This window comes from Calonectris borealis, chromosome 1 (genome assembly GCF_964195595.1).
Source record: "Calonectris borealis chromosome 1, bCalBor7.hap1.2, whole genome shotgun sequence".
NCBI lineage: Eukaryota > Metazoa > Chordata > Aves > Procellariiformes > Procellariidae > Calonectris > Calonectris borealis.
The window spans coordinates 198,359,569-198,647,926 of NC_134312.1; the positions used below are offsets into that span (position 1 = coordinate 198,359,569).

Genomic DNA, 288,358 nt, shown 5'->3' on the forward strand with positions numbered 1-288,358 from the left:
TCATGAGCATATAAATGGGAAAACATTCCTTTTTCTTGTTTAAATTGTTCTCTTGGAAATCAAGATCAGCTGTGCTTGCAGCTGATATGCTTAAAGCTGTTAGTAAATTGTTATAGGAACAGATGCATTACAGAAAGGAAAAAAGCAATTGTGTGCCAGAATACTAATAGAATTATGGTGTGCCAAAGATATTTTTAGCTTCAACCAATATTAATACAGGGAAACAAGCCTCAAAGGTGGGAGGAGGGAAGGCTGTAAGTGTTCTGTTCTAAGGATTAGCTGTGACTGTCCGTTGTGCTAAGGAGATTTCTGATGGCTGTTTTTGAAATATTCCACTAATGGCCTAACATCCTCTGTGCTTGATAGTTGTGTACATGGCCCACAAATAGGATTACTAGTCATGGTTATCCAAGGTGTATCTGACAAAAGTGCTAGAATTCCAGGATCTTCCTTGAGCAGTGGGATTATTCAGAGGAGAGATGCTTATTCTTCAAAGTATAAGAATCCAGATTAGCTGTAATTTCTGCCACCTCATGTTCACTTTTTAAAATTTGCTTTAACAGTCAAATCTCTGATAAATTCCAGGAACTGTAAATAATGATACTGGAAGAAGGGAGTAGAATTGCCATTGGGCATTGTCAAATACAATGGCTTCAGTGCGAAACTAAGTGGGTGGTTTTTTTTCCTTTGTATAGGAAGATTTCTTGAGCGGAAAATTCAAAAGGAACTTCTTAGCAACATAGTCTTCATCTCAGAGGCTGAAAGTGCATGCAGAATGGACACAGTATGTGTTTGCACAGTGGAATCTGCATTTGCACTGTTGCCTTGTACATAAAATGCTTCTAAGTTATGTTAAATAAGGAGCTCTAAATCCACTATCCTCCAAACTGTCTCAAATGCTGACGACTTGTTCAGTGCACTCTAATGTATGCAAATGTGTTTTGAGCTTTACTGACAGTTGGTAGACCATGCTAATCCAGGAGTTTAAAAAAAAAAACAACAAAACCAAACAAAACCAAAAAAACCCAAAAAAAACCCAAAAAACCAAACCCAAACAAACCATTGTGAAAAGAGCAGAGGAATGTTGATGTGTTACCAATTACCAATGGGCTTCCCCAAGTCTCAAAACTGTGTAACCCCAAACAGGGAACACTAGTGCTTGGTATATCAAGTTCTCACAGAACCAATGCCTCCATTACCTCCTTCAAAGCTGCCTTACTGCTGCTTCTTATGGGGCTTGTTAAAGTTACGTGCTGTTAGCTGGAAAAAGTTGATGACAAATTTCTCATAGGATACCTTGGTGCCCTTATAGTATTTGCGAAGTTGTTGGAAACCTGGAGCACATGGAACTCACAGATAGTTTTCAGAATTGAATCTGAGTTTGAGAAATGCAAATTGTTTGAACCAGCTCTTAGAAAACCTATTGCATGTGAAGAAGTGTTTGAATTTGGACTTGAGGGGTTTCAGGGACTGCTTGGGAAGCTCCTCTGGCTTACTGGAGCTGCAGTACTTCTTGCCTATTTAAAATTCTGGGGTTGAACAGTAGCTGCTGAAGTTGAGTATTCAACTTTGTGTTAGGCTATTAGATCTAATTTATCTGCTGCCTGAAATTTATTTTTTTACGCCCCAGATGTATCATTGATTCTCATAAATCAGACACAACATTGCATAGCAGAAAAAAAACCTGCTTGAAGTCCAGGTTATGATGACAAGCTGCTAGCAAATACACAAGTGAGTCTGAAGAACAACTAGGGAAAGACTGGAACAGGAGTGAAGCTTCTAGAAAGGCTGGTTTTGTCCAATGGAGTATGGAAACTTAACAACAAATGACTTGTTTTAACTGGTGTCAATTACTAGTGCTCCTAATGTTTTTGTAAATTTAGTCTGGAAGCTGGGGCAGAGGAAGAAGGGACTAACTTCTTTTTACTTACCAGTGATACAGGTTCAGCCTTCGATTTTATCTGACAGTTGTGGCTATGAAGCATGAGGCAGAATAAGAATAGATTATGTTTGTCTCATGCAGCTTTATTAGCTCAGCATTATCAGCAGAAGCTGCTTGTTTTTGACCTTAAGTGAGCAGGTACAAAATGACTTCGGAGGTGGAGAAGAGCTATTTTAGGCAAAGTGCTATTCCGCTCTTGGTCTCACCAAGGCTGCATATGAGGATTGTTAGAGGGACTATAAACATCAGGCCTTTTTATTTTGCCACTCAAAGAAGCAAAAAGAAATGCACCAAGGAGACCTTAACTCAGACCACAGGCAATTTTAGGCACCTTTGCTCTCCTATACCTGAGTATTCTGCCAACTCATTTTTGCTTTGAATAATGTGGCTATCCGCTATTCATACAGAGGGAAGTGAATTTTATTGGGTGGACCTGCTTCTTTTCCCTTGCCACAATGAGAGTTCTGTTCTGTCTTTTGGAACACACAGTATTTGTGCATGATCATGTGTCTGAATCTTCTTCTCTGTATACAGTTTCTGCTAAACTGTTTACTCTACACTTGCAGTACCGTAAACCTGGTTGCTGCTTTTTAGTTCTCTGAAGTGTCTCTAGCGTTCTGCTAGGAATCTATTCTGTTCGTTAGTGACAACATTTAGCTGCTTCATCCAAATGAATTTGGGCATATGCATCAAAATCCAGGCTCCAGCTGTCTCTGCTTGTGGTATGCTATTCCATTAACAATCTGATCAAGGCTGCCCTGTAAAACAAACTCTCTTTTGTGCCTTGAACTTCTTGGAGTTAAGAACCTTCTAGATTGTAATTTAAGATTATTCAGAAAGACCTTTTTCAGTGTCATCAAATTTAGCTTAAATCAGGGATAAACACTAGAAAGAAGCAACTTAACTTCACAAGGCATATACTATTCCTGTTCAGGCTTACATTAACAGGGCAAAGCAAATGGAGTTCTTGTTCTCATTTCTGTAATCCCAATAGTTGCTTTTGTATCAGCTAAGGCTACAAGAAGTCTTTCACAAATGTGTACAGTTCTAGTCACCTACTGTGAGAGCTACTGATGTTGTGTGTCTATTAACATGATCGATCAATCACCTATTAAGTACTAATCCACTTATACTATGACTATCTCTGCATCTATCATAACACTGCAGTTCTTCCGCAGTTACATCTCACTGGCAAATCAGTCCTCCTTGGATTGACCAGTATATCCAAGTTTTTCTTTTGGCTTTGCTGAGCTCCCAATTTATAGCAGTACTTTTTGCACTGATCCCTGAAGTGCACTGTTAGGTGTTCGTACTGTAGGATTCTTAATACTTATGTTTCTGAAGGCTGGATTAATGTGTCTCTTTAAGATTGACACTTGCTGTAAGCTGCATGTAGCTCTCCAGTCTTCAAAGTAAGCAAGTCCAAGCTAGTGGCCACTTACCTGTCTTGTGTTTTTGACTGATTAAATGAAATTATCCCCAAAATTGGTCTCAGAGTAGGTTGAGAAGTGACCTCTTTCCAGCATGACAGCTTCTCTCACAAAGAGAAGCTTGATAGAAGCTCCTCCTGTATGGGAGCTTCTCTTGTAGAACAGTTCACTGTCTACTCTGACAGGCAACAACTCTTGAGTTTTAAGCAACTTTGAAAATCCATGAGCATTATCACATTGGCTTTCCTACCCAACAATACCCTTCTTAGTCCTGTTAATTTTGATAATCTATACACATTGCGTAGCTATGAAGAGAAAAGGAAAGAAGCTATAGACCTGTGTCTGTTTAATTTCCTTTGCGATATTTGGGTTAGCTTGATTGATGACTACTTTCTCCTTGCATCTTGGAGTTCAGAAAATAAGCTTCCTTTGCTCAGTCCTCTCTTGTCATGCTTCTGAAGCTTTATTTACTCTTAATATCCTTTTGGGGGCTACTGTCTTCATCTGAGTCAATTTCTTTATTGGTCTGTATCTAGCACAGAAAAAAAATTCCTATCTTCAAATCTGATTTTCTGCTGTGCATAAAATAGCTTTTCTTCCTTGCTGTGCATCTCTAAAATATCTGCTATGAAGGTATGGATGTCTTTTTGCGTTCTGACCTGAACAAAGGGGTTATCTGAGAGCTTTAAGTCCCACTGTCCCAAGTTTGACTTGTAGTAGGACTGTTCCATAGCAATCTCAAGCTGCTTGATATGAACACAAGGTTTATCCATTACAGCTTTAGCTGTTGACAGATGTAAATTCTGGTTAACTTTTAAGAATAAGATCAATAAGAGTGGAAGAACTCTAATCTGATGTTATTTTGCTCACTGAGTGTCCTGGTAGTTCTACTGGAAAATGCAACTACTTTTTTTAAAAAAAAAAAAAACCCAAACAAAAAAAACCACCCCCCCCAAAAAAAAAAACCACCACCAAAAAACCCAAATCAAACAAACAAAAAAACCCAAACACCACAAACCAAAACAATTACAGGCATTTGGAGAATGTACCTACTAGTTAGTGTCAGAACTGAGTTCGCTTCCAACTTGTCTGTTTTATTTTGTCGCTAGCCTGTAAAGAAAAACAGTACCTTCCCTGGGACTCTATATAATGCTGCTTGTAATTGAGTGACTACTGCTTGACTGACTAGTCACCCAATTACTGAAATGCTAATGCAGACATCAAACTGTACTAATTTGCTGTCCACTTTGTTAGCGTTGCATGGTGGCAAGCATTTCATCCTGTTAGTGTAGAAGGCCCGTTGCAGGGTTCCTAATGCCTGGAATGATGGAGATGGAGGGATAGCTCTTGCTGCCAGCATCACAAGCATTTCCTGATGATACTCTGAAGGTTGCATACATGTGTTCTCTCATGTATTGTGTATGTCGTAGCTAGCAACTATCTTCTGTCACTAGAATTTGTCATGGCCTCCTTGCTATCCTAGGCTGAAGCACTGAATGTTAGTATTCTAGTCTAAAAAGATTTTAACTGCTTATGCTTAGCCCTCATGTTAGTAGAACTGACACCATTCCCTTTTTGCCATCTAACCTGATTAGACACTACTAGAGCAGCAGCTCAGTGCTAGTGAAGTCCTAGGCTAAAATATACAGTACTTTACTCTCTGCTCCTCTTTACTACTCATGATTTGCATTCCTGTGGAAATGTTATACTTGTTGCTACGTTACTATCACGTATAAAAGATTGTTTTCAGTAAATGGCCTCTACAGGAGTTATTGTTGGCCTCAAATCCCAACCCAGCTTGGGAAAGCTGAGAAAGGTATCCTCTTCCCCTCTGCTTTATAACTGCCTATTAAAATTGACAAGATTGTTCATGTTTCTATGACCAAAGTTAGTTGAATATTGGACTTCTTAACTGTACCTGCTGAAAGCTGTAAGTTCCTGAAAGATGCATGTTAGTAACATCCATGGTGCTGTTTACAGAATTTGAAAACAGCTTGAAGTAAAACAGATCTTAAAGACTAAATATATATTACTTAGCAATATTTTTTAGACAATAATAGCGTCTTGCCTTGATGCAACTTGCTTTACTCCGAAGATAAAGGGTAAATGTCATCTGGGCAGGAGTACTGTGCCATGTTTGCTTCTCCTTTAGCAAATGAAAGCGCCATTATGTCTCCAATAAATTCAGGCAGAGCAACTCTTGCATAATTCTTGAGAGAAGTGAGAGGTGTGTTGCAACTGCAGTATTAACTTCAAGGTTAATTTGTTATTATGAACCCTGGTACTTGCATGCAGATGATCTAAGGAAGTCTTACTTTGCAGGACATATATCTGCAAAGAAGAAAGCATGTTTAAAATTACTCCTGATAGTATAAGAGCCAGAAATAAAAGCTCCATTGTGAATTATTGCAGAACTTCCTTTCTTTAGACTTCAGTATGTCTGAACATTTGCCTACAATCTTGCACAGTTTTCACATGAACTCAAGGTTAAGGTATCCCAGTCCTGGTGGGAACTAAGTTTTCCTGGTGGCTGAGTTCATGCCGTGCATCTCATGTGAGAGCATGCTGTGCTCTGGCTGTTTGAACTCTTAACTTCATGCAGTTTTAGATTCATTTTCAAGTGCATTTCTGTTGAACAGTGAAGGCAGCTAATGAAATGGTGCAAGAAAGGCCGTATTTCAGGTAAAAACAACTCACTTGGCCAAGCTTTAAAGTCACTGTTCATATATGAACTTGTTGATAATTTGCAATTGCAGAACTTCTCATTTGGTGTTGTTTTGGTACTCAGTTTGTGAAGATAATCCTGTGAAAAGGATGTAATCCCAAGAAAGTGGTGGTGAGTCACTGAATCTGGGATGGCTTGTTAAGAGCAAACTTTGTATTTTGATGCAGGAAAAAGTCAAATTTGTCTGCCACCTGTCTAAATATGGGTCTTAACTTCTCAGATGTTCAGTTTGCTAACTCCTTTCTTTGAGACTAAGCCTGTAATAATACCACGTGTTCTGTAAATGACAGTTTGGAGGCTTTTGGTGAGGCTCTCTTTTTGACTTTGAGGAAAACTGTCTTTCAAATGTCTCTTCATTGAAAACTGCCACTTAATACAGTTGGGGGTACACAAGAAACTCTGTATGGCTACTTAAACTTTGACTTGTGACTGTCTAAGACAGAATCACAGAAGAGTTGAGGTTAGAAAGGACCTCTGGAGACCATAGTCCCAAGTCTGCTCAAGTGGGGTCAGCTTCTTTAGCTCAGTGTCCTTTCTTCTACTAGATCCTAGTCCTGTGAACTGTGTAGAATCAGTAGGATGATTCTTGGCTGTGACCCTTAGTATTGCTTTCGGTTCTAAACTTGACATGATGAAGCTTGTCTGGTGAACTTCTCCATTACAAACCTGCTGTTTCTCATAGCTTGTGGCTCTGCTGTCTTGGTGAGGTGCTTAATTGTTCTATTATCACTTGTTCTTAAAAATGGAATACATGTTAGAGCTATCATGCACCTCACCAAAATAGAAGACGGAAGTAGTAACTAGCTGGCTAATCTACTGAAAAGTGATACAATTTCAGTAAGAGTTCTCTTGTGACTTCTGACAGTTGGCAAGCGCCCCAAGTGACTCATCTTTAAAAACACTATAGAATTCACAACACTTTATTTCCTCAATCATAGAGAAGCTATGATTATTACTGAGCAGACATTAAGGAGACAGATATACATGGAAAATGTCATCTTTGAAGGCCCAGTGAAGTAAGAGTATTAAATTATAATTTGTTGCTTTTCAAGTGATAACAAATGCAATGTGAATTTGTCAGGACATCAAGCCTGGTTTCTCTTAATGGTGAGAGAGAGCTATAAAATCTCTTGATTTTTTTTGTCAAGCTTTAATCCCATCTTTTTTTAGAAAATAAACTTGTTAAATAGTGTGAAGTAAGAGCCTTGAAGAAACGAATGGGCTTTATAAAAGGGAGTATATAACTCAAGTCTGACTCATGGAACTTGTAAAGCACAGTGGGAAACAGTATTAGACTCCAGCAGTAAGTGTCTCATGCCTCAGAGTTGAAGCTAGATGTATTGGACACTTAAATTCCGTAAGGATCTAAGTTCCATAAAAATCGGTAGTAATCATAGTGTTTTACTCTAATAATTATGCTGCCCTACAAGCTCTTTAGTACTTTCACAGAATACCTATGGGTAGACTGGTTTGCAAGTATCCTCTGATGTTTTTTGTTTCTCTTGTTTACTTTTTAATTTCCTGCTTTACTGAAGTCTATTGAGACCCTTCAGGGCTTCTTTTCTGAAGACGAGTGAGAATAATCACTTAATGACATGTTTTGATTCTGTTCTGACAACTTTTGGCCAGTACAAAAATTCTGCTTTCACTTCTCCCTGAAATACAAGTTACCAAGCTGAGAGCAGAGTAGGTGATGACACTGGCGATGGATTTTTTTCTTTTTTTTTTTTTTCATAATTTCTGGGTTGGGGGAATACTGGGAAGAGGATTAGGAAGACCAACAGCAGAGCTCAGGAGATAACGAGCTGAGCTAAATGACAGGTTCAGCAAGTGAAGAGAGCTGCCCTACTAGCACACCAAAACCATGTTAGGTTATTCTTGTAGAATCAGCTTCCTTTTATCAAATTGTCTTGACTTCTAAATATCACACAATGAATTTACAGTCATCTATATACAGGATGTAAGTGTGATAGGATATAGACTTCAGATTGATGTAGTTAGAAGATCCAAAATCTGATGTAGCTAAGCTAAACATAATAAATGAACAGGCTATGAGGTACAATGGTCTACCATTAGTATGCTCCTTGAAGCATGAATAGTTTTCTCCAACATAAATTGCATAGCAGTGTTTCAAGTCCCTGGGCAAATAACAGAGAAGATGCAGGTCTTGTGGAAGAGAAACCTTCTCAGAGTGAAAAGTTGGTCTGCCCTAAAGTGAAGTCAATGAGTTCTGATCCCTTTGGATACAGGGAGGTAAACACTGCTGAGTAAGAGCTGCTCAGACTTCAGTTTTAAGTTCCACCCCTGCTGGAAGTGGTCAAATCTGTGCTGTCTCTATCCATAGCCTTTCTCAAACAAGGAGCAGAGCTGAAGTTGCTTTCATGTGGATGAAGTGATGGCCTGCATGTGGTCAGGTCTCCTTGAGGGAGATGCCTTCTGCAAGTGGTGTTAGCCTTTGGCACTGCTGCCCACCAGGAGCCCCTCAGAAGCTCAGGTCTCCTTAGCCTTTCTAAATGTGGGGAAGGAGAGCATCTACAGCCAGTAGCATAAGTCACTGCGTCTGCAGGCTTCTGGGTGTGATCTGCTTAATGATCTGGAAGGCATTCCTGATGGGCAGGATTACTGGATAATCTTCCAAAATGAGGCTTATTCCACTAAGAGTTGAAGCAGCTGACTTGAGCCACTTCCAAAAATGAAAACCTTCTTAGTGCAGCTGTTTCTACACACTCACAAGTCTGCTTTGAAAATATTTCAGTGCATCTAAAGAATAAGGGAACCTATCTTGGAGAGAGCAGCCAAGAGCATAGTGTATTAGGTAAACCTAAATACTTCTGAACTTTATCAGCTGTATTGACTCAGTTAATCCTTAAAGTTGCGGGACAGCTTCATGATACTTGGCAGTGAAGAGAACTAGTAAGCAGGAGGATTTCAAGCATCAGAGGGAGTTATGAAAAAGTGATACAAATAAAAAAAAAACCCAAACCACAATTTTTACATCATGTTTGTTCTAGAATAATTGCACTTCTATTTGGGAGCTTGACCAGGAAAACAGATGAAAGCTGCTTCCTTGCACTTAATGCTCTTAAGAGTACTGTTGTTTGATCTCCTTTGCAGTTACGCAACACGAAATCAATGGGAAAGAACAGTAAGTATCCAGTAGTGCTCTTAGCTCTGTTTTTCTGAAGGGGAAAATACCCACTCAGCAAGGTTGAGCGGTTCTCTGTGTTGTAGCAAGTTTCTTCTGGCTGAGTAACCTAATATAGTATTATAATGGCATAGTCTTGCATAATGTATAGTCTTACATATTTCACTTCCTAAATTTATGTCCTTTTTTGCAAAGTAAATACTAGCAATTTGGCATGTTTTTGCTGTCAAGTGAAATGAAAGCAAATCAATTAATTAGCCTCACACTTACAAGTTCAGCTTAATCTCTCCAAAGTATGAATTCACCATGTGCACCACTTGCCTTGGGCAAGAGACAGCGCTGTTGAAAGCATATTAGTTAGTTAATTACATTAGCTTTATTGGCCAACTACTAGCATTGCAAAGTTTTTTTTGTATACTGGACTGTATTGTAAGGTGAATGGGTAATGTTGCCCTCCAGTGGATACAGAGGATACAGAGCCTGTTTGCACGAGCAATGAAGAATCAATCATTTGGGAAGTCTGGGATGTAAGAGCAGGATGTTAGCTTAGACCTATAGTCTATTTAAAAAAGACAAGTACTGGTAATGTGTGAGAACTTAAGTGTTTAATATATTAAGGTTATATTAGGACTGAAGTTTTCCTGTCAAGCTGTAGTTAAGAAGGACATAATTTCAGGGGGATCTCCTCTATTCGTTGGGAGTCCTTTTTAGCCACTGTCTGATCAGATCAGTTTGTTGCAGTATGATCTTAGCTTTGTACAGAGATCAGAAATAGCTGCTGGATTTGGCTTTACAGTAGTTGCTTCTCAATATTATCTTTGAATGGACTTTTCAAATAACCCTAAAGTAACATTCTACTGGATTCTTATGAAACAAGTTGTCTTATTCTTGCCTAGAACCACCTGTGCTAGCTTGTAAATCCATGGTTTATTTAATAAGCTGATATTCTTATCTAATATATACAGCTCAAGTAATGTAAACTATCTTCATAAGCTCAGAATGGAAGGGGAAAGCAGTAAAGCTGTCTCCAACAACTTTAGTGATATTTTGAGACTTGACAGAGGAAATAGCTCCTTTCCCTTATATTTTGGCTTTCTCTTAATGCAAAGCCAAACAACACTTCATGGGACTGAAGTTACTCCAGACCAGTTGGAGATGAAAATTACTTTAAGTCAAAAATTTCAGCTTTGAAGCTGTAGGTGTAAAGCAAAAAGTTTTTTGCTTTTTTCAGTCTAAAACTGACTCTTATCTTTGAGTACAAACTCTCTCCAGCCAGCCCCAGCCGTGGCCACGCTGTGCGGGACGCTGGGTGGATAGTGCGGCAGGCAGCTGGCTGAGCAGACACGTGTGTAACTTGCCATGCCCGTGGGCTCTGGGCGAGGTCGGGGCAGGATGCGTTGCTCCGTGCGTGTGCATTTAGGCTCGGACGTACGCGAGGCGGTGCGTGCGGGTAGGTAGCACCGAGGCACGGAACGGACTTGGAGCCCCGCGGCGGTGCGGGGGGGCGTTACGGCCGCTGGCTGCCCGCAGTCGCTCCTTCACCTCGTGGGCTGTCCCGACGGGGGCCTGCGTCGGGTGTGGAGGCGGGGGGGCACCGGTCCCTCGGCTTCCGCCAGCCGGCTCTTGGCGGGAGCTATTCTGCGCCAATGCCGGCCGGCCCGGCATAGGCAGCAGCGCTGCCACCGCCGCGGGGCCCGAGGCGGGCGGGGCGCTCCCGGAGGCGGTGCAGGGTCTGTGCCCCGCCCCGCGGCCCTGGGCGGGGCGGGGGGCGCGGGCCTCGGTGCTCTCCCCGCTGCCAGCTGGCTGCGGGCGGACCCCGCCGCCCCCCCCCCGGCCATCCATTATTTATCAGCCTTCGCTGTGGTAAACACCAGGGAGGGCGCGCCCGCAACCGCCGCTCGCCGCCCGCCCCCAGCCCTTCCCCGCGGCGCGGCCCCGCCGGGAGCTGTCGGCCCGGCTCCGGCGGGTGTAGCCCCTCACTGACCGCCTCCCTCTGCGTTCTCCCTGCAGGACCTGTCTGTTCCTCGGGCTATAAGAAGGCGGATGATGAGATGTCCGGAGCCACGTCCTCGGCGGATCTGGACGAGGCACCAGCCCGCACCATTTACGTGAACCAGCCCCAGCAGAGCAAGTTTCACGACAACTGGGTCAGGTACGGAGCAATCCCTGCTTCTTCCCTTCCAGGCTGTGGGCAGGGGGGGCTCTGGTCCCTCTCCCTGCCTCCTGTCTCTGCTCAGACCTGGTTTCAACACAGTAAGTTCCGTTTCTGCTGAGGCAGCGGGGTTCGTTGGCTGGAGTGGGTGCTGGGGTCTGGATAGCAGTTCAAGGGAGAGGCAGCAAGGAGGGATCCAGCAGCAGCAAGGGGTAAGCTTCTGGTATCAACAGTAGTGAGAGCCGGGAGCTCATAGAGCTGCATGGGTGCGACATGTGAAAAGGTGTCACTTGCAGCTCTGGTAGGGCCACTGAATTTGGGAATAACAGGACCTAATCCAGTACTCTTGGACACAAGGGTTAACCCATGAAAATCTGTTGTGAGATTTGAATAGAATTGGCTATGTAAACTCCATGAAGTGTTCTCTTGAAAAGTAGCAGTGTCCAGTTGTAAGAATAACTAGACCAAGTGTGTGTAACAAAAAAAAACCAAACCAAACAAAACCAAACCCCAACCAAAAAAACCCAACAGAATAGGAAGGAAGAAAAGAAAAAGGAAGTCTAACAGGACAAGAATAACTACAGAGTTTATAAACTCGCATTCCCATGCATACAAGGCAATGGTCCACTTTTCATCTTTAATTGAAGACCAAAAGGAATTTTCTTTGGCATTTGGAGCCTTTCATTGTAGGCATGTGTGTTTAAGACTTCTATTGGTATGATTAATGCCATTATTGCAGCTTAGAAACACAAAAAATGCACACTGAAACATGGAATATAAGGATGCATAACATGAGCAGGTTGTGGCAGTGCTTGCCACACTTGCCCTGGGTTAGCTGGGTTAGCTAGGTGAACAGATGGCTCCTGTCATGACTAAGGAGGAGTGTTATTTAGCTGGCTTCTGTTTGTTAATGCAGATGTTTCGGTTATTGTTCAAAGAATGGTTTATACAATGAGTGCCTTTATGAAAAGAGAGGAACTTTATATCCTGCTGAAATGATGATTTCCATTAGCTGGTTTATTGTGTGCCTTATCAAGGGCAATTCTACGAATATCCTCTGGAAGGATGCTGGTGTTACGGGTAGTGCAGCAACTTATACAGGATTTTCTCCTCAACTTTGACTTAATATATACCTGTCTGGGAAAGTCTGTGGCTTAGGAGCAGTTAAAATGACAGATTTTCTTAGTGCCTTGCTTTATCTACATTGGATGTTTTCTCACTTCATTTTTATTTTTCCTTGACTAATTATGAGCTGAGTTTGACTGTTTTCTATGAATAGACTACTTGTGCTTTTTCTTTTACAGAAAGAAAAGCAGGGAATAGAGGGTTGGCAGAATCTGTAGTTTAGTTTTTCCTGAAAGGATTCTGTTCTGATCTGGCTTAATCTCATGAATAAGTAGTGTGTGACTCTACAACCAAAAACTTTTTCCTGATAGCCCTGTTACCAACACCTGAGCAAGCTGTTGTGTCCAGCTTGCTGTCTGGAAGCCATTTCCTGGTAGTTGTAAAAGTTTTTTAATAGTTGCAATAGTTTTTTGCAGCTTTGCCTCCTGACAAGGGCAACTTGAGTTATGAGGAGTATTGGTGTGTGAGGGATAGGACAAAATCCAGGTAGTGTGGTGGGAAAGTAGAGCTGTTTGCATTACGTGATTAGGAGTCTTAGCTCCTTAGTGTCATTTAGAAATGAAGTTCCCTTTGTAATAACTTGCTCCTGCTCAGTAAGAAAGCTTTGATTTCCTTGGCTTTTAAAAGGGTGGCAGGCTTTGGCTGTGCTCTCTTCATCCTCTGGGTTAGCTTTCTTCTCTCAGCCCAGTGGGAATGAAGGCAAAGGTGACTTGAGCTTGTAATATCTAAGTAAGCGTGCCTTGTGTGGAGTAAGAGTGGTGGTTTATTTACTCCTCAAGAGTTTCTCTTGAGGACCTGCAATTCTGTATTGTCCTTGGACTTTCTTACTTTGTCCAGCTTCTGGACTTCTCAGTGCCATTGGATTTGAAGACTTTTTGTCTCCATAGGAAGCATCAGTATACCACAGTGCAAGGCACTGTGTAAGCAGATAAGTACGTGTATGTAAGGGCTAATGGAAGATTAAACTGAAAGAGATAATCATAGAATGGTTTGGGTTGGAAGGGACCTTTAAAGGTCATCTAGTCCAACCCCCCTGCCGTGGGCAGGGTCATCTACAACTAGATCAGGTTGCTCAGAGCCCCCTCCAACCTGACCTTGAATGTTTCCAGGGATGGGGCATCTACCACCTCTCTGGGCAACCTATGCCAGTGTCTCATCACCCTCATTGTAAGAAATTTCCTCCTTATATCTAGTCTGAATCTACCCTCTTTTAGTTTAAAACCATTCCCCCTTGCCCTGTTGCAACAGGCCCTGCTAAAAAGTCTTTCCCCACCTTTCTTATAAGCCCCCTTTAAGTACTGATAGGCTGCAGTAAAACAGTTTGTTGTAAATCATGTGACTTCTGACTATAATTTTTTAGTAGTCATCAAGGATTCTCTGAACAACAGTGGGAGTTTGTGGATGTTCATAGGAAGTTTTCCAAATTAAGGGGTAGTGTGGAATAGCTTGCTCAAAACTAAGCAAAATACAGCAAGAAATGGAGGTGCGGAGGGTGGGGGAAGGTAGGTTGGTGTATGGCTTTTTGTTTAAGATGTTCTAAGCATCTTGAGCTTTTTAACTTTTTGGGGGAGAATCACTGTTAAAAGTGAATTCCTGTGTTTGTTTGTGGGAGCAAAAGGAAAAAGTGATAAGTAACAACAATTTTTAATTTTGGACAAGTTAAGCAAAATTGATAATTCCCTAATCATAGAATCATAGAATCATACAGGTTGGAAAAGACCTCTAAGATCATCGTGTCCAACCGTCAACCCAACACCACCATGCCCACTACACCATGTCCCTAAGGGCCTCATCTACACGTCTTTTAAATACCTCCAGGGATGGTGACTCCACCACTTCCCTGGGCAGCCTGTTCCAAGGCCTGACCACTCTTTCAGTAAAGAAATTTTTCCTAATGTTCAATCTAAACCTCCCTTGGCGCAACTTGAGGCCATTTCCTCTTGTCCTATCGCTAGTTACTTGGGAGAAGAGACCAACACCCACCTCGCTACAACCTCCTTTCAGGTAGTTGTAGAGTGCGATGAGGTCTCCCCTCAGCCTCCTCTTCTCCAGGCTAAACAACCCCAGTTCCCTCAGCCGCTCCTCATAAGACTTGTGCTCCAGGCCCTTCACCAGCTTCGTTGCCCTCCTCTGGACATGCTCCAGCACCTCCATGTCCTTCTTGTAGTGAGGGGCCCAAAACTGAACACAGTATTCGAGGTGCGGCCTCACCAGTGCCGAGTACAGGGGCACGATCACCTCCCTGCTCCTGCTGGCCACACTATTTCTGATACAGGCCAGGATGCCGTTGGCCTTCTTGGCCACCTGGGCACACTGCCGGCTCATGTTCAGCCGGCTGTCAACCAGCACCCCCAGGTCCTTTTCCTCTGGGCAGCTTTCCAGCCACTCTTCCCCAAGCCTGTAGCGTTGCCTGGGGTTGTTGTGACCCAAGTGCAGGACCCGGCACTTGGCCTTGTTGAATCTCATACAGTTGGCCTCGGCCCATCGATCCAGCCTGTCCAGGTCCCTCTGCAGAGCCTTCCTACCCTCCAGCAGATCAACACTCCCGCCCAGCTTGGTGTCGTCTGCAAATTTACTGAGGGAGCACTCGATCCCCTCGTCCAGATCGTTGATAAAGATATTGAACAGGACCGGCCCCAGTACTGAGCCCTGGGGAACACCGCTTGTGACCGGCCGCCAACTGGATTTAACTCCGTTCACCACAACTCTCTGGGCTCGGCCGTCCAGCCAGTTTTTTACCCAGCGAAGAGTAATAATACCACTTCTAAATAGCAGATAGTGCTATTGTGAAAGCTAAGTGGATGGCAAGATGGGGTGAGGCACTAATGCTTCCAAAATTCATAAAGTGTGAGTGTGAAAATGTAGAAGGAAGAACTGTTCTTTTTTTTTTTTTTCTCCTTTCCCCAGGCTTTCTGGTATAAGTAAGTGAGATAATGAGAACTTGTAGAGCAATGGCTAAATTTTTTTTGTGCTTTTCAAACTTTGTCACAAACTATTTCAAAACCTGGTGCCGTAAAACCTTGCGTGTTGTAGGCTGGATTTAGCTTGGTCCTTTACGTGTGTGTGTATATAGAGCTGTCACCATTCTTTATTACACTGCCGCAGGAGTGATTCCTTCTGTAGGAACATGTCTCTTCTACCTGCATTAGAAGCTGCTTTTATCCTTACTGTGTTCAATTTGAAAAACTTTGTGTATGTGTAAGTCTTTGGACCTTTTAATAAAAAGTAAATGATACTCCATTTTCAGCTGAAGCATTTTAGAAGCTTTGAAATATGTAAAAATGGAAAAAAACCAAATACTTTGTCCAAACCAGCTGTAGTTGTGGTATTAAGTGTGTTTGCTTTTATGACAGCTAACTAGTACCTGTTTTGATTTGTTCAATATACATAACTCGCATATATATCTGTTTAATAGAAGCATTTCTGTACTTCAAAATTAAGTTCAGTAAGAAATGAAACATACATGTTCTGAAAACTGCCAGCCACTCTGGACACAGCTCTGTGCCACTGAAAGGCAATAATTATAATCATCTTCTCTCAGGCATTCTATGTTTGGGGATTGAAGTCTACTAACAGCCTTCATAAACCTAAGACATCCCTGGCTACAGACAGTGTGAGGTGGTAGTCAGGCTTCTAGAGACCCCAGCCAGCATTTTTTTTCCCTTGCTTCCAGTGTGCTGCGGGAAGAGGCTTTCTTTATCCTTACTTAAAGTACTGGCTTTTCCTTCTTATTTAGGTGTGAAACACAGAATGGTAGCGGATCATTCATGTTTCCAGTCTCTAACTCCTCTGCTGTTGGCTTGATTCAGCGTGAGTGATTATGGTAGTATGTACACCCGTTACGTAGTAGATCAGCACAGTGTGAAAATAACTCTTCAGCAGAAGTGCCAGCTTGGCACTGAAATTTTTTTTGCTACCTGAGTTTGCCTGATTGCTTAAACCATAGCTCTTTATGACTAAGTTTGAATTACAATGTGATTACCTGAATGGTGGGGGAGGTGACTCAAAACTTTATCTTATAGTTTGAAAACAAACTTGCCTATTGCCTTGTAAAAACACAGGGATACAGATAAGGTGCGATGATAGCGGTTTGAATGCTGTCAATATTTCTGAGATCACCAAACTAATGGCATGAATACTTTTCCTAATATACTTTCAGTGGCATGTGGAAGACTGGTTTATTTTGCTTAAAGTGAGAATGTTCTACAGATCTGTCTTTCATGTAAATACAATTCCTTGATGTTTCTCATTAATACAGGGATTGACTCTATCAGTGGCTTATACTGAATGTGTAACAGTACCATACTGAAACTTTCTTCCAGTGCGTGCAGTAAATATCACCAGTTAAGTGATTTGAGCCCCTTACTTGTTGCATATGTACTAATGTTGATGCAAAAGTAGTTGGAACTTCTGGTTTCTTGATCCAGGAAGAACAGAAGTGCTGAAATAATTTTAAGTACGTTTGCAATTGCTGCCAGTTTTTCTAAGTACATTGCGTTTCCCATTGTAACCATTGCTTTATGTAATATTCTTATAATCAAGGCCTGGTAGTACATCCTGGTGCAAGTCTGATTTACATCAGAACCAGGACTCTGATTTCAGCCTGGGTATGTGGCTTGAGTGGGAAGTCGGAGGCAGAAGCAGCAGTCAAGGGCAAAATTCTACTCATATACTTCTAATGGATCTTGAATCCAGAAGTTTTGTTGAAAAGCTTCTCATCAGGGCAGCATTTGGTTGCTTGACCTATTAGGGAGGTCCCAAAAGATGTGTTCTGATATCCAGAAAATCTTCTCTTCAGAGACTTTGCCATATAGGCAAGAGTTAAATTCTGCTAGAAAAGATAATGAGCAAGAAGCCTTCAATTTTCACTTTTAAGCTATACAAGGTCTGAAAACTCAAGCAAACTGGTGAGAAGGAATTTCTCATTTCATAAGGCAGAAGCACCACCACTAGGAATGCAGCACTGAAGACTGTAACAAGGCTTCTAGTAGCACCCCAAGTCCTGTGTTAAACAGGCTTTATGTGTAGTCCCAGACAGTCCCATCAGTGTCTGCAGGATGCTTGCTGGTGACAAAGTTGTAGGCACAGGCTGGATTCTTTAATTTCAGCTGTATGTTGCCAATGAAAGCAAAGTGCATTGCTTTCTTGGCTTGTAAGTAGGTACTGTAGAAGCTGCTTGTGATTTAGAGCAGTTGGTGGTCTTTGAATTTGTGGGGAGGTTCTCACTGATGCTTAGTGAGTCCCTGTTGCTGAAATAGGAGGTGCTAGTATCAATAGCCAATTAGTATTGACCCTTGTAACATGAATATCCCAAGTAGTGTTCACTATGATGTGTGGTTGAAAATTTGAATAGTAGTCTGCTACGTGCAAGTGCATTTATCTGCATTTATGCTGTAGACCAGCATTCTTCTTGCACTAAAATGTACCTTTGCTCTTCAGGTAAAACTGCCTCTACTTGTGTTCAGTTCTATTCTTGGTAGGGTTCAGACATGGTGGCCCATTTGTACTAGTGTTTGTATTACAGTTGGAAATCTCTTCTGTTGTCACGTGAACAGATCACTTGCCTGACTGCAGAAAAGCATTTTGGAATTCTTCAAAGAAGGGATGTATTATTATATTCTGAATGGTACAAGTGTAATCGTGTATTAAACTAATCGTGTATTAAACTAATCCTCTGCTAACTGTTTTCACTTCTAGGTAGATACTGTTCTTAACTGAAAAGAAATACTCAATGTTACATACTTCTCTTAAATCAGCAAATATTTAATTTTCCTGCAGTGCAGCTGTTGCTGATACTGTAATCTATCACAATGAAAAAGGCTTGGATACAGCTATAGAAGGATTGTTTTGGCCATTAAAACTCACTAAAAGTAACTGGTATTGTATGTCTGGTATTGATGTTGTGTTACCTGATTATGCCAATGTATTTGAAGTTGCTTCATCTTTGGTCTTAGTGGGCTACTCCAAGGGCCAGAGCCCCTGGACCGTTAAACTGTTGAATTTTGCCTAGATGAAATGTCTGGATGAAAAAAAGATGTAAGAGTTCTAGTTCCCTTCCACCTGCTGCATGCTGAGCCCTCTGGCATCCTGAAATTGTGGGGTGTTTTTTGCATCATGATGAATTTCATACATCAGCAGTAGCAACACAGCAGGGGAATTAAACTGGGTCTTTTTCCTCTTTTTAGATAAAGTCATTATTTAAGTGACTTTCAGACACTGGAGCCAAAGCTAAAATGCAGCCTGATTTCATGCAAACAAAGCTGCTTTCCCACATATTTGTTGAATAAATATTGGCCCATATTCAGCTGTGTGTATTCCCTTGTGACTCTGCATTTCTATTTATTCCTCTGCTGTTGGTGATCTCTGCCAGACAAATGTGAACAGGAAGAGACTAAATGTTTTGGGTGATTCTTTGTGTGGTTTGATTGAGGGTGGAGTCAAAGCAGGTGTCTTTCAGGACTTAGAGGTGGCATATACAATAAATCACACTTTGTGAAGTCTCTTGCTCTTTACAGTTGTTTATAGCCTTCTGCTCAGTACTACAGACCTCACTGTCTGACTGCTGGTGGTCTGTAGAAAAGGGTTTAAGAGTAAGAAATTCTCTTAAGTTGACCTAAGTAGAGCTCAAGAACTGTAATAACTGCTTTCCATACAGTTTCTGTGAACTGTGAAGATACTTGTTCAGTTTTGAGAGAAATGCAAGTTATTCATTTCTTCTACCACCCCTGTGCTTGTCACTAGAACAATAGCTGCTTAAGTTCTGGTGGCACTTGGAGTTAAATAATGGCTTTAAAACTGAAGTCAGCAATCAAGCTAGCTAACTTAAGTGACTTGTGTTGATTTTTTTTTTAGTCATCTTCATATCAGTGCTGTGTGTTTACTATGAAGCCTGTTTTGGGTTTGCACAGTAACTAAATGTGGTACTAAACGTCCTTTATTAGACAGTAGTATTTGTGGGCTAACTGTTCCAGTCAGCTCCATTTTATTGAGTTGTACTTGCCAGCTGGGCTACTGAAAAGCAAGGGCATATTTCTATAGTGATGACCTGACAATATCAGAGCATGCTGAAACAATATGATGCCTACAGAGCTTTTAGTGCTGTTTCCAAACAGTCTTTGTCTAATGTATTTGTTACTGAAAAATAGCCAGGAGTCTGCTTCCCTTTCTGTAGGGATTACATGAATAGAGAACAAATGGAAAGGCCTTTTCTGTTTGCATGCTTTAGGAAAAGCCTCCAGGGTACAGAATTTGGAAGCAAAAATGCTATCACTTCTATTAAATGTGACCACGAGGTCTTGTTTTTAGGTTAAACTGATACTGGGGCATTTTGGCACAAGATACTATAGGTTAGAAATTCTGAAAAATCCTTACATGGTTAGAAGTTGATCTTATTAAACTAGAGTAATAAGACTGTCATGCTTCATTAGACAACAATTCATAATGCATTTTCATATACTTTTGTCTTAACAACGGTCTATACAAAGACAACAACCAAAATGAAGCACTTGAAGATAAGCTTGTTGCTAATGCAGCATCTTAGAAGCGCAGATAGCTCAGCCAAGCTGGATTAGTCAGCCTGAACATCTCACTCCCAAGATGAACTTGCCAGCAGAAGCAACAGTAATCAATGAAGATTGCACTTATCGCCCTGCCTTTTTAATTAGGCTTTGGTGTAGGCCACAACAGTAATGATGTGCGTTACTATAAATGAATGATGTAAGAATATATTTGAGATGTCTGTGCGAATTTAGATTTCCCCTTGTGTAAAACACTCTTAAACCTCAGTGGTTGGTTGTCTAGCTGACAGCTTGTCTGCTTCTCTTTTTTTTTTCCTTTTTTATTTGGTTATGTATGAGGCCTTGAATTTAACTTGAAATAAACTCTTCTTCAGAAGAGCTTCAGTGTCTTATTACAGCAGACCCGAACCATTCTGCCCACAAAAACCAAATTCTTGGTGGAAGGTTGGAACTCCAAGGTGGAACTTGACCTGCAGAGGAGTTTGTGGGCTGGCTTGATATGTCCTGACTCTTAAACCTGTATGGGAAAAAAAACCTTTTTCTCCCCAAATTGTATGATTTGAGAAAAGAGGGCTTAGAGATATTACGATGTGATCAGTTTCTCCTGTTATGAAGGAGGGGAAGAACAAGTCTTCCAAACATGCAGTGGTGCCTTTAGTTGCTTCTGTTGGGAGCCCATCCTGTAAAGGAAGGAATCCTTGCACTAACAGAAGTGAGGGGAAGTGATGAGGTCCTTGAGATGAAAACTGTCCCGCTGGTAAGAGTTTCTCTAGTTACTGGACACTGCAATTTGAAGCTGCTATACGTGTCTCTGTACACTACCAAAGTTCAGATGGATTAGTACATCTGAATACTCCCAATCTGTTTCACTGTCTGTGTGGATAATTTAGGACAACAGATTTATTTCTCTCTTACAGTATTGCAACAGCTTTCATAGAATCATCATAGAATCATAGAATACCAGGTTGGAAGGGGCCTCAAGGATCATCCAATCCAGCCTTTCTTGGCAAAAGCATGGTCTAGACAAGATGGCCCAGCACCCTGTATAGCCAAATCTTAAGTGTGCAATGTTGGTGAATCCACTTCTTCCCTGGGGAGATTATTCCAATGGCCGATTGTTCTCATTGTGAAAAATCTTCCTCGTGTCCAATCAGAATCTCCCCAGGAGTCACTTGTACCTATTACCCCTTATCTTTTCCGTTTGACTCCTTGTCAAAAGGGAGTCTCCATCTTCTTTGAAGCCACCCTTTAAATACTGGAACATGGTGAGAAGGTCTCCCTTAAGCCTTCTTTTCTCAAGGCTGAACAAACCTGGTTCTCTCAGCCTTTTCTCCTATGGCAGCCTTCCCAGGCCTTTGATCATCTTTGTGGCTCCTCTCTGGACCCTCTCCAGCCTGTCCATGTCTCTTTTGCATAGTGGGGACCAAAACTGAACACAGTATTCCAGGTGTGGCCTGACAAACGCTGAGTAGAGTGTGATAATGACTTCATTATCTCTGCTGGTGATGCCCTTGTTGATGCAACCCAGCATCCTGTTGGCTTTCTGTGCTGCAGCAGCATGCTGTTCACTCATATTGAGCTTGTTGTCCACCAGGACCCCCCAGGTCCCTTTCCACAGAGCTGCTTCCCAGCCGGGTAGATCCCATCCTGTGCTGTGTTTTTGTTGGAAAAATTGCTCGGGGTTTGATGTTTCAGTATGCTAGGCAGAAGAGTGTCCTTTAAACAAAGTTATGACCTGTTTTATCTTTTGACAATACATGAACTTGTATGTGCAAGATGTCATTGTCGCTATAGAGAAGCTGTAGGGGAGTGCAGGAAAAGATGGAAACAAAACAGGCACTTGGACTATGGACAGTGGTTGCTCCAGAGCTGACTGACAGATATTCTAATGTGATGGTTTGTGGTTCTAGCAAAAGGAGCTAGACTTGCTCTTGCACTGTAAAAAGTGTATGCCATTAAAAGAAGTGTCATGTGCCTGCAGGACCTTAGCATGCGCACACAGTTCCACTGAAGGCAGTATTTGAGCCCTTAATTCAAGCAGGTCATCTTGAGGTATTTTTTTTTCCTTCCCTGTTACAGGGCATCTGACCTTTTGTACATGTTAATGGAAACAAAGCCTGCTTGGTGAGAGAAGAGTTTGGGTCCTTAATGTTCACTTTAATTACCCAGCCCCTCTGCTGTGGTTCAGATGTCTGTGCCTGGCTTGCTTAGTAATTGTTCCTGTGAATTGATGTGTGTTATAAGCACTAACATCAAGCAACTCATTCTTCAGCTCTCAGCTTTGAGAGTATTTAAAGTATGTGAACTGAGGAACGCATAGCTGTGGGATAGCTGCCTAGGAAAGGATGGTTTGTTGTACTTATCACCCTGGAAATGAGACTACATGTGTATCAAGGAGGTCCTGTTTTCTTTGTTATGATTAGTCTGAAGGCGAAGTTCATCTGAGTTGTCAATCTAAATTGTCAAGGAAGGTGTGGAAATGCTTAAATAGCTGACTGGGAAAATGTAGAGCTGTATTCAGCTGAACAGTCCCAGCACACATACACTTCCCGAGGAAATAACCTCTCTGCCTCTTCACGGCTGATTCAATAGAGTAAAACTTGACTTCATGGAAAGTTTTGGGGAAGCAGGGGAAGTGGCAACTATGGGAGTTGTCATGCAAAAATTCCATGTTAACAAATGGGGGAACTATACTGGAAAACTACTGTTGTGTTTCTCAGCTTATTATTTGCTACTTTTCATGTGAGTATTATCAAAATAACTAATCCTTGGTACTCTTTAGTAGCATGGTAATGAGTTAAGATATGTGAATGACACTAACCTTTTTCAAATTATATAGTGGTTGCATTCAGAAAAATCTCTGCACTGCCCTAGAAACAGCGGGGCCAGACTCACCTGTACTGATGTGTATCCAAATCCATTTATTTAACAGGGTTTAGTAGTGTTCCTCCTGATTTGCACAGTGGTGTAACTTGAAACATGACTTACATGAATTAAGTTGCAGATCTAGAAGAGACAGATCTCTTGTAATGTTTGCACACCTGTTTAAACATCAAACTTGTGTAGTTAAGCAAGGTTTCCATAGTTAACAGCTGTTGCTTTAGGAAAAGGCAGTTTGTTGTTTGGTTTCCTGCATGTGCTTGCCTCCTCCTGCTGCCACAACCTGTTCTGTGAGCTGCAGACCTGGTGTTCTTGGAGTTGTGTACCAGGCACTTCTTTGAAGATAAGATGGCTCTGATTCAGGCTGGTCAGAGGGCTAACTTGTGCAAATATTTATCTTTAGTGACCAAAATTGTGCTATGAATGAGCTGCCTGAATTTTTACCTGTTCAACTGTAGATTTTGACTTCTTTCTGAGCTTTGCTTATCCTGAAGTCATCTACAATGCATCTACCTGTTGGGAGGGAGCACAAAGCTTTTTTTATTTGTAAGTATTGTATTTGTCCTTTAGAGAGCTGTTCTTCAGAGCCAAATTAATCAAGTACTCCTGCCCAGCTTAGAGTATTAGTTAGCTTTTCATTAAAAGATTTCTTTTTGAATAGTAACATGCACCTTCTTTTTATACATACACATGATTACTGGTCTGGGTCTGCATGGTAACAGCTGAACGTGCCCCTTTCTAATTAGAACCGTACCTATTTTCTGTCATACTACTTAAGCAATAGATGGAGTGACTTAATATTTATAAAGCTCATTCAGAAGAGCCTTATTGTGTTGGCATTAACATGATCATTAGAGTAAGAGTATTGTTTGCACCACTTAGCTGTGAAGTTGGTAAATGGTAGAATGTTAATAGATGTTTCAGCTTGATTGCCATCAGGAAAACTCTTGCTCTGATATAGTCCTAGCAATGTGATATCCAGGGGAGTACTATTTTGATAGAAAAATATGCCAAACCTGCATTTCTCATTAGTATTGCTTGGGGAATTCACTTGTAGGGTAGACCTAAACTATTAACTTGATTGACCCATATTTAATATAGTCACAAGGTACTATTATATAATAGTCACAAGGTACTATTGAGACATGTATGTTTAATTATGTTCTGTATTATAGGAAGGTTATTACATGTGGGACCAAGCGAAGGTGGCTTAAAACAAAAAAAATACTTAGAGTTGGAAAAAACTGATAGCATTTCAAGGAAATAATTTCTCTTCAAAAAGTGTACATTACATGCTGTAAACCCAGATGCACGTTTTCACTCAGTTGGCTTATTTGGTGTAATTTATGTTGAAGTATGACCACCTGCAACTTCTGTCAAGTATCACATTGAGTATTTTAATACATGATTCTGCTGAGCAGTAGTAGCAAGAGGAAGTCTATAGGCTGTAGTGCTAGAAATTTTGCTGTAGTGCTGTCATTTTGCCTTTTTTAGAGATCCCAGTTAAAGTAATAACTGATTTGCATCAAACCTAGTAGGGGTTTGTAATTGCTTGAATAGGAGACTAGGTGAAATTGAAATATAACTACCATGGTCTAATAAGATGGGATCTTAATTGTTATTTAATTAATCATGTTGTTTAACTTGCCCCACTGATTCTACTGTAGTGTCCAGAATAAGAGTTTTGTGTAAGAGATTTGTGCCATGTTGTCCCTTGTTACAGTTTGATTCTGGAACGTACATCAGTATATCATTAAATGGGGATGGGGAAGAAAAGAGGGAGGAGAAAATGGATAAAGCAAACAAATGGTCTTGGAGAATGCTGTTCTCTAACCTTGTACGTACACAGGTAAGTATAAGAGAACCCCACTGAACTTCATTGCCTGTGGGTCAAGGTTGTAGTAAGAGTTTTATCCGTTGTGAAAGGCAGATCATGTAGATAAAGCATTTGATTATACTAGTCCTTCATGATTTGTGAATAGTAATGCCATGGATTTCAATTGATCTGGAAGGCTTATTGGTGGGAGAGAACAAGAAAAGCATTTCACATAGAGGACCAGCCTTAATGCAAAGGTGCTCTTGACACTTCTAGGAAACATCAATAAAACAGCATCTTGCCTCTGTTTGAGGAGTTGTTATTAGTGTTTCAGGAAACAATTTTCTTCTCTTTTGAAAGGATTATCTTAGGGTTCTCAGTTCTTTGGAAATACAAGTTGCCTTAAAAAACAACAACAACAAAACCCCAAGCAACAGCAACACCAAAAAACACCAAAAAAAACCACCACCAAACAAAAAAACCCAAATAAAATGATACCCCAAAACACAAATAAAAACTCCTGTCGCAGGTTGTCTGGCTCGTGCAGAGCTCGTGTTTGGTGTCTGGGGGAAGACACCTGAACTACAGCTGCAAGCACATGGCTCTTAAAACTCCAACTCTGATGCCCAGTAGTTAACAGTGGGGGAAGGTGCTGTGCTAATTTGATGGGGGAAAGTAAGACAGTTGCTCTTCTTACTCTAAAAATAATTTTTTTTTCTTTGTATAATGGAATGCTACATTCTGTTAGATAGACTCAGTCTCTCATATAGCTCAGACTGCAAGGAAGCTCATGCTGCAGAACCTATCTCAAGACGGCATGTAGATGACTAGGTTGTAACTAATGTGTTCAGAGAGCAAGGACTTGCACATAAAGTCTTAATATCTTTTGGGTTATTTTTGGGAACTTGGCAGCATGGGGTGGCTTACAGAAATTTCGAATGGCTAAATCTTTTTGTCATCTTGGATGCTTTTTTCCTGAAGTTGTACTCATGCCCATCATGGGTTTGATGTGAGGAAGACAAGAGATTACACAGGTTTTTAAGGCTAGTTAGTGCAGTATACTTTTGTTTTAAGATAGAAGAAATAGTAATATAACTGCTCAGGGAAAATAGCCAGGAAAGATTAATATGAAAAAGTGTGCATTGTTGTTCTGTAGGATAATTCATAACTGAGTATAGAGTGATTCTGAACTGGGAAATGAGGCATTTTAAAAATAGCACTGCAGAATTTCTAACTTCTACTATGTTCAACTCTGCCTCCCCCCCAGCACTTAAATCTATGTTTTGATAAGGCATAAGCACTTGATCAAGTGCTTGGAACTGAGGTGAAAGGTTGCCTGTTCACGGTGCTGAAGTTTGGACAGATAGTAAATTATCTGGTGGTTTATCCAACAATAAAGGTACCAGTGATTGAAGTGGGACTGTCAGCCTTCTGGGTCGGTGTGATACCTCCTCTGTTCTGTACAGCTCTTCCTCATAACACAGGCAACTTACTTCTTTGATGTTCTGTATTTGTCTTTACTGTGTGATCTTTCTAACACTGGCTTTTAGAAGCCTACTTGAAACTTTTTGGTCATAATCCCTCTGTGATTTTTCCAATGAAGTCCTAAAATAAAAATCTTCTAACCTGCAGCACAGCCAAGTACAGCGTGGTGACATTTCTACCTCGATTCCTGTATGAGCAGATAAGAAAAGCTGCAAATGCATTCTTCCTCTTCATTGCCTTACTGCAGGTATTGTTTTATTGGTTTGCCTTGATTGTAAAATGAAATTGTAATGCAGTAAAAGTTGTTTCAGTTGTTATGCTTAACTGCAAAGAAATTTAGACATATTTTAATATTAATATTAATGAGGTATGTACTTTATAATTGAATTTAGAAGGCAGCTTAGAGACTTTTTCCAATGTAGTTTGTAAAATCAAGCTACTTTTATTCTTAATAAGTAAAACCAAGAAGTAGTATCGTAAAATATGGAACTATTGACCATACTGGAAAAGCATTTGTGGATTCTTGTGAAACTGCTGACTGTTTAGACAGTCCAGATTATCACTGCTTCCAGTTGAATTACATTGGTTGAATGCTTTTCTTGTGAAGAGAGGAGAAATAGAATAAAAGGCATGTACAACAACTTTATCTTCTAATTTTATGGTAGTAGTTTTTTCAAATCTGTTGAAAGCTTGGGCTAGTTTGCCCACTGAAATTGGACGTCAGTCAGGCACAAATCGGGCAGCTCTGCGTTCTTTCTTCTGAGAACTTTGCATAAAGTTCTAAATTAGCTAGAAGCTAATTTTAAACACATATAAAATGGATATCTCTTCTCTCTCTGTTCACAGCAAATTCCAGATGTCTCTCCAACAGGAAGATATACCACCCTGGTGCCATTGCTATTTATTTTAACAGTTGCTGGCATCAAAGAAATCATAGAAGACTATGTGAGTATGATTACAGGGAAGGCTGTGCTAAAGACGATTCAAAAAAGCCACAAAATGCCACAAAGCTATGCATCTCTGAAGTCTATTGAGTTATTGCTTAACAGCAGCAAAATATCCTTTTGACTTTCAAAGCTCTGAACTTGACTAGAATTTCTGTAGCATACTGGGATAAATTAAGCATTTTCATTATAGATGGTGAACAAGGTAACAATAGAAGTCAGGACGCTTGTTTCTGCCTCTTCAAACTTGTTTATTCATGCTTTTGTTAGAAATGTCTGGCTAGAAAGACACTGTAGAGACCTGACAGTGGCTTTTTTAATTGGTCTTGAAAATGGGCGGGGGAAAAGCAACTTCAGCATAGAACAAACTGTTTTGGGGAAATCTTCGCTAACTTACTTGGATACTGTTGATAATAAAGGGGTCTTTCTGCTTTGCAAAGTTCTGATGAATGAAATAATTTAGAAATCAGTCTAAACAAACAGCACATAGACTGTATATAGACTGTATAATGCACCTGTCATCTAAGTATACTGTTTCTCATTGTTCTTCTTGTTTTTCTTCCAAAAACCAGTTTTGCAGACTTAATTTTTTTGCTGTTGATCCAGGCTTGAGCCTGACTTCCAACTTGGAGACTGTCACTTTAAAGTTACATTATATTCTCTTACAAATCATTTGGATTTAGATGATTTGTGGGGCTTTTCAAAAAAAAAAAAAAAAAAAAAAACCAAAAAACAAAAAAACACCAAAAAAAAAACCCCAAACCCAAACCCAACCAAACATAAAGGCAAAAATGACCTAACGTATCATCTTGCAGTTTGTCATGTTTCTAGCTCTAATGGTTTTAGAATCTGTAATAAAGTCTAATGAAATGTTTCCTTGCAGAAAAGGCATAAGGCAGACAGTGCAGTGAATAAAAAGAAAACAATAGGTAAGATTAAACAGTCTTTAAGTTAAAGTGCAAATAGTGAATACCTTACTTACTTTTGAATAATTCTATTGCTTAAACAGTCATGGCCGTGGGGAACGCATGTCTTTTTGGACTAGGTAGTTACTGGTATGTTAGGAATCTACTTTAAATGTTTCAGACTGATGCTGATAGTGTGACACATGGGGGTGAAGCATGGGGGTGATTATTAGAATTTATAAGTTCGTGTAATTTCAAGGCTGTCCAAAGTTATACAGTTCTTGGCTCTTCCAAGAAAACCAAGCAGTTTTCTCCCCTGCCAAACTCTATCCTGATTATTCTTAAACAAAAAAACCCCAAACAAACAAAAAACCACACAACAAAAAAAACCACAAAACAAACACCCCTCCCCACCAAAAAAAATCCAAACAAACAAAAAACCCCAACAAACCCTTGAAACACTAAAAGTTGGTGTCAAAGAAATTTTAAGTCATTTTTGTAAATGCTGCTGCCCTTAAAATATAGCAAGAGCTCTGAGGATTTTGTGGATTTGCTTTCCTGAAGTGTCACTGAAAGAGAATTTAACACTGATATCCTCTGAATGCCTACATGTGTCCCCAATGTATTCATGCTACTTGACACTGAATACATGAAGACATAATTTTTGTTTTCTTCGTCTCCCTTAACTGAAAACCTGTGCAGAAAGCATGAAGAGTTTATTGATGGTCAGCCCTATGGTCAGTCCATGCTGCAGTCACGGGATCTCCGTGATCCTGTGTTGGACAGCTCCTTTGCTGCTTCTCTGTGGAGATCTGCAGGTGAAACAGAAAACACAGGGACTTGAGCCTTTGAGTAGAACCCCCTCCTCCCAAACATGTTTAGCTTAAGTGTCAAGAAGCTAGAGGAACACTTAAAGGAACATGGGGGACTGAACAACCTGCTAGCTCTGTGCTTCAGTTAACAGGCAAAATGTTTGCAGGACTACTTTTGGTGAGTTGTTTTTCCTTTGTGCTTCAAAAGTTAATTTGATCGTTGAGATTGTGTATTAATGAACATCAAAAAGCATTGCTTTACCAATTCTTCAAGGTAATTTCTCTACAGGAGTCTGGGAAGATATTTCAAGTGCAAGAACACTGTATTTATTAGTCATGAGAAATCAGCAATTAACTGGCTGTAGCACAACAGACCTTGTTATAGGTAATATGAAAGACTGCTCTTTCAGAGGTCACACAGGCAGTTCTAATTCATTTGTAGTTAGAGAGCATGTGCTAACAAAAACTTCAAGGGAATTTTGGAGAGACAACCTTAAAGAGCACAAGGCATTCTTATGGAGCTAATTGAAAAATTATTTTAGCTCAAGTTTTTTTTTTACATTTGAATATCTAAATACAATTTTCAAAACGATACTTAAAACTGTATCCTCGTATTTCTTAAGAGGAAGGCAAAATACGCTCATTCTTGAGGTTTGTGTTATGAGAATGAAAAGCTAATTTATGTTCAAGGTGGGATTAAGATGAATTGAATTTAGGTTCTGTATGTGCCTTTAGGTTCCTCTTACAGCTGAGTGAGCTCTAGTCAATGCAATTAGTACAGAGAGCAATTCAACTCACTCAAAAGTAGACATCTACCGGCTGATTAGCTATATTCTGAACTACACTGGCTGCTGTGACCAGATGCTTTCTTCAGTAACATTCGTGTAGACTTTGCATTTATCTCCACGTTTAGTTTTATAAGCAGTAGTGTATCTTCAAAGCCCATTTACTATATTAAATTTCCCATTGAAAAGATTGGTTTGCTTTGCAGAGTGGCTTTGGTATGTAGGAATTAAATTCTCTTTGGAGGAAACTAAATGGAAAGTTCTGTTCCAGGTGAGCAATGTACATCTCCCATTAGGAGCTGGAGCATTTTAGGCTCTGAGACAGTGTTTTATGTCTTAGATGGCTTCACATGGTGTATGTGGAGATGACATTGAATCTACGGACCAGACTAAATATAATCCCAAGTGAAGCCCCTGAGCAACATATTGCACAGATGTAGAGAACTCAGTAATAACTCTCCTGAGGTATTGATCCTGTCATTGTCAAATTACAGAATAAGCCATGAGCATTTAATACTCTATGGGATGCCCTCAAAGAGTAGACAAGCACTGGGCTAGCACACTATTGCACATGACTGATGGGAGATGTTTGCCCTTCAGGAGCAGCACTTCAAATAGCCTTGCACACCTAGATGTGAGTGACAGCATTAAGTCCTAGATCTAGAACATCAATACACTGTTTTTTAGTCTTAGATAGAAGGTTTATACTGAAACTTTATTTTTGCGTAGGAGCAGTCTTTTAGGTACTTGTTCTTTGTTACTTTAACCAAACACCTTTTGACAATGAAAAATTTGTCAATTTTACTCTCCTGTATGTATTCTGGAGTCTAGAGAAGGCAGTCTTTTATAGGAGTACTCCAAAGGACGGAAAACTGGGTTAAGCAGAGTACAAGGTGCAAAATTGCAACCCCAAAATTTCTGAATTGTTTTATGTCTAATGGAAGCTTCCTCTTTAGATTGTGGGGTTATAAGTTTCAAAAAAAAAATAGTTGCTTCAGTAATTTGCTTGACTAATTTTATTAGTTAAATTTATTTCAGTAAGCATGAAAGATAAATTGTTTTCTAAAGTAAATTGTCTACAAGACCAAGCTCATGGCACTTGAAGGTATGAAATATCTTCATTGCATGTGAACGTACAACAATGTGAAATATTTGCTGAAACATCTCCAAAATTTTCTGGTGGAACAGGGAGCTGTTTAAAGCAAGGTACAGGAGATGTTAAGTGTTACAATTCCTCTCTGAGGATTTGGGTTTTCAGTCAAGGCTGCAGGTATGTGGCTTTTTCACTTGAGATTCTGGGCTCAGGTCTTCTCCTGTGTTCTAAACTAAGCAGAGCTCAATCAAGCACAGCTTAGAAGAGGGAAGGAAGGGGTGCAACAAAACTGTTCTTCCCCTAAACTGCAGCTTGTTTGGGTGGAAGCTCAGCAGTTTAGACGCATCACTAGGAGTGTTTCTGTTGCTACCCACCCTTTTTTTTGTTAAATAGTTTACTTCACTGTGATCCATCCACTGTAGTATTAAAGCTCAGGATTCAGTGCTCCAAAGTGTGTGGCCTGGGGACAGGCATCAAGATGTGGCTTTCTTGTACTTGATTTGGTCTGACAAATCTTGCATTCCTGTTTGGGGAGTGCCCTAATCTGAGTAGGATGGATGAGGCTGTATTCAGCAGAATTGTATCTTCTGGGAATCTGGTATGATTTTCAAATGAGCTATGTATGTGAATTGCATAGAACTGAAAAGACAATTTATTCCAAGTAGGGGGCTGGCCTCTTCAACTTTCATCTGTTGCACACTACACTTTTTGAACATCTTTAACAACTGGCCGCAGCTGCTTTCAGTGAAGGATTTGAGTTTGTTTAGGTGTACTTGGTGTGCTCAGACCTGGACTGGATTTGGTTGCTTAGCAATGATTGGGCATAAATTTTTGACCTTGCTGTTTAGGCTAGGGTGGTATTAAGTATGCGTGGAAGCATCTAGAGGAGCTACTTAGGTGGAAAAGCATGTTCCAGAGTAGATGACCAATGAATGTGTTAAGACAGCAGTATAGGACTTGGGCACTACAGAAGCCAGGACCTGTTTCAGTACCTTGTTTCCTTTTTTTTGTTTCAATGTGAGCTTCGGTGTTTAGGATTCTCCTTCTGCCAAAGCTGAGCTTTGCTTTTTGGTGGGACTTAGAGCCTTCTTGACAGTTAGGCCTCAGCCCTATAAGGGGAACTTATATGGTAGTGAGATTGCATGTGTCAGAGTCAAAACATGAATAAAATGCAAGGAAAAAGATGAGAAGTGAAAATTCTGTGCTTAAGTCATACATAAAGATGCTTCCTGGTATTGATTGACAGTGGGCAATAATGCCCTTTGTTTTAAGGAAGGTCACTTCACAAAGAAGTAACAACACCGCCCATCTTTGCGTTAGTATGAAATGATGCCAAGAAGAGATCAGGCCACCAACTGTTGTCAAGCAGGTGATAAAAAAAGGTATAAATACTAAGGGCATATTCTTCCTCAGAAGATGCACATGCCTACAGCTGTGGACGAAAGCGTGGTCCCAGCTTCTGAAAAGTACTTTTCTGATGTGTGTGTTAGTTCTCATCCTGGTTAATGTTCACTACTGCTGATACAGTTGTTTTGAAATGTGTCCGAATCTTGAGTATTTATTCTAATCTAACTTTAAACTTTCTTTCCAGTTCTAAGAAATGGGATGTGGCAGAACATTATGTGGAAAGAGGTAAATAAAATTGCGGATGGGAGGGAATGGAAGAAGGTGTTCAAGAATTACTTCTGCTGGAATAAATTCAGAGGCCTAGAGTTAATGTACACTATGTGAGAATTCCCTGTGACTTGGGGTGGGAGGGATCCTTTCTGTTGCAATAGTGGAAATTGCCCTGAGCAGGGCACCTGAGTACCCATCTTTAAATCCTGGTACTATGTTTCTGTCAAATACTAATGAACTGTCGTAAGTGTTCCTGCTTGGACAGTTAATATGCTCCAGGGTATAACAGTATTTTGTTTTCAGTCCACATCTAGAAGAGTAACTTTCACTGCAATGCTGTACCTCCCCTGAAGGTCGAACAGAGACTTATTTTGCTATCTGTGCTAAAAAGTTCTGAGGTTTTGAGGCTAATTAGTAAGCTGTTTGCTCAAGTAAGGAACACAAGCCCTGCTGCTGCCTCAGGCACTCAGGACCCATGTTCTGTGAAGCTCTGTGCCAGGACCTGGTGAGCTTTATTTCTAGAACTTGCTGAAATCCCTCAGGATGTATTGATCTAATCGTGGCTCTTAATGCTTTTTTAAGGACAAAATCAGCCCTGTTAACTAATAAATGAGGAAGAGTACACCCTTTTAAAACCTCTGGGAAATGAGACCCACATCAAGAGACCTAAAAGCAATCCTGCTGAAGTGTTAGGCTATACTAGAAACTAAAGATTGCCAAGGATTCTGATGGCTAATGCTATTCCATGTCCTATTTGTAATGAGGACACTGAATTGAAAGATACTTAAAGTTGAGCCTGGAATCTGGTTTTCTTACACCCTTAAGCATTTCTTGAATTGGCCTGTGTCTGCATCTGCATATTGTCCAGGCTTGCATTTACTGTTAGGGAATAACAGTTCTGTACTATCCACCTGGCTTACTTTAAGGCAGACTTCTGATCTTTTTTGTGCTGAAATTGGTAGGGAATTTGTTTTCAGTGGGATCAGAGTAAGGCTAATGAATCTGCCTGTTCAAACATGCCATCTGTTTCAATTTTTATAAATGAATGTGTTAAAAGTATTTTAAGCCTATTTCAGACTCTCGGGAGTGCATTGGTGCTAAGCAGTCTGATACTCATCAGGCAAGCCTGGCTTACTGTTTTGAGAGTGCTACTTGGTCCTTCTTAGAATGAAAGTCCCATGCATGTGTGACCTCCATTAAAGGTGCCAGAAACTCTTAGGTCTTCAGTATTACAGAAATTAGGATTTTGCACATTTCAAATGACTATACGTCAGGGAAGAACTAGTTGATACTATCTGTACAGACAATACTCCTTGCTAGTGACTACTACAAGTAGTGCATCTAAAGAGGGCTAAGGGAAAATGATCATGATGACTGGGTGGGTCAGTAATATGGAGAAGGAATACGAGAAACTCTGATATTTCAGGAAGGTAAAGTTTAAAGGTAACTTTTTTATTAGAAAAAAAAATTTCTGTAGATTAAATAAGACTAAAGGGAAAAAACCCTCAAATTTGGATAATGGCAGGATTATAGAAAAATAATTTTTACTAAATATAAGCCACAGAAGTTCACACTTCCCAATTGAGTATATCTTTTTTTTTTCCTATAGAGAATTGTTTACTTTGCATTTAGAAAAGGGAAGGCTTTGATAATTCAAAACTTGCAGTGAAAAGTACTCTGACTTTCAGAAGTACTCTCTCTAGCTGTTCTGTGCATGATGCTGTTCTTTTGACTGGGTGAAAGAAAATAACAAACTAACATTCCAGACAAGCGAACTGTTTGTTTTTCTCTTCCATGCTACTGTACTCCTGCCCCTGACTCAACAGGTAGCAGTAGGAGATATTGTGAAGGTCACCAATGGGCAACATCTTCCAGCAGACATGATCATTATATCTTCCAGGTATCCTGAATGGGTGTGGAAATGATGTGTCTGATGAACTGAGGTGCAGAGGATTCTGAACTCTGTATTTGCTATTAATAAAAACAGACATCAGATGGCACTAATTCTCCACATCTAAATTTTAATAATGTCAAAACAGTGCTTTACTAGGCAATGATTCATGTATCATTATAGATAAGTTCTTAAGAAAGAAGGCTGCTTTAAGACTTCATAGTATTATGTACCTGTAATTCACGAAGTGTATTACTGAGTTTGTTGGAAGACTGAAGGTCTGTTAGACAAGCTTCATGCAGTCAGTTGCTCTATGACCTTCTGAGGATCCCTCCATTTAACTAAGGAAGCTTAAGTTTTCTTCCAATTAATTCCACTAAGTTTCCAGCATATTTTCCTGCCCCTCAGGAAAGATTTGTCTTTCAAGCAGTAATTCTAGAAGGCTAGCACAGCTGGCATCTAATAAATAGCCTGCAAAACAGCTTTTGGCGTTCATTTGTTTACTCCTTGTCTTTGATACAGTGCACATATAGCCCGTCCCTCACATGGTAGCAACAGTAAATATTGAGTACTGTTCATTTTCCTTTGTGAAATATGGGACAACTGGTTTATACCCATGTAGTGGCTAACAAAGCTTGGTTGCTAGTTCCTAAAAGCATTTGAGTGGTACTTGGCTGCTAATCTAGATCCTACATGGTATTGAACAACTTGAGGCCAAATCAAGACCACAGTCCACTTAGACAGATGAGATTTAAATGAGACGATAGTGCAGTTCCTGTTCTTGAACGTGCTTTTTTCTAATGGTCAAACCTTATGACACCTTGCTTGTCTCAATTTCCTTCTGTCCGCATGCTTTTCAACAGTGACTGCAGGTTGCTTTGGTCTCCAGGTTACAGTTCTCTTAGATGACCCAACTTCTAAGTGAACTTGTTTTCTAAGCTACTGCGTTTTCTGCTCCATCCTTCTTGTCTGTGCCATTCTTGGGAGGTTTCCTTTTTTTGAAAGCTGTATGGGGAAGCTCAGTCTTTTTGAACTGTCACATCATCAAGGATAGAGTGGTATCTTCATTCCATGATATACAATATTTTTTTTTTTAAAACAAACCCGAATTTTAAATAAGCAGTTGTCAACCTTAGTATGCAGTTAGTTAGGCTACATGTTGACATCAATAACTTGTTGTTTCAGCACTGAGGAATACTTGTTCTACTTGAGAACTTCTCCTTTTATGTATTATACTACAAAACCTTCTGATTTATTTCTTAACTTGCATGAGTCAGCTTTTTGTTCTACATTATTCTACTAACCCGCTGTCATTGATAATCACATAATAACTGGAGAATTTAACTTGAAGTATGTTGATTTGGGAGAAGCTTTGCTTGAAATAAATAGCAATTTCTATGGCAGTTCTGCTTTACAATTGGTATTAGTCCCATGATTCTTTTAAATGACAATACTAAATGTCCTCAGTTCACCAGAAGGCTTTGCATGCTCTGAATGGGTGGGGTCTTTTGCTTGTATGTGTTAATTTTCTGTCTGAGCTGACTGTCAGAGGTGCAATAAACAGTTGTTTTTATCTTGACTCTGTTTTCCCACATAGAATAAAGATGACATAAAATGAATTTTAGAAAATAAATTTACATGAAGGAAAAAAAAAATTGAATCCAAACACAACTTTGTATGGAAATACTTCCATATTTGTGTGGAAATGAGAGGAATTGTCTTGCAAGAGGTCTCCCTCCTGAGTTAACCACTTCAGTTGTAGTAGATAAGGTGTTTGTGACGTAAGTAAAATGGGAATCAAGCTGGATTTAATCTGTGGCTTTCTTTCATTCAGATTCAGGTTGCCCATATAGGAGGAGACAAAGAACAGACTCTGAACCGTTTTTTTTAAGAAAAATCTCTGGAGAGAATAATCTAGCTTCTTACTGTGTTAGAAATGTACCTGTCTGCTTTTTTGTCCTAAGGAGCCTTTATTACTGACTTTTCTGCTGCTGTTAAAGCAATTGGTTACTTTGGAAAAGAAATAGCAACATTTCAAGAGTGTGAAAAGTGATATGCTGAAGAAACATATGTTTGGGTCCAGATGGGAAACTGATATTCCTTAGAAGCCCGAGGAGACAGTCAGGAAAAACAGTTTTGGTGGTGCCATACAGAGGTTTTAAATCTTAAGGGGCATGTCAGGAAAAAAAAACAATGATAGAAGTACCTTTTCTTATCACAGGTGCTACCTATGCAGAGCTCCTCCGTGTTAGATGTAGATAAGACCTTGCCTAATGGAAAATTCACAGTTCTGAGAAAAATATTTCTTTTTTTCCCTAGTGGTAAGAGCAGAAGCATCTCTGGAAGATGCAGATCACAGCCCTCAGTTTCAATCTTACTGTACCTTTTTCTGATTCTCAAAAAAAAAAAACCCAACTGATTAGCAGTGACTTCAGATGTACCTCCACAAATCCCTCAACTTTAAGGTGATCTTGTGGCCGTGACCTTTTGTGAGCGCAGTTCACAGATGGAACTCAATAGCAGAGAGCACTACCTTCTTCATTCAAGCACATGCCCTTTTTTGCACTGTTCCATACTTTTGTATTTTATCTATAGCTCTTCCAATCTGAAGCGATTTTTTGGATTGCAATGTAAAATAGTCTACTTCAGGCACCTAAGTTTATCATGACTTGTTAAATTCTTATTAACCTTCTGATTTAGACTTGTCTTTCTCTATAATTTGTTGTATGAGAGTGTTCATATCCAAAGACATCTCTGTAAAATGCGTACTTTCAGCTGGTTCTTTCATGGTCATATACCACCAATATGTATTTTTGTCTTCTGTAGTGTATTGAGGTTTATTGTGGACCATTTTAGTGCAAAAGTAATATACAAAAAGTACTGAGTTTTAATATTGAAAATCTTATGCTCCTTACAGTGAACCACAAGCCATGTGCTATATTGAAACAGCTAATCTAGATGGGGAGACGAATCTTAAAATACGACAGGTAAAACAAACTGAATTTCACTTTTTTTTACATTTAGGTATCTAATATTAGCTACAAAGCAGAGTCTAGCTTAGATAACAACAATACAAGTATTCTTTTTTTTTTTTAAAAAAAAAGCATATCTCCTTCCAGGTGGCTGTAGCCTTCCTGTCTACAGATACAAACCCAAGCAATAATGCTTCATGTGCAACAGTAAGGAACTAATCTGGAGGAAGTATTATAAGCCCACAAAGGCAAATCAAGCAGACCTTGTCTGTGTTTTGCTGAAGGTCCAGTAAGTGGAATTGGAAGTGCTGTATTAAAAAAACCAAACAAACAACAACCCACAAACAAAAAAACCACTAAACAATCAAAAAAAAGGAAGGAAAAAAAAGCAGCTGCACTTGTGATAAGAGCTGCAGTTTCTGCTGTCACAAGTGCCAATCTGTCTGTTGCTTCTGCCTCTGTGGAGTGCTCAAAAGGACCTTTTATGTGTTTAAGTTAACTTGTTCTCTTTGTGATAAGTAGTAGAATTTATTTGGATGTTTTGAGTTTTGTTGAAGAAAGATTGTTGATTATGGTGTTTAGAAATAATTCAGAATCTTTGCCCTCTTTCATTACAAAAAAATGAATTTGAATTAGGATTTTGGAATACAGATTACTTGTTTTTAAAAAGCTGTACACTTGCTGCTTGTTTACTACCTTTGTAGAAATGTGGTTTGCTGTTCTGGGTGAGCCCAATAGTTCAGTTATTGAGTTCTGGTCGGATTTTATTTGCTTCAGGACACATGCTTGAAATACAAAAGTAAGGTTGTGGGGCCTTTTAAGGCCTTGTTCTGGCTTGCAGTGCTGCAGTCAAAATCGGGCAAAAGAAACACTAAATGGATCACTCCTAAGCAAGTGGAGGTGTTCATAGACAGATGAAAAGCAATGGAGTATTGTATGTGCACTCTGAGATGGAGCAGCGATATGTTAAGTTAGTTGCATGATAGCTTGATAATTAACCTTGAGTAGGATCAGAGCATAATGGGTGCAGTGACCCAAGAGAGACTACACTTAGGAGTGATTATATTTAGCAGCAGTAACACATCAGCAGAGCTATACTTGCAGAGTATAGCCAGTCCTGTTAATACTGCTTGTCCCCTACTTCCTCCTGCACATGTGCAACTTCGTGGGTTTTTTTTGTGGATGGGACTTTCCTCTTGGTTACAGAGAGATTATGTAGGTAATATAACTCTCCTGTGTAGAGGGATTTAAATCAATCCTATATAAGCAGGATCATATGTGTCCATAAGGAATCTTCCTTGCAGGAAAGAGTTATTGAATACCTGTTAAAAAAGACAAAACAAAAAACCCAAAACAAGACAAAAAACCCCACCAATGAACTTGACAGAGAACCTCCACACATTTAATTACATTTGATCTCTCAGATGTTGGAAGAAAGCACCATTTTCCTAGGTTACCTTCTAATAACAATTTTTTACAAGATTCTCCTTTGAATTGGTCTCTGCAGGGATTGTCTCAAACTGCTAGTCTCCAGTCAAGAGAAGAATTGATGAAAGTATCTGGAAGGGTAGAATGTGAAGGACCCAACCGTCATCTTTACGACTTCACTGGAAACTTGCGCTTAGATGGTCAAAGGTATTGACTTGACAACAAAGCCATAAATTCATTTGGTTAGGAAAAATGCCTCCTGTGTGCTTTTCGTCTGCAACACTGAGCATATGCATGTTTTTGCTGCCAAGAAGAGGGTAATAATTAACAGTTGTCAGTCAGAGCATCTGCCAGTATAAGATAACATAGTTCTGTCTTCCTATGGAGACTCCCGCTTGTTATGGGAGAGTTGGTTTCTTTGGAATCATAGCGGGTTTTTTATCAAAAGTAACATCTAAACAGGAGGAAGAGTGGGGGAAATGGTTGGGGTTTTTAGGGCCTTCTTGTTACAGGAGGTAACGCGGAGGAAATGGGAAACCTTTGCCTTAAAACTGGAGCCAAAGGCTGCACCAGGTTCAGATCTGTAGAAAAAAAAGATCGTAGAATCTGCAGTCTTTATCAGTGTGATTTTTGATCTCTTGCAACTCTTGGAAGAAAAGAACATAGTTTTAGTACTGGGATTCATAGAATTCAAAAGGTCGGTAGGAACATACAGATATCATCTTGCAGTACCTGTTTTCCTGCACAAAAACTATTCCTTGGGCAATTTAGCTGAATAGTGACAGATGCAAGAATAGAAGAAGGTCACTTCCATCCCACTTGAAAATCACATGGGTAATACAATTTTCCCAAAATGTTTGTTTAATGGCATATGTGAGGTTATAGTGTGCTTGGAATGGATGGTCTGGGTTGCAAGCGTGATGCTTCTTTCTCCTTGATGTGAGAGAACATATTAGCTAAGGTAAAGTGCAGAGTAGGCTTATGGCTGCTGCGTAAGTTCTCAAGTATTGGGTAACTAGAACAGCTCCCTTGTATCACTTTCACCCTACTGTGCTTTAGGAGGGATTAGACTTACACAGGTTTCAGTGCTTTCTTTACTTGTAAATTCTTTATTTTAATTTCCTCCTTTGTGGTTGGTTTGTTTGTTCTGGTCTTTTTTTTTGAGGCGGGGGAGGAAAGGAGAATTGCTTTCCTAAAGTGTTATGAAGAATTGAGAAACACATGTACTTCTTGCTTTGCAGCCCAGTTCCTGTTGGTCCAGACCAGATTTTGCTAAGAGGTGCACAACTGAGAAACACTCAGTGGGTCTTGGGTATTGTTGTATATACAGGACATGATACAAAACTCATGCAGGTAAAGTTTTTAAGGAGTTCTAGAGCATGTTCTGATAGAAGCTGGTCATCTTTCCTGTATTCTATTTGTCTTTTGGACTGAGTTTATGAAATGATTTGACTCATTGTAGCTGTTTAAGACCTGGAGGCTTTGAGGAATACAAGGATATTGTTGTCCTTGAGGTTGCATGTGCACGTGTTAAACACTTATGGGAGGTATTTGTCTCAAAACACTTCAATATGTAAGCAAAACTATTTTACCTTAATTTATCTGGTAGCTGGACAATATTTCAAACTGAGGTTTAACAGCTGAGGGGATGGTAATGACCGCCTACAATTTTAGCACTTGGAGATAATTAGGTTAAGACTACAGTCTCTGTATTGCTTTAATGGCAGGGAGCGCCTGGAGGGACCAGCAACGTGTATATGTTGCTCACCTCTGCTGACTGTCAGTGGGATGGACAGACAGGAGATGAGTGTTCTAGGTTTTTAGAACTGAGTGGTTCTCTTACTCCACTATCCTGTCAGTTTTGGAGTCATTAGGAGTATTGGCTTCTATTACTAGTTTGAGTTTTGCATACAATATTGAGCTAAATACAGTTGAAGTAGCAAGTTCTATAATGGACCCTAAAAATAAAGATTGAGTTTGCCTCTGCAATTCCCTCTTGTATAAGCCATTGTCAGACTTTTTTTTTCCTGTTGCTGTTCAGAATTCAACCAAAGCACCTCTGAAGAGATCAAATGTGGAGAAAGTGACCAACATGCAGATCCTGGTTTTGTTCTGTATTCTCCTGGTGATGGCCCTTGTGAGTTCTGTAGGTGCCTTATTATGGAATAGAACACACGGTGAAGTCGTCTGGTACCTTGGCTCCAACAGTGAGTATGCAGGCAGTGTGCTAGGGGTGTATCAGGCTGTAGGGCCAGCCAGGCTCTTAGCTTTGCTAAATGAATGGATAAAATAAGAAACAAAGGAAGAAACACAAAAAACAGAGCCTGTTGTGAACTTTTGCTGGCCCAACTTTTTTGGTTTTTTTTAAGAATGGGCTGGCATAAGTGAACTTGCTGGTGAGGCTTCTGTTAATAAAACCTTCTAAAGGTTAGGTAAATATCACTGGGCTACCACCCAGGGAACAAGGAAGAAACAGAAGAGGGGCAAGAGTTACTCTTGGATATTTGGTGTTCAAGTTCTTTCAGCTCTGTGGAGATGCCATGCACAAATCTGTTTTTAGAGCAGGTCATGTACTGCCTTAGGTATCATGTCTGACTGTACCTGACTGCAGGATAGCAGTTATCAGTCTGATGATACTGACTTCAACTTTATGCTTATGTACAGAAGCAAAGGATTTCTCTAGCTTTTTTCAGTCAGAAATGCTGATCTGCTCTCGTAGAGAAAACTGTTAAATGCTAAATGTTACGATTTTGTATTTATTGGATAATGTTTCAGAGTCATTTTGGCTTCTGACTATTATTTTGTAATGAAAAAACTGATCTCTTAGCATGCTTAAGGGGTTTTATTTGATTTCATCCATACTTCTTGAATTTATTAGTTCAGCTAAAGATGGGCCTTATGCAAGCACTTAAGGATGAAAAGAATTGCTTTCCAGGACACTTCTGACTTGAGGGGATTACCTTAGCTAGCTATAAAATGTGTTGTTACAAACATCTTGAGGTGCAGATCTGAAAACAAGTCTAAAAACTGCAAATAGTCTTTTTGCTGGTGATTGCAAAACAGATGGCAAAGGGAGCCTTCTGCAGTTTAAGAAGTGCAATTGTGATACTAATGAAAAAATTCATACAGGAAGAGTGTGGAAGTGCCTCATATTTGACTCTGGTTTTTGGTAGTTGTAATGTCTTCTAGTAGCAGTATCAGCAACTTTGAAAGTCTCTTCCCTACCCTCCCCTTACTTTTTAATGAGCAAGTTTAAATTTGTGCCTTCCAATGATTAAAGTAATGTTGGAAAAGATGAATGGAACAAACTCTTGTACTTGTGCTAGTATAAAACAGGTGTAACCTGTAATAAACTAGGATGACAGAGTAGTCTGTATAGATGCTTTTTTGTAAATTGAACACACAATTTCTATCACTTTTGTAACTGCCACGCACAGGAAAGACACTTTTTCAGGCTAGGCAGGTAGATATTAAACTTCTGTTAAATGTCTGATTTCTATAAAGATTGTATTATAAAAACCTTTTCCAATATCAAGCGTGCTTCTACTCTTTCTGTAAACTGATCAAAGATATGGAATTCATGTATGCTCACACTTGGAGGTGCATAGTCCAAACTTCAAGTCTTGCTCTTGTCTTCATTAGGCTTCAGCAACTTTCTCTGGCTTCTGTCTCCTCCTAGTTTGCTCCCCTGCCTTCTTACTAACTTATTTGTAACACTGAAAACTCCTTAGTTGTGAGCTGTGACTCCATTGTGCTGGGTGCTCTGCATGCTGGCTGAAGTGCCTCCCTAAGCTTCAAGGAAAGTGAAGAACAGACAAATGCAGAGACTTTAGATGTAAAGAGAAGCTGTGGGTGGCACCATGAACAGGAGCCTTCATCCTGTTCTCTGTGTCTCTGCTGAGCCTTGTCCATTCCTGCCTGCTTTCTGTAAATGCTTCCCCTTCCCTTTAGGACCAGTTGTGCTGGCAAATTTATTTGGGCAACTTGCCCAATGTTGTCACCATTAAGAACAGCTCTTCTGCCTAAGCAGGACGCCTTAGTTCATTTACTAGATGTCTGCTTAAAAGTCACCTCGTTCTCTTAGATTTCTTTAGTGTGAATAACTTCTCAAGTCTGCCAATGCTGGCGGATTTTAGAACAAATTTTAGTCTTTTTTTTTTTTAAACTCCACTGAGACAAGCAGGCACTTCCTGAAAGGTGAAGTTATGTTACTAGCAATATCGATGGCTCTTAATTGGGGCAGTTGACACATCAGATATATCTCTAAATTTGGGTTATACTGTGGAATATCATACTCTCACCATCTCACCACCTGTTTAGCAAAAATTGTTCAGAAAGTGTTCTGTTCTCTAATATATAGCCTCACCAATCTTGCCCTTCTTCACCTGGCATAATATGCTGTATATCCAGGCATGTGTTCTGTGGGTGTTTTATATATGTACTATCGAAATCAATATTAAGTCCATTATCCTAGGTCTCACACACTTGCTGATTATTTTTGAACTACTAAATCTGATCAGACTAACTGCAGAAAGATGACTGCCCCTATACTGTACCACTCAGACTTCTGCCTTCTGTCTGATGTCTTACATCTTTTGGTCCACAGAAATGCTGTCTGTCAACTTTGGATACAATCTGCTGACATTTATAATCTTGTACAACAACCTTATTCCAATCAGTCTTCTGGTGACATTGGAAGTTGTCAAGTTTACTCAGGCTCTTTTTATAAATTGGGTAAGTAACAAGAATAAATGTATTAACGTCAGTTTTGGAAAGTGACATTCAAAAAAAAAAAAAACCATCCCACCCTGAAATCTTTACCAGCTTTTTCAGATGCAACTTCTGGGAAAGGCAGGGAGAAGTTCAGAGGATTTATTCTGTATTAGTTCTGTGTTCCACAGGAAGTTAAAAGATTTAGTGGTGGGAAGACCCCCTGTGCAAATGATCACTCTTGTATATTTTAGGCTTTCAGGATGAGAAGGAAGGCTCAGCTCTTTTGGTTGAAGGAGGTCTCTCAGCTGACTCATGTTCAGTAAATGTCTTTTGAAAACTCTTCAATACCTTAACTTCTCAGGCACAGCAGAGGGAAAGACTAGACTTGTTTAGGGGTGTGTGGGGGGGATTGGGGTGGTGATTTGTTTTTTTTTTTTTAATTTAAATCCAGAGGCTGGCCTTAAGGTCACCTCTAGTATGAATCATAGTATTTCGGTAAGGGGATGAGTTGATGGTGCTTCATGCAAGAAAACAGTGATCCCTTTGTTCAGGCAAGCTTTGACTTCAAAGTGTGTTTCTGTTCAGTTGTGGACCAAAAATAGTGTAGTGATGTCTCTTAAACTGAACAAAACCAAGGTAAATACTTTGTCTTGGTGTGTGTTAATCCTTGAACTTCCAGTAAAGTTCCTTTACAATACAAGGAAATGAGGTCTAATGTGTCTGTTCTCTGAGCTGCTTATAATGTATTGGAGATGCTTTACTAACTTATCTGAGAAATTGCTTTGGTTCATGTAGTGGCTGTTTTGTTTACCCTCCCAATTAAATGTAATAATAGGAGGAGTTAATTTCAGAGTCACTTAAATTGTGTCTTCAATCATGGATGTGGCTAAATTGTATTGTTGTAACTGAAGACCTATGATTAGCATGGCTTAGTATGGCAAAGCCTGTCAGAACTTCTTCCTACTGCACTAAACTCTTAAACTAGAGATCCAATGAAGAAACTGATAATTACCTATAATTGAGTCTGGCTTTTCTCATGTACATGTGGTGTGGAGGTATACTTTGGAAAGGAGGCACCCCTATTCAGCCTGGGATGCTGTTTGTCTCTCAAGCCTTCAGAACCTCCACCAATGGGGTTAAGTCAATCAAGCCAATTGGAGCTGACTATAAAAGAAGGCTTCAGTGTTTAATTTGCATAGCATAGGTCTAATTTTGCTCTCATTTCAGGACATAGATATGTATTATCCTGAAACAGATACACCTGCAATGGCCAGAACCTCAAACCTGAATGAGGAACTTGGGCAGGTAAGACAACACTTTAAGTGTCATGTTTGTGATACATTCTGGAAAGACAGAATGTATGAGAGCTGCAGTACAAACATGATTTATTCTGTTGCTCTGTGGCTCAGGTTATTGGGACATCTTTACTTTCATTAGTCCAAGTCTTACAAGTGAAATAATGAGATATCACAGGATTAAATTTGAGGTCATATGTGATAGGGATTGATACCAAATACAAAGGAACAGTGAAGAGACATACGGTTCTTTGGTTGAAATGATGCAGATGGTTAGGAACGCTTTGTGAATAGACAGGCCAGACATTCAGTAGATAAAAAGGCCTTGAAACTTGGTATTCTGTGTAAAATAGATAAAGAGGCTAACCTTGTATCTTGAGTAGGACAGATAAGGGAGTAGTGGTAGTTTGTGATAATGAGAATTGCGCTAATTAAGCCAAGAGTTAAAACTGAGCATGTGTAACTGAGCATGAGTTCAGCTAAAGGACAATCCCCTGTGCGTCTGATGTAGCAATAAAGAATACCTGCTTTCTAAAACTCCAAATTGAGTCTTAGAGAGTTTGTCAGGAACTTCTTCATTTCATATAGGCAGTTTTCAAGCCTGGGAATAGAATCTTTATTTCTTATGTTCACTCTAAACTGACTTTTTTCCTCAAGGGTGTTGAAGAGATGCTCTGTGGTTGTGACTGTCTATACCGGAACAGAACGTACAGGACTAAACTTGGCTGAAGAGCAGGCCAATAGCCTCAGCCTGTGTTCTTAGTTCTTCATGTTTCTGACCACCTCACAGGAAATGCAAGTCAAAAAAATGCAGCTCTATTCCTAATTTAGATTGTGTTCCTTCAAGCACTTCCATTTTCCTTTCAGATAAAGATAACTATATATTAACAGATCTCTTACAACAAGTACAAGTTACAAATTCTGCAAATGAGATTTTTCAAAATGGAAGGGCTTCCTGAAATAAGGTTACTGGAAAATACAGCTTTGCCATTGGAATTTTGTAGTACCATTGAGAAATCCTAGCTTTTTTCCTTGACCACCAAAGTCATAGGTGTGTAACTGGACCACATGAACTTCATAATTCATGTGAATTTAGTGTTGGAGACTATATTTATGTATGTAAAATACATAATTATTGCGTGCTGCTCAGCAGGGTGGTAGTCAATATTCTTCCTGCTTAATCTGATTGGCCTTTTCCTTAGGATTGTTAAAATTTGATTTGTATTTGGATTGCTTTGATGTGAAGGTATTGACCTCCGAATTATGGTGGTGGTTTTGTCCAAAGTAAACTGTATTATGTGGCATAATGTGTATTGTTGGCCCATATGTTGTTTTCAGAAATGACTTACTAATGATTCCGTGTAACTAGACTGAATTTTTGGATTCGTTGATTGAATTGGTCACAGGTGTATTTTAAAAATTTGTTATATGTTAGAATTATTAATGACTGGAAGTTCCTCAGATGTTTGGGTACCCACTTTGTAAATGGAGCCTGTGCAAGTTAGAAGTCAATGCTGTAGTCAGAAGCAGTGTAGTGCACAGCTAAAGGATCACTTAACTAGTAGTGTAGTGCACTGTCTTGTAACTGAATTGCAAATATCGAGGAAAAGCTTTTTGCAACTCTAGGCAAAATATTCTGGTCTTTAAATTGGCTAACTCCTATGTTAGCACTATTCCTTCCTACCTGTTGCCAGTTTAAAATCTTACCTGGTGTCTAGGTAAAATAATGTGGAATTTAGCTTGCAGTTAATTTTGGTCTGTTGTGGCCTATGGAAGGTGGGAATGTTTAATCTGCTAGTGCTCCAAGAAGTCATGTTGCTGTGTTGGTGATGTCTCCAAGTTCTAGCTGAAAGTCGCTGGTTTCCATTAAGGGATTATTAGCTTGGGCAGTGCTGACTATGGGTATGCATCTTGCACTTCAGGACTGTTCATGACTGGATACCAGAAAAAGCAGTTTATGTTTGCCTGCAGAATACCCTTGGACTTACTCTAGGGTATTCCTTGCACAGCACTATTTATGGCGGGGAAAAAACCCCAAGCAAATTCGTGGTAATCTTTGGAACACTCAATATTTTCAGTGTGTTAAATTCTAATGATTCTTCAACAATCTTAGGAGTCTTTTGTTTTAATTCCCAGTCTTGCTGTTTGACGTTAGTACAGTTGAAAGATTTGGTCAATGTTCAGCTAGCACAAGCAAGTACATCTGTAGTGACCACACTGGAGCCTTGGCAATTGATACCTACTATTTGGGCCTTGCTGCATTTAGAGATAAAGAAGAAATAATGCCATTGAATAACTTTCCTGATTATTTTCCTGTAGCTTGAGAACAAACCAAGCTGTAATAAGCCTGCATTGGCCAGTACTGTGATATCTGAGCCATATGTCTCCCAGAATTTTCCTGATACTTAATCTGTTTTCCACTTTGAGTTTTGTTACTCTGCAAGTTGAAAAGTAGATTTTTTTTTTTTTCCTTCCAGGTAAAATACCTGTTTTCTGATAAAACAGGTACTTTAACATGCAATATCATGAACTTTAAGAAATGTAGTATTGCTGGAGTGACATATGGGTAAGTATGACTTTTTTAGAAAATCTGTGGCTTTATATGTGCTTATTAATGGTACATACTTTTAGATCAGAACAGGATTAGAACATTCTGTTCTTCGATTTGTATTTTAGTATATTTTGTGGTCTCAGTTAATAGGTCTTATTTTGATGTCCTGCAACACAAATTATGAAATGCAAACCTGGGGACTACTTTACATGAAGTAAAGAGAAATAATTACGTTTCCTAACTTATCTGATCATAATTTAAACTAAACCATAAGTGCTAAATAACCTCTGGCCTTTCCAGAGGGAAGAAGATGCAGCCTAAGGGTAGTAATTGTCAGTCATGCTTCTGTGACTTCTGCAGGTGAACCAGGATTTCATTACAACCATGTAGCTGTAATTGCAGTTGTAGAGTTAAATATTCCTTGTATGGGAGGGATATCCACTTACTGGTTTTGTTTCTGTCAAAAGGATCCCTTCAAGTTATGCCAGTATTTCATAGCACTAGGCCTTTTGAGTCTTGAATATTAAATCTTAGTCTTTGCTTAGTTTTAAATGGGTAGTTTTAAGATCTCTGTGGAAGTTAAGCTCAGAGTTCCATGGTAGCTAAATTAGATACCTCAAAATGCAGAAAATTGATTTAAATATATGAACAGCTGAACCCATGGTTCCAGCATGTGTTTGTATGCGTGATGATTCATTGATCTTCGTCTTCTACCTATTTTTTGGTTTGCAAAGTGGAATAAATGGTTTTTTCCTTTTTGTACCCCTCAGTCACTTTCCTGAGCTGGAAAGAGAACGTTCATCAGAAGACTTCAGGTAAATATATTCCAAGATGTTTGTGTTCTGTATAGCAGAGTGGGGACAACCTATATAAAGACTGCTTTCCAATTTGGGACTGGAAGATGCCCAAGGGAGCAGTGTGTTTGAGTAAAATGCTCTTCCAGCAGGAGCCTAATGCAGAGCTGGTGGGTGGTGATGGATCTTCTCTTGTATAGAGAGATGGTGGGTGAAGGGAAGTGAGGGATAGGCAGTGGCTGGGATGGCTTGGATCCATGCTAATGCAATGCTTATTTGTAATTGCAGACAACCAAGTTACAAGCTAAGAGTAACCTTCTTTACAGTAACCTTACTTCTAGCTAGAGACTGAATATTACTCTTTGCAATCACTAAGTTCAAACTTGAGGAGGAGAGAAAAGGAACTTCTTTATTAAAATTTTATGTTTTAATAATTAAACTGGGAAAGAGCTTGATATGGAGGTGTCTCACGTCAAGAGAACCACTCCTCTTTATTCAGAGATTTAATGAATAGAGGTGATGGGTCTGTCCCATCCTACAGAAGGGAGTGAAAACCTAAAGCAGGTGTCACTGTAGCATATATTCAGATTAACAGGAAGCGGGGGGGAAGAGCCAAAGAGGGCTGATGTGGCTTTGGCAAATACAGGTAAGAAGTGAGTTCCCACCCAAGAAACAGGTAGACACTGAATGCTGTCATTCAGAATGTGAGCCACATTCTGATGAACTAAGTTAAGCTTCTCTACTGGTCCATCTCATTTTTATAATCACCTTTTAGGAAGGTGATATGATATGATGGTATGTTGCTACTTCGGCTGAGATGTGATTTCTATGGATGCCTCTTTCTTCAGCATGTTGCTGTTTCCTTTGTTGCCATCTTTTCTCTCCCTGTATGCTTCTTTTCTAGTCAGTTCTGTGGAAGAGTTTCTTCCAGGTACTGATTTGCAGTACTTGAGCTTAAAAACTTCAGTGGTCAACCTGAAGCAGAACTGATTGACTAGAGAGGGAGCTTAGGGATATTGATCTTTGACCTATCTTAAAAGCAAGTCACCTTGAAATCAATGTATTTCAAGTACACTTAAAAGCTACTTCTGCTACATCTGTCCTAGGAAGTGTGTTGACACTTGAATCTTCTCAAATACACTATCAAGCATAACTATTTTGGGTTTCTTGCTGGTGTTCTGAAGAAATTACTGCTCACTTTCAGCACTTGGTGCATTACTCATATGATCTTTTCACAGTACTTTCAAGGACAGTGGAATCTTACTTTGTTTTTCCTTTGCTTCCCAATAAAATAGATGAAGTAGTAAGATTGGAAATGTTGCCACTGTTATGTTTGAATATGCTTGTCTTGCTCTGCAGCCAGCTACCTCCTTCCACCAGTGAATCGTGTGAATTTGATGACCCAAGACTGCTGCAAAACATTGAAAATGACCATGTAAGTCTACTCATCAAATATCATGTCTCTTAAACACCCTATTATAGGTCTCTCTGGAATTGAATGCTGAACAAATCTGCTTGTGTGATGAAATGTGCTCTATGGGTGTGTCATGCAAGCACAGAGTAGGGAAAAAGGACACAAAATAGCTCCCCCAAACCTTTTCTGCCCACTTGTCTTACTACTGAATTAAAGGAACAATGACATCAATATGGGTACCAGCTAGCTATAAAACAGCTTCATATATGCTAGTGTATATGGAAGATAGTGTCTTGTAGCAAATGGTGGTAGAAACTGTAATTCTTTAAAAGAAAAACTACTTGTGGTGTTCAAACAGCCATACTTGCGGTGCTCAAACAACCCAGAGCATTGCAAGGTGGTCCTGGTATGAGACCTGCTTTAAATACTGTAACTGTTTGGAATTCCAATTGCGTACAGGATGTAAGAGATGGGATTTAATGGCAAGCTTAAGCTTAGCCTGAGACTTAGTGATCAGTAATCTTAGCCTAACTGGTTGTGTCCTAAAGGGGCCTAGCCCTTAGGAGAGTGTCAGTTCATTGCTTACTCGGAAACCATGCAGCTATGAAGTGTCTGACTGGACACCAGACAATTTAAGTCACTTGTGAAAAATATGACCCTTCTATTCTGCAGAAGCTGTATAACTGTAGGGAATCTGGGCATTGGCAAGCGCAAACTCAAATGACAAACTCAATTAAGTGATTGCTCTCCTTAGTGTAACTTGTATAACTTCTGTAACTGGGCTGGTTAAGTTTAGTATGAGCATCTAAAATATAGTTACAACATCCTGTTTGTGTGCAGCAAAGCTTTGCTTTCTGTTTTGCTTTACAGTACTTAAGAAGTTGAAATGCAGCATGGTGTAAATGCCTGAAGGAATATTTAATACTTTGTATGTCACTACATATTCCTCAGGGTGATAGAGCCTGAAGATGGCTCCTGTGCTCTAACCTTCAGGACAGTGGCCTTGCCAGGACAACGTATGGGTTTCCTGTGTGGCTTTTGTAATCATCTGCATTGGAAGGACTTCCCACTGCACATCACTTGCAACCAAGATTTGGGTTGCCTCCTGTTCTTTTGTGTTCTGCTTGTTTATATATGGTTACAGTTATGGTTTATGGCAGTTGCTGACACCAGGTACTCCTTCTGAATGGAAGGCTACTGGTTTAGGTGCAGGCTACAGATAAAGAGTGTTTGGGCTCTTCCTCACTGGCTGTTGCTTTAGGCATCTCTGCAGAGAAGTGCTTTGGTACATTTTAATAGACTCAGCAGAAGGGACATATATCAAATGGCCTGTGAGATGGAGTTTCTCATCTAGCCTTGAGATGGCCCCTTAACTTTGGGGTATCTCTAATTCTTTCATCTTTTCTGGGTAGAGCTTCTACTTTGGGAGATAGAAGGAATATTTGCTGTTGTGGCAGGCAAATAAAGGATTTTGGTAGGTTCTTTAGGTGTCACTTAGTCTAGACAACTCAGAAGTCTTTGTTCTTTACATGCTGAACTCTTGGGCATCCAGTTTCCTTTGGGCTGGCAACTTGAACAGATAAATACTGTTGTCACTGCACAGCTGACTATTGGGCTGAGCACACTCTGTGAACTCAGCCCTCAGACAGTGGGTGGGGAAACTTCTGGCTGGTAAGACTTAAGGTGTACCTTGTGTAGGTCAAAGATATCTTTTGGAGCCTGACTGTACTGGAGGGATGGATGCCACCCACTGACAAGTGGCGATTTAGCACAAGACACAAGAATGCAAGGACTACTTGTGACAGTTTGCTTAGGAAGTTCAGATCCATTTGTCAAACTGTGTCAGTGAGATGAGGGCTGGATTATAGGATAGTGGGAGAGGGAAGAGTCACCTGTTTCTAGCCCATTAGCTTTTTGCATTAGGTCAGCTGTTAAGGTGCATAATCTGTTTCCTTCCACTTAAATATTCTTAATTTCTTAGTTATCATAGCTAGTAGATAGCTGCAGATGGCATTTACAGATGTCTGATGATCTCTACTTGTTTAGTGAACTGAGGTGATAAAACTGAAGTATTCTAGCACAAGCTGCCTTGTGGGGTCAGATGGTGCTGTTCTCAGCTGGGCAATGAATTCTCTTTAAACATTTGCCCTTTTGCAGCTGAAGTTGTCAATGTGCTGTGTCTCACAAACACTCAATTGCTTATTACTCTGTTCTTGAAGATTATTTGTTTTTCAATCCAGTCGCAAGTATTAGTTTAGAGCTGTTTCAGTGCCAAGTAACTTTCTTTCCAGGTTGAAAATAAAAAATAATGTACTTGTCCTCATGAAATTGTCTTCCTTCTGCTAGGAATATTTTAGCATCCTGCATCACCTCTGAATTTCATAGCTCTTCTGGGCCACTGGTGTGTAAGGACTGACTGATGGCTAAGTCCACTCTTTATAGTCAAAGAATTATTGCCCTGCCGGAAGTGTTCCAAGGAAAAATAACTTGTCTTGAAAACATGGCTTCTCTGGGATTTTAATGTGGAAGAAAGTACCTAGGTTTGTCTGCCTATACTTTTTCTTTGTAACAGCTTCGGTTGAATGAACTGTGCAGCAGCGCCAAGAGTATGATGCTGGCTTGTTTCTATAGGGAAAATGGCATGAACTCTTATTAGAATAAGCAAAGATCAGTTATTTCCAAAAACTTCAAAGAAAGTTTGGTGAATATGCTAGATGGTCTTTATCTTGGTGCTTGCGAGTTGCACATGTGCTGTGAATAAACTCATCATGGAGATGCAAGCCTGTTTGGTGTGGGGTTATTTTTTACCCTGATATGAGCACAGGGAAGGAGGTCAAAAAGTGAAAGAACTAATAAACTTGGATCTCATCCTAGACTTCTCTGTTATCTCCCAGGATTCTCTCCAAACTTCCTGTACTAATTCCAATCTGCATATAAACTCTCTTCTGAGGCTTGCAAATTACTGCTTGGGCAAGAAGCAGCAAGCATGTGGTATAGCTGCAGATGCATTAATTGATTCAGTGAGTATGTGTGAGGAGTAGTTAAGCAGCTGGCCAGGCAGAACAGATAACTGTTGTGCTCATGTTGAGCCTTTACTGTAGTGAAAGCATTCATTTAGATGTCTCCAACATGTCTGCTTGTTTTCATGAAGTATGTGGGAACTGAGGCTTTTATCCCATCAGGCTTTGAAATGACTGCTATTGTCAGCTGATTCTTAATTCCTTAGGAAAGCAGAACAAGAAAGGCATATCACCACTGGAATGAAAAACTGGAATTTAAATACAGTAGGAGGAAAATACATTCAGGTGATGAGAACCTCTGGGAGGCTTTAGGTCAGAAAGTAACTGTTGCCTGAAAACTGTCAAAACATATCGTTTTACAGCTGACTATTAAATTGTTATAGCTTGCTGAGAAATATCTTTCACTCTTCTGCTTTTGCCCTTATTGTGCATGGGACTTCGGTACTTTTCTTTTGCTCAAGTACAAGGCAGTATCTTTAATTATAGGTAATATTTTGGTGGCTTTGGACAAGATAAACTTGCATTTAACCAGCATTTGAATACCAATAGAGTTAATGTGTTCTTTGAGTCTGTGCCTGAAATATCCTGATCCCCTCCAACCTTACCAGCTTTACTGTTTTAGAGATGCCCAACAAGGCTGGATCCTCACACTGTTCTCCAGGTGTTATTTTAATGAACAAAACAGTAGGAAGTTCACATCTTTTTAAGACAGTGAGTCATAATTCTCCCTGGTAATGAAATGGATGAATATTTTACTAGCTGTCCTTGGCAGAATGTGCCACACTTACGCTAAGTAGTAAGCTCAAGTTGTTACTGTGCCTTAATATCCCATTGGCCATTTTTAGGCTATTTGCTCAAAAACCTGTCAATGCTGCTCATCTGGAAATACTGTGAATGGCGGCACTGATCTGGTACTGCTACAAGTCAAAGGAGAGAAGAATAAATATCTTTAACTTCACATGCAACTTCCTTTGTAATTTTATCAGGCTGTGAACAGTTGGCTAGAATAATGCAGCTTCTTTCTTCAGAGTGAGGAGGCCCAGATAAGGACATGTGTGACAAATGTGCAGATATGTAGCTCTGCAGAGTGCAGCTTGCTCCCCAAAAGAGTTTCGACTCAGTGTTTTGTTCCCTTTGAATAAGGAAGAATACAAAGGGATGAAAACGTACTACAGCTTCCTGACCAGTGGTCTATGCCCTGCTTGATAATGGGTAATGTGCCTTCTAGATAGGGAAACTTTTGCTTTCAGTGTAGATAATGCTTTGTAGATAACAATCCAGACACTGCTTCCAGAAATATGAGACTGTCTCAATGTGTCTGTGGTTCTCATCTTGTAGGGGCAGTGTGCAAAATAAGTTCAGCCAGTGGGGTCTACTGCTGGCATAGGTGTTTGTACACCAGATGTTCCATGGATCTTCGGAAAAGACATAGAGAAAGAGAAGCAATAGCTTTCACCTCGAGCTGTTGGCACACAGGGAGGAAAATGGGGGGAGAAGGCTCTCAGATTGAGAGCTGCCTGTGGACAGATGAACAAGAGACTAAAATATGCAAACTTTGTTCCTGCTACAGATAAATAGAGAAGGAAAAAATGGGGTGGGAAGAAATAGAGCTGAGCTTATCATATGAGCAGGCAAGGAATGTCTCACGGAGACCATCGGAAGAATTTGAGTACTAAAATGTCAGGGACTTGCTTTAATAGAGGAAAATAAATAATAAAGCAGAATCAGTTAACCTGTGGGATCTCTGTCTTATGCTGGGCTTAAGCTTGGCATAGTGCAAGGGATCTATCACCACAGAAGCTATTAATGAGTTTTCTGTTCACAGCTCTGAAGTAGGAATTTGAATGCTCTATCCTGATTCATGCCAGTGCAACAAATATTGTGTCAGTGCTGGAATAATATAGAAGGGAAACAAATGACAGCTGTGTGGAGGAGCTGACGTGATAAGCTGGGCCTCTGGTGATCTGCTGCTATAGAATTGGAAGATTGCCGTATAATACATTGTGAGCTGTGAAAATACCAAGACAGCAACAAATTACATTGCTGGCTTGAAAGCAGAAGTATACACATAGGAAGGATTGAAGTCTATGACATTGCTGGAGCCAGGTTGTTTCCAGCTGATAGAACACATACCTAGCCCCTTATAAGCTTTCATAGTGATAGACGTGTAAGAAGGACATCAAAGGTCTGCAGCAATGGATGCTGAAATGAGAATCTAGCAGGCTATGCATTTTGAGATGGAGGTGAAACTTCCATTGCTTTCACTGGAAATAATGCAGCAGCAGAAACCTCCTGACCAGTAATTTGCTGTGGACTTAACATTTTGCACACTAGTCTCAGATTATATTCCATCTGTTCCTTTTCTTGAACGCAGCCTCTGCACTCCAGCATGACAAACGTTACAACTGTTGTTATTTTAGTGGCTAGTGACCATACAATTCAGAAGTTTCAGTATACGAAGATAAAGGTCCTGTGTGAAACAGTTATTCATTAAAATACTAATGGCAAAGTACCTGAAGTAAAACAAGAATATAAGTATTGGATCTGCAGTCCTTTTATTACACTCTTTTCTGATATGCTTACTTTTTGTTTACACATGTTGACACAACATTTGCCAGCTGACATTTTGTGGCTTTCATAGTAATTTACTTTCTACTAATAAACCTTAAGCATCTTTCTGTTGTACAAGTATATAGGCCACATGCACCATATTGAAAAAAGAAAAAACTCAAGAATTTTTTCCTCTTCTTGGTCTTGTCCCTGAAATAGGACCTGAGATAGAACAAAACTTCATTTTTGTCACATAGCTTGGCTTGGGGAGAGAAGCATTAACATGTCTGAGACCCAGTTGTGAATGCTGCTGGCCTAATTGTGAGAAGTTGCGTTTTAAGTGCCCCTCTAAGTGGGAAATGGAGGAGTCCTTAATGTCTCAGTAGTTCTATGTGATTAAAGGGTTTTATAAAATGAATGTGTGTTGTATTTCAGGTAGTAGTACTGCGAATACTCTTAGAAAAATACATGTAATATAAGCCTCTCACATCAGAGGATTTTTGGTGGCCTGTAGTTTTCACGTAATTTCATTTGAATATTGTGGCCTTTTTCTGTTGTGAAATGTTCTGGTGTATGCTAGCATAATAAATTTTATAGAAGCATCTTTTAACTGGTGAAAAAAAACTTGGATCCTGTTTTACTAGAATCTTGCAGGATTCTTCTCCATCTGATCTTGGTTTTAGTATCACAATAGTGGGGTTTTGGCCTGACCTTGTGCTTGTTATGGTCTTGATTTTGTAGTGGCTCTGTTAAGACAGAGTATGTATACAATATGCTATGCTAATGAAAACTTTGGAAACTAGATGATATTTTCATATGCAAAAATTCTGCGAGAGTTTGCAAAGTCAACTAAGACTCTCTGCAAAGGCAGAACTGCTAAGTTCATGTCTGACTCAGTCACTGAGGAAACGGCTGCTATGACGTAAGATTTTGATGCTACCAACTGATGTTACGGATATAGCAGAGTTGGTGAAGGGGAACATGTGTTCACTTCAGCTGTTTCCACCAAGCATCTTAAATATCTGTGTGAACTGTGGATGAAGTTAGTATGGCAGGTTGTGAGCTGGGCAGCTGAGTACCATTCCTTACTGCTATGAGAGTGGAAATGCTGTGCCAGAGGCAGGGGTGGAAAGGAGGGAAGAATGGGATGGGGGACTCCATTTCAAGTCACTATAGCTACAGTTGCCAGAATTTGCTGATCAGAGGCCTGTGATTTAAGTGCCATAGCATCTTCATTGAGTTGTAGCCTGCTGTCTCTTTAAGCATTTTGGGGTGGCTGGTGCGTATGCAGTCTGTGAACAATGTTTTGTATTGTGTCTTCTCATGATGCTGAATGTGTAGGGACTATTGATCAAATTTCTGCTGGGCTGGATGATGTATTCTGGTGGAAGAGCACATGATGTTGCCTTCTACTGGCTAATCAGCTGCTGTCAGCTCGATGTTCATCACTAAGGGTGCAATTGCAATGAGTTTAATTCTGGTGTGGTTACTGTCAACCTATTGAAAGCTGTTGTGGAAGCTACCGAAGTAGTATTTCCTGTTGCTTGATGATCATCAGCATCTGGTGGCAGACATCTTTGCCTATATGAAGCTTGGGGTGCTACAAAACTAATGCTTTCATATTTGGGGGTGGGGTGGAGGAGTATTCTGTCTTCCCAGCTCTCTGCAACTTAAGTGACATCTTTATCATTAGCACTTCAATTCATTAATGATGGCCCTTAACTCTGCTATATTGGTGTTCTGGGACCAAGACAACTACTATAAATAGAGAACAGAATATCCCTTTTTGTCTGTGGTATCTAAGAGGTCTTATCAGGTTTGTGAACAGCTGCCTCTCAGTCTCTGTGTAATACTAAACCTGACTCTCCTGATGTCCTGTCTAGCCCACAGCTGTGCACATACAGGAGTTCCTCACTCTGCTGGCTGTGTGTCATACTGTTGTTCCTGAGAGACAAGGAAACACAATAATCTACCAGGCCTCCTCTCCAGGTTGGTTGCTGCTGTCTTTCTGGGGAGGGAAGGAGTGAGGGAGCAGCAATGAATGGATGGGGATGAAAGGAAAGTCCAGAAATTTCTGAAGAGGTCATTGATTTTAAAAGCAAGATGTCCTCCATGATGCTAGCAGTAGATCTGGCATCTTCTGTCACCAGTGCACGCTGCTTTTGAATGCCTCAAACAAAACTGCCAAGTCCGTGATGTTTCTGTAGAGCTAGGCTAGGCTTTTGATCCCTTCTGCTCTCACAAGATCTTCTACTCTGGCCTCTTTCTGCAGGGGTGAAAAGCAAAAGTAAAAGTGCTTTCAGTGACTTGTCTTCCCTACATCGAGCTGACCTATGGAAGTACTTCATGAACAGTTCCTTGCTCTATCTGACATGAGTGCAAACTGTTTGTCTTTATCTAGTAGCTTCCCACGTTGCTTTATGCAGATACAAGATGCTGATACATGACAAGGTACAAGAAAGAGCAGAGTCTTGGCCATATTTGGGCCTACTCTTCACCCATTTCTTCCTTCTTTCAGGCAGCACAGTGGTACTGAAAGAGGTAGGCAGGGCCAAAATGAAGAACAGCAGGGCCCCACTCCCCATAAAATTTATCTCCATTTCTGAGGATATTTCTGGAATTGTTGTAGTGATATATTGAGTGATAAAGCAGCAGTGTTTCTATTTGTCTTAAAGTGTCTGAAGAGTCGAGTGAACAGCCTGTGTAAGGCAGATCTACTCACAATGTTAATCACAGTGTTGATGAACTGTGAGGAGACCAAGGGAGCTGTAGAGACATTAGGGTTGCTTGAGCTGGGCACTAAATTCACTTGGATGGTGGTTGTACTTAATGCCACTTGCTCCTTGACGAGGCTGTATAACTACATACTAGAGGTAGAGGTGTTGGCTCTGGTTTCAGCTCGGTTATTTGAGCTCTTAATGACGCTGCCCAGTTCAGTCTCCAGAAGACAATGCTGTACTTATGTCTAGAGCACCTGAACTTAGTGCCTTTACAGCAGAAAATGGATTAAATGCATGTTGTAGGAATTTAGAGTAACACAGCTTTGATCTTGCTTTCAGAACAGGTTTTTCCCCTTTTTCATGTAGAAAAGTATGACTTCTCCACAACAGTAGATTTTAATGCTCTAGTAGTTACAGGATGTTTTATACAGATTGAGTATGAAGTTTGTACAGTTGATATTACATGGCCTTTGTAGGACTAAAATGTCGATGTTCTTGTGGAAGTGTGTGCTGAGCTACTCTAGCAGCCCTAGAGATGTGGGACTACATAGGGAAAGGGGGCTTCTGTGTTTTGGCAGTGTGGCATATTTAAGTAGGGCTTTGTAGGCCTCTTCGACATACCAGATTAAACTTAAGCTTTTCTTGTATTGGCAGATGAAGGGGCATTAGTGAAAGGAGCAAAGAAACTTGGTTATGTCTTCACAGGACGGACTCCACATTCAGTTATCATTGATGCGGTAAGTAGTAGATGTGCATGGCACAGACTGCCAAGCTCATGCAGAGCATAAATGTCTCCTGTGTGGTTCTTGTCAGTTCCCCTGTAAAGGGCCTTTAGGATGCTACATGCAAAAGGCTTATGCAGACTGGGAAAAGTTGTCTTACTCTATTTTTAGATGCAAAGTCCTCTGCTCTTCTGTGTGGCATGGGCAATAGGAAGTTGCAAGCTTATATGGGAAATGACAGCAGTTGTGCCTGAAGAATATTTCCCTTGTCTGGGAAGCACAGATGAGCATGCTTACATCAGAAGGAAATGGGAGATTTTCTAACTATTATGTTTAACAGTTCCTATACTTCTAAATGTTTGATTTCTTGTATTAAAATTGAATTTTTCTTCTGACTAAGATCATATATAGAATATCTATCTGCTTAGCAAGCTTTGTATGCAGGGGTGTATAGTTAACGGATTAGAGTTAATACAGGCAGTTTCAGACTCATGGGGCTTGACTTAAGTTGCAGTCTAAGCTAAAGTGGCTCCAGATTTACACAGATGCAACTAAGATGAGAACTTTGTCTCTAGAGTATATAGTAGGGTCCTTGTTAAGAATAATGGATGTATTTTTGTCCTTCCTCTCAGGTGCATCCACTTTCAAGTTTCTTAGTACGCTGCCAAGCCAAGCGCTTAAAATATAAATCTTTCTAGGACTTGTCACAAACTTTTTCTAACTACTCAGAAAACTGCTGCTTAGTTTAAGGGGAAGAGCTTAGGGTGAACAGTGGCATCTAGAGCTATCTAGGCTCTTCTCTCCTGTGCAGGAAGACCCAGGCCCACCTGACCTAGTTTTATATTCCTCATACATGCCAAGCATGGTCAGTTTATAGCCAGCAATAAAAGCTGTCACTCCTAGAGGTTCCTGTCTCTCCTTATTGCCTACATCTGTGGCAGTACTTATAACATGGGTTGGAGATGGCTTTTTGCCTTGGGGATATTGCTGAATTGGTATGTGCCTCGTAGGCTATAACTCTGTACTGCGATTAGATTTTGCTACAGCCCTTTCTTAAACCATGTGCTACAAATACTACTGGAGTTCTGAGACTCCGGTAACTCCCACTGCTCCTGCCATCAGTTACACAACAGGAATGTAAAGACCAAGGCATTTCTAAATCCTTTTCCCTCCTCAGGTTGCTCATGCTCAACCCCAGCAAACAGTTGTTGGTGATAACAGGAATTACTCCTCAGTCAACCGTTTTCTGCCACAAAAAATATGATCTAATATGTTTGTAATTCAAGTAAAAGAAATCAGACAAAGGTTATTGTAATACATGTTTATTTTAACTTGGAATTGTGCTCACAGTCTGTAATATGTCTCTGAGGCTGCTAAGAAGTAAATATGCAGGTTAACCTTTAGAGCATGCTTATCTACTAGAGTAAGATATTAGTACCTTGAAATGACATAAAAATAGTAAATGGAGGATGCCACAATATTAGACATTCAAGATTAGGATGCCTTCATTAAATAGGGCTCTACATCGCTGTTACCAGGAGAGGGAGCTATTACCACATTTTATTTACAGTGGGATGTGTAAACAAAGGTGTCTAACCAACTTGCATGTTTACACATGTAAGAATATACTGCAAATCATACTTAAAATAGTACCTACTTTCTTTTGTAGCTGGGAAAAGAAAAAACCTTTGAAATTCTTAATGTGCTGGAGTTTTCCAGGTAAGTTTTCCTCTAATATACTAAATGCAGGGTAACAAGAAAACCATTTTTGTAAATACGTTATTGAGAATAAAAAGTTTCAGCTGATGCAGTAGAAAAGCTGAACTACTTTAACTTTGTCCTGCCCTTCCATCTCCTTGTTTCCAATACAGGGCTAATACAGAGCTTCTTACAAACTGGTGGCTGTTGGCATGTGAGCATGAAGCTCTCTCCTGCCACTCCAGCTCTGTTGGCTTATTGAAAAGTTGCTGCCCTGAAAGTTTCATTCTGTGCCATTTCCTGATGTGTCACTTGTCTACTTCAAGAACATGTTTTGAGATTGAGGTTGTGCTTTTATAGTGCTTCTATAAATTACTTTTATTTTTTGTGAGTAGGTGGAATCTACAACTGGAGGGCTTTTTGGTGCCCCCCACTCCAGTTATGAAAAACTAAACCTTGCAAGCACTCCTCACTTGTCAGGCTAGTTAGGATAGGCACTGCTTGGGTAGCAAGAAGCTTTGTGTGATGAATCTGGCCCCTAAATCATTGGAGATGATAAAAGGTGCTTTCTCTTTGTCAGCTGATAAAGTGTTATCAGTTTGGATGGTGCTAGTCAGCAGGCTTTTCTGCTGTTTTTTCTATTCTCACTGTGGCTTAAAGCCTTTAAGTCTTGTTCTCTGCCCTCTTTGAGTTGGCTGGTTCTGCTCTAAAGGAGTATGTAAAACTGAAGTCAGGGAAGATTTGGGTAGGCAGCTTTTCTTGTGTCCTAGTTTGCTTTGAAGATTACTTTTGACTAGTTTCCCCTTTTCATTCAGAATGTAGCTACTTAAGCTACTTGTGGGAATATCTAAAAAGGTGCTAGAAGAATTTAGGGTTTCTGACAAGTTGACCAGTACCCTGGTGCCTGTAGACAAGAGTAGCTGTAGCCTGCATGCAGCAGAAAAAAGCTGTCTTAGTTCTTCCCTGTGTGTAGCAACTTCCTACTTAACCAGTGAGGGAGTTCCTGTAATAAGATTTCAAAAAGCTCAAGGAAGTTTCCCAGTATCATTAGCCTGCTGCAGAAATTCTGGGCACAGCTAATTGCTGTCCTTCCAGACTTTCTAAAGAAAGTCTCAGAAAGGATTGTTTTGTCTGATCATACATGCCAAGAGCTTACTGTATTACACATGGCTCTTGATCCCTGAAAAGGGGCTAGATTTCCCAGACCAACTTTGGAGGAGGAAGATAGGTCTACACTCTGACCTGTTTGTACATATTGGCAAGAAGGGAATGAGGAAGGAGGATGCTTCCGAATTCTCCATTTGCTAAGGAAAAGAATTATAGTTACAGGTAACTTGTTTTGAATATGAAACCATATGTACTTAGAGTTCTCTTGATGAGAGTTGATTTGCTTGCCTCTGCCTCTTAGAAGCTGCATTTTTTCCAGTGGCTGTTTTAAAGGAGAGATTGATAAGTGAAATGCCAAAATTGATCTTAAAAAAAAACAAAAACAAAATATCCTTGTCTACCTTCCTTTGTTAAATATCTGTGTACAGTATGCTACTGTTTACCTTTGTTTTTAAAATATATCCCAAACTTGACTGTCTTGATATGCAGTCCTGCTCAGAGGGTCTGACTTTGTTTTACATAATCTCAACTATGTAGGTCTGATTAGGCCAATATAAAGAACCTATAGGGAGGCCAAGAGCTGGTCTATACCTTGATTCCTTTCTATGACATTTTTGCTTTCTTTTGAGTTAGGAAGTTGAATAACTGCCCTTGTCAATGGGTGGTTATTTCAGTGTCTCTTATGCTTATAATAAATATGCATTCAGCCTTAATCATTCCATTTCTAGCCTGAGTCCCCAAAACAATTTTGCTTGAGGAATAACGAAAAGCTGAGAATAAAAAAAGCTGTGACTCCCCTTCTTTCAGGAGGATTTCTGTGCCATCTTGCTCTTTTCTAAATTCTTGCTCACATTTGGGTGCAAGTCTGTGTTCTGGTTGAGTGCTCACCGCTGGGAGCCATAGAGCTGAAGCTGGAAATGGACAATTTAGTATTTCTCGTTGCTGTCAAGCATTGTGTTGTCTTAAGTTACTACTGTTACATCTCACCTGATTTCAGATGCACTGAGCACATCTGAGAAAATTCACTGGCTAGAACAGGACTTACTCGTTATCAGTATGACTAATGAAAGCAAATATTTTTCTTTCAATAGCAATAGGAAGAGAATGTCAGTGATTGTTCGAACTCCAGCGGGACAGCTGCGTCTCTACTGCAAAGGGGCTGTAAGTAATCATGCTACCTAATAGAGAACTAATGCTACCAGTTATTGTTTCAACAGCTGTGGCTGATGCTGGCATTTCGTGTCTCATATGTATCTGTTGGCTTTCTGTTTAGGGCCAAGTGATTTAGGAGATCTGTCATTCCTCCTCTTTGCAGGCAGAAAGATTGGTAGGCTTTCTACTACCCAGTTGAAATTGTGAAACTATTGGGAGCACTACCCTTTACTTAGGCAAAGTCAGGATTTCACCCAGCTGTGCAGCAGCAGTTCAGAAGCTAGACTAAATGCAGTTGTCTGAATCTGTAATACTAAAATCTGTTCTCAGGTGGTTGGCTCTTGATCTGGCTCTTGCATCTCTGCACCTGCTGTTATTTGTCATCATGACTTGCACCATGTTGTGCTTCTGTCTTCACTGACAAGAGCAATAACTTAGCAAAGTATAAAGGCTGCAAAACCAGCATTGGCCACAGCCAGAAAGTGGTTCTGATTTTAATGGAAACCCATGCAGGTGGCTTTTTGCAACAGGGAAAACTATTTCTGACTTCTGTAAGAATCTGGTTTGCTTGAATTTGTCCTGACATATAGGTCTGGGTGCACTGCTCTGTTTAACTGTCTGCTTCAGTTTAACTCCTCTGATTTGATAAAGATGTGCCGCTTCATGCTGGTGTGGTGGGAGTGAAGCCCACTGTCATTGTGTGGTATTTCAAAGTTGTATGCCTAGTATGATCGCACAGATTTGCAACTGCTTGTTGCTCATACCATGCCTGTGTTCACACTGTTTCCTGCAGTATGGCACTGGAAGGGATGGAGAACAGGAGAGTTTGTAGTAAAAAATTTCATGCCATCTTCCATTTGAGCAGACTCAGATGTCTAATAGAGCGAAAGGGTTGTAGTAATCAGTGTAATCTGGTGTTTTGTCTTGTATGTTCTGCTGCATCCGCCACTGATCTAAACTGTAAGTTAACTGCCTATTCTATGTGAACTCTTCCACATTCTGATAGTCATCTCCCATCCTGTCACATCCAGTGTAAATTACTTGGTTTGTATGCCTATCTCTAATCTCTACATCAGGTAGATGTAGGCCTGTTTACGTAGCTTAAGAGTACATATTTGAGCAAAAGCAGGGTTTGTGTATTTGACATGTATGTAGCAATTTGTTCTGGTAGTTGCAGAATAAAATCCAGAGACTCTAAGATATGTAGGTGATGGTGCTGCATTTTGATTTTAGCTGTTATCTGTGCCTTTTCAATTGCTCTTTGATTTAGTGATGAAGAAAGTTGCTGCAGGAGGAAGGTTATTTCTGAGAGAATTTTGTGGTGGAACCTGTTCAGCGTTTCTGCCTTCTATTTTTTAACATCACTGCGAATCTTTTCTAGAAAGGATTGCAAGAAACTCTTATATGGGACTACAATGTGTACTGAAAAAGACTAGACACTTATATTCTTTGAAAATCAATATATCTGCTTCGTAATTCAGAAAGGAGTGTTTTGTACTGCCCGATAATGGGGACCCCTTTATGGAAAGAGGGGAGGAGGGCAGAATGTGCTTCTGTCTCCATCACTTAAAGCAGATGCAGAATCTCTGCCACTGGGCAAAATCCACATTAGTTACTCAAACCAGAGTCTCTAAAACCCAAATGCATTAGTTGTAAATATAGTCTTGGGTTCTGATATTGGCAAGTCCACTCAGGTTACTTCACTTGAGCTTGTAAATAAACAAATGGGAACTTCATATGTAGACTTACTCTGTTGTAATGAATTTGATTTTAATAGGATAATGTAATTTTTGAGAGGCTTTCAAAAGATTCCCAGTATATGGAGCAAACACTGTGCCATCTTGAATACTTCGCAACAGAAGGTAAGAGAAACAGCATGTCGTGAGAATTCAATTTATCAAATTACTTGCAGCATGTTCTGCATTGTTTAAGCTTTGCAGTGCCAGATAAGGTGGTTATGAAGATAAATTAAGAAGTGGTGTGTAATCAACAAATTAACAACTCTAGGATAACTTCAAGTTTAAGGCAGTTTGTGCTCCGCTTCTGTGCGCTTTCAGTAGGGAAGCAGAATTCGGAAGGAAAAGATGGGGTTCTGTGTGGCCATGATGAAGGGAAAGGGCATGAGTTCTATCTCCCAGAACACTACATTTGGAGTTAGAGGTGGTTTTGCCAGTGTAAAAGTCAAATGACAAAGTCCCTGACTTTATGAAGCAGAATAACAACCTGAACGTGCTGAGAAGCCTGGAACACCAAGACATCAAAACGATCTGAAATGGTCTCTAAGGCCTTTGTGACTGATACACAGCGAAGTACTTGGTTTTGTTCACTCTTCTACAGCAGCAGAAAACATTTGCATTATAGTGAAACAATGAACTAGTGCTTTTCTTCCTAAATCTGAAAATGTTATTTATTTAGCTTTTAAAAAAAGAAAAAAATTTTTTTTGCAGACTCCCACATGCTCAGTAACTAAACTTTTGTATTTTATGGCACACTCCATTGTGCTTGACTCATGCCAGAAAAAAAAATCATTACTTCTGTATGTTAATTTTTGTCAGTGGTCTAATAAAATGGTTTTCATACTTCATGGGCCCTATTCTCTACTCTTTTGTGCATGTGTAAGTCCCATTATTAATGTGAGATATGTGCATACACTGAAGGAGAAAACAGTCCTTCTAAAAGGAAATGTGGGCTGTGTAGTATGTTTGACTAAGTAATACCTCTAATCACAATATGTAGCCAGTTCTTTGTTTAATTTGATCTTTTTAAAAATACATGAAAGCTAAGCTTGGTTTCATACTTAAACTAAAAAGATTAAAGATGACCCTTTTGTTGCTCCAATATGACTAGATTGCAATACCGCAAATCAGGGAGAAGTTTGTGTCTGTCAAACTCTCTCTTGATTTGCACCAACATTAGTAACCTAAATGAGCCAGACTCTTGTTTTGCATTTGTGGAAACCCAAATGCTTTAAAAATGTACAGGGAGATTTTCTGGAATCCAGAGTTTAAGTGTACATTAAAAACTCCTGTTGGCTTTAGTGAGAGGGTTAGAATTTAGCATTCATTGGGGCATTAATGATTTGCTGATGCTTAGTGTAATTTTACTGTGTGTAATGGCTGTCTTCTGTTTTGTAGGTCTGCGGACTTTGTGCATTGCTTATGCAGACCTGTCAGAAAACTGTTACAGAGAGTGGTTGAATGTCTACAATGAAACCAGTACAGTTTTGAAAGACAGAACTCAGAAGCTGGAGGAATGCTATGAGATCATTGAAAAGGTAAGATGCATACTTTTTTGATGATCAGATACAGATTCTCTTACCTGTGTCTTTTCTCATGGAATTTGGGCTTTATACAGTAAAACAAACTGTTAACTTCGTTCATCAGAAATGGAAAAGGTATTCTTAGTTGGCAACCTGTTCAGTCCATAGACCTCTTAAGTTTTTTTTAGTTCGTAATTCTGAGACTAATTTACGTATAAAAGGTCATTGCTACTTTTCAACTCTTTTCTCATATTCTTTTTATCTTGCTTTCTTGTGTAAGGTTGGTGTAACTTGATAAATACAATGTATAAAATCATTGTGTTGCACCAAGTTGCCATGTACTAGCATATGCAGAGAAATTTGTTCCTTTTCATACAGCAGTCACAGTTCAGGTTTTCTGAAGGCTGTTGTAGACACTGTAGACAAAGCAAAGTGCTCACTAAGGCCTGTTGTCGCATGGACTGAAAAAAGATGAAAAACTGTGCTCCATGCAAATTGTAGAACTCAAAATTCTGGAAGGCGAAAGTAGGTATCAGCGAACCAGTTTGAAACTCTCTAATACCACACTGAGTGAAATGTTAAAACGCCAACACTAGGGGCCAGTGTTTCTTTGATACTTGTTGGTCTTACTGCTTTCTGAAATGCTGGTAGTCCCACTTCTCACCTAAACTTATTCATGCTCTTTCCCCTCACTCCAGTTATTTCACTCTCATTTTATTTAGTGGTTTCTTTAAAACGTTCTTTGAACTTCAATTTCTTTTTTAACTAATATTAACAATGCAACTTCAGTTCTGGAGCACTGTTGGTTATTTGAGTTAGTTGGGGCAGAAGAGGGAAGGAGGTTGAGACTAGGATGGGAGCTAACTTTCATAGGGTAACAGAAAAACTCCAAGAACTCTTTAAGTAATAGCTGAAGACTGGGTCTTGCTTTTCAGACTAACACCTAAAGTCTTCTTTTGTGTTGGTCGTTCAGTTGCAGTGTGGTTATCTAATCCTTGATTCTGTAGGTTTGCATAGCTCTTTTCAGCTTTCTGCTTCCTACAACTGTGCTGTCATACTCTTCTGTTTTCACCGAGGTGAAAAATGAACATGGGTTGATTCTCTTTAAAATGTGTTCTCAAACCTTAGATAATTTTTGACCATCTACCTTCTACCTCTTTTCACAATTTATTACCTTGAAAAAAGATAACGAGTGGGTTGTAGAATTGAAGTTTTGGACTTAGTGCCGTATTGGTAGGAAATACCCACTGTATTCCTTTCCTGTTAATGTTTGCTTGCTAGTCATACCAAGGAGCAGGGAATTCCACTTGAAACTTGAATCTTTTTTTTTTCTTAGAGCTGGTATTTCCCAGGTTAAATTCTCCGGTCTGTAGGCACTTCTTTCTAGATAATAAACTGGCTTGTGGCTGTAACATAAAATATAATGTGTTTTAACAGGCTGATTTTTCATCTAAGGGCTGAAACAAGAGCGTGAGAGCTACTTTGTCAGGCTGAGTGTTGAGGTCACTGGATCATAGTACAGATGCACATGTGGAGACAAACTTGAACTGGCTTCCTTCCCCACGTGTACACCGGCTGAGGGGGCTTCAACAGGCGCAATAGTAACTCCCCTGGTCAGGTAGCTCAGCCATGCCGATGCCTGTGCTGTCATATTTAACTGCTTAACAAGTGATTTTGGAAATAAAAGACAATCTACAGTTGCACACTTGGATTGCATTTGTAACCTTCAAGTATTGTTAGCATCAATAGGACTAATGTTTCATCAGGAGGCTATAGGGTACTAAAGCAAATGACTTAAGGAAGTTGATTCTACTACCTTTACCAGATGAATATCTCGTATCAAACCTTAAGCTTTGTCAAGACCTGCAACTAATGTCAGCCTACACACCTGTATGAGTAACAACTTCCCCTTTTGTTCTTTATGCATGCATGGATGCATACAAGCAGGAGCTGCTCTAATGCCCTCTTCATAAATCATAGAATAGTTTAGGTTGGAAGGGACCTTTTAAAGGTCATCTAGTCCAACCCCCTGCCATGGGTAGGGACATCTTCCACTAGACCAGCTTGCTCAAAACTCCATCCAGCCTGACCTTGAACACTTCCAGTGATGGGGCATCTACAACTTCTCTGGGCAACCTGTTCCAGTGTCTCACCACCCTCATTGTAAAAAAAACCTTCTTCTTTATGTCTGATCTAAATCTACCCTCTTTCAGTTTAAAGCCATTGCCCCTTGTCCTGCCACTGCAAAGCCTTGGTAAACAGTTGTTCTCCATCTTTCTTATAAGCCCCCTTTATATATAGAAAGGCTGCAATAAGGTCCTTTGGGAGCCTTGTCTTCTCCAGGCTGAACAACACCAACTCTCCTAACTGCTTCTGTTCACTTAATTAGTTTTCACTGTTTTGAATAATTATAGTCCCTACAAATATTAGAAGCTGTAACTTTTTCTGTGCAATTCCTGACATGATACAGTATAACTAAACTCAATTTGTATCCATTTTTTTAAATTGAAATTCTTAACATGTGTAAGGGATCATTAAAATGCTTTTAAAGTTAAATCTGCTGAGTAGATTGTGCCTTTTGAAAAGATTTATTTCTTAGGTATTTTTGTCTGCCTGACTTTTTTTTTCTGTAACATGGCCAAATCTCTTCAAGCAATTGCTTTAGAATTGCATAAGACTATGGCTAACTCTTGTAGTATTAAATTAGTTGTATGAGACATGTTTTTCTGGCAGTATGTAGACTAGAGATACTTGGATTGATTAATGTTCATACCACTTTAATTATGTAAATGTAGTGATTATATCCATAAATAGTTGCAATAATTTTTGCTTTGAGTGATTGTATCCAGTCTATATGTACATTTTATGGGGGAGAAATTAGTTTAAATGATGTGATGCCAGGTGACTTTTGTTTTGTGAGCTTAAGTAGTATATAAACTGTGACCACTCATCATGTTGCTATGGTGATTAGCGAATGCTCTAGTATGTATGTTCATCCCTAGGCTGGCTTTGGAGTTCTGTAATTTCAATTAATTGCTCTTGAAACATTGCCATCTTTTTGATCAGAAACACTTGGTTCCTTTCTGTACCTCTTGAAATGAGAATTTTATGCAGAGGAAGTAGAATAGCCACAGAAAAAACATACTGTAGTGTATATTGCTTGTCAAAATGCTGTATTAGCAATGAGGTGCAACATGCTGTCTTTAATTCCTTTTTGAGTGTGTTCCAAACAGGTTTATCTTAAAAAAACAATCCCTCAATTCTTTTTTCCAGGATTTACTGCTTCTTGGAGCTACAGCCATTGAAGACCGCCTGCAAGCAGGTGTTCCAGAAACAATAGCCACACTAATGAAGGCAGAAATTAAGATATGGATTCTGACGGGAGACAAACAGGAAACAGCTCTCAATATAGGTATCCGTCTTTCTGATTACTCTGAATTTGTCTGATATGTGGCAGGTTACATACTAGATCTGCAGTGTGGGGTTTTAAACAAAAACAGGCCTGCTTTTTATAGAATGGTTCCTTGGTAGCAGACAGGCATGTGGTAGCCTTCACTTTGGAGAAAAGGGTGTTTTGGAGTGAAGTCTTTGCTCTGAGTGTCAGGCTATATTCAGGTTTTTTTTAAAGGCAAAAGGGACACTTCTACTCTTGGCTAAGTACAATTCTTGTATGGAGTGAACACAGGTAACTGTGTGTTTTGATGGAGACTGGAGAACTCAACCAGACTGTAATGTTTGTTACATTGTGCATGATATCAAACTGTTTTACAGTTTTCTTTTCTTTTTTTACTGACTGCCTTTTTCTGGACTTTAATGGAGTTTGGGATATGATGGGAAATATGGTAATACAAAGCATATAGCTTACAACATCTTGCAAACCTTGTCTGTGAAAGTAGGTGGATGCTTGAATAACTGCTCCTGCTGTCACCTTATGGCACATCTGTTAGTCAAGTATGTCGTGACTGTTAGTGGAAGTGTGTTGTTGCTATTGAGTGTATGCATAGAGTTTGATATGGGTTGTTTTATCAAGGCACAGTATGGATATCCTTGTCTCAAACTTGTTGATGCATCTTAACTTATAAATTATGTTCTTTGTAATGCAAAAAAAAAAATCTTGCAATGATGTGAACAAAAAGTACAAATTAAAGTATTTATCAGATGGGTGTACTTGAATACTGATGTAATAGAACGGTAACCTACTTAAGACTTAGGTGTTTATCTGACTACCTGTTTTTGCAGCAAAAAAATGGAGTTTTTAACACTGTAAGTTTAGGTTTGTTATTAGAAGCAGCTCTTAAATATTAGGTTTCCTTTTAGGTCATAAATGTATCTAGTAAAATCAGTCTATATATCCAATTCTACTTGTAATTTGTCAGATACAAAAATTTTACTGTAAGGTTGGGCTGAACTGGAGGTGCACATTGTAATTTCAATCTTGTAGCAACTAGACGTTGTGCTCTGTAGCACTTCGGCTATTGTGCCAGTCTTGCATTGAATATGCCGCATGAGTCTAGTAAGTACTCAAAAAGTCAAATCCTTCAGCCTTTTTCTCACGGTGGATGCTTGCAAGGCGGGCAGCCTGGGTAGCAATACCTTGTGCTGTCACAGAATGCCGTGCTTGAAATGCTGATTTGTGAGCTACTGCCTGTGCTGCCATCATGCGGTAGCCCTTCACACAACCCTAATAGCCTCCTAGGAGAGAGGCTATCCAGGTCTTAACTGAGTAGTAAAGACTTAGTAAAGGAACAGATCCTGATTATAAGCACCCCTGCCCCATGATATCACATATCTCCTAAATATAGCATCCTTGGCCATATAGTGCCATGATGCTCTTGTATTCTTTTTGATGATTTTTTTCTCCCTGTAACTGGTAAATCTGCCCAGAAATGGGAAGAGACTGAGTGGCACTCTGGTGATCTGACATCTCGCAGAACGGAGTGACGCTTTCACGTTGTTTCTTAAGTCTAGAACAGTCTGCTTATCCCCATTGTCTCCAGTGTGCCCATGTAAAGTGCCATCCACAATTGCATTCAGATTTGCAGATTAGTCTGTCTAGATGTGTAAGTGTAGGTTAAGGGGATCCTTTACAGCATAGGCTGCTGTGATTGTTTAACCCGGCAGGCAGCCAAACCCCACGCAGCCGCTTGCTCACTCGCCCCCCACCCCAGTGGGATGGGGAGAGAATCGAGAAGGGTAAGAGTGAGAAAAACTTGTGGGTTGAGATAAAGACAGTTTAATAGAACAGAAAAGGGAAAATAATAATAATAATAAAGATAATGATAGAATATACAAAATGAGTGATGCACAATGCATTTGCTCACCACCTGCGCTGACCGATAACCAAGTAGTGATCGCTACTTCCTGGAACATGCCTACCATTCGTATACTGAGCATGATGTCACATGGTATAGAATACCCTGTTGGCCAGCTGGGCTGGCTGTCTTGGCTATGCTCCCTCCCAGTGCTTTTTTTTTTAAGCTGAATGTCCTGAGCTAGCAGGGTACTTAGCAACAACTGAAAACATCAGTGTGTTATCAACATTCTTCTCATACTGAATCCAAAACACAGCACTAGGAAGAAATTTAACTCTATCCTAGCCGAAACCAGGACAGTTGCCTTCTGTTGAAGGAGCTATTTCTTTAGCCTTTCCAAGCTTTTTGTATGTAGAACTGCCTGTAGATGGGTCTGGGTATATTTCAAGTTCCTTCTGGCAGAACTGTGATGCTCTGTAACTGAACTTACATTACCTTTAGCAAAACTTTAGGCATTTGCTATTTTTTGTCTGCTTTTAATTTTTTCTGCTTTGGCTGGTTTAGTGGAATTTCAGAATGTAGTCTGCTTGACTGACTAGAATTTTTGTTTACTTATCAAAAGTGAATCAAGTTTCATGCATCTTTGTATGTCGAAGTTGGTACCAAGAGATGAAATAACTTGCTGAACTGATACAGTTGTAGTAGAAATAAGGTGCATGGCTTAAGTAGACAATTGATTTAAATGCTAGTTATCTCGTTTGAATCACTATCTGCAGATTTTGCTTCCTTAAAAAGCAGTAGTCAACTTGAGAGGAGGGAAGCATCATCTTTTGACAAATTAAAAAAGTAGCTATAGATTTTGGCATAAATATCTGAAATAAGTTGATATATTAACTGACACCAGCTAGCCTGAACACAAGTACATGAGCTTTACAGCAAAGGCTGTGAAGGAGGCTAACTTCCAACTTGTCTCTAAAACTGTTTTTTTATGATAGCAACTTGAAAAGAATAAGTATCTCCCTTACAATTTCTAAATTACCACTTTTAGCGTACAATTTGGTAGTAGAACTCTGGAAACTTAATTAACTTCATGTTCAAGTTGGCTTGAAATTACAAACATGTGGCACCCTTCCAGTTTTTGTATGTAACCCATTAAAACTGTAATAAACATTCAATTTAAAACCCAATTCACGTGCACACTTTATGCTTCGGGTGTAAATGTGCTATCTGGGGAGTGATAAGTATTTTCACTTTCTCATTGTGTGTGGAGGTTATGCTTATGGACTCTTGCTTGCTGTATGGACATCCATATGTATTGAGGGATATTTGAGCTCTTGGCAGCTGCCCCAAGGAGTTGTACTACTTTGTTCTTCTAGCTTCCTCTTGATTCTTTGGCCTTCAGAATTTGTTTGTGTCTCTGTCTCTTGATGGCATTCTTGACTTCTCTGAAGAGTAATGGTTGACCTTGCTTTAATACTGATCAATGATTTGAAAATAGGAGTTCCAAGTTCAGAAACACCTTTGAGCATGACATAGGGTCTTCAGTTTTTATCAGCTGAAACTGTCCTTAGCCTGTGTCTGCAAACAACTCTAGAAGGCTAACAGTGTTACTGTAGCTTCATCCTTCTCTTAAAACACTCTGCAGACTCTGGATCTCCTTTGCCTTTCAGTGAGGCAAAAAAAACCCATGGCAGATTTCTATTTACCACCATCCTGGTGCTCAGTAGGCTCCCAGAAAATCAGAACTGATATATTTCCAGCCAATAACTTCCTTAATAACAGATTCTTTTCTCGGAGTAGGAGTGAAGTGTTTGAGTGTTTATTGAACTGCATCCCTCCCTTGAACAAGGAATCAATCCCTACAGTTGAGCTAAGTGCTCTTACCTGGAGTATGCATTCATAGCTGTGAGCCCTGCATTCCAATCATAAACGGTTTGTGTTGGAAGGGACCTTTGAAGATCTAGTCCAATCCCCCTGCTGTGGGCAGGGATATCTTTCACTAGATCAGGTTGCTCAAAGCCCCATCCAGCCTGACGTTGAACACTTCCAGTGATGGGGCATCCACAACTTCTCTGGGCAACCTGTTCCAGTGTCTCACCACCCTCCTCATGAAAAATTTCTTCCTTATATCGAGTCTAAACCTACCCTCTTTCAGTTTAAAACCATTGCCCCTTGACCTGTCACTACAGGCCTTGGTAAAAAGTCTCTCTCTTTCTTTTAAGCCCCCTTTATATATTGAAAGGTCTCCCCAGAGCCTTCTCTTCTCCAGGCTGAACAACCCCAACTCTCTCAGCCTTTCCTTACAGGAGAGGTGTTCCAGCTCTCTGATGGCTTTTGTGGCCCTCCTCTGGACCATCTCCAACAGGTCCATGCCTTTCCTGTGCTGAGGACTCCAGAGCTGGATGCATACTCCAGGTGGGGTCTCATGTCCAATTTCTCATCCACTAGTATCCCTAGCTACTTCTCAGTAGGGCTGCTCTCAATCCATTCATTGCCCAGTCTGTACTGATTGATATTTGGGATTGCTGCAAACCAGGTGCGCTTGGCCTTTGAAGTTGAACTTCATAAGGTTCACATGAGCCTATTCCTCAAGCCTGTCAAGGTCCTTCTGGATGACATCCCTTCCCTTTAGCGTATCAACTGCACCATTCAGCTCAGTGTTGTTTGTGAGCTTGCTGAGAGTGCACTCCATCCCACTGTCTGTCATCGGCGAAGATAGTAAATGGTATTGGTCCCAGGACTGACCCCTGAGGGACACTACTCATTATTGGTTTCCACTTGTATGTTGAACCATTGACTGTAACTCTTTGGATGCGGCCATCCAGCCAATTCCTTATCCGTCTAACAATTCATCCATTAAACCCATATCTTTCCAATTTAGAGGTAAGAATACTTCTGTTACAGTGAGCCATGATTTTTTAGTTCAGGGAATGGAAGCAATGCCAGCTGCTTGCCTGTATCCCTATGTGAAGTTGGAGCAGGGCAAATGTACCCTCTCTAAACACAGAGGGTAAATCATTCTTGCCTCAGATGCTGGATTCTGTATGCCTGCAATATGAATGTGCCTGTGGGCTATGATCTTGAACTCTGGTTCAAGGGTTCAAGCAATCTTTCTCCCAGGACACTTGAAGGGAAATAAATCCCAGATGTACCTGATTCATCTGCTTCATGGACTTTTAAATTAAAGAGCTAGATATCAATTTACAGGTGTGGATTGACATTTATACCTGGCTTTGAACCAGCAGTTGATCTTATTCTACTGAGAAGCATTGACAAAAATATGCCCTGATCTTAGAGGGTGTTTTTTTGATTGCCATGTTCGTACTGCCAGTAATAACTATTATGAAACTATTACAAAGATTTAAAATATGACTACAAATGTCACTTGAAATCTTACAGTTGCCAGTTACTTTGCTTTATACTAGGGTTTTAACTAGGTTTATACTAGATTTTAACATCTTCATAGTCCTGAAATGGTACATAATGTATAGCTCTCCTATAAACCGTTGTTAGGCTTGACGCTTATCCTCCTATTGTAATCTTGATCTCCTTCCTGTTTAATGTGATGACAAGATGCAAAATGACCTCAATTGCAGGATTAGTTCTTCTGACTCCATGACTTCCAAGATGCACAGCAGAGCAACTCTGTTTTCCACACTTGTGGTTTTTTTTTTCCAGCTTCATTTGTTGAGTGGCATCTAGCTCGTTTTGAGAGAGGTAGAATGAAACAGTGAGCAGTGATTAGAAACTACAGCTTGCTATTGCAGCTGCTGTTCTAATCAAATGCTTCTAGAAAATCCTTTTGAATTAGTTATACTGAATTTGTAACAGCCTGCTGCACAAGGCTGTTGCCATTCCCTGGGGAAAGAATAACCCTGACATGGAGGGAAGTGCGTAAGTTTGTAATACTCCCTTTTTCTCCTCAGTAAAAATAAGGAAGTGGTTCTTCAGCCTGGGACTAGCTTTCAAAAATGGCAAACTGACTTTTTTCTCAAGTCAGTGTTTTGTCTGTACCTGTTGAAGCTTCATTACTAAGTTCTGTACTACCACCTAAGACTTCTTCACAGGAAGAATCAGAGGCTGTCTGCAAAGCTTTCATGTTGTAGGCTGCATTTCTTTAGAATATATTTAATCCTTTTCCCAACAGGTGTGTGTGAGTTCAATGTCATTTTATATTGTTCTCCAAAGCAGAAAGTAAATCTTAGCTTGTTAACGCAAATAAGATGGAAATGTATCTGCAAGGTTGCACTTGATATTCATATTCCACACAGCTGTGAAAATGGAAGAGAAACAAAACTTCTGCAGGTAGTCAAACCTGTTGCCTGAAAGTGCCTGGCTATGTGATATAAACATGCCTTCCACAAAGGAAGCTGAGAGATTTGCTTTCTTGACAGAAATCGTTCATGCAGGCATGTTAACCCTGGATTATACCTACAAAACTAGCCAATTATAAAAAATCTCAGACAGGCCTGAGGAAATGATTTGCATTGCAATTGATGAGCCAGTATGGCCTTCCTAAGGATCCAAGAATCCCACAGAAAATAAATTCATGCCTCAGTTTTTCTCTTGCTGTTGTGAGATACGGAGAGAGACAATCTTTTTACATTGACTATGCTGTTCTGCTTTTGAACCTGTCGGCCTTGCAGAGGTTCATCACTGGGACGTTACTCTTATACTGCAGTAGCCTCCAGTCTCCATTTAAGAAAAGTAAAAGACTTCCTGAGACTTCATTTTATGACAGTAATTTCTTTACTTGCTGTGATTCATTTCTATACAAAAGCACAGTAGAAATACAAAATTCTATTGTGTTTCCTTTTCCTGTGTAACTTAGATCAGCAGTAAAAGGCATGTGCTTCAAATAAATGAATTCTCTGCTGTTTTATGAAGCTACATGACTATGCCAATCCCAAGAGAACTTGCATGAGCTTTTAGGATAATGCAGTGGGGTCAGTCTGATGCGAGTTTGCATTTGTCTCTTGCCATTAATATGAGCTGGAATTAAACTGTTTATTCTTTAACTGCTAAGTATATATATCCTGGATATGACTTTGTTTTATGTCAGCAACAATTGTGTGGCAGAGGAATGGCCACTTCAGTGGCATTGAGTGGTACTTCAGTCACTGGCTTTTACTATTACAAAAGTAAGAGGCTTTTTTTCTGTCTTGAGAACTTTTGCTTTGAGTTTTGGTGTCCCGGCAAATGTAAGAACTGCCTTCTGAGTGCTGCTCCAGACTACGGCAACTTGCTCTTGTTCTTTCAAGCCTCAGTCCTACACTAAGAATAATCTAGTACAATTACCTGATGCCTATAGGAGTTGGTGGGGGCTCTGTGTGTGTCATTGATTTGTAGTTTTGGATGAAGCTCAGGACCTTCCACACTAAACTCTTAAGGAGTAAAAAATGCCCATATAACCCAAGCGTGGGCTAAGGGGAATGGGTAGCACCAACTGATTCAGTGCTTCCAGTCATGTGGCATAGCTGCAACTATGCGTTCAGATCTGTTCCTGTAACGTGTTGAAGGCAATTCTGTCTTCATGTAGATTAAAAAAAAGTTTAGGTATAGAAATATTCAATTTTGCTGTAGGGATATAGCCTATATTTACTACATCTAGTTAATATGGTGTTTTCTTTGGTTAAAACATCTCAAGTGATGTATTTGGAAATGCAGATAAAGTGCAGCCTCTGTTGCTAGTCAGATTTTCAAGTTAGAGTGCGTCCTGTACACCAATGCTTCTAGTAGCCTGCCTGATAGAAGTAACTGCTCAAAAAGTAAACTGTAATCTGAGCTATAGATGGTCCTTTTCAGGTTTAGCTAAACCTTAAATATTCTTCCAAAAAGTTAAGTCCTTGTGGTTTTTTTTTTCTCTTGCAGGGTACTCTTGCAGACTCATTTCACAGAGTATGTCTCTCATCCTGGTCAATGAAGATTCACTAGATGTAAGTAAGCAAATCTAGGTGTAATTCTTGACAGAAGGAGGTGTTGGTAACAAAAGAGGAAGCTGTTGAGCTTTTTCATTTTGTTTCTCTCATTTGCCTTTAGGGGTAGCAAGATAAACAATTAATGCTAAAACAGGAGTGGATTGTGCAAAATGTACTCCTGAGGTCTCCAGTCACAAGCTGTACAGATCAAACCAAAGTCTCAGAACAAGAAACTGATTAGGTCCATTGGTTTGTTTCTGCTGCAAACCGGTGAAACCTGCAGTATGTCATTAGGAATAAAGTTAGGCTTTAAGGTATAGATATAGGAATAACATCTTTTAAGAAAGAAAAAAAACAACCTAAAAGACTAATTTCAACATAATAAGCTATCTTCAGCATTGCATGGAAGAGCTATAACCAAATCTATGCCTGAGCAAACTGCATTGTGAGCTTGCCAGTGTACAGCTTTTGAGACCTAAAAATTGGATTAAAAATTGCATGCAGGTGGTTGCCATGCTCCTCAGGTATGCGCAAAAATTAACTAGAAAAATCACACACTTCTACATGGATCTTCCCAGAAGATCTTTTTTCCAATTTGCCTGTTTCAGCATCAATATCAGCATTTGATATCACTTGAATATCTGATTGCTATTAGAGGTATTTGTAGGACAGATGAAAAGATCTATAATAAACAGCATCTGATACTTGCGTTTAGAGTTGGCAACTTGTCCTGCTTGACTGGATGGGAGATGCAAAGCCTGTATCTTTGAGTATCAAAGGAGTTGCTGGATAACTGGAAATCTGGTGGAAGAGGGGAATACTTTTGTGGCAAAGTAATCACCTGATGATAAACGTTATTTTCCGGTTGCATCTATGTGATTTAACTAACAGCAGCCTTAACTGTTTTCAGCTCAGACTCAAGTTCTTTGTATGAGGTTGTGGCATCTCAAGGGTTAGGGTTCTTGCTCACCAGAACTCGGGAGATCCCAGTGAATCCAAGGGGAGGAGATTTGCCTCCAGAGGCTGGATTGCAAGTTTCCGTGCAGCATAATGCATCCTTATGGGAGCTGTCTCACTGCTGAGTTCTAGCAACGAAGACTATGTTAGTTCTCTTGCAGAAGTGTTTCTGCATAGTTAGTCTTGTTCAGATAATTCTAGTGGGATAAGAAGACTTCCTTATTTATTTTTTTTCAATTTGTTAACTGCATTAAGTGTGTGTAGATTGGAACATATGAATTGTTTCAAGCTAATATCTGAATGCCTTGCTGAAGACTCCCATCTGTTCAGACCATCTTTTCCCATTTTTCCACTTCTGCATGGTCCCTCTTTAAGGAACTGTTTCCTTTTTGTGGGATCAAAATACTGTGCTTCTGATGAGCTTTCTGCTACTCTTGGCTGACTGGACCTCTTAACCTGAAGAAAGATGTAGAACTTCTGCAGAAAATGAGCAGCTGGTGGTCTTTGTTTCCTGAGGCAGGAAGATTAGTTGGTTAGAATTATAGGAATAAGAAAACTTTGTGTGTGGTTTTTTTTTTCCGTATGAATGTATTGTGAACTCAACTCAGAAGAAGGAAAATGGTTGTGCTTTGTTTTCTTTTTAAAAAATTTCTTACACATTCTGAAGCTCTGAAGTGTTTTTGACTCTGGAAGTAAGGCTCTTATTTCAATCTGAATTAAAAGTAGTTCTTCTAAATTTGCAGAAAGAAATAATGTGCCTTTTGTGCTGCCTGTTCAGATTCTCTGTGGCTAAAGCAAGGGGTGCAAACTGAAGGCGGAACAGAAAAAGTTCTTGCTAGATCAGAGGAAGAAAATGGAGCTAACATTGCTTGGTATTTAGAAAGATCTGGAAGTTGGACAAGATAGTCCTCAAGCCATCTTAACTTCACTTTTTTAGTACTTCTGGTTTTGAATACAGTGATACAGTGAGAGATAGAGATTTTTGGGTACCTCTGTTTGTAGTGAATACAATTCAGAAGGTGCTGAGTACTACCTAACAGCTTCAGCACCTGCTTTTAAATTGTGACCAGTTAAGTAGCTGAAAGGACCATGAGAGGGCATGATGAATAATGAAATGGCTTACTACATATGCCCTAATGGCAAGTGCTTCAACTATGGGGTTTTCCTTTAAATGTCAAACAGCTGCGTAGGTAGAAGGATTCAAGGACTTTGAACAAGAGGCAAAAATGAACTTGCCTTTTCTAGGATGAAAGGCTGGATGTAAGCAATAAGAAGTGAGAAAAACATGCCTAGATCTTACCTTCCTCCCCCGCCCCCTTCCCATCTTCAGCAGGAGGAACAGCTTGGCTCTGGCCTATGTGTAGAACCAGTGCTGGGTAATTGGTGTGATTTCAGTCCTATCTTGTTTAGAAAACTGACCTAGACTTACTGAAACACATATCCTGTAGCTGTATAAAGGAATACACTTACATATATTACTGTAGGATTTTTAAACTCCAAAAAGGCTTCTGTATTTTATTTTTAAAACTTGGTATGTTTTTCATTGCTTTAGGAAGGTAGGGGTTTTAGCTAATTTTATCTATGCACTTGACATTCTTGAAGTCCTATTAGATTAGATCCTTCTGCTTTTTAGACAAGTCTTTGATTCTTCTCTTGAAACATGAGAAAATGGAGGCCTATGACAGCTGGTTTTGATTCGGTAGATCCTATGTGATGTTATAAGTGCTGCTTTAGCAAGAACTCATTGTGCGGCTGTATCTCTTCAACTTGATGTGCTTGCAGTTGGTGGGCTGAGTACGTGGGTTTTGGGAAAGGCATGCTGACAGTCTCTTTATCCCCGCTTTTGAGTCCCTTTCAGAGGGTCAGCTGCCTATCTGACAGCTTCAGTTGACACCCTCTGCCTCAGTATATACACTAAATGCCAAACTAATTGTAACGAAGTGAAACCTGTCCTTCTTATTCTTATCTTAGCACAGATCTACCAGAGAGAAAACGAAGCTGCAAAAGAAATAAGAGCTAAAGAATATTAGCTGAAAAGATGAAAATGCTGAAAGGTGGGAACTAGTGTACTCCAAGAAAGCATAGAGGGAATCTCCTATTTTAAAATACCTGAAGGCTTATTTTAATACCTTTCTGTACTTAGCATATGCACTTTGAGGTTTTTATATATTCAACTTTTTCCCAAACTTTAGCCAAGAAGTATGAAGGAAAGGTAATGTAATGTGGGAGCTGAACTGGGAGAAAATGTCATTGACCAAAGCATCTCTTCTCACTTTCCCATATGCCAGCTTTGCAAATACTGTAGAGTGCCAAAACTTCACTTGGAGTGATAGACCAGGACCCATGTGGAAAGAAATTCGTTAAAGAAGTTAGAAGAGTCTAAATATTCCTTTCCCCATCAAAGGGAGAGTATGAAAGGGAAAAGGTGACAGATCTACCCACGCACTTGCTGAATCTTGAATCCACTGCCCAGAGAATCAGAAACTCGAAGTCTGGAAAACTGATTACAGAAGTATATATTTTTGCATGATACCCAAAAAATAAGAGTTAACTTTTAACTTCTAGAGAAACTAGACTTCTTAAACAGCTGTACTACAAATGAGAAAGTGGGGTAATAAACTGAGAAGCTGAATAGATTGAACAGTCTAGGAAGACTTGAGGTTGTATTAGTCTTCATGATATGGATTAAGATAAGGAGAAATTATGAAAACCTACTGTTAGAACTTTTTATTGACAATTTGTCCTCTTGCTTTGTTGAAATGTTGGCAGATTAATCAACAGTCTCCACTATGAACACGAATCAAAGGTATATTGACAGATGGACCCCATGATGGTAGAGGGGGGTCATTTGTCACGTGTAAAACACATAAAAATATTACTGGAGTCTCCTACTGTCTCAATGCCAGAAAGCACTTTGGTTGGATAGATGGGGATGTGGAGCCTATTTTAAGACCCTTGAGGACTCTATTTGTCTTTAAAGAGTGTGTGGGGATTGGAGACTTTCTGACTCTACAGAATACTGGCCATTAATATGGATCTGTTCCTCGGATAAGAACAGTTAGTCATAGTCATAAAGCATGAGAGGTCAAGGATGACACAATCAGTAATATGAGCCGTTTCATATGCATCTTGCCACATGGCTCAGTCTAAGGACACACTAGAATGAGAAGCCCCGATCAAACATGGGTTGACGTAGAATGAAACTCCTCCCTCCCCTCTTTTTGCCTAACCTCTGCCAACACAGAAAAGAAATACGCAATCAGCTTTCTATCTGGCATACTTTAAAATCCCTAGATAAAAAAGGAGGCTCTATCATCACCTTTTCCCACCTGCTACCTCCAGTTATGTAGCTGAATGAGGAGCTCTGTGGAATACAGAGAGCACAGCAGCTGCTCCTGATTTTTTAAGTTGGAATTGTAGTGTTGCTGATGGCTCATGTTGCATTGAATACCTTACACCTTGATTTTAGCCTCAACTGTGTTGATCAGTAGTATCACAGTACACTTAAGGATTCACTCATGCAAATAGCTGAAGATACATTGCAGAATCAATGCTAAACACTTACCGTGGTGAATTAATGTTATGTGGTGCTTGGTGCACATGATAAGGTAGTGGTGGGAGAATGGGGAGTAGGAAGAAACAATAGAGGGGTTCCTTCTGTGCATAGCAATATATCTTCCACACCTTCTAATTTTAGCTGATTCTTTCTAGTTTCCCTTTCATGACTCAAAAATGTGAGCTAATACTGTACCAGTTCTAAAAACTGTAAAAGATTGGTATCTTTATTTTTCATGCTTTTCATTTGTGTAGTTTACTACTTTGAAATAACATCACCTAAACTTTGCAATTATAAAAAGCTGAGAGCATCTCTTTTCTGGTCTTGTAACTTTGACTTAAGTCAGAGTTGGAGATGACAAATTTTATCTTGGCTGTACATGTCTCTGGCAGAGGTTCTAAGGAAGGGGTCATGGCTGCTGTTGGAGTGATTTGAGTTTGAAAAGTGATAATTGTTAAACAACATCCCCTGTGCTAAGTTGAGAATTTAGTTCAGAAATACCATGCATCAGTATTCTTGGAGCATTTCAGTGTTAAGTGCAGATTTTATACTTGAAATAGCCTGTAAAACATAACCACGGTTGATTCATGTTGAGTAATGCAGAGTCCTTAACAAGCTAATAATAAGCGGATAGGTTTTAGCAAAAGCAGCAGGTAAAATAGTATCTATTCTTAGTTTACTCAAGTTCTAGCTACACTTGTACATTACAAAAAGCTTTGTGGAAAATGAGTGTTGCATGTTCTAATTTGCCTCTGCTGCCCCCTCATCTAGTAGATGTTCCAATAATTTCATCTGTGGAAGACTTGGGTTATAGAATCCAGCTGTAAACTAAGACAATAGGAGTAGAAGTTTTTCAGTAAACATAAAAAATAATGTTTCACAACACTAAAAAAAACAGAGAAATGGAGAACCATGGCATGTCAAATGAGCAAAAAAACCTCATTGATATATAGTTGCTGTTCTTTTAAGTGAAGAAAATGGGTGATTACACGGTATATCATGAAGACATATCTAATACTGAAGGTGACTGTGATGCTTTAGCTCAGATAACATGTGTTTTTCCAAAACAGGAGCACAAACTTACGGAGCTGGTACATCACAAATGCGTTGTATTACATCAGTCTTGTTTTGAAACCGAAGTAATTCTGTTTTTTCAAGTACTCTTATCACCATTTTTAGTGTAAACTGAATTTTGCATAAGTCTAAATATAAAATTCTTACGTGTTTTGTTAATAATTACCATTGTTTTTTTTAATTCTAGGTAAGTGTCTTTAGCTGCTTACTGCCAATTTTTCAGTGTCGGATCTCCATAGTAATACTTATTTTATATGTTGCACCTGTAACAGAAATTATGAATTCTGTTTAACTTAGCCTAAAATCTATCAATAGAAGATTCTCACACTGAAGTTCTGTAGCATTATATTAATACTTTCCACCTCTGAAATCCATTAATGCTAGAAATGAATTTTTACGAGGTCCAAGCTGAGCTTAGAGCCTTTAAATATTGATACTTTCCCCTTTGTGCAGTCCCTGTGTGACTTTTTTTCCCCCACTTCTGCTCCTTGGCATGCAGCAGCAGGTGAGATATGATCGAACAACTGTCTTGGCTTGTTTTTGAGAGCTAAATTTTTTTCTAAATCATGCACTTGAGGGGAAGAAATCAATCATTTCTGTTCTCTTCAGAGAACTACTGGGAATAGAAAAGACTAATCCCTAGCTTGATTGAGCTGAATTCTGGAAACTTAGCATAATAATCTGCAAATATTTATCCCTTATAGACTTAACTACATGCATACATATGCTCGCTTGGTTTTTCTTTCCTTTTCCTTTATAAAGCTTTTTAAAGTGAATATATTTTGAGCACGAGATTTGCTTTGAGTGTAATTCTTCGATTCAGTTTCTGTTTAAATTAGAAACACCATAAAGTCTTATTATGTGGCTCTTAATCTGGACAAATTTCTTTCACTGGCATCTCGTAGAAGTTGAGTTGTGAGAGCAGTGAGAGGGAAAGCTGAAGAAGGGAAATCGGATGACCCAGAGAGGCCTTGGAAAGCCTGGGATGAGAGTAGTGGGTATTACAGCTGAGGAATGTCGGGTGTGTTCTCCCCACCTTCAGTGCTGTAGAAAGGAGAGCTGGGAACTGTATCAGTTGGTTATCATGTTGGGTTGTGTTTAACAGTAGTGGCAGGGCAAAATTGGAGGGACCCAATTCTGAACCTGTGGATAGTATTTTGCTGTAAAGAAATTCCATTGCTCTAAATGGAACTACACACTGAATGTGTCCTGCAGAACTCACGTGCCTGGACTGACAGTCATTGTCCTGTTATACATAGATGTGTAAGTAACAACAAACTGATATTCCAGTGTAAGAACCCTCAATGCCAGTGTCTATTGATGGTAATCTGACTAAAAGTATAAGTATAGAAGCAGAAGTTGGCCTCCCTCAATTCTCTGCTTGTTCAGCTGTATTTTTTGCATGCTTTACTGTTTGGATGAGCTATTGAACATGAGCATGGATAAACCTGTTTGTTTTGAGGTGATTCAAGACAGCCAGCATGGCTTCACCAAGGGCGAGTCCTGCCTGACCAACCTAGTGCCCTTCTATGATGGAGTGACTACATCAGTGGACATGGGAAGAGCTACGTAAGAGGCCTTATCTGGACCTCTGTAAGGCCTTTGACACAGTCCCCCACAACATCCTTCCCTCTAAACGGGAGAGGTATGGATTGGATGGGTGGACTGTCTGGTGGGTGAGGAATTGGTTGGATGGTTGCATTGAGAGGGTCAATGGCTCGATGTCCTGATGGAGATTGGTGATGAGCCATGTCCCGCAGGGGTCCGTATTGGAACCGGTACTGTTTAATATCTTCATCAATGGCATAGACAGTGGGATCGAGTGCACCCTCAGCAAGTTTGCAGATGACACCAAGCTGAGTGGTACGGTCGACACGCCTGAGGGGTGGGATGCCATCCAGAGGGACCTGGACAAGCTCGAGAAGTGGGCCCGTGTGAACCTCATGAGGTTCAACAAGGCCAAGTGCAGGGTCCTGCACCTGGGTCGGGGCAACCCCCGGTATCAATACAGGCTGGGGGATGAAGGGATTGAGAGCAGCCCTGCCGAGAAGGACTTGGGGGTACTGGTGGATGGAAAGGTGGACAGGAGCCGGTAATGTGCGCTCGCAGCCCAGAAGGCCAACCGTATCCTGGGCTGCATCAAAAGAAGGGTGGCCAGCAGGTCGAGGGAGGTGATTCTGCCCCTCTACTCTGCTCTGGTGAGACCCCACCTGGAGTCCTGCGTCCAGCTCTGGAGCCCTCAGCACAGGAAAGACATGGACCTGTTGGAGTGGGTCCAGAGGAGGTCCACAAAAATGATCAGGGGGCTGGAACACCTCTCCTATGAAGAAAGGCTGAGAGAGTTGGGATTGTCCAGCCTGGAGAAGAGAAGGCTTCGAGGAGACCTTATTGCAGCCTTTCAGTACTTACAGGAGGCTTATAAGAAAGATGGGGACAAACTTTTTAGCAGGGCCTGTTGCAACAAGATAAGGGGAAATGGTTTTAAACTAGAAGAGGGTAGATTTAGACTAGATAGAAGGAGGAAATTTTTTAGGATGAGGGTGGTGAGACACTGGCACAGGTTGCCCAGAGAGGTGGTAGATGCCCCATCCCTGGAAACATTCAAGGTCAGGTTGGAGGGGGCGCTGAGCAACCTGATCTAGTTGAAGATGTCCCTGCCCACGGCAGGGGGGTTGGACTAGATGACCTTTAAAGGTCCATTCCAACCCAAACTATTCTACTCTATTCTACCATGGTATTGTGTAGTTGTCTTAAAAAAACAAACAAAACTTCACAGTGTAATTTGTTGTCTGCAGTCAGTGTCTTGACTTCTCAAACTGGGTCTTAGTATCTGCAGGGACGCTTTACATGCAGTTATGTTTTGTATTCTAGCGGTGAAGACTGAGGACCCAGAAAACTTGGTTATTTTGTTGTTATCTTATTTTTGCTATTCTGTACGGTAGCGTTACTATGAAGGTTTTCCTATAAGGAAAGTCTGTTAAGCATGAGAGTATTACTGGATTTATCCAATGACTTTCATTCTTATGAGCATGTTTCCTTCCCGTACTTCTGAACAGAGTTTTTTTAAAACAAACAAAACCAAAAACTATTAAGGAGGTCTTTAACAGGCACCATTATTCATTGTATTTAAATACTGATAGCTTAATAGATGTGGGATTATCTGGGAATCATGCATCTTAACTGCTCTGAATCTCTTAAGAAGTAGAGCTCTGATCTGGTCACTGTATTTACCCATATGCTAGAAATAAGCAGGTCTTGTTGGGTTGCTGCCTAAAACTTTTTCTAATAACCATTGGGAAAACTCAGACTGTCTGTGAAAAGGAAGAAAACCTGAGTAGGCCATTAAAAAGAAATTGTCTATCAGCTTGTCTGTCTTCAAGCAAAGAATATGCTTTCAATAGTGTCTTCTGTATTATACTTATCAGGACAGAAAGATTTGTGTAACTTTGTGGCTTCCATAGAAAGATAGTAGCTTCACTACAGGAATTCTGTTAGCATACACAATATGTCGATTGTTTTATATAAATCTATATTGCAAATTCTTGAGCACAACTACAGGCGACAGTGCCTGTGAAGCTCTAAGAAATTTTGAAGGTGTTCCTTTTTGGATCCTGATGCTCCTGCTGTTGGAAGAAAGGACGTCTGTGCCTTGTCAGTGATCTCATGCTGATTACTCCCAAAGAATGGGGGTAAAGTTATTGTCAGCTTTTCAGACTAAAACCAAAGTTACTGGAAGCTCCAAATCATTGCTATCATGTGTACTTAAGTCCTACTAAAAGATAGTAAGGTGTAGAAATACCTGCTGGGAAGATGAAACAAGTCCTGTATTGCTAATGCCTTATAGATGCTTTGAAGATTACATCTTGTGTGTTGCACAAGAGAGGAAACTAGGATTTTTTTTCTTCCCTGCTATCATCTGCCCAAATGCTTTCAGACAAAGTTAGTATTCTGGAAAACTGATCAATGTGGACAAGCTCAGTTTTAGCCAACCATCAGCTCTCCTTCAGAGAGGCATCTGGGGATGCTCCTCTGGTGTCCTGTGGCTAATAAGTTACTTCAATTACCAGTCAGCCTGCAATTGTAATCAGCTCTTCTGTGTAGTTCTGGGAATTTGCAAAAGAAGCTAATTAGGAAAAATAGAGAAAGAATACATTTCTCTATCGTACCAAATTCTTTTTATTGCTCAAATTTCTGTTTTTCTTAATCTAGAAGCAGATATCAAGCTAATAAGTAGTTAGACAAGGAACAGTGTCTGGTAATCAGATTAATCTTAAAAAATATTAGGTAGAAGGGGTTTAGTGTTTTTTCTTGTTTGTTTTTGAGGACAAATAGAATCTTTCATAACTCTGAGTATTTGATAATCTGCATAGAAAGTTAGTTGTATGGATGTGGAAAATACAGAGCTCTTCATGTGAAAAGCTGCTTTGATTTGAGCGTACTGCGTAGAATTACAAATGAAAGAATATAGGTGTTACCTGGTCCTGTAGGTTTAAGTACACACAGGACTGTGTAACTTAAGTATTAGATTACCCTTTTTTTCAGGAAGTAGTACTAATAGGTTTGAGCTGTGAGTGGTGAATGAGTTGGGCTGGTGTTTTTGTTTCATCCTGCGTTCCCTTTTCAGCATTCATTAATGACTGTTCTCCCTTATCTGTGGCGCTATTTTTTCTGTTAGTGTTTTCTGGCACTGCGATAGTTGATTTGGATGAAGTGTGGGCACTTGGACCTGAAGGAATGCAAGGACCTTTAGGAGTCCAAAGACCAGATTTTAAATAACTCTTCTTTCCATAGCTGGAAATTGGGGGAGGCTAGGGGGGGGAGCATTTCTTCAGTTCTAATAGTGATCACACTTGGCAGGACCCAGAAAAAATCTTTCAGCTCTAGGCTGTAGGTATTTCAGCAGGTGGGGGGCTCATCCTGCTAATGCCTTGTCCATGCTATAGGACAGAGTAGATCAGATTACATGAAAGTGGAAAGGAAGAGTGTCTTCCTTGAATTCCATCTAAGATTTGCTGTCTCGTTTGTAAGAGTTCTCATATGTTAGAGGAAAATGACTGAGAACAAACATTTTTTTTCTCTTAAAACTGCTAATGATCTTCACATATGTGAAGGCTTATCTCTCAATAGATGATCCCTGAGTGTTATCCAGATCTGTTTTCTGTTGTGTAAGTAACAATATAATAATGGCTTCAGCTGGATGGTGAAGGAAGTATCTGTTTGCTTTGAAGGTGGGATTCTCTGCAGCATACTGATACACTTCTTTCTAGTAAGCACAAGAGACCATGGAAATATAAGGATGCATAATGAAGTGAAAGCAGGATTTTGTTAAATGAGAAGCTACCCATGAAATGCAGTTTTTCTGCTTATGTTAAAGGATGATGGTGTGGTTTTTTAGGGGAATAAGACTAAACGGGTGTCTGATCTGTAGGTAAATGAGTTACGGATACTGACCCTCGATCAACGCAGTTAGTATTACACGTCTCTAGAAACAATTCAGATTTGTCTTTTGTGTTGAAGGGTAAGAACTAAATACTCGTTTCTTCTCTCAAGATACTTTAAGCATAAGCAGTATTCCTTTCTGGGTGCGGGGCCAGCCTAAAGCCATAGGATTTATTCACCTGCACTATTAACTTAATGAAGATCGTGGAGAACTACTGCTTCAGGGTAAGAATTAGGGTATGTCTTGATCACATCTTCAGAAAACAAAGATAGAGAGATAGAGGTATCTGTGGTCTTATTTTTGTGGTTCCCATAATACTGACTTACTACTTTGTTAAACCCTTTTCTAAAGATTATTTCCTTTTTCTTAAGAATTGGAGAATCATTCTTGTAGCTATAATAAACTGAGTTTAAATGAATACTTCCTAGTGAGTAGACTAGTATTTGGGATCACTGTGTGCACTTAGAGGCTGAGTTTTATATTCAAGAGATAATATTACAGCTGAGAAGGGGGCAAGTGCATGGAATGGCCAGATGGGTGTCTGCCTAATTGTATCCACAGAAGTTCTGAACTAACTAAACCAGAATTATTTTCTAGATGCTGTGGACTTCAAGTCTTTATCAAGGAAACTGCCTTTCTTGTGATGCAGTGCTTCATAACAAGCACCTTTGCCACTTCATCTCACCTTAAATTGAAGTTTGCAAGCTATAGCTTTCATCTAATTAATGGATTTTTTTTTTTTAATTAGACCTGATTATGCCCTAACTTCAGTGTTTAATATGCTCTTTGACGTGGAACTAGTTGTTGATACGGTATGAAGGGAGTATATCACCTGACACTTCTTCGATGAAAGGCTTTATGGAAAAATACTTTAAGTGATCCCGTATGGCAATTCAGGTAACAAAGCCCTGAAAAATCAAAGGTGAAAGTCTGGTTATCCAGTCCATCATTTTGCTAATGTGTTTGTTCAGTGCATGTGTCTTTGGATCCTTTGGTGCTCCTTTCTGATCTGGTAAAGAGAGTTGTTCAAGACAAGGTGGCTTTAATTTTTCTTACTTATCTGAAACATTAAAAATAAGTAACTTCTTCATCCTGAAGGGTAACCTGGACGTTAGTTCACTCTATCTGGAATGTCCCTCTTGTTTGAAGTATGGCCACAGGGCATTGACATCCCTTAAATAAATTCTTGGGAGCAAATCTTGTCTCCGTGACAAGAACTGTTTAGCTGTGGAATACTCTAATTTGGGGCCTCTGCTGATTCACGTAGCAGTGACTGTAGAGTAGAAATTAATGCTCATACAAACCTTCTAGATTTAAGCACTTGTTCGTATGTACAGCCTGTATTCAGTATTTGACACTGATCTGCTGTGAGACTCCGGAAAAGAGAAAGTGACCCCTGAGACGACTAAAGGTTGAAATGTTTTTCAGCCTGGGATCGTATCAGTAATGGATTGACAATATCTAAATTGCACCAAAAGACTAAGAAATGATGGCGAGTGCTTAGTGGAAAGCTGGACATAAAATCTTTGTCCATTTTCTGTGTCCAGCAAAACTGACACATCACAAGGAAGCTTTCCTCTGTTTTGAAAGATGGAGGAATTTGCTGTCTGTTATTAATTCTAGTTCTTGTAGCAGAAGTATAGAATTTGCTGAAATAATAAGATAAGGCTATTTGTAGAAAGACAAGGTATCAAATTCTACAGTAGAACTAGGGACCATTTATGTAGCTAATGGTAACCAAGAATTCTGTGGCTTCAAGAATTCTGTGTTCTCAGTGGGGAAAAAGCTCAGCAGAGCATGTGCTTTCTGATGTGCAATTTAGTAGGCTGTACAAGTCTGGGAAAATCTGGATGAATAAAACCAATTAATAGTTAAGGGGCTTTGTAAGATCTAGGTTGGTATGGTAATATTTATGTCTTCATAGAAAATTAATATTTCCCAACTTATGTGTAAATAACATATGGAAAGGGGAGATAGGTTCAAAAATTAACTAGCTGATTTTTTGAAAACTTCTGCTTTCTTTTCAAGTTATTAAAACTTAATTGCTCTGTCTGTATTAGGTTTAATATTATCAAGTTCTCAAGGGATTTATCATTCTATCCAGAGCTTGACAGACAAACTCTACAGTTCAGTAGACAGAGTTAATAGGTTTAGTAAATATTAATAAAATAAATGTATTGTACAACTAAATCTTTAGGGAAGTTACTCTGGTGGTTTAATTTTAAAAAAGAAACATGATCTTGATGATTTTGTGGAGTTTTCTTATTAAAATTATTTTTAGTAATTGAAGGTGGATATCATATTTATTAGATAAACTTTAATAAAAACTTCAGATGTACACATGGGGTAAACTGATAGGGAACTAAGTGGTGTGTGTTTAAAACTCTGGGAAAAAAAGGTCTTTGAAAGTTAGTGTTCACTTCAGGGAATGGTGTTTATTTGACTAGAAAAGAGAAGTTTGCCTGGGGCTTTCTTACACCTTTATATTCTTGGCTTAAAAAAAAAAAGTAAAAATAGAGGAAAACTCTAGGATGAAAGCAAATCGGGTGTTGTGTCCAGCTTCTCAGCTGAGTGGGTACTAGTGTCTCTGCTGGGCAACAGTTATGCAGTGTCAATAAGTTTCGGGGGTTTTTTTTTCCAGTGGTTACTAGAACTAGCCAAAAGCAGTCAGATGACAAGCAGTGCAGTAACAGAGCTACTCTTGCTTCCTAACCTACCTGTGGATGTCAGGGAAATGTCAATTTGTACCAACTGTATATGGGAATAGAACATTTGTTTAAGGTGTTAGGACTAGGATCAGCAATGTTGAAACTTTGCTGGTTTTGGATGCAGAGGTGCTTCCAATCTTACCTGAAATGACATTGTAAATAACTAGTTTATAATGCATTATAGAGTAGTTAAACAAGAACAGCATCTACATGAAGGCTGCCCTATGACCTCTATATGCATTATGCAATGTAGTCATTCCTAGCAGTGGCAATTGCCAACAAATATATGTCAATTTTAATGTGTTTTGTTGCTTTTAAATCTGCAAGGAATAAACAAACAAGTCTGCAATAGAGGAAGGGAATAGAATGGGTTGATTGTGGGATTCCGGCAGGGTATAGAGTATCTGGAAGAAGATGCTTTTTTCTCTGTGGTTCGTTACCTGCCATTAGCAGTTTTATTGGAATTTGTATTGTAGGTGGACAGAGTATTTTGGAGAAGTCAAGTAAGGATAGTGGAGAAATCCAGTGTGCTGCTTTTGGAGGGAGGAAAGGCAGCAGATAGTTGTTTAGTTCGTTTGGTGTTGCTTTTTTTATGATGGAAGTATGTGAAGCTGAGAAATGGAAATGATTTGGCTACTTGAGGTTGCAAATAAAATAGACCTTGTGAGAGATTTGACTTGTGGTTTGTCCAGCACCCAGGACCCACGTGAACCTTCAATAAGGAAATCTGCAAATCAGAGGGATTATTCTGGCAAAAAACGTTAGAAAGTATGTTTGCCAAGAACAAGTCATTCCTATTTGTCAATATACTAGGAGAGTACTGTGCTCAAGGAAATAAAAAGTTGTTGCTGTAGCTGTTGTACAGAAGTGTAGTAGAATTACTAACCTCCCAAGAGCAATATAGATCTTTAATATAACTTTCTGTGGTAGTCACCTACAGGAAATTCTCAAACTAAATATTATTCAAAATGCATCTTAAAGTGAATGGTAGTCATGTAGGACCAAGCATGCATCTAGCACATCTCTTACCGTTGTAAGAGATGAAGCACTCCTGCTCATACTGCCTTAATCTCTGCACTGGGAACTTCGATGACTGGGCAGGCAAGGTAACTAACTGCTGTGTATTGCCTACTGAGCAAACATAAGTCCTGGAATGCCTCTATTTTTCAATCATAGCAGCATCTACCAAAAAATGGCCTGGTTCCTTTTTGCGATTTTTGGCTGTTAATATACATACTGTCGTTATTGCTGTCATCAGTATTCTAGCATTTTTATTTTAAATGGATGGAAGCTTGTTACATATGTGTGCTTAACAGAAACCTGGTGTTTATATGGACTAAAATAGACTGTATATATTTTAAGGACTAAATAGGCTGAATAACATGGACTGAAATAAGAAAAAAAAAAACCCAACTTTTTCTTAATATTCTAGTAAGACATCAAATAGAAATACATTCTGCTGGAAAAACTGGCAGTGTGGTTTTAAGACCATGTCTGCTGCCTCATAAATGCAGTTTCAATAGCCCTGAGTTTGGATTCACATGTACAAATGGCTGGTTACAATATTCTTTTCCATTAAGCATTTTTGGAACACATGATGCTTTATAAGGAAAGGTTAACTAGGAGGAAGCTCGGAGCAGGAAAGTACAGATGTATTTGTAGCAATGAAGACCACTGGCTAAGCTCAGGATTATTACTGCTATATATTATTTAAAGGTAGAATCTCTGTTGTTTAACTTTGCCAGTGTCTTCCAAAAGATGGTGTTCTGCCCTAAGTAATTTCAATGTCCAAAGTCATTGTGGCTAAATCCTGAATTTCCACATGATTGGATTTCAATTCACGTAGTCAGAAAGGTAGCCTGTATGATAATAAGAATCAATATTTTGCTCTTAGAGTTATGAATATTGTTACGTTAACTGTGTGTTACTCTACACTGGAATTAGAGCTCTGAAAATCTTTATGGTGCTGCCTTTTGAAATTGTACATTTGTATAGAATTTTTTTAGTAGGTAAACATAATCATCTTGTCAGATAGTTGAATAAGCTTTGGGAGGAATGCAGTACCTGGAGCCTTGGGAGGCTGGGATAAATGAGGACTCAGCATCCCTGTGAGTTGCATACAGTGGGAAAAGTTGCTGTGGTAGACTTCATTATTGTAGGTATTGCTGAGTCTTGTCAGAATTCATTGCTCCAAGTAAAGCGTTTATTGACTTTAGCTGGGAGAAGGCTTTTTATGGATTTTGTTTTCTATCTTAAGTATTAAATTGCTGAAACTGTTTGTCATGTAATGTTAAGATTATATAATTTTAACACTGTTTCAGTGAGTAATTATCTGTTTGGGAGCACTCCATAGATTCTCATCAGTTCTGGAACTTCAGGATTATTAAAATAGCTGTGTGAAGTGATACAAAACTTAACATTAGGGTCTGGCATCAGGACAGATCTTACAAAATAGTCCTTGAATGAACTGTTCAGTCATTGAGTCAAGCAAATGTTTCTCACCTCCATCCCCCTCAAACACACTACCTCTTGTGTAGCTATGAAAATACGAAGATGCTAAATTGTCAACTGAACACATGTAATGTTTCAGATTTGCAGCTGGTCTGAAATAATCAGTGCTGACTCTACCGTGGCTGGTGAAGAAACTGCCTAACCTTTGTAGGATGTGATGGCAAGGGCAAATGTCATTTTAATGTCCTCCTAATGTCATCTTACATAGTATTAAGTAGGACTGTTTAGCAAAGGCCATTTTTCTATTCCTGTGCAGCTTGGAGGTGCTTGGAATGCTGAAGACTTTATTAGATTTTTCTTAAAACAATCTTAGTTAACAAAATAACTAGGAATGCTGTCTAAGGAACAGCTGAATGGAGACACTCGCTTCCTCTGATCTGCAAGGAAGCCAGTGGCTAAGCTGCCCTTGTTCCTGCTTGTATCCTTTTCCACAGCTACATAGGGATGTTGCAAGGCCAGACCATCTGTAGGCAGTGCCTCTCTGAAGATGCTGTCAGGTGACCCATTCATGTTCATGCACTTCGCCCTTCCCCAAGGATATAGCCTGTGCCAAGTAGGTAATGCTATTTAAGGGAATCAAGTAACATAAAATAATCTCGGGCTACTGACTGATGTTCATGAAAATCTTGGTGCCCTGTATCATCATCTTTTATAAACCCTAAACTTTATATGTTTTTCTTGTTTTAGATCCCTCTAGAAAAGGCTTCAGGCCCTTTAGGAACCTCTAGCCATGCGCTTTTATCATTAAACCTAGTCTCTTCTGAGCAGTTAAAGCTGTGGTGTAGTAGCAAGCATTTTTTTATAAATATGCACAAAAATTAACTGAATTTGACTTAGAACTGAAGTAAAAATCAGCATAAGCAGTGACAATTTTATTGCAACTTCTGGACTGGCTGCGCTGAGCTAGTTTGTACACTTGGGCCCGACCTCTCCTGAGACAGTGAACTTTAGGAAGTGAGCAGTGGCTGTACCCTGCTGCTGGTTCTTCATGTGCCATGCGGGAGGGGTGGGCTGGAGGGACTGACTACCCTGTACCTGCTTTCAAGAGTGGAACTGGGGGCAGGAGGGGAGATTCAGATCTGTGCCACATCCTGTTTGCTGTTGCTCACACATGTTCTGCCTGTTGAAGTAAAATCAGTTGCTCCAAGAAAGCTTGCTTGTAGTTGCTTTTTCAGTTTCCTATTTTTGTCCCCTTCTTGGTCATTGATCTGCTCTACTTGAGTTGCAAAACAAGTTTTGCATTTCTTTCAATACGTTGAAGATAAGCAATAGCATCGAGCATGAATTGATCTTGGCAGAACACTGTTAGAAAGTCCACTCTTCACACTTCCTCTGGCAAAAGATGTTAAAGCTGGACAGTCTTAAGGTATTTACCTGATGTTGTGGTTGTGTAGTACTAATTTTGTAATCAAATTGCGGCAGAGGAGTTGACATCGTGACCAAATCTTATTTGAGCAAAACCAGCAAGTTGATTCAACAGGCTGGCTTGCATAAAACCAGTTGGATAATTTTGCCATGCTTTTTTCATATCATGATCTAATGCTTTGCAGATTGTTCGGCTATGGGTCCTGTATCAGCTGAACAAGAATATAGCTATCTGGATTTCTGGTATTTGAGCATAACACTAATTTCTTCAGTTTTTGTAATTTTTTTTACATGCTCTGCCAATGTCAGTGTTTTGGATGGCTCTCCTGTCACTTCCCTTAAATTATTCAATGAGGGTTATTTGATCTTATGGTCTAGCAAGTGTTCAGATAGTAAAGATCTCTGCTGATGTAGCAGGAATGTTTCCTAGCATCTTGCTTGTTTAACCCAATAATGTTTCTCTCCTTCCCTAGTGTATGCCTCTACTTTAGCACTGTAATTGATGGGTTTCAAAAACTGTAATCCAAGCTAAACATTCTTAGTCCTGCTACTGTCCTCTCCTTGAATACTGAACTATAGAACTCTTAATTTTAGTTTTGGGGCATGAGGGAAAATCCAGTTTCCTACACCTTTGATATTCCAGCTTTCCCATCTCCACTTTTCTCTGATAGTCTGTTTCCCAGGTGCAGGAGTGTCCAGACCCTTGTCCTTCAGGGCATGCTTAGTGTTTTCTTTGCTCAGGGTATTCCTCAGCTTTCACCTGCCCTTGTGGCAGCTCTTAAGTAATTTGGGCACTGTTTTGTCTTAAACGCAAGTGTTGTCAGACTTGAGTGCCATCTTTCCAGTTGCTCGCTGAAGGGGCTAGCTCAGGCAGGAGAATGCTGCCTCACTGTCTGCTTGCTAGGCTCTGTTTTATTAGAAGTCCTGAGAGGGCGCAGATGGGACTGAGGCCAGGAACGAAGGGGCCAAGATAGCCTGTTGTACCCTACCTACTCTCTTGGGCAGCCAACGAAGGGCAGGAAGCCTGAACTAATTTAATGAGTCAAAGTGATGTTCTGGGACTGTAAATGAGCTCAGGAGTCCTTATAGCAATCCCAGGTGCATGGGAACAGTCAACAAATGTGCATGTTCCCCATTTCCAAGAGGCTGTTGGGAAGGTGGTAAGGTCATGGGAGTACAGCTTATATCAGATCCTTCTGAAAACACCTTTGTGTGTCGCTTTATTGCCTAGTCAGCCATGGTAAAAAGGAAAAATATATAGTCCAAGGAGCATGAGTAACTTCTGATGCTTGTCATGCTTTAAAGGTAGAAGTAAAATCTAAAAGGGTATTTCAAGAACTTGCAAGTTCCCTCATATTTCTGTTCAATACCTGTATTGTGTCTAAATCAAAACCAGGGCTTTAAGAAAACAACTTGGGTTAAAAGCAATCTGCTTCTTAAAAGCCAGTTTTATTACAGAGCTTGCCTGTGCTAATCAGCTGCTCCGGAACTTTCTCAGCTTCACTTGGAGAAACAGATTTGATAGTACACAAGCATTTGAAAAGAAGACTAATATGACAGGTTGACTTGTTGCATGTGTGGGATTATCTTGAGTAACGTTCAGTTTATAGTTTGCTGTTTGGCTTAATGCTCAAAACAGTTTCCTTTTATTTAAGTACTAGAATAACTTTGGCTATGAACTCTGACAGCGGTATGGCCTCTGTTACTTACACTGAGCTATTAACTACACATATGCTAATAGTGATTTTTTTTTTTCCAAGGGGGATTTTGGAGAGGAAACTGAGAGTGGAAGACTAAAAATAATTGAAGCTCTGGCTTTTGCTAGCCCTTTTTAAATTTTATTAGTCTGTAGAGAGGAAAATTCTGTCCTTCTAACTTTAGTTTGATGTCTTACAGATTGACGTTATCTTCTATGAAAAGGTAAAACCAAAACTTGTTCTTTTCCAGACTTGAATGTAATATGACTAAAAATACTGATTTTTTTTCATAGTGAACACTATTTTTGGAACATGCATGTGTCTGTAGTGGCAAGATACTGCAGCATGAGAAAATCATGCTGAGGCAATACTGTTAAATCAATCCTTGTAAAAATCAATCTAGTCAATACTATGTGTTTCCTGTGTATAGCATTCTTTTGGAGAAAAGATGGGTTCTGTCATCCAGTCTATATTCCATTGTGGCTAGTGTTCAGTCTTTTATACATTAATAAACATGGATTCCTTACTTGCTACAATGATAAAACTCCTTCAGGATAATCTTGGCTACATTGTTGGCTGTTCTTTCTGTCTCTCTTTCATGAAAAGTTGTTCTAATCTCACTGAATTGGGATGGTTATATTTTTTATATATAAAATCAGGGTATTATAATAGTGATAATATACATACATATTACTTTTTATGCTTTTTATAGACACACATATACACAAAAGTCAGGATCTGGGTCTTCAAAGCGCCCTGCATGCATGTAACAAGAAAATACCACTGTTTTTTTCTGGGAGTAAATTATAGGCTGACTTGTATGTCCACACACCAGTGTCATTTTCTTGGCTGAATTCTCCTTAGCAGTTTGTGGGCATCTGAGTGTACTAACAACTTAAAACATGGAAGTGTGTGGGTAAGACACTGTAACACAAAATCCTATGTCTTCATGATCTAAAGCAGAAGGTTGTGGTATCTTCTTGATATGAAGATTTACCCAGTAAGCTGAAAGGTTGGCTTTTATCTTTGGGAAATTACTTAGCAGAAAGATAATTTCCTTGGAGGTCTAAACAAGAGCTTGTTCCTGCTCCAGAAAAGCTGGACTGTTACACTGGAAAGAGAAAAAGCAATTGGGACTTGTTTGACAAAGTAGAGGGAAATAAAACAAAAAGCCTATTCTGTTGAGTTAATTTAATAAAGCTAAAATATCAAAATATAAAGACACTGAGGCATTCTAGCTTGTTAGCAAAACTAACAGACTGCTTCCTCTTGGCAGAGTACAGTTGCTTTTAATAATTACACAGATGTGTTAGTGTCCAGAACAAGCATTTTTTTTCTTGCCCTTTTATAGTATGAGATATAAACTATCTTATGTGTACCATAAACTGTTCTGTGGTCTAACATCTAATAAGTATTGAAAGCAACAGAGGTTGTCCTATGTAGAGCATTTCTGGAGTAAATGAAAATCTTGTAATAAGCCTAATCCCGTTCTTAGTGTGAAGAGAACAGGATTTTAGCTATACTATTTGAAATCTCTAGTCTTCCTAGGGTACACATGTGTTTCTTGCTAAAGTTAGAAATATTAAAAAATAATGTCAAACTGAACAAATGTGGTATTGTCTTTCATAGCATTTGAAGAACATTTGATGATGATGATGAATTGTCCCTTTGACTGCAGTTTTTCTACAATTGTTTCTTACACTGCAAGCTTTGCCCTCTGAGAACTCAAAGAAGGGTTGCAAAATGCTCATGGCTTTCAAGATGGTGCCTTTGCGGTCATGTTGCACTGGATGACCACTTAAGATGTCCATTCTTTGGGCTGAGAATGCTAAGACTTTTGTCAACTTTTTTTATTTTTAAGGAATAAATAGTTTTTAGTGAGGGTTTACAGTGCAGATTGGCATTTTGAAGATGCCACTCCCATAGTCAGTGTCTCTCTCTTTAATCTGAGGAAAAAGTACTGTTGCAGGAAATCGGAGGTTTTATTTCAAAAGGCTAAAATGCTAGGACCACCACTTCTGGGAGCACACACTGCCATCCTACTTAATCTGTAGGACAGGAGATGACTGGATGGTGAAATCTTGAACAAATCAGTTTTACCTCTTAATTTGGAAGAAGCCTCTCTTCCCTCCTGCTTCTCTCCCTCCCCCCTTTGAGTCCTCAGCTCATGGGCTGCAGGGAGACTTCATGCATATTCCTTAATAAAGACTCCACTTTTCTTCACTGAGAGGCTTAAGTTTAGCATGCATCCATCTGGCATTCTGCATTAAGTTTGACTTGAACACCCAACCATGTACTTCTCAAGTGGTCAGCTGTTCAGTGCTGTTCTTTACTGTGATCCTGAACTTCCTGCACTGCTTTATACAGGATATGTATTTGACATGGTATATATCTGACTGACATATTTGGAAATGATTTTTCTGTGTTCAGACAAAGCTTGTAAAAGATCCTTTTCATTTTTCTTTTAAAACTATGTTTGGAGATAAATGTGCTGCTGACAGAACAGAGGTTTCTTCAGGGTATATTTTCTTCCCTATTTACCAAGTTCCCCGGCTCCTGCATAATCAGTTTGTTACAGAAGTGAAAACATCCTTGAATAATTATCTACAGCTCTTGTTATAGCTCTTGATGGTCCAATTCATCTGGACTTTCAGCTGCCACTGGAGACATAAAAGTACTGATATGATCTGTTTATAAAATCTTTTGAAGGCAAGATTTGGTCTGTATGTGATAACCTGAGACTTGCTATGCAGATTAAGGACTCTCTGTGTATAGATGTTTTAGATTACTTGGCTTACTGTGAAGGAATTTCAGGTTGAAGTTAGATTCAAAGCTATGAAAATGATCTGAGTGAGGCCATCTATTATCTCTGGGTCTTCCATATGATGTTTTTCTTGGCATGGTAGGAGATCATATTAATCAGGCAGAGTCATGGTGCTATTAAATAACCAAGTAATGCTCTGTAGAAGCAGTGACAGTCATTTGATTGACATGTTGTAGGAATGGGTTCTTATTGTCTTGCCTTAACATTTTTGGTGATATTTGCACTTGCTGTATAACAATATTTGCCTAATGTTTTATATGTTGTGGTTCTTTAAACATCACGGTGAGCTTACTCTCATAAATGGGTTTGGACGAACAGATGACATTGCTGGGGTTGTTTGTGTATAATTATGGTATCTGAGCTTATTAAATACTTTCGTAAGAGAAATGCAGATGTTGCTTGATCAACTTCTCCAGATTCTTGTGGGAAGGCAGATGATGATCATGATATCATCTTTAGGAAAAATTATCCACTCATACCACTCAGTTAAGTTGAAGCTTCCAGGGACTTTGTGAGGAATCTTGTTGGGAATGACTTAGAAACTATATGGTTTTCTATATGGTACCTGCAGAAATGGTTTAGAATAGACTATTTCCCAGCTATTGTACATACAAGCTCCTGTTCTCATCAGACTCTGAGAAGATTAAACTATTTTGGCACTCTTGTCAGGAATCTGGGATTAAATGTCTTACAACTAGTTCAGGCTGAAGTTTTGTCAATCATGCTTGTTTTATATTAGAGAGGTAATGTGGGACACTTTATTATACCTTTCAGTCTTTATTTGGAGAATTGCTTCAAAGTGGTGAAGTCAAGTAATTGATTGCGACTTACAAGATGTTAGTGTGTATCAATGTGAAGTGTTATTGAAGTGCTTACACAGTCTGTGCTCTCATGTATCTCTTCAAATCAGCATGTGACACAGGCTGAGCACTGCACAACACTGAGCAAAAGCTTTTGATGAACCTGACTTTTTTTTTTGTTAAAATTTGATCTTGCTGAAAAGAGTAAACTGAAGGTAGTCAGCTGGGATCTGATCTTCTCCCATGATTCATTTGCTGAGTAGTTTTGTGTGTACATGTTGAATTTGAAGTGAATCATGTATTTTAAAGTATTCAAGGCCTCCTAAACTGGGAGATGCTGGTAATATTTCTTTTGAAATGTGAAGTAGCGGAGTATTCACAGTTGGAGTCTTCAGCTTTCAAAGGTTCTCTTGGCTTTGGAACTGGGGAGTGTCCTTTATATTTTGTTCTTCCTGTAAAGCTAAGGAATGGACGGACTCTTAAAACTAGGTTTTAGAAATGTGTAATTTTCAGAGGCATCTCTGCATAGCGTTGTTTTCAGTGAGCTAAAAACCAAAACAACCTCACCACTAATATTTCTACTTTTGGCTTTGCAAGAACCTTACAGGTGATGGGTTTTCATATGGAGCTGCATAGTTTGTCTCTTTGCATAGTACTGAGATATTTTGGTACATAAGTTTCTTTTCTAGGAGTCATCTTAGTCCAATTCTCCTCTTTGCTCTTCTGCCATAATCCCTAGAGCTCATAGGTCCCAATATTACTGCTGTTCCTTCAGATACATTCATCTTGTGAGACACTTCCAAGTCCCTCATGATTCTTAGAACTTGTATGAGCACCTGATCACATGTTCCTGCTTTTCTAGTCCTTTATCCTGGCCTCTTTTAAAGGAAGCTATAGAAGAATGGTTCTTCTCATTTCAGACAACCTTTTGTAATTCGTATTCAAATAGGTAAAAAAAGGACTAGTCCTGCATTACTTGGTCTAGATGTGCAGCAGCCCTCGGCTTATCTAGTGGTATGTACAGTTGACAGTCTTTCCACAGCAAAGCTGATTTAAACAGTATGTGTCCCACCTGATTTACGCTGCAGTTACACAAGAGGATCTGATAGTACATATAGTCTGAAAGGCCTGGAGGCAAGAACTCCTTACAGCTCAATAGCTTCAGAAAAAGGAACAAAAAAGTATGTAGAGCCAAACACTTAAGTTCAGTGGCAGAACAACTTTGAAAACAAAAATCAAGATGTGTAATCTCCCAGGTACCCTTTCATGTTGAATTGAATCCTCTGGATGTGAACGAGAGTTGGACCATGTGAATGAAGCTGTAGGTTAACTGCTGCACATTCTCAGATCTCCTGATCTGCGTGCTGCTGTAGTATTTTAAAGTGAAATTCCAGGTATCTTTCTTGCCCCTTTGCATTGCCACCTCTTGTGCAAACACTCCAGAAAGCTAGAGAAGAATTAGCAACAAATTTTAATCTAATATACAACGGAAATAACAAATTCCTTTGAGTAACTTTTCATTCATCAAGAGATGGTGTAAAAGATCTAGGGCCACATATCATCAACTATCTCTTTAAAATATAAAAATAAATCTTTCAACAGGACTGTCTTAAAGGATTTTAGGCCACTGCACAGGGATAGAGATCGGATGGTTACTGTCTCATTTACGAGTTCTTGCTCTCTGAGAAGAGGAGGAACCCGCCCATTGCGTTCTTCCTTGGGGGAGAGCGGGTGATTCTTCCTCTTCCTCCTGCCGTTCTCGTGATGGCCCTGCTTTAGAGTAGTCTGCCTCCTCACTGGTGGGACAGTATGCTTCTTCCTTTTGTTCCCTCTGAGGAGAAGCTTCTTCATCCCTTTCTAAATGAGTTGACTTCCGCTTCCAAGATTTCTTCTTGTTTATAGGGGCCACTGATACTGGCATGGGTTGGTTCTCTGGTGTAACTGCAGTGCCTGTCACGGTGGTTGGAGTAGCTGCAGTGCCTGTCACTTTGTCCAGAGACCTTCTCTTCCCCTTGAGGGTTCTGAACAGTGTTGAACAGGGCTCGGTAGGCATGGGCCAGGCCCCAGCACGTTGCAGTGATTTGTGTCTCTCTGGAATGGCCAGGGTGACAGCATACTTTTTCCAAATATTTTACTAGGTTTTCAGGATTCTGCACTTGTTCAGGGGTGAAGTTCCAAAACGTTGGAGGTACCCACCGTCCTAGGCACTTGCCCATACTATCCCACACACCCTGCCACTCATAACTATCCAACCTCGGGGCAGATCTCTGGGTGGTGTTCTTAAATAGTTGGTTAACCTTAAACAAGGCCTGAAACACATTCAGGAGACATAGCAATAGTAACATGCTGGTTTGAACATCCTAAGGATATTCAAAATACTCAAGAGCTGTTTTAATCAGCCTGGAGGAGAAAGGGAAGGTGTAGGAAGGTGTCTCCCCTGTAGATTGGCTCTCCGAGGAGAAGAGGTAAGAAATGTAATTATTAATAGTTTCCAAAAGATAGCTACCAAACTACGGGGATGACGGCAGTGCTGAGTACAATCTCACGACCAATAGTTCTATCATACCATAAGCCAATGTTACACAGTACAGCAAAGCGGTAACTTTAATCCAACTCCCAGAGGTGTGAAACAGCACCACAGGGAGTGCGTACGGCAAGTACGGGGTTACGTAGCACAGCTCTGAGAACAAGGACAACAACTCTGAGAGCAAATGAATCAACATTGTGACCAGCAACTACTAAACCAATATAATGAATGCTTATCACAAATTTGTTTTAACATGCTCTGGTCAGATCTGTCATTATCTCAACCCTTTGTGCCCCATGTTGGGCACCAAAAAAGACTGTTTAACCTGGCAGGCAGCTAAACACCACACATCTGCTTGCTCACTCCCCGCCCCCCACTCCCCCCACCCCCGCAGTGGGATGGGGGAGAGAATCAGGAGAGTAAAAGTGAGAACACTTATGGATTGAGATAAGAACAGTTTAATAATTGAAATAAAATAATATACTACTAAAAATAATAATAATATGTAATGAAAATAAACATAACAAAAACAGAGAAATAAAACCCAAGAAAGACAAGTGATGCAGATCAAAACAAAACAAAACAAACCCAAAACACCAAAAAAAACCCCAACCAAAAAAAAACCCCCACAAACACAAAAACAATTGCTCACCACCCATGGACCGATGCTGCTGAGCAGCGGCCCCCTGGCCAGCTTTCCTCTAGTCTATATACTAAGCATGACATCATGTGGTATGGAGTATCCCACTGGCCACTTTGGGTCAGTTGTCCTGGCTGGGCCCCCTCCCAGCTTCTTGTGTGTCTCCAGCCTTCACAGTCAGTAAAGCATGAGAAGCTGAGAAGGCCTTAACTCCATGTAAACACTTCTCAGCCATAATGAAAACATCTCTACATTATCAACAGTGTTTTCAGCACAAATCCAAAACATAGCCCCGTACTAGCTACTACGAACAAAATTAACTCTATCCCAGCCAAAACCAGCACATATACGTAAGCACTTCGTCTTGAATTCTCATCTTACTGTGGTGGTTTGTAATCTGTTGGTCATGATGTGCAGGATGCTTCAAAGTGGAGTATATACAAAAACTGGTTTGGAAGTTGACTGTAAATGGGAAAGTCTTCCGTCAAGGAGGGACAATCCTTAGCTGAATATTGCTTTGCAGCCAAATGAGTTTGCAGATGCTACCAAGCTGCGAGGCTCCTTGTGCCTGTTGGGATTTTTGGATTAAGTTTTCAAGTGATTTCTTCAGAGAATGGCTGGAAGAAATCAGATGCAGTTGAAAAAGAAAGATGCAAGATCATGTTATTGCACAGGAGTGCTCAGCCATGTGAACAACAAGATGGGGAGCAGAAAAGCAATAGGTGGGTCACAAGCTGAATGGGAGTTAAGTCTTATGCTGTGGTGAAAAAGGCAAAAGGCAGGAAAGTATGGCACAGGAATATAGCCTACTTCGTTCAACATATACTGGCTCATCTGTTGCACCGTGTAGCCAGGTGGTCAGACTAATATCCGTACTGCTGTCAAGCTTCTTTTTTTTTTTTTGGCATTGTGACACAGCTTTAAGGGTAGAAGAAAGTCAAGATAGTTTTGTGGATGCTCTTAAGAACATCCTCATTGTTGAGAAAGTGTGCAAATGCTTGTCTGAAAATTTTTGTGAGTAGAACATGGAGGTCCATGTTATTGTAGAGTTGATTGTATTAGGCCATGCATATCTTCATATTAACAACTAAATATTTCCAATTCTACTGATGTCTTGTGTTTCTATTTAATTGGCCATTAATCAATTGGCTTTTGGATCAGTTTTATGTAAGCAGGTGACACAGTGCACCTAGCAAACACTACGATGTTTGCATCCACAATCTAACTCTAAAAGTACACAGAATCAGTTAAAGAATCAGCTGTTCAAAGACAGATCAGTTGTAGGAGGTCAAAAAGAGGGGGAGCAGAGGAGCCTGACCAACAAATCCTGCAGCTGGCTTCTTTGTGTGCACAAGAAGTTGTCTTTACTAGGCTTTGCGGCAGTATACTTTGCACCCTTGCTTATAACTAGGTCTTTGGAAATTGCCTCTCTGCTTTCAGAAATTGAAGTTGTTTGCTGTCCTAGTCAAGTTTGGTGCAAAAATTAGAAGATTGGCAAAAGTGAACATCTGTTCTGGAAATCAAGTGGTATTTCTTCATTGGTTTCAAGAGAAGTTTCAAGGTTAGCAGTTGCACATGTGCTATTTATTGTGGAAAGCACTTCCAGTGACTCTTCTGCCCAACAGGTGTTGCTCTAAATACTTGTATTATGTTTCACCAGCTTTGGTTTAAACATTAGTTTGTCTTGCTTTTATGTTCATTATCCCTACTCTCCTGTAAATTTGCTTCTGCCAGATGTCCTTACAGATCCCTCAAGTACAGCAACTAGACAGTTTGAAGTGAAAGACTTCACCAAACATGTGGTGAAGCTTCTAAGTTCCAATTAAGATACAGTGGAAAATTTTCCATGAAGTAGGGCTGGCAAGTGTTATCTTGAATGGGGTTATGCAGTGAAGTCCCTGCTTTTCTTAAGTCCTCCTTGGAAGATTTTTCATTTAACACTGGGAGGGCAGGGGGCATGGCTGGTGTTTTGACTTGAAATCACTTTTTTCATACAGTAAAAGAATTATTACATGTGATTATTCACAGTATCCATGCATAGGAAGGAAGCAGCAGAAGTCATAAAAAGTAAATTCTTAGATTGGTAAAATAGGTTGAGCTGGCACTTCAGTGTACTCCAGGACAATGAGTTAGCAGATTGTGTAATTTATAGCATCTCACAGACTTAGTGGTTTAGAAATGAATTATAGGATGATGGAAGAAGTTAACTTGGAAAAATCTTTAAACTGCTGTAGGTAGAGGTACTCTCCAGATTTATAATAAAAAAGTAGTATATGCAGTTGACTTAGCTTACAGTTAAACTAATACAAGTGTTACATCTCTTACTGCAGGAACTTGTTCTGTGAGGATCACTTTAGCTCCTTTGAGGTGAAGGAAAGGCCATGCAAGAAGGGTGCATGAAACATAGATGCCTGAGAAGGCCAGAACGTAAGGCTGATTTAGGCTTAATGAGTGTGTGTGTCTCGGAGGTCACAGATTCAGGGGTGAGTAGTTCTGTTCAGCTGAAGAGACCTTCTTGTTGATGTGATGCTACTTGCCATTTAGGTTTCTTCCTAAGACCCTTTGCCTTGTGGGCCACATACCACTCTACGCTTAGAATGAAACATTAGTGTAGCTGCTGCGCAAATGAGGCTTCATTTCTTTCTCCTGCTATCATCCCAGTGACTTTGTAAGCCTTTCCAGGGAAAACCAGGGGAGGAAGGGGAAGAGGAGATTTGGAGCTGATCATCTTATAGTAATTGTCCAGTTCTTCTCTGGGTATCAACTTGTTAGTAAGATAAATTTAGGGAATGGCTGTTATCCCACTAAAGTCTTTTGCACCCAAAGTTTTTGCAAGTCCTACTGATTTTGTTTTTTTTCCTTGGCAAGTATCTGATATTGTCATTCTTTGTTGGATATCAGATTGCCTCACACACTAACATTTCTTGCTGTAGAATGTAAACTTCCCAAGCTCTTATGGGAGGGAATAGGCTTTATGGTGTGCTGCTGTTAACAAACAAACAAAAAACCCCACCCAACGGCGTGCGCACACACACACAAAAAAACCCTTAGGGGTCTTGTTATATAGCCTATGTAGTAATGTTTCTAATTTTTTGTTACAGTATGAGGAGTCAACTCTTGTGAAGTCAACAGAGCTCTGATTAACCTAGCTGTAACTGTATTGAATTCCAAATTCACTCCGAGCATCATGTGAAAACTATTAGTATTTGCTCTGTTAAACTACAAAATAATAGCCTGGGAAATCCCAGAATTTGTTTATGTCAGTCTTGTTATTTAAATACAAAGCTGAGCATAGCAGTGTGTTTTTCTGAGGCTTTAGAAAGTGAGAATATACAAACATGCTATTAAAAGGTTTGTTAAAGATCCTAAGAGTGCAGTCCAGAAAAGAGACCACACGAACTCTGCTTCAGGATGTTTTCATTTTCTGCGTGTCAACAAATTATACTCTGCTATGGAGATTTATAATAGTGTACTAATAATGTTACTGCATGTTCTGGATGGAAACTATGCACACATAGAACAATAAAATCTGAAAGTTTGTTTTAAGACAGTAATGCAAGTAAATACTCTGCTCAAGGTTTGCATTTGAGTTTGTGACTTGTTAAAATGGAAATGGGAAAACAAACAGGAAAAGCAGGTGGGGTTGGTTTGTTATGGAATGTACCACCATGTCTTGAATTTAACTCAAGCATAGAGACCATAACAACGTTAACCCTTAAGGGCATTAGTGTGAGTCAATTGTTGATATTTTTAGAATCAACTCCCCCAACCGTGTCAAATGTGCAAAAGTAGAATAAAAAATAAATTAAAACCTAATTTCTCTAGCTTCCTCAGTTTGAGCTCTGTGGTTGACTTTTTGCAATCTAACAGATCCTTTTTTAATGTTTGTGCTTTGATTTACTTGGTGGTCTCATATATATGGACTCTTAAGCCCTTGTCAAGCTCTAATTAAACTGATAAAGTTGCTCTGATTCAACAGACAGCTTAAGCATGTGCACATGTCCTCTACTGGCTTAATGAAGTGTCTGTGTTTATTTGAATAGCCCACTGAATCAGGGCTACTAAACCGACCGACTTTCAGTTCATGCACTTTCTGACCTTTAAGTAAAACTGTATCTGGATTTTTAATATTTGGTGGAAATTTATCTGATATGCCAGTACAATAAGGTCTGATTGGCAGGCACCTCTCCAGGTTTCCCCAGAGCAGCTGGATGCTCTGTGTGTCTAAAGGAAATATTGAGGGAGAAAAAACCAAGTTTATTATAGGATAAGTGAAGTGCTTGTAATATTATCCTCTGTAATATTCTATTTTTCTCAGAACTCCTGACAAACTTTCCATTTACTCTTGATGGGTACTCAGTAAAAATGGCAGGGGTATTCCATAGGTCTGAGTTTATCCAGATACTTTCTTAGGACTTCTATTGATTTCTGTTCCATCATGCTTATTCTATTAAAGGATTGATTTATTCTTGCTTGATGTGACTCAAAGAAGAAACTTATCCCTTCACGTCAAACAGAGTAAAAGCTAGGTATCAAAGTAGAGGTTTCTACTCTAGCTACCAGTAATGAGTTGCCCACGGAAGGATATAGTTCCCCTCATGGTTTCCAAATGTTTGTTCGTCTGCTTACCTAGGAAGTCTTTGTTATATACCCAGTGAGATTTGGAGCTAGTTTTTTTTGCTTAATTGCACTGGCCTACAGGAGCAGTAGCTGGTTTTCGTTTTTAAAACATAGCATTTATAAGTAGTTGAAAGAGCAGAAATAATAATTAGTGCTTTTTACCGTATAAGCTATTAGGCTGTAAGTTAGCCATGCGCATGGAAGAGTATATTGAGAGCTTTACAAAATGCTGTTTAAATGAGATGCCTGATTTGTAATCCTTGATTTATAGCTTTTTGGGGTATTAATAATCCTGTTACTAATTCTGTGACATCTTGTATGTAAGATGAGTTCAATGACCAGGGCATGAACTGGATGAGGCTTATGTACAGCCATGATAATAAGCTATGGAGAGACTAGTAATCTCATTTGATGAGAACCATCACCTTTTGTAAGTCTTCCTGTTGCCATGTGACTTTTTCTTTTGGGCAACAGATGATAGATATTGAATAACCCTCCTGAACTTGCCCTCAGGTTCTCCTCTGCCTCTGCAGGATGGAGTAGTTGGACCCTGGCCCTTCATCTTCCTTTGGGTCAGGTGAAGAAGCAACAGGAAAATGAAGGGTGTTTCCTCTGAAGTGCCAGAAGGGCTAGACAGGGGATAAGGGCAGGGACTATCTCCCTTGGTTTCAAATAGAGAAGTTTTTAATCTTGTGGGTGGTTTCGGGAGAAGGATGGGGTAATTCTGCATTTGAGAGCAAGAAAAAGGTTTGAGCAAGACTGAGAGGAAGCAGTAAAAAGAAGCAAATGACGCTTACTCCAGGGGCAAGGGTTCTTGGGTTAAAATTCTGTTATTGATGCCATTACCCTTATACCATCCTTGGGATTTCTGTGAATGTTGTCACTACATGTAGTAGCATTGAAGTAGATAAAACAACTTTCTTCCCCCAAGATACACCCTTGTTTTCTCTGCATCAGTCTGTAATGGTTTAAGCAGAGTCATCTACTTTGTGTTAACTTTTCAGGTACAGTGTAAATAAAGCATGCCATGAAGTCATAAATCTAACCCCTCACAGCTTAATGGGTAAGCACAGAATGACACAGTCATTCTGGTAGTGAAGAAGGTGCAAAATGCAATCTGTCTGAAATGCCCGAGTTGTGCACTCTGTCAAACTCATTAACTTAATCTGCCTCCAGTTCGGGGCTAGTTTCTTAGCGAATCAGAGTGAGTTTGTTTTGACTACCATACCAATGAGTGGGGTGAGAGAAAATAAATTGCAAAGCAACTTACTCTCTTTTTTTTTTCCCCCTCCCCTTTGTGTGAAAGTGGCCTGATTCTTCTCCCACCTGTTTGGCCCAGGAGAGCTCGGTCATTCTGGCTGCCTAATCCTCCTCCTCCACTCAGTAATGCTGTCTTGACTGCTGTCATGTCCTCAACTTCTTCACCACCCAAAATTCATTTAATCTCAAATGTTTCTTGGGGTTTTCTTCTTGCCTACATGCTGTTCTGCATCCTGCTTTACTCTAGAAGAGAGGTGATCTCTCTCCCCTTGCTAACTTTTTGATCTTCTTCCCACAGTTCTTGATAGCAACTGGGGATTGAGGGCTCTCCCATAACAGACTCCACACCTGAGGGAGGTCCCTGAGCTGCCAACTGAGGGACCCCAGAGACTCTTCTGAGAGAGCTGGTGTATGCTTGCTGTATTCTTGCACTCATTCCTGGCTGATTGCTTTTGGCCAGGGTCATGGTTTGGTTTGATTGAGTGTGGTTATTTTTGTCTTTTATTTTACTGGCTTTATTTGTGTAAAACTGATCTAGTCAAACTTCAGCAGATGGCTGCAAGTGCTGCCATGTTTAGCAGTTTTGCGATACATTTCAGACTTTAACATATTTATCGAGTTTTGTATGAGACATAATTCAAGGCAAGCAAAAATATGTCACCTCTAACCATCACAGTACACTCAATCTTGCTGGTTTTGGTGTACTGTGGTGGCTGTCTTGACAGAAGTCAGATCAGTTTCACTCAGTATTATGCATAGAAAACATCTTAAAAATTGAATTATTATTTAATTTGGGAAGCTAGTGTATTTTTCCAAAACAAGGTAATTCTTACTTGAGCTGGAAATAAAAAGACAAAGGAAAAAATCCTTTACTGTGACCTTATGAACATGGGCATTTAAAGATCATTGATGTAATCCTGTAGTAGAAATCTTTGTAAAAAAAAAACCAACAAATTTGTTGCTGGCTATTTCAGTAAAACATTATTGGAATGGTCAAAGTCTAAAGTATTTGATGATCCTGCTGTTACTGTGATAGCAGTGAAATTTGGACTGGTTGCGGTTGCTGATGACTGCGGTCAGGAGACCTCTAGCCAGGGTGAATATTACTATTACAACCTCATTAAAACTTTGCCACCAAAATGGGAGCGGGGGGGAAGGTGAGAGGAACAGAGGACAGCGTTGTGGTGTGCAGAATCCGTCCCTCCTGAGGGCTGCAGTACGAGAGGCCAGAGCCGTGATGGTGGCTCACGGGACTGCGGCTGTTGGGAGGCTGGGAAGCACTGACAGGCTGTATAACATCTGACCAGCCATACTTTTATTGGTACTTGGCCTCTAGCGAGCATGAGATAACTTGGGTTAGTGTGGTCTTACTGAGGTGTAGTAATAAGAAAGAAAGAAAGAAAGAAAAAAAAAAAAAGAAAAAAGGGTGTGGGGTGGGTCTTCTACCATAAGCCAGAAGCTCTGTGGTTCTTTGTCCTGGAGGGTGCAGAGTAGCTCTAAGTCTCCTGTAGTTTGACATACTGAATTGATTTACCTGAGCTTCTCTGAGCAGTGTGGCAGTGCCCATCTGGTTGGCTGCTCTGGGTGTCCGTGGCAAGGTGCTGGGGGCTGCAGGGGCCTTGGTGAGGAGAGGCCAGGGTTGCCCCATGCCAGACATAGCCGTTTCCGCAGGGCACAGCTGAGCCCCTCAGCCAAGATGGCGGCACCTCTGGGAAAGCGTGTTTAAGAAAGGACAGAACGCTGCACAGATGGTGAGGAGTGAGGGGAAAAAAGGCTGAGAAGCAGCCTTGCAAGCACCCAGGTCAGAGGAGTTTCCCATCACTTTATTCACAGAGAAAAAAACCACCTCGGTATGATATTTCTGTTCTTTAGAGTGTACAGAAATAGCTTGTGAAAGCTTAAATCAAGAAATTAAGCCATGGTACTAGGAAGCTCTTTGTGTTGTTTTTTCCCATCTCTTCCCGTCATGGATAGATGCTGGAGAGATCACTGAAGGAAGTATTTTAGGAATGTAAACTTGTTTCCCGCTATTTTAGTAGTGCGATATGGAACTGGAGCTTTTTGGCTTAGATGTCTTCGATGTGGAAGAGATGCAACTCTAAATCCTTCTTTTGCCATCAGTGTAAGGGGGTTCACATATACAGGTTTCTATACATCTTTGATGGTTTGCTCAACCATGAGCAAAAACCCCAACTCCTGTTCTCAGTTGAAAGTAGAGAGAGAAATCCAGGTTCCACATCAGTGCTGGCCTTGAGATAATCTGTTCCTCAGGACCAGCAGGTGTGTAGTCCACAGTAACTAGTTTAGCTACCTTAGTTTTTCTTTTTTTTTTTTTTAAATGAATGTCTGTTAAACTGGAGGTGCAAATAGGAAATGCAGCACTTAGCAAGAGTTTGTGGCTTTGCAATCCTCTGGAGAAGTCTGGATCTATAAAATGATGAATGGGTTGCAATGAGGCATAAATATCACATTTTCATTTCTGACAGTTACAACTCTGTTCTAGTGTTTTTTTCTGTTATATTAAAAAAAAAAAACCACATATTTGCCTAGACCAGCACAGATCACAAAACAAGTACCTTTATCAATAAGCAGAAGCATGTGTAACACTTGGTTTAGCACAATTATTCAAAGTTGCACAGTTAAGATGCACGGGAGTGCATTTTCTCTTTTTTTTGTTGGTTTAAGAATGGAGAGAACACTAGCCTGGAAACTGGGTGAGGATTTGCTAAAATAGAAACCAATTATTTTTGGGTATACCACTGATCCTGTTTTTTGAAGAAAGGGGAAAAACTTAAAAATTATATAATCCAGCAGTTAGTGATCATTTGTCACCTAAAAGCAGTGTTTGACTAGTACTGAAGTCTTTGCTTTTCATGTTCTGCCATCCTATGTCCTGTGTGTCAAGGCCTTCTCTGTCAAAAAGTGTGCATACACTTCAGATCATGAGCAGCTTCTTGAACTATTTAGCAGTGGTTAACTCAGCTGGAACTGATGGTTAAACTAACCTACATGGGAATGGAACAGACTGCTTTAAGCATGAATTTCACTGCAGTAGGATGGTTGAAATAATTGGGATGACAGTGAAACATGAACACTTGATTTATTTTTTTTTTTTCCCAGCAGCAGCTGTCAGTGAAAATGTTTTTGGGGTAGGGAACACTCTTTGAATAAGCAGTAATACTTTGAATGGTGTCAAAAGCCATGAAAGGCATTAGGCTATACCTGCCCAACAGTTGAAGAGGATGTATCGCAACTACTGTGGGCACATGTGTCATGCAGGGATGTGTAGTGGAGGTGCCAGAGTCTGCACTGAAACAAGGCATGCGTTCCTAGGCAAGCGGATGCAGCTTTTGCTGATTTGTGACCCAAAGTAATATATCTGCACAAGGTCCTGTTAAAACACTGACTCATGTCAGTGCTAGTTCATGTGCACGTATACTGTGCTCCATTGCATAGCCCAGAGACGCCTTGCTGCAGTTTGGATGCACTTTTCTTATATTAAGAAGAAACATGATTTATTTCTGTTTATTCTTCAGGCAACAAGAGCCTCTCTGACTCAACATTGTACCAGTTTGGGGGAGTCGCTGGGCAAGGAAAACAATATTGCTCTGATTATTGATGGCCACACACTGAAGTATGCCCTTTCATTTGAAGTCAGGCAGAGCTTTCTGGACTTGGCACTCTCCTGTAAAGCAGTCATTTGTTGCAGGTAAGAAATTCTGGGACTTTTTCTGGTAACAAAATGGGCACAAAGCCTGTGAAACTTTACCTAGTATGTTAACTTTCCTTTTGTGCTTATAGTGCTTACAGGAAATATAGAAGTAGGGGAGATAGTGTGATGTTCAAGAGGAAGCAAGGTGCAGTGGTGAACAACCTGATAATATAATTGATTTCTCTGCTGTGGAACTATTATGAAGCGAGGCTGTGCTGGGAGGAGTGAAGGAGGACTGTAGAGAGGTATTCCTTTTATACCACAGACAGGTCTGTGAAAATGTTCACAAGGCTGACTGACAGGCCAACAAGGTTTAAGATTTCAGTTCTTTCTGACCTCAGGATGCAGCAGTAGAGCTAGTACACCTTCAAGGTGAGCATTCAATCAGCTGCATGTTTCCATCCTGGTGGTAGAACTCTGTTAGCTCTTGGAAGCAGTCTCGTAAGTATGCTGGAAAACAACTTGCGTAGTAGTTTCTTTCTTGCTCCTATGGAGGAGGAAGCAAGTCCTTCACTAAAACTGAGTGCCATCTAATAATGCAGTTCCCTCTGCCACAGTCAGTCCCAATGGTATCCAATCTCTTTTATAAAATGATGAAAGATCATGAGAACTTCATACTTGACTGCCTGATTATAGTATACACAAATGAGAAGGAGTGGTATGGATGTGGTCATTTGTAAGCAATAGGAATTGGCTAGCAAGAAGTTTCTGTGACTGTTCAATTCAGATCTAAAAAGATCTCTGGATGAATCTAAGTTGTCTTGATTTTTCAATTATGTATGCTATGCAAGAATGTGTATAACAGCGCAATTTGCCCTATTTTAAATTAGACTACCACTTGCTTTACTAGGTCATAGCAGAATTTGACGCTGTTTATGGATTTAGCCGTATGCAGATGTGGTCCTATGTCATGACTACTTCAGAAGGAAGGAGAAAAGAGCCCAAAGAAAATGAAAACCAAAAGCTGGCCTGCTTTACTTTCCGCAGCAGGAAGGCTGCATCATTTTTAACTTGAAAGATTATGCGTCTTTGAGGACTGTTTGTGTGTCTGTGTGTGTGTCTGTGCTCGTTGCTGGTATTTGGGGAGAACTGTGACCTCGAAGGGATTGTTGGTTTAGGTGGACAGGAAGTTTTATCTGCATCCTAGAAGCAAGACTTGCTTTGTGGGTAATGACTATATGGAGACCTTGTACTACTGTTTTGCAGTCTTACCTTTACACATGTGCGCACTAGTGTACACATATTGCGTAGCAAAAGCAATTACAGTCCATGCACCTGAAGTAGACGATTGACTTTTTCCATCCCTGACTAGTTTCTTTCCAAGTGCTGGGACTCTTGTACTGCAGGGTGCAATACTGGGGCTAGCACGGCTCAATGTCTTCATTAATGACTTGATGATCAGATGGAGTATACCCTCAGCCACTTTACAGACAATACAAAACTGGGAGGAGTGGCTGATATACCAGATGGTTGTGCTGCCATTTTGAGGGACCTTGACAAGCTGAAGAATTGAGCAGAGAGAAATCTCGTGAAGCTCAAGAAGGGGAAATGCAAAGTCCTGTACCTAGGGAGTTATAGCCCCGTGCACCAGTAAATGCTGGGGGTTGCCAGGCTAGAAAGCAGCTTTGTCCAGAAGGATCTTGGGGTCCTGGTGGACAAGCTGACCATGAACCAGCAATGCACCCTAATGGCAAAAAGAAAAGGCCAACAGTATCCTGGGCTGCAGCATGAAGAGCATTGCCAGCAGGTCGAGGGAGGTGATCCTTCTCTGCTCCGCATTGATGAGGTCACATCTGGAGTACTGTGTCCAGTTCTAGGATCCTCAATGTAAGATACAAACAGGTTTAATGGAGAGAGTCCAGTGCAGGGCCACAAAGATGATTAAGGGACTCGAGCATCTTTCATACGAGGAGAGGCTGAAAGAACTGGGACTGTTCAGCCTAGAGAAGAGAAGGCTCAGAGGGGTTCTTATCAATTTGTATAAATATGTAATAGGAGTGAATGAAGATGAGGGAGCCAGGCTCTTCTCTGTAGTGCTCAATGACAGGACAAGATGCAACAGACAAATTAAAACATGTGAATGTCCGTCTGAACACAAAACACCCCCCCCTATTTTACTGTGGGGGTGGTCCAACACTGGAAATGGGTTTCCCAGAGAGGTTGTGGAGTCTCTGTTCTTAAGAGACATGGAAAACCCAACTGGACAACATGGTACTGGACAACCTGCTCTAGCTGACCCTGCTTTAGCCAGGGGCGTTGGACTAGCTGATTTCCAGCAGTCTCTTCCAACCTGGGTGATTCTAGGATTCTGTGGCTGGGGACAAATATCTTGTTTTTTCCAGCCAGTGCTCTTTGTCCTTTTCTCAAATCCTATTCTAAATGGTTCTTAACTGCAATGACTTTCCTAAATCGGTTCTTTAATAGCAATTTTTTTGCTACTGCTGATTGATATATTTTTTTTTTTTAATTGGGGGGGCGGACATAGAGAGGGCATGAGGTGTTAGAGTTTGCAGCTGTTTCATGGGAGTGAACAAGAGTGTTTTACAAGAGGGAGCTCACACAATTGCAGCAATCTTCTCTTGAATGCAAAAGGCCCACATGTAGGGCCAGTAAGGTGGTCAGTGTTCTCTTCTTTGTGCAAAGTTACCTTGGGCTTAGAGAGCACCAAGTGCGCAGGAAGGGAATTGACCCTATGTTGTAGACTTACACTGTTGTATTTGGGGGAAGTTAACAAACATTGAGCAAACAGAAAGCTCTTACTTTTGTACTCAATCACAATGCTTTGGTAGAGATCCTTCCAAGGAAGTTTGTTAGTTTACTTCTCAAAGATTTGACAAGCTATATCAAAGACCTGTGTAGCTGAAACAAATCATAAATTGCAAATTATTAAAATTATACTACATTAATATATGTAATTAACTTAAGATAATGAATGGTCCTGTTTTGCAGAGAGATGTGTAATGTTGGACATTTCCTCTCCTCTTATTTCATGACCAAGCCAACAGCAGTTTTAATTATTAGTGAATTAGCAAACTGAGGAACAATGTGCGGGGGAAAAATACTGTAAAGTGTAAATCAAAGGGGAAAAGATGATGTAATTTCATAGACTTAAAAAGAGGAATAAAAATAACTGAGTTTTAAATCCCCAGGGAAAAAGAGGAATGTCTTTAATAGCCTTCAAGGCTTTGCAGGAACCTTCCATTTACTTGCCAGGTGCTTGATACTGAAGAAGGAAAAACGTTTTTTTTCTACTCTGGGCTGTTTTTAATAGTACTTTGTGTGTCAAATAAGATAGTGCACTTAAACTTCACAGGAAAAAGTTCTAAAATGTAATTGGCATAGCAAGAGGAAATTTCAAATTAAACAGAGTTAGTCTTCAAACAAAAATGTTAATTGGGAGGGGGATCTGGGTCTTTAAACTTAGTGGTTTATGGTGTTTAACCACTCTAGGAGGAGTTGTGTTGCTATTCTCAACATAGCATAAATTTGTGGGACTTAATATTTCATAAATTTACGACAACATTTTCATCTCCTCTGGGGAGTTGCAGCTGCATTTGCCTTTCAAAGATTTTTTTTTTTAATATGCTTAAGATATGCTATGTATTCATTTGCTGGGCTTTAGGCATAAACTGTAGTTGAACTTGATTCTCAGGGGTAATCTCTTAAAATGAAACTGTAGTAAACCTGGCCCCATTTTGCATTAAGAGGGAGAGATGGTATCTTCTGATGGGGTTAAGTCTTCCACTGTTACAGTGTCTCTAATAGGCCACTGGCACAGTGGAGGAAAATATACCTCTCGGGAGACTTGGTGAAGCTTGCAAAATCAAACCAAACAATTCTTTAAGAAAAAGCCTTGTTTGTTAAAAGTTTTTCCAGAGACTGACAGATCTCATTATCTTCCCTCACACTGACTGGGATGTCAGTATGCAACCAGTCCAGAGCAAGCAAAACTTAATTTTCAGTGGAAGTAAATGTTGTGTGGAAGGCATTTGAACTCTGGACTTCATTTATGAGATCTGAGCTGTTGATTGCCTGTCTCTGGTTTTCAAATGTTCCTTTAAAGGACCTGTTTTTATTGATGTTTTGTGAGAGCAGCAAAATGTTAAGGCTTAGGTAGAAGTGAGATTTTTTTTTTTATAACAAAATGGAGTTTTATCATTAATCTAGTGTTTATACCTCTTAGCTAGTGTGTACAGCAGATTGCTGTGTTCGGCTTTGAATATAAAAGTAGCAGAGAAGTATGTAACTTATGTTATGGCAGCGTATTTAATTCCCTACTGAAGAGCCTGCCTTGAATTGAAATATTTGTAATTGTAATAGTGGTGTTTCAGAAATACTTTTTTATGACTTTGTATGCTTTGGGAATGATTTTTTTGTTGTTGAATGGAACTTTTCTGCAGGTGACAGTGACTCTGCCTTTGTATGGGTTTAATGCCATATTAACAAGATTTGCATAAGGAAGAAGCAATTCATTGGCATTTTATAGATTAAATTGTTCCAAGCAGTTTATAAGTACTTCAGTACTTACAAATAATTGTTAGACAGCAGAAATAGTCCTTCCTTTAATCTCCCTCACAGATGTAAGCACAATGAAGCAAGCATGTCCAGAGAGATGTGTGGCATGAGACTGGGACCACATCCTTGCTGGGCTGCCTCAGGGTGTTTTTTGCTCTTTTGCTTATATTACTGGCCATTTTTGCAATACTGCTTGAGGTGATGGTGCTGGGATGTTGTTTGAGCGGATTATTACTCTTTTCCACACATGTATCTACAGAGCACAAATGTTAAACTAAGCTTTCGTACTTAGATCCTGCAGCCCTTTTCAACTGAGGGAACAGTGAGTTGATGCCCTTATAGGAGAGGGTTTGGGACTTTGTAGCAAAAGAAACACACATCCTCCCCGACCCCCCCCCCCCCCCCATCTGACTTTTCACAGCTACTGTTCAGAACTTCTGTATTCCCAAATGGAAAAGATCAGTTTGGATGGTAATCACTCACCTCAAACATCCATTGTGTATAATTTGGAGCAGGGGCTAGCCAAAGTTTTATTTAGCTACTTCATAACGACTTGTGAAAAGTTGCTTGTACAGGGAAATTCTGTTGCTCTATCCTGTCCCTCTAAGAAGATACTGATGCTTCACTGGATCTGATGACATACATTCGGCTTAAAGGTAACGAAGTTCCTTTGACCAGCCTCTTCTTTTCCTACACTTACTGCATAAGACTATCTCTATTAGAACACCACCTCCCCTTCCTGATGTGTTTACCAATGCAGTGCTCATCTGCTTCTACTGTTCATGTTGTGGGGGTGAGAATCAGTATAGCTGTGCGGAATTCAATGAAGCTGCAATGACTTATCAGCCTGCAGCCTGCTCTATTAGTAGAATATATTGCAATGTCCATTTTAAAGAATTTATTTCTCCTGAGGTTTTTATCTTGTTGCTGGATTTTGGCTTGTGACAAAGTTCAGGCAATAGGAACACCAAGAAAAATGTCTCAATTGCTGTACAATCTGTCAACTTTTCTGCCCTGCTTTTATCAGATGACCTCTTCCACAGAGATCTATAAAGTGGCGCAGCATGGACAGAAATTGAGGAAATCCAGCAACAGCAATTTCTATGGACTATCTGCTGTTTCCACAGGGGCACTTGCCTTTTCATGGCTACTACTTTTGCTGGCTTTTAGGTATGAAAAGCGTGCAGTTGTTGCTTAGTATCTGAGCATTGACTGCAGGACTTCTGCCGAAACTCACCAACTAACTTTGTTAGGTGATAGTGGCACGAACTGTTGCTTTCAGTACCTTGAACAATAGTGGAGCTGTAGTGATAATGATTAGGAACTGAGGAACAAAGTAAACAAGCTCAGAAAATGCATGTTCTTTAAACAACTCCCCAACAACAACAAAACCCCCTGACTGTTTTCCCACCTGTATTGCTGTTTCAAATAGTATGCAGCGTGGGTGGGGTGAGGACATGAGCCCACAAACATCACTCTGAGAACAGACACTAAATGTTCTGAAATGAACATACCCTTTGACTGGAGTGTGTCTGCTCAGGTGTTGAAAGGGAAGGGATTTAATGAACTGAAAGCAGATGGTGGGAGAAGGGAGGGGAAAAAAACAGCCTGTGGAGAGTACCTGTTGCTAATTGTTAGTGTCACTTCATCAGCTAGGTAATGAGAAGAGAGATGAGATGAGAAGTTTTCTCGGCACTCTTGAGCTGTAAGGCTGTAGCTTGGATGCTTCTGGTCTTCCATCATCATTTGGAGGAGACATCAATAATATAGGTCACAAAAAGAACATCTGGAATACCTTTTAAATATTTATGGCCCTAAGTCTCATATTATTGCTGGTGTTAGTATTTGACAAAGTGATTATTCTGTGCTGTAGTTCAGAAGGTATTTATTAAATCAAAGTGTCTTGTTGGCTTTCATTAGAAAAGGTCCCTATTCTCACGACAGAAAATTGCAACACAATTCTGATTGAGAGTATACAAACCAATTCTAACATTAATTGGTCCCAAAGAAAATTATGAATGTGTTACATCTTCCTGTATGTACATCTTAGGTTTTCTCTCATCTATCACCTACTAAATTATCAATGCTTATTCTCTTGTTCTATTTCTGATGACTCATGACAGCAATATTCATCTCATTATTTTTGAAAACCATGAGGGAAGAACCATTCTGGCAGCTTTAATATTTGTAGATAATTGAAGTGGGAGGAAGGTTTGGGGTTGCAGTATGATGTGGTGCTCTCTGCACTCTTGAATAAAGAATACTCTCAGATGATTAGAAATCATTGCCTAAACTGTCTAGTGTGTATGTAGGTATATGTAAAGCAATCATGGGACTCTTTCTCATGATTACTTTTCTTAAAAGCTTATTGGGTGCTTTGCAAGAGCTAAGTAAACTAGAAAATGCGATCAATTCTGTATTGGAAAGCCAATATGGGCAAACTGCAAGAGAAGGCTGGTCTTATAAATTTTGGTCATTATCTTGTCCTTTGAGTGACAAAGTTAATTTCTGCTCAATGTTCTGGCTTCTGTTTGTTCCTGTTAATCAGTGTCCTGAGCTATGACAGTTCCTTCACTCTCATAGTTTAAATTATTCAAACACATAGGTAGTGTTTAAAGGGGAAAAAATTACTGTTAATTCCAGTCACTTGTCTGGTCAACGGAGAACCCAAAAAGCAAGGACTTGACTCTAATCCGAAGTGCGTTAATGTTTCTCCAAAAGGTTGCCGTATCAATTGGATGCATAAACCAAGGTGAACATCCCAGACTGAGGATAGTCCTCTTATATGGAAATGCATGCTTATCAAGTCAGAAACATCTGTGAATCACTTATTCACTGTCCTGGGATTATTTTTGTTTACACTAAAAAAGTAGTTGAAGATACTGTTTTGACTGGTATTATTTGGTTTTTAGATGACACAGGTGAAGCATGTTTCACTCTTTCCCTTGGATAACTATTAAATTGCCTGACAACCTGAACTTAAATGATTCTGCTACATGGCCAAACATTTCTTTGCTTAACTTCATCCTATTATTGTGACCATGACTATACTTAGAATTATTTTCCTTTTCTTGTGTATTTGAGATGAGGAAATAATTCAGACAAAGTAATTTCTAAATTGAACCACTATTCCAGTTTCCATTGTTATTCACAATTTGGCAAAATGCTTGTGTTTTTGAAGTTATTAATGAGAAATACTTAGTTAATTGAGTAAATTTGTATTGTGTTTTTGGAACTTCTATGTGTCAGTTCAGATTGGGTATCTGTTTCAGTGTTGGGTTTGTTTTCATACTGGATGACCAATTGACTGACTTATCATGCCCATAACTGTGATTATAAATGAAATATTTTGTTCCTGAAATAGTCTACCACATTCACCTCAACTTCCTGTTTCTGTAACCATTCTTACTAGCAAATTCACTTGCCAGCATGTATGTGGAAAAAGTTGGAGGAAAGACATGAATACAGCTAAAAGCAACTGACTTTTTTATTTTTCTTTGGAAACAATTTTGTAGGAGAAATACTGTCTATCTTAATAAAAAAGAAGTTTCTTCTCCAAGTACTGTTTACTCTAGCTGTTATTTTTAAAGTTTATGTGTTGCCTTTTTGCATTGTGAGTCTGATGTTTAGGTGACCAAAATCTTAGGATTTCACTTGGTGTATTTCATAAAATGCAAGTTCTGTCTTGAGCAATGGTGTGATAGCTCTTACAAACAGTTCCAAATGGTATCGATATCTGTTTCTTCACCACACTACAGTACTTTGTCCAAACTGCTACCAGTCTTTTCAGTTTCTGAGCAGGAGCAGCCAGCAATACTATGTTTAGTGCTGCACTTCCCAAATTGGAAAATAAGCATTCTGTAGATACTGCACATGAGAAAACACTCTGCTGGAACGTATGCTATTTTAGAAGAAAGATAAAACTGTGGTTTGGAATACCTTCTGTTCCATGAGAAATTCATAGTACTGGTATATTTTTCTTTCCACAAGTGTTAGTTTGTTAACCCCTATACTCTGGCCAAGTTTCAACTTGAACAATTACATTCTTCTCACTGAAATTCCCCCTGCCTTCTCTACTGAGTATGATATTCTTCGCTTCGTATTCAAAGCTGTTGTGAGGGTGTCAGTGTGAATGCTAAAGCTTGCCAGGTTTTAATCCAGAGGTACTACAGCGAGGTCCTGCTTGTGAAACTCAGCTCTAACTATTGGTGAGCCTTGGTTTTAGCCTTCTGGCTTGTAAAAATAGTTGTGGAAGCATAAATGTTATAATGACTGTCTTTAAAAAAAAGTGTAGGGTTTTGGGGGGTTTGGTTTGGTTGGTTGGTTTTTGTTTTATTTTTTACAGTTGGGAGATAGTTCGTATTGACCCTGGGCTTACCCAAGTCCCTCCAGTTTGCCAATGCAGTTGTAAATTAACTTCATAACTCAGCTGTCAGCAAAATGTTTGAACTCTTTCAAGATGGCTCATGTCGTGCACATAATATGTGGTCTCTGACAAGGTGTACAAAAGCATTAATTGGTGTATATACTTCTGTAACTGGTAAGAACAGTTTCTTAATATGAGGAAGCATGTAGGCTAACTGCAGCTAACTGTCCTGTGTCAACTGAAGCTTCCCCCCAAACCAAAGTTTGTGTCAGACACTCTGATTCTCCATTAGAGCTCAGTAACGCAGAATTTTTCTAGTTCAGGCATTCTGGCACGATTAGACTCTTGACATAGTCCTCTTGTGTCTTACTGCTTCTTGCTTGTTGCACCAAATACCCCTTTCCTGCGTTCCTGGAACAGTATGTTGCCTGCCAGGGAGTGACTGAATGTTTCCTCTTATGGAATTCCCTGCTGATCCATCAGGCTGGAGGCCAAGGGTCTGGTGCCTTTCTGCAACCTTGCAATTGCTTTGTAAAGGCTTCTGACTGCATAGAAAAGATCTTTAATTCCTTGCTCACCAATTTGCAACTACAAGGAAATATTTTTCTTTCTCTCTGTTATTTTAGTGGTTTGGAGAACGTTATCAGGGAATAGGTAACTCTCCTCATCTTGATCATGGCTTACTATTCTGAATTTCCTTGTCTGAATATTGAGTGGTTATAAAAGATCTCAAAACTTTTCCTAGGAGGAGAATATTTGAGGAAACTCATTGCTTTTATTGAAATACTTATTTTTGTCTTCCAAACTTAATACTTGAGTTTCACTGATACCCAGATGCATGAATGTGCAGAAGACGAGGGCCTCTAAAGAATATGTGGTGCTGCACTGCATTCAGAAACAAGACGCTCAGAACAACTGTGATGTTGCTCCTTTCATAAGATCTAGCAAAGTCTTGTGTTCTATCCCACAGGATCAGCTTAAATACTGTGTTTTCCATTGTTAAAAGTACCAGATATAAAATTACAGAGGCAGGAACGGTCTGTTCTGCAAGCTTCTTGGTACTGCAGGGAATTAACTTGATGAGAACTCTGGGCTTTAGTGCAACGTAGTAATATGTGGGACACTGAACTAGTAAAATGGCTCTGGTTTCCAAAAGTGCTTTGTGTTGGTGGAAGCTGACTAAAGTATGACTTCTAAGTTTAGTAGGAACACAGCTGAATCCATCCTGGATACTTGGAAAAATCTGACCTTGCACTGAGTAGAATGGCTAGGCTTCAACTTATTTCCCTGCTATTCATATCTTTGAAATCATGGTAATTAAAAACAAAACTGTGCTTAAGGAAAATGTAGTAAATCTGATTTGATTCAATGGGCTAGAATAGGAAGTAGACGCTTTGGGTTTGTTCATGTGAGCAGAAAGATGGAGAAGCACTGGCTCCAGTGGGTTATGCAGTTTTTGGCATACTTGATGTGCCTGAAATGTGGCAAGTTCTATGGATGTGTCTTTTCTTTAGCTGTGTGAGTAAATCCTACCATATTCTGCAGGGCACTCAAGGCTGCCCAGTCGGAAACGATTTAGCAAAAATAGCCATCCCTAGTTGATGGTGTGATAGCTTTTGGGGGATTTAGACTTTCCTTTGCACTGTTGCCCAAAGACAGAAATAATTTTTTGCAGGATCTCTGATGTATTGCAATCTGCTATTTGCTAACAGTCCCCTCCAAGTGATGCTTACCTGCTTATGCAGAGCAATACTCAACTCATCCTTCAAAAAAGAAAAATTTTTTTCTCCGTGCCAGTAATTCTCTTTAGTACTTCCAAGAAAAGGCAAGCTAACAAATGTGTGAGGAATGCCTGGACTTGCAAAGATATACTCCAAAACTTGAGGAAAAACTCATTTTCTGCTGTATTTGGACTACCATTCTTCTTAAGAGAAGTCAGTGTTCTGAAAAACATCAGCAGGGTTAAAATGGTAAAAACTTGGTGGTGGCCTGTTGTATTCTGCGTTTGCCTTTAGGGCTTTTCTTGTGCTTACTCTGAAAAATCAGGTTTAGATACCTCTACCCTATTCTGGGGAGGCTGCTTTGCTATCTCCTTTTGGCGTCTGTGTTGCCTTAAGCTTTCTTCTACTCTTTTAAACTTGCTTCTCCCATAGTGTCTAGAGTAGATGATATAGTGATAGGCATTGAAAATGATAACTTTTTTTAATCTCGCTCCTTCATATCCCCCTTCTCTTACCGTTTTCCGTGTCACAGCACACATTTAGACTTTAAATCGCTCCATCTCACAGGTCTTCTGTGAAGTGTTCCACTTTATAAAATATGCTGTCTTTGTGCATTTCTAGTATTGTTTTACTTATGCCCTGCATATACCTTTTGTATACAACACACAGAATCTCAAGTTCCTACAGGGAGCTCTTTAATCAGAGCTTCTAAACTTGTGTAGGATGTTACCCACGGTTATTTGCCTACATGTGATCTTGAAAGAGCTATAACTTCTGGGCCCTAGTAAAGAAGAACCAAAAAGTCTTAAAAAAACCCCTGTGACGTAAGTGTGTTAGGGCCTCAAAATGAAGACAAGCTACTAACTGGATGCAGGTGAGATGAAGACATCTGTTTGAGAACTCAAATGCCTATCATCTTTCTGCAAAACAGCGTCTTGTTCTTCAGAAGCATGTGTTGAGCATTCAGAGGTTGCCGGCTTAAGCATCCTAAGCAGAGAGGCAGAACTTGGCAGCCGGCTAGAAGGTCAAAAGAAATTTTTTGCAGTTTGAGAAAAGCTGCTCTGGTATGTATGTAGAACTATTTGCTGTAGTTCACTTCTCTGTGGTCTCTCACTAAGCTTTAGTCTTTCATCTGGTGAAGTGTTAAGCTCAGAACTGTCTGTACTCAGAAGGTGGAGGGTCATTTTTGCATATGGTATATTCAGTGCCAAAGTCAGTGCCAAGTTTCTTCAAAACTTTCTACCTCTAAAAACTTTTTACCTCTACATTCCTCATCCTGCACGTGAGGTACTTCTATATACCTTGGTACTGGGTTGTATGAACAGATGATCCAAATCCAGTCTGAGCTGTGTGATGGGTCTCTCGGAACTGTGGGTCAGTGATTTTGTCCAGGAGATGGAATGCCTCTGAACATTGCCTTAGTGTTATGAGTGTGTCCAAGGCTGAACTGTGATGACATTGAGATCACTGCCCAAAGATTAGATGAGTGCATGTCTTGGCTCTGTTGAGGAATATTTGTGGGACCTTTGTGTGTTAGTCTCTTCCCTCCCGTCCCCCAACAAGTATCCTTAAAACTGACAAAAGTAGCATCCAGTTCATGAAGTCATTAGAGTTGGTGTGGACGTGTTTTGTGACAAGATTTGGCTCTATAACTTTTACAAATGGAAAGCAGCTGTACTATTGGATTTTCTGCTATTCAGATCAGGTCTTTATAGACTGTTGAATACCGGTTGGTATAGTAGGCGCCAGAACGTGACTAAGTTAAACTTAGAGTTAGGGGACAACCTTTAGAGCTACAAGTAGCTGCTTCATTATTTTGATCCTTTACAAGATGTTGTTTGTAGCTGCATTACTGTTGGTTAAGAAGTTCCAATTGCATCTCAGAAGGAAAAAATCAGACTCCACTTCTAAGCAGTTCCCTTCAAGGTATCTGACCCCATTGCTGTTAACCCCTGGTGCTTGTGACTGTCCCTGCACTGGTGCTGGGTGGCTAACTTTGCTTTGTTTTTTCAATACAACTGGTTTTAGGAGTCTAAGGAAGAAATGTGTGCAAGCTTTCTCCCTCATTGTTTCTCATGTCTGTTTCTTTTGATAACCAACTTGTGTGGGCTAGAAATCTAAGCTGTTCAGGGATATTTTGTTAGGGTAGGCTTTTAAAGGCAGCATAGAACTAAATTTTATCCTGCCCAAGTGTAAGAATCTAATGAATGTTTTTACTTTAATTGCTGAGCTCAGGAGTTCTTAGCACATTCATGGGATTTGTTGGTTTTGTGTGGCTAATTGAATGGGTGAAGTAAATAGCGATGATTTAAGAAAAAGTAGCTATGTAGGCCACTTCATGCTTCTTTACAACAACAGAGGTGTTCTGGGAGGCTGTCCTGCTGTACCTGATCAGCTAGAACTCTATTCAACTGTTTTGGCCATGTCTACTTCTAATGATGGATTTGGGGTGACACCTGGTGACTTGCTGTCCTTTAATTGTCTGTTACTGCCACTAACTTTTTTGTGTTTTGGTAAGTCAAAGATATGGTCAAGTAATTCAAACTACTGAATAGCTATTCTGAAAACTGCGCACTGCTTTTGTGAAAGGTTCAATACCTCATTGTATGGCAATGCTTAGAAACTTTGAGAGTTTTCCTTCTCCCCATGACAAGGTGACTGTTACTCACATTTTGAAGTATCGAGTACCTTCACATTTAAAGAGTAAATAATGCATGGCTATTTTTAAAACAGATGACTACACATAGTTCTCTAGTTTATAAGAACGTGGTGTGTATATACAAGTACAGGCAAGGTTCATGCTGGTCGTATGGACAAGAAGCTGCAGATCTTTTTTTCTTCCTGTGACCACTTAATGTTGTTTGAAATGCTGTGGCTATGCTGTCAATACGGACGGGACACAGGCATCCCATTTGGGCTGACACACCTCGGAAAAGCAGGGCATGTCCCAGTGGAGGCTGGTGGACCCAGCTGCTGCTCTCCAGTGCACTGCTGTGGCAGTCAGTGTGCTGTGCTTATGGAGGTCCTGGGCTGTGAGAAACCATGCATTAAAAAGTTGAATCCTATCTCTGCCTTTCTCTCCACAGTTTCTAACGTTTAACCAGTTGTTCTGAGGAAGCGTATGAATCTGTAGTGTTATGGATTCTGGTCAGCCCTCAAGATATTCCCTGCAGAGAAGAGACTGCTTAATTCCTGTCCTTGGCTGCAGGAAGAACTAGCCTTCAAGAGCTGTGTGTGCTCCTTGGGCGTCAGTGCCTACTGTCACTTATTAGGTCTTTACCTGGGCTTTTAAAGCACTTAGCATGATGTCCTGATGGGATTGGAGAGTGTAAATCACCTCTGTCAGAGCTGATATTGTCAGAGCTGAATCTAAATTAAAGTGTGGGTGGGTGGGGAAGGTGGAGGACATTTTTGTAAACAACAGCCAGTGGTTGGGGGCTCCTCAAGCATAACACAGTAATTGTAGCGCTCCCCAAAGCAAGCACTGCACCTGATTTCAATTTAAAATAGAAAAGCAAAGAGCTGCTTGAACAATTATTCAGTTTTTATAAACTTGTTCTGTATAATTACTGCTGGTATCTTTGAATTATTTGTTTTGCTCATCCAAAAGACTAATGTTTTATGATGTGGACAAAATGTGTTCAGTACCTTATCTATGGTGTGGTTAGTGGAGTCCCTGCCCATCTCAACTGTCCTAAGTGAAGACCCGAGGATCAAAGGAAACCTAGCACTTGACCATTCTCTCCTTCTCAATCACCACCTCTGAACCGTTGGTTTAAAACAGAAATACGTCTACTTCAAATTGCAAGTAGTAAATTAATTCACATTAAACTGGAAAGTAACCACATGCAAAAGAAATTGAGTCTGACTTACATGACAAAAGTAAGGAAATATAGAGGTAAAGTTTAAACTCTGCCCACAACATAGCTTCTTAACATACCACATGTTGCAAGGTTTTGGAGATCCTTACAATACTCTGGAAAAGAGTTGTGACTAAAGGATGCAGTCCTAGTTTTAATTTCTGTTTTAGTTTCCTCCTTTGTTTCCTTTTTATGGTATTTGAGAAAATAGCAGTTGGTGGAGAGGGGAGAGGATCATATAGAAATGTCAGAGTCCAGAAAACAGATGGCAACAGCTTTATTAGAGCTTTTGTGGTTTATTATATGAATAAGCATTTAGGGACCTTTTAAAAGCATGTATCCTGGACCCAATACCATATCCTTAGTCCTGAGAGCTCAATATTAATGTTTTGATACAGTTGGGATCTATTACAGTATATAAAAAGCTGCACTGATTTGGAGCTCTGTTTTAATGTGTATTTGTGCCTATTATCAAAGGTTGGCTCCTGATGTGTGGCTCATGGCTATGCTGAAAGGGGAGGAAGCATTCCAGGAGCTCTGGCTTTTCACAGGCATCTCTTGGGGTGAAGCCAGTGCTTGGTCTCTGCAGTCCCCTGCTTAAAGGAAGAGTCATATGAAGTACCCCAGGGGGTACAAAGGGCCAGACTTGTTGCTCTTGCAGTGGTTGGCAGCTTGGAAGAGGCCTGTCTTAAAGTATGTAAAGCACAGTAACGTTTTCTGTACATGACATGCAAGGGTCAGATGAAGTTGGTATGTGAAGGCAGGGAAGAGGCTTAGCATTTCCTCTTGGTCCATGGTGTGCTTGGAGGCAGGTCTGTCATTTCAGCATGAGCTCTACAGCAGTGGGGGTTTTCCTGGCTGCTCTTCATGTAGAGGGAGTTGCAGAGAGCCTGGAGAGCTTTGCTGAAAAATATAAGTTGCTGGGGTCACAGCAGGGAGCTTTGAGAGTGGAGAATGCAAGGGGGAAAGACATTCCTTCAGCCTACCTGGGAGATTTGTTTTGCTCAGGTTTTATACTGTTTCAAATGGATTTGGTTAATATACACCACCTTATTCTTCTCAGCCCTTCATCAAACTTGGCCTGTGGCTTTGTGTTTAAAAAACAAGAGCATTTTATTGGGTTCTCCAAATTTACGCTGATGCCTTAAAGTGTGCAGCCACTTTATACGAACACTTGACTACTTTCTCATCCTATTTTTTGTTGATTGCTAATTACTTTGGTTGTATTTGTAACTATTAAAATTTTTCAGTGCATATGCCAAAATTTCTCAGGGTAGATGAGTGTGATGGAATCATACAGACCATCACTGGCTGTCCTGTAGAAAAGGTCATACAGGATACTGCTTTCATATAACACCATTGTAATAAGAATTTTAAAGATGTAACAAACTGCATCTTTCACTATCACAGTCTCCTTTTCATATCTAACTCTTCTAGTGTGACCACTGTTTGCATTCCCCTTTTCCCCGTACACCCTCCCGCCTTCTTCACACTGTCTCTTCAGTTCATTTTTGGATGCTAGTCTTGCATACCAACCTGACAGGCTGATTTGTTATGTTGTTGCCAATTTGCTGTGTCTAGGGGAAAATTGATTTTTTTTTTTTTTTTTCTTTACTGGGTATGTACTGCAGAAATCAATATTTTACGAGATGGTAGAGAGCAGGAACAGTGGCGGCAGCAGCAATTTAGCTGAAGTTGCAGCCAACAAGCCCAGTGTGCATGCTCAGTATTCACAGTCCAAGTCCAGAATGGGAGGATTGGAAAGAATTTTGGTTTTGGCCTGAGAACAAGAAAAGGATTAAAACACCAGTAAACCTATTTTAAGTTTTCTTTTTGAGAAAAAGAAGGAACTGAGTGCAGAATGGAGTACAGTATGGTGTTTTATGTAGTGATGACTGAAAATCATAAAAAGACTTTCTTCTATTGTCAGTCCTAATTGGCGGCTGGCACTGATTAGCAAGAGGAAAGAAGTCTAGGAAAGGAAAGACAAATGGGGAATTTTATTGAATGGAAAGCTGCTGAACAAAAGAGGACTTCTGTTCCTGTACATTCTAGTGGTTTTAAAGAAATGAGCTTTCTGACCTTCAGTCTCTTGGAACTGTAGCTTGGATAGCATCGTACAGACATCAGCTTTTTAGTTGCTTAACGTTTTAGCTAAGCTCTTACATGCCTTGATCTGTTTTGATGTCCAAGTGTGAACCCAGGGTTTGCCTACAAACTGAAAATTCTTTCTCTCACCTGCTTAAGAATAAGAGGGGAGATGGGAAGAGGTATGAGGGCAAAGTAACTCTTTCAAAGTTGGTTTGTAGGAATTCCTATACTGTGAGCTTTTGTCTTAGCATTCACGCAGTGGTGCTAGTGACATGAATGAATATTCTGCCTCGAACTCTTTAGCAATGAAATCGGAGATCTGGGACTGTATCTCCTGGCGTTATGAGAAGATCCTGTTGGAATGTTGAACATTAAGTGCTAGCAGCATGAAGGCTGTATTTCTGAGTGTAATGCATTATATAGGCCTGTGAGTCATATATATTTGACTCTTAAGTCAATGCAAGTTGGCATGTCTCTTCCAATTTAATGCAAACTTGCAAAGGTAGAGTCTGCATGTGGCTTAGTCACTTAAACCTTAACTAAAAAAAAACGAATCTCAACAACAATGTGAAAGTCAAATTGTAATGCTGAAGTTGGCAGGCTGCAGGAGCACAGATTCTGAGGCAGAAATGCCTGCTCTGGAAGGAGACGGGCCGTGAATCTATTTCAGGTTTTTGCCTTTCACATTCTGAAGACTTTTCAAGGAGCAGTGAAAAGTAACTGGATGGCTTTGCATCTGTGGTGCTTGTTTTGGAAGTCTGAATGCCTGATTAGTGCTCCCAGTTTGCTATGGAGACGTGAGGCACCTGACCTTCCTGTAGTTCAGCGCTCTCCCTGTAAAACCAAGGTTATGTATGTGATGATGCCTGCTCCTGCAGGCTTTATACTGTGAGAGGCTGTATTAATGTCTTGTTTGTTCCAGGATGGCTTCAGACAATGGAGTGGTTCTGCAGATATGTGGGTGGGGATCTATGTTTCACAATAATAGTGAAAGGACATCTGTAAATGAAGAGTAGCTTTATTTTTAAACATAAAGGGATTAGGGGTTAGTTACTGAATTTACAAAATTAGCAAGTGGGTTTTGAAAGGCTGGTGATAGTAACAGATAGGAAAAAGAAATGCAGCACCAATACCTTAAAGTACAAGAACCAACTGCTGTTTGGCTGTGGAATTAATTAAATATCTAACTGACTTAGGTGCTGACAGTAGTTTAGCTGCAGCTGCCACCAGCTTCTTCAACAGGATAAACTGCATAGTGTGAAGTCTAAGCTTCTGTAGCCAGGCTGTGTGTATCTGCTCGCCAGAGTGTCTACTGTGAAGAAATTGGCTCTGTATATGTATGTTAACAGTAAGAGTCCTCAATGTTAATTCCGCATCCATCCTTACATAAAATATTAACACCAACACTGGAAGGTACATCTCTAATAGACTTCAAAAAAATGGAGCTGTGACCAATAAATTGCTGGTATGTGTAAATCAGAAAGCACACGCTTTCCTTCTAAAAAAATCAAGTTACAGTATTTTGCAAATAGAGGAATACTGTATGCAGCGAATACTTCAGCAAGCCATTTGGAAGAAATTCCACATAAAACTTGGAAAAAAAACTTTATTGGCCTAAATATTGCATGGACTGGAAACTTGCTGAAGGACCTTAAGCAAAAATAGTAGATGTGGCAGTAATTTGAGCTGCAGGGCAGGGAACAGTGCTTGTAGGGTAAGTATCAGGCCCAGATTAGATTGAATGTCTTTATTAGTGATTTAAAGGAGGAGGCTAAATAGCTTGTCAGTTAAATTCACAACTTGATACTAAATGGGGATTTTTTGTAAGCTCAGATGGAAAGAAGAAATGGAGTACAAAGTATGGAGTGGTTAGATCGTAGGAGACAGTATAAAAACAAGCTGAAAAAGATGTGTGTGTTTTAGTGAAGAGAGAGAACTGGCATATTTTTATATGGGAGAAGTTTGTTCAGCATGTTTTACCTGGCTGTATATATGCCTCTGCTGTACTAGTTCAGGGATGTGCTTTGGCAACTGTAATTAGTGTTGAATTCTTATTCATGCTGGAGACTATGGCTAAGAATCATAAATACTGTAACAAATCAGAAGCTATTGTTCATAAGTCCACGCTTCTCTAAACAGCAGTCTGATTCCGCAAAGATGCCGAGGGGCCGTATCCCTTAGGACTTATAACAAATGAGGGTGTTTAATACTTTATAAATCAAATTGGTTTTTTAAAGTTTCTCTCACGAAGAGGTAGTTACCACAATTTATACCCTGAGCTAAGCTGCAGTTCAGCCTGTTGTTACTTGGTGTTTATGCAAACTGTTCTCAAAATATTCAATAGTAAGTGGCTCAGTGAAACAAGTTGTTTCGCAGGGCACTCACTGGAGGAGGGCGGGAGAGGCCAATTGTTACCCCCCCTGCCCTCCAAATCCATGTGTGTGGGTGTATGTGTATGGTTCCTGTGAGGTATTTCAGAGAAGCAAGTAAATGATCTCCAGTGTATTTTTACATTATAACCACTTCTGCTGCGTAGGCAAGAAATAGGTGACATCAATGTCCTTTTCTGTGTTACGCTGTGTAGAGTCAAGAGCACTGATACACTTTCAATAGATTTCCTATTCAGAACTTCATTAGCTTTCAGGGAGCAGAGCAATTCTGGATCTAATAGTGCTATACTTGTCAGTCTTGCCAAAAACATTTTACTAGATGCTGTTGTAACTGATGCTTGATATTATTACAACTTGGGGAACGCACTGTTATATAAATGACATTAATAAAATATGTAATACTGAGGAAATCCAATGTTAGCAATTTTTAAATTGGTCATGCTCATTATAAAGAAAAGTTTAAGCTCCCTAATGGAAAACACTGGACAGTTTTCTCCAAAAAGTCCACTGATATATTCTGCTTGATTTAATGTAGATAACCAAGACAGAGAAACATGAAACAAAATACCTAACACTTGTCATTACTCTTTTGAAAAATAACTTTATAAATTTTTTCAGAGCCTTCCACTCTTCCTAGCAAATAATTCAAGTATTTTGAGGACTCATTCCTATTAAACCTTTCAAATTCCTGGTTTGAGTTAAGTCCTAATATCATCAGTTTGCCTTACCATAGGTTCAGAACATCTTCAGAATATTTCTTAATGTCTTGCATTTGAAAAACTGTCCAATAATTTTCATAACAGTGCTGTGATGCTCTGAGTTTTGCCAGTACTGAAGAAGGGAAAAATCCTTCAGCTAACGAAGGATGGAACTTGGGTGGGATCCAGCAGGAGACTTCGCATCAGGCAGTTCATAAACTTCTGCCAAGAAGCTGGTCCTTGAAAAGAGACAGCCGAGTGTGTATGATGGGTTTTGTGCAGTTGTTACAGGATGACTCTGTCATTGTGAACCCTAGTTACTGGATGCTTAATGACTAAAATCTTCTGTGCATGTTGCCACAGCGCGGTTGCTGCACTGAAAGAAAAAACTTGGAGGATGAAATAGAGAGAGCAAAAAGGGAATAAGCTCAGGAAAAGTGATTTTTGGGGAACTTGAGAGGTTAGTGATGAACAGCTGAAGAAAAGGGTAGACCACTTGGTTTGTAGGCAAGGTATAACAGGCAAGCCAGGAAGGATATTGAAAATGAAATGAGAGTTAATTGAGATCAGAGTTTGATCATGAATAATGATCTCTTAGAAGCAGCATTTTATATTGTTGTGTGGGAAGGCAGAGGTTGTAGAAGTGGAAAGAATTGCAGTAGCTGATGGAAGATGATGAGGATTGGAGTTGGCGTTCCTGTTTTGTTTTCAGACCTGCAGGTATGGCTCCTACTTGAGAATCCAGAGTAGACTTGAACTGAAGAATCCCATGCTACTTAACCTCTTCATGATGAACAGACAAACATTTTTTGAATAGCTTCCACAGTTCAGTATGTAGCTTGTATACTCTCAGAGTGGGCAGGGGTTTAAAAAAAAGATTAGAAGAATCTCATACAGTGGTGTGGAGTATTTCTGGTGCCTGGGATGTATAGGGGACGTCCAGTTTCTACAGTCTGGGGCCTGTCATAGATTTACTTGGCCATCAGTCACAGGAATCAGCAGGGGGAACATGAAGTGTGAGTTGTACGGTAGACATAGCTTTTCTCTGACGAGACATATGGAGAACAGACAACACCATTATCTTGATTTGTAGAATGGGATTTTTGCCCAATAAAAGTGTTCCTGTTAAGTTGGAAGGAAAAAAAAATTGAATTTTAAACATGGACTTATTGTCAAAATATTGTCCATTCTTTTCGTGCAGTAATATCCAGGTGATGAGTAATTACCGAATTGGGTAACTGAGTTGGAAAGCCTCTTGGAGAAAATTTAGTTTGAAATAGTGGATCTACCACAACCTTAAACAAGTCTTTGTAGTGGCTTCTTATGCTTACTGTTCCTTGGAAGAAGAAATCTTAGCCAGCTTCACCAACTAGACAGTAATTCTCCTGTGACCTTTGCCTGCCTAGATAAAAAAAGTGGTCACCTTACACAGTGGTAAAGAGAACATGTCCCACTGTATAAAGACTGTAACTGAATAAACCTTGATGCATTAAAATTACTGAGCTCCTCAAGTATCTCACTGTAAGAAGAGTTCTCTGTAAGAAAAGTAACTCACCTTTGTGTGAGTTACTGCGACTTCTGCATTTCTCCTGTATTGTTAATGCCTTTTAGCTCAACAACAGATAACTTTGGAAGGCTTAATGTAGAGTAAATACTTTGTCTGCAGTAAAGGGTTTATCTGTTTTGTGGTTACATTCGGATCTGTTGGCTGGGTTTTGCTGGCTAGTAAATCACAAGTTGTAAATTGGGGTCTGTGTTTGTTTTGGTGATGCTTGGAGTTTTGGTGTGTCAGTAGATAATTGTGAATATCAATAGCTTCAAAACTTCCCACAGGAGACGGTGGGAGAAACACTAATTTGTAGTAATCTTTCTCTTACACTTGCAATCTGAACTAAGTTCCAAATTCATTTAACCCAAGCCTATCTTTGATTAACCTGATTAGCTTTTGATGGACATTTGGCAGCAATCCAGTGGTGAAATGTCTTTTTTCTTTTTTTTAACTTGATCTCACTAACCATTTCTCTCTAACAAATAGTATAATTGTCTGGAACTCAGGAAGTTGAATACTCTTGAACAGCCAGTCTACTGCTGTGTGTGTAAGCACATCTTTTTTTCTTGTAATCAGCTTATTTAAGGGTTTTTGCTTTCTTTCTGTGTTTTTCACAGACTTCCATGCTACACCAGTAGCATGAAGAAAAGTAGTCTGACAGAGCTTTTAAATCAAGTTCATGGGGTCTCTGGTTTCCCTCTCCTGCACCAAAAGGAGCAATAGTTAAAGTGGCATAGAGGCTGTCTCTGTATACTGAAATAAAAAAACTGTGAAAGTTCATTTTAAAAAAAGAATCCAAAGAATTTTTAGGGCGAAAGATAAACTAGATGTGTAGTCAGTTTAGAAAAGAAACAAATGGCTTGCATGTAAGACAGTAAATGTAGGAACTGGGCATGAAATTGTCTGCTACTAGAGGATTAGAAGTGCTGTTCACAGCTGGCGCCACAGTGCCTTTGGGGAAGGGAGCTCTATTGTGCAAGAAACTGGATGAATTGTTGAAAGTCAAGAGAAGGGATGGTTCTTCCCAGAAGGCTGATCCCAAATTATGACAAGGTATCAGAAATGGTTGTAACGGTCTTATTTCTTGTGTCCTGTCTCCCGACTTATACGTAACGTTTATTCTCTGAGCCGATAAAATTATGCTAGTACTATTCGTGGTAGTTGAAAGAGAAAGTATACCTTTAAAAGGTAAGAAGCTTCCATTTCTTCATCTTGATTTTACTGCTTGTTGAGTTGTGTGCATAGTTGTCAGACAACATGTTAAAGAGACCTTTTGTTCTGAAATGTACTGGAGAACTTTCTGTACAACACTATGACTAGAAGGCTTGAATGACCCTGCAATCTAGTTTTAGTCTAACATTTGAAAACGACTATGATTAAGGAAGATAACATTGAAGACAATTTAAGGCATCCTAATATTTGGCTTCTTAGCCAATTCTCGAGGAATTAATTTATGTGAGTTATTCTGTGGAGGTCCAGGCTCTGGAAGTCAGCTGCAATAGCTTCCCAATCCCCTGAGGATGGCAGCCTTGTCATGTATACTGAATTGCCAGGCATAGTATTTATCTGAAAGTGGTTTTACAGGTGAGAATTAATCTCTCCCCTCCCGCTGGCCCTGTCCTGGGTTTTTTTCCTTTGTTTTCTTAGGATCTCTGAGCTCAACCCATCAGTTCTTCCCAAGTACTGTGTCTTTCCGAATATTTATGTACTGAGTATCTTCTTTGTAGATGAAACAAATGCAAATCTATCTTGAAATCAACCCTGATGAATAATCACTTAAAACATTAAATTGCTTACCCATGTTCTTGTTGTTTAACCCTAACAATCTAGCTGTATTTTCCAAACATTTGAAAAAGAGCAACTATTTAATTTTGGAAGTTTCACAAAGCTACCTCCCAAGAGGTTTGATATCAGAATGCTGTGATTTACCAAAGTGATTTCAAAGGCTGTAAAGGAATTGTTGCTCTATTAAGGTTTGTCTTTGCCATGTGTAGCTTTAAGATACTGTGGAGGTGGGGCGGTTTTTCATAAACTCAGGAGAACTAGTCTGCACTCTAGTGTGAATGCAGCCACTGATATGTAACCTCAGACATGGATTTGCAGATACTGCAGACCCACAGCTGCCAGGGTCTAGAGGATGTTGAGCAAGGTGATTCCCTAAAGGTAGGTGATATACACACAAATATGAGGAGTAGGTGAGCAACTGTTTTTTCCTATTCTGCTCCTGTGCCACAAAGAAGAGTGAAAGGTCTGCACAGGAAGGGCAGTTGTGTCCTCTCTGGGGATGTTTCAAATTTTGTTGATCTTTGGAATAATAAAGCGCTTAGAAACATCTAAGGCTTTGCCCCCACTTGTGTCCACTGGATGATGTGGGGGTAGTGCTGTGTTTGGGTGGTAATATGTTAGCGGTGATCTAGCAAGGGACCTGAGCTATTATAGAGCAGTAAAACACCTTCCTATTTTAAACCAAGTCAACAGAAGAAGGAAGGAAAAGGCAGAAATTGTCTGGTGGGTATGTGCGATGCCTTTGCCCCTCCTTGTTCTCCCCAGTAATTTTCAGTATTTTCTACTTCATTCTCCTTTTCTACCACGTGCCAAATTGTGTCTTCTGGGAGTATAAGTTTGGCTGTAGATGTGGTTTAAAGACACTCTAATAAAATTCTCTTTATAACTTGAGTCTGTGAGGTGCTAAATGCCTGCTGTTAGATGCTAAGTGCTTGACACAATGTGGGATTAGGATTTTAAATCAGGTTTATGCAGTGATGGTTCTGTGATGCTTTCATTAGTAAAAAATAATGGTAAAAGGCTCTCTAGAATGTTTGAAGTGGTAAAGAGATGGTATTTAGGGGACAAATTACTGAAACCTGGGAGTCATTTCAAGGGTGTTTACAATGGTGAAAATGAGATTTGACTCTGACTTCAAGTCTGTGAAGGTATTGTAAAAGGTTATTCACCATCTAAAGTGTTACTTGGTTTAAAAAAGGTCAGGATCAGGGTAAGTATTAAACTGGCCAAGAGATTTGTGTAACGTTTTATACTGCCTTTCTCCCTAAAGGCAGAAGCATGTGCAGTGAAGGCTTTGGTTCTGATTTTCGGATGGTTTTGCAAACATACTGTATACTAAACTTTCAGATAATGAGCCATACTGGATTGAAATGTCAAAGCAATGAAATAATGGATCTCTGGGTAAGTGTTTAAGAGCAAGCAAAATATGTTTTACTGAAGAAAATTCCAGGCACCAATTTAAAAATAAGCATACAAAGCAGGAATACCTTCAGATGGTGATAAAACTTTCTTTGAGGTCAGATTCAACATGGTACTGAGGGCCTTCAGAATAAAACTGAATACTCCACTAGAAGCAAGGGAAGTTGGTTTCAGGATGCTTGTTATTTGCAGGCTTGAACTTGTTTCCTTGTTACAGATTGGGCATAACTGCAGTCTTTGGGCAGTTGGCTACTTCAACCATCTGAAATAGCCTTAAAGACTTTAATGCTCATCCATTTGAAAGCTGATAACTCATGTAATAGCTTTTAATATAACTATTTGATATTGTATTCTTGACAGTAGTAGCACGGGTCCTATAATGTACAGGACCAGGCTAATGCAAGAGACTAGCCATTCAACAACAATAGCTGCTTTTAGGTACTGCTTAACAATTTTTCCTTATGTTTAAATGATTTTGACATAAATCCTTTATCTTGTACATCAGTATTTTGTCCTTCAGAATAGGACATAACGTTGTATGAAAAAAAAAAAAGCCATCATCTGTTAGTGAAGAAATTGCCAGGAAATTCTGATAGGCACAATTTCTTATTGTAAATTCCTTCTGTATATCTTGTAATCAGATTTTTTTTAATGACATGGAAAACTTCAGTAAAAAATTTCATTACTGAAGTGTAATATAAAGGTGGGTTTTAGTAGGATCTTATATCTGTTTTCCAAAGCAAAATCTTTGCTGTTACACAAGTATCAAATATTTATGGTGCGGTCTCTTCAGCATACTGTTGTAGGCAGTATTGTATAAACTCCAGTTGTCCTGTTTGAGAGTACTTGCTGTTTAGATTATATTTATTTGCAAAATTACTTGCATGTGTGTGTTCTGGATTTAACTATGCTACTATTCCATTATGTCTGGGAATTAAAATAAATGGATCCAGTTATTTTTTTCAGTGTAAATGGACCTTCAGGACTTCATATTTTTCTCTTCCCATGAGTGATGATGAATTAAGCATGTTCTGTTGTAGGATTGGCTGAGTTCCTGAAATTGTTCGTGTAAAAGTGGTTTGAGAGCCATCAAAGATGATTTTGCTTTGTGGCTTCCAATAATGGAATAATTTTGTTGCTGCAGCTTTATGTTATGCTATGTTATAACAAATTAGTAACATTGTTATGAAAACCTGTGTAAACTAATAAGGTAGAATGTGATGTGAAATTCCTGCCTTCCTACTACTAGTAACTTACTAGAATTGGCTGACATATTGTATTAAGTTACAGGTGTGTAATAGAAAATTTTGTTAGAAGTTATTTGTAGTTCAATGTAAGCAATCATGCCTTTACCTGTCCCTTCAGGATGGTGGAAATATCTTTGCTTCTAGTATAATGGAAAAGCTTATGGCTCCTCTTGTACCCATAAGGAGACAGACTGTCATTCATAAAGTGTCTGGCTTTTTTGGGAAGGAAGACAGTGAATCCCATTTATATGCAGTAGGGGCAGCTGTATGCTACAGAATGAAATGCAGAGCACTTGAATTTTACGGCAGCAGTGAGAAGAGAGGTGGGGGGTTTGTTTTTCTTTCATCTGGAAGGTGCAGTTCACAGTATAAAGCAATAGATTTGAAGCAGAAGCTACAATTCCACAGTCTCCCTTCATTTTTTTTTTTCTACTGCCCTCAGCCCCCAAAAAGTCCAACCCTCAACAAACCCCAAAGGAATCCCCCCAAGCACTGCGGTGTGAGTTAGTAAAAACAAAACAGCATCTGTGCTTGAGAGATGGCCAAGATAGAATTAAATTATTACTAGAGTTAACATTGTTCTGTTACCTTGAGGGAAATAACCCTCAGCAGAAATGTTTTGCTTCCTAATTTGGCCAATTTACACAAAGCAATTTAATGCGTATTTTGCCCTTGCTGTGACACTTGCATTCTCAGACACAGAAGGTCCCCACCAGCAAGGGAAGAGAAGGCAGCCAGGCAAGGGGAGGGATGCTCAGTGCCAGCTTCAGATATTGAGAAATGTGAGAACTGACATCTGTCCGAGAGAATTCTTCTCAAACACTGTGACACACAGCACTGCTCTGTGGGATTTAGCAGGGGGAATGTGTTATGGTACAGTAACAGCTGGCTACAAATATGGATAGCAGCCTGAAAACACAAACAAAAGAAAGCCCATGCCTAGGTCAAAACAGGGAAGGGAAAGAATATGTTCGATATACATTTGCTAAGCTAGCTACTGTTCTCTTTCTAATACTTTTTAATAAACTGTGTGGGTAGAAGTAAGTTCTTTGGTTACTCCATTGATTCTTCTGGTGTTTACACTGTCAAAGTTCTGTAACTTTTGCTCTTGGTTCGTTACAAGTATCTGTCCCACCTCCCACTATTTCCTCCCCTTCCAGCCCAAATGTTCACCAGCTTTTAGAATAACTTTTGTGTATTCTTTTCCTCTAGGTTTAAAAAAAAAAAAAGTTCCTGTTTTGCTTTATGCTGTGATAATTAGATTGAGTTAATGAAGATCAAGACAGGGATGTAACCAGTTAAAAGAGAATATGCTTCTGAGCTGGGAAGACATTAGAGATTAGTTTAAATATCTTGTTGTCATGTAACGTTTTAGCTTATTCTTGCTTTGTGGTGAAACATTCTACCAATTCTTTACCTGTTATGTTGAAAAAAATAATTTCAGACATATTGTGTGCCATATTCTAACCAGTCGTCTTCCTTGAGCGTGAATAACAGCTTTGAATAGTGTGGAATATTGAAAAGACACTTAATACTTTTCTATTTAAAAAGTAATAAATTTTGCATGATAACAACAGTCACTGATTCTGATTTTGCAGAAATATGCTCATGGAATTAGTGAATGCAGATGGTATGGACCAATAGCAAAAAGAGGAGTATTAAGGACAACTTTCCTTCTAGAAACATGACTGAAGAACAACTTGTGAGATTGTTCAGTCTGGAAAAGAGTTCATGGATGTAAAAGCTGTTGCAAAGAAGAATGCAATAACTTTCTTCTCCTTGTCAAAAGTGAAGATCTAAATTGTATTGATGCGATTACATAAAATGCTGGAGGAAAATGTTAAACCACGAGGCAGTGTGGAGGAGAAATCTGGTGCATCTTAGTGCACTGAGACGAGTTGGTCCTATGAATTTAAGTCGCCTTCTTTATGGCCAAAGAGTCAAGCCTCGTCTACCACCCAGGTGTGAAACTCCTTGGAGAAGGAAGGAAGCATAGCAGGGGGCCCATGAACTGAGCCTTGGTCAAAGTTTTAAAGCATGGAGCCAGAAACTGCTCTCTTAGAGTACATTCACTACCAGTTTCTAGCTTATCTTCTATCACATGTAAGAGGTGGGTTTTGGGGGGAGGGTGTGTGTGCAGGCAACAAAGTGGGCCCTTACTAAATCTTCCCCATTTCTTGCCCCTATCCAACTCGGGTAAGTCTTAAGATGTGGCTTCAGATGATTCTGCTGTGCTCTTTGGTGTTTTGGGATAATCTAAGAGTGGACTGGGTAGCCATGCAACATGCTTCTTGAGGGACTTTATGAAAGACCCTGGAGCTGCAGGTAGATGCAATCAGATGGCTCTTCTGAGCCGTACCGAAGGGTTAAATGCTGCTGATAAGAATTCATGCAACTGTGCAGAAATACTGCAACTGAGGAGATAAATTTCAGACCACTGGGGCAGTGTCCCTTGTAACTGGTGCTTCGAAGCCTTTCACAAAGATGGAGATGAAAAGTTATGAAGTAGCCTAGTCAATAAAAGAAATAAATTAAAACAGAAGAATCTCAGCAAGACAGGGGAAAAAAGTGTATTTGATGTGCCACAGGACATCGAGCCTGGGTGATGGGCTGGATGAAACTTCAGGCTTTGTTGAACCAGGCAGTGTTTCAATGGAGCAGTTGCTTTGGATCCCCTATTGTATTTTTGTAAAAATGAAATTTGGACATCAAACTGGAAGACGACTTGCACCAAGACACTTCCATGACCTTGAAATCTGTGTGTAACTCTAAAGATTTCTAATAGAGGTTTCAAATTTTTTGCGAACAAAACTCCTTTAGTCAAGAGAACAAAAAGCCTGGTTGAAACATTAAGAGATCTGAATACATTCAGATGAGTGTGAAAAATATCTGCCTGAGAAATGAAGAACAAAGAGCATGTGTTTTAAGGGTTGTAATTAATTTTTATAAAGATGTAGGAAGGCTATTTCAGTAGGGGAAGTGGGGATCATAAATGCTTATGGGGCTTTTGTTTTTAACCTTTTTTTTTTTTTTAAAGCGGCGGCTATTTAATTGTGCAAGGAACAAACATTGCTTTACCAGAACTTGTTGCTGTCTGGGATGGAAAGTGAAGGTGTGAAGGCTTCTAAAACCAAAGTACTTAAGGAATTGGAAACTTGCCCTTTTTAGGTCTCCAGTATTTGTAATGTTTCTGTTCCAAGAGAACTTACATTAGCCAAGGGAGACTTAAGTTGGACAGAATTCCTGCCCTTCCCCCAACTCCCCCAAATCTGCAAATCACTGAAGAACAGGTTTCTCTCCACACACTTGTAAGATGTGTGGATCCATGGTGTCCATAAGTTACGAGTGGCTTGTGGCTTGATTGCTGAGCTCAAGCTTTTATGCCAAGTATTCTTAGAGGCAAATGAGAGGGAAAGCAGACCACAGGACTGAAGAGGTGATGTGCAGGTCAGGCATCCGCAATTCCTAGGTGTGGGGTTTGTAGTGTAGGGGTAAGTGCACAGCTCAACACAAGAACATGCTCCTACAACTAAATCTCCCCAACACACCTCACTTCTGCTGCGAAGAAAAGACAAAATGTGCTTACAGGTGCAGTAGATCAGAAGGTGAGTGTTTTGAATGCGTGGCAGGGATTAAAGGAAAGAGCCCACAGAACTCTGTGTGTGAGAGGAGGATTCTTGTCAAGTATGTTCATAAATGTCGCTCTGTTTATCAAAACGAGGTAGTGTCAAGGGAAAGCAGAACTCCTTTAGGAAGTTGCCTCTGTTTCTGAGGCTTGGGGAGTTCATTCAGGCTGAGTTAAAGCCCTGTTAGCCAGAGTACAATCTGATAGTCTGTGTAGGCTGGTAGCAGGTAACAGCTTAAAGCACTTAAAGATAAAAAGATTGAGATAGTCACAGATGCATTGATGAAAGTGTTGTGTGTCAGGCCATGAGAAGGCACTTCAATCAGCTGCAAGGAGGTGTGTGAACACACTGAGGTAATTTGCCCCAAGGCCAGCGTTTTACACTGTGCAAATAACAGGGGAAAGGCTTGTCTGAGGAGAGTTAACTGCTGTGACGTATCAGACTGGAGACCAAGCTAGAATGTGAAAGCATAGTTTTGTTTTATTCTCTTGCATCACTAACTATTGCTCAAACTTGAGATTACTTTGGGACATTTCAATTGTATGTTTCTTTAACTTTATATTAGCAGGTCATGTAGCAAGATTCTGAGCTCCTTTTGAACTTATGATATATCAAAATTTGAGAGTTAATGTGATCACATTTTTCTTAAACTGAAGAGTAATCATAGTCATTAGACAAAAACCATCTCTTTCAGTGTGTGTTTGGGGGGTGATGTGGCAAATGCATGGGGCTAAAAGGACGCTGCTGTTGAATGTGTAGTGGTGACTTGTGATTGAGGAAAGTCTTTGTAAGTACTACAGTGCACTTAACTCGGAGGAAATCACTTATGCTGGAATAAATGGGCACTAGCATTGTTTATGGAGAGGACTGGCATGAGATGAAAGGTGGACAATAGACAGCACATTCTTTTAAAAACTCTTAGGGGATGGGACACAACGTAAACAACTGTGTGAATTCAGTGTGGAAAGTAAGTGCCCAAAAAACTTCCAGTGCAAAGCTATTTGTTTGTTTTTAATTTTTTTATATACAAGTGGACCTAAATTAAAGAAAAAGATGAAACACGACCGAACATAAAAAAACAGAGCGCTGCTTGCCTGGAAAAGGTGTGTGCTTTGTTTGGTTTTGTTTTTTTCATTTCACTGGAAACTGTCTTTGGGCTCAGTGTGATCCAAAAGCCTTTCTTAATTTTGTCTTTACCACCAAGATCCCTTCTTTCCCTTCAGGGAAAAAAACTCACACTGTTTTCTACTTCTGTATTAGGGAAAAGTTTTTACACAAAGCTATTACGGGGGCGGGGGGGGAGGATGACAAAAAAAACCCCCACAAAACAAAAAACCAAAACCCCATCCTTTTCTAAAAGCTAGAACATTCTTGACATTTCAACTCTTGAAAAGTTTGTTTTACATTATCCTAAATCAGTCTCCTTGATATTAATCAATACTTTCTCTCAGTTTTAAAACAGGAAATAGCTTCAGTCTCTGTTTAAATCCTGCAGTGTCTCATATCGTGACCTTTTAGTGGCTTGTTCCTTTTCTCCCGCCTTCCCCTGTTTTCTCTTCTTTTCCTTCTCACAAAGGCCCCTCAGCCTGTCTTTGGGTTTTTCCTGAACTTTTCCTGAACAGTTGGAGCTGTAGATATTTCAGTTCCTGCTTTGGGTACATGCATCTTACAGGCTTCCAGTGCTGACTTTCTCACCTTCTTTGGCCCTTCCCTTTGCTTTCCTTTCCCTTTCGTATCATGCTGCATTTTTCCCAACTCTTTAGCTTCGTGCATCCATTTCAGCCCTGGGGTGTAGGCTTCTAGTAGTCTGAAAACCCTCTGTTCCATCTGCGGAGATAATGGATGTCTTGACACCAGCCGTATAAATCACTGTTGTAGATGGTAGTGTCAAGTAGGTGGGAGCATATGGGAGGCTAATCCTGCTGTCCAAACAGGCAGTATAGGCATCCAATGATTCTGTGTATTAGGAAATGGAAAGCCTGTATTTCTTCATGGCATTCCGTTCAGTAATTCAATAGTGTTAAATCCGTTCCTGAAGGGGTATGGGGACACTTAGTATCTCTCCATTAGTTTTCATTTGTTTCATTTGGAGACCTGACAAACCAAAAGTATTGGAGGGCTATTAGGCTTAGCTGAGTAGACATGTATTGAAAGAACCCCGTACATAATTTTAGCAGACCTTGGCATAATTAGCAGGATCTTCTAGGAGGGGCCCCAGGACAAAACTGGGCAGGATATCATGCTTAACTTCTGCAGACGTTAAGAGTGAAGGCTCCTGGCAGGGCAGCTGTCTGACAGGATGCTGGTGCGGTGAGGAATGCTGGTGTGAATTTATCCATTCATGTACCAGAATAAACAGATGGCACCATTAGACTTCTATGTTTTTTCTTTCCTTTTGGTGCAGATATCTAGTGTCTTTATGAACAGAAAAGTTTAAAGGAAAAAAAAAGCGCAGAATAAATGTATGCTAGCTTACTGGCTGCTTTATTCCTTTTTCCTTGCGTACAAGACTTCTTTTTTTTTTTTTAAGAGCAGAGTCTCATGAGTGCTGTCCTCAAGTTCAGTTTCCTGGTTGAAAATCTGCATACAGTAATGCAATATTCTTCTCCAGGAAAGATTGTTATGGCATATGTAAATGAAATAAGACCAGCCCCTGGTGGTATTGACAGGATGCTGAGAAGGAAGCTGACTGTGTATTAACGTGCTTGCAGCTTAGGTCATTCTCACCGAACCCTGCAGCTCTGTGAGGTTCAGCTGCTTGGTGGAGATGACTTTGCATTCTTTCAGTGACCCTTTGTAAAATACTGTTTCATTAATGAGAAATATTTTTTTTTTACAGACATGTCTCCCTAACTGTAGAAGATACTGAATCAGATGTGTAATAATTCTGTTTATACAGGCATAATTCAAGAAATATGAGGGGGAATCTGGCCAAAATCTGGTGTAAACATATTACAATGGGAATAATCACTTTCTTCTGTGATCATTCAATTCTCTGGATCAAACTGGTCTCTCCAAATTTTAATCCCTTTGGGACTGGTGTGGTTTCTTTTACTTAAACTGTTCAGAGAAACTTTGATTTCTACCAATTTCTTTGTCTCAAAAGCAAAGATTTTTACTGGGGGTAGAATGAGATTCCAGCAGACACAGCAAGCATGTCTGGTACATGGGTGTGCCAGAGCAGTTTCCAGACTTACGGTGGCATTAGATTTATTGCCCTTTTAAAAAGTCTTCATTTGTGTCAGCAAGTTGGATTGAGGAAACTTCACAGTTCTCTTTCAGGAACAGGAGAAAAATTATTCATACAAAACTGATCCTCAGCGTCTTACTGTGTACTTCCTAAAATATGGTGTTGGTGCATTTCTTGCAGAAGTCATCAAGTCGCCTTATTTCACAGCTGGAAGCTTCCTTGGGATTCTGGAGCACTGAGAGGAGTATTCTCTGTTTAGATGATATGTTGGTAGTGAAGCTGAGGAGCTTCTGTCATGCTAAACACTGGCAAAGGAGACAAATAACAGGAAATTTTCCATAGCAGGAAAATAGTCTGCCTGATGCAAACTTTGTTGCACCATGTGTGGATTGAAGAGCCCTTTGACATTTATTCAAATGGAGTGATGAGTGGATGCGATTATCCAAACCAAGGTAGCTAGATTGAACTCTAGAAGTCTTTCATTTATATAATGGTGCCCAATGTTTTATCATAGAACAGCTAATACAGTTTATATTGAGATGCTTGCAGGCCTTGTGTTCTGAATGTCCTCTGCCATGTAACAAAACTGCTGCCCTCCCATTCTTTTGTCCTGTAAGTGGTGACTCTTCCCCCATCTGATCAGGTGAGCACCTGTATTCAAGTTACACAGTGTATTTGCTTTTCATGTTCATTTGAAGTAAGAATAAAGGCATTATCTGAGGTAAATGTACTTTGCCAAAATACTGCTTTAATGTTTTTGCTGATTTTGAGATTGCTTTCTGTGTTAACGGATGATTTGAGAATGGTTAAGGGGAAATATTTGGTCTGTTCTTGCAGGTACACTATGGCTGACTGAGTCCTTGGGAGGAAAAATCATGGTGCAATAAAATCTTCCACTTTGTTATCTTCTCCTGGTGAGAGCTCCTTGGGATTTTCCTCTCCATTACTTTGTCTTTCCCATTTGCTTTGCCTTCTTGGAAGGGTGTTAGCTGAATTAGATATGTAAGAAAACTGCCACCAAAGAAAATAAGGAACAAAAATACCAGTAAATGCCAAATTATGTGGATGACAAATTTAATTCTCCTTATTAGCTGTCTGAATTATTTTAGGAATAGCGGTAGCTGTGCTTTCTTAAATTTTACCAAGCTTCTCATTCTCGAGAGGATTTCCTTAGTATTAATAGTTAGTCTGTCAAATCCTGAATCTTCTCCTTAAAACTTTCCATGGTTGTTGCATGTTCTTTTTATTTTTCTCTATTAGCGCTGAAGGAAAGGAGAGGCTGTAGTACACATGCCATGAAATGAAGTTAGATCCTTCAATTTTCCTTCTTTGCAGTTAGTTTTCTATCAGAAGTCATTACCTTGGGATATTTTTGTGAAGATCTAAATTATCCTGTCATAAGATTTGATTCTTAAAGGTCACTGCGACCTTCAGATATGTGATTTTACAAAAATTGAAGAGTTACTAGAACAGAACAAGAGCGAAAAGGACCCTGCAACACAGGAGCATAAGAACTGACCTATGCTCCGCCAGATGTAGAAGAGGCTAAATCTGAGGCAAGGAGATGATAGCAGACCAAGCAGATTAATTCATAATGCTCGTGAAAAGACTCTCACTTTTTCTCTTCTGTGAAACCCTCCCTTCCCCAGAAAAAATATGCAATGTAAGTAGAAAAAGAAACTTGAATTTTCAATGTTCATAAATACTGCAATTTTTCAAAATCTCTTGTACATTTAAGCTGTTTTACAAATTTTTCAAGTTGTTATCATACCGTGTTAATCACTGATAACTGATTTCTTTTTGTCTAGAAGAAAAACTTGTAGAAAAGCAGATGTACTGCTGTCAGGATTTCAATTCAAAGCAATAAGACATCAATTTTCTGACATGACAATGCATCATGTTTTCCTGCAGAAATTGCTCTCCAGTTCATTGCAGTTCTAGAATGGGAACGTGAGCTGGACTCTAGCTTTTCTCTTCCAAGAGGTTTTCAGTAGGATATGTCCAAATTTGGTGGATAATACCTCAGTATAGCTGTTCTTTGACTAGTGCTAAATCTGTATAGAAACTCATGTTTGCTGTAATTGTCAACTAATGATCATAAGCCTGGTTTCATATATGAATGTCTGTGTTGGACCAGACCCAGTCTAACCCAGTTTTCTGTTTCAAAGTGACCAGTAGTGAATTAGTGAATGTGAGACCTCTTTTGCTGGCAGCTGTATCTGCATCTTGTTTTCATAATCCTTGATATTTTTTTTCTTACATGAATTTTAAATCTTTTTTCCTGAATGTGTTTAAACTCTAATCTCAATTAGAGATTAGTCTGTAACCTCACCTTGGACAGAGGGTGTTATGTACTGTGCAGAGGAAGTATTTCCTTTTGCTTTTAAGTCTGCCTGATAATTTCATTGGATGCCATAAAGTTCTTGCACGTTAGAAATTATGAATAATCATTCCCTGGCTGCTTTTCTTCCCCCCACCTCATCAAATGAACCTTTAATATCTTGACTTTTAGTTGTCTCTTTCAGATAAAGGGTCCTTGTTTGAAAGCACTTCCACATATTTGATCTTCCCTGCCTCCCTTTTTTTAGACCTCTTCTCTCTTGAACTGATAAAAAGAACTAGAAGATCTGCCTAATACGAGTGTAGATACACCATAGATTTATGCACTAGTACAATGAGAGGTTTTGTCATTTATATTTTGTGGATTTATAAAGTTGTTTCCTTTTTGGGCATAGCTGAGCAATTGCCTTACATGGTGCTGAGATTCCTAGGTCCAGAAATACAATTTACTCCAAAATGTTGCCTAACAACCGATGTGCTGAAGGTCTGTAAACATCTGGCTTCTAGCTAGTCACATCCCAGACAAGGCCAGAAGGACTGAGGCAAAGGGCTGTTGGTAGAGCTGACAAGTCTGAGATGCATGAAATAGGCCTCCATGTGTGTATGCTTTTAAGCGCTGGCTGTGGTATGTGTATGTACGGGAGGTACCCCATGAAGCAGACTTAAGCTAAGTGTCCTCTTTAAACTGTGGGAGTTTAAAACCACAGCTACTCTTTTTTTTTTTTTTTTTGGAGATCAGGTTTAGGTAAGGTGTGCTACCCATCTCCTGTTGGGCTACTTGAAAAGAAAGGACAGTGGATCCTTATTTCCTAATCCTATTCCTGTTGTTGCTTCTACCAGTTTTCCAGAGGGCAAAACGCCTCCATCTCCTGTAGTTTTATCCCCGTCCCCTGAAGTGAACTTGCTCATCTGTCTGTACTTAAAGGAACAATTCAGTTACCCTCATGTGTTTTGTGCATCTGGGACATAGTCAGTTAAATCTCACCAGAGATTTGTTTTTCTAGCAGTTAAATAATTTCCAATTACAGATTACACATCAGAAAAAAAAAAAGAGATCGTGCTGAACCCTGGGAGGGTAAAACATATGACACTGCAGCCGGAATTTGTACTACTTGTGACACACTTGCAAGAGCCATAGACCATTTGTTCAGATTTATTTTTTTGTGTGTGTCTTAGTGTTCTTCTGTAAACATTATAGCAGCCTTCTAGAAAAACAAGGTATTGGGACTAGTTGAAAGTTGAAAATGTCTTCAGTAAAGTAATGCCAGAGAAGTTTGTCACTGGAAGCTCTCCAGTGAAAGGATGGTGAAAGAAAGGTGACTCAGTGAAATGGAAGACAGAAGAAGGAATTTTAAGCAGCATGAAAAGGAAAGAGGGAGGTCATGTTTGTTTTTTCTAATTATGATTTCAGAAGAGTAACTGGCTGCAAAATTACTTAATTATCTTGTGTTTATTGTAAACTCCTATGCTTTTTCTGAAGACACCAGAAGTGCTTTTGCCTCATAAATCATGTTAAATCAAAGCACTTTCATTATAATAAAAGCTCTATAAATTGATGTCACAACTTAAGAAAAACACTTTTATCTGCAAGCACTTAAGAATGCTGCCACTTTCAGAACCATGTAAGACATCAGTAGCTGGCTTGTTCAACTTCCTTCGGCTTTCATGCTGACACGTACCATATTGAAGACATTGGTTGTTTGTATAATACTTGGTTTGATCTTTTTTCCTGGTACTTTCAGTACTGTTGAATCAATCAAAGGAAGTTATTGCTCTGTTGGGCATTAGCATACATTTAGATGTTTCTGCATTAAGAACTGTTCACAGAGGAAAAGGCTTTTATGTCAAAAAGGAGAGTAAACAGTATGACTGCAGCTGTGTTGAGCTGTGCTGTTATTTCTGACCCATGTATATTTGAAAATGAGCCTGTTTGTACTAGCAATTATTCCAGTTCGGGTTACATGGTTGTGAAAGGTTCTCTCCTCCCCCTTCTCTCTTTTGAATTTTAATTCCTTTAGTCTCTCTAGCAACTAGGCAAATGCTACAGATGGGAAGAGGACTCTCAGTGACTCTTCTGATGGTTTGCTTCATTCATTGATTAGCATGCACGAGTTGATTTCGTAATCTACTACTGGGAATAGTAATGCAAAGACAGTTGTTAATGCTAAATATTCAGAATTTCTGCATGACATGTGGATGTAACTTCCCTTGGAAACTTTTTAAGGTGAGCTTACTGGGAGAACCCAGGTCTACAGAGGACTGAGTGATCATCTGGACCTTACTCAAGCCTCATTAAAATCCATGGAAGGATTAGCTTTAGAGTGGGCTCATAGAGATTACTGTCAGCTATTAAATTGAGAAAAGAGCCACTTAAAATGCAACTGTAGCTTTCCTAATAGTCTTATTTATGCTGTTTTATAGATGTCACAGTTATGTAGTCAAACATAGGAAGGGATAGAGAGGAATAAAAGTGTGGCTCAGATACAAAAGGCTGGGAAGTCTTAATGTAGAAGTTAGCTTTTACCATGAAAATTATGGCACAATGCGCCTGAAAAGGATTTCGTTTTTCTTAGAACCTCTATGTCTTCGGTCAAACCTCTTCTTTACAGTAAAACATGAACATATGTGACATAGCATTTAGGAAGATTCCAACTCTAATACATATGCTAAAGTTTCATAGCAACTATTATACAGAAATGAGGCTAATAATTTTCAGTTCTACTACTTATTCCTGATCAGTTTTCTTAGATTAGGAAAATTATATCTAGTTCTCAATTTCCTTTTATCTAGCAAAGGTAAGGGAAAGAAACCAGAAATATCTGTTACAAGGTCTGACTTTCTCTGAAAACTGGGTTATGATCAGACATTATGCACTAATGAGATTAAAATGTTAATTTTTGCTAGATTTGGAAATAGTGATATGGAGAGTGCTTCTTAAAAAAAAAAAGTAAGTCTTTGAGAGCTGACCATTTTGGAAGGAATCTTTCCCCTGTGGACCTTTCTTGCTGGATCAGAGCAGCTTCTGCTGAGTCTACACTCTGTCTAGCTTTCCCAAGATCTGTTTATTTCTTTTGATGGATTGGCTTTTTTGCCAGATGTTTTTGTGGTTTTTTTTCTTTCTGAAGAGTCTGTGGCATAAAAATAACCAAGAAATTTTATAGTGTCTACCTAAAGTGTTGTTAACTTAAAGTTGCCAAGTCTAATGTATTCACTGTTAAAATACAAAAATCTCAAGTTAAGGAAATGATGCACAAAGTTATATAAATAACTTCAACACCAGTGGGTTTTTCAGGCAAAAGAAAGGGGATGATGTGATGGTGAGAAGAGTCTGAAGTGCTGATGGATGAGCAAAAGGTAAGACTGGAAGGAGAAGACTGTTTACCTGGGGAAGGTGCTCCAATAATACGGGATGATGACTACATGCAGGGGAAGGAGATGAAGTCACTTCTCTACTGCAGTGCCCAGTTATACTGTGTCTCACTGGAGATCTTTAGCACACAAGGCAGCACGTGTACTAAGCATACTTGTGTGAAATCCAGGCCTCGCTGTGTGACAGAACCACATGGGAACCCTCTTCAGGGTCCGTATCAGTCCTTTAGTAGGAAAGTGCCTCCATTGTCGCTAAACCGAGACTTCAGATGTAGAACAGTCTAGATGGAAGGGATCTCTGGAGACCTAATCCTGCTCAAGGCAGGGTTGTCATCCACGGTAGATCATGTCAGCCATGACTTTCTGTAGTTGAGCCATGGAAAACGCTTATGGGCAGAGATTCCACAACTTCTCTGGCAAATCTTTTCCATTGCTCAGCACCTTCATGAAAACATTTGTGATACAACCTGAACCTCCCAGTTTGCAATCTGTGGCCATGGCCCTTGTTACATTGTTTGACATGACAGGAGAGTTTTTAAGTAACTCCATGTGAAGCAGTAATACACTGTTGTTGTTAAACTACCCCTTACCTACACAAGCCCAGGTGACACAACCTCTTCTTACAGGTTATGTATTTTACACCCCTGACTATCTTAGTAATTTTCTGCTGGACTCTTTCCAGTTTATTTCCTTCTCTTTTCAACTTGGACTCTAAACCTGGACATATTATAGATGTTGCCTCACCTGTACTGAGGAGAGGGCTGATAGTAACTTCTGTCTTTGTCCTGGTCATGCTTGTGTATTGGGTCACTACCCAGTACACTATGTGCCTTGATAACACTAACAGTGCACTTTCAGCTCATATTGAACCTGATACCCACCATAACAACTAAGTCCTCTTCATCAGGGCTGCTACTCAAGTCATTTTGCAGCCTGCACTAGTACATGGGGTTATTCTGTCCCAGGTGTGGAGCTTTGCCTTTCTCCATCTGAACTCCATGAGGTTTGTTGGCCTAGTCCCTGAATTTCTCAAGGTTCCTTTGAATAAAAGCTCTGTGATTCCTTGTAATCTAGTCCCCCTAGTTCACTGTCATCTGCAGACTTGCTGAGGGTAGCCTTTTTGTCAGCATCTGGGTTACTGATGATGTTGAGGAGGATGGACCCTCATGGTACTCTGTTGCCAGTGGGACACTGAATGTTTGACCTTATTCCTGTGAACTGTATTTTATACAAAGAATAATGTATTAATTATGTCTCAAATACATTAAAACAGTTGGATCTTCACTTGAGCTAATCACTCTGCCGTGCTCCAACATGTTGGCTTGCATTTGGGGTGTTATTTGTATTGGATATAAAGAATGTGAATGAGAATAAAATCTGTATTCGTAAAAATTAAACAGCAGGGCATCTACAGTACTATTATAGCCAAGTGCATTTAGAGAATAAGCAGGTTTTCTGTTCCATGTAAATTGTTTGGGTTTTTTTTACATCCAGAAGATTTAGTAATTTACTTTTTTTGGCATTCAGTCTGTTTTTACGGAGCTTTTTTAATCCAAAGTGTTAGCTTTGATTTTTAAGTCACGATCAAGTGTGAGTGTAAGGCTATTAGTAGTCTATAATCTTGATGTTTTTCCATTATACTCGTGGGAGAGCTGCTCATATCTCTCCATCTTCATGAACTGAGTGTTTTGACCACTTTTATGTTAATTTAGAGTTGGTGAGTCCTCCTAGAATTTTGCAGTAGTAGCCTTTGACTATGCCTTGTACATCACTGCCAGCAAACTTGTAGCAAGGCTACTCTTGACCCTATTTGGAGAAATAGGGTATAGAGAATTGCAGAGATGTATACAAAGTGAGTGGCTTTTCAAAAATTAATTTAAGAAAATGTAGTGCTCTGAAGATGCACGCTGGCAGCCTAGCAAGACAGTCAGCTTCTTTGGTGGTTAGAGTACAAGCTGTGCCACGTGAACTCTGATGGTGAATTCCTGTACGCAATTGTCATCACCAAAACAATTGGCACATCTGATTTTAGGAGACTTGTGATCAGCCTCTTGCCTGTTGTCCCCATCTCCCCCCACCCTCCCCAGACTCTCTTGGGCACAGTTTATTTAAAGATAGTATGTACATCAGTATGCCTTGTATCCTGCCTTGTAGACTAGTTCGTAGAGCTAGTAGGAGCTTGTAGAACGCACTGTATATCTGCTGAGTCCTTCGAACATTATAGCTTTTCACATTATCACATCTATGTTCAGCTTCCACAACACGTCTTAAGAGCTTACCAGTTGCTAGGTCATATTTGAAAGTGGGGCTCACTTTTTACCTCAGTAGCCTGTTTGGCTATGGCATTTTTCTCAGTATATTTTGAAAATGAATTGCTGTCATTTGAATTTTGCCAGCGTGTTAAATATATAAATTCTGACATATAGTAAACAGGTTTATATGAACTTAGGCTTCCAAGTCTTAGCTTGTAACCAAACAATAAAATAAGATTTACTGTGTAAATTGAGAGTAGACTACATGCTGCTACAAAAGCCATTTTATTAAGTCAGGTGAGCATGCATAGGCTCTCAGCCTTTCTCTAGACAGAAAGCACTGTAAGCTGACTTGCTTTTCATGGCTGGATTTAAAAAAGAAAGCCATACTGATATACTCGGGTACATGTGGAGAGAGTGTCCTATCTAACTCTCAAAAGTGCCCTTCTTGCTTCTTATAGAGCCTGTGAATTTTTCAGCACTGGGCAAGTCGTCATTTTTTCCTCCCAGTTTTTTTTGCTTTTAATTTTGCTTGAGTCATGAAGAGTGCCAGTGAATACAGTTCAACTCCTAGCAATTCCTTCCCCTCTCGCCCCCCCGCCTCAATTTCCATGGTATCTTTTTAAGGAGATGTTTCATGTGATCTGGCTCATTTAGTTCTTCCAGTTGTAGCCTAGGCTATGGGTAATTTAAGTTACCTTAGCAATAATAAGGTGGCTCTGTCTGATACTTCAAATTCCATTGGCGCTAATGACTTGGACGTGCTCAAATTCAACATTACTGTGGCACTAATGGTCTGAAGCAGCCTAGTGCTTAAAATCACTCTAGCAGTGAGAGGACGCCTCTCTTATTCTAAGACCAATCTGGTATAAAAGTGGACGTGGAAGAAATCTGCTCTCCTCTGCCCCTAGTAATGGGCTGATACTTTATACTGCCTCTCAGTTGCCCAACAGTTCACTTTAGAAGACCACAAGTTAATAGGAAAGGGCTCATTATAATGCCTGTTGAAACGTTTCAAAGCTGGTTTTTTCCACAGGAAAGAAGGTCCTTCAGGCAATACCCTTCTGCTCATTTTCAGGAAACGGTTAATTTAAATGCACCTATGTTCTCTCTGCTGTTCTAAAGCTCCTTATGTATAATTGTTCAAGCGTCTCTTTTATTCTCCTTAAGTAAAAGGGGTGGTAGAAGGGATGACCTGTCCCGGCATCTGTTACTTAGCACTAACTAGGCATGTCCCGTGAAACATGGGCATGTATGGCACTGCGGCATTTTGTATCCTTTCTATAAAGATGCAAAGGTTTTACATTGTGAAGACTTGGCTCCTAGTTCTGTATTCTTCGTCTAATTCAGGAAGCAAAACTGTTGGCCTAGTTTGAGGTATTCAGCAAAATATTTGTGCTTTTTTTTGACTGTTTGTACTCCGTGGAGTGCTGTCTTGTTCAAAGCTCTGTCGGTACTGGTATGACTGATCCTGTGGTCAGAAATATGGGTGAGACTAAAACAAAAAATCATATGGGCAAAAGAAAATCAGCTCTGAGAGTTGAGACACATGCAGGAAATGAAAACTGCAATTTCTTTGATGCTTTTTTTTTTCCCCAAAACCCCTGAAGATTCCTTTCAATAATAGCAAGGTGGCCAGCTTGGAGCTTCAAAAGAGATATGATTCTGAAGTCGATGCAAGTTTGGAAAAAACAGAGGGAGTTGAGGTTTGTGAAGCTTTTCCTCATGTCTTAAGCACTTCAGGCTGTGCATACACTGTTAATAAGAGCGGTAAGGAGCAAACATCGTCCATCCTGTACTGTTACAGTACTCCTTGACTCTGCCTGGACTGCTCCAAAATGCCTGGACAAGCTTCTGGGTACAGTCAGCTCAAGCTATTGCTCCCCAAGTATGATAGGGGTGGGACTGGACCAGGTTGGCCTCCTCTTGCCCGACAGTTCCCAATACCATTACAGCAGGTGGTGTGCTTATGCCCTGTGTGACAGCCTGTGATTGCGCTTCGGTTTCACGTGCTCTCCTCTGCAACAGGGTCTTCACACTTGAAAGGTGCTTGAAAATCAGGGCTGCAGGGGACCAGTATATGTTGTGTTCCCTCTGCTGTCTGTCTTTCTATTTTGCTGTTACAGAAGCAGCTGCTATTAATCACCGTTGTTTTCACAAACCACAGGGCATTTCTGTGACTTAAACCTGAATATGGAAACATTCACCAAGATACAGATATGTTGGAACCGTGTGTTTGAGGCTTACAGATGCCCTAGCAATGTGGCCTTGTACTGGCTGGCCATGGGCAGAGATGCTATTACTAAACCTTCTTCATGGAAATTTGGTCATATTAACTTATAGTATAGGTGGTGACAGCACACAACAAAAGCACCCCTTACCCTAGATGCTGTATTTTAATGCTTCAATTTAATCATGAACTTAGTGTATAACTGACTTTGCTCTAGAATATTACTCCTTTCCTTTTCATCCTTCCCTTCCCCACTCTTAGCAGTGTTGCTTCTATTGAGCCTGAGGTTAGAGGTTGATGTAAAGATCCTTTCTTGCAGCTTGTGTTTGGGAGCAGTGAGCATCCTGTGAATGTTTTTTTGTAAGTTAATACTTAACCTGGCTTTGAACGGAGCACAGATTTAATAGTTGACCAAAACTGAGCTGATCCAGTCAGACTTCCAGTTGTCAATGTCTTTTCTGTCTAAAAGTGGTCTGAATTTTTTAATCTTGGTGGGAACACGCTGGTGCTCAACTTCCCTAGCTGTGGAGAGATTGTGAAAACCAGAAATTTGGTTCTTTTTTTTCTAAACTTCTAAAGATTTAGGGACTTCACTGCAAGCATTTTGTTCTTGTTAAATAGAGCCTGGACTTCAGGGAAGGGTGGGAAATAACTTCCATTTCTTTGGTGTTGTCATGAAAAAATTTTTTTGAGAGCTCACCTTTCTTCACTGATACAACATGACCCTGACTTTTGAGGTATACTGATAATTCTAAAATTGAAAATCTCACTTTTTACAAATAGGTGGTACTTTCATTTTGGGTAGTGAGTCCTCAACATGATATACTGCCACATTGCAGCCTTCTGATGATAATTACTGGGTAATGTACCCTGCTTGGGATTGTGTCTATCTGTCTGTTCCAGGAGCATGTAATTCAGAGATCCTAGGCTTTTCAACAATAACATGTATTTGCAAGTTGATTATTTATGTGCGTTCTCATTTTAAATTCCAGGAGACTTTTTTCATAGAGAGGGAAAAAAAGAAATCATGCAGAGTTACTAGAACTCAGAATGAAGAAATAAAACTGTCGGTGCTTGTAGCACTGCTGAAATGGCAAACTATCTCAAACCTGCTAGCTACATCTCCCTTCATCTTCCTCCCATGTCAGTGTTTGTGTCTTAGGTATATGATCCTGAAAGAAGCAGTAGTTGACAATAGTAATGCTGTCTGAAGCTGCTGTATTTTGTACTTCTGAGCTGTAGCTAGTGTGGAGGAGCAGAGTGCCTGTCAGGCGACAACGCTGTCCACGTGGCATGGCTGACGCTACCACAGTATTGCTGTTCTGCTTCTAGAGGCAGGTGCTCACCCTGGCTCTCCCGGTTATCTGTTGGCTTCACTGCAGGGCAGAGCCTTGCGAAGTGGGCAGACGTGCTTATTAATGGCCATAGTCTCAACTGTCACTTCATTTCACGTGTGTTGCAAAAGTCTATAAACAACGCTGCTGTGTGAAACACATGGGTGCTCGCTCTCTGTGCATGTCCTCAAGGTTATAAAGGCACTAATCTGTACATTTTACAGACTGAAATTTTTTGCTCTGTCATTAGAAAAAGGCAGATTTCTGTGTTGCATGAGAGCTGCTAAGGCTGATTAGCATGGAAATGTATATGCCTTAATCAGCTTGTGGTGAGGGAAGCTCGAAATTAATTTGATACATTAGTTTCACTTTAAAAACACATTATAGCTGTTGCCACTAGCAACCGTTATAGTTAAAAATGCAAAATAGTCTCCCATTCAACACCGTGTTTATGCCAACTCATCACTTTCCAAATAATTCGTTTTCCAAACTAGATTTTCCCTATTTAATCTTTATCCCATAAAGCAGGTTGGGGGAAGGGCAATCAAGACAGAAACATGCAGGAAGGGAAATCAAAGAGGATGAAGATGCTGACTTGAAACTTAACCCTGTGTTCACTGGGGCGCTGTGTATTGTATCACACTGCTTAATACATTGAATCCATCTTATAAAGAGATTATTTCATAGTCCTTGTCCTCTTGAGATCATTTCAGTGGCAACTGTGAATGGCAAATGAGTCGTCAAAATATGGAATGCAAGGGAGAAATCCTCTAGTGATACATATATTTTAAAAAAAAAGAAACGTATATAATTAGAAAAGAAAAATCTTTGTGATAAAAAGATACTAAATGAATTTAGGTTCTTCCTCTTCAGAAGAGTGTGTAAGATTCAGTGGCTTTATAATGACAAAGAGAGCTTTTTATTAAGAAGGCATTTCTATTATACCTATAGTGATGCAGAAGGAACTATTTTGGTAATCATTAAATTAAAAAGAACTGCCACATGTTTTATGAGCATGTGTGAAGGGGTGTGTGCATTTGTTTTGACTTAGAGCCATGTTAGGCATCAAAAATACCCTGTTCTGGGTAACCTGAAATGTAGAGGTAATACATGTTACTCAAAATGTCAAGTGTGTGACTAGCACATCAGTGAGGCTGAAAAACTGAAGGAAGATTTCTTTTTTTTTTGGTAGTTACAACAAGATGAAATGAAACTCCTGATAAGTGAAATGGGATGTAAAACTCTTTAAAATTAAAAAACAGACTTGAAATCGGTCTGATACATTTGGATGAGGGAAGCAGTTTGGAGGATGGTCTGCTCAGGAAAAAAAATGAAGGAAGTATGGAGAAGTGAGATTGCAGCTGAAATGACAAAGGGTGATGAAGCTGTGATTGTTTTTACAGAAGCCAGTAGAGGTTTGGTGAGACTTCTAGTTGGCTGTGTTTAGAAGAGATGGACTGGGAAATTACTGTAGAAAAGAATTAGCAAGAGCTGGAAGTGCAGTCAAGAAGCAAGAATTTTAAGAGAAGGGAAGGAGGATGTGGGGTATCAATCAGTTCAGCATTGGGTGCCTGTGCCGTGAGGAAGCAAGCATTCCACCTTCCCAGAAAGCAAGAGAGGAAAAACTTGTGCACCTGATTAATTTGAAGGTATTTAGCACTGCAATAATATGAGATGGGTTTCATCCCGTGTTATTTTACATATCAGTAGTAGGCTTTTTCATGTGAACTAGTTACCTTCAGCCCTCTTCACGCTGGTGGAGAGAAAAGGGCACTTGTAAGAGGAGATGAACTATACCCTTAAAGTACATGTCTAAAATAAGCCAGATGAATTGCACCCCAGAAGTACCTGTTTCTCTCCATTGACTGTAAAAGGAGCGTGGCGTGATTAGTGCAGATAGAGATGTCTCCATTGGAGGCACTTAAATTCAGTTGGATGAATTCCTTTAGTGCTTTTTATGAACATAAAACTATCTATCAGTTCACTCAGCACTGTCTCCAAAGTTGTAAGTACTGCACCAGAGCTAGTCCCTGTGAAATTGTGGTTGTCAACAGGTGAAGGAGATTCGGAGCACTTGATAAATGAAAAGTGTTCAATGTAATGCACATTTTGAGTTGATACGATGTGTGTATGCTTTGGCTCACCCTTCTTCTGTGTGGGTCACTGCATCATGATAAGTCTATCCAAGATATCTCGGAGCATCATGACTGTAATTCAAGACTAGCCCTTGTTTGGATGATACATGGTTGAAATCTGCATCCTGGTGTGTGTCAGGAGAAATCGATGTGTAATTAAAAACTGCTAAATATGATGTCATGGTAACATTCCTTGCTTTCTGAGCATTACTTTTAGTGGTGTGTTAACTTATCTTGCTGCTTTTTCTGGGGACCAATGCATAGACTTAAATGTCAATATTATTGATAGCTCTCAGCGCTTTCTGGGCTGTCTCCCATCTCTGCCTTTTTCTGAAAATGAGGTCACTAAGCATTTTGAAGTACTAGTGTATTTTACGATAGAATAGGGTAAAATCATGTTCACTGCAATAAAGGTAGGCTCTTAAGGGCCTCTTGTGTTGCATTAACAAGGCATTTCAAGGAAGTAGAATATCAAATTAATGTTTCATGTTAAAGACATTAATGTCTTTGTGTTTAATCCCTGTTACAGCATGGAAGCAGAAGGAGGTAATACTTGAAACAGTTTCCTTCCTTGCCTTCCTCTTTTCACAAATGAACATTAAAAATTTCACAAATGAACAATAAAACATGGGTAGGAATATCTTAAGAGTATTTTTTATTGAATTGGGGGTGGGGGAAGTATGCAGTCTTCAACAGAAATGCTCTAGTCTCCTTGTTTTGGGGGAGTGGACCCACAAACAAAAAAATCCACACAAAAACCAACACATGTAGAGGGAACAGAGGAGTGCTGAGACTCAGTATCAAGCTGTACCTTGCTCAGGTGTAGAAGAGCTTGTGGGGCTGCCTTCCTTTCATGGCCTTGTAAGATGGTCTGGATATAAACTGGTCTTTTATAAATTACCCAATCTTTTTCTGCCTATGTCTTGTAGATAAATGGACTCCAATAAATTTTACTTATCTTGTTCTTTATTAATCATGTCTCTTTTCATATACAGTTGATAGTCTCAGTGTCTACTCTAGCAGGACCTTGTCTTTACTAGGTCCTTTAGACTTGAATGCAATAAATAAAACTAATCATTTTCTGAAATACTGCATTTTTATTTCCCATCTGTGGTTTTTGTCTGTATACTTTGAAGCATCTGCAATGATGCAGCTGTAGTTTAAGGGCCTGTGTGAGAAGTATTATTTACCGTTGCCATCAGTTGCTCTCATGCATCTGTAATTGTGCAATAAATACAGATATGCATGGGGACAGAATTAAGAAACTGTTTCTCGGTTTTTGCTGATAGTATCTTGTGGAGTGTAGCTGACCTATGTGACACAGAACTGGTTGTGCTGATTGTGTCCTTCTCATCTCATTTGTGACTGCAATCATCTTGATATATTAGATGGAGTCTGGGAATAAGAGGGATAGCTGCCTTGCCAGATTGCAAAAAGTGCAGTGAAGGAATTGACTGATTTAAATCAGTTGCAGTACATTAAAAATTGAACTTAAAGCTCTATTGCATTGCTTTGCTTGGTTAAAATGGATATTTCAATGTTTTGCTTCTACTTTTGAGGTTTTAAAAATTTTGCTACCAAAATGGGTTTCTAAATAAAATGTTTGATAATTATTTTTGAAAGCATCACCACTTCACTGTTTTTTTTGTTGGGGTTTTTTTTTGTGAAATCTTTCACTGAAAGATGACAGAGCTGATATGAATTTGTGAATTGCTCTGGTTATCCCATAAGTATTCCTGATGAAAAAAATTTAACTGGAAGATCCTCCATCTGTGCTGGAATTCTTTTCTTAAAGAAATAAAGTAAGCCTGAGCAAACCTTCCAGCAAAATGTTGAGTAGAATCATAGAATATTTCAAGTTGGAAGGGACCCATAAGGATCATAGAGTCCAATTCCCTGCTCCTCGCAGAACTACCTAAGACTAAACCATATGAGTAGAACTTTCCTGAACAGGCAAAACATATCAGGTAAGAAGTTGCTCATAAATGTGTGTACCCCGGCTAAAGAAGTAAATGCAGACTAAAGGTTTAAAGCTGTTGCGAGCTGATCTGCAGAAGTCAGCGGGAAGCCAGTTACAACATCCTCTATGGAAGCCAGCTGTGTTACTGTTCCATGCTGTGCCCTGTGCTATTTGTTTCATTAACTTTCTCTAAGTAGAAGAGGGACCTTAAAGTATTTACTGATAGTAACAATGTAGTACTGCATTATCTGAAAACTACTTACCCCTGCCTCCTTCCACAGTTTCCTTATGGATTTAAGTGACCTGAGGATGATTAGGTCCATGTCTTTCTGAGGGTCCCCGGCTCTGGGCTGCATTTCTCTTGCAGCTTCTTCCCAAGGTATAGTGCTTCGTGCCATCTCTTGCTTCCACCCATCTCATTACAGAGGAAGCAATATGATATCAAGGCACCAGTCATCTCATTCAGGATGGAAACTGCTTTCTGTATTAATCTGTTTAAAGATGCTGATAAAGACTAACCAGGTTTGAGACTGAAGAGAACCTACCAATTTTCTATATCAGCTTTTGCCCTCCCAAGAGCAAGGCTGCAGGAAGGAAGTCCCAGAGGTGGGCAAGCAGCAGGTCTGCTGTATGGCTGACACTTAACTTTATGCGTCCCTTCCGTCATCCATGAACACTCTTTATTGCACAGCCAAATGTTGAACACCTTTATAAATGCACAGTCCTGACCCCAGGCTCTCTGTAGCATGAGTAGGTTAAATCCAGATTCTCAGGGAAGCAGTTTGACAGGAATCTGAAGACTTGATCCTGTAGCTATAATGGTGGTATTTGAAACCTGACTCTTCCCCCGCCCTGTCCCGGGAGTATGTGTAAAAGAGAGAATCAGTCTAGACTAGGTTGATTGTATCTGTTGTCGAAGGTGCTTTTGAGCAGAGACAATAAAAATAACTTATGTATAAAGATATGTTCAGTGAACTCTCTTGAGTTGCGCTTTAAGAACCTTTGTAAGAAGCATTGCTGTCTGACCAGTGAATGAATACATAAGCAAGCAGAAGATTGTGATGCAACTGATGTTTTGCTCACACCTTAATTCTTATTTGGGTGTATATCAAGGCAAGGCTTACATCCTGATACTGCTGCAGTGAGCTCTGCAGTGAAAGCCAGGGATGTTCCACCAAATTATAATTGCCAATAGCTGCCTGTCGCTGCAAAATTTTTCTCCAGAGTAGCTAGTTCTTACTAGCACTTTTTACTTTGAACTTATTCATTTGTCTAGGAATCTTTGTTAACTTGGCTATTCCTCCTCCCCTTCGAGGATATCACCTGGGGGAAGCTGCAGGTTAATAGTGTCCTGCACTATAATCTTCCAATTACTCATGTAGACAGCCTATCAAATGTGCAGAAATGGACTGCAGCTCTGATCATCTGGCTAAGGGGATTAATGTCATCTCATGCAGCGTGTTGGTACCAAATAGATTACAAGGATCAGAAGAGGTTTGGAGGCTGAGAGTGTGAGTTGGGAGGGGTATAAAACCCCGCAAGAAATCAGTAGCCATCTCAATTTGCAACTTTTGTAGTTAATATACTGTGTGCAGCAGAAGGTGTTCAGTGGAGTTTGGGGCTGTACTTGATGGGGAGGTGTCAAAGAGGATGCTTGCTATAAAGTTTTTGTTTAGAATAAATGACTATAATCTAACACTTTGTGCTGAAATCTTCTCTTAGATTTAATCTTCGTAAACCAAGGGGAGAAATATTTTTGGTGTTGAAAGCATATATCTAGTGTTTCCTGTAGCTTTTTTAGTCTTACTAGGCATATAAAGATGTTAGTCTTTAACTGGGTGTTATATAACTGTGGGTATAATTAACTTTATTTGGTCAAGATAGTAAAAGCATACTCTGTGTACATTATGTAGTAGTTGATAAATGTGTTTATATTGGGGTGTTCCATTGATTTGACAAATAATAGGTCATTAATGTCAAAGTTGACTTAAAATCTGAAGCCACACCTACACTGCAGGCATAGAAGTGAATACAGGCTATATTAGCTTGCCTGACATGTCGCAGCTAAACTGCACTAGAACAAGCTCAAGCATCTCTGCCACACTCTGGTCATGTCTGAAGTGTCTGTAGACAAGCTGCTAGCTTAAAGTACAGAATCAGAGGTGCTGTTCACAGTCTGTCTTTTTCCATTCCCCTGTTACTTTAAGCATATTTAAAACCAGGGAACTTCTTGGCCATTTCTCTTGCCATGCAACTGAAAACTAAATGAATGCAAACTGGACTTCTGAGAGATGTGCCTGTCTGAAGAGGACGTTAGCAGATACGCACAGTGCTCAGCTGTAATGAAATAATCGCACGAGGGGACTGCCAAAAGTATATGGTCCTGTGCACTAGAGGTGCCCTTGGGGCTGGTAATGGGGGTCTGTGCACTTGTCAATCCCATTCCTCCAGAACTGGCTCCAAGTCCCTCCGGAGCTCCCATTTTATGGCTTGAAGTCCTTGTTGACTGCTTGCTCCATGCTTTAGTATTTTATCATGTGAAGATTGGGGGGTGGGGAAGAAGGGAGTGTGCACATGTGTATGTATGAAAGAGAAGTTAAAATTTGATGCAGACATATTCAGGGCTGCTTTATAATTATAAACTGACACCTTTCATGCACCATAGGTTGGTTAGTGTGTTAGGGTTTTGTGTTGGTTGTTAAACTGGGCCCTTACAGTGCCAAGTGGTGTTTCCATTGCCAAGTAGTTGAGTGCTTAATAAATCTATCCAATGGTATTAAGCAAATTTTATGGCCCAGTCAACTTCTTCCTGTTTTCAGTTTTTAGGAACAGGACAGCTGCTAGACTTTTCAGGTGGTTTAGTTTACATGTGAATTTTGAGCCCAGCAAATTTTTCGTAGGAACTCTTTCTCCCCCAATTAGTCATCAAGTTATTTTAAGAGGTGGTTGGCACTAAACAAAATCAAGGCCATAAAGCAAAATGCTGAACAAGATAACTCTGCTTTTTTTGATCAGCCGTAATACAGCTGGCTGTGTTAAAAGACTGTCTAAGTTGCTCCCACAGGATGCAGACTCTGGAAAAAATGCTATGTAAAAAAACTCTGTCTCCCCCATTCCCCAAGCTCCCCATTCTCCCCCTATTTTAATAGTAAAGCTTTTAGATATCAGTTACATTCTTTTTGTTGAGTGTTATGTGGCTGACTTGAGATGTGGAAAAGTTTTGTCTAAAGCTTTATTTAAGGGAATATAAAATAATTTGGAACTTTAACTAAAACTGATGGGGAAAGGAATTAGGGTTGTTTGTACAGATGGGGTTAGAATGGAAATATTTAATCTACATGTAGGTATTTCCAGAATACCTCATATGATTTGGTAACCTGATCCACCTTTTCTATGAAAAAAGGGCATTTTGGGTGTCTTACTCAATTTAGTAACCTAGTCCTGAGTATTTTTTCACTTCTCCCTGATTTAGACTAGTTCAACTCTACTGAATTCGATCAATTTTTATCGAACTGGAACTGATGTAAAATGAGAGAAGGATCAGGTTAAAGTAACTACCAATAAAACTGATCAGAATATTCAGATGTTACGGAGTCAGCCTTTTGGTTTTGAATTGGAATTGAGTAACATCATCACTGAAATCAGAGTTGCAAGGGAGAGGCCTTATTCTTTCTGATCCTAACTGTGTGGTCAGAGGTTGGAAAACGGGCTGGCAAGTGGGGAAGTAAGCTGGAGGACGGAATAAGGTAAGCCTGCAGTACCTTTTGCCAAACCACTGAAAATGTCTCTGATTTATTCTCTGAATGTATTAGTGGTCTTCCACCTCCTGGACAGAGATGCACTGTTGACAGCAGATAGGGAAGCCTGCACTGTTAATCTATAAGCCATGGTAGTTGAAGAGGTTCTCCAGTGTTCCCAATATAACATCACTGTGTATCAGGTTGGGGCTGGGGGAGGAAAAGCTTTAAAACCTTTCATATCTATTTGGTCTCTTTTGCATAAAATATGAGCCAGTAATGATAAATGTGAAATTATTTTTAAAGCTACTTTTTCCTTCTGAAATGATTTGGCGCAGGTTCTGAAGCCTAGTTGTTGAATAAAGAAACTTCCCAGCAACTGCCCTTTGATTACTTCTAAATGTAGATTACAGCTGTCCTTTTGGGAAAGGCATATAGCTCAGCATGTGAGAAACTGACACCTTTTTCTCTTCTTTTCAGAGTATCTCCTCTACAGAAGTCTGAAATAGTAGACATGGTCAAGAAACATGTCAATGCCATAACACTTGCCATTGGGGATGGTGCCAACGATGTAGGAATGATCCAGACGGCTCACGTTGGAGTGGGGATCAGTGGCAATGAGGGCATGCAGGCAACCAATTGCTCAGATTATGCTATCGCACAGGTCAGAGGCAAAAGAGAGCAACTGCCATGTCCTGTTGTCAGAGATGCGCCGTGTGGCCTTGTAGTGCTTGATGGCTTCTCCTAGCCTTCAAGCTAGGAGCATCTCTGCTTGTTTCCTTTTCAAGGCAGCTGTCTAGAATGGATACCTTGGATGTATTTTTGGGTTTCATTATTATGATTTTGTATTTTTCAGGGCAAAGCTGTGCAACATCTTGGTTCTTTAGTAATCAGGGAGACGCACTTTCTGTGATGCTTATGTTAATATGCTTTTAAGTGTAACTTAACTCTCTGGTGCAAGTTCTTTTCTCTTACTATGAGTAGGCATTATAACCAGGTGTGTAAAAGTTGGGCTGTTTGGAAATTCTTATCTTGAGGTGTCTCCTCCTTTTTTTTTTTAATTCCCCTCACCCGCATGATGTATCCAAGAATTGGTCACAGTTCTAGAGAGCTGGCCAGCATTTTCATTTTAGGTATGTTATTTTGAATGTTATTTGGGTGAGTGGTCCCAAACTACCCCATCAAATTCAGCACTGACTACTACAGGTAAAGAGGAGAGTAAAAAGCCTTTTTTGTTTTACTGCAGAAACCAAGATGTAAAATAAAGACTAAAAAAAGAAACATAAGAAAGGAGGTGCTTCAGTTGCTGGACATCCTCTGAATGCTATTTACAGCTGAGGTGCTCTGTGTATGTGTTTGAGACTGATCGCAGGGCAAGAACAGGTGGGGCTGACAGGAAGCAGAGAGGATGCACTGTCTTCTCAGTGATTTGTGAGCATCAGCTGATGTTGCCTTCTGGCAGCGTGTAGGCAGATTGGCTGTACCAAGTGATATGAAATCTTCTGATAGTTTCAGTAGAAGGTGGGGTTTTGAAAAGGCATGGATAATGCTATTGTTTGCATAGATAACTGCTTATTGTGTTAACCCTGCTGGGAAGCAAAGTGGCAGTCTTGTATTGCTGCTCTGTTCTGCGCTCTGATGAAGCCCCCTGCGTTTCAGGCTTGAATAACTAGACCTTTCACCAAATTTATCTTGAAAATTTTAGACTGTTTTATCAAGGGCTTACTCTGTCATAAACAGTAGTATATTCCAAATACATAGCATTATAGGAGCTACCATAATCGTAAAGTCTGTGGTATCTTGTAATGATTTTCTCATTTTTAACTTCTGTGGACTATATATTGCTTCTGCTGTGTAACTTAATTGAATGTTCTTTACTTAGACTGCCTCAGATCATTTATTACTTCCATTTTAATAAGTAAGCAATAAGCAGTGAGAGTTTTGTCCGTAGAGGGCCCTAACACTTAATTCCTTTTGTGTTAGTTGCAGTAATGTTAAATCTGAAGAAGGAATTCCATGTTCATGTGTTGCTTCTGCATTAACAAAAACCTTGTCTTTGGATTTAGTGTTAGAATGTAAAAGTCAGTTGCTCTTGGTTTAAATTCCAGTCAGGGAGTTACTGACAAAAGCAATGAATTTTCTTAGTTCAGTATGAGATAAAAGCTGGTCACACCAGCATAGAATTTTAACTTTAAAAAATCAGTAAAACACTGTGGAACTGTATTTTTTGTGATTGTGTAGAAGAACTTTGTGTTGATTAGAAAACATATAAAGGAATCCTTCTTGTAAAGGAGACTAATAGTGTATGGTAATACGTGTTTCAAAAAAAGTGTTCAAAAGAAAAACTTGATCTCCATGGGGTATATTAATTTCAGCGAAGACATATAACTCCCACTAAAGCATTACTGTATGTGCATGCCTTGAAGGCAGAGTATGTTCTTATTGAGTAATTTAAGACGACCACTATAATGTAGCATCTCATGTTCAAATGGTATTTCAAATGCAGTGGTGCCAGAAGTAGGCACTTACGGAAGAGAAAGTCTATATAGGCCTGTTCAGGATTCCAGGGGGAATCAAAGCATAAACCAAACAAAAATAAAAAGGCAACTTGTGTCTGACTCTACTCCAAATAGCTTCCACAGGGTGCAAGGAGCATCTGTTTGAATCATCCTTTTTCCTTGAAATGATATTGCACTGGTGATCCATATTTAGAGAATTTCCAAATCAAATGACCTAACTGTTTAGAGAGACAGTAGTAGAATTTAGTAACTTTTTTCCTCAGTAAAAGGCTTTCTCATGTTAATCCAGAGAGCATCTGGTGTCTAGGGACTGTGTCCTTTTCTTAACTAGGGCAACTTCTTTCTTAAACAAATGTTCGTGTTTCAGTTTTCTTCTTTGGAAAATTTGGCTTGCATTTTGCATGCATTTTCACTGTCTTAACCTCCCCCTTCTCTCACCCCCCCAACATGGCATCACCTCATCCTTTAGTCAAGATGGGGGGTATCTTTCTAAAAGATAATCTCTGTATAAAAAAAGTTATGCTACGGTTGATAGAGATGACTGAAAAATTACAGAAACTGTTTTGCAGGTAGGCTGGCCAGATGGTTTTAATGTTGCCTTCTGATTTAAAACTCCATAAATATAGTAGTGCCCAGAAAAGGGCAGTGTCTTAGTAGAGCCCTATCCCTACAGTCACTCAAGTATGCCAGTAGCTGTGCGTTAGCATGATTTCAGTGATCACCATCAAAACAAATTTAATTCCTTGCCACTTCTTAATGGGACTTTTCACCAGTGTGAGCAGGCTCAGAACTGCGTTTTTTAGGTTACTATCTCTTCCTTGGTGTGCTATGCAGTGCACTCATTTTCACAAGAGTACAGACAAGAGAACAATTAACGGTAGGATTTTTCCTTGCCTTAAGCTCCAGAAAAGACTACATCTGAGATGGTCACTCGTTAGACTCGGCAGAGAGAGAAGTTTTTAGGGTGTGTCTAGGTGTTTAGGGTGACTTGTCAGGACGTAGTGGCAAGTTTCCCATCACTGCTGATGTGTTTTGTTAGTGAATTTTGATGAGGAAAGCTGCATATTAACTGAGGCATTAGGTGTCCAGTAGGTCAGCTGCTCCCTTGTGAGTGTCCCACTTTCAATCCTAACTCAAGTTGGGCAGAGGCTGAACCGTGAAGCTTGGTTCACTTTCATATTCTCTCCTTCTTTCTTGCTGGCATATCCTAACAAATCTGAGTTGCTGATGCATGGGGGAGAGACTGTTCTTACAGGATTTGTGGTTCAGTGATTTCAGTGCTGGAAATCATGGGAGCAGAGCTATCTCATGACAGTCATTACTGTAGCTTTCAATTTCAAATTAGTTTTGGTTAAAATAAATTATGTAGAATCTAAATTTAGGAAGCCAAGCTTTTCCTATCAAGTCAGTTCGTGGAAAAGGAAGCAAAGCAAATGATGGTCTCACATGCTGAATGGTAAATCTAGTCACCAGTTTGAGCTGTCTGTAACTGGACAAAAGAGGAACGCTGCAGGCCATAAAAAAGTTCACTGACAAAGCCAAGACTAGAAAATTACACATTTCCTAGGCTGCGTTGTGAGACTGCTTCTATAAAAGTCCATTTTCAAAACTGCCAAATTGAGAAGCTGAATTTGAGCTGTATCTATCGTTCAAACTAGCATTAAAAGGTATCCTTTTTTACAAGATTCATTTATTTGCCCTTTTTGGCAAATGCTCCTTCTTTATACAATATTTTAGGTGCTTTGTATAACATGATTGCATACTTTCTGTGGGCTGAAAATGTTAATGAAGTATTCATTCTCTGTAAAAGACTCTATGTATCTTTTTCCACTGGTGTTTCCCCCTTGTGCATTTTATTTCAGTTCAAGACAGTTCTAATTACCAGACATTTCATTTAACACAGAGAAAGGAAATTCTGAACCTTATAAGCCCTCAAACACAGGTATCTTGTTTGACCATGAAGAGTACACATTTATATTCAATCCAAAAGGCTATATTATGTTAACCTTGTTTGATTTTGCTATCAGGATAGTAATACTAGTTGAAAGCTTCTTGCTGTTTAAAGCCAGTGAAGACCACTTAAAGTATTTACAGGAAAAGTCTTTTTTGTAGCAAAACCTCTAAATGTTTTTAAGTGTTGGTTTTTGCATGTATCTTCTGCTAAGCTATTTAAATATCGCGCTTGAAGAACAGCTTTCATAGCTGATCTGAGTGTTTTTTTTCTTGAGAGCAGGGGTTTACTTTAACCGATTTTTTTAAACAGTTCTTCATATATGTAAAAACTTGTTTTCTCTTTCAGTTTTCCTACTTGGAGAAGCTGCTGTTGGTCCATGGAGCTTGGAGTTACAATCGAGTTACTAAGTGCATACTATATTGCTTCTATAAGAATGTGGTTTTGTATATTATTGAGGTAAGAGCAACTAAATGGATGGGTCTTACTGGTGCTTACTCCTCAAATCATCTCTTAAAAAAAGAAAAACTCATCCAAATGGAATGAGCTAAAAGGACTGACATTTTTTTCCGTGTTTAACAACTTAAAATTCTGTTTCCTTTTTCAGATTAAGTTAGTTCATTCTTAATGTTTGCAAAAGGAAAACTGCAGGTTGCAGTACAATGAAGCCTTGGATATGAGATGTCAGGGACAAAGTTCATTCCTTCTGTGCAAATGTTCTTATTGAAAGCTGCTTTGTATTCATGGAAACATTTCAATTACAGCTTATATTTATAAAACTTGAATTTGAGGCTAAAATTAAAGCAAAAGTTCATCAGGAATCAGAAAGAACTCTATAGGCAAATAATAAACTAGGCAAAAACTAGAGCTGTTGCTTCCAAATTATAAAGACCATAGCTTAGCTGGAATTGAAATTAGTTTGCCTTGTTTTTTGGAAACAGAGGACATAATGTTGCCCTACGGTGCCCATGAAATTATAAAATTAATTAGGTTATTTGTTTTAATAATGTTTAAAATGTAACTAACTTTTGAAAAATTAATTGCCTGAAGATGTCAAGTAGTGAAACTGGATTTTAAAGAGGGCTGAATACTGTTATGAACGTTAATACATTGCATTTCAGCCTGCTTTAGACAGGAGTGTAGTTCTCATGCTTCAGGTTATAGTCTTGAATTAAAGAAGAATGAGGAAGCGATGTTTATCATGTGCTGTTGCCTAGTTAGAAACACACGAGGAACTTGAATGCAATGGATTGGTCACTTGAGTATCAAGTGGTCACTTGGTGCAGCAATTTCCACATTGTTCATCAGTTTTATTTATATGTCTATGTGTATATATTAGGTTTTCTGTTTCTTTCTACAGTTAAGCAGGCATGAATGAGGTTAACAGATAAGAAAATTAGAACATTTATAATTAGGCAGCTAGTTATATTGATTATGGGAGATAGTGGGTAAGTAATGTTTTACTATTCAGTGAAATATGAATATGGTCAGTATGTGTATACCTGACTCCCTCAGGGTCTGATCATCTTTTATGTATTATGTTAGGTTCTTAGGGAACAAATATTCTCCACTAAATTGCTCCATTTTTCCTGTGCTAACTATTTCTGAATTGGCTGTTGGCGGTTATAATTTCAATGCAGGTTAGTCTGTTTACTGCAAGATAGTTATAGGATACCATCAAAATAATGGCAGTGTTTTGCTATTGTGGGTGAGAGCAGGATAGTTGAGTGATTATATAGTATGCTAGATTTGTGAAATAGTACAAAGAGTTGATTTTTTTTCTAAATTTTAAGCATCCAAATCTTGACTGTGTTCCAACTCTTTAGCCAAATTCTCTGCCAAATATAAATCTATGTTCCTGAGATTTCACAGGTCTGTTCTTGCCCTGTGTAGAAGCCACCTTCACAGCTCTGAGACAGATTTACCACACTTATCAGATTTGGTTCATGTTTTACTTTCTGAAATAGTCCTTAATTTGACTTGGGCTGATCATAACACAGTTTTAAGTGTTGTTGGAGATGACAATAATATTCATTATTGTGAAAAAGAAATATAAATAATATAAAAAAGAACTATTCTAGTGGGTTTCTTACTGAGCATGGGAATTACTGGGGTTTTCCCTGAACTGTTCAGAAAATGCTTAACAGCTTCATGATTGCCTTCTAGGATTCTTTGCTCCATTTGAAAATTAGTTTTGAAAGTCCTGCTTCTCGCCCATGGTAGCAGTGTGTGTCTTTGCTTCATTTACTGTAGTCTGACAAGGGTCGTGAATGAGTGGTTTAGAGGCTGCCCAAAGAATCACCTGTCAAAGGTATTAGCAGAAAGTGATTTTAATAGAGATTTGTAAAGGTGCGACTTAACAGAGTTCGATGGCAAGGTTCACTCTATTACTCACTACACGGATGAAACATACAAAGAAAAATCATGTTATGTCTAAGGGTTTATCTCTTAAGGACTACATGTATTTAGCAGCAGTCTAGGGTTCATTCACAGTTTTAGCAGCACTTAATTATTAACTAATCATTAACAAACTTTTAGCAGCACCTAATCATTAACTAATTTAATATTTACGAACTAAGTGTTTGTAGAGTATACTACAATCATGACTTAATTACAGATTACTAATAATGCTTACTATTAGTTCACACACACACAGACAGAAATATGTATATAAATGTACAAAAGGTACCTGTTAAAAATTCACCTCGAGTTCGGTGAAGAAAGATTAACATAAAATGTCTTCGCATTTCTCAATGGGCGAGGGTTGAGCCTCGAGAAGTGAAGAGTTTCAGCCCAGGTCCCGTCCGATGACGAGCCTCCAAATATTGTTAGCTCAAGACGTTGCAAGCTCTGAGGGGCGTCTCATCTCAGAGGGAGATACAGGGTGCAGCCTGCTGTGATCCCGCGGAGCTCGAAGGGTCTCACTTAGGACTACCGATTATAGGTTTGCAAGATGATTGGCTTTAGTAATCTGTAATTTTCCATCCTGCCCACAGTCCCAGGTGATAATTACTAAAAATTCTGAAGGTTTTCAAGGTTTCAGTGTTGTTCTTCTGGACACCTGGGCCAGGCAGTAGGAGTACATTCCCAGCCTCAGCTATGCAGAGTTTCTGATACAGTCAAGGAGCGCTCAACTGCCAGACTCAGTACACCAAGGCCGAGGTCTTATGGAAATTTCTGAGATCAACAAGCAGCCTAGGAGTGGGGGGAAAATGCACCACCACCACAAGTAAACTAAGTTCCTGTTGTGGTTTAACCCAGGAGGCAGCCAAACACCACACTGCTGCTTGCTCACTCCCCCCTGCCCCAGTGGGATGGGGGAGAGAATCGGAAAAAAAAAGTAAAATTCATGGATTGAGAGAAAGACAGTTTAATAGAACAGAAAAGGAAGGGAAAATAATAATAATAATAATAATGGTAGAATATACAAAATAAGTGATGCACAATGCAATTGCTCACCACCCACCGACCAATGCCCAGCCAGTCCCCAAGCAGCGATTGCTGCTCCCCAGCCAGCTCCCCCCAGTTTATATACTGAGCATGACGTCATATGGTATGGAATATCCTTTTGGCCAGTTAGGTCAGCTGTCCTGGCTGTGCCCCCTCCCAGTTTCCTGTGCACCTGGCAGAGCATGGGAAGCTGAAAAGTCCTTGACAAGTGTAAACACTACTTAGCAACTACTAAAACATCAGTGTGTTATCAACATTCTTCTCAGTAAATCCCAAACACAGCACTATAGCAGCTACTAGGAAGAAAATTAACTCTGTCCTAGCTGAAACCAGGACAGTATCCACCCCTTATTCTATACCATTTATGTCATGCTGAGGTCTCACATTTTCCAACACATTCCAATCGCCTCCACTTTTCCTGTCTTTTGATATACATACACATATCATTCCTTTAGTCTATGGGCCATCCCTCTAAAATGTCCATTGAGTTCATTTAGTCCATGACTTGGGCTCATCTGTCATAAGAGTCTTTCAGGGCAGGAGAGGTGGTGTTGGATTGTTGCATCTTGAAGCCAGTTCTGGTTCCATTATTATTGCGCTTGTCTGGTTCTATCATCGTTGCACTTAGTTTGGTTTCATCAGAATTCATTAATCTGGGTCATTCTTACTGTAATAGCATTGATATGACATATAGCAACCACAGAAGTGATGACATACAGTATTATATAGCAATTAACATCAAACAATTCAGTTCATTGACTATGTTCACACAAAATCGAATCCCCTTGAGGTACACATCGGAATTCCCCATGCTTTCGCATCATCTACCAAGTGCACCCAGGTCCTTGAAGCAAAAGCAAATCCCATGAATGTGTTTTCCCTTGCCTGAGGCAGGAGCTAATCCAGACTGTCTTCCTCAGCATATTTTTTATGTGAACTACAGGGACTTTATCCCCTTCTACAGTACCTAAAAGTTTTGATTGGGCAGGGCCAGCTCAAGTGACAGATCCCCTAGTGTTGACTAACCAGGTGGCTTTTGCTAAATGTGTATCCCAATGCTTGAATGTCCCACCGCCCATGGCTCTCAGCGTTGTCTTTAGCAGTCCATTGTATCATTCGATTTTCCCAGAGGCTGGTGCATGATAGGGGATGTGATAGACCCACTCCATGCCATGCTCTTTGGCCCAGGTGTCTATGAGGGTGTTTCGGAAATGAGTCTTGTTGTCTAACTCAGTTCTTTCTGGGGTGCCATGACACCATAAGACTTGTTTTTCAAGGCCCAGGATATTGTTCCTGGCAGTGGCGTGGGGCACAGGATATGTTTCCAGCCACCCGGTGGTTGTTTCCATGGTGAGTACATGGCGCTTGCCTTGTCGGGTCTGTGGGAGTGTGATATAACCAATCTGCCAGGCCTCCCCATATGTGTATTTTAGCCATCGTCCTCCATATCAGAGAGGCTTTACTTGCTTGATTGCAGCGCGCGTTTCGCATTCATGGATAACCTAGGCAATAGTGTCCATGGTCAAGTCCACCCCTCGATCACGAGCCCATCTGTATGTTGCATCTCTTCCTTGATGGCCTGAGGTGTTATAGGCCCACCAAGTTATAAGTAATTCACCCTTATGTTGCCAGTCCAGATCTACCTGAGCCACTTCAGTCTTAGCAGCCTGATCCACCTGCTGGTTGTTTTGGTGTTCTTCAGTGGCCCAACTCTTGGGTACGTGAGCATCTACGTGACGTACTTTTACAGCCAGGTTCTCTACCCGGGCAGCAATACCTTGCCACAACGCAGCAGCCCAGATGGGTTTACCTCTGCGCTGCCAGCTGTTCTGCTTCCACTGCTGCAACCACCCCCACAGGGCATTTGCCACCATCCATGAGTCAGTATAGAGATAAAGCACTGGCCATTTTTCTCGTTCAGCAATGTCCAAGGCCAGCTGGATGGCTTTCACCTCTGCAAACTGACTCGATTCACCTTCTCCTTCAGCAGTTTCTGCAACTTGGCGTATAGGACTCCATACAGCAGCTTTCCACCTCCGATGCTTTCCCACAAGGCGAAAGGAATTGTTTTCTGGCAGTTTGTTATACAGTGGGGCCTCTTCAGCACGCGTCACCTCCTCCTCTGGGGATATTCCGAAATCTTTGCCTTCTGGCCAGTTCGTGATCACCTCCAAGATTCCTGGGCGACTGGGATTTCCTATTCGGGCCCGTTGTGTGATCAGTGCCACCCACTTACTCCACGTAGCATCGGTTGCATGATGTGTAGAGGGGACCCTCCCTTTGAACATCCAGCCCAGCACCGGCAGTCGGGGTGCCAGGAGGAGCTGTGCTTCAGTGCCAACCACTTCCAAAGCAGCTTGAACCCCTTCATATGCTGCCAATATCTCCTTCTCAGTTGGAGTGTAGCGGGCCTCGGATCCTCTGTATCCCCGACTCCAGAACCCTAAGGGTCGACCTCGAGTCTCCCCTGGTGCTTTCTGCCAGAGGCTCCAGGTAGGGCCATTCTCCCCGGCTGCGGTGTAGAGCACATTCTTCACATCTTGTCCTGCCCGGACTGGCCCAAAGGCTACTGCCTGAACTATGTCCTGTTTAACTTGTTCAAAGGCTTGTTGTTGCTCAGGGCCCCATTTGAAGTCGTTCTTCTTCCTGGTCACTTGATAGAGGGGGCTTACGATCAGACTGTAATTTGGAATATGCATTCTCCAAAAACCCACAACACCTAAGAAAGCTTGTGTTTCCTTTTTGCTAGTTGGTGGAGACATGGCTGTTGTTTTGTTGATCACATCTGTTGGGATCTGACGATGTCCATCTTGCCATTTTATTCCTAAAAACTGGATCTCCTGTGCAGGTCCCTTGACCTTACTTCGTTTTATCGCAAAGCTGGCCTTCAGAAGGATTTGGACTATTCTCTCCCCTTTCTCAAAAACTTCTTCTGCTGTGTTGCCCCACACGATGACGTCATCAATGTATTGCAGGTGTTCCGGAGCCTCACCCTGTTCCAGTGCGGTGTGGATCAGTCCATGGCAAATGGTAGGGCTGTGTTTCCACCCCTGGGGCAGTCGGTTCCAGGTGTACTGGACGTCCCTCCAAGTGAAAGCAGACTGTGGCCTCCACTCTGCCGCCAAAGGGTTTGAGAAGAACGCATTAGCGATACCAATGGTGGCGTACCACCTGGCTGCCTTTGACTCCAGTTCCTATTGGAGTTCTAGCGTGTCCGGCACAGCAGCACTCAGTGGCGGCGTGACTTCGTGCAGGCCATGGTAGTCTACTGTTAGTCTCCACTCTCCATTAGACTTTCGCACTGGCCATATGGGACTGTTAAAGGGTGAGCGAGTCTTGCTGATCACTCCTTGGGTCTCCAGTCGATGAATCAGCTCATGGATGGGAATCAGGGAATCTCGGTTGGTGCGGTATTGCCGCCGGTGCACGGTTGTGGTAGCGATTGGTACCTGTTGTTCTTCAACCCTCAGCAACCCCACAACAGAAGGGTCCTCTGAGAGACTGGGCAAGGTGGACAGCTGTTTAATTTCCTCTGTCTCCAGGGCAGCTATACCAAAAGCCCACCGGTACCCTTTTGGGTCCTTAAAATACCCTCTCCTGAGGAGTCTATGCCAAGGATGCTCAGAGCCTCTGGGCCAGTCACAATGGGGTGCTTCTGCCACTCCTTCCCGGTCAGGCTCACTTCGGCCTCCAATACAGTTAGGTCTTGGGATGCCCCTGTCACTCCAGAAATACAGATGGGTTCTGCCCCTTTATAGCCTGATGGCATCAGGGTACACTGGTGTCTATGGGAGCCTTATACTCCTGTGGCTCTGATGTGCCAGGCCATCAAATCCACACAGTCCAGTAAACCCGGTTGTCCCTTTCCTCCACCTGGCCGGAGGCAGGGCCCCTCTAGTCCTGGTCATCATATCTGCTATCCACTTCTTGTAAGTATGAATCAGAAGTCCCTTTATTAAGGTCGGAATTGGAATCAGCCTTTCTACTCTGTCTGGGGGACTGCTCACTGGAGACTGGAGCAGCAGTTTTCCTGGAAGAACCCCCTTTTGTGGTTGTTTTTCCTTGCAACTCATGTACCCGTGCCTGTAGGACTGAGGTAGGTTTTCCATCCCACTGCCTCATGTCCTTTCTGTGGTCATGCAGGTAAAACCACAGGGTGCCCCGTGGTGTGTATCCATGATATCTTCTCTCCTGAGCAGAGGGACACCTAATGGCTGAGGTACTGGTCTGTACAGGTGGGGAGTAGGACATATCAAATGTTGTATGGCTAATTTAGGCCTTCCCATGTGAGCAGCTGTGGAAGGGGTTGAAGACAGGTGAAGGCCTCTGGGACCTCCAGCCTGATGTAGCTTAATCATATTACCATAAGGAGGAATTTTATTAGCCAGAGATACCACTATATGATAAATAAAATGCAAGTCTGCTCCAAAAATGTGAGGTCAGATGTTCTCTTCACTGTATTAGTCTGTGTTTATTTTTTTTCTGCATACTGTACTGAGGCAAATGAGCTTTTATGTCTCCTGGTGTCCATGACTAAGGATGGGAGTCAGTTGCATCTAACACCTACACTGAAAAATGTGTAATGAGCTTCAGCCCTGTTCCTCGGTTATCTCTCTGTGCTCATGCTGCATAGAAGTTGGGAGCAAGTTTAAGGCTTAAGGGAGGTGAAGTGACAGAAGAAATCTTGTAGACCTGCAGCAATGGGAAGAGCTCAATTTGGTTTTAGTTCCCCTGGTGAGTTTGCTTTAGTAGTGGCCTTAAGGAGTTTCCCCTCCAAAACTGTATAAAACTAGCCAAATTACCTGGAAACTGAAGAGACACCAGTTTTGGTATCCTAGGGGTGCAGGGGAGAGAAAGAAGAGGTCTCCAATTCCCTTCTTAGCTTTACACAAAGAACGCTGAGCTGTTTTGTATTTCTGCTGTGAGGCTCAGGAGCGCTGATCAGTTTGTGGTACAGAGTGATGCTCATGAAAGGGAAGCTTCATGAGGGAATAAATCCTTCAGCTTGAGAGAATGGTAGTTGAGTGCCCAGCACTCCTGTGCTGTTGCTTGTACATATGGTACATTTCTGATTGTTTCCCAGTGCTCTGGACAAGTTTAATATTTACCCGTACTTCCTGCTTGGATGTGTTGTGTATGGGGAATATTCTTTTAGCGTTGTAATGAAACAGGGATTTGAACTTGAACTACTTTCTAAGTTAATCTTCTAAAGGATTGTACTGAGTAAATATTTATAGAGTTGAATCAAAAAGCACATCGGTCAATATGACTGTCGTTATACCTTTGTTACTGTATCTGTTTTATTTCAATGAAGCTTTAACACCTGAGGAATAACTATAGTAAGTCTTACATAAATGAGTTTTGCAGCTGTGAAGCACTGGGGCTCATCATAACTTTTATTCCCTGATACTTTCCTAATATCAGGGAGAAATAAGAGATGGTACTCAGGCTTAGCACATAGACCATCCGGACACAACTTGCAGAGGCATACATTAAGATTAAACTTAAGTTAATTAAACAATGATAAATGCTTGAGGAGAACATATTCCTGTCTTCTTTCCTAGCATGCCAACATTGGTATATTAAAACCCCTAATACACTTAGAAGCTCATCTTGATACCAATCACTCTACACCAGGAAGATCCAAACTGTGGCATCTCTGAAACATTAAATTTCATCAGCTTTCCTTCAGTTTCTGGGAAAAGTGGTAATTAAAATACAGGATTTGAGATTTGGTGGGAAGTGTGCCCAGGTGGCTGGCATCATGGGCTTTACTCATAAGAGATGTTGGTGGGTTAAGGCTGGTGCTTACCTTCCTGCAATGGCTGATTCTTTGTGGAGAGACAGAGGCCCCAGGAACTGTGTTTTCAGCTGCTTTGACAATGACTAAAATATGTGCCCATATTGGGACAATTTCATGCAGCTAGAGAGCTAATATAGCAGAAGGCAGGCCTTGTAGTGTAGTGATTGCAGGGGAAATGGAGGTAAGAGTGTATTTTCCCTCTTCCTTGATTAGGCCTTCCTAATATTTTTTTTTAAGAGGTGAATTTTAAGTCATCAAAGTGGTAAAGCTCAGGGAAGTCTGAGAAGATTTTGGTTTGGCTTAACAGCCGGAAACTCGATGTTGCTCTCCTTTCTCTGACCTGATCTCTCTTTCCTATTGCATTTCTTCATCGTTGTCCTCCTGCTATTCTCTTAATTTCCCCCCTTGATTTTTGAAAATACAAAACTCAGTGAAAAATAAATCAAAAGCAGAAAGACAAGTGGGTCCTGGAAATTCAAGTCCTTTTGATGTGATTCTTAGCCTGATTCTTGAGCCTTTGCATATCACTGCTGCCAAGGTGCTTCAGCGTGTAAAGTTGGGATTCCCTCGCTTATGGTCTCATTTACTAGCAGAGGGGTGCAGAATCAAGTCTTTCCGTCCACAGAGCTAGTTGATAGATGAATTGCTGCCGCTTCCCCACTCTGACTGGCCCTGCTGGGTCTGTCCTAACAGTGGCAAGGGAATCTACACAGAAAGTTACCAAGATGGCTGTGGGGATGAAATGCAAATATAATGCCCTCTCTTTGGTGTCCATTCCTGTATTTCCCATGTCTGGCTGCAGCAGCAGTGTGTACTAAAGCTGTTACTGAGGAAAGCCAATCGTTCAGCATCATCCTGAAGCAGCAAGTCAGCGACAGGGTTTTGGCTTTTAAAGATTTGACAGACAAATACCTGGGCATTATTAAAAAACACCATCTCATTCAATTATTTATGTAGTTGGCTTTAAACTGAGTAGTGAAACAAAAGATCTGTTTCACATCTGTTGAGCAGATATAGTTCACTGGAGATGATATAAAGTTGTCCTGATGACATCAGAGCTTTGAAATATAGCTGATTGCAAATGTAAGAGAGTACAGGAATGTTGCTTTCATGTCATGCTTGGAGAAGTAGAAACACAGGAAGATCAAAGGTGGTATCAGAAATACCAGGTAAGAGTTCAAGGCATTTGGGAATGGTTCTGTAGAAACAGTAGCATGGAAGATAGCTTTCAGGCCAAAACAGTGTGCAGGAAAAATGTGCTCAATACTTCACTGGAGCATGTTGTTTATCTGAAATGTACTTAATATGAAGTGCTCTCATATTATATATTGCAGAATGAGTGTGTGTGTGGGAAATAGATGGTCCCTGTGTCAAGGTCTGGCAGTGTAGGGTCATGACGGAGAAATGAATGGCAAGTGGGAAGGGGAGAGTATAGTGTAAATACCTGATGCTGCATTATTTTCTTTTCTGCCTTAAGAATCCAGAGATAAGTTGTAAGCCGAGATTGGAAAGCTGTTTCTTTGTGGAGGCTGAGAGGGAAGTTTTATACCTGAGCAGTGTTAAACAAACAAGATAAATGTACCAAAGAACAAAACACCAGGATCATAGTTTTTCTTTTAGAGCTGAATTTTCAAGTCTTAAAAGCTCTAAGTAAACACAATGCCTAGATAAACATGCTTTTAAATACATGGTGATTTTGTGAGTCCAGTAAGGTCTGGCAATGAGAGCTGTGAAGTGCTCCACAGACTCTTAGTGGTCACCACTTCAGACTAGCTGATAGCACAAGCTGTGCAAGCACACATGAAATCGTGCTGCATGAGACCTTTTGTTTGTTTTTCCCATTTTCATGCTTTCCTGTCAAACACAACAGGTATTTTTAAAAATATGGAAAGCAGACATGGGAATTTTAGCCCTCTTATCCAAATGGCATACAGAATTGATATCTGATATGATACTAAAAAATATACAGCTCTAACGCTTCTGTGTGCTCATCCCTGATTTATGTAATCTGACTTCTACCTACATCCCTGTGCTTTCTGTTTCCAATTGACTTTGCAACTCTGAGGGTACAGCCAGGCAATAGAAAACCTTAAGCATGGGGATTTTTACAGTGAGTTGAGGACTCAAGTGCAATAACTGTTGTCATAAAACCCAACTCTCTTAAAAGATAAGAACAGTATTTTCCCCCAGTGTTAAATTAAGAATAAGAACATCTGGTTGTAAAATTCTCTAACAGGGATAACAATAATACCGGCAGCTAGCTGTCTTGTCATGCTTATGTATTCAAATTATTCAGTTGCTTGTTCAGATACTTCACATGCCAGTAGGCATTTAATAATTATTACTTCTGTGTGCGTATACTCAGTTGGTGTGGTAAGCTTGTAACAATGCTGTATCATGATGAAGCAAAGTAGGAATTTGTATGTGATTTCCTTTTTATATAACTAGGAAATCTAGCTTTTGAATTCTCACAAATGCATGCATATCCTAAGTAACTTACTGTCTGTGGATAGGTGCTTTCAGATAGGCAAAAGGTGGGATTCAGTGTCCTTAAGATTGGTATTGGGTACAAATGCAGGTGCCTGAGAGAAGCCTGTGTAGTGTCCATGTAGATGGTCTTTATGTATGCTCTGGGGTCATGGAGAGCAGTATGGGACTGCCAGGTGTGCCACAGGACCTGCCAAAGACCTTCACCTGTCTGAAGCAGCAGCAGCAGCATTATTTGTACTAAGAGGTCTATGTTGAGGTAGTTGAATCCTATCCAGACAGTGAAGGAATCTTTTTTTTTTTTTCTTGTTGTTAATTTGTTTTTGAAACATGTAAAAAGAAAGGAATCCAAACCCCTCAGCTTGGGTAATGTTAATCAGTTCCAAAAGTGCAGAATATTTATGCAAGTTATAATACAGAACTTGCAGACCTGGAAAGCACAGTAATGGACGCAGTGTGAGAAGCAAAGCATGTGTGAGACTCAGCACTGTCTCTTGATAATTTTTGGAAAAACAGGTCTTACATGTGTGCTTATTTTTCTCTTGCACTTTTCTTATCAGCCTCATATACAGGTTTAACACGCAGAAGTAGAACACCTAGGGCAGCACAGAACATTATCCCCTTCCTGCTCACCAAAAAAGCTAACTGTAGGCTCCAATTCAAGAAAACGTTCTTTAGCAGTAATAGTTACAGAAAACAGATCCTGGACATAGCCTGCCAAACTTCTTGGAATATCATAAAATACAGTTGGCCAGCCTAATGCAAAATTGTCCAGATAGTGCTTTGCTTTTTGTTCTTAAAAATATATCCTAATTCTTTTTCAGCTGATTTACGGTGCCTAGTTTATATTGCTACCACTGACAATTTATTCCATATTTCAACCCCTCTGTTGTCTGAAGAAATTCAGAATTGCGTATAGGCTGGTCTCACCAACTTTAATCCATGATTGATTTCTTGTTTTTTGGATTATTGAGTATGTTGATCCCAAGAGTTTCCAAGGAATCAGTCACAAAGATAAATGCATGCTAATTTTCCTTTCTTTTTTAGTGCTATGTGCTGCACAGTGAATCGTTAGAGAACAGTCCATCTTCCCTGAAAACCAGATTGATTCAACTATTAAATGGCTGGTTTTGAATTTTTTCCAACCATTTTCAAAAGTGATGGAATGAGTACCAGCATTGTTCTGACTTTTTATGAACACTGCCTCGATTACATCCTACAACCAACACAGCTTGTAATTTTTCAACATTTCAAATATTATAAATGGTAAATTAGGTTCCTTAGTGTGGTCTCAAAATCTCTAGGTGAAACACCTACCAGATTCAATACATGCTGCAATAGACTACTTCAAGAAGAGATCTGCTGTGATGTTTTATTGGGCAGATAATATGTTCAGAGTGCCTGGATCCATTTTTTGTGTATATTTACGTACATAAGGGGTGTATGACAAGCACACTGATTTTTTTATTCGGTAAAATATATGCTTAATTTGGTGTGAAAAAACTTAATTTCATATTTGGAGGGCTTATAACAAAGCAATAATAATGCTATTCTCTACATTTGAGGCCATTCAATGTTTCCATTAGCCATCTCCTGAGCAATGTGTTCATGAAAGCCAGAATTCTGCCATCAGTAAATGTTTTTTCACTTTTACTGTCACCAGTGAAAATGGAAGTTGATGTTTAGAATGGAGATAACCTAATGTGAGAAAGCTTTTAAGAAGGAAGCTAAACCTGTATTATGAAAGTTAGGAAGACCCAAACCTAGGGTTTTTTCCATCAAACTAAACCAGCTTTGAAATTCAGGAGTTAATCGTTTTTGATTTCAACTCCACTTTCTTTCCAAAAGCTAAAAGTTTTCATATCAAATATAAATCTTCTTATAGCTTTGAATATTGATTTGGAAAACATTGACTGCTCTGAATCAGTAATATTGGATAACCTGTTGCATTAATAAAAATTAAGGGAACGGATCCTACTTTCCCATCCACCTAGGCCAATTCAGTGCATATGGCATTACTTGTGGGTACAGAGAAGGCCAAATTTCAAATTTGTATCAATGTTTAAAAAGTGCAAATAAACCTGATCAGGGAGTAATTTGTGTTTAGTGCATTCATGCTGAATTTAGCAATGTATGCTCTACTGCACTGAAGGGGGTAATTTTGAGAGAGCTTTTTTTAAAATCCAATGCCATATATATATTGGTGTGTGTGTATATATATATATATATATATATATATGGTAATACAGCTCTTAACCAGTACAGGCCCAAAGGATATATTTGTGTTCTTTATATCTGGCCTATACCCTTATAAATAGACTTCCTTTAGTAGAGACATTCCTGATTTACATAGGAATAACTGATAGCAGAGTAAGGTCCTATGCATATTGGATCTGTGAAGAAGGGGTTTTTGTCTGTTTTGCTTTTCACTAGATAGAAGCCATGGGGCTGGCATGTTGAAGGTCTGAGGGTTTCTTCTCTTTTTCACCTGTACCTCATTGCTCTAAATAGCGATGTTCAAAATGCATTTCTACAGCAATTTACTTACTTTTGAGAATGGTAATACAAATGCTTCCAAATGAGGCTGTATTTTGCCAAGGAGGACTTGGTGATAGACCCTAGCCCCAGTGACTGACTGGCAAATCAGAACAGTGAGTTTAATTCTCTGTTTAGAAGCTTTGAGGCACTCATGTTAAAATGGCCCTATAAGCGTGCATGTTCTGTAACTTAATGCAACTTGGAAGACTTCAGTCTTCCAGGGGAGAGAAGAGCAGAATTACTTTTATACAGTTAGCTGCATCTGCTGGAGTTAAACTCGGATGTTACCCTGATATTTAAAAACACTACTTAGCCTAAGTGTGAGGAGTGGTTTGCAGTTCATTTTGCTTAGCTCTTTGTAAAGCATTTTTATGTAGGAGTTTGGAAGCGTGGCAGACAAGGCGTAGTATCTATTCACGAGTTGTGCTTTTGTGCAATTTCACAAAATCCTTTAACTTCTTATTTAAGCCCAAAGTACCCTGAAATTTAACTTGGAGCCCACTTTTGGAAATGTGTGGTGGCTTGTCTGTGAGCAGTCCCACTGAAGTCACTGAATAGTAATTGAAGACATTTTCTACTTTCCTGGCAGTTCTTTGGAATAAAATGAGGTTCTTTGTACCAAGCCACGTGCTAGGATATTATTTTTTGTTGTGTGCTTGTGAACAAAAAGTGTGCTGGTCTGCGTGGGCTGCATTTCATTTGTCTGAACTGTATAGAGGTCTGCCCAGCTGCCAACTGCTTGCCCAGCAATAAGGTCAGGCTATATGGCTTGACATTTCTTGAGCATGAGTAACTTGATGATAACACTGAAACTTTTTTTTCAGTGTTCAGTTTTATGATCTTGAAGCATTTTACTAGTACTTTTATTTTTTGTGAAGTTGAACAAAAAAGATGTCCTTAAGTGAGCTCCTGTCAACAGCAGTCTCGCTCTCAATTTCTCGACATGGGCATTTCTCTGGCATGTTTGGAGGCACCACTGGAGTATCTAAGTTTAACTGTCACTTTTTCTAGTGTGTCCCATAGTACGGATGCATGCAATTGTTGAGTTCATAACTCTTACTGTTCTAATACTGCTTCAGAGACAACTACAAAAACCTTTTGAATGCGAGCTCAAAAAATGTGGTGTCATCAGATTTTTGAATATAAAATTTCTTTCTTTCCAGTATCTGCGTCATGAACTGAGCTGGTCCTGATTATTTTGAGGTTTCTTGGTGTTTTAGGGTCATGACCCGAAGAAGCTAGGGCAGAGAACAAATTTAACTGAATACAGACTCCATTTTTAAATGCTGCTAGAAAATAATTTTGCCATTTCCCTTGGATGAGCACTAATGATAAAAACACCTCTATTCAGTTTCACTAATTAACCACTAGAGATTGTTTTATTTTAGGATTCATAAAAGGCATCTGTAACCTAGTTTAAGTGCATGTACAGGATTTAGAATAAAATGTGTCTTATGTTTGTGAAGGAAAGACTCTAGAATATAGGTTTGGTTTTTGTTTGCCTGAATTCAAGGTCTTGGACCAAATTTTTTTTAGCATAGCAGGGTCAGAGGTAAAAAATATACCATATCCTCCATAATCAGACCAGTCCCCAGTGGAAATTTGGAGCATCTTAGGCTTTGCTTTCAAATGTGCTTTTATAGCCTCTTCTGCTGTAAAACCATTCAGTGGTTTGACTGTGTTTGACCCAAGGGATCTCTGCCCTGTAAGGAGCTAGAGCTCTGTGGGTGGGGACGGGAGTATGGAAATTGTTGTCACTCAGTGCTCCCAAGATGCTCCCTTCCTGTGTGGGAATCCTGTGTCACTTAATTGAGCTGGCATTAGGATGCGTTGGACTGTGTGATAGCACACAGTCAGTGTAACAGCTTTGAGTAACCTGTCCCAAACAGGTTATTTTTTTCACTCTATATTGAGTTGCTGAGCACAACGCAGATAGCTTTGACTATTTATAAGCTTTTGGTTATTTATATGCTGCTCTAGAGGCATGTCATTGCTTTTTATATCTCCTTGCCCTTTTCAACAACGTATTAAAATGCACTAGAAATAGCAAATTATGCTACCAAGTGATAGTATTACTTCTGAGTTATACAGTCTATTTTTCTGAGAAGATGTCAAAAATGAGTCAGTTACAGCTTTTTTCTCCCAGATTTTCTATTGCCATTCCATATTTTTTTCCATTAGTTCTCCTCTTCCTCACTACTTTGAACCTGATTCTTTTCTTGAACCATTGCAATTTGAATGCAACTGCTCTCAAGTAAGGGCATCCTGGACCAATGTTCTTTTGGTATTTCTGAACCAGGATTGACAGTTCACTGCAACTGGGCCTGTGTCAGACAAGGGAAAGGAGAATCAGGACCAATATTTAAAGCTTGAGACCACCATAATCTTAACACATGTTTGTGGGTAGACTTGCATGTTGAATATAAACATCAGTGTGATCATGGAGTTAAGCTAAAACCCCAGAACTATACCCCAAAAGGCACAGGGGCCCATTCTGTGGAAAAGCAAGACCTAAGTGGTCTTGATGCATGTTCGTATGTGTTACAAGTCGGGTTCTGCCCCATCAAGACAAAGACATGGATAACCACTGATGACTTCATGTTGTCAGAGGAGTGAAGGAGGTCAAAACTTGGTCTGCCAGTTTTTAAACGTGACAAAGTTATTTTGCTTTCTTTCTTCTTGCTGGATTTCTTTGCATTCATGCAAAAGCAGTTAAGGATTTGGAAAGCGAGAAGATGGAATATATTAGCCTTAGCTGTATCTGAGTTCTGCAGGGATTCAGTGAAAGTATATATATTTTTGTATAAACTATATAAATCTATGTGTGTAAGAAAAGGAATCTAATACTGTATATTCTCATCCAAAACCAAATAATGCTATCTTTATTAATAAATGACAGTGCAGATTGATTTTATTAATGTTAACTGACTAAAATATGTAGACAGCTTGGTAGCAGCAGAAGTGTAAGGCATCAGTAACCAGTAACACCTGAACTTCTCAGCATTATTTGTGATGATGGTTCCTGTCAAGTTCAATTTTGGTAGAAAAGTAAGTCTCCCCTTTGGGTTTACTAACAGTGTCTTGACCTTTTCTCCCTTTTGTTGCCAAGGAGTGACAGGTGTCTGGAGCAGATAAGCCATGTGACAGTCAAGGTGTGCTTTGTCAGCTGGTATTCATTAGTGTTAAAAATGACGTGGTTTTGTACTACTCCGAAATGTGTTTATGCCTATTAATACATCCTGCTTCATGGACAAGATAGGGATAGACTATTGAGTTGCTTTATTTTCCCCTGTTTTTATTTTTTTTTACTGTTGTGATTGAATATGTAAATGCATGAAATCTAGGAAGTGTCAGGATGTGACTTCCTTAGTGGCATCATTAATCCTTGTTTGCCTGCTGCAGTCTGCCTCGGTGGCACCATGCCATGCTGTGGTGGTGGGTCCAGCAGCTTTCTGTACTGGGAGCTTTGTGCAGTGCTTACCTTCAAGGTGCCACTTCCCTTAAAAAGTCCAAGTCCCTCCAACCATGTCGTGCATGTTGCTGTACCCATCACTGGGCTGTGCTTTCACCATGGCTTGAATCTGCAACTGGGCTCTGCTTTAATCCAACATAAATGCACATTGCCATTAAAAAGGGCAGTCTGATCTTCATTTCTCCCTAGGAGCGTGTTCTTTTCCCCCTTCCTTGCCAAGGCACTAGTGTTTGCACAGCTGCAGGATGAGCTCTTTAAGGTTAGAGTTCAGCCACATCACATTCCTGATGTACACCGGAGTTCTTGGACGAGAGGTAGGACCAGGTCTTCTGATAGCAGCATAGACTTTTGTCAGACTTAAGTTTACATGTTATTTTAGTAAGCTAAGGTGGGAGCTTTTGCTTGGGTGTGCAGAAAAGACAAATTTTTGAGGTAGAGCAGGTGAAGGATGTGAATTGGTGTTCCATGATATCCCTAGTAATCTCATGGCCTATCTGCTCGGGGACTTATAATCGACCAATTTTTCCTTTTTGGGTTGTCTGGGTATCTGTTACTCAAAGGTATTCCAAACGTAGAGCTGGGGAACAGGGAAGGAAGTTGAGAAGTGGTGGTTGATCCCAAAGGCACATCTGAACAAAAAGCCCTTTCCCTATGTCTGTCATGTGTTGTTCAAGTGTGCAAAGAAGCTATGATCTCTCAAAAACTGAGAATACATTGGAGACCATAATTTTAACAGAATGTATGATCAATTACTGGATTTTATAGTGTGTGATTTGTGGTATGTGGGGGGCGGGGGAGGAATCTTTAAGAATGTGCATTAGGCCATCTGGGCAGCAAGGAGGAGCTGGCTTGTGCTTAAAATACAAGGTATTCCTGCAACGGAGGAGTGATAAAATGATGGCAGTGAAAGTCCTGGCAGACTTTGCTTCTCTGGAAGCAGTTACTACTATTTTTAAAGCAGTTCCTAATTTATGCTGAGTTGAAATAAGAGGGTGGGAGCAGTAAATCTAGGGGAAAAAGCAGGAATATGTTACCTAAAAACAGCATAGTGTTTCAAGGGATGCGAGATGTGAGAATTACCATTCTCTTCAAGTTGCCTGATATTGCTGAGAAAGCATTCTAGGGAAGGCATGAGAGAAAAGCTAGAACATTTTAAAATATGGATTAGGACTGGAAATCTATGTGTTTGGCTTTTGACTACATAAAAAGTTACAAGTAAGCTTCGCAAGCCCTCCATTCTTGGACTTGGTGAAGAAAGGGGAGGGTATGCTGGTGGTCTGCAAAGGGTGTCCGTGGGGTTTGTAAAACCCACTTGGGGGGGTAGGGGGGGAAGGATGGCATTTGGATAGGCACAAAGCTCTCCCCTTTTAACTTATCTCTGTCCCTGAGAAGAAGGTCTGTTGTCTCTTCAGCAATGAAGTCATTACCTTGTTTGCATTTTAAAAAGGGTAACACACAAAATAATGCAACTTTCACATGCTGGTTTTGATACTCACATATATTGCTGGTACCTACATGGTTTCTAATGAATGACACTTACTTCTGTGGCTTTCTTCTGCTTACTGTCAGGATAGCTACACTCAGTGAGAACTACTCACAAGCATGAAGGTTTATCTGCCCGGAAGCTTGATTTTTACATGGATCTAGAAGTTGCTTTGGGGTTTTCTTGGTTGTTTTGGTTTTTTGGTGGTGTTTTTTTTTTGTCTGACTTCGTTCCCTATAGAACAGGTTGTTGGATTAGTAAATTATGGTCTCCTGAGATGATGGTCTCTGCTTTTCAGAAACTCAACACAATTCCTCTGGTCGTTCTTGGTCACTCTTCACATAGCTGACTGCATTGTAACCTGAGTGTCAGTGACTGACCGGGGTTTTTTGGGTGGGTTTTTTTCGTTGCGTTGAGTGAGTGTGTCTTCTTATTTTACTGGTGCGTTGGTGGGGAATCATGATCATGAGAAGTTTCCAACGCTCCCTTTAACCACACTGGTATTCACTTGAGATTCATCACTAAATTTGTTATTCCTTCGTTATGAAGAAGCAAATCTACAGGTTTTTATTGCAGCCCCAAAGCAGCAGTAAATGATACAAACACTGGCTACAATAAACTTAACTTGGGGTTGTGCTCAGGCCCTTGGGGTTGTGCTCAGGCACTTGGTTAAATTTCTCATTTGCAAGGAAACTTGCTGCTGCATTCACTTCTATAATATAAAATCTAGCAATACTCGCACATCTACTGTCACATGAAAAATAATGAAGATTGAGGAAACTTTAATTATCATATTTCTCCATTTGGAGGTATGGCTGGAAGCCACTCTGGTGGGCAGGAAATGTCTGCTCTCTTCTGTTTGAACAGAAGTAATTACTATATAATTCTACTAAATGGGGAGAAACAGACATTCACCTGCCTGGCTTCAGTTATTTCCCCCTACTACTGGCCTCAGTCACAGTGAACTCCTGTAGTGAGTATGTATCCCGTTCCAAAAAGCAATTTCGGCAGATGACTGCCTGCTTAATGGCGTACGAAAAAGGATACCCTAAAAAAAAAATGGCTTTTGTATTGCATTTAAATACGAAATTCTCCTGGCCTTGTCTTGTGGAGTTTGGTACCGGGAACAATCTTCTGAGGTGTCATTGTAAGAATAAAATTTAATGTCAGCACTTCCGAAGCTGGTGTAAATTTTGAGGGTTGGCCATTTCCTCCACTGGGTGCCTGGGTCCTGCAGCAGTGTCATCTTTTGGAAGACATAGGCTCATTCCAAGCCAGCACTATTACGTGTCTGGCTCCTGTGCGGGGAGCTGCAACACCATACTGGGGATAGTCCTTCTAAAATCTTTTTTCCTTAGACAGTGAAATACAGAATCCCTTTTTATTCCATGGCTCTGCCTCACTACTGAGTCTTTCAGCTTTGAAAAATAGTAGCAGAAGAAAAAGTAAATTTTTACATGCTGTAGAAACAATGTGAAATCACATGTTTGTTTTAGTTGCAATTGTGCTTTGATATCAAGTAAGAGGGGTGGTAATGTATCTTCTTACAGGATTTCATGGTCAGTTCATTGGGTTTGTTTACAGCAATAGACAAAAAATATTCTAACTGATCAGTTATATCAGCAGAAAACCACTTGGTATAGAAAGTAAAAACATCTTTTTACATTCCAAGTTTTTGTTTGAGTATGTTCTCAAAAATCATTAATTACCTGCTTTTGCCAAATTATTCTAGGAAGTTCCGTCCATGAAAAATCACTCGGGGTAATATCAGCATTGTTCAAGTGTTCTCCATTGCATCATCTGAAACTAATTGCAACTCAATCAGAGAAGAATTAGAGGTTTTAAGGCATTTTCCTAGAAATGCACGTGTTCTGTAGCACTTAGTTTTTTTCCTTCCATTCCATGTAAGACTTTCTTCTAAATTGAATGTGCATGTTTGCGTATGCACCGCTGGAAGTTGTCTTGCTTTACCATTCATAAAAATGTTTACTGTCTGCTGTAAAGCAGAAAGGGTACCTTTTATAAAAGTTGTCAGTAACAGCGGTTCCACTATGTTGGGGAAGAGGAGTAGGGAAAAAAAGGGGGATAAAAATTGTAGTAGTACCAAAATGAAAACAGGCTTCCAGGTTTCTCTTTAGTATTTCAAACAGCTGGAAGTCCAGCACAGTTCCATTTGAGAATTAATAGCTTAACATATTCTATCAATGATAGTGAGTTTCAGCTATTTCCTGACAAGCATTTTGAACTGACTCACTTGGATGCGCATGTCCCTTTGTATCTTTGATGTCTTACTTAAAGAGGAGCTATTTCTGTGTTTGCATTACTCTTGCCTAAACCTGTTTCCCAAACTATTTTGAAATCCCCATTGTATGTATAGTAGGAGGCTATATAGTTGCAGTGTGTCAGACTTGGTAATTCCCAATATCCCTCATCTTTAAAAGAAATCAGTTGCTAATGAAGATTTAAAAGGAATAGAGTAGAACATGGGTATTGCAATTAATATTTTCAGTATTTGAATTTGTGGTGGTTGTTTCCCAAAATCTGAAATAAGAATTTAATTCTTTACTGAACTTCATGATATGAATAAAATCTTCTGAAAGAATATCTGTAGCCTTAGGAAAAGGAATCTCATGGAGCCAAATCAATTGCCTTTGTGATATGAATGTAAAATGTTCTCACTTGGTGCTGCTGAAAAGAAAGGGTAAAAAATTAAACCGTATCACTGTTTCCTTTTTCCCTAGAATGACAAGTTCTCTTGCAGCAACAAGTCGTTTGTGGTCACTTCTCCAATGTATTGATACCTGCTTTATGTAGTAATATAAAGTTTAAGGTACATTGCTGTCACTTTTAAAACGTTAACAACAGCTTGAAGATACTGCATTTTGTTTTTTCTAGGAAATACGCATGTGAGTGGGATGACATTGATTTAATGTTAGAAGGCAAAGTTCTGTTGAAAGACTGTCTTGTTGGTATAAAGAAAACCCAGTGCCAGTTGTTTTGTGTAATCACTTAACCTTTCCTTGGAGCTGCCCCTAAGAAGATCTACAGTGTATGCAACTTAGGCTTAGAAGCCAGAATTTACAGCAAGGTTGTTTACATCATTCTTTTCTGCCACAATTTCCACCTCTACCATTCAGGTCTCCTCAGCTGGTTTATCGTTGAGATGACTAAGACAACAGAAATCTCCTGTGGGTCAGTAGGGGTGAACTGGACTCAGATCATCTTGTTCCCATGGCCCACTTCTGTATGAAGTGTGGAATCTCCCTATCCTTTTAAAAGAAAAGGTTGGCCTTGCCTTGATTCATATTTAAATAAAATATTTTAAGCCCCTGTCTTCAGCATCAGTGTAGGTGCCGCCTTGCTGCCCAGAGTAAGTCAAGTGGATTGAGCTTCAGTACCAGCTGTAGAAAGTGTTCAGAAATGTCACTGGCAAACATTAACAGCCTCGGGTCTACACTGGAGCAAGGCTTTTGTTTAGACAAAATGGGATGGACTGAGGTAACTGTTAGCTAAACACAGTCCAGTTTCACTATAAGCAAGTCTTACTTTTACCCTCTGCTGAGAGCATTCTCTTACAGGTAATGAATAGATCTACTTGAGAACAAAACTCTAGCTTGAAAAGATACTGCTTAGTGAGCTGACAACTTTTAGTTCTCCCAATCTAGAGGTTCAGCGTTCTGGCTCCTGTGCAGGTTGGTGCTCTTCGTTGCAGAGTTAGATGCCAGCTTGGGGGCTCAACCCCCTATATTTTCCTTTCCTTCCTTTCCTCCCTTTCTGTTTCTTCTCTCAGTTTGGCAAATGCTGGCAACAGCAGTCAACTGTGGCTTTAGGCATCAGTCCAGTTCCAGACATAGGAAAATTTCAGCTTTATAATGACAATCATTTCTTACCACTCACAAGCAGAGCAGAAAAGCTGGCAGTATAGTTGGAGTGATCTTAGTTCTGTCTCACCCTTCCCAGTTTAAGGAGCAACTCCATAAACAGCAAACAGTTAACTAACTCCTATGGCTCTTCTAAAGTATGTTAGTCCTGTGCGACTATCATATACTTCGTGCATGGAACAGCCTTCAGTTCTACTATTAATGTTTCTTCAAAATAATTCATGTTTTGTTGGAATAAGAGTCAAGTTATTTATCTACTGGCTGATGCCCTGAAAGCAAAATGACTAGGAAGCAATAATAAATTAAAAAAAACCAAAGTCCTGAAACTTGACCTGCATGGGCAGTGGTTCTAGCTGTATTGCTGATGCTATTTATGTTAGGTGCCATTAATCACACTTTGGCCCTTCCTGCTGAATGTACTGAAGACAGAGCTATGATTTATTCCTAGACTTTGATTATATCTGTGTTCTTAAAAGATTTTGCTGTGAAAATCAATGCTTGGCTCCCAGGCAAAGGATACAGCATGGTTTATCACATTACTCAGGTGTGCTGTAGGAGAGACCAGCTACATCCACAATGTATAGTTCTGTACTCACATCTCTTCTAGGCATCTAGCCAGTCTGACAAATTAATTTCAGGATATTTTTAACGTAAAAATATCTAGAATAACTTGATGGCTGTGTCACTGCTGTCAGCATCGTGATTTTAGCCTGATGGTAGGTATGTGCTGCATGCAGAGGGGTGAGATGAGGTGTATGGTTCCAGTATTGCTGGGTCAATGTTGGAGGGAACTGAACTCAGCATGTTTTTTTTCCTGCATTATCTGTAAAGAGCAATACCTGAAGCAAGTTGTCCACAGAAGTGATACCTGCCTTTTGCCGTAAAGGGAACAAATACTTCTTTTCCAAAAGAAAGGCTGTTGAGCTACCCTGTGTAGTGTGGATGACTGGGGACCAAGAACCCAGTTTGGACTAGGGAGTTCAGATTTTGACAGTTTGGACTTAGCCCTTGCACATTTACCTAGGCAAATTCGCTGTGTACAACACTGGTGATACTCTGGTTATGGCGATTAGACTGTATGGTGGCTTCCCAACATGTGCTTTGGCTCCCTAAAGGAATCCTGAATGCTGTCTGCTTTGCCCCGGAATGTACTCAGTTCACTAGTCCTGTCCCTCTGCATTAACAAAATGTATTTGCTCTGATGACCTGGAGATGAGCTGCTGTGTATGTGACCCAGCATCCACACAGGGGTAATAGTATATTCTTGGAAGGTCTTACAGGGATTCCTTTCAGATGGATGGTTGCTTCTGGAATGCAAGCTAGGTATCAGTCTTTTTTCTTACTGGGATACAGCTGACAATGATGACAGCTTTGAGTGTTCAGGTTGTTTTGACAGGAATTACTAAGCTTCTTAACTTCTGATGCCGCGCTCTTACTTTCTTGGGTCAATAGCTTGTGACATGAGATAGAAGTGGCCACCAGTAATGTGTGGAAACTTCTTTTCCAGCTCTGATGTGGCCCCAAAGCTGTAAACTTGAATTCCAAATTTAGACAAATACTCCTTTATATGATAGTCAGACCCATCTGCATGCTAGATAAGATAAAAAATTACGGGGGCTACAACGAACGCTTGCTTGCAGCACAGCTCATACACTGTCCAGAAGCGCAATAGCAACCTTAGGAAGGAAAGCAAGCTGAACCTGGGAGGAAAATACCATATTTATTGTTTGAGGGAGGATCGGGGCAGTTCCTTTCTTCCAAATTGCTCTGCACTGGTGACACATTATGTCTCAGAGCTGCCTGCCTGTCTTTCTGCCCTATTTTTAAATGTTTACTTAAAACCAATCTCTTTAGCGAGGAATATAAAAACCTAATGCACCTGAATATAAGATGATCTTGTTCTATAATGTGTTTCAGTGCACTAAAGCATTTAACCAATACTGTTCAAAACTGACAGCCGGGGAATGCCTGGAGGATGACAGGTTGTCACCAGGGTAACACAGGATGCGCTGTGTGTGTATTTTTAGTTAGAATGAGTCTCTCTAGAGCCCAGGAGTCTTAAGAAATGCAGGAAACTTGAGAAGAAACTCATCCTGGCTAAATCCTATGGGAAGGCAAGCACATTGTCTCGTTTGTGATAGTCTCTAACACGTTACTCCTGGTCAGGATCAGGAGGATCTCTGAACTTCAGGAGAGTGTTTTCCAGGAGGTCATGGCTTGTGTAATGATTATGAACACAATTCGGAAGCGTAGCATCAGTGCATCAGTGGTGTTGAGGTACAGAGACATGCTTGTGCTGCAGTTGATGTTCTCTGAAGTTATTCTTACTGGCCTACCACAAGTCGTTCCTTTTTCTTCATGTTATTTATGTGTTTTCTGATATAGATAGGCTTCCCTGAAGTGATCCTGCCTGCGTTGCTTGCTTTCTCTCAGAACATGTTATAAAATTGTTAAGGATTTTCGTGGTGTCTTGTATCATTTATTTCTATAAAATATGAGCACTGCAAATGGAGAAGTAACAATCTTTATATTCCCCTTTAGTCTTCTGCTGCAATGTCACTGCAGAATTGAAAGGTTAGAGTAAAGTCCCAGTTCTTTCTCAGGCTTTGTCCGTTTGGACCTGAAGACAGATTTGCAAGCTGCCAGCTGATTGTGGGGGCTCTTGTTTAAACAGGCAATTCGTAAGCTTAGAAAGGGAAAGGTTAGCACTCCTGCTTAAAGAAAACGAAAGAAAATAAGGAAATCTATATTTTAAAAGATGAGAATACGGTAAAACTATTGTTACAGCTTACAACAAATATAGCAAAATGACTTTTTAAAATAGGTTGTAAATGATGCATAGCATATACAGTTCTCTTTTTCCTTAATCTACGATTTACAGCATGGCTTTCCTGTAGAGGTTTGTGTGGTATGTAATACACTGTATATACTGAAGTTTTTATTTGAACCTGAATAACCTATATTAGGTTTGATTATGTGTGGGTATTAAAATGGTTTACAGTAAGTAGTAATCAATCATAATAAATGACATATGTTGATACCAAGTTGTAACTCTGCTCAGTGCCCACAGTAGTGTTCTGATTTGAAGTAACCGAGCACATATGCGCAATTGGCTGAATTTAATTGCCTGACTGTTTACTGTTTGGTTTCATGGTACCCCACACAAGCTCTGAGTACTGGAGTCTTTGAAAAATGAGGTGTCCAAAGCTTTCAGCTATTTATCTGTGTCAGACATGGTGATGTGAAGTGTAGAAGACCTTTAGAGAAAAGACTGAGAGGAAAAACCAGCTTTAAATCACTCCAGGGAGAGCTTCAGAAAAACAGAACCCAAAACAGTACTTCTCTATTTTCAAAGCGCCATGTGCAGGCGTAGCTGCATGACTCTCATTGAGTTCATCTGAGTCATGCAGCTAAAGCCCCATGCAATGTTTTGAAAATGTAGGAAATAAAAATGGTCTTAAACCAGACATCTGGGCTTCTCTCCAGTTTTCCGGTGATAGCTTCTGATGCATGCAGTTAATAAAGCATCATCCATGAGATAAATTATTAAACTATAGAACTCTTTGCAGAAGGCTTATAAGTCAGTTTTATTTAAAAAACAAAACAAAGCAAAAAAAAAAAAAAACAGCCCAAAACAAAAAAAGCCACAACAACAAAAAAGCCAAAAACTTCCATGCACTCTTCAGCAGCCGTTGTAACCACAAGGCCCTTTTCCTTTTGAAGTGTGTTAACCTTTTTCCCCCCTCATACTTATCAATTGCCTTTTTTACTTTTTCCCCAAAGTTCTCACAAGGTACCCATCTGAAGTCCATGTTCTGCTTCTAATTTTTCATAGTAGAAAGAAAGTGCCTTCCCTTTGCTGGTTCCTTTATTTCAAGTGAAGTTCTATACAAATCAGGTGCCAGGATGGGAAAACCACACCTTTTCAGAGGTGAAAATGCTTTGCTGGTTGCCTGTCTTTTGTATTTTGACGCTGACAGGAAAGTAGTGATGTTAGTAACTCTTTAGAAGTTTAATATTAAAAAAAATCTCACTAGCGAGGAAGATGATCTAATTAACTACTTCTATAGATGAAGGTCTTAATGAGTGAGGTTTGGGTTTGCCTTCAAATACCAACTACTAAGCTGTGTGTAGTTAACGGGTTATTTTAAGAATTCCAGAAATGTAAGTACCTTAGTCATTGCTATACTGTAGTCTTAAGTATGTTACCATTTCATAAGTGTTATCAGTTTGACAAGGGTTCTTTTTTGCCTTAATCTGGTCTAAGTGTGGAAGGAATTATTAAAAATGTAATAGTGAAAAGATGGGCTACTCGTTCTGTTTTTACACAACTGTCTTCTGTGGCTGTTTGGAACACTGGAATTAATAACTTGCCTGCAATATCTGTAGTTCTGGCAAGCTGATGGCAATGCGTACAGAGCAAGCTAAGAGAAATACCTCCGTGATGGCTATGGGCAAGTAGGAATACTCTCAGCCATGAGAAATAGCTTGCAATATGCTTTTGTGACATACTTATGTGTTGGGTTTTTTAAACTAGCCAAGGTATAAATTATTTTGCAGCACTGGATTTGCTTCAAGACATACGGTTCATTTTTGTAGGACATTGGAGTTGTTAGTGCTAAATCTAGTGCTGTGTTGAGAAGCAGCCTTGTGCTGAATTAGAAATAACCTTGAGAGGTTTTTAAATTTCCATACAAAGCAAAACTACTTCTCCATGGGCTGCATGTTATACCTGAGAGACCTTGAGTGTATTAAAACCTGTAACCACCAATATTCTTTTTCCTCTTCTGATAATTTTTGGGGAAAACTAACACAGCAGTTTTGAGTATAGTATCTTTTTTTAAATAGTATTTAACCTGCAGATTTATCCATAAGAATGAATGAGAGTTGATTTTACAGTTCAATAGTATAGATACATATGTCATACCGTGAGCTTGCCATATAAAATGAATGCTCCTTATTTGTTGTGTCAGGTGCTTTGTTCTTCATTTTTTAATTATAGGAAACTTGGAGTTTCCAATGCTCAAAAGTATTCATATAAATTGATTTCTCCAGAGAAGTGCCTTGTTCTATGAAAAATTACCCAACAGTAGACCTGGCAACTCCTCACTTCGTTAAATCTCTGGTTGCATCTCTAACACTGGGCAGACGGTAAAAGCTTTTATAGAAGATAATAACCTGTTTTCTCATGTGTGGTGTGTTTCTTGGTGTCTGAGCTTGAAGTCTGGAAACATGCAAAACGGTTGCACTGTAGTTCTGGGGGCAGGATGGTGATTTCAGCTGAAGGTTGAAATAATTTGTGCTCTGTTTCAGCAGCTTGAAAAATATTTTGACCCCCAAAAAGGGCATGTTGGTTGTGGGGTCCAGCTGTTGCAGCTTTTACTTTTACATGCTAGAACCTGATACTAATAAGACAAAGAAGGTAGAGAATAGCTCCCCAGGAATGACTTAAGGTGCCGAGGACCAAACCTTTGCAAGTCAGCCCCTTACAAGGGACTTCCAGCCTAGTGCAGCCCAGAAATTAGCTGTATCGTACATACGGCAGTTCTGAGGCTGGGGCTCTTCCTCTGTGTGTTATTTTCAGGACTGGCGGGGAAAAACCTTTGAATGGCAAGATGATTCATGCAAGTAACCATTTGCCATCTTAAAATTATCTGAAGAGCTAACACTATGGCAGTGAAAATGGATTGGATAGTGTTTCTGGGGATTAAGCAAGATAAATCAAAAGCTTAGTGTTAAAAGCATTAATTATATTTAATAATTTACCTGAGAAATACCTGGGTTACTAAGGGTAGAAGATCCGACATGTAAATTCTGGATGTTTCCTCAGAAGTGGTTGGACGTGGCTGTATGTGGTGATACGTTCTCTGTTGTTCGAATTGAGCGACTGAGACAGATCCCAGTGTAAAGTGGTTTAAGGTTTCTTCTAATATTTGAGTAGTGCAAGCAGAATAATAAGCTTTTTCCCCCCACCTTTCAACCTTCATTGCTGAAATCCCCAAGCAGTGAAGCGAAGGCTATTTCTGACATTCTCTTTCTCCTCATATAGTCATCCAAACTACAAACAAATGTTCACTTGCCTGCCATACGGGCTTGCCTACACAAGGAAGTTACAGTGGTTTAACTGTGATGTGATTGTAAATCCACTTAAATTGGTTCCAAATGTTCAGTGAGCACTCTAAGCCTGATTTAAACTGAAGTGATAGTCTGGATACTTTGTTCTGCAGACTTAAAACCTGCATTTTACATTAATTGAGTTAGTTGTTGTGTTGCACTATGGAAGACGTAGTCTTAAATGGAATATTAAGTCACTGTCTGTTGTGATATCCTATTCGGAGTTGAAATAACTCTTTCCGAAAAAGTGCTCCTGAGTGACTGGAGGCTGGGAGAGCCACATGCAATAAGAGGAGTTTTTGCCTTGTTTAATTCCAGATCGATCTCCGGTGTCTTCTGAGGGAGCAATAGCTATGCTGTGTTTTTCAGCTCTTCCAGAGAGCTGACTACCAGGCTTATAGATGTGGACTGGCTTGTGTCCATATTGCTCAGTGTTAGCACCTGGAGGAATAGTCGATTGAGTGTCTTGTGGCCCTTTGTACTTGATCTGAGTAGACCAATTGTGTGGGATTTTTTAAAACTTTGAAGTGCCGGAAAGAATGAGGTCTGTGTTTATAACATTAGTGGGGTCTCATGTTGTGGATATAGGGCAAGATAAGAGGATATTTGAGGGTACTAAGCCTGCCAAGATAGTTTAAAGGACTGCATGGGGTGAGGGTGCTAGATTTCAGACTAGCTGTGGGCCATATGCAGTGAAAGACATTTCATAGCTTAAATGCTTTTGCCACTGGAGAAATCTTTTGATGCCCAGATTAAGAGACTTCTCTTACCTCTTAGCAGCATTGTTTAGAACAAGTATTTTTTTTTCCCATCCTGGCCTGAAAGCATGTGTAGGTGATCTGGGGTGCCACTTAGTTTCAAATATATTGGTCACCAGCCCCATTCTCTAGATAGAGATGGTAAAAATCTGTTGTGAGCAAAGTGTTCAATATTGCTTATTAACTAATTATTAATTGCTGGTCAAATTGTTGAAATTTGAGGAGAGGCATTCTCTCAACCTTACTGACTCACAGGGGTCCTGTTCATAAAGCTCCTTCCCCTTGCTAGTCAGGTAGGTCCTAAAAAATAAACCAAGCTCCAGCTGTAAAGGCTGTCAACTGCTGCACCAGCTTTCTGCCTCATGTAAAGGCTTGAGCTTGGTGTTTTCAACCTTACATAAAACTCCTTATCGAAGGATGTTGTGTTGTGGGATGTTTACAGGGGCTTAAGAAGCAGGAAAAGCACCAAGAGAGAGCTTTTGCAAGTTACTGCATAGGCAAGACACGGGAGACTTGGAAAATCCACAAAGCTGGATATTTGAGGACACTGGGCAAGTACCTGGAAACGGCCTGGTTCATCTGCCACCTTCCCTAGGTGTTGGCATGCACACTGTTAAAGGCAGGTGGGATAAGCTGTTGGCCTGAATGGGTATGACAGTCCTGATACTCTTATGCGGAGTTAGCATCTGCAGTTCTTCTTTTTGAAGGCTTCTGCAATTGGGATGCTCCTTCAGAAAGCTGAGCACTTTCTCCCGTAACCAAGATCTTATAAAGGCTGCTTCCTGCTTCTAAGGAGAAAAGAAATGGTAATGCGTATAACTTGAACAGAAGTCTCCTCATGCAGCTGATTACTCTTCTTATTTCCTTACATATCTATGGCTGGTTGCCTTCAATTTACACGATGTGCTGTGCTGTTTGTTGTTTTTTTTTTTAAAAAAGTCTTAGTGTGTCTCAACTCAGATGTTAAATTGCTACATTCTGCACCAAGGAGAACTACTTTTCTAACGACGTATGCTGTTCTTATCTAGAAATGAGGGGAGAATGCATTAGGGGCAAAACCATAACTATGATTTAGTTGGACAAATTTTCATACACTACATGGTTTCCTTAGAGAAGAATGTCTTTTGGAGCCTCTGCTGTGTTCTGAAGAGCTCTCTGTCCCAAGAATTCATTAAGAGGTAGTAAATATGCATTCATCTGCATTTCATTCATTTCGCTTGCAAATGGCAAACATCTGTTTATCCCCTCTTGCACTCTTTAGGTGCTTTTCACACTTGAGTCTAGTTCTGAAGTACAGCTGCTGTTGGAGGACTTGTACAGCAGCTAGAGTCATGCTGTTCTGTGTAGATCAAGTGAGTCACAGTATGGATGCTTTCTGTGCATATTTCCCTGCTTTCCACTCCCTGCTGTATTAAAAGCTAGCAACACTCATGCCCTTTACTGTAGTTAGTTTGTGGAAATTCCACTTAATATAAATTCACTTTGTTTCTGAAATAGCTTTGGGGTCTTGTACAAATAGCATTTTCACAGTTTATATGTATTTGCCTAATTTTCAGGTAACCTTGTGGTTAGTTTTTCTTCATAATCTTTTATTTTACGATGCTTAAAAGATGACAACTACATCTTCATTGTCAGAGTTACTACTTAACGGCGTTGCATTAGGTCAAACCTCATTTGTAGACCTTACTCCTGTGAGTGTTGCCTCAGGTGCCATCTCAGATTTTCATTGTGTGTAACCACTCAGTCTTGTTGTGTTTTTGTGGAACTTGGTAAAAAGCTACAGAAACCAGAGGTACATCCCTGGCCTGCATTCAGAGGCAATTTGCTGGTCACGAAGGGTTTTCCCAGCAGGCAGGTGATGGTGCAAGTTAGCTTGCTCTGGTTAAAAACTCATTTGCAAAATGCTGTGAAACTAAGAACTGGTTTGTAGCAAACGTAGTCAGTCTGCCATAGTCTCTCCTTTACTACCCTACTACTTTTGAGGAGAGTCATTCATAAAAAGAAGCAGTCTCTGCTGCTTGCTTGATGTAGTGGGTGTGAGTGTACAATACCCTCCCAAAGCCACGTAATGAAATCTTGGGCTGAATTCAGGAATCACGTGAATGCATTGCTCCTGTGTACGAACTTCGAGGTTTTTCTTGTCTAAGGTATTTTTCCTAGCTACTTTGTTTTTTCTTTGTACACAGCTCTATCAGAAGATACAGTGAATGCTTTAAAGGCACACCAAGAATTTCTTTGTATGTATTGCAGTTCAAGGAAGCAAGCTAATCACTTTCCGAAAGAAGTTCAAACGTTATTTCTTTAGTGAGAAGTACATCAATAAGTAATTTACCAATGAAATGATTACATGTGCTTACAATGCGCTGTGTATTTTGGCAAAAGATGTTTAGGATCTAAGTCTTTTAGCTTTTGCCAGCATGTAAAGAAATAAATTTAGACTTAAATTACCAACATTGCATGTATTTTCCACATGAGAGGAGAGGCAAGGAGAGCAGGGGAGAGACCTTTTGTGAACAAGTCTTGGAGCTTTTAGGGATGGGGTAGCATGTTTAAAAGCAGCTGTGTAAAAAGAAAATGGTAGGTCCTGTCTTTTTTGAGATTGTCCCACTGACCAAAAAAATTATTGTATTAATAAATAAAGATGGAACAAATGTAAGGTAAGTAATAGGGAGCTTTTTAGATTGTTGTGTGTGTCCTGGTAATTTTGGGCTAGAACATTGTCTCTGTGCTGCCATGCTAATAGAGCTGTGGGTAATGAGAAACATGGGATGCTCCTGGGATTACCACTGTAAAGGTTTACTCTTGTCAGTATGACAGCTGCATTTTTGTAGTGGTCTGGCTTTTCTGTTGCTAATTTTGCTATTTTCTGTGGGTTCCAAGCTGTCAGTAAAACTTTATATAAACTTCCTGGATAAAAGTGGCTTAATGCAAAGGCTTACAGGGACTGAATTTTATTTCATAGGGAGGAAGGGGGGAAAACAGGGGGAACCTGGCAGTTCATGTAGCCATAATAGGGAATCCTGAGGGGACTGTCGTTCCAGACCTAAAATGACCTTGCTACAGAACTGCTCCTATTACACTTAATTCAGCAGCTCTGCAGAAGGATTCCTTTATGTGGTGACACGAAAAGCAAAATCTGTGAACCTGCATTTATAAGTGTAACACAAGTAACTTCTGCAAATAAAAGTAAGAAGGGAAAGGATTGAAGTGAAATGTCCTGTAAAATAGGAGCTGAATAGTGACAGTCAGGGTCTCTGTCACCATCAGCTTTATTCAGTCAGTACTGGGAATGCATTTGGTCCTTGGAAATCTTAAAATAGGTTTGATTACTATAAGACATTGCCTGGGTTCACATCGAAGAAATAAGAATACACAACTGGATTTTAGCTACATTAAATGAATATTGACCTCCTTATCACTTTTTATCCTAGTGCCCTTTGTACCAGAAGGTATGAGTGAATGCATTTCTATGTGGTTTGGGAATTCTGCTTCATTAAGCTACATATAGGCTAAACGGACTGCCAACTTCACAATGCTATGGGAAGAAGCAAACTAAAAGCAAAAGTAGTACCATTTTCTTAATGAATTACAGCATTCTATACAGTCCTTTTTCTAATTCAGTTCTATCTTCCTCTACCCTGATAACCTCTACCCCTAAAGGGTTAGTGCTTCTAGATTCAAAGAAACCTTTACTGCATGTTCCTGTGTTCTTGTGATGCCATCCCAGGGTACTGCATGATTGAGGTCTGGGTTTAGGATTTTGTTTTCTTTCAGCTAACTGGATATGAAAACAGGATACTATGACTTTAGAGAAACAGATTGCTTGTTAGTCACTTCAGGGCATGTACATATATGTATGTGACAGAAAAAGGTGTTACAGTAAGGTCAGCTCCAGGCTGAGTGGGACCAGGTGTATTCCACCAGTGTCCCACAGATACAGCTTCACAAGGATACAGCGTCCCAATGTGGGTATTTAGATACTGGTTTTTGACATTTCCACTCTCCCCTTCCCAAATGCACACAATGTTGGGGGTTTTTTTTGCATTTTGTGTGCTAATTTCTGGGGCCAGATTTGTGTTAAAGCTTCTGGTCTCTGTAGGTTCTTGTTTTGGTATAAGAAGTGTTATAAGAATTATTTTGTCTGCAGTGATGTGCTTTATTCAGGCTGCAGTGAGCCCTAGTGCACATCCCAGGTGTGAAGAGCCTTGGTGGGTTTAGCCTCACTTTTGACTCGTGGCATTATCAGGCTTCACTGATGGAGCAGTGTGTGTTTTGTTGGCTTTCCTTCTGTTTGTACATTCAATACCAGACTTCCTGGCCTGTTGATGTTTTCTGAGTCCTTTCTGTGCTTTCCTTCCCTTTCATTGCCCTTACTTGGGTAATAATAATAGCATCCTTTTTTCCACGGTTCTCTAATCTTCTATTTCAAATACTGCTTTTCTTGCTTTCTGACATAATTCTTGTTAGTGGATTCTAAGTGCTTAGCAAAACTTCAGGTGGATAAGTTACCTGAAACTGTTGATGTTTCCTCATCTATTAATATAAATAGTTAAACTTATGTCTTTTTTATGCATTTATTTCAGCACTAGAGAACAAATTAAGAATAACAAACCCAAAGCACTTATATTACTTTCTTGTTGGTTAAAGATACCACTTAGCTTCAGAAAAGCCAGCAGGTCATTTAAAACCATGTAATAGCATGCCCTTATCTTTTTATGCAAGATGTGGGTCAATTACACAGTTGTGAAAGTTGTATCAAGACCAGTCTGCTGTGATTACATGCTGAGGAGATACCATAATTCTCATTAATACATGCCAAGAAATTAATAGTCATATTGTACTTCTCAGTTCCACAGTGATGGGCTAGTACTCAAGGGCAGTTAAAGAAGTTTATTAGGCAAATCTAGGAGGGGAAAAAAAAAAAAAACCACCAAAAAAATGTGAACAGTGAATTGGCTCCAACACTGCAGTCACTGCCGCTGTGTGCATAAGCACATCTTCCACGTCAGTGGAAACCTTTCTTTACAGCTGTTCCTCTTGCTAAAGAAAGGAGTGTTACGAGTAGTGTTTGTTTTGTAAAAGAAGGCTGATGGTACTGGGAGTTCACAGCATTAGTTTCCGTTGCTCGGTAGCAGACAGTGGCCTGGCCTGATGTTTCCAGCTTGCCAATCAAGCATCTGAGCCCACCTCGCTTCCCAAGCAGGGATGGGAGGAGGATGTAGCCAACAAGCTCCTGCCTTGTTTCCTCTCAGCTGGCATCTTCCAGCCATCTCAGCCTGACTTCCAGCCAGAGCGGGACCCTCTGGTGGCTTTATAGGATAATGACGGGCAACTTCCCAGCGTCGTCAGTCTTGGTAGTCTTGTTCTAGCTGTGGTTTCAGACCCCCTTGACTGTGCAGGAGCGCTGAAAGTCTGCATCCTGATGAGGCTTGACTGAACTGTCCTGAGCCGTGTTGTTTTCTCATCTGATTTCTAAAAAGTCGGTATGTGAGTCCTGTCACCTCTAGGATGTTACATATATACATGATGACACAATCCTAGTGTAGCAGCGTCAGCTTTCTTGATACTCCAGAAAACTTAAGGAAGGATGAAAAATAAATTCAGAACAGAGCTGGCTTTGCTTCTAAAAGGGAAATGTTCTAGGAACTGCTAAGTTTAACCACATCTTTTGGCAAGTACATCTGCCCTTTGGCAACACAGGCCATTTCTAATCACGTTATCGTAGGCTTGCTTCTGCAGCAATTAGTGTGCTGGAGAAATATTAAATCCCTGGAACACTTCACACCAAAAGAGCTGAAGAAATACCCTGCCCTTTCTCTACTCACATAAGGTTAAAAAAACCCTACCAGGTTACAGCTCTCTGCTACATTTGTTCTAATGGGCTACGTGTTCATTTTACCAGTGACGTAAATATTAAATGCATAATTTGGCATACTGATTAGATGTTCGTGTAACTCAAGGAACACAAAAAAAGAAAAACACCACCCCACTGTGAAGCAAAGGAGTTTGCATGGCCTGCTATGTTTTGTTAGTTTTTTTTGAACAGATTAATCGGTGTATCAGGGCCAAATGTTGCTGGAAGAGGCATCTTCTCATGTCTTAATGGCTATGTCCTTTCATGTATACTGTATAGTCATCTGTAGATGTGGTATCTTTCCACAATGCTCAAAACTCCTGGGGCAAGAAACACTATTGTTATCTAATGGTAACCACTGAGAAAAAACAGAGGTTTCCTAATTCTTATTTAATTTTAAAGCCTTCAGAATTATTCTGAGGATTTAAACTGCAAGAATTGCTAGCCTATGTAACTGTGGGGTGATGCTCCTCTTGCCCCTCATGCCCCTCTCCCTTCTGTTCTGCTCTGTGCTTGCCTCTGCTGTTGAATGTTACCTGTGCTTTGGAGGAAGGATGTCGGCAGTTGGTCGGTTGGAGAAGAGGAGCACAGAAACAGCATGTATAAGGAAGAAATCAAATTTTCTGCATGTCCCTCTTCTATAAGCAGAGAAGGATGAAGCTGATAAAACTGCACTCTTTAGTGTGCTGAAATATAAACTGTGTATCTGTAGTCAGCAACAGAAGAAATAACGGCTCTTCAGGCTTATTTAATAAATTAGTGTTTAAAGCCAGGAAATCTCTATTGTATCAGTTCCTTTGATATCTATTTGTCTGACCAAGTTTTGCAGCAAATGCATAGGGTTTTTTTAATGAGACAAAAGCAGCATGAAACTTTAAAAATAATTGTTGACTCTGGCAGAGAAGATTGGAGATTATTTTTAAGCTTAAATGGGCACTTGTTTGGAGTGCACGGGCCTAGAGCAAATGCTTTTCAATTGAAAAATATTGATCTCTTTTCAGCAAAGAGTTAATAAACAGTGGGGGGAATAAAAGGAGCAAGGGAAATATTCCTTGGCAAATCAAGTGAGTCTCAGGCAGCCATGCCTACCCTGTCAAATCTTATTAATAAGGCTCTTTACCTATATTATAAAATTGGTGCTGTGCATTCTCTAATGAAGGGACTATTTTAAGACTGTGCATTTGGGCAGGAATAAGAGCCCGGCATTAAGACACATCTGTAACGAGAGGTTTTTAATCAGGATACATTATTAATGAACGGCAGAGGAGACACACAAACCTGCTTTATTAGGCAAACTGTAAATGAGCGTATTCGGTAAAAACATGCAAAATGTGTGTGTGCTGAGAGAGGATATTTTGAGAATTTAACTCGTTTCTGAATAGTAAAGGCATCCAGCCTTGCTGTAATTGGTGCCTGTGGCAGTTGTTGATACCCTGACTACATTAGCTTTCTGTGCCCTTTAGCAGAATTGGGAAACCATTTCTAGTACTCATTAAGCTGTCTATTATCAAGACATCATAAATACACACTTTTAGAATAGATGATTTGCTATCCCAGTGCCTTAGAGCACTTAAATAAATTAGTTCCTGCTATTTCAGACATTAATGTTGTGGTAATTATGCATGAAGCAATAATGCAATTAAAAATTGCCTTCCAACTTGCTCAAGTGGGAATATTTTCTGAAAATAATACTTGATTTTTTCTCAAAATATACTCTAGAGCAGGTGGATGGGCTGTGTCGCTCAAAACGGCAGTGTGGGACTGTTGTAGCTCGAGATCCTCAGTTTGCCTGCAGCTCGAGTCAATATTAACCAAGTATTACCATCTGTTGGCTTTTGTTGAAGGAGGCGGCAATCTGATTTTTTTTCTTTTTTTTAATGCCCTGCTCCCCCCCCCTTTTTTTTTCCCCCCCTTCTCTAGTGGCGAAGTACCCACATCACAGCTGGCATTGAGTGCTTCAGCAGTGGGGCTTCTTATTTAAAGAATGCAGCCACACTTCAAGGCAGGAAACATGGGCTGGTTTTCAGTTTGCAACACGTTCCACTTTCTTTGCGCACAATACCTACTGGTTTCAGATCTTTGCAATATCTGCTATAATGAAGTGCAGCAATATATCAACCCTGATTTCAGCCTTAGGTCTGAATTTCTTTACATTTAAATTGGACCTCTTGTTCCTTGGGAGAAAAATATATATTTTGTAGCTGAGTTGCAAATAAGCTTTTCCAGCTTTTTGGCAGTCAGGTAATAGTTAAAGTGAAAAGGTTTCTTTTTTCCAGCCAGAAAAGCGGTTTAATAACTTTGGGTCCATTTGTTCATAGCAGTGCTGGAGTTTAGCCCTGCAAACCCCTGGAGCTTGGCAAGGCAGGCAGACTTGGCAAGTTTTCCTACCAGCTTACCAAGTCTGAGTCAAGCATGGGTTATTGCAACTTCAAATACATTTAGTACACTTTGTTAACAGGAACATTGAGGTGGAGGGTTGTTTGTGGGTTTCTTTTGCTTTGCTGACCTTAAAGAATACCATACTCTCTCTACAAACAGCTGGTCCTTAAACCATGCGTGACAATTTATGGCTTGTGTTAAATTTGAAATAAATATATATTTTACACAGAGTATCTGATTTACTCTTGACATTAAGATGTTGAGGAAGTATATGACATTCTTTCTGTCGGTTACCATTTGATAATGTGAATCTCTTGAAAAGGCAAGCATAACTGTTACTATTCAGTGCGTCATAACTGTAACAGCTTTTGCCCTCTGTTTGGAGCGTGTAGCACACCCAGACTTGCATAAATGTTGGGAATGTGCTCACTTCTAATTTTCACCTGTATGGACCCTGCCAAAGAAAAATAGTTCAAATTTGGCTTTTAAAGTAGCAGAACATTGAACTTCCTAAATGTTAGTTCTTGCCCATCTAAATCACAGCAACCTTGAAATAAGGAGAAAGCTTTTCTGTAGAAAATTCTTTCAATGTTGAAAGACGCTGCAGAAGACTAAAGATGGTGACATCTGGCTAGCTATTTACCACAGTGAGACACGTCCATCTCAATATTCTCCTATAGTGATGGACTAATCTCAAGGTGGTTTTAGCAGGGTCTTTAATGAATTCTGCGTCACCTAATTATGGTAGGGTAGGAATCTTTGAGTAGAAAGAATTGGGTTGTTGAGAGGGTATTTTTCACTTGTACTTTGACTGTCTGCTGTTTTGTAATGCATCTTAACAGCTTTGTTTTTTCCAAGTTTTATATGATTGTATCTTCACTTCATTACTGCTAATAGTTTTGTTGGGAAATGTGAATCTAAGATGTTAGCTTTGCCTGGTTTGGGGCTTTTCTAGCCATGGGCCAGCTACAGAAAGTCTGGTTGCTTTGTTTTACCCTCTTGATGGAAAATCAGAAATGTCTGTTGCTGGAGAACTAATTGTGGGAGGCTATGGTTTCAGAAAGCGATGCTTTCTTAAGTAGCATGAGCCAATGTCATAAAAGGTCTTAACATTTGCTACCAAACCTTTGAAGTTTACTTTGCCCAGTGGGATCTAGAAAACTGAGCAGAGCACAGGCTAAGGTTGCCAGCTAGGCAGACAGGCTTCTGATTTGTGAGCTATTTATGTTTTCTAGGATTGCTGCCCTCATTCATAGTTTCAGTTAATTGCAGGAAGTCTGGAGATGATAAATGCCTGGATCATCATTGCTAAATATCTGAGAGTATGTTTGTTTAAATCTCTGTTTCTTCCTAGGAGAAGAAACCCTCAAATTCCTTACCTGACAACCCCAAATTAATTGTGGTTTCTTTTTGGGACCTCAGGCTTTGTACCCAGGATCTTTCGTATCTTTCAGTTGAAGAGCTGAGGTATACAACTGGTTGAAACACTCCAAGTGTGAGAGTGAGACTGGTCAATGTACTACTTTGGGCCATTAATTGAATCCTTAGAACAAGACTCAGAGAGCAGTGATCATTCAAGGTATCAATACAGTAGAAGTGATGAAAAAAGTTAGGATGTAGAATGTATCTTCCTTCTGTCCTTTTTCTGCAGAGAGCTGGAGAGGTGAACACTTAAGTGCTTAATTAATTTAAATTAATGCATGATTGACAAAGTGAAAGAAAGGAGTTTTTTTTTTAGGAAACTGGAAAAATATTTTGCAGTTTATACTATGTTGACACATTTCAACTAAATGGAAATGGGATGAAACTGCTGGTCCTTAAGAAAGCCTAAAGGACACTTCAAAACCACAAGCTGCAAGAACGGCAGCAGGTATAGAAAAACTTCAGAATAATGTAGGGTAAAATCAATAGAAACGAGATCTTCTGTGAACAGTGGTAGTTCTCTGGCAGACTCATCTGGTCTCCAGCTTTCCTTCCATGATTTTTTTTCAAATTCCTTTTTGCATCCAGTCTGGCAGGCAGTTCTGTAGATCAACCATGTATTATGCGAAAACATTTCACTTTTTTGTGTAGCCTGGTAATCTGATGTCTTGCAGCAGTGCCTATTTGAACAGCTATTTGTTATTCTTGTCAATCTTGTAAGTATTTTAATCTTCCCTTAAGTTGTCTCTGTCTCATGCTGAAGAGTCCTAGTCTGTTTAGATATTGCATCTATGAAAACAGTTGTAGGTCTTGATGCAGTCTTGTTATCTTCTCTTGTCTTCTTTCCTAATTATTCTATATCTGTTTTGGGTGGGAGCAGAGAAGAGATCAGATAACAATTAGTTAACCGTATGTCATCTGAGGTGTTTTGCTAGGACACTAATACTGTGTAAGTTAGCCAGAGAATAAATGGTGCTGGTGGGAGAGTGCTGTTATATATGAGTGACAGAATGGTGTCAGAAAAGATGCCTGGCAGTGAGTGCCATGGGCTCTCAGGCAGTAAGAAGGGAATAGGCATGGGCATCACTTGACTGCTCTGCAATACCTAGTGCATCCAGTGCCATGTGAACTTGTAAAGTAAATGCAGGACAAAACATGTTGAAAGGGGGTGGGGAGGGGGCGTGTTCCCATACACAATGTTGAATTAATTTTAAACAAAGGGCCATGGTGCAGTGTGGATTTTGAAAGGGACTACAGCCACAAATTCACAGAAACCCTTTGGTACCTATTAAGTGCAATGATTCACATGCAAACTGTTTCAGGATGCCCTTAAACCACTGATTATTCTTCCAGTTTCAAATTTACTTGGGAAAAGATAATTCTTTCCCTTCTTTCTTGTATTCTTTCCTAAGCTTCTTTCAGTGCCCACTGACTGAGAAACTTTGTTCCAACCCAGTAAAGCAGTTCTTGTTTCAAAAAGCTGCTTAAACAAGATAAGAAGTAGGCTGAAGGAAGCTAGGTCCAAGGAAATGCTGAAAAGAGTTTACCTATGCACTGCTGCTTACAGCAGTCTGCTGGGATCGTGGCATTACAGAATCCCCTCAGTTGGAAGGCAGCTTGGAGGCCATCCAGTCCAACCTATTGCTTAAAGTAGGCTGAGCACTAAATTCAAACCAGGTTGCTCAGCGCTTGCCCAGTTGGGTTTTATAAACTTGTAAAAGGATGGAGACTCCACAGTCTCTTTGGGCAACCTCTTCCAATGTTTAATTATTAAATTGATAGTTATTAAATAGTAATGTTTACAACATGTAGACAATAAAATTGTTACAGTTACATGATTATGTAACTGATAAGTTGGTATCACTGTAATTCTGGGACTGTAAAAATAGGACACCGAAGTCAAGCAGAGCATCCATCAAAACACATTCACCTTGAAAATTCTGGTCCTTGCTGACCATGATGGAAACTGGGTTGGCTTCTGGCTTCAAGCATGTTAATTTGCTAGCAATAAGGATTTTGAAATAGTTTGAGGCAATTTATTTTTTAAGAGTAATGATGCAAATACAGCAAATTGCTCCATCACCCGAGTATTTTATTTTAAATAAGCAGTACTCTGGCAGTATTTAAAATGTAAGATTGTACCTGAGAATAACTGTGTGGCACTGCTGATAATCACTTTTAGAGCATGGTAACCCGCTGTCTCCAGATGATGGTCTCTGTTCCACATCCTACTCCTCTACTGTAAATGGAAACGTGTACTGCAGTAGTAATCTAAAGCTTCTTGTAACTTTTCTTTCTTTGTTTCAGCTCTGGTTTGCTTTCGTTAATGGATTTTCTGGGCAGATCTTATTTGAGCGATGGTGCATTGGTCTATATAATGTGGTAAGTGCTACATGTTTTGACTTGATAGTGCTTGGGACTTGTATGTTATTTTGTTGTGTCCCATTTCTCACAGGTAACTGTCTTGGATGTATGTCAGGAAAGGTGAGTTCATTTGTAAAAGCCATTTTGAATCCACCCTGAGGTAGATAAAAAGTTCATTTTGGATGGTGTGTTTATTGCAAAAATAAATTTGGGAAAATGCCTTAAAAATACATGTTTGGCCTAATATAACCTCCACAAAACTCTGCAGCTTTTAGATGGAATTTAATTTCTTCTTTGAAAGCATGTTCGGTCTTTTGTACTGAATATTTTGCTCACTGTTCATGTTCAAAGTAGATACAGAGTCTTAATCTTCCCCCCCGCCTCAGACCCTGTAACAGTTAGATGCTCAGATAGAAGCGTCATGCAGATGCTTTGGGTTGACTCCTGCTACGTTAGGTACAGAACAGGAAGTAGCATCACTGTGTCAGCAGCATTTTTCACTTGAACCAAGAGCAGGATGTGTCCGTCCAGGAGTGATTTCTGATTTTCGCCGTTCTCTGCAGAGTGCCACACTGCCACATGGCTTTATCCCTTCAATCAATAATATTATTTAATCAGTAACGTTTATTAAAATCTGGAGGATTCTCTGGGACCAAGTTCCCTAGCATACCATAGACTTGTGTGCTGGTGTTTTCCACAGTGTTGCCTTTGTAATGTTACTGATGAGTGGCCTGGTGTCTGGATTTATAAGCCATTAGGACACTTTGTCAGTGCTGAAAAATCTTTTGCATTTCTCTTCGGAGGGAGGAAAATTAATGTTTTTCTTTAAGCAGACTCATTCCAAATATATGGTAATACAGAAAAAGCCAGCAAATTATCTCTATTGCTGAGTAGTATTAATGGAAACACTTAACTTCTGCCACATTAATCTTAAAAATGATGGCACAAACCCACATATTCCATAAGATTTCATATTCTTCATGGAAGATATTTATTCAGGGATTTTCAACTCCCTTGATTCTTTTCACCCTAATTTCCTGACTGTTACTCAGTCTGTCGTTCATGTTTAGATATTTGCATCTCTTATCTTTAAACCTGATTTGATGGATCTACTTACCCTACATAAAGCTCATGGGTGAAACTCATCTTCTAGAATCAATGAAGTAGAAATTAACCCTTGTTTTGTAAGGTCAATATTTTCTAAAATAAGAGCTGGTCGCAGAGACTCATTGTCGTGGTTTAACCCCAGCTGGCCATTGAGCACCACGCAGCCGCTCGCTCACTCCCCCCACAATGGGATGGGGGTGAGAATCAGAAGGGTGAAAGTGAGAAAACTCGTGGGTTGAGATAAAGACAGTTTAATAGCCAAAGCAAAAGCCACACACGCAAGCGAAGCAAAACAAGGAATCCATTAATTACTTCCCTTCGGCAGGCAGGTGTTCAGCCATCTCCAGGAAAGCAGGGCTCCATCACATGTAACGGTTACTTGGGAAGGCAAACGCCATCACTCCGAACACCACCCACCCCCCCACCCCCCTTCTTCTTCGCCCAGCCTTATATGCTGAGCATGATGTCATATGATGACATATGAGCATGATGTCATTGGCCAGCTGGGCCAGCCATCACGGCCACGCTCCCTCCCAGCTTCTTGTGCACCTGGCCAAGCACGGGAAGCTGAAAAGTCCTTGACTAGCGTAAACATTACGTAGCAACAACTAAAACATCAGTGGTTAACAACATTATTCTCATACTACATCCAAAACCCAGCACTATACCAGTTAATAGGAAGAAAATCAACTCCATCCCAGCCGAAACCAGGACACTCATGAAGAATCAAGTGCTGGAAGGATATTAGGGACTTCCACAATTTGAAGGGGTTAGATTTTAAAGTGGTTTTAGCTCTGTCATTCTCTTCTGTGCAGATCAACCCTTTATTTCGTTAGTAGTCTCATTAAAATATTAAGTGTAGGAAGTCATAGTAACATTGTAATTCCTGCTTTTGCAGTGGTTTACCTTCAAAAGCAAAAACACTAGAAGATTTACTTCAAGTGAGAATGTAAATGCCCAATAAACGGGAAACCTGGGGAAATGCCTTAAAGTGGTATGAGAACGTGCCGTTTTTTGGAATATATTGGACCAGTGGCCTTAGTTTCACTTCCCCACTCCCAGTCTGCTGCCATTTTAACCATCTGATTTATCACTTTACGAGCAAAAGAAGCACATTCCCAGTTGGATCTAGGGATGTAATTATTGAGTCTCACTAGTATCTAGTCCTTTGTGTTGCTCTTTGTCTACTCCTTGACAGCCAACTCGCTGCTGGTGGGAACCACAGCCCAACCTTTGCAAGCATGCACACACGCTAGAAACAGTTCATAACATCAAGCTGCTCCTTAACTTCAAGAACACTTCTCAAATGTTAATGTTATATGTATGTATAGGATTAGAAATTCTTTTTGTGATATAAACTGTTAATGTAGAAGGAATAGTATTCAGACATGCACGCTGGTGGTATTTTCACTCTGCGCCTGCACTGCAGACTGCAAGAAATGTGGATACCCAAGCTGGCTTTAAATGAACTGGTTCACATCCTGGAAACAGTTTAAGAGCAGCACTGTGGGACTCAGCAGAGGCTAATTTACTCTGCTTCTGGCAAAGTGTCCTGCTGCCTCTTCTGGAAAGCTTCTGAGGCTTGGTCATCTAAGCATCTGCCCATAGCACAGACACATACTGCAGTTAATTTGTTCGTATCAGTTCATGCCTGCCTGGAGAATCCCCAAAGTACCATAATACAGAATGGCCTTTGTTTTTCAGTAGATTTTTTTTTTAATGTGATTTCCACATTTGCTTTGTCTGTAAACTTAGGTTTGGTTAAGCGTATTGCATATTTAAAGTTACAGCTATATTTGAACCCATTCCCACAAGGCTTTTTTGAAAAAGTACATGTTGTCTTTCCTCTGCAGTCCGATGTGTTTTACCTTCACTAAATTAGCTGGTATATCAGAAACTACTGATGCTTAACTTCTAAGCTAATTGGTTAAGAGTAAGAATTTTCTTTCATGCTTCTTTTGTTCATAAGTCAATATTTGAGAGTTACGAACTGCTGAAATTCATGTTTGGACATTGGAAAATTATGTTAAATAACATGCTAGTTGGTAATAAGTCTTCACTGAAGTCTGTGGGAATTTGCTATTGTCTATATACTGAAATATTATCTGAGATCCACTTAAAACTAATAGCTGCTTTTAATTAGTATTTGCTTTCCTTGCAGATTTTCACAGCGCTGCCACCCTTTACTCTGGGAATTTTTGAACGATCGTGTACTCAAGATAGCATGCTTAGATTTCCACAGCTATACAAAATTACTCAAAATGCAGATGGGTTCAACACAAGGGTAAGGGAAAGTCTGTTTCTTTAAGAATAACCATGGGCATTCTTATTTTCCAGGTCTTTCTCATCGGAAAATAACTTATTCCCCACTGTTACTTCTGCTTCATGCTAGCCACTGAGATTAAGATAATGTTCTGCCTCCCAGTTCTTTTCAAAGGATTGTATTTTTTTATTTAAAAAAAAAAGTCTTGGTTTTTAAGTAAGGATTTTCTGGTATGGCTTCAACTGAAACTGGTCCTGAAATAGCCGTAAACTTTCATTCAAAGTAAGATTTGTATCTGAGTATGATTTTTCATTTCACAACTACTTATAAATTTATAAGTTTACCACTTTCATAGGAACTGGATAACATCGTCTGGATTTTATTTAATGTACAAGTTGCTATCATGCTCTCTACTAGGGGGCTTTTTCACAATTAGTGTAGCTCTATTCCCATAGTTCTTTTGGAAAATAAAATTTGAATTTGTTTATTTGGACTTTGAGTTTTGAAGAACACATTTTACTTCATTTTGCTATTTAAATGCTGGAAAATGCCAGCATTTGGAATTCTGTTTTTATTCCATAACAGGCACATCTAAATGTACTTCTGAATCAAGGAAGCTGTACGATTGCTTTGTTTAGAGAGGAAGTTGTAGAGTACGTAAAGCTCTAGTTTGTGCGAAACAGCGTTATCTGTAAGTTAAAAATTGTGGTGCACAAAGTATTTGCTCATTAAAAGAAATAGAACATTTCATAGTACTGAATCAATCTTTTAAAATTGTTCTTTGAGGTAAGTAAAGAAGGGTGACTCCATCTGTTTGCTGTATTTTGATAAAGATCTTAAATGGCAAGCATGCTGACCTATTATATTTTAGGATGTTAGAATAAAACCATCCAACTGGACCAGTGTTTTCTTATGAAAGAGCAGAAATTGTAGGAGGAAATAGATCCTGCTGAAGTTTAGGTATTTCAATTCAGGACAAACATTGTCTGACTCTAAACTACACAATGAAGTGTTTGTTAAGAGTTAGAGAAAGGTCAAGAGTTTTGGACTTTACTGACAACTTGGTTTGTTTTCCCTCAGGTTTTCTGGGGTCACTGCATCAATGCCCTGATCCATTCCATCATTCTCTTCTGGTTTCCACTGAAAGTGCTGGAGCATGGTAAGGGCTTCATTATTTCTTACGTCAATAACTGATGTTCAGTCTTACAGAGCCCAGTGTGTTTGCAGCATGGAAGGTTGTGACAAGTCCTGAGAAAATAGTGCTGACCGACAGTTCAATGGGCTATAGCTGCTGAACTTGGCTGGTTATCTAGTGGCTTTCAGAACTTACTGTAATTTAATATAATTATTGTTCATATAGTGACTTTAATATGTGAAAAATTGAACTGCTGCTTTGCCAAAAAGTCTTACTCGGATACTGAATAATGTTCTATACAATGCCTTATCTTTTTTGGTAGTGGGTTGAGATCTCAACTTTTTACTGCATAGTGTTCTTACAGCAGCTGTATTACAACCATTTGCTTTATATCTTGTTGGATCTTTCCTGTTCCATAACACAGTACTGTAAAATGTAGGATAAAACAGATAGATTTCACTACTGTTGAAGTCTGTGGAAAAATGAATTGGCTGAAATGGAATTAGACCAGATCAAGAGTCAGAGGTATTGGGGAAGTGAGACTTTTTGTTGTACATATTAGGCTTATTAAGTCTTGCTTTTCATGAAAGGTAATGCAACTACATGGTATTTCGGGGGAACAGTAAATCCCACATGGTTCCTACCTGGCTTTACAATATAGTTGCGTGGGTAGGGAAAAACCATGGGAAATCTGTTCTTTTACTGTCGTAAGAAATAGGACTAGATCGGATGAGGAATTCTGGGGCGGCAGAGGGCAGGAAATAGTATTTATCTAAAACCATGAATTTTTCAAAACTGAAACTCTTTCCTGGAAAACATTAATTTCAAGAAAACCTTCTCAGCTCCAGGATGGATTAATTGGGGAAAGAAAATGGAATGGGAGGGAAGATGAATGCTCACATCAGAGGCATGATGGTTAAGATACTTGTGGAAGGCAGGTTCATGTTTCTCTACCTGACTGAGTAAAATGTCAGTGTTGAATCCCTAATGGCAGCTTCACATGCTGTCTGATGGAACATACAAGAAAGGGACTTCCCTTTCCTCTGTATGTGGGCTGCATTCAGTTTTGGGGAGAGAGGTTTTTATGGTTGATTGTTTTTTGTTTTGATTTGGGGGGTTTTGTTGTTCTGTTTCACTATTTTTATGAGAAATATTAATCTTGAATAGCTCTTCTTTAAATACAACTACAGAAATTTTAGGCTGATGTCTGTAGTGGTTACAGTTAAAGAAAAATACAGGTTTTGTTTTAGTCTTCCATAAATATTTTTCTAACTAATTCCTAAATAGATAATGGACTTTTAATTTCAACAACTGAAATGCTAAGACTGGAATACTCACCTGCTCAAATGGTAATTTTCTGAGTTCCTTTGAATAAGTTGCTTAGTTCGCTTTCCGAAGAGGAATGAATATTGAATTTTCAACTTTCTTTGTATTTCCAAGTGAAAAAGGGATTTCAATGCCAGAGACAAAAATGTGCCATTCACACTGGGATGTTTTTTAAGCTCTCGAGTTCCTTAGAATGTGAAGTGGATATAGTCCATGAATGGGCATTTGTATAGCTTTAGAAATGAATGTTCACTGGGCGTCCTGCTGTTCTTATTAACAGAAATATCATTCCTTTCAGGACCGCTTAGCCTCCCAAAGTGGAAGGTCATGGAAATCACTGAAAAAAAAGTCATTAACTTACTGCATTAAAATGTAACTTTAAAAAAATTGAGACACCAGAAATTATTCAATTACTTAAATGTGCACTGTGATGTTGCATTAGAGCAATATACTGGCAGAGTCGTTAGGTCAGTTTATTCTAGATCTATCAAAACCGATATGTATTTAGGCATGCCTTTTTCTTAATAAACGGAGCCTTCTGGCATCAGCAGGGTTCACTGGACATGGAAGGCTCAATTCTCTAGTGCTCTTCACCTTTTTAATTGATGCTAAAGGAAAGAGCAAAGTGACTGTTAAAACTTGATGTGTATTTGTGAATGATGTGGTAAATGCCTGAAGCTACAGAGTACCAGGGGAGGAGTTGGGCTGATAGAGATGCCAGTGGCTAGAAACCAAACCAATTCCTAACCAAGCTGTCTCAGGCTTTAGCTCCTGTTGCAATGTTAGTGACTAGTCTATCTGCTGCTGTTTCTTAGTAGTTGGGGTTCAAAAGAGAAAAGAAAGCAGGGATATAGAACCAGCAACTTCTGGAAGATATTCACAACCTGTCAGTTCTTTGGAGACAACCACCTGCAGCCATTGTAGAAGAAAACCATAACAAGTAGGTTGGGGTAACTGCACTGACTAAATATATAGTCTTTTTTCCCTGTAAGCTGGGCAGAGTAGTCACCACAGACATCAGGGTGTCAGGGACTCTTCTCTGTAAACTTAAAAATTTACTTGAAAAATTTATTGATTCTGGAGACCTACCTTATAGGAACATAGTTAACTAAGTAGATGACCCTAGTTTAAGAATGTCAGATCCAGTTTTGCAAATAAGTCTGGCAAAGTGGTACCCTCATAGTAGAAGCACTGTGCTAGGCAGTATGAGTTTAGGAACAGGTCCAAGGTTTTATCTTAAGCCTTTTTCATCCCTGCTGTTTGTGTATTTCTCTAGCAATTGTGTTAAAATCTGTGAAAGTAGCAATACGTATCATGCTTGAGTAATGCTTGAAAGCTCCTGTGAGTACGAGTTCATTTGGCATTAGTGTGGCTGTCGAATGTGCTTTCATGGTGTTCCGGTTTTATTCAACAAGGGCTAAGAAAGACTAAACGGACATTTGAAGTATTGCCAAGGTTGGCACTTCCAAATGATAGATTAACATGTACTTACCCTTGTGCACACTTGACTAGAGAAAGGGTGCGTGGAGACGGAATGCTGCTCAGTTACTGAATTAACCTTCAGTAAGATATTTTAGATGTTACATGTGTCCTTTGTAGATGAATCTTTTGTGGCTTTTCTTAATTCAGCTCTATTTCATCACAAATCAGCTGGTGTTTAACAGGCTTTTTCTTCACAGGCGAAGCAAATAATGGGGTCTGTTAGAGGTGTCAATAAGTAGTACAGAACAGAGAGTGAGAGAAAAAGTGACACTGACATACCTCAGCTTTTATAGACAAATTGCACATTAGGGTCTGGCAAACACTGTACTTTCACGAGGACATCTTCTGGCAACAAGGACTATGGATATACGCTCTATCCGAGCATCGTGTCTGCAGCTTGGCTTAGCACAACTTCTGCATTACCAGTTATTTTCTCCTGAAAATCTCCTTGTTATTTCATCCATTCTGTTGATAAACTGATTAAAAAATGTGATAAATTTTCTTTCTTTCAGATGCAGTATTCACGAATGGCCAGGGAATTGACTACTTATTTGTTGGAAACATAGTTTACACTGTAAGTTTGTGTATCCTAGCGATTTTTGAATGGTAGAATTTCTTTACAGTCCTTTTATACCATCACAAACTGGTGTAAACCAGAAGAAAGTGTACAAGTAAAATAAAATTAAACTTATGTTGTGTGCATGACTTTCTCCCCTTTCCCCTCCCCTTGCCCACCCCCTAACATGCACCAACAATATCTTCTGTTCTGTCCTTCCCCCATCCCATGCTGCCAAGGCCCTGGGTTGGTACCTAAATGGCAGTAACTTTTTAGGTGTGAAGGGGAGATGGAGCCATGAACACCTTTGAATTTGAGAGTGTTAATACTGAAGTTGTCTTTTTTTCTTTTTTCCTTGCAGTATGTTGTGGTCACTGTTTGTCTGAAAGCTGGTTTGGAAACAACTGCGTGGACTAGAGTAAGTACTCTTCAGTATCTTTTATTTTATTAGCACACCTTTCTCCCTAATGAGTATTAATACAGAAAAGAAGTACTAAAAATCATTTGAGGCTTCAGTGTTTTAATTGGATCTTTCATGTAAGGATAAACTGCTAAACTCCATGAGTACAGGATGTGAGAGAAGAATGAACTTGTAGATCACAATATGTGTGATGAAAAAGGGCAGCCTGTCAGAAGTGGGAAGAGAACACTAGAAGTATATTGCCAACATCTCTAAATATTTAAAATTGAGAAAATTTTGCATGAAATCAACATACTACTGTGATTGCTTAAGTAAATAGATCAAGGACATCATCTTTGTACTCTGTAGCTCCCTTAAAAATTAATGCAATAGGGAATGAAAGGTGTCTGCCCACAGATAAAAAACTGGGCTTTGAAAATGTCTTTGAAGCTAGTAAAAAGCACTAGTGACTTCTCATTGGATGAGATTTTTTTGTTTGGAAACTTATAGTAATAGGGATAGTCAAACAGTTATGTTGATTCCTAGATTTGAGTCATTTACCTGCAATGAGTGAGTGCTCTGTTATTGGTAGGTGTCAGAATCTGGCAGGGCAGTGACCTCCAAAGAATACGGGGGGTAGGAGGGTGCCTGTGTTGATGAACCTTCAACACCCTTCTCCCCTTCTTTCCCCCAGGCCCTCTGAAACACTGATCTTTTGATTTTGATGGAGTCCCTGTTTTTCCACACCTATTAGATACCTTACGAGAATCTAGTTTTCATGGCATACTAAGACACTCTGCCCTCAAGACCAAGCTGTTTTGAGGATTCTCATATTCTTATTTTACCAGTTTCTTGGAGAGCTTGGCTTAAATCTCGTAACGTCATTGCTTCTGTTAGTTGTAAAATGTTTTCTTTCATTCCTCACAGAGGAATTGTTAAAATTAATAAGCTGATGTCTCTTCTGAATTTTAATGATGAAATGGTATATGTATGGGTTATTTAATTATTAGGGAGATGCTAATATTCTCTGCCTCATTCTCTCATCTGAAAATAAAATCTGTTCTTTTTTTGCTGTTGCTTATGCATAAGTTCTATGTTGTATACCAACATTTCAAAATGCAAAAATACTTAAACAAATTAATCCCTCATGCACTAGAAGAGGATATATCCAAGTCTGCACTGGAGGCATGTGCGCCTGTTTAGATCCTGTTATATTGTGAATTATTTGATGCTTCGTCCTCTCTCCCCTTCCCTGGGTAGTTGGTACCTTTTCAGACACTTGGGAATAATCATGATCCCCTCTTTTCTAAATTTTATTTTTCTAAATTTTATTTTGAAAGATACCATAATGCTTAGTGTATCTCAGTGTTCTTTAACACTGGCATTTTATAGAGAAATTATTGTTATGCGCAGAAAAGTCGTTGTGTTTAGAATCAACTTGTTTCTATATACACTTCTAATTCCTGTCCCATTGCTTGGACCAGTGACTCTCGTCATCTTGGAATCTGATGTTGGTTACAATTATTGTTTCAGCTGTGAGTGAATCACCACACAGAGAATCTTTAGGTTACTTGAAAAGTATTAAATGTACAACATTGAGTTAAGCCTCTTCTCCATCATCAAGTGGATTGATTACATGCAAATTGTTCTTGAGAGTGAGAGGGACACTGCCACTTGGGAGAACATGATGGGTTCAGCTGAAAGCTTTAAATAAATAATGCAGATTCAAAGTGGTTGGGAGCCTGGTATATCCAGTAGGTAGTGTGGAAAGAAAGGCTTTTGGTAGAAGTGCATAACAAAATCTGCACATTGAAGCTGTGTGGAGCAGCTTCATGTTACGTGTTACCTATCTGGAACACTGCAGTAAGCTTTTTCCCAAACATTTGCAGGTTTTGTCACTGTTTTACTATACTATATGAACTATTTCTGATAGATAGGATGCACAGGATAGCCATACAGTGTGTTTAGTTTTTATGTGAGAGAGCCTTGATTTCTTTTTTCTGACTGTCATTCATTTAACACATCCGATGGATTTGCTTCTGCTTTGCACATGAATTCTCCAGGGATAAATGACAGAGATCAGTGGAGAATCAACACTGCAAAGGCTAGTGGGGTGGGTGTATAAGGAACATTTCCAAGGAGGGCTCTTCCTGAAAGCAGAAGCTCTTTTAAAGGTGGAGAAGCAATTCAGGCAGGTACAAACCTGAGATGAAGTGATGATTGGGACAACCATGAGAAGAAGATAAAGACAACGTAAAATGAGCAAAGTCTTTGCTGAGCTGGAAGGGGCAAGACGAAGAGCTGCAAAACTCAAAAACTGTCCTACCAGCAGACTGGGAAGAAAAACAGAAGGAGGACAAAAAAAAAAAGAGGTGATGTCATTTCACTAGCATAAACACACCTCCTACAAAATGAGAGTATGTCTTAGATTGGTTTCCCTGCTTGCTTTTATCTTTACTGGTTTTAATCGTAAAGTCTGTAGGAGTTTGCAGCCTGGAAGCATCAGTCCAAGCTATTCTGAGCCTTCTGTCCACTTGTTTGGAAGGAAGGCTGTGGCTCAACAGAGGGTGTCATGTCCTTTTGGGAAAGCAGTGCTGGTGCTGTTCTGCCATTGGATGGGGCTGGCTTTTCTTTAAGACAAATTCTTGCAGCAACCTTGCAGTACTTGTTCTTTGGGGAGCTGAGCACTGCAGTTGCTCACTATGGCAGGGCTTGATTTTAGTTAGAATCTTGACATGAATTTTCCCTCATTTTCAGAAAAGTAAGTAGACTGAAAGGATAAAATCCCCTGCTTCCTCCAAGTGTTTAAAAAAAAAAAAATCCTTCTAGTCTAAAACTGAATCAAAAAATGTGTTTTTTTTTTTAAATAAATCAGTTCGCTGGTCAGATCTCCTGGGTGAAACAGTGTGAATAGCAAAATCTGAAAACAAATCTTCCTGCCCACTGTGTCTCTCCAGGAAGGGGCCTATCCTGTATTCTGCTCATTAGCCCAGCAACTTTTAGGGTTGAACAAAATTCCATCTTTCTCAGAGTGCCTAGAAGAGTGTTCTTTCCATCGCCTCTGACATTTTGCCGTATGAATGCTTCTACTGTAAGGCAGCCTCCAGTTGCTCCCAGCTATCTGCCAGTCTGCATTGGTGCTGCAGACTCCTTGCTTGTTTGTTTGAACTGCCTGTGCTGGAGAAAGCTCTCCTTTCCAAGGATCTTCAGTGCTTCCAGAGGAGGAGCAATCTTCTCCTTCCAGAAGTTTGTCTGTCTCACAGCGGGCAGAACACAATACTCAGCCACTTCTTCGGTTCTCAGACATACTGTTCAAAAAGTCAACAAATACAATCATCAAATAGAAAGTATAAAGCTGAGAACTAAACAAACACACTGTGTCCACCACAGCAACCAGTGTGTGAATTCATTCCCATGTTCCTAAACCCATACGCAATTAGTAATTAAGATTTATGCAGGTACTTCTCTGAATTGGAGCCAAAGTCATCAGCCACAGGAGTTGTTGGCATCCAAAAAAGCTGGAGCCAATAATGAGCTCAGTTGCTTGTTACAACTGAAATTACTGATTCCATCCACTGCAGTGTAAAAGTAAAACAGCTTAAATCATCCTGAACAGCAAAATAGTTTGGGTGTGTAGGAAAAATTACTTTAATGCAACTGAAACGAAGTCTGTGCTGGATATGTTCTTGGTCACTTTAATACTACTTTTATTTACTCTGTGAGTCTACAGACTAAAGAACCTGTAAAGGTGTAAACTGCATTGCGTATCTGTAAATCACTTAGGACACCTTTAAAACAAAAAAAGTAAAGCTGACCAGTAGATGTTTATTGTGGTAGTGTATTACACAGCACTGAATCTTCCTCCGTGAAAGGTATGAGTGGGGCACGTGGCTTGTATGCATACACTCTGCCATAAGGAATTTGTCCATGTGAACTTTAACCTGAGCCTTTGAAAATTTCTACCTTGATGTATGTGTTGAATCTGGCATGTGCACAACGGGAAGCAGGAGCTAGATGAGAGAAATCAGAGTTCCAAGGAAAATCTGATGAGTTTTTGGAGCTCCAAGTAAGACGGATTGGCTGAGAAGAACTATCTGTCTGCCCTGTCGTGAGGCAAAGATAAAAGAGGAGAACTGGTTTATGCTGTTTAAACAACCTGTGCTACTGGCTTGAAACCAAGTGCGGTAGACAGGCCTGAGTGAGACCGACAGAGACCTGAACAGAGAATTATCTGTAGGTTAGGTGGACAGAGGAAATGCCCTATGTTGACTCTCCTTCTTTGCCTGCTCCTTGACAGTTCAGTCACCTGGCGGTTTGGGGAAGCATGCTGCTCTGGCTGGTGTTCTTCGGTGTCTACTCGGCCATCTGGCCCACGTTTCCCATCGCACCAGACATGCTGGGGCAGGTCAGTACAAACGCTTGGCTGCACGGTAAGCTGCTCAGCACAGCACCCTGCTGTTGCCAGCGCTGCTGCTTGCTGCTTCCTGAACATTCACACAATGCTTGGAAAGGAATTGTGCTCTAGTAAGAGCACTTGTACTTCATTTTAACCTTTTTTTAATCCCTGCATTCATTTAGCTTAATCTCCTCATTAGAAGAGCTCTTTTTCTACCCAAAAGTGACATCATACGTGATTATATGCACTGCGTATACTATATGACAATTCTCAGTTTGTTTGGATAGCAGTGAGACTGGCTCTTTCATTAGTGGTTTCCTAGTAAGACTTTGTGTGTCTGACAAAATGCCAGGTAGAAATTTAGTTTTTGTTTTGGGGTTTTGGTTTTTTATCATGGGTTCTTTCTCTTCTATATATTTTGCTTTTGTATTGTTCCTTTTTTCCTGCATTCATTTAAAATAAACCAGAATTTACTTGAGAATAGGATGAGATGGTCAGAAGCAGAAGGGAAGGTGATATGTTACTGGCCCCTTTATAATATTAGAGGAATTTTGGATTTGTTCCTTCAGTGTCAGCTGAGTTCCAGGTGGAGAAATTTTCCCTTGGGTGTCATTATCAACCTGTGGTGAGAAGATTGAGTCACGAGCCTGTCAAAATCACTCGAGAGCCTTGTGCGTATTTAAAATAGGGGGTTACCATGAACAATGAAGGACTTAATAAATGTATGGTAAAAAATGATTCTGTAGAAGTGGAACTGCTGTCAAAATGACCAGAAAAAGGTATTTTGTAATAAGTTTAGAGTTTTCTTTAATGCAAAGGTGCTGTTTATGATACAGAAAGAAGGAAAGCAAACTAATAGTTTTAACAAAGAATGTAAGCACATTTAACTCATGTCACCCTTGTGTACTAGAAAATAATAATTAAAAATCCAAGTGCTGGTAAGCCAATTAGAGGTTTTTGAGGTTACTCTCATGTTTGTACTCAACAAGAGCAGTTGGGCATGATTTTGTTACTGTTCTGGCTTAATATATATTTTATTATCTTGTGCTTAAAACACTGGGGATAATGGAGGCTACGGTAGATATTCATGGACAGCTTTTTACAGCAGAGAGTGACAGCTGACGGGCTGGGATCAGCAAGTAAGAGACTGACAGACAAAGCCTCAGTCCTCTGATAGTACTTCATGGTGATCTTTGTTTCACAGCACATACAGCTTCAGTAGCTCTAATTCACATTTTCATATATCAAGCAGAAATTTGACTTGAGTATCATGCAGAGCCACGAACTACTTGTCCTCCACAGCAGACTTGTAGTGCTGCCGTTAACATGTCAGCCTTCTAAAACACAAACAATAAGGTGAGCTGTTCCTTCATACAAGAAGGGTCAGACTATCATCTTTAGCTTGGTGTTGCATTTTTTCTTCAAAAGTAGTTTCCATTCTTTTTAATTGCAACTGCAACAAAATTCGTATTGTGTTAATCATCAACATTTGCTCTGACATAAACCACGGATCTCTGAACAAAAGCTTCATGTTAATAAGGTTTTAGGTTTGCTTCAATATGTGTTTTTAGAAAGTGTTTCTATTTAAACTTTGGTTTTATGCTCTGGTTTTCTGACATTATGACTTGAGAAGTGGTACTTATATCTTGCTGAGATGAAAATAATCTAATGTACTTTTTTAATGGAAAACACATTTACTTTGAGTGTCTAGTCCAGTACTTGTGGAGCTGTGTCCCTGGGTCAGTAATCATCAATCAAAGATGTTAAGGATTGTTCATCATTCTAGAAAGATACTTTTTGAATACAAGCAGTCAGAAATAATCTGTTGTATGGCTTTCAGTGTGTGTATCTATTACAGTTTTCTTTTATTTTTGAGAGAAGGAGCAGCAGTGGAAGATAATAGATTTTTCGTTTCCTTTATCCTTTTCGTAAAATCAAGGAAAGCTCCCAAGGTAAAAGGAACTTGCTTACCACTTGCATTAACTTATACAAAGTCTCTTGATTAATAAGTTGCTGTCGTAAAACTGGCTCATGGTGAAATGAGCTGGGATCGTGCTAGGCTCTAGTCAGTAAAATGAATTGCCTTGCTGCTTCCCAGACTTAAGCTATTCTTTTACTCCTGCTATCTTCTTTTCTGCATTTACAAGTAATCAAGGTATCTTAAAAACAAAATGAGACAGTGAAAAACTTACTTTGTTTTGGTTTTAAATCTAGCTAGTGTGTTTATCTATCTTCAAATAAACTGAACTCCAAAATATTTTAGATCCTCATACTATGCAAATCCAAAAGCACTTGAAGGGAGCTGTTTTTAACTGTAGTACTCATCTAGCTGTGCCAGCCAGGACTTTGTGCCATCAGTAGAAGGCATAGGAGGTGCAAAACATTTTATTCCGTCCATTCATCAAATGTCAGCATGGAGCCTTGCAGACTTTCAAGGCTGTGAAAAGATGCTTTGTTTCTGCTGGGATTTATTAAACCATTTTCACTAAGTATTTCTTTCTTTTGCCCATTATATCTTGAGCATTCTCACAGGGGAAAATAATACCATTTTTTTTCCTCCTTGAGGACAAAGGGAAGCAACTTAGTTATTCTCTGCTGTCAGAGAGTCAACATATTTCTTCTGTTTCCACTACAGTATTCATAATAGAATACATCTAACATAATGAGACAAAACTGTGACAAAATCGCAATAGTCCTTAATAGAAGTTTTCCAATAGTATGACATCTGGTGCTTTGGAAGTAAACTCTCTGGCTGTTTTGGGGGAACCTTTTCAGACACACAAATAATATTTTCCTTTAATAGTATCAGAAGCAATAATGTAAGACCAAGGAAGCCCTCTGATAGCTCTCAGCTTTCCTGAATATTTGTGGTTTTTTAGGAGAAGTTCTTTTTGTATTTGCAGAGAATAGTGACATTGAGAAAAGTCAGTGCCTATTTTTTTGTCTTGCCTTTGGAGCCAGGATACTTGTATGGGAGCTGGGTTTTGAATGAGCACTTCCAGATGACAGCATTTTGTACAATATGTAAATCTTTTCCCACCTTCCAGTAGTTATGACTTACCACCACAGATTGTTGGAAACAAGTAGATGCTTATGCTTTTAAAAAGTGCTGCCCACTTTGATACTTATTAATTAAGAGGTGGTACAGAAATGTGCTGCTCTGAGGCTGCTTTTTTAATTATCCTTTTCCTGAACTTTTGGAGCTTGTGGCTCATAACCTAGCAATATTTTGTTGACCAGCACATTAGCCGTAGTCCTGCCCTCATGCAGTCTTGGGTATTCTGTTTGCCTGGGTGATAGGTATTTGCTCCTCTGGAGGGAACAGTGAGCAATAACATTTGTGCTCATTTCTTGCATATGTGGTAAAAGAGCGGGGCTCTTAATCTGGTTTTGAGAAGTCATACATTGTCATTAATCCAAAGTGCAGGTTAGCAATTTCTAGGTTTTTACACTTTTGCTTTGTGCTGTATGTGGTCATATCTCAGATCTGGGGTTTAAGAGTCATTTTGAGTTTGGAACCCATTATTTTGATCTCAGGATAGCATTAGGAAGCCCTTTCTCATCTGAGGCCTCCAGTTTCTTCGTGGCTGGAGGTATTAAGTTGGAGCTGCTGCACTTCCCAGTTACTTTTGTACAACTGCAGTTGAGAGGAGGTTAATCAAAATCACAATCCAAATAATTGTTGTACCACCAGCTCTGCTTCTGCATAGTGGAAACAGCTACATCTAAGAGCCACTTCCATGCTTTCACAGCTCTAATGGCAGGCTTGCTTTTTGTTTCCTAGTGCTGGCCACATAGAAAAGATATTTCTTTTTTTTCCAGCTAAACTGTCACATGCTTGCTAGGTTATTTGTTTACTTACATAAAGACTTTAAGGAAGCTGTGCATCAGCTTTACCTGGATTAAGGGTGCTTTTTAAAAGATCCCAGTAATCGAGATCTCTGATCCCATGTAATGTGACGGTAGCAGGACTTAGTCATATTAATGGTTTGTCAAGAAAACATCTACCCCCTTTTAGCAAAGCTTCCCATTCTCCCCAAGACAGGTTCATCTTAGCTATTGCAGTAGCTTGTTGGCTTCTGAGGGCGGGAGGTGATCTAGAGGGTCTGATGGGCTCTGGTTGCATGGCCAGTTTAGTAGCTGGCCTTCAGTCTGAAGCTCTCTTAAATCTTGCTGATTCAGTTATTGGTGAAGTGTGTGAGAAACCTGTATGGTTTGGAAGACTTGGAAACAACACAAAAGAAAACCAAAAAATTCTGGAGGCAAGATAATAATCATTATTGTAACGTAATAAACAGGTTTCACATTACTGCTGCTGCAAATCCACACTGAAATACTGACAGCTTAATGTACATTTTCGTGTTTTCCAGCATATTTTTGCCTTTTTCTCTACATTTGAACCTTTTTTCCAGAGGTCTCAGTTGTTGTTCTTTCTTGCTTCTCATATTTCGGCAGTTTGGTGCTAGTTAGAAAATTGGCTCTTCTGATTGTGGTTTGTTTGTCTGCAATGGGTTGCACATTACATTGTGGTGTCAATGTTTTGGTTGGTGGAAATGCTTCATCCAGCTGTTAGGCAGAAATCAGATGTTGCCTGCAGATTGAGGTCCTTAATGCCTGCTGATTGTGTTTGTTTTTATTATTATGCACAGCGGTCTCCATGGCACTTGATGTGGTTTTGGAACTTTTTCTGCCGTTTTGGACTAGGCTCTGAGCAGACAAATTAGACTAATGAAGCATGCATATATTTTTAAGCATCTGTTGAAGGAGTGGGTTGGTTGTTTTTATGAGCCACACATGGCTTTCAGAAATGAATCTCTCACTTCTAGACCTCTGGCGTTGTGTTGTTCTATGTCATACACCAGAAAGATGAAAAAATGGAGATAAATGAAAATAAATATTTTAGTAACTCCTGAATGTAAAAATAATAGATTAACATAGGTTATTTTCTGGAGGCTAACCCCCGCAAAATATGCCACTTTATTTATTTGGCAACTCTGCAAACCTATCCTAATCGAACCTATCCTAAATATTTCTAAAAGATGTCCCAGACTTATTTTTCCTTTGGAATTATTTCGTGAAAGCTTTGAAGCAGGACTGTATATGCAGCTGTGCCCAGCACTGTGCTAGCATTTCTTATATAGAGCATGTGAAAATAGGGTTAAGCCACAAGCACAAAAACTCGTTCTGGTTTGGGAACCGCCAGTGCAGAGCGAGGCAGTCAGCTGGCCTTCAAATTTCTCTGAAGTCTTCATGTGCCCATCTTCGCTTCGGTCTTTATTCCTGCCCTGCAGAAGAACTGTGGCTAGCAGCCTAGTGTGTTAGATGGGTGAGCGATAGGAAAGTGAGTGGAGATAAATGGTTACCTGCAGGTTGTACAAATGGTGCATAGGGTGTTAGCTGGTTTTCCTTCAGTGTTCCAGTGTAACCTGGATGCTAGCCGCGCCGTCTGGCCAACGTCTGTTTGGAGATCAGGTAGCCTTAACAAGTTTAAATGCTGCTCAGTAGCTTAAATAGAAATACAGTGCATGCACACTTCTGTGTAATTGGCAGATTATCCAGATTTATTGGTTTTGGAGTGGGTTATAGTGGTGTCCAGGAACAAGCTCCTTCACTCAGGGTAGAATTATCGTTTCATGGTAATGGACTGTGCTTCAAAAATTGCATCTTTTTTCAATTTAGAGTCCAGGGTTGCTCAATGTCCTTTAAAATTTCCCCAAATCACTTTTTCATATATTTAAAAGTAGCGAAGCCTTGTTGCATGCTCGTGGAAAGATGTTTGGAAGATATCCTATTCAATATTTTCTTAATTAGAAACAGCTGGCCTTTAAATATAGAAAAGCAGCTACTGTATTGTACTAGAGGCAGTGTGTGCTAATACTTATGTCTACAAAAAAAGTCTGTGTTTTGAGCCCCATTGACGAGCAAGGACAAACTAAGAACGTATGACTTGCCATACTGGATCAGAACATTTCTGATGTAGGCTGCGTTCTGCATTAGAAACCCACAAACAACTCTGCAGCGTGGGTTTGTCATGTATGATAAGGGTTTGTGTGCATCTTGGTAAAAGAAAAAACTTTTTTCTGTTGGATAGAGTAACTGGAAAGTGGCTGGACAGTTTTTCTGCCTCTTGCGAAGCGCTTGGCTGCTGTGGCATCTTTTGCAGATGAACTTTGTAGGCTAAGTGTGCTGCGTGGGAGATGGGTAGGGTGAGGGCAACGCGAGAGGCTTCGTAGCCAAGAGATTTGGGTCTGCCTCTGCACGTGTTCATTATTCGGCACTCCTGTCTGTGGCTGTCATACGTAGGAACCAGCCATGTTTTAGGGCAGTGTGAAGGCATCGATCAATATCCTGTTCCTGCATGGCGTTTGTTGCCTAAATGATCTGGCGTGATGACGATGGGCAGGAGAGAGAGGACCTGAAAGTGGAGAGATCAATATGCTGTTTTTCTGTAATCTCTAGGACACAAAGGAAGGAAGGTGGTAGGGTAATTTTGTATGTAAGATGTTTTTTAAAAGAGCATTTAAGCTCATAGCAATGAAGCTGTGGCTCCTTTAGAAAACAAGAGGAGCAACAGATGGGATCTATTCCAGAGGGCAGGAGGTGACTGACTGTGAGTTGGAATTAGTGGTTTTGTAGCTTGCTTTGGTCACACTTAAGTTGCTTTCTTTTCTGATGGATGCAGGAAAGCCCAGATAGCAGATATTTGGGGGTTGATTGGGATGTTGTTTTTCCTTTCATTCCTTGGGGACAGGAGGGTCATGTTATGTTTTTATTTGAATTTACGTATTATAAAGGGGTTTTGTTTGTGGGGGATTTTTTTGTTTGTTTAGCTGAATTAGTGCTCCATGCCACTGTTTCTTTCCTGCACTGGTTGGATTGCATTTTTGCAAGAGACAAGCATAACTATTTCATATGGGAAAATATTTCCAGATCAATTTGAAGCATACCTTTATTCCCTTTCCTCCCTACAGTATACATTTCATGAGATCATTTTTTCCCAATTGTATTATGTCAAAATTTGATCCAAAAAGCCCTGAGGAGTGGAAATGATCTCTCTTATATTGTTCTAAGGCAAACATGGGTACACAGGCTTCAGGAGTAGTGAGGCTGGAAGGAGTGCAGCCCTCCCAAGTACCCTGCCTGCTGCTGTGGGTCAGCTGGTGCAGTCTGTCCCCTTCGGCTTTCCCGTTAACTTGACAGCTGGCGGCAGCGATGGTATCTTGTGCTGCTTCTCTATTGGTGGACGTGGCCGACAAGAAGCAATTCTAATCTGAATGCTGTAAGTTTTGGGAGTGCCTTTGGGTGTCTGCGCGGGAAGTCAAACTGCGCCTATTTGGCTTGTAGAGTGTAATTTCTCATTTGGGTATATGTATCACTTGAGCTGGTATTTCTATACCAGTAACCTTGTCAGAAGGCATAGGAAGGAGACTGTGGAGAAGAATAACAGTTATAACAGTAGTGCTAAGCGGATACACACTTACGCTTCCAGAGAGCTGGATTTTCTTCAGAGTAGTACATGATTCAATAGGATTGATGGGAAACAAGGACAGAGAATAATACAGGTGTTGTCCATAACATAATGCCTGAAGTGTGAAGGAGCCACTCGTGATTATATGTGCCACCATTGGTCTCTGTAGCATAAAACACAACAATGGCAACTCTCGGTAGCTTGATGTTGGGAAGTGAGTTTCTTCCACCCCTAAGACCTGCAGTCTCTTGCCAAGCGTCTTGCAGGGCTCCATCTTGCAGCTCTAGACACGTCTCCCTTTTCTGGTGTATGGCTGAAGGCAATTTGGTGCTTACTGTAGAGTCATAGAATCATAGAATCATACAGGTTGGAAAAGACCTCTAAGATCATCGTGTCCAACCGTCAATCCAACACCACCATGCCCACTACACCATGTCCCTAAGCACCTCATCTACACGTCTTTTAAATACCTCCAGGGATGGTGACTCCACCACTTCCCTGGGCAGCCTGTTCCAAGGCCTGACCACTCTTTCAGTAAAGAAATTTCTCCTAATGTTCAATCTAAACCTCCCTTGGCGCAACTTGAGGCCATTTCCTCTCGTCCTATCGCTTGTTACTTGGGAGAAGAGACCAACACCCACCTCGCTACAACCTCCCTTCAGGCAGTTGTAGAGTGCGATGAGGTCTCCCCTCAGCCTCCTCTTCTCCAGGCTAAACAACCCCAGTTCCCTCAGCCGCTCCTCATCAGACTTGTGCTCCAGGCCCTTCACCAGCTTCGTTGCCCTCCTCTGGACACGCTCCAGCACCTCCATGTCCTTCTTGTAGTGAGGGGCCCAAAACTGAACACAGTATTCGAGGTGCGGCCTCACCAGTGCCGAGTACAGGGGCACGATCACCTCCCTGCTCCTGCTGGCCACACTATTTCTGATACAGGCCAGGATGACGCTGGCCTTCTTGGCCACCTGAGCACACTGCCGGCTCATGTTCAGCCGACTGTCGACCAGCACCCCCAGGTCCTTTTCCTCTGGGCAGCTTTCCAGCCACTCTTCCCCAAGCCTGTAGCGTTGCCTGGGGTTGTTGTGGCCGAAGTGCAGGACCCGGCACTTGGCCTTGTTGAACCTCATACAGTTGGCCTCAGCCCATCGATCCAGCCTGTCCAGGTCCCTCTGCAGAGCCTTCCTACCCTCAAGCAGATCAACACTCCCGCCCAACTTGGTGTTGTCTGCAAACTTACTGAGGGAGCACTCGATCCCCTCGTCCAGATCATTGATGAAGATATTGAACAGGACCGGCCCCAGTACTGAGCCCTGGGGAACACCGCTCGTGACCGGCCGCCAACTGGATTTAACTCCGTTCACCACAACTCTCTGGGCTCGGCCGTCCAGCCAGTTTTTTACCCAGCGAAGAGTGGACCTGTCTAGGCCGTGAGCTGCCAGCTTCTCTAGGAGAATGCTGAGGGAGACAGTGTCAAAGGCCTTACTGAAGTCCAAGTAGACCACATCCACTGCCTTTCCACCATCCACTAGGCGGGTCACCTGGTCATAGAAGGAGATCAGGTTGGTCAAGGAGGATCTGCCTTCCATGAACGCGTGCTGGCTGGGCCTGATCCCCTGGTTGTCCCGGACATGGCTCGTGAGCGCCCTCAAAACCAACCGCTCCATGATCTTCCCCGGCACCGAGGTCAGGCTGACCGGTCTGTAGTTCCCCGGATCCTCCTTCCGGCCCTTCTTGTAGATGGGAGTCACATTGGCGAGCCTCCAGTCGTCCGGGACCTCCCCAGTTAACCAGGACTGCTGGTAAATGATGGAGAGCGGCTCGGCAAGCTCCTCCGCCAGCTCCCTCAGTACCCTCGGGTGGATCCCATCCGGCCCCATAGACTTGTGAACGTCCAGGTGGCATAGCAGGTCATGAACTTCATCCTCTTGAATTATGGGGGGTTTATCCTGCTCGTCGTCCCTGTCTTCCAGCTCAGGGGGCTGAGTACCCTGAGGATAACCACTCTGACTACTAAAGACTGAGGCAAAGAAGGCGTTGAGTACCTCAGCCTTTTCCTCGTCCTTGGCGGCAACGTTCCCCCCCACATCCAATAGAGGATGGAGATTCTCCTTGGCTCTCCTTTTGTCATTAACGTACTTATAAAAGCATTTTTTGTTGTCTCTCACGACAGTGGCCAGGTTGAGTTCTAGCCGGGCTTTTGCCTTTCTAATTTCCTCTCTGCACGACCTAACGCGATCCCTGTACTCTTCCTGAGTTGCCTGCCCCTTCCTCCACAAGTGATAAACTCTCCTTTTTTCCCTGAGTCCCAGCCAGAGCTCCCCGTTCAGCCAGGCCGGTCGCCTTCCCCGCCCGTTCTTCTTGCGGCACATGGGGACAGCCTGCTCCTGCACCTTTAAGACTTCCTTCTTGAAGAGCGTCCAGCCTTCCTGGACCCCTTTGCCCTTCAGGACTGTCTCCCAAGGGACCCTCTCGACCAGTGTCCTGAGCAGGCCAAAGTCTGCCCGCCGGAAGTCCATGGTAGCGGAGTCAACCAGCTAATGCAGAGAAAGCTTGGTCAGTAGTATTGTCAACACAAAAAAAAAGACAAGTAAGTGTAAACATCCTTCCTCTATACTTTATAGCATGGAGTGTTTTTTGGAGGATGCTGGGGGAGGAGAAGGAAGGATTCAGTACAGTGGCTGAACTGTAGAATAAATGTTAGAATTGACCCAAAATGTCGGGTTTTGTTTTCAATAAATCAGCCCAAATTCATGGTGTCAAACAGCATTTCTCATTTCTCTGAAGCTACTTCTTACCACTTCTTACCCTGTTTCAGCAGTTGGGAGATGCCAATTCATTTCAGAGAAATGAACCAGAACAATATTATATGCAAACTTATTTCTTTAATCTCATTCTCTAAAGTGAGGGATTCATTTAGAGTGAAATCGTGCGTTCCAATAATTTCTCATTTTCAGCAGTTTTCTGGGAAGGAAGAGGATGAACACCTCCCAGCCATCAGTTCCCCCTGTAATAGTCTGTGAGCTGCACCCAGTACTGAGTGAAGGAAATGCTGAGGGAGTGCGCGAGAGGGCAAGGAATATAAAGGGTAGAATGAAGAAACATTGGCTTTCAAAATTTCCATGCCATACTCAATTCATTGCTTGCCATTGCATGGGTGTGCAAAATGTGTGAGTGACTAGAAGATAAGCAATATGGTTAGCAGAGTGTAATTTTAGACTTTACAAAAAATGACTATTGCCTTTGCAAGGACTTCTTCTGTGCAATATTTTGAAGAAAGCATCTGTTTTAGTAAACATCTAAAGCGGTGGGGGTTTTATTTTTTATTAGTCCTGTGGTTCCTGTATCTATGTAAACTGTTGCTTGCAGTGTTTATCCAACAGTGTATGTGCATACACTAGAACAGCCAATGTTTGGCATTTCATTTTCACTTGTGGAAGAAATATTCTTGTTATGGGGTTCTGAGAGAATTTGTAAGAGAGATGTACCAAAAAGGGATATTTTTAGGCTATTTCTATTTCAGAGAAGCATAAAAAGTAACCACTTCAAGCTTTGCTTCAGCAGAAGCTGCATTCAGGGAAGACCTTTCCAAATTCAAGTTTCTCCACTCTAATGTACAGAAGTCAAAGGAAGTGATGATGAATTTCTTTGATATGTAATACAGATTACTTTCATTGTGCTTTTATAAAATTGGATGCCAATATAAAAAGAAATTTTAAAAAATGGAGGAGGGAGAAGTGAGCATATGGAGTAACAAGATTAGGTATCTGGTGGGGAGCGGAACAACAGAAAATAAGGCTCTGTCAAATAGTTTTCCTTAGGTGCTTTTAAAAAGTGCTGTTGTCATTTGGGGTTAGGGAAAATCTCGTTGACCTGATGGGTGTCACCACTACTGTTCATTCAGAATATATGTGAAGAGCAGTTGAACTCCTGAATCGCTGGCATCATCACACAGACCAAAAGATATATGAAAGGCAGCCACAAAGTCCAAAATGTTTTCCAAGGACCCAATAAACATTTAGTGGCAAGTGTATTTGATTTCAACTGTGTGTAAGGGAGAAAATATTACTGAGGGGTGGGACTGAGAGGGAGCTTTTAATTGAAATTACTGGCTGGTTTTAGAGCTGGGACTGTGAAGAGTTAGGTGTGTTCTGGTCTTTTGATGTTAGAAGTCAGAAAAATAAGCGTTTATCGTGCTTTTACTGTGCAAGCAAGCAGAATTGTTTTAAAGCCATAGATATTCTGCATCAGCTTCTAATGAAAGTGGCCTGCAAGGACTCAAATTTAGCCAAGTGCTGGCTGTCACAGGCAAGACAAAGTAAATTATGACCTGTAGTGGATCTGGATACTGGGATTTATTTCAGAACCAGAGAGATTAGCACTCTTACCCTACTTGATAATTCTCATTCGCTTTCTCCTACCATGGCGTTATGTTCCCTAGGTCTCAACTTCCCTTCCCTGCAGGGAGGTTGCTGCTGGCCTGGGAAAACTGGGCAGAGAGTTGGGTTGGTTCCTGGTGTGCCATTGCTGTCAGTGTTGACCACCCACAAGTGTTACTGGTCAAGGTCCCTGGCTATTCCCCAGCATTCATCTCTATGCATGTCCCTGTTCTCTGGGATCTTCTGCCACTTCCAGGATCTTTCCTGCAGCCAGCATCTTCTTTCCAGAGCCCCCATTTTTTCCAAGACAATCACTTCTTTTCATGGACCTTTGGTTTTGGCATGGAACCCCAAGTGCTTGGTTTTCCTCATCTAAATAGTCTGTATGCAGAAGCACAACATAATCAGCCTTGTAGTTGGGGGTGATGTCTCATATGTCTTTATTAGTCAGAAGATTCAGGACATGCAAGGTCTGTTTAGTCTAAATGTTATCAAAATTTACAACCAGCCTATACCAGTGGCAGCTAGAGCAGGCGTCTGCTTGAGAGTTCAAACTTTCAATTTTGGACACTCAAAGATGCACATACACCCTCCCCCAGTTGTTTGCTGCCTTCACACTTCAAGCTACTTTTTACAATGGGGTGTCAAGCAGTTTTGTATGTATTGGCTTCTGATATGCAGAATTGTATTGTTGTATATGCAGAAGAGAATTGACATGTGCCTCAGAATCAGTCTTACATTCTCCAGAAGGAATAAGTTTTTCAGGAGAGGCTCATCTTGGGATGATCCTTGGAACTCCTCCCATCCCAGAGTGCCTGCCTGTTGTATGATCGTGGTGAGGAGCTGTGTCTCACACAGTCAATCCTACTGGTTTTACTGGAACTACTTGAATAGTTTCTATTCCTGGGGGTTGCAAACTCAGGTCCATAGAATTTGTTGTGGTTTCAATCACAAGTCCTGGAATACATCGTTTTCTTGTTGAAATATTAACGATCTTGTTAGTCTTGTTTAGGGGAAGGAAAATCCTCACCATGAATCAGCCTAACTGGATAGATATGGTCTTGTGGGAACTTCATGAGAGAATGCTCTTCCCAGAAAGCCAAACTGCTGTGTGCCAAGCAATCTGTTTTCTTCCTGTAGATCTAGTGGTTTAAAGTGTTGCTGAAATGTTCGTGTCCATGATGGTTGTGAAGTGCTGATGTAGCAAATGTATTTGTCATTAAAGGTTTAGTTCCTTTTCTCCCACACTCTTCTAGTAGAAGTATATGGCTTTTGTTCTAAGGCTTTCAAGCCTCATGTAACATACACAGTATGTGAGAGATACACACTGTACAGGGTGATAGAGGGGAGAATGGGCTTTGTTAGTTACATGGGTGTGAATATTTGGAGAAATATTTTTATGCTCTCTCTCTGACATAACGTGGGAAACGCTGCATCGGTCTGGTTAGTGGCATAACAGGAGCTTCCTGTATGTGATGTGTCCGTACAGCTTGTTAATGTTGGGACCCCTTATGCTGTGGATGCGGAATTTCAGATTTCTGAGAGCAGAAATGGACTGGACACCTATGTAGAAAGGATTTACTAAATATAGCATGTGAATGTTAACAACTGTAGATATGTTGTAGCATCAGCTGTTCTCATCTGTTGCATCGGAGCCCTTTCCGAGGTTGGGTCTTTTTTAAGTGATTAAACTGGAAGCTTGTTGCTAAACTGACAAACTTGGATTGAACAGAGCAAATAAGTTTAAGTGAACCTTCTGGATACTCATTAAGGGGATCCTGGGCTTTCCATAAAGTAGGCTGTAAGCAGATATGTACAAGTTTATCAGCTCAAATGGGAGATACAATGTGTCTGCAATTACTTTTTAAACCAGAATCACTTTAAATTACTTTTTAAACCAGAATCACTTTAGATACTGCTTTAAGACAAACTACAAGAGGGGTTGTGTGAGAGAAAGAAATGTCAAGAGGGGCGAAGAGAAACAAGAGCTGTGGAGGACATTGCCTGAGTTAAATTATGCTCATTAATTCAATTTGAGGCAGGAATGTGTGTAAATAAACCCTGGCAGCTGCAGCAGCTCTCATTTCTGCAGGGCTTTGGCAGGAATGCAGGGGCCAATGGACGTGAAATCCTGGCGCTCTTTTGAGAAATTGCAGGCAGACATCTCTGCAGCCGGGAGAAAGAACAATCCAAGATTTACTGAAAAGACGTAATCACTTTAAGCGGACTTGAAGAGTGTGGAGTTTCAGACATGCAGATTTGGAGGTAAAATTAGTACAGCCAAAAACCAAGTCATTGAAAAACCATGGGACTTACCTAATTCTCCTGGGTTAATGGCATTACTCACTTTCCAAATGTCCAGCCTCAAAATGGAGCATGAGAATTGTAGCTGTACGATTCAGTGTCTTTAGAGTAACCCGAGTCTGGGTTTTCACAAGCAATTGTCTATAGGTAGTGTAACTGTTTGTGCTATGTACAGAAAGTCAGACGTACTGGCCACACATATATCTGTGTCCTGAGGAGTTTAGTCTTTGGTCCTTTTCCTGATATTGGATCCCCTGATATTGGATATAAGTCCTACAATTGGCCCTCACCCCCCTCTTCCCAAATATTCAGCGGACAGCTATCTCAATGGGTGCTGCAGAGCTGAGGATGGGAGAGGGGCAACAGCTACAACAGTTAACAAGTGACGGATGGATTCTCAGATCAGTGGATTTTTCAGTTGTGGTTTTCTAGTAGTAGCAGTTGCTATTTGTCTGAAACTGTTTTGAATCAGCTTGATATATCAATGTTATGTAAAAAATAAATTTTAAAAAAAGTGAACAGTCCCTAACCAAGGAAGAATCTTTGGTTTTGCTGGTTTTAATCTAGAATGTTAAATAAGAATGTCATCTAGAGCTAAAGCAGTTTGAATTTTAAAGGCAGCCAGACGAACATTTTAATAACTGTATTTGAGGTAACTATTAATTGATTATATTTTACCAAACACTTGAAAACTGGTAGTTACTTTACTGATATGTGAAAAAGCAAGATTTTTTTCCTCAAATGAAAACCAACTTCAGCCTAGGTCCCCTGTTCTACAGATTTTGGTTTTTATCTCAATTCCATTGTCTTCAAATATTTACAGATCTGAAAAATTCTTAAAAGAGTGCTGGCAAGGGAGCCTGTGTGAAAATGGGACCTAGTAAGGTCAAACTGTAGAGCAGAAGCTGCAAATGGAAGAACTTGACGTTAGCAGTAATAATAATGCTTAGTAATTGGATGTTCATTGGGTTTTGGAGTAGCTTCTTTGCTTTGCACATTAGATAAATTAGTGCGTATATACAAAAATGCGTATATATTTAATTGTAACTTTTTAAATGTAACGAAGTTTGTCAATAGCACTTCCAAATTTTAAAGTAACTTTCTTAAATAGCACTTTGAAAGATGTGTGTACTCTGACTTTACCGCTGTCTTTTTCTGTTGGATGTAGTACAGGCACCTATGTATGGCTGGGATAAACCAGGAGGCACTCAGGGAGTTTCATGAACAAGCAGATTAATTGCTCAAATTCTGAACTGGCCGCTATTTTGTTAAATAGCTGTGTCTCAGTAGGAGAAGCAGAGCTGCATTAAATACAATGACCAACATGTCGTAAGTTTTTCTTACTGCTCTGTGAGGGAAGAACACATGGACAAACTAGAAATTTTTGTCTTACTGAATTTGGAGCACTGATGGACATTTGGAAAAGTAGGTCATAAAAACAGGGAACTGGGAAAAGGCAGCCCAGCAGTCAAATAAGGATAGACCCAGTCACACATAACACTTGCATTAATTTTGTTGAAAGTGGCATAAAAACAACAGCGTGCAGAAGTTTACTGGTCCTTCAGACAATTTTATTACAAGCTTGTCATAAATCTGTATCTTTCAGTATGGAAATTACCTGCCTGAGCAGTGGTGATCAAAACTCTGGGCAAACTGCTGAGACTTCTAGTACATTATTTTATGCTAACCCTTTTCTTAAGCTATTGTTTACATACAGTGTTATTTTTGCCCCTTTCAGCCCAGCCCACCCTCGACACTACTAGCTTCAAACATCTAATGTGAGATTTAGCAATAGAAGAGCAGCAAGATCTGCTCACACCTGCTGTCTTTTCAATAGCTGCCTCTGGGTCAGTAGCCTCTGGCTGGCTTTGCAGTTCTTGGGAAACTTGAATTTTAATCATTTGCTCCTGTCAAGAGCAGTGTAAGGAACGCTCTTTCCTCAGTCTCAGTACAGTGAGCCTGAACACACGCGTGCAGGTCCCCTGGAAGTTTCTGCTTGCTGCTAGCTTTGGCTGGAATAAAATCAGTTGTGATTTATATTCTGCCTCTTGTGGGCTTCCCTGGTGATATACAGAGAGGCATCCAGTGTTTAAAATCTGCACACAGCTCACCTCATGGCGTGGTTGCTTCCCTCCAGCTTCGCTACACATTGCTGCCCAGATATGTACAGCCAGCACCCTGACATATATCCCTGCATAGGTGCCCTTGGGTGCAGCAGCATTCGTTCCAATTCACAACAGCTGCTGCCCACGCTGCCTGCTTTTTGTGTATGCTCAGAAGCATGCAGTGCTTCAAAACATCATTTCTGTCAATGCATGTGCATCTTTTTGTAGGTAATATTTTCTGTTTATTTGTCATATGTCTTGGATTTACACCGTTTCCTCTCTGGCTGCTCAGAGACAGCTGAGGAGCAGCTTTTGCAGCTTCAGGTTTGACTCCTTTTCTCTTCAGCTGGCTCCTTGCAGGGCCCCTGAGCTGTGCAGGGCTGGCAGCCGCAGTCCTGCTTCCCGCTCGTTGGCTGGGCCCCCTGCACCTGTTCAATTAACCACCTCGAGGAAGGTCCCACCCGGTGAAAGCTGCTCCCTTGCCCCAGACTGTGCAGTGCATATTCTAGTAGGGCTTCAAAACAACAGAAACGACTTGAGGGAGAAATTTTGTGAGCAGTCCAGCAGTCACAGCAGGGGATTGAAGGGCATTTTCCAAAGTGCCCTCAATTAATTAGTGTTGCTGCGGCTAAAGACTTACTGGAGCCCAGGTACAGCATTGTGTGCCAACACTGCAGGGAAGGCCCTGAAGAGTCCGAGTTCTTTGCTTTATATTTGATTCCTTCCATTTTCCTCTTTCTTCCGAAGAGACTCAACTAGGACAGGAGTCATGGCCTCACTGAAAGGGAATTTATCACAGTAGAATACATTACTGAGTTAGAGCCCTTTCTCCCTGCTTAACTACTGCTGGCCGTTTGTGTAATCTGTTAAACAGTTTGGAAAGTTTTAAACATCTGTGCCAGAACTCAGCTATGAAGCATAAAAAGCAGCTAGTGCTGTCTTAAGCTGAAAAATCAATTTGATAGTCTAAAATGTGGCTGCATTGCTGTGCTGTGGTCATCACAGTGACTTGCAGAGCCCTTCTTTGCCACACCTGCACTCTGCCGTTAGGATTTAGCATTCCAAAGCCCGATAAGCCTCCTATGGTCTGCCTGTTTTGGGGATTTTTATTTATTAAATCAGACATCTAAAGAGGTTTCCTCTGCGCAATGTTTTTTCCAAATGTGGAACTTCTTCCTTCCAATCTATACTGGCCAGCATCTCAAATTAAGTGACTTTTTTTAGCCTTGAGCCAGTGATAGGTTTGGAATCTGTCTTAAGGTTATAAAGCAAGAAGCTGAAGTTTATAGCAATGGAGAAGGAAGAGATTCTTATCTCACACATGGGCCAATATATGCTTTCTATCACATAGTGTTATCAAATATGCTGTTTAAAACATTTGATAGGGGTGTTTTTAATCAAATTAATTCCATTAAGAATAGTTTCATATCTGCCAGGGAAGGTGGATGCTTTTGTTGTTGGAGCCTGAGGCGGGAAGGCTGAGAGGGTGGGAATGTTAGTGTGTTAAAGTAATTATTGCTGTGATTTTATAGACTAATAGGTTATGACCTTTCTCTACCTCTCACTGGAAAGCTGGGGATTTCCCTCTCTGTGGTAATCTGAATCTCCTATTGTTGAATTCTTACGGTGAAAAGGTCCCAAATGGATGTCAGCTTTCCTGTAGAATCTTGCTGTGGGTTTGAGCAGTGTCCCTGTAAGGCTTGAGTGGGTTTTAATGTGACTTTAATTATGCTGTCCTATGTATGCTTTACAATATGATGGCTACTATAATTTCGTATTTGCTTTCAAACAATAGCTTGCAGTATTGTGTAATTTCTTTCATGACTTGGGTACTTGTGTCGTGTTTGATAGTGCTACTTATTGTGCTGTGTGCAAGATGATATATTCTTGAAATCTTTTGGGGGGGGGGGAATACAGTTACAATTCATACACACTAAATATGCCAAACTGAATACTAGAACATAGGATAATCATGGAAATTTGGTAATTTTAAGCCCATCTAAATTAGCTTTCTAGCCCACTGCATCATCTCCTGAAATCAAAGAAATTATGCAGTACAGAGCTGCCATCTAAATTATTAAAATATGTTCCTTGGAGAAGAGATATGTTCATATATAAGTCTAACTCAATATTTATTGGATTTTCTGGTAGTGGGAACTGAGTAAATAGACAAGAACGGGGGGGGGAATTACAAGGGGCTATATGCCAATGATCAGGTGGTTAAAAAGAAACCCTTGTGATGAATAAGATTTCTGTTTAAGAAATATGTATGCAACATTTTAATGACAGTATTGAAATTTTGTACTTCAGCTGTATAATACTCTTCCTGTAGAGAAACTTCACGGGTGCTAGTTCAAGGTCATTTTTTTCCTTGGCTGTGCCATTTCCCAGCCTTGAACTACTTGAACTGCTGCTTCAATTCCCAGTTATTTTCCCATCCATCTGTTGTCTACCCATTTGTCAGTGTTGATTTCCATGTATTCCCTGCCACTTTATGCAAGATCTTTAAAGGAACGAAAAATCAAGATCTGATGTAGCCACTCTATCTTCTTTTCTGCCATCAGCAGCGTTCAGGATTGTTCTCGTCTGCTTCTTCCAGCAGTCCCATTCTCCAAAAAAACACGTTGTTTGCTGCTTCTCAAACTCTTTTGCATCCATTCACCTTCTTCTATGCAATAAGCTATTGGTTTCTTCTGACATCTAGCAAATAACACTGGTTTTCCTACCTGCCTCACAAAATACTCTCCCACATCCTTTTTTCCTATTGTCTCTTTAGTCACTGTAACGTTGGTAGCCCTTTGTACAGTTTCCACTTCTCTTCAACCAGGACTGTCTTCAGTCCAGTTCCTCCATCTTGTTATCACAGACTGGCACCTTCTTGACTAATTCTCAAGCCACTAGCTTTTTTTGTCTCTGTGTTTGGACAATGCTGGTATCATCTTCCTTGTAGAAGCCACTTCTTGTCCCAAGCTATCATGCTAGTGTCTTATCACCTCAGTTCCTATGGGAAAGAAACCTGATCATACACAGCAAGTTGTAGTTATCTTTTAATTATACAAGACACTGCTGAGAGAAAGCGAAGTAGGTCCTGACAAGAGCATCCCAGCAGAATAGTGACAGAGTAATGGATAGAGCAGAAGTCTGCTAAAAACTATTGACTTTGAGTCTTTTTAAGCAGCATGGAATGCACATGGCAGATACCACTGCGATACAGGGAACTAGTTCTATTAGTAGTCCATGGTCACAGGTACCCTGCAGCATCATGCTAACATTTTCCTGTTACACAGTCTGATTCAGGAAAAGCAGTGCAATGGATTTTAAAATATTATTTCTCTGTACTTAATTTTGTAAAATACATGCTAGACAGTTCTTCATGCAGATACATGGTTGACAAGTACTTATATGTAGTGTTCAAAATAGATGTGCAACTGTGACATCTTACTAGTAGTCTTCACCCGTATGTGGGTATAAATATGTGTATGTAAAACTTTATCAAGGGGAAAAGTACATCAAAAGGGTTAAGAACCCATAGAAGAGATTAAGGATCAAATGGCTCTGCAGAGGAAGAGGGAACTCAAGACTGAATAATGCTGTGAGCTTTCTTGGAACAGAGCGCTGCCAGCTGCTGTTATAATCCCATCACTCTCAACAGGCACACAGCGAGTCTGGGACAGTCGCGTCTCCGAATTCAGTATTAAATGAGCTACTTTTGAAGCTGGCATGCAGGGTTATGTCATCCGCTTGATGAAGTGGCCTGTAGTGTGCATCCTTACACATCTGTAACCACTTAGGAATGCCCATAAAGTTTTCCAAACTGTTACAAACAAAAGGATGAACAAGAGTAGAGAAAGGATAGGGGAGGGTGAACACTGTGGATTTTATAGTGAGTAAGCTTCCAGTCCAGAAGACAGTAAATAACTTTGGAGGAGAGACTTCTGCTCTGACTAAGCACTTTGCGCTTTTTTTTTCCCTGGAAGTTAATCTCTTTAATACTGTGTCACTGGATCTCCCTTTGCATGGCTTGTGCTGAGCAGACATCTGGACATATGCCTCTTACAGATGGCATGCAAACTGAGCACAGTAGCAGTAGATGCAGAATATGATGTTCGTACAGTTGTTGGTCTTCTCACAGTTATACTGGGCTAAGCTGAGAGATGTAGGTAGTGACAGAAGTAGGTAAGTGAACACCTGAAGAGTTTACACCTTCTTTTTGAAAATCACTTCTCACCTACTTGATTTTTTTCCCTTCTCCACCCCTCATTTTCTCTCTGCGTTCCTTTGCTCAGAAGAGATCAGGAAACAGGTTGCTGTTTCCCATCACACTTGAATTACAGTAGCTAGTTTAAGAAGTATAAGACAGAGGCCTGCCCATTATTCAAAACTTGCAGGCCCCACTTGAACTTCCATGGGGATCATGGTCCACCTCAGTGCAGCAAAGTGTAATGTAGAAAGCACTAGTGCAGAGTAAAGAATTTAAGAAAAAGTTTGTACTTTTAGGCAGGCCCTAATAGTTTTACTGAAACTGCTCCAGTGTATATTAGATCAGACTGTAACACTGACTAGATCAATATCACTTTTCCAAGAGTCAATAACAGATTGTTTTCTTGATGCTGAATCCTTTAATTCCAGTGTGGCACCTAAGGGTCTACATCGGGAACTGCTAGCAAGTTGAGGGGCCTTCAACAAAGCTGTGAAAGGGGATCTGGCACTCACACCATCCTCCTCTCCTGTAAAACCGTAAGCCCTGCTTCCATCTGAGGTGCCAGCCTCCTCCTGAAGTGTTTCATGCCCTGACAAAGAGTCCCCTTCCCTTTGCAGTACAGGTACAAAAGCAACTTTCTGGTCTGACGGGAGCCATCCTGGGTCTCCACATGCATGGGCTGAACTCTGCCAGCATCCTGTGTGCCAAAATTTCTCTCATTCTGACTCGCAATCAGTCAAGAGCAAGGATGTAGTCTAGCACCCAGCTGCCCCTGTCCATTCTAAATACACCTATTCTTTTTAAAATAGTAGAATGGAAGGGATTAATTTTAAAAGGGGATTCAGGGCATTATTCCCTGAGGAAAAATAGGGTTTTAACTCAGACTTGCAAATGCATCTTAGAGTTAACAAGCATTTTTGTATGCCCTTGTGTCTGTTGCTAAAAGCTGTGCTCTTTCTATGCTAATTATCGCCTTCCTTGATTACTCGAAACTCCTCTGTTTTGATATCCCTAATTCCCAAATCATACTTTCAATCTTTCCAAGCTTCAGCAGCTCAAATGCTCTTTCTAGGCCATTAATCAGACCCTGCATCATTTCAAATTCCTCCTCAAGCTCCTCATGCGCTGTTTCTAGTGTTGCCAACTTACTACAAGCAATGTGAGCTCAGGAGGCTGTAGGAGTGGGAGAAAATTTGCAGTATACCCCTTCTGCTTTCATATGCTCTGAAAATCGAGTAAATCTCCCACTGATGTACTATAGCATGAAGGAAATTGCTCTGTTCTTTGGGCAAGGATCCAGTATCTTCACAGTTGTTAGTGATAGACATTGAATGTATATACGTGTCTCAACCTTTTCTGTTATTTGGTGTTACTTTGGGCAGGTGACCCATTTAACACATAAGACAAGCTTTTAAGGGTGGCTTCAAGCCATGCTAGGAATAAAACCTGTTTGTATAAATAGAGATAGAGAAAAAATGTTCTTTACCATACTGCCTAATGAAGAAACAGCCTATACTGTAGGCTTAGTTTAATCCACACTAGTGTCATAATGCTTTGCATTCACTCAACACATAAGATGGTTTAAAATTAGTGCTAGTGTCTCTGTGCTAGTATAGAAGCCCACTTTCACTTCCCTAATATCCCATATCAAGTGCTATTGTGTTTTGTTTCACTCCCTGGTAATGTTAGTACGGAATACCCTGCTGGTGCCCCCTGAGTTAATCGGTGCCAGTATACCTGAGATGTGAGATTAAGCAACTGAAATGGTGGAGGAAGGTACTTCAAGCTTGTTGGCATCTTAATTTAGCAACATAGATGAATCTTTCCCATCTGCTCCCACCTTCTATGGCAGACCTATTAGTGTGCTAGGTCCTGTTTGCAGTTTCTTAAGCTTCCTTTTGTGTTACAGAAGGCTGACAGTTCTTCAAAGCGTAGAATGTTTGGTGTTAACCTCCAGGCACTTTGCAGTCCTGGCTTTCGTTAGGCCTTCTCATAAGCAGTTCTGCAGCAGGGCACAGCAGGTTGCTGTATGTGATAAATTTTGTCATTGTTGTTTGTTGCTTCTTCAGGAGAGAGTCTGAAATAAGAACACAGACTTTATTTAAATTTTATTTGTCTTTGAACTGACTCTTAATTTTATAAATGATCTTCCTGTATTGCTACCCTTTTATTTCTTGCTGCTCACCACTAAGGTCATAAGTATTTTATATTTAGTTTTATAGCTTCTGAAGCTGAATAGTTAGTCCATCCTAGTTCTTCCTAACCTTTCTGGGGCTTAATTTTGTATTAGGAACAATTTTATAAGAAGGAAAAGAATATATTGTGCGGAACATATGTCATAGACAGAATCTACACTCCTTTCTTTCAAGATGATTGTAATAAACAGTTGAACATTTGGTGGCCCCTGCCTGACTTAAGAAATTGTGGTGGTTGTGCGTGCCCATCTATATAAGACGACTTCCTGTGTTGTTCTGTGGAAGCTTGTCTTTGCCAAATGCTGCACTAAAAATTTGTTGGAAAGGGAAGCATCAAAGCAGATTTGTGATGCTCCATTCCTGCTGTGTTCAGGGGAAATGAGATTTGTGAGTACTCCAGAAATGTCTAATTACACTACTGATTTCTTTTTTTAATATCACCCTAGATCTTTCTAACTTCCCAATTGAAACACATTTTAATAAAATACAGCCATGAATGTGGATTTCTACTTTTGTCTATGCTCCTTAAGTGTGTTGCAATTTCAGTGTATGCAGACATCAGGTAAGCTCCTCTTTCGCTCAGTCATTATAGTTCTGTCTTGACCCCAAAAAAAATTGCAGGTTCTTCAATCTTTGACCTCTTCTGACTGGTCAGGTTTTTTCCCTTGGTCTTTTTTCATGATCAGATGCTCAGTGTAAATTTGCACAAGGCAGTTGAAAGTTTGACTAACCGAAAAGTTGTTGAATCAGGGACAATTTTAATTCAGAAAGAAGCACCTTTAAGTGTCAATAATCAGGAGTCAGCTCCTGTGAAGTCAAACCAGGGTGAGAGCTGACCTTTTATTTGCAGGAATAAAAGGCTAGTGCATGTTCTCACCATGCTGCCAATTCTTAAATGTTTTTAAGACAAATAATCGGCACTACAAAGATTTTATTTTCAAACGGGTATTTTGGGAGTCAGAGGAAACTCTGATAGCCAAGGTGTATGCTATTGAACACATGCATCAGGTGTTTTGAAATAGTCATGTCCTGAAGCAATTTATTTATGGAATGGGACTCCTTTTCCTGTTTTTTAAATGAGATTTGTAAACATTTTTCTTGAATTTACCATGGAGAGCATTATACCTCATCTTGAGTGAGCAGATAATGGAGCTGAGAGAATGCAAGAAGCCTTTCTCTAAGCCCAAATCATCGTTTTGCAAAGACCAGCAGAAGCTCCCAGCAGCACAGGTTTTGTAAAGGCACCAAGTCAGAGCAGGAGGAGAAAATGCCAGCACAGGCCAGCTGTTGGGCAAAGGTAGAAAGGCAGTGGACTGTTCACATGCAAAGGTTACTGGAGCTATTACTTTGGTTGAACAGGAGCTTTAGCAGAGGCCAAATGAGAGCCAGCCACCTGCTGCAATATAATTTCCATTATGGTCAAACCCCTGGTTTGTACCAGGGTCACGCTCCTGAGGGTTATTTGTCCAACACATGAATCTACCCTGCAGCTTTTCCCTTCTCAGGGCACTTCAAAGGGCACTTGAAACATCTCTTCTCTATCTGCCTTCTTAGTTCAGTGAAATTTGAGTGAACTTAAACTACTACCGAGACAGTATCTTCTGCCAAACTTCTTTGAATTTAGCCAATATATTCCAAAGATTAGAAAGAGTCAGATAGAACAAGGCATGATAACCTAATCCTTATTCTTAACACAGAGGCTAAAAAGACACTTCTGTTACTTGTTTAGCACAAAATTCCGCTCTTACAATTTGGAGCTATGATGGTAGAGTAGTTTGAGTCACTTTGTTACACCAGAATGGTATGATATATGGTGAAGAGTTTCCCAGAAGAACAGTACTTGCATCTCTGAAAATGAATCATAGAATAGAATCATAGAATAGTTTGGGTTGGAAGGCACCTTTAAAGGTCATCTAGTCCACCCCCCTGCCGTGGGCAGGGACATCTTCAACTAGATCAGATTGCTCAGAGTCCTGTCCAACCTGACCTTGAATGTTTCCAGGGATGGGGCATCACCACCTCTCTGGGCAGCCTGTGCCAGTGTCTCACCACCCTCATTGTAAGAAATTTCTTCCTTATATCCAGTCTAAATCTACCCTCTTCTAGTTTAAAACCATTCCTGTTGCAACAGGCCCTGCTAAAAAGTTTGTCTCCATCTTTCTTGTAAGCCCCCTTTAAGTACTGAAAGGCTGCAATAAGGTCTCCCCGAAGCCTTCTCTTCTCCCGGCTGAACAACCCCAACTCTCTCAGCCTTTCTTCACAGGAGAGGTGTTCCACCCCCCTGGTCATTTTTGTGACCCTTCTCTGGGCCCGCTCCAACAGGTCCATGTCTTTCTTGTGCTGAGGGCTCCAGAACTGGATGGGGTACTCCAGGTGGGGTCTCTCCAGAGCAATGTAGAGGGGCAGAATCACCTCTCTCGACCTGCTGGCCATGCTTTTTTTGATGCAGCTTCTTTTGATGCAGCCAGAATCATCTTTCATCCCCTGCTAGGATATGCTGCTGACCTCAGCATGCCTTGTTGTTACTGTTTTCATCTTTTTAGAAGAGGGTTTGCAAAAGAGATAAATATCTGACTTTTGCTCATCCCAGATCCTTTTATTGGTACTTCTGATGGGTTTAGAAGCACAATTGCATTGAGTGTATGTGCCTTGAGGGGTTCTTGGCCTCTTGTGTTCTGGTCCTCCTGTCAATCTTCATATTGTTTCGATAAATATGTTGGTGAGAAGTTAGGCCAAGCTAACATCCCTCCAAAGAGGGACAGTCACTATGTGAGCATGAGCTCTCATTATTGCATGGACTCTGGATCGGGCTGAATGTATTGCAGCCCAGACTCCTGGGAGGTGCATGAAATCTGTGAGTTCCAGAGTGATCCAGAGGAGAAACTGAGACAGGTTAGTAGCCTGTGGTGCAGAAGGAGAACATGCAGGTCATCAAATTTAACAAACCTACATGAATTGCTGAGCCTATTCTTCCTGTACAGCTTAGACACAGCCACTACCTCTAAATAGGGGGTGTTCTTGAAAGTCACAGGGTGTCTTTAAGAGTAATACTGTATTTTCACAGTTTGATGGAGTAATTCTACCTGTTCCCTTCCATATATTTCACCTAGTTCAGTTGCTCCTCAAGCAGATGTGTTCATTCCTCTATATTGCAGAGTAAGAGTGGTGTAACAGAATTTAGTTACTGAATCTGCTAATAGTGCTCCAAGTTGGGAAGCACTTCTTTCTCAATAGTTGTAACAGCAGTACAGTACAGAGGAGCATGTAATACTTGCAACCGAATCTCTGGAGCACTTCTACAATCACAGTAAGTAATACCTTAATCCAGTAGCAACAGGATCAGTTTGCTTGAGGAAAATGCCTCTGCACTAGTCTGGTCAGAGCAGTATGTCTTGTTGATAACTACTAGTATTTATCTGCATCTTGAATCCTGTCTTGCTATTTGATTTTTCATGTAATGTCTTCATTGACAATTGTTAGATGTAGTGATTTAATGGCACTGTTTCTTCAAGAGGCTTTGCTGTAGCTGCAGCTGTCTTTTTTGAGTTATACTTAACTATAAGATAGTCGACGTTAATTTTGAAGATCTTTTTTTGGAAAAAGCATCTTCTGCTTAGTTTTATCATTCTTTGTAAGTCTGGGAATACTTTCAAGTGTACTTAAAAAGCAATAACATTTCTGCTTCAAAAATTAAAACTCTGAGGGCCTTATTTCTGCCTGATGCTTCTGCAGGCAAGACACAATTAAAGTCATCTAAAGATTCTTGTTTAAAAAAAAAGAATCCTCTGCATAAATGCAAAGAACTGAGAATGAACGGATTTAATTGGCTTATTGTGAAAGGACCTATTGAGTGCAAAGTCAGTAACCCTTTCAGCTCTGTACTCTATGCTTTATGTAACTTCCTAGAAACTCCTTATCATCTAGCTCACATCTTGCTCTGGAAGAGGAGGGGAATGAGAACAAGATGAGAGGTAGGGTGAGGAAGGCAGACGACAGCCGAGTGTCTCTGCCGTCGCAAGCAGGTTTCTGCACAGAAAGTTTCCTGAACCTTCCCTCAGGGGTGGCTTTAAACAAAAGTTGTGTTGGTTTGTTTTTGTTGTTGTTTTTTTTTTAACAGGGAAATTAACTATCAAGTCTAATACAGTTGGTTTACAGTGAACTTTAGTACAGAGAATCCTCTTCCAAATAGTTTGCACATTGTGTAGTGTTGATTGTGGTTTGTAACAAGCCTTCAGTTATTCACAAAGCCCTTCAATTGATGTCCTCTCTAATTGCATGTCCCCCATCAGCATAAGGCCCTGGACGTCAACAATATAGCTTTTCTTTTCCTGGGCTACTGTATTTAGAGTTGGACTTAAAAAAGGCAGCATAGTCCTAGTGCCTGACGGACTTGATCCTGCAGGCTGCTTAGAATTGAGGAATTTCATCCCTTTGCGCAGGGCTGAGCAGTTCCTCGGTGGTGCAGTGGTGGATCAGTGCACCCATTGGCCTGGGGGTGGTTCTGTGCTACCGTGGCCCCGGGATTTGTGTGGTTAGGCGTGATGCTGCCTCACCTCTGTTTATTGATGTTCCTTTAACCTTGATCTTCTGCTCCAGAGAGACATAGGGACAGTGGTGATATACAGCTAGTTGACACACTGACATTGCGTATGGTTGTGTAGGCCTTCTGCAGCAGGGCTACTAACTGTATCTATAAATACACTTACATAAAGTGGGAAAAATATCTCTATTTTAAGATAACCCATGCAAATTTTTGACAGGTTTATTTAAATACTGTAGTGTTTTTAGTTTGCAAATCTATTTATATTGTACTTTTCATAGCAAAGAGGAAAATATCTCTTACCTGTTTTACTGTATGCTTGTTCTTGGAGCGCCTGTCATTGTTTCTGGCTAGAGTTAACCGGTGAAACCTCAGGAAAAATAGGAAAGAGTTAACAGGTAAAACCTCAGGAAACAACTACTTCAACATTTCCAGAAGTAAAAGAAGTAATTATTTGGATGCCAAAGAAAATAACTTCTTAATCCTGTGAAAAATAAGGGTTTCTAATAGAAATAATTGAGTCCCATGGCAAATCTGAATTATTCAATCAGGTTTGCTTAATTTGATCTTTAAAACCATTTCCCTTCCTGCTTGCCAACTGTCAGATGCAGAAATGCTGATGATTTTAAAGGAAAAATGAATAAGACCCTAAATCGGGACAAATGGAGTAAAAGGGCTGGAGAACTAAATTTAACACTGTAATGTTTGTGCATTTGAAATTCCCTTGAACAGCTTATTTGTATTTTTGCTATTGTTTGTCAGAAGAAAAAAATGTTATAAACAGAAAATCAGGAAACTTGAGAGATAAGCACATATTCTGTGCTCTGAATTTTGGCTTTCCAGAGGAATCATGATAATGTCCTATTTTTCTACCTTATGAAGAAAATAATACTGTGAAAATTGAAACTGTGTGAATTAACAACACTTGAACAAATGATAAGGTTTCATAAAGGAGCTTACTGGTTAAATCACAGAGTCATGGTCTGAGGAGCAAAAATAGCTGTTGGCTTGAAAAATGTCTCAAAACAGGTTACATACAGTGTCTGCAAATGATAATTTCTCTAGCCGGAGATAGGTTACTAGTGGCATACTCCTCCAGGGGACTGATCTTTTTAATAATACATATATAAATAATTTGAGTGAGAATATCAGATGTAAGATCATCGTAAATGTTAGCTGATGATACTGAGGTTAGTGGAAGGGAATAGCAAGCACTTCAGAATTTATGCAACCTTATTCAGAGGGATTTGGGATCTTTTAAGTGTCTTGAGTAATTCAGCGGAAAGCGCACTTTAATGCAAACAGATGTAAAACAATGAGTCTAGCGGCAACCACAAAAAACAGAGTACATATTAAACAGAACAGTCATGAAGTTCACTGACCAGACACGAAATTGAGGTTTACCTTACAACTATGTAGCTGGAAATATAAGCCCAGTATAACTGTGCAGGAGAAAGTAAGAGGGGGGATTGATACTAAGAACGAGAGAGGAAAAAGCAGCACAAATCCAAAGAGAAGTATCGTGATTGAACAATGCATTGCTGGATCACAGAAAGGATGAGACTGTGGCTGTAGGGTTCCACAGGACAGATTTCAGTCAGATGATACCAATGAAACTAAAAAAACTCCAGTTACAGAATAGTGAGCTCATAGGATTTGTCTTGAGGGCTTTGTTTCAGTAGGGATTTCAGTGTGGTAGGGCTGAAGAAACAGCTGGAGGCGAAGTCATCCATTTTTGTTAGCCGGGGGATAGAGCTCTAGGCAGTTGGGTTTGGGGTTTTCTTGTGGTGGGTTTTTTTGTTGTGTTGTTTTTTTTTTCCCCTCTCCCCTGTTTGGAACCTTTGACTTAGCAATTCTGAACCATGAAAACAACTCCAGGACACCTCTAAAAATGAGAGGCTGAAGTGTCTGGATACCAGTGGTTATTTCCTGAAGGTGATAGGGTAACTGAAATACAATGAATCTAGAAGAATGCTTAGAAGAGCAATGGAAGCAGCAGAAATACCCAAGGCAATCAAAGTTCAATAGTACGGACTGAAAAAGATGATTCACACTCAGGTGTGTTGCAGGACAAACAGGAAGGTTCAAAAAGCTGCTCTTCACTGTGATCATTCTTAGCATGGTTTCCAACTACAACACTTTGCCCTAAAGAATCGGAAGTTCAGATAGCATCATGAGCATTGAGGAACAAGAGCTGAAAGTGTGAAGCAAATACACAATTGGACACATATGTAAGAAGGAACCTAGTGCAAGATAGTTTTAATAGGGTGAACGTAAGATGGAAGACTGTTTATTGGTCATAAAATGTGTTTATTAATACTGAATGAGTATTTAATACACTGCTTCAGTGGTCTGTGACAGGGAAGGAAGACAGGCTTGGCTCAGCCATCTTAGAAACAGAGCCATCTGTTTCCAGATGTGCCCAAAGCAGGCAGTATCTGTTTGGATGGTAGATGACCAATATATACTGTAGTAGGGGATGAAAAAGGGTTTTTAATTCATTCCCCCTTCACTCCAAGATGACCTTCCTGCTTCAGAATTGAGGCAAGTGTAATGGTTCCTGAGGGAACTCTGCAAGAGGGACAGGGATTTTTGTGTTGGGATTGTGTCTTTTGCTACAGGTAGATCATCTCAAGGCGGAGGGTAAAGCCAAGCTCTGGAGCAGAATTCAACTTAATATTGTCTATGGCTTGCACATATCTGTGCCTTGATGCATCCAAATTAGGACCACTTTATCCTCAACCCTGTTGCAGCAACTACTACTGTTATATCTGCCTGGCCCTGTTTTACCCCATATTAGTCCGTTAGTTTCACCTTCCCCTGCTCCTGCTTTCTTCCTCACTCCCTTAGATGCTCTTACTGTTCTGTGACTCTAATGTCTTACTCCACCTGCAAGCGTAGGTTATTCGTGAGGAATAGGGCTGCTAACCCATAGTGTCCCACTAGAGAGCAGGTCTTGGGATATAAACCCCAGGCCAGAACATCAGTAGAGGGTGGGATTGTATGCTGCTGAGAATCGTATCTCGTAGGAAGAACAGTGGAAGGAAACTTGGCCAACCAAAATCCCAAAGGTAAGTGTGAGAAGTAGGGAATGGGATTTCATCCACACAGCCGAATAACAACTTGTGGTTTGGTTGAAAGAAGCATCTACAAGCTGGCATTGAGCTTTGGCTGAAGTGGGGCTGATGGTCTGTTGCAATTATAACAGTGTTTATGTAGGCATAAAAGTGTTCAGAGGCAGCTGTTTCCTGTCTGGTTACAGACTTGTTTTATCTCTGAAATATAGAGTTTAGAGAGAGGATTTGATGTATCAAAGAAACTTCAGCAAGAATTAGTACTTGCCTTTGGTGGAAGGAAGAGGTTGGGTGCAGAGCCTGACAGGTCTCTGGGTCACCTGAGCGAGCACAGGAGAGCAGAGGCTGGGGCAGGGGGATGTCCATGGAAAAGTGCACCTTCTGATGACACTCGGCTTTGCCCAGTGCTGTGCATCTGTAAAAATGAAGCTTCTTTTTTTTAAATAGAAGTAGTTCTTATGATTTCCCCACCAGAACTGGAACTCATCACAGTTGTGTGGTGGGTAGACACTAGTCTGATTTATGAATACAGTTCAAACACAGGTACAAACTTTGCAGATGCAGAATGCATTTGTGAATAAGAGTCTTTCCTCTGATTGTTTCCTCTTCGTATTCCACATTTGGTCTTGATTGCGTGTCCAGTGAAATCGGTGGGGAATCTGCCATTGACTCTGATGGGAGCTCAGACCCTTGAGTCTTTATGCTTCTGGTTATTTCCACTCTTCTATTTAGCTAATAAGAATTACACAAATGCTTCTCTTGGAAAAATGTTCTTTATGGCAGTAAGAAGATATATTTCCCCTGAGAGCTATTTTTGCTATATTGCTATTGCTTTCTGATCCTTAACAGCCGAATCCTGGTTGAGCCCCTCATGAAACTAGTCTACAGGCTTACAGGCTATATAGTCAGTCAGAGTGTAGGGGAAGCATGACATGGCCCAAAGACTGTCTTACTGCTTTTATTAAAGCGTGAGGGGGGGGGTGTGTGTGTGGAAATGTAGATTTCTAAAATGCATGTTTTTAAAATGGGCATACAGATGTGTTACACTAAATAAGTACATTTTATAGATTATTTAATCCTATGCACAATTAATGACATGAAAACGAACAGAGGCCATACAGATTTCCACTTTACTGAGCAGAGTATTCTGGACCCTTACATCGTGTAACTTTACACCTAGAGATGGGAGCAGGGCAGCAGCAAATGCTGTTCATATCAGGTTGTAGATAAGGGTGTCACTGGAGCCTTTTGCCCCTTTAGGTGTCTTGTAACAGCCTTTCACGACAGCTGTTCTATTTTAAGGATGAGTGCACACAACAAATTCCAGACATCCCATGGCCGGTGCAGTTGCTGAATGGTGAGTTTAGGCTTCATTTGGTACAGGCCTCGAGAGGGCTGAGACGGAGCTGTCAGGGCTTATTGTTCAGCCTACAAGGTCTAAATAAAGAAAACATTTCAAATTCCAGTTGACACTGTTGTTTAACCAGAGAGAAATAAACATTGAGAGCATAGGTTTTTAAACTAGTCATATCCCTGTTGCATTTGTTTTATGTTTTAACTATGTGCCTAATAATATGAAGATCTTGGTTTAATATCTTTATAACCTCCGACAGTTAAATAAAGGAATTAGAAAAGCAGATTTACCCAGTGACCAGAAATAAATGAATATTCATTGTTGAGGATAAATTGACCTGTATGCTTTTCTTCCTAAATTGTCTTCAATCTCTCAATTCCATTTGAGAGCTCTAAACATAACTAATGCTGCTTTTCTGAAGTATGCTTTTTATAAGTCAGCTTTTGCTCATATTACTACAAATAACTGCTAGTGGTATGTTGGCTTTTCATCAGTATTTAAAATAACTTTTTGGGGGGAAGGGGGGAAGAAACAACTCTACTGTTTAGATAAAATAATAAAACTCCAAAGAATCAAAGGACAGCCTCAGCCTTAAGATTTATTAGAAAATTGGACTGGCACCAGCTAGTGCTTTTTCCTGTAACTTCTTACTCTTTGTTATGCAGCTGTATTTATTCTTTCAGAAACTCTTGTATAGATCATTCTTCCACAGTTGTGGGAGCTTTTTTAAAATAGGATTTTTTTTTCTTTTTGACTAACACAAAAGCCTTCTAAACATTCCCCAAGAAAACAAAAAGCTGCAGAAGGAATGTCTGGAATGACTGTCACACGTGCTGGTGGAGAAGCAGAGGTAAACACTACCAGCGGTATTACATATTGCAGCACAGCAACACGTTCATTCGTGACATGAAGATTAATTTTAAGGAAAAAATGTATTAGTTGCATGAATGTCCCTATCTGCCTGCACAGCAGAACTGGTCAGAAGACTGCATCTGTGACTTTGTCCATGATGGTTCCTCTATGGATGGATTTCAGTGGTTTCCAGGGAGTTGCACCCCTGTCTCAATCCCTCTCCAACCATAAATCTTCACGATGCATGCAGCTACTTTAGAAGTGAGTCCAAAATGTGTTGCTGTCTGACCAAATGGTAGTGTAGCTCTCCCAAGAGAAAGAACACATTGTTTTTGCAGTTTTAAATAGACCTGAAAGTGTAGTTGTAGTTAGCTCGGCTATTGAATTACTTTCTCAAGTGTGTTAGGAAATATACTTGATGTTAGGGAATACAGAGGGAGTGTGTAGTCTAGTTATTGGAGCTAGACAGAGCTATTTCCAAATGTCAGTACCAAAGCGTACTTTAATGCAAAGAATTGTAATCATTTTATATAGCAATTACTCTCTATACAGTACTAAGGGAAACTGGGCATGGTTTATCAGTACAAGAAGATACTTGTGTGCGTGCGTAAGACTGGAAAGGTACAAAGAAATTATATATGTTAAGGTTAACTGCAATATACATATAATGGTGTCAACTATTATATCTGAAGCTCTCCCAAGAGATAATAAGCAAACATGCTGTAGATGAAGGGTCTATTTTTTTTCTCTGCTCCCCTGTGAGGCAGTCTAGGGTTATAAATGTTTTGATGATTTATTTCCTTCTCCTTCTTTCTTCTCCTGCTGTTCCTTATGTTCGCTCATCCTTCTCAGATCGTTCTTCCTCACCCCCTTCTTCCCCATACTGAGTTAAGAAAAAGAATTTGAGTCTAAAGTAATGTTCATTTTGTTTTAAAAACCAATAGTTCTTGATTTATTGCCAAGCACCCCATCCCATACCCATTTCAGCTTTTGTTTCGTGGTGGGCGAGAGTGTTTCTTCCCCTACCCATTTAAGCTTTGTTTTGTGGTGCAAAAGTTCTTTTCACTTGTAAGAGCTTTGTTCCTAGTATCGGTGGTTTGTTTTAGGAACAACCTAAGGCAAGTAAGTAGCATGCTCTGATCGTCGGATATCAATAGATCTAGGTAGAATGTGCATAAAAATCATCACCTATATCATCCTTGTTCCTCGAACTAACTAACTTGGGCATACTCCTGTAGAATGTGTGCTGGTTTTTCCTTAGATGATTCCCTGGGAGGTAGAGGACTTTTGCAGTTTTTCAGGTAAGATACTAGAGTTCCCTTTCCAAGGTTATGGTCTTTCCCACTGTACTGCAGCAAGCCCTGCAAACTGTAGCTGGTGGCTGGTCTGTCTTTCAGAATTTCTACATGTCCTGTTCCATACTGCCTCTTGGAGGGAGGAGAATACGTCCCCTTGTGGCATTAGTATTTCTGTACAGAGATAATGTTCCCAAGGTAGGATGTTGTTTCCCCTGTCACCTGTCTTAGGCGGAACTGGAGAATTTTTTGGGCCATAGCTCTATTGATCTATGATACAGAGATTCTCTCACGCTTGATGCCGAGGAGGATGTTTCTGTATGTATTACATTTTTTTTTTCCCCTTTCCTGCTTTATAATGTTTTAGGGCTGAGGAATGGGGAAGGAGAAAAAAAAGCACACTTAGGTGTTGTCAGGTGAATAATAGCGGCCAGACATGTGACTGCAGCTTGTTGGTGATCTTGAGAATTGGGAGCAATTCATGTTCACGATTGTGCAGTTCAACTGAGTCAGCTCTCTGAGAATGAACAGTGGTGGCTGAGTCCTTGCCTTGTTTGCCAGTCTCTGTTCTGTAGTCACTATGGAGGAAGTCATAAGTTAATGTCTGTCTCTACAACAAGGATCCTGTTTGTGGTGTGCTAAGCAAGAGGTAAAAAGAATTATACAGTTGTCTCATGGTTCACCAGTTCACAGACCACAAAATGAGAAACACTGATCTAGCAAATGACCTGCACATAGGGCTTCAAACTGTCTTTGGCCTTTCATTTCCACATACGGTGGACATGCCAAGTATATCCTACTGTTTTTAGCTTGTGTGGAATTGAGGTTGTCATTCCAGCTCAGTGCTCTGCGTTGTGAAAGATGTACGTGCATCAGTTGCATCTAGAGATACAAAGTATGCTGGTACCATCTCTAGAGTCTTTAATTAACAACTTTCGGTAGAACATCAGCTTGTTGATGATGAGCTCAGATCTAGTATTGAGCCTCGTGAGTCTGAGAAAAAGTTTAGTAGCTGGGCTAAGCATGCTACAATGCCTAATGATATTTCTTTTTTTCTGGGGCCAAGTTGGCCCCCCTGATGTTTTATTCTCTCATCAGTAGGAGATTGAAGAGGACTGGTGTTTGGGAGGCTGTATTTGAATGCAGTATAGTGAAATGTGAAATATCACAATATTAAGGAATGATATCATTGCTTAATCTCTGTGATGATTTACCAGCTGCATCCTCCCAGACCTTGTAGAGATATCAGTTTTTTCAATACTGAATTAAAACTGAAAAAAATCAGCTGACATTACCCTCTGTCCTTTCCCCTATCGTTTTCCTTCTCCTTTGCTGTTGTAGGGTTACCTCAACTCAAAGCAGGATAGCTTTCCAAAAATAAACATCTTGCTTTCTACGTGGAGGTGAATAGCTTGCCTGTGATATACATTAGGTCATTGTCAAGCCAAAGTACATGTTTTCATTAGTCTTTACCCTGTGCCCTACAACCTCTGTAGTTTTGGTTTCCAGACTGAAAGAGGAGGAACTTCTTCCGTTTTATTCTTTTTTTTTTCCTGAAGCAGTGGGAGGTGATTTGCTTCTCTGTCAGTAGTAATGGTTCTAACTCTTAACAGCTTTGGGGAACACAAAAGATGGATATAATAAGGTACATAATATTACTTGTGTGTTAGAGGTTGAGCCTGCAGTTGGGTGCAAGAGCTCTCTTCCTGGGATGCATCCTGAGAAACAAAGTGCCAGCGGTGCTCCTGCAGAATTTGGTGTGGGTTGAGCATGGAGTTATTTACACAAAGTTGGTGCGACTGGGGTTCATACTGTTGTTCAAGCTGATGTCAGTACCCCGTGCTACCTTTGAGAAGCAGACGTTCATATTTCTCCTGTAAAGGCAACATTAAAGGGATAGTCTTAAACACCGATATCCCCAAATATTATACATTAGCATTAAATGAGCTTATAATAATAATGGAAAAACCTTTACGAATCACAACCTTTAGAATCATGTGAACCGTCTGCTTTCTGTCAATTTTTGCCTTCTAGAAAGTGCTAATTCTTGTTAAGTCCGCATGAGAGACTTGTTTAATGAGCAGATTAAATGGGTGATTATATGTCTTTTAAAAATGGTTTTTGTGGACGGGCTTCATGATGCCACTCTCCCGTTTGGCACAGCAACATAGAGCAGTCTTTTTAATTACCCCTGCAGGGTCACTGGGATCCAAGCTGTTTGCTTTATTAAACCCTGATGGCGCCTTTGGAGCAGCTCCTTCTTAAACTCTGCTGTCACAATTGTATCTAAATTAGCATCTGAGTGACCCTCCTTTCAGGCTTTCCAAACCCCAGCTGACAGGGATTGCCAAAAGATGCTAATTGCTTGGGCCGGGCTAGGAACAAGGGCTTGCCAAGATAACAAAAGGACTAATGTTTCTTTCAATATGCGTCCAGATTCACGTAAGTACCTCTTTTAATTACCGAGAATTATTGTAATGCCCAGTCAATGGAATAATTGACCCTCAACAGCGAGAGCTTATTATGTAATAAATAATGGCGTCGGCCTTGTCAGAGTAGCAGGTATGGAGGTGATTTGCTGGACTGAAAAGAGCTTTTCTCAGCAAGGGCTCTGCGAGAGACCAAGGCATCCCAGTAGGAGTCCAGCAGAGGGGACTAATTTGAGTTTAACTGAGAGGAAATGCACTGAAAGCTTTTAGACTTATCCTTACGATGACAAAGGAAGAAATAAAAAGGATTGGGTTGGTAGTTTGGCAGCTTACATCTAGGGAATCTCTCTTTGATGAGGCAGACAGTCAAGCGTCGTGCAGCTACTTCTAGTCTATGGGGTTTTTAAGAGCATGTTTTCATGGGGGTAGTGAGAGGGGGTTTACTGTCTGTTCCTAATCTAGGTCTCTGTGTCACAGCGTTAGATACATTCATTGTGCTTGCACAGGAATAAAATATGACATTATTAGAAACAAGCAATTGCTACGCGTAAAATGTCTAATGGTTCTTATGTGAAGAAACAAATCCAGTGTGGTTTTGCCTGCTCTCCTGTTCTTATACTCACCTTCCATCTCAACTCCTAAATCCCAGGAGATGCTGCAGACTGAAGGGGTTAGATCTGTTCTCAGCGACACTGAAGTAAAACCATGAATGGTTCATGAATAAATGAACCAGGGTTCATTTATTTTGTTGGTGTGCCCAGAATAACTCAGAAATCAAGATCCGGCCTTCTGTTCTGAAGTCTCCATGTTCATAAAGAAAATACAGTCTACAGTAGAGCAGTTATCCCGGTGGTCAAAGTAGGCTCTGGGGATAATCTAGCAACTGTTGGCAAATATATATGGAAAACACGTACTGACGTGGAAAATCCCTTCCCCTCCCCCTTGCAAACATGGAAGGAGGCTGTGCACACACCATGCTCCTCCGGGGAATGTTTGTAGTCTCATTTATGACAGGGCTCTTGTCCTTTTAGGTCAGACTATTGCAAGTTTGGCTTGAGATATGTTGGCAGAGCTACATAGTGCCTGCCAAAACAAGTTTTGGACCAAACCATGCTTTTTTAGTGCCTTGCTTTTATGATTAAGGTCACTCTTGCAAAGCATGCATAAAGCAAGAAAATAAATATTGACTTGGCTAGGTGATATATGAATAGCACTTTTTGTTGTATTTATAAGGTCACCAGAAAGATCTGATGGAATTGCCTCCTTGTGCTGAATTCCATTTCAGTTTATCCACTGTTCTGTCTTTAGGGAGTATTTTTTGTGATGTATGGTACATCAGTATTCTGAAAAAAATATATTCTAGTTCAAAGACGTTTCCAATGTGATGCTCCTTTAAGTAGACACTTCTTGCTTTGCATACTCCTTAACTAACAGCATGGACATCCAGTGGAGGTTTAGCATAATAGAAGAAATTTTTCAGTCGAAGGCTGATAAGCTGAGTATGAATGGAAAATGAATGTTGTAGATTAATTACACATAAGTCATTTTAAGCTCTTTCCATTTAAATGTGCTCTTCTCTGTTCCTTCTAATCTGTCTTTTCATGTCACTCAGACTCAATGTTTTCAGACTGCCAGAGCAGGAGAGAGGAGTAGGCCCGAGGATAAATTTTGTCCAGTAAACCGAACTGTATCCTTCCTAAGAGCTCGGTCTCCTCTGAAGAGGCATTCAGATCAAGATGGGCTGGCAGCACAGCAGCGATGGTGGTATTGGGAGCTAGTTGTACTTCCCATCACGTGATCACCAGATAGAAATATTTTTTTGAAGTCTGAACCAAATTTAAGCTGTACTTTTAGGAGGTATCAAACTCCTACCGAGGCTGTGCATGTTCTCTCAATAGAGAGTTTGAGCTCTCTAATGATACAGTACACCTGAGAAATCTTGAGAGCATCCTGGCCCTTTCACTCTTTCTTTTTCTCTCTGAACTATGCACTTACGTACTGCTGGAAGTCCTGAGAGCCTTCATGGTCCTGCTGTTAGGCTTTTTATGGAAAAGTCTCTATCCCTACAGTGTGCTGTGTATATTCAGCACCAGAGAAAAGAGAGAATCAAAGCGAATGCGCAGTATTGCACAGCATGAGAGGCATCTGGGCATTACTGAGGTGAGTACATAGATCTGGCAGGAAAGGGGGAGTTCTGAGGTGGGATAGTGAAGGGAGAGAGTGAAATAGCTTTGACAGTGTTTTCCAAGAAGCAGCTTCAAAGAAATTGAAGATGTTTGGCAGAAAGTGGTAAGCCTACAATGGGCAACAGCTTCAGATCCTGTTGAAATCTTTGTTTTGAAGGTAAGCCTTCATTTTCACCCTTTTCTACCATGATTTCTTTTGGTTTCCTTGATTTCTGTGTCCTTCCCCCACCTCTCTCAAGCTCTTTTTTTTTTTTTTTCTTTCTCCTTTCAGTGGGGCTTGAAGCAGCAAGGGAGACAGGGATGTGCCCACTGATGTTTGAATGAAGCGGCACTCGTGATGAGTTAAGGAGATCAGTATTATAAAGCTTTATCTTCCTTCCTATGTGCTTTGTAGGCAGAAATATCAGCTGATCATTGTCCTCCTTTTATGTGTGACTGTCGGGCTAGTCGCTCTAAAGCACCAAGACTTGAGTGATAGCTAAAGTAGATGACGACGTGGAGGGAAGTTATGAATTATTTTACATCTATTTTCATTATAGAAGATGAAGGGGAAATTATTATTCCAAGGGCATTTTTTTATGGAAATCAGTGTGTGACCTTAGCAAATCTTAATATTTTAGGAGAAAATTAGGAGATCTAGTGAAAATTCAAGTGCAGTAAATCACTCAAATACTGTAGTAGAGATAATGACAAGATAGAACAATAAATCTGTACCCAGTAAATTCCTTGATAAAACAATTACTGCACAAATGGCACCTAGTAAGCACTTTCGAAATCCCTTCCTGTTCTTTTTTAACAAGTGCTCCTGAAAACTCCATGCAAATGGAGTCTGTCTTCAAGGGAGAGCCTAAGAATTAGATATAACTTAATTTTACTTCAGCTCTTGGAAATGAAATTGAGGAATGAATTTTCCTATTAGGACAGCAATAGCCATGGATAACTTCATCAATTATCTTTTAAATTTTTCCTGATACGGTTTTATGTAATTGAATATGGAGTTCGGCCCACAGAGATTTCATATGTGAGGAGCATAAGGGGAAAATTAGGTTAATGTAACTTAAGTCAAAATGACATGGCTTTGGTGGGGAAATTGTAGTTCTTTAAATTATCAGCATTACTTGAAGAAGTTGATGGAAGATAAAGGCAACCTGGATGAGACAAATTACTTGGGTTTCCTAAAAGCTTTCCAAAATGCCCCTCCTAAGATTCTATTGAGGGAAATAAATAGCCATGTAATCCAGGGCAAAGTGCTAGTATGGATTAAAAACTGTTCAGGCAGGTGTGTACATAGGAAGCAGGGTTGAGACAAGGTCAGCGAAGTGACCTAAACACAGTGGTGTTTTAATGCAAAGATGATGGAGGATGTAGAAAAAGAGGGGAGGAAGCTTCTGTCAAGTTTATCCAGAGGGGAGGCTGATGAAGGAGATCCTAGAATAGAAATCACCTGGTGCAGAGGAAGAAAAATTTAGTGAGGGGTTGACTAGGGGGGTGGGAGGTGGGGAAATTCACAGGCCTTGTGAGCTTTTATGGCAGAGAAACTGAAGAATGGGGGAGAAGAGTGAGCAGCAATTTGTCAAGGGCTGCTCAGGAGGAACTATCAGGCTATGACGTGTGGTCAGAAGCAGCAGGCAGGTTCCAGGTAGATTAAGCTTGAATATTGAACCGTAAAATGGTAACTGAATCAAAGAATCAGATGTTGCTTGGAGGATTAAGATGATCTGACCTAAAAGAAAGCTTTTAAGAGCATTTGGCAAATAAATACCACACTTTGTGTAGCATGAGGAAAACTGACCAGTCTTCTGCCTATCTTACCCTGCAAAAATATGGGGGTGTTTGGTGAGATTAAAATGCTAATAAAAGTTCCCTTTCCCATGGAGTGATGAAACTACTACAAATCATGTGCTACACTGAGAGATGTTATAAATAAAGAAAATAAACCAGCCTTCAACAATAGTGCATCTAAGCAGTACTGCAATGTAAACTGTGAAAATACATGTAGTTTTTCACACTATGTAACTAACACTAGTTACATAAAGTAACAGTTCAGTTCCCTTCAGACTTCTACAAGAATTATCAGCGTCTCTCCTCTTGCAACTCTTGTACAGTGCCAGTGGCCACTCCCCACTCTATCTGAGTCACTGGCTTTCTTCCACAGCGAGGCCTGATGCTGGCTATCACTGAGAGACATCTGCCAGGATGGGTGGCCCAAGTGTAGCGTTGCCTCATCAAATGTTAAAAGCAATACTATCAGAATACACAGTTCTTGCTGCTCTTTAGATTTCTAATTGGCATGGATGGAGGCAATAGCTCTACAGTTGTCATCACTTATCTGCTGAGGAAGCATAATTTTTGTTGGTTTTTTTGGAGACTGGTTCATTAGACTTTAATCCTACTGCTATGAAATTTCCATTTTGAATTGGTATTAACTTAGTAAAATGGCGTATTTACTAACCCTGGCTGAGAAAGCATAGTCAGTCTGGAAATTCTTGTGTGGATGAATATTTGTCTGTAAAAAAAGACTTTCAAGAACATATTTCATAATCTGGCAAAAGAGCTTACTGTTTGTTCTGTTGCTTCCTTTGTAAACAAAGCTACCTAAGCTGTAGCTATAGTATAACAATTATGGTAACACATATTATGGACAAGTTTACAGAAATCCTGGACTACTGCTGGCCTTCAATTATACTAGCCTAAGCAAGCGGAGGAATTCTCCAGCCATCAGTCCTTTCACAGTCTTTGACCAGTTTCCAAGCAGCAGTTACCTCAGTCTTTCCTTTTCCTTCCATAACAAGCTGCACAAATACTCCAGTACTTACTTTAGACAATATCCTGAACAGACTTCAAACTTCAGCAATTTTTGTGGTAGCTGTCTTCAGAAAAGTATGGTTAGAATTTTTTTGAAACACAGGGCAAGTAGTTCTCATTCAATCACAACTTTGCAAAGTGTGGGAGATGTTTCTTCAGCTTTCTACAAGTAGTTTATTTCCTAGCAAATACATTGTTTGCTTCAAATTAATATTGTATAAAGCTGAAAATGCCAGAAAATTACTCAGAATTAATTGTTCCTTATTATGGTTGTCTTAATGAAGATAACATTTGGTTTACTTTTTGGGGTTTTTTTCTATACTATGTCTTTACAATGTACCATTCAAGTATTCTGCCATGTAAAAAGGTTTGAAAGGTTTCTATTTTTTTTTTTTCTTCAAATGCTAATTTCATTACTTGGCTACCTTGGTGTGCATGTTGACTTGTGAAGTCTTGGCAATACAGGAGAGCTCTGAAAGTAGGAATGGATGGGTTTTTTAATCATACTGGTTCTAACTTTTTTGATTAGCATTTATTAATAACTGTTTTATTATCTGCCTGACTAAACCTTTTGGAGAAGGGATGTCTTTGTTTCTTTCACCGAATCTTTAATGTTCTGGAGATACCCAACTGATTTCTAAAACTAGGGGAACATGCATGTGGTACACCAAGTATTTCTCAGGTTAAAAAAAGGTTAAATTCAAAAAATAAACCCCACAAATTGATGGGTTTGATTAAAATTTAACTAAACACTCTGGAAAAAGGATATCTTTGTTAAAAATTAACTGAACAAAATCTCTCCGAGATACTAATTTATCAAAAGTAAAAAGGAGGCTGCACATAGCATTGGTTGGATTCCTAGAATGACAGAAAGGCATTATTTAGCGGGATAAATAAAGATCTTTAAAACACAACATAATTAAATGAAAAGGCCAATTGCTTTGCGAGTCACCTTCTGTACTAATATTCACTAATCTCGTTAATTCTGTGTATCAGATGTTCAGCCGATATTGAAGAAGCAAATGAGCTTAAGAAAGTTGCTCTTCTTGTCACATGTATTCTTTTAGAAGAGGAGTACAGTGCTTGTTACTCTGTTAAGCTGTTGATACTACTTATATTTTTAAAATGAAACAAATTCTATGTACAAGAGAAGTGCCAACTGAAAGGTAAGTAAACTATCTGCAAAATTTTTTTAAACTTGTTTACTTGCCTGCTGAGCTGTACCATGAAAGGCTTAGTTGCAAAGGCTGGTTTACACCGTTCTGGATTGATTAAGTGATGTATCACTGAGCATTAGAAATATGTGCTATATTTACAGTGTGGAAAATATTTATTTCATAGCTTATTTGGGCAGATGTGAGCAAGTGTGGGAAGTATGTTAATATATGGAAACGCATAACTCTTTAAGTCAAATGTTTCCACAGTTGGTAATATCCCCAGCACAGATTAAATTTCCACCTAAAGCACAGCCATGTTCTTCGCTGCCCTTCTCAACCTTGCCAAGTGAAGGCATGTCTCTTCAGCAGGCAGGGATTTGGTTTACGCAGAAGTGGTTTGCTCTGGTCACTTCTATAACAGGCCAAGCAGGCTGAGGGTCACTGACTGTCCAGCTTTAAGCAAGAGGATAGTGTTTAAGCAGGATTTATGGCAAGCCAAGCCATACAGATTGTTGCTGTATCAGGTCACTAATCCAGTTGGTCCTCTGTCTTCTCTCAGGTTACATGTAGTAGTAGTATTTTTCAAAAATCAGGAATTGGACCATCAGGGACTGACTGAAACATGAAAAGCTGCTGATTAACCATAGTAATCTGGATGGCAGTGGGGAGCACCTTATGACCTGATCCGTGAGGATTTATACCCTAAAAACTGTAATCCCTGACTTGGCCCTTTTTGTCATGTCTTGGAGGGCTCATGGCTGGTTGGTAGAGCATGTGTTACTGATCCATACACAGGTCAGCTTGATCACACAGGGTTGGCTCTCTTTGAATCCAGCTGCTAAGCTACAATAAAAGAAAGCTAAAAATATATGAAATATTTTCCTAATACTACGCAGCTATGAAAGCAACTGGGTAGTTGTAGAAAGTCGTCACAGAGCTGCAAATGGGAGGAGCTGCCCCCTTTAAGCAGTCCCTCTGATTACACAGTGCATTCCAGTAGGAAATCTGAGGGTTTGCTCTTGCTACACGGTCTCATACCGGAAAAGCCAGTGCGGGGAGGAGGGTTCCTCCACAGTTCGGTAGGTTGTTGGCTTCAAAGAGATCTTGTTGCAATGCGTTCCTCAGGCTCTGCAGCAGGGATTTCCACTTTTAAACCTGCTCCCTCCTTGACTTGGAACATCCCCTTGTCCTTTCTTTCCTCCTGCCAAGGGTGGTTAGCAATAGGAAACACGAGGCAGGCTGATGATCTTGCTGGCTGGTGATGAGCTTGTTCTGGTTTTGGACACCCTTTGAAGTGTTTGCAAAGTACCAGGGTGATGCTTGTGTTCTCAGCCCCTCTCATGGAGATGAATTCACATCTAGGCCTGTTAATCGAGCTTCATCTCCATTTACATCATGATACAGTTGACAGCTATATGGCTGTCAAGATGGAAAGTTCCAGGTTTTTTGTCAATCAAGAATATTCCAATTAGTAGCTGAAAGGGCTCTACTGGATACATTTATGCAGCTGGATGGGCTGGATTTTCACACTGCCTTTTATTTAACACCTTTCACTGGAGTTAGAGATTTTGTGTCTCAGTTAAGCTAAGGGTGCAGCTAGTGGCTGTCTGCATTGCATCCACAGAGAGGAAGGTCTTGGTTTTCTGCCAGTCTACCTGATGTGCCCATCTTCTGAACATCACCACTTGCTTTCTCCTTAACCTTTCTGTGCAATTAGTGCTCTTGGTGGTTTTCAGTCAAGATGACAGGGGAAATACAGGGAGTAAAGCTGCTTTTGGAACTGTAGATCTCCACCAAAGGAAAAGGACACAATTGCTTTTGTAACAGATTTTTTCCTTTATTTATTTTATGATAAAATAAACTGCCATAATAAGCCCTCTCGCCTTTGAATGAAGGAAAACGTCACATCCGATGCTGTCGTCGTCCACTTAACTCTAAGTTTGAAAAATCAGAGCAAAAGGTTTTCCAGAAGAAAGTATCAACTTTTTCAGTTTATAATACTGTTCATGGTTCTGAGCAGTCTCATGAAAGAAAAGTTAATTCAAAGGCTGCAAAGGGTTACTACTCAAATGCTTACGGAAGGCAGAAGAGACTAAGAATTTGCCTTACACGTTGCCAGACAGCAAACATGGGGGGAAACACTACTTAAAATATAGTTCTACTATTCTTAGTTCTACTTAAAAAATATATATCTGGAGATGGGACACCAAATAAGGAAACATGTTATTAATGCTAGAGGACAGTGTTGATGCAAAGGGATCTAAACAAACCCTGTATAAACTTCAGCTGAAAAGTACTTGTGAAGAGCTGCTCTCTAGGGTGAGGAAATTTCACAGGACAACTTTCCAGTAATAGTACCAGTAGTAGAGCAAGAGAGAAAAAAACAAATTGCTTTGGAAGGAGGAGATTAGTATTTTCCTGAGGTGACAAACTGGCAGTAATTTCATATTGAAAAAAAAAACAGAAAATGTCTGCACTTGAAGTGGGGCACCAGGAGCCACAGGAGTCAGAGCAGAGCATTATGTAGCTCTTAGAGAAAGCTTTCTAAATGTGTGCTTGAAATGACACTTTGCTGCTGATATGAGTTCAGTGACCGGCAAGATAGCTTCCAGTTGGAAATTCCCATTAGTCTGTCATAAATTTTCAGTTATAGATAAGCCGATTTTGGCATTTTAATACTATGATATCTTCACTATTAATTTTTAATGTTTTATCACTTCGGAAGAGTTGGCTTAGGGTTGTACACTCTTTCTCCTGTGCATTATATGCCTGGGTAGTATGATGACAAGAATGAGGTCTCTTGGATTTAATACACCCAAGACACATCTCTTCTCTATAACAAATCCCCCATGTGAAGGATGTGTATTTCCCTGGTAATTCTCTTTTTGCATCAACTCAGATAATCGGGAATGGAATAAACGATGAAATATATATGTGCTTTATATCCTATTGTTCAACCTCTGCTTGAAAATTGTCATGGTCAGCAAGATTCCCAGGAGGTGGTAATCAAACTTGTGCCAGCCGGTTGCCTTTTGGTAGGTATTGTTATCCTGTCTTTCCAAATGAAGCTATCAGGAGCCGTACTTGTTCTTAGGGGTTTGTTTGCTGCTAGAGCAGAATCTGGTTATTCCATTTTAAGTGATGTCTAGAATGCTTTTTGGTAACTGTGTTGATATATTCCAAAGCAGAAGAGCAATTTTTAGCAATCCTTTCACTTTAACCACTACTGTAGTGCATAGCCAAGAAAAATGTAGGCTTTTTTTATCCTACAAATCTTTTCAAAATAATAAGAGGAAAACTAATTTCATATAGCTGACTGAGGTTAGGAGCAGTACATACTTGATTAGTTCAGACCACACAAACTCTAGTCTATCTTGGAGCTGTTTAATTACAGATTCTTTCAGCCTTGTACTTAAAATTATAGTAGAACTGGAAACCTTGCAACTTAATGTATTACTAAAATTCATCCACGTTTTTCATAATACGAGTCAGAGAAGGTGCTTAACATGGGTATCAGATTACGTGAATAGAGCATAAGTTTATGTTCTATTTCATTAGTTGTACAGTCTGTTACACTGGAACTGGGTTTTTTTTGGAGTTGTTCTTGTTTTGGGGTTTTTTTGAACAGGAATTCATTTAAGGTGAATAATAAAAGAGGAAGTCAGGGACACCTGTGTCTTCCTCCTATTTGTAGTTGAGCTATTGTGGAGTTCACTCTGCTAATTTTGGGGGATGGAGGTGGTGGGTGTCGAGTATGGTTATGCAAATCTTTATGTTGCTTCTAAACCCCATTTGCAAGAACAGAGTTTTTCAGAAAAGGTCACTCTGTAAGCATCAATAAGCCTTTGACAGATAGCAACCACATGTTGTCATTACTGTGGTTTGTGCAGTGTCCTCACTGGCTGTATGTATGTACGACTGGGTAGAGCAGCTGTGGGTTCGACAGCTAAGTGTAGGGTTAGAAGCCAGCACCAGCCCGGAAGTAGACTAGCTGTGTTAGTATATTTTGTTCCATACTATATGTGTCTTGCTGCCAGTTCATGTCTGTGCTTACATAGCTCCTGGCTGCCCATGCATGCGCCTAAATGGTTTGTTCCATAGGAAGCCTCATTACTTAAACCGTATAGACTGCGGAAGGATGGTTATTGTTCTTCTGGGGAGGACTCTTTTTGTTTTTTAGAGGGTTTTTTTTTCCCTCAGAGGCAAGATTGGCCTGTGCAAGACTCATAACAGTCTGTTTATTTTTGCGCTACTAGACTGTGACCTCGCTTTTGGTTTTGGGATCCTCTGCATTTTCTAGATATGTCAGATAGAGAGGGTAGAGTTTGTGTACCTTGTATGCCGGGTCTTCTGCTAAAAAGCTCTACTGAAAACCTGTGTGGTCTTGGGGCTTTTTGTGTTTGCATTACTTTAATTGCCTCTCTGACCCCTCTTCCTCTGTTGACCTTTCAAGCTCTGTGGGCTCTTAGCCTCACTGATATCTCTCCACAGGATCTTTGTACCAGGAAGCATCCAGGCTTGCCTGGAACTCCCCCAGCCCTGCTGTCCAGTTATCCAGCAGTTTATCTGGCTTTTATACTGAACTTCTGGGTTTGCATTTTTATACCTGTAATTCACTTCCTTCTGTTCTGTTAAGCTGTAGATGAGAAGTTTATTAGTTTTAGGTCTCTTCATTAATACATCTGTTTCAACATCTGACTGCTTTTTCATTTCTTTCAGAAGCATGGTATTTAGTTGCCCTCTGAGAAAGGGGAGCAATTTATAAATATCCTTCTAGACCAGTTCTTTTATGCAGCACTTCCAGTTATTTGATCGCCAGTGTTAATTTCTTTTATTGTTTCCTTTTATTTTTTTCCCTCTGGGTTACTAAGATTAATTACTTTTCCATATTGTAATTCTTCTATGTATCCTAGGCAGAGTTTTTAAATTTCAGTCTTTATCATGACAGTCAAAATAGAACCTAATTTTTGCCTTAGCAGCCTCCAAATTAACTTTAATCCTATATTAGGAAATTTTTCAGTCTCACTGTGTCTGTTATGTAAAATCTGAAGTGGTGATCCATGAATTAGAACAGCAAGAAGTACCCCAATTTGAACAGAATGCAGCCGTGTGACTTTCCACTATTCTTTGATTTCACTGACTGTGTCTAAACAGACTCTTGGGAGCACTCTGCAGGGAACCCTGACTGTCCAGGTCAGGAACATGTTGCAATAAGCTATGGCTCCATTCCAGCCCATGCACCAGCATTTCTTTTCCATGAAAACTAGAATGTAGGAAATGTTACCTGCACATTCGTGTCTTGTCCCTGTATGGACTTGGAACATGGCCGAGACGTACCCTCAAACTTAATGGTACTCCTGCATCAGCATTCAGATGGATGCACTGATTCTCGCTTGGGTTTTTATTTGTAGGGGTCTACCTCTTTCTATTCAGTCTGAATTTCTATTCAGTCTGAATATTCCTATACGTATACCTCTTTTGGACGTGATGTATTTAAAGGATAATCCATTAAAAGCCCTCATTGATACCTGCATTACCGCTCTAAGAATTGAGAATAGTACTTCCTGTTCTGTGAACTCTGGTGGCTTGAGGCTGCCAGGGTCAGTAAGATTTCTAAGGATACGAAAATCTACAGTGGTTCAGATCTTCCCCTTATTTCTCTCAAATGTTCTGATGTTGACAGGAATATTGCTGGGCTGTCTTATCTCTTGGTCTGGATTCTTTGTGGGTTTGATGAAAAAGATCTACAAGTTCTTGTGATGTCTTGAGTTAGAAGGGGATAATGCTCTTAGCTGAAAATAGGGCTATTCTGTTTGATATTTGCTTTTCCATTTATAACTTTAAAAAAAAAAAAGGTGGAATCATGTTTACCTTTAATTCCCATATATATATGTGAAGTTGTTGTTCTCTGAGTGCTATAAGAATTAAGATGGTCCTGGGGGAATAATGACAATATATGTCATCAGTTGGAGAGGCACTCTGGAGAAAGGCCTGACAGAGGGGGAACTTGCTTCTAGATTGCTGAACTATGAAAATGGCAAAAAAGAGCCTAGGCAGTCTGGCTTCTCTAGGCAACAGTTTCTTAGGATTTCTCTGACTTTCAGGTACATCAGACTTGCTGAACACATGAACACTTAGTTGATCAGCTTCTGCTGCTGGAATTTGCTAATTTAGATCTTGTTCAAGGTTTTCCATGCAACACTGTAATAATTGGGTTGTAGACAGGCCTAACCAGGAAGTCTACCAGGGTCAAGCTGACATCTAAGCAAGCGCTGGAGTCTGCCCCAAGTAAGGAAAGGTTAAGAAAACCTGGATTGTGTTAGTTTGAACTCAAGACTGATATGTTTTCAACAGCAGAAGCTTTGCCAGGGCTTGAGAGCAGTGATGTCTCTGAAGGACGTTAAAGCAGCTGTCTTCTGGACATTTTCTATCTGTTTTAGCCTCGGAGAGCTCCAGGTTTGCTTCCCTTTCATCTGCCGGTTCCTTTCAGTATGTGAGCTCCCCTACATTACACTTTCCTGTTTGTTCTCTAAGGAACATCACTATTGTAATAGTAATGACATGATGATATTATCCTACCTTCTTCTGACCTGACAGTGAGTCCTCTCGTTTGCACTTGACTAACACTGTCAGTCGAGTGAAAGGCACTGAGTCATGTTGCTAGATTATTTTCCTGGAGTTGATTGATGTCTGCTAATTATTTTAACGTTTCATGTCTTTTCTGCTTATTTTCAGTGCTTTCTCTTCTGGTGACCAGTTATGCTTCATAATTGGTTCTCTGTGTGTGTGTATATATAGGTACACCTTTATCTTTGTTCTGCTGTTTTGAAATTACTTTGCAGAGAGCCACTTCTTTTGTAAGCAGCTATTTTGTTTTGGTTCTCCAGACTTATGAGTACCGAATGTCTAGAACTTGCAGTTTCAGACAGTGTTAGTCCTGGTATCGTACTTAAGCTCTTGGGTTAGTAAATAAGATGCAGCTTTTTTTGCTGCCTGGTAAAATAGCTTGGATATGGTCTTTTCAGGCTTATAGGAAACACCTTGTTCCTATGAGCGTGCCCTGGAACTTGATTGCCAAATAGCACACAGGGTCAGGTTATATTGTTTAGTTTGCCAATTTGCATTTGGGCTTGACTTCCTGTCTTTAAAACTGTGTCAGGTAAAACACAGGATGTCTGGAGTGGAAAATTAACAGAAGGCACCTAACTCCTGAAAATGTATAATCAATATATGGTGCTAGGATCATTTTCAGAAAATTTATTGGCATGATAATAGCTGTCTTAGACTGTAACCATGTTAGGGTAATTGGATGTGGAAACACCCTGAACTGTCAAAACAGACATAGCAACTGACAGGGTGTAGAAATCGATCACTTGATCTTTGCTCAAGTGATGTGTGAATTGTGCATTTTAATAAAAGTAAGCTTGAACTCCTGAACTAAGATATGTAACCATATCAAAATTCGAAATACAACAGACCGCCCTTTCCTAATTACTTTAACGAATGCTTTTGCTAATGAAATGACAGTGGCAATTTTAATCCCCTAAATTAAGAATTTCTAGCTCTGCTGGAAGAGAATGTAGTAGTAGCAAAAATAATTAAGCATTTCTGTAGCATGCCTTATCATTGGATCTGAAATCATTTAGAGGCAAGCGAAGATCTTCATGATCATTGTATCAGAATTTCCATTCTATGGATAAGGAAACAAAATTACAGATGGGGGGGCAATGGGCAGGGTGAAGTATAGCTAGTAGCATGGCTTTTCCGTAAAGGTTGTGGAGGAGTTGACATGCTGCAAGAAACTGTGTGTGTTGTGGCCTCTTTCAAATCAGCATAAAAGCCTAAAGTATACACTGAAATTTTCCCCTGGCTACATTTTGAAAGGTTTGGAAAAGGACCACAAAATGCATGCTTATCAAAATGGTGGGGGTAGGTATCTGTCTGTAATGGGAATTGCAAACAGAAACAAAAGTGATTTAGCTTTTGTTTTTCTGCTAGGACTGTTGTTCTGCTGAGACACAGGTATCAGACACTGAACCTGACTAAAGTATAAGTGAAGGGGGGTAGTGAGCTTTCTGTGCCAAAAATGAGCATAAAGTAGAAAGGCTGAATACAGGTTAGGAAAATAAAAACAATGTAAATATACACACACTGCTGTCAGTAATATAGAAGAGGTTAAAAAAAAAAAGAAAATATTGTGTGAGGAAGCACCATTGTCATGTTAAACTGGGGAAGAATTTGGCTCATTGTATTTAATGTCACATCACTCATTTAGAGCCCTAAAAATAGTGTTTATAATAAAACCCCTTACGCAGCCATGACTAGCATGATTCAGATGGCTCCTTTCCTTTTTTAATTTGTGAACAAAGCTCCTCCTTTGAAGAGAAGTATTTTGTTTACAATTGTTTATTGGAGCAGGAAATGGATCAATTAGATGTAACTTTTTAAGTTAATTGACTGCCACTACTAAAACCACCTGACATTGTGCTAGTGCCAGCAATGCCAGATGAGAAATCTCATCATTGTTGCTGTGGGAAAGGCAAGGACATGATGGGAAATGTTATTCTTGGCACTCGAAAGATTAAAAATTTTAAATATTTATAGAGTCTTATCTAAACTACTGATTGGTTATTAGTGCCTTGAATTGAGACAGGGATGTGTGAATCCCTAGAGCTTTAGGACCGTATCCCATTTGAATGAATCTGAACCATTAACGGGGATTTGGCGCTCTAAATCTTCTTCTAGCTATATCCTCCTTTCCACACTGCACTGCCTTTATTTTTTTTTTTTCTCTTGGTTTGTTTCATTAATGATCTAGAATGTAGTAACAGCACGAAAAAAAGTTTTAGGTTCTGCCCTCTTTGAAATATTTGGCTTCAGAGCTATATTTGTATCTTTTCTTTTTCCTGCTGCACAGGTTTGTAATCCTTTTTACCTGTGCAAAAGCAGAATGACTTCATTAGTGTGGTGCTACCTTGTTACTATTCTGAGTTTAGCAATCTTTTCTGCTTCAACAATACTTCCCTGCTGACTTAAGGTTTTTTTGGAAGAGGGAGGGGGGAGCTTTAACATAAATATTCTGGATTATTTTTTCCTGGCAAATTCCTGGCCTGTTTGGAAACTTGAGAAGCTATTGGATGCATTTGTTGCTGTTGCAAACCCACATTTTTCCTGTCAGTTGCAGAATAGCTCCAGCTTTTGACGACTGTAATGAGGTCTTCAGTAATGCTTCTGCTGCCTGTAGCAAATGGGCTTATTGTGGGAGTCAGGAGCCCTTTCAGAAAGCCCCAATTTCAGAGCTGAGAGAGAAACAGGAGAGCACAACCTAGAAGCAAAGACTCCTATCTCACTTAATCTTGAGCCTCGCAGGAGGACCCCTTGAGACTACAAGTGAGGTTGAAACTATTTGGTGTGGCTAATGTTTATCAGCTAGTCAAAAAAAAAAAAAAGAAAAAAGTCTTTTCCTCTGATACTGTTTCCATGTTGCTGTCAAGCCTGTGGTAAAATAGTAAGAGTGAATGAACTTGGGGCATACTTTAAGGGCAGAGCAGGTAGGAAAACTCTCCAGATCAGTTATCTGAAAAATAAGTCTCAAATTCAATAGGCTTGTGAGCCTAAGGCAAGCTTAATTAAACTTAAAGGAAAGCAAAAATAAACATTTAAAATACTGTTTTGGTTCTCATAAACCTGAGTAAGCCAAAATCTGGATTACTCAATTATGTATGGTTGTGGGATTTGTTTTGTGAGCATTTTCCTGCTCAGCCCAGATTCTCAGCATCCTTCTCTTTCTCTGTGTGTGTGTGGCTGTCTCCAAAGGAGGAGAGGAAGAGACTTCAGGTTTTGATTTGGGAGCTCAGAATGTACTGCAAGTCACCCCTTTTCCTATCAGGCTGGCCCCAGACATGCTGGAAAGTGTGTTTGTAAGGAGGAGGTGGTACAGTGATACTCCTTTGAGTATTTATGCCAGACTATGTCTGTGCAGCTGTGTTCATGTCTGTGCCTTGGAAAAGGGAATAGTTCCCTGGGAGGGACTGCAAAGCCTCACTTGACAGTGCAAGGAAGGCGCAAGCTGGCCACAACGTGTGATTTTTGTGGGCTGAAAGCTTGTCACTTTTGAAGGAACTGAACCCTATAGCCTGGTACTCTGGTGTTCGTTTTCTTCTGCTAAAATGTGCTTTAAGGAGCTCTACGTAATGCATGTCTGCATTGAGTTATCTTTCTTCCTTTCACCTCTTGACTGAAATGCACATTGCTTTGTCATCAGTTTAGTTTCGTTTACTTGTCTGTTAAGCAAAACTAAAAGCTTTGAAGAACTCCTGCAATGGATTTAAGGATCACTGAGACCAGTGGCTACCTTGCCTTGCTGTGAGAGGAGCTAGTCAAATCCCAGCTCTTCTGTGCGTAGGTCCTTAGCTTCTCCCATCTGAGAGTGAGGGAGAAAGGAGTACTCTGTAATTATGCCACATGGTCACCATTTTGAGACAACGGGGTTATTCACTAGAATGTCTGTTAGGTACCCATGCAGAAGACCTTATGCATGCTCAGTGGGTTAGAAGAAACGGATCAGATGCTTTTTATCAGCATCTGTCTTTGGAAACCAGCATCCCTTATAATGGCTGGTGACTGTCCCAGAGAACTATCAACTCTGTTCATCTACTCAAGTCAGGCTTTCCAGCAGGCTGGGTCTCATAGAGTGTCACCACCTGAAGGATGAACACAAAATTATGAGACTACAAAATTTAATGTGAGAGCAATGGAGGAGTGGGTTCTAGAAGGTAGAGGAAGCAGGGGGGGATCTGGGAGATGTAAGAGTAAGAAGATGGGTAGGGGCCAGTGCAGCGTCAGGGGGATTGGGCCCCTCACTGTTACGTATTCTCTCAGTCTTGCCCAATTGATTTCATTTCATGATAGAGAAAAAAATGTTTTCTCACTGGCACTCTTAAATATCTCCTTTATCTGCAGCCTCCAGCCAATGTAATCTAAATAATGTGTATTTCGTCCCGATATAGGTATCTAACCTACTGTCTTGGCTGTAACAATGCCCAGTGGCAGATGATTAGGAAGAGTATAAGAATAGAAAAGGAGATAATGGTGTAATCTCCCAGCTCTAAGCAGCTCAGGGATTTCAACACCCAGAAACAATACCTTTGTATTTATTAAACCTCAATGGGTTTTTCTTCCAGGAACAGTGTAATTTTAAGTTCAAGTTAAGCTTTTCAAGTAATGTGATCACTCTCTGGTCCACAACAATCTGCAGGAATCCTACACTATATATGTGAAAGCATATTACCTCTAACTGGTTTTGAACCTGCCACTGGCTGTCTGATCTGGTGTTCCCCAGTCCTTGTACTGGAAGAAGAAAGGAGCGATTATTCTGTTTACCTGCGTTCTGCCATTCTTGACTTTACAGGCCTTTATATAGTCTCTCTCTTCTCCGCGTTCCTAAAAAGGAAAGCCATTGCATTAGTCATCAGTCGTATTGAAGCCATGCCATACTCTGATTATTTTTGTGGCCTTTCCTCTCAATCTTTTCTAATTCTCCAGTGTCCTTTTTGGAATGAAGGGAGCATGTAGATGAAGCACAGTTTTGGGGTTTTTTTTTTATAGCAGCAAAATGTTCAGGTTTCTTTTATGCCATTCCTAATAAGTCCTAACACTCAGTTTGCTTTTTTTGACTGCTGGGTAACAGGATCGCATCCTTATGCCTTCAGCTGACTATTACTACTGTCACTTTCCCCATGTTTATCACTTTTCACTTAAAGACATTGAATTTTATTTTGCACAAAAAGTCCTTTTGCCATTCTTTCTGGTTAGTTTTTATTATTTTATATGCTCTCTGAGGGAGATGGTATCCTCTCAAACTGTTGCCTTGCTATTCACCACTTTCCTAGACAATCTATGAATATCTTTGTTGGCACAAATCGTAGCACAGACATCTGTAGGACTCCCCTGATGATCTCTGTACATTAAGAACACTGCATTTGTAGTCCTGCTGTTGGTTTTGTGTTATCTAACTGGTTACTCTCCTGTGCAAGGACCTTTTCTGCTTATCCTGTGGTACCTTATTTTCTGAAGCTCTGATAAAGGGCTCGATCAATCTGGACCAAGCAAAATTTGGAAATCTGAATAAACAGAGGTTATCTGGTGAGGAAGTCTGTTTGACTTGGGCAAAGAGATTGATTGTGCAGCCCGCTGTGCCATGCCCAGAGTTTTTCCTATTCTCCTCTGGTGTAGGCACAGCAACAGGATCGTGGGTGCCCCCTTGCAGGCACTTTGTGCCCCTGGCATTCTGCCTCCCAAGGAAGTTGCTGGTGGAGCTGGCTTCCTCTGCCCTTGGCCCAAAACTGCTGTGTGATGTAGGGAAAGCTGCCTTAATTGCTATGAATGTTTGTTTTCCATACTTACAGTATGAGAAATAAAATTTCCTACTTCACAAGCATGATGTAGTGCTCAAATTAGTAAGCAGCATAGTTCTTGCTGGAGAGCCCTGGAGAGAAAGAAACTGGGAAATGCAAAATATTACAAATATTTGATCTAGTTCTACTTGAATATCAGTGTAACCCATGCTCCAAAGTTGCTGAAGTGTTCTTGGAAAATACCACAATCATTAGTAAGCAGCCTGCAGTGTATTCACTGGTCAGATGTGTACACAGGGAGGAGGGGGAGGTCCCCACCATGGGCCTAGGTAAACTTCCAGAGCCCCTAAATGGGGAAGACAATGGTTTAAATGAAAAAGATTGCTGGCAAGCTTTTTAAAAATGCAGGTTGTCTCCGATACTCAAAGACTGAAAGACTTTGGGGTTCGCGTATGATGTCACTGATACAGCTTTGGAAAAATCTCACTACTTTTACTATTTTAACATTAATTCTAAAATTACTGGTTTTCGTTTACTGTAACCTTGCAGGCTTTAAGCAGAATATCACAATCCACCTTTTTCACCAGCCAGGCAGAAACTATTTTAAAACTGTTCATGATGATATGCTGCTGACATGATTGTAAAGAGTAACCGTATGGGAGTGTTTCTTTTAAAACTACACACAATATGGCATTGTAGGATTTTTGCACACAGAAGAAAATAAACCAGGTCAAAATAGGTCAAGCTTCAGTCTTCCAGTGTGAAGAGCATCTATTTTAAGTGGAAGATGAGAAATGAAATAGTAACTGTTACCCTGAAATGAAAATTGGTACTGTTTATGTATTTAATTGGTCAGGGTTTGTAATGGGGCTTTGAATTCTGCTGCTGTCAGATCTCGTACTGCTGCTGTCAATCATGGTTTGTCTCTTTCTTAAAAGACTCCTGGTAAATTTATTTTGGATAGTTTCTTAACAGGTGTTTCCTCGATGTTACGAATGCTTTAAATGAGAACTGTGCTCCACGTCCGGAGTTCTCAGCTGAAATCACACAGCGGCCTGACACGGGCACTGGTGTGTTTACTCATCTGCGGCCACGCTGACAGCAGGCGCTGGCGGGTCCCCGCCACGGCCCGGCCTGGACGCAGAACAGATGTCGGGGATTAGGGGGAAGGATTCGGGGAGGCTTTCGGCCTGCGCGTTCGCGGAAGTAATTCATTGTGGAGACGCAGACAGGGCCGGCTGGACCTGCGCTGAGGAGTCGGCTGAAATGGGTCTCGGCGGGTTTGAGTATCCGAATCAAAACCAAATGTTTTCCTGGTACCTTTTAATTAAAGGGAAAGCATAAATCAATATAATAAAATAAAGTTAGTGCACCGAACGGTACTGTACTTCTACAGTGTTCTTCCCAACAAAGAAGCTGGCAATATGGGTCTCTTAAAACTAGTGCTACCTGGCATGCTGCAGGCGGAACGGGCGCCTGGTCTGCCTTGCTGGGAAGGGCGTGGAGGCAGGAGGCAGCTGCGCTGCCTGCCCTGGGACTGCACGTCCAGGAGAGCCTCCTCACCTTGAACTAGCACTTGTGGTGGCCTTGTCATTTTGTCGATGCTTTATGATTATGAGAACATCTCCTGTGAGACTGACTATCTTCAGCTGTTAGGTTTGTCTCTGGCTCTTGTGTTTTGAATATCATATGCTCAGAAATCAGCCATCTAGGGAAGATAGGGGTGGCACAAGGTGAACAAGACTTGAGCAGTGGAGATCTGCCATGGCATGAGGTGTCCCCTACAGGCATCAAATACTGCACCATATACCCTTGAGGCTTGTCAGGCATCTCTGTGGGCCAGGAAGCTAACTTTTGGCTGCAATTTAATTATTTATAGATTCAGAGCAGGCATCTGTAGCTGTGATCTGTGATGTGGAAAAGAGAATTGACGTAAATCATTACTATCATCTATTGTGCTGCTGTTACAAAGATTTCGGTAAAGGGTGAAAGGAAGAAGGGAAAGACAGGATGCATCTCCAGGTTTTGGCAAAAGGGTGTGGTGGGAATGATTACAGATGTAATTCGTACATGATAATACAAGGCACAAAGACATGGTGGTTGTATGAAGAGGTTTCTTTCTATGTGCTCAAGAAATGAAATAAATTCCTCTCAGAATGAAAATTAAGGAGAGAACAAAGGTTTTATGGGAAGAAGTACCCATTTGTGGTAAAAGTCCGTTGATCTGAGGTGAACTGCAGTCATGCTAAAATAACTCAAAGTCTTCAGGGCCTTGAGCTAACTACATTCAGAATATGCTTTAAGAACATAACCATTGGGTATAGTAGCTGCGTGAAGATAGAATCCCAAGTGAATATGTAGTGACTGAGCTAGTAAGCTACTCTTTCTAGAGAAATATAACATGGATAAATAATGACTGCTATCTGATTCAAGTCAACCATTGCTGTAACAGATTGAAAACAGACGAAAATCTATAAAATTGAGTTTACAGGACATAGTTTTGCAGAATGCAGAGCCCCCTCTATAGAAGTAATGTACTTTCAGCTGCTGTCGACTTCGGTAAGATTGATTTGTAAGCCTAGACCTCAGTTTGAAAGACTGGAAAAGATCTACTTCTCTGAGTCTTGCAGTTACTGGATCTAATTCATACTATATGTTTATTAGCCTTTTTCTGGAATTCCTGAGCTATCAAGGAATCTCTAAGATGTAAGACACAGGGGATAGTGTTATCCTGGTAAACTTAATGTCAAACTATATCAGGAAATAAGTTTATAAGCAAAATATCAAAAACCACAGTGCTTTCCATTTGTGGGTCCCAGTGCCGTAGCTCACTGCAAGAAGCAAACCACGTGCAGAGTTGCAGTACTTTCTGACAAGCTGCCTGCATGCACAGGTGTCTGCATGCCCCATCTGAATTGCTAGATCAGGGCTCTGAAAGTAGTAGTCTTGCTAAAGTCAACTTACTTGCCAAATGTGGGGACAAGGTGCAGAATCTAATTTGAACTAATATCGATGAAAAGTTTTGCCACTGGTCATTCCAGGTCTTTATGTGCTGTAGAACTTGAGTTTTGGTCAGCAGCTTCACTCAGAAGACCAAATTGTTTAGATGGTCCAGGAGAGAGAATAGATACCTAATTAAACTTACCTGAAATACTTAGTAGTGTAGCTTAGTTAATGTGGTTTGTTTTCTTTTTTAATCCCCCTTCTTGAGGTGGTCTACAAAAGCACCAAAATGTTTGACAGAAAGATATACTAAGTGGCAAAACAAAGAGAAAAGGAATAAATACAGACTTTAAAGATGATTTAAAAAAAAATGTGAGTAAAACGATTATGTGAGGTGGGGGAAGTGTTATTTGACACTAATATAAAAAAAGCTGGTTTTCAATATACTACTAAAACAGTTGTTTAAAAAATTATTTTCTAAACACTCCAGTGAGGTTGACCATATTTTCTGTGTTTTTTTCTGGGGTTAGGACTCATGCCCAAATTTATGCCATGAAACCATGGTAGAGATGGAATAAGACCAGGGTTCCTGAAAGTGATTTTTTTGCTCTTAGTAGAGCACCTTTTTCCTCAGGGATGCTACTTCGCTAATACTGGAGAGGAGGGAGTATCTGGAAACAAATGTTTTGTGTGAGGAAGCCAGTGCTGTTGCAGTAGCACAGTTGGAAAATTTCAACACACAAACCCAGAAAATTTGAAGGTTCTGACTCTTTTTGTAGGTGTAACTTGGCAGGTTGTACAAATATCTTACATCTTCACTGGCAAGGAACGGCTTCTGCCAAACATAATTGCTCCCTTGGAGTTTTAAATTCAAAGGTGGGTTCTGTAAAATTTAATTTTTTTCCCCCTGAAGCTTTCATGATAAAGGCACAGTTGTTATATAAGGGCAGCTACTATGCAAGAGTGGTTACCATTAAAACCTGCACAGAAAAAGTTATAGGCACCTAACAAGAGTGGTTACGTGCTGAACATGACTTCAAAAGGAGAAACATAATGTAAAGTATAAATTTCTTTTTATATGCAGAGTAGAAGTTTATACTAAAATGCATGAAACAGTGAACAAGACTAACTGTTTCATTGTCAGGTCTGTCAAAGTTACTGTTTCAGATTTACTTTGTTCTTTCTATTCATGCCTGTGTTGGTTTAATTTGAGGGGGAAGGAAAGAAAAACTGCAAAGATTGTTGGAAAAAAAAAGTCTATAAGAGTGACTTTGCTTTCATACTGGAAAACACATTTTCATACAGATTTTACTTGGGCTCAGTGAAGTTACAGCATCATGGCAGATCACCACCCATCAGCAGGTAGACCCATGGGCCTACTCTTCCACATCGTCAAGTGTGAGTTCATCTTAAACTACAATAAAAGAAGATTATATTGTGTTGCACAACCATCTAATTGGGGACATCTCAGAAAACTCAAACTATCTTATGATACAGAGTAGTATCAAGCCTGGCTCTGGTGAGGAAAAATAGATCTGGGATGCCATCAACAGTGTCCTCTGCATCAGCTTTTTTCCAAGGTGTTCATGGTCCACAAGAACACGTGTAAAGGAAGGAATGACTCTTATTCAGTAATTTTAATTTGTGCTGGGGAAGCTCAGACTAATACAGAATGATATTTTTGGATTTTTTTTTTAACCAGGAAGAATAATTAGCGCCTAGTGCCATTTACCTAAAGATTTACTGAGGTATTTTATCCACTTTAAGGAGAAGGTTCTTTGGTTAATGAGTTCTGTGCTCTCTAATAAAATTTCAGGAATCCACTTATATCCATTTACATGGAGCATGATTTTACTACTCATTTTTAACCAATAGTCTTCTCCAAATGACTTTCAAGAAACATTCATTTACATTTTTTGTTGAGCTTAATGTAACCAATAATGAAAAAGAAATGATAGAATTTACACTGCCAGTGAACCATAAAATCAAATTAAAACACCATCTGATTAATTTTCTTAATTCTCTGCTATCAGAGTAATAATGGAGAGTGACATGGGCAGGCTCCTTGTTTAATTGTTAGTGTTGTATACTAATTAAGTAATGAGATACAGTAATTTTTTTTCTCAGGCAAGGCTGCATATGTAGAATATGTTTTTAGTTAACACAAAACAGAGCTTATTAACACCCTTTGGGACACATTTGGCCAATAATATATTCATTTGTGTATCAAATACTAATTTCTGTAAATTACATTAAGAAATAGAATAAAAATAGGTTGCTAACTTGCTGTATTCCTCTGTTATGGAAAAATAGTTCCTAACAAGATAAAAAGGAGTAAAAGATCTGAGGATTTCACTGTGTTCCTGTGGTGTTACAGCTCTAACTAGTTTCTCCAAAATCATGGCAGTGTATGTGAAGTTGTTTTTTTTTTTTCCCCCTCTTGAAGATATTAATTTTTGGGTTTGTAGCTTTGTATGGCCAATTCCTGGAATTTTCTGATCATGAAAAAACTTCAAGCAAGTGATTTGTCTTTTTTGAGTTGCCATTATATTTTTCTGGGTTTTCTGTACTTTAGTTTGTATTTTCATGCTTTCTTTTAACCATCGTAACTAGCAACTTCTTTAATGAGAAGCTTCTTGCTTGAGACCTATATCTCAAAATATCTTGGGCTTTACTAGGAATGCCAAATATATGCAATATATTGTGTTGGCGTTTTTTCTTTTTGCTCAAAGTACCGCTCCTGTCCTCCCTCCCTACATTTATATCCAGGTATTACGTTAAAATTACCAATAAACTTGATAACTATGGCATGGAAGCTAGACAGCAGATACTGTAGACTTCCATATGGTTTTAAGTATGACTAGTGAAATTAAGGAAAAGGGGTAAAATATCTGAGTTGAAGTATCTGATTTTTTCTTTCCTCCTTTTACTACTCTCAAGGGGATACGGCTGTATGAGTGAAGACTGGGAGAGGGAGGAAACAGGTCTGAGACTGGACCAATGTGTCATTGTGTTACATCCAGCCAGCCAGTGAGGTCATTGTTTTCATCTGAGTCATTTTCGAATGAAAACTCTTACATTATGGAAAACATTGCACATCTTTTTCAGACATGGAAACATCCAGCCAACCTTTCAGTGGTATTGCTCCGCTGATTTCATTTGAGGTACTCCTGACTCCCAGTGGTGTAAGCAGGAGGGGAAATCAAATTCTTTTGCCTCATTTTTTAACACTTTGCCATTAACCCAAAGGGGTTATTCTTTAGGCACACTTCCAGCCAAGATGCTTGTTGAAGAGGGAGCTGGTAAATCTGTTGATCACACCTGTCAGCCCTGAATCTAGTAAATCTGTCCAGCCTGGAGCTGCCTACAGTTATATTGGGGGAAAAAGTTCTTAAGCACCGACTCATGTTGAGGCTAGATTATGTTCTAGCGTGCACAGGGAAAATCCTTGAGACTGCATTCTTGGATATTGATTATATTTCATACTTGGGCTCCAGTAGGCTCAATCTCTGTGTAGTATGATTTAATTGAGGGACTTGGGCAATCTGCCCAGCTCTGCAATTGATTTGTGTGACCATGAGCAAACCCCGTCATCTCTCTAAAACCCCTAAAACTTGGGGTTTAATCTATGTGATCTTTAAGGTGGGTCTGGTATTTGTAGCACTTTAAAGATGTTGTATAATACAGTAATTATAACAGAATTTGTGTATTTTGTACAATAAAACAGCATGAGGTGGAGATACTGATCATTCCACATAAGCTAATAGAAATAGTAGGAGGTTTTGACTGAATCTAACAAATGCTGGTTTATCATTTAAAGTGGGAGAAAGCCATTGCTAGTTGATGCCTTCAGAGTAATTTGTGAAAAATGGATTGCTGTGTGACACAGTATCTTCCAGTTGTTGCATGGCATGTGCTTACAGCATTAGTGTGTAGCAAGTCCTATGTCTCCTTAAGATCTGTTCAGCCACTTGGTTGATACGGATTTAATATTTTTGCCCTTTCAAGATTAAACTTCCAGATCTTTTGAAATAAGAAAATTACCCAGTGCTGGCACTGATACAGTCAGTCTTAAGAGGACCCAGAACACGCAGAGGGTGCACGGTGCAGTTCTCTAAAGGAAAACAGGGCTGAGTAATGGTCTGCAAACTGCATAAATGCATCAAATATTTGCAGGGGAGTTTGCACAGTGATATTGTTCATCATCTGTGATAGTGTTTTCATGCATGGGATCTGTTCCTCTTCCTACTGAAGTTAGGCTTCAAATTTACTCATGAAAAGCATTAAAAAAAAAAAAAGCCCAACCAAAAAACACACCGAACAAACCAACTGCAGCAAAGATGTCTAAGCTGTAACATCACTAAAAATGCAACAATTTCAAGATTGGGGTAGAGTGTGTTTAATTGTCTACTGAAAAATATTTCCTAGACCTTTAAAGCAGTTTCTGAATTACCCCTATTGCTACAGAGCGAATGAAAGGCAATCTTTCCCAGGAATCTAAGAGTTTCCAGAGTAAAGTTAGGAGCATTGCTGCGATGTGTCCCAGTGTTAATGCCTGAGCTTCTCATGGAGAATAATATATTTGTCCATACACCATGCCATCAAGTGAGGCACTGGGACTTCAAGGTAAATGGAGTGGGGTTGTTTGCCCAAGCTAGCAACACCCTGTCATCGGTGGGAAAATGGCTGAGACTGAGACCCTAGGAGTAGCACCTCAGAGCAGTGGGCTGAGGCAGGCTTTGAAGAAGGCTGTCCTTATCGACTGAATAACAAACATGCTTCCAAGTGACTTGCCTAACGCGGGATGGGAGCAGAGTGACCAACTGGGATTCCCCTGCCCCAGCTTTAGCCCTCTCAAGTGCTGTACTCGCATCAAGCCGCTGATCTAGAATTGATGGAGTAGAGGTACTGGCAGAGATGTCTACCTAGTGCTTCTCAGTTGACTACCTTAAGGTGGGGTTAACTGCCTGCTGGTAATGCACTGCTTTCTGCTTTGGTTATCGAGGCAATGCAGATGGAGCAGCAGGGCCAAGGGTTGCACTTGCAGCTCCAGCCATATGTGTCTAGTCAGCTGGATGCTTCAGTGTCATAGATGTCTAATCAATAGTATCTCAGTGATGGCAGTGAACGTTTCTTGTGCTGCTGTTATATGCGGATCCCTCACAATAATCATGTGGCCATCTTCTCCCAAGTGCTGCCAAAGGCAGTGCCATGCTATCATCCAGGTTTGACTAGTGGGCACCAAAGTGATCTGACTGATCACCTGACTACAGGTTGGACTTGGATTCCTAGTGTATAAAGCTGGAATCTGAATGAGTATGAAACCATAATTGAGCAGCTTGTTGGGTTCTTATGCATGCCTCGTGGAGAGAACTATGATCAGGATCCAGGTAATAATTTTTGTTGTACTGTAAATACAAAGCCAGCTGTTTCCATCGTGATCTTATGCTTTTGCTGTCTGTTTTTTTATCAGAGTTAGGATGCATGGGTATATGAGGAAATGAAATAATAAAAAGCTTTTATTATTCAAAATATGAATTTAAATTTTGTCTCACTTTTCTTGAATGATCTAAGATGATTGAGACCCTTGTTTGGTTTGTCTGAATCATTTACTGGTCCCCAGTTGTTGTCTAACCATGCTGTGGTAAGAATACCAAAGCAGTCTGGATATCTGAATTCACATCCCTGGGCACTTCTGGCCTTGTTGTTCTCCTTGGAAGTTGTTGTTGAAAATAGTGGCACCACCTATTGGCGGAAAAGGAAAACTATAAATTCTGCTTATTTGCATACTAAGAAAGAATAGTAAAATAAGAAAAGAGTTTGAAATGTATTCCATATTGCAATTTAAGATTTTTTTTTTAAACAATCTATTCCCTGTTTGATACGCTTGTGTAGAGCATGTCCTTGATTTCAAACAAATAAACAAAACAAAACAAAAACCCAAAAAAAACAAAAAAAAACTTAACCTAGGCTTTCTAAAATAATAGTACAGAGCAGATCTTCCTAGTCATTCTAACTGTCCAGTACTATCAGGTTTTTTGCTGTGTTTAAAAGGAAAAAAGAAAGTACCTCCCTTACAAAACCAGTTTACCAGAGGTTAAAGGTATTGGGACCCAAATTGTTTGCTCCTCAGTTGAAATAACTGGAGCTAAGCTTTTTCTTTCTTTTCTTGTTCCCATTCTTTCATTTTAACAAATGTTATCACTCCTCTAAAATGAGCTATTTTACTATGGCAGCTTCGTTAGTGCTTGGAAGACAGTCTACTGATGGCAGCAGTTTAAGCTGCAATGTCTTCAGCAGGAGGACTTGCATTAGTCTCAAGTGGTTTTGGGGTGCCATGTGATGAATGGTTTCTGGTAGTTGGCTTTGGATGTGCTAGTCACTAATGTTTACATCAGTAGACAGAATAAAAATGACTTTGTTGCATATTCTGGGGCCTGTGTGATAACAGAGCTGGTCAGATTTTGAATTTGTTTAAAAAAACAAGCTATTTCTCCTCCTCCTCCCTGTGACCTTCTAAAAAAGAAAAAAAAAATGGTGATGATTCCAGTTTAGTAGCTCTGCTTTTCTTATCTGGGGGACATAACTGATCGCTGAAGGGTGTTATTTGTTGGGATTGGGTATGGAAATGTCATGTTTCGCTGAAGATGTATTGCAGTACTGTCTTCACTGCTGTCATGAATAGCTGAACAACTGGAATGGAGCACAGCAACAGCTGTGAAGCCTGAGGAAGGCTTTGTTGCAATATATAAGTGTTCTTACTAGAGCTTCATAACCCAGGCCTCTATCCCACAAGTCTATGGATGTGCCCAGAACGTGTTAGGTGGTTTCCAGCAAATCCTCTGCTGAGGAGCTCCTGTCCTGTGAGCAGACGGTGTAACCCTGCCAGAGAAGAGGCAGAGTTCAGAGCTGTGTATGCAAGACAAACCAGTTCACTGTCATGCAGCATAGCAGTCATATAACTCCAAGAGGAAACTAGAGATGAGCAGGAGGAAATCTTCCAGATGAGCTTAGGAATGGAGTCAAGTCTTGGAGAGGGTTGTGTGGAAAAAGACTTGCCAGTAGTAAAGTGAGTGTCTGACAGGGTTCAGATGAGATGAATAGTTTTACTGTTACGGTGCAGTTTGTGGACAGAATAATACTTGAGTAAAATGCATAATTGCAGGCAAAAAGTATTTGGCTTGAGGTTTTTTGGTGTTGAGCTTAACATGTGAGATGTCCAAATTCATAACTGTACATTGAGTTGT

General features: G+C 40.1%; 1 protein-coding gene across 1 annotated transcript; it reads left to right on the plus strand.

Moving 5' to 3' along the window:
- Window positions 1–10,634: 10,634 nt before the first annotated feature.
- ATP8A2 (ATPase phospholipid transporting 8A2) lies at window positions 10,635–224,104 on the plus strand. Its single transcript, XM_075143130.1, has 34 exons — window positions 10,635–10,692; window positions 11,253–11,394; window positions 18,298–18,442; window positions 24,640–24,765; window positions 27,064–27,162; window positions 28,045–28,090; window positions 32,348–32,388; window positions 34,200–34,273; window positions 37,182–37,251; window positions 38,744–38,871; window positions 39,906–40,017; window positions 40,706–40,871; window positions 43,271–43,398; window positions 44,605–44,682; window positions 47,150–47,238; window positions 47,994–48,038; window positions 49,377–49,452; window positions 56,885–56,990; window positions 58,376–58,458; window positions 60,113–60,162; window positions 62,340–62,409; window positions 64,178–64,262; window positions 65,535–65,674; window positions 68,933–69,071; window positions 76,783–76,847; window positions 112,345–112,517; window positions 164,815–164,998; window positions 169,153–169,263; window positions 210,753–210,827; window positions 214,078–214,200; window positions 215,260–215,338; window positions 218,635–218,696; window positions 219,040–219,096; window positions 223,376–224,104. Exons 1-34 carry the CDS (start codon window positions 10,635–10,637, stop codon window positions 223,601–223,603), a joined length of 3,453 nt encoding a protein of 1,150 aa, XP_074999231.1. The 3' UTR covers window positions 223,604–224,104.
- The last annotated feature ends 64,254 nt before the right edge of the window (window positions 224,105–288,358 follow it).

Excerpts from the sequence above, each read along its gene's own strand:
- ATP8A2 (XM_075143130.1), top strand. The coding sequence starts at position 10,635 with ATGCGTTGCTCCGTGCGTGTGCATTTAGGCTCGGACGTACGCGAGGCG. Across the intron at positions 18,443-24,639 it reads TGTTACCTGATTATGCCAAT|TTTGATTCTGGAACGTACAT; the intron begins GTATTTGAAGTT and ends CCCTTGTTACAG. Across the intron at positions 40,872-43,270 it reads CTGGTACCTTGGCTCCAACA|AAATGCTGTCTGTCAACTTT; the intron begins GTGAGTATGCAG and ends TTTGGTCCACAG.